This window comes from Filicampus tigris, chromosome 6, assembly GCF_054856515.1.
Source record: "Filicampus tigris isolate MCC_2025a chromosome 6, RoL_Ftig_1.0, whole genome shotgun sequence".
NCBI classification, from domain to species: Eukaryota; Metazoa; Chordata; class Actinopteri; order Syngnathiformes; family Syngnathidae; genus Filicampus; species Filicampus tigris.
In genome coordinates, this window is record NC_141222.1 from 25,353,690 (window position 1) to 25,597,482 (window position 243,793).

The 243,793-nt window shown below is 41.6% G+C and overlaps 19 protein-coding genes and 1 long non-coding RNA gene across 52 annotated transcripts; 12 read left to right on the top strand and 8 right to left on the bottom strand.

The window, feature by feature from the left end:
• Nucleotides 1-9,228: 9,228 nt before the first annotated feature.
• On the bottom strand, nt 9,229-14,268 carry LOC147146412 (uncharacterized). Its single transcript, XR_015087181.1, has 4 exons — nt 13,447-14,268; nt 13,053-13,116; nt 11,470-11,554; nt 9,229-11,365 (listed from the first exon to the last, which is right to left on the bottom strand). It is a non-coding gene; the product is annotated as an uncharacterized LOC147146412 (long non-coding RNA).
• Nucleotides 13,344-28,986, top strand: lcorl (ligand dependent nuclear receptor corepressor-like). Of its 6 annotated transcripts, none has more exons than XM_086033827.1 (8): nt 13,344-13,427; nt 14,386-14,451; nt 14,883-14,971; nt 15,066-15,192; nt 15,681-15,905; nt 16,009-16,093; nt 21,618-26,659; nt 26,751-28,986. In XM_086033827.1, the coding sequence occupies exons 2-8, from the start codon at nt 14,421-14,423 to the stop codon at nt 26,756-26,758; spliced, it is 5,607 nt and encodes a 1,868-aa protein (XP_085889953.1). In that variant the 5' UTR covers nt 13,344-13,427; nt 14,386-14,420; the 3' UTR covers nt 26,759-28,986. The 6 variants fall into 6 exon arrangements, with proteins under 6 accessions (XP_085889953.1, XP_085889951.1, XP_085889952.1 ...); XM_086033825.1 differs by lacking the exon at nt 13,344-13,427 and adding an exon at nt 13,441-13,645; XM_086033826.1 differs by lacking the exon at nt 13,344-13,427 and adding an exon at nt 13,441-13,645 and having other exon boundaries at nt 16,012-16,093.
• A 228-nt stretch (nt 28,987-29,214) lies between these two features.
• Nucleotides 29,215-40,500, bottom strand: ncapg (non-SMC condensin I complex, subunit G). Of its 4 annotated transcripts, none has more exons than XM_086033815.1 (22): nt 40,171-40,500; nt 39,762-39,876; nt 39,434-39,664; nt 38,688-38,916; nt 37,831-37,976; nt 37,603-37,687; nt 37,313-37,505; nt 37,090-37,239; nt 36,578-36,718; nt 36,359-36,482; nt 35,433-35,522; nt 34,310-34,498; nt 33,775-33,885; nt 33,563-33,682; nt 32,538-32,795; nt 31,618-31,799; nt 31,040-31,205; nt 30,156-30,323; nt 29,953-30,076; nt 29,729-29,776; nt 29,585-29,654; nt 29,215-29,511 (listed from the first exon to the last, which is right to left on the bottom strand). In XM_086033815.1, the coding sequence occupies exons 2-22, from the start codon at nt 39,867-39,869 to the stop codon at nt 29,382-29,384; spliced, it is 3,063 nt and encodes a 1,020-aa protein (XP_085889941.1). In that variant the 5' UTR covers nt 39,870-39,876; nt 40,171-40,500; the 3' UTR covers nt 29,215-29,381. The 4 variants fall into 4 exon arrangements, with proteins under 4 accessions (XP_085889941.1, XP_085889944.1, XP_085889943.1 ...); XM_086033818.1 differs by having other exon boundaries at nt 39,762-39,894; XM_086033817.1 differs by having other exon boundaries at nt 39,762-39,932.
• On the top strand, nt 39,567-44,132 carry clrn2 (clarin 2). 4 transcript variants are annotated; one of them, XM_086033823.1, is made up of 4 exons: nt 39,567-39,912; nt 41,349-41,709; nt 42,709-42,888; nt 43,529-44,132. In XM_086033823.1, the coding sequence occupies exons 2-4, from the start codon at nt 41,457-41,459 to the stop codon at nt 43,795-43,797; spliced, it is 702 nt and encodes a 233-aa protein (XP_085889949.1). In that variant the 5' UTR covers nt 39,567-39,912; nt 41,349-41,456; the 3' UTR covers nt 43,798-44,132. The 4 variants fall into 4 exon arrangements, with proteins under 4 accessions (XP_085889949.1, XP_085889950.1, XP_085889948.1 ...); XM_086033824.1 differs by lacking the exon at nt 39,567-39,912 and adding an exon at nt 40,552-40,569; XM_086033822.1 differs by lacking the exon at nt 39,567-39,912 and adding an exon at nt 40,582-40,733.
• Nucleotides 44,133-44,833: 701 nt separating this feature from the next.
• On the top strand, nt 44,834-50,183 carry lap3 (leucine aminopeptidase 3). The gene is made up of 12 exons (XM_086033819.1): nt 44,834-45,076; nt 45,211-45,326; nt 45,968-46,022; nt 46,102-46,367; nt 46,566-46,730; nt 47,178-47,336; nt 47,406-47,530; nt 48,379-48,467; nt 48,564-48,666; nt 49,592-49,671; nt 49,743-49,855; nt 49,925-50,183. The coding sequence occupies exons 1-12, from the start codon at nt 44,978-44,980 to the stop codon at nt 50,109-50,111; spliced, it is 1,557 nt and encodes a 518-aa protein (XP_085889945.1). The 5' UTR covers nt 44,834-44,977; the 3' UTR covers nt 50,112-50,183.
• A 1,135-nt stretch (nt 50,184-51,318) lies between these two features.
• On the top strand, nt 51,319-53,544 carry med28 (mediator complex subunit 28). The gene is made up of 4 exons (XM_086032287.1): nt 51,319-51,505; nt 51,641-51,707; nt 51,797-51,909; nt 52,288-53,544. Exons 1-4 carry the CDS (start codon nt 51,347-51,349, stop codon nt 52,489-52,491), a joined length of 543 nt encoding a protein of 180 aa, XP_085888413.1. The 5' UTR covers nt 51,319-51,346; the 3' UTR covers nt 52,492-53,544.
• klhl2 (kelch-like family member 2) lies at nt 52,457-66,480 on the top strand. 2 transcript variants are annotated; one of them, XM_086032280.1, is made up of 16 exons: nt 52,457-52,607; nt 53,653-53,767; nt 55,788-55,907; nt 56,105-56,211; nt 56,285-56,406; nt 57,258-57,420; nt 58,571-58,680; nt 58,760-58,876; nt 59,662-59,811; nt 59,887-60,004; nt 61,583-61,780; nt 62,040-62,141; nt 62,702-62,830; nt 62,896-63,036; nt 63,326-63,469; nt 64,483-66,480. In XM_086032280.1, exons 1-16 carry the CDS (start codon nt 52,541-52,543, stop codon nt 64,509-64,511), a joined length of 1,932 nt encoding a protein of 643 aa, XP_085888406.1. In that variant the 5' UTR covers nt 52,457-52,540; the 3' UTR covers nt 64,512-66,480. The 2 variants fall into 2 exon arrangements, with proteins under 2 accessions (XP_085888406.1, XP_085888407.1); XM_086032281.1 differs by lacking the exons at nt 52,457-52,607; nt 53,653-53,767 and adding an exon at nt 53,785-54,598.
• A 498-nt stretch (nt 66,481-66,978) lies between these two features.
• msmo1 (methylsterol monooxygenase 1) lies at nt 66,979-71,774 on the top strand. 2 transcript variants are annotated; one of them, XM_086032286.1, is made up of 6 exons: nt 66,979-67,060; nt 68,251-68,507; nt 69,434-69,582; nt 69,947-70,073; nt 70,159-70,313; nt 70,421-71,774. In XM_086032286.1, the coding sequence occupies exons 1-6, from the start codon at nt 66,994-66,996 to the stop codon at nt 70,611-70,613; spliced, it is 948 nt and encodes a 315-aa protein (XP_085888412.1). In that variant the 5' UTR covers nt 66,979-66,993; the 3' UTR covers nt 70,614-71,774. The 2 variants fall into 2 exon arrangements, with proteins under 2 accessions (XP_085888412.1, XP_085888411.1); XM_086032285.1 differs by having other exon boundaries at nt 66,980-67,060; nt 68,233-68,507.
• Nucleotides 71,775-72,419: 645 nt separating this feature from the next.
• On the top strand, nt 72,420-87,025 carry cpe (carboxypeptidase E). Its single transcript, XM_086032282.1, has 9 exons — nt 72,420-72,844; nt 80,281-80,477; nt 80,560-80,727; nt 82,363-82,480; nt 82,565-82,747; nt 83,769-83,908; nt 83,984-84,083; nt 85,024-85,142; nt 86,208-87,025. Exons 1-9 carry the CDS (start codon nt 72,616-72,618, stop codon nt 86,304-86,306), a joined length of 1,353 nt encoding a protein of 450 aa, XP_085888408.1. The 5' UTR covers nt 72,420-72,615; the 3' UTR covers nt 86,307-87,025.
• A 169-nt stretch (nt 87,026-87,194) lies between these two features.
• sfrp2 (secreted frizzled-related protein 2) lies at nt 87,195-91,311 on the bottom strand. Its single transcript, XM_086032283.1, has 3 exons — nt 90,616-91,311; nt 89,237-89,317; nt 87,195-88,369 (listed from the first exon to the last, which is right to left on the bottom strand). Exons 1-3 carry the CDS (start codon nt 91,193-91,195, stop codon nt 88,062-88,064), a joined length of 969 nt encoding a protein of 322 aa, XP_085888409.1. The 5' UTR covers nt 91,196-91,311; the 3' UTR covers nt 87,195-88,061.
• An 8,338-nt stretch (nt 91,312-99,649) lies between these two features.
• On the bottom strand, nt 99,650-122,553 carry dchs2 (dachsous cadherin-related 2). Its single transcript, XM_086034187.1, has 22 exons — nt 120,729-122,553; nt 119,783-120,601; nt 118,121-118,315; nt 117,532-117,763; nt 117,143-117,379; nt 115,518-115,947; nt 114,818-115,404; nt 114,300-114,487; nt 113,905-114,004; nt 113,644-113,813; nt 111,526-112,342; nt 111,109-111,348; nt 109,563-109,697; nt 108,758-108,967; nt 107,236-108,099; nt 106,326-106,442; nt 105,102-105,313; nt 104,743-104,894; nt 104,406-104,536; nt 104,050-104,336; nt 103,519-103,660; nt 99,650-102,258 (listed from the first exon to the last, which is right to left on the bottom strand). Exons 1-22 carry the CDS (start codon nt 121,629-121,631, stop codon nt 99,806-99,808), a joined length of 9,621 nt encoding a protein of 3,206 aa, XP_085890313.1. The 5' UTR covers nt 121,632-122,553; the 3' UTR covers nt 99,650-99,805.
• Nucleotides 122,554-123,405: 852 nt separating this feature from the next.
• On the bottom strand, nt 123,406-130,287 carry fgg (fibrinogen gamma chain). Its single transcript, XM_086033149.1, has 9 exons — nt 130,146-130,287; nt 129,257-129,325; nt 128,993-129,179; nt 127,850-127,934; nt 127,000-127,130; nt 125,895-126,028; nt 124,831-125,015; nt 123,871-124,148; nt 123,406-123,682 (listed from the first exon to the last, which is right to left on the bottom strand). The coding sequence occupies exons 1-9, from the start codon at nt 130,203-130,205 to the stop codon at nt 123,504-123,506; spliced, it is 1,308 nt and encodes a 435-aa protein (XP_085889275.1). The 5' UTR covers nt 130,206-130,287; the 3' UTR covers nt 123,406-123,503.
• Nucleotides 130,288-136,368: 6,081 nt separating this feature from the next.
• Nucleotides 136,369-138,166, top strand: LOC147146424 (lecithin retinol acyltransferase-like). Its single transcript, XM_086033617.1, has 2 exons — nt 136,369-137,135; nt 137,850-138,166. Exons 1-2 carry the CDS (start codon nt 136,563-136,565, stop codon nt 138,000-138,002), a joined length of 726 nt encoding a protein of 241 aa, XP_085889743.1. The 5' UTR covers nt 136,369-136,562; the 3' UTR covers nt 138,003-138,166.
• A 1,162-nt stretch (nt 138,167-139,328) lies between these two features.
• Nucleotides 139,329-142,494, top strand: LOC147146425 (lecithin retinol acyltransferase-like). The gene is made up of 2 exons (XM_086033150.1): nt 139,329-139,844; nt 141,228-142,494. Exons 1-2 carry the CDS (start codon nt 139,344-139,346, stop codon nt 141,381-141,383), a joined length of 657 nt encoding a protein of 218 aa, XP_085889276.1. The 5' UTR covers nt 139,329-139,343; the 3' UTR covers nt 141,384-142,494.
• A 3,302-nt stretch (nt 142,495-145,796) lies between these two features.
• Nucleotides 145,797-150,732, top strand: npy2r (neuropeptide Y receptor Y2). 4 transcript variants are annotated; one of them, XM_086034060.1, is made up of 3 exons: nt 145,797-145,904; nt 147,658-148,407; nt 149,433-150,732. In XM_086034060.1, the coding sequence occupies exons 2-3, from the start codon at nt 147,682-147,684 to the stop codon at nt 149,733-149,735; spliced, it is 1,029 nt and encodes a 342-aa protein (XP_085890186.1). In that variant the 5' UTR covers nt 145,797-145,904; nt 147,658-147,681; the 3' UTR covers nt 149,736-150,732. The 4 variants fall into 4 exon arrangements, with proteins under 4 accessions (XP_085890186.1, XP_085890183.1, XP_085890185.1 ...); XM_086034057.1 differs by having other exon boundaries at nt 149,437-150,725; XM_086034059.1 differs by lacking the exon at nt 145,797-145,904 and adding an exon at nt 147,276-147,311 and having other exon boundaries at nt 149,437-150,726.
• Nucleotides 150,733-150,763: 31 nt separating this feature from the next.
• On the bottom strand, nt 150,764-162,239 carry LOC147146427 (PDZ and LIM domain protein 3-like). Its single transcript, XM_086034056.1, has 7 exons — nt 162,072-162,239; nt 155,912-156,063; nt 154,761-154,845; nt 154,108-154,295; nt 152,276-152,403; nt 151,878-151,989; nt 150,764-151,094 (listed from the first exon to the last, which is right to left on the bottom strand). The coding sequence occupies exons 1-7, from the start codon at nt 162,162-162,164 to the stop codon at nt 150,923-150,925; spliced, it is 930 nt and encodes a 309-aa protein (XP_085890182.1). The 5' UTR covers nt 162,165-162,239; the 3' UTR covers nt 150,764-150,922.
• Nucleotides 162,240-164,014: 1,775 nt separating this feature from the next.
• On the bottom strand, nt 164,015-216,208 carry sorbs2a (sorbin and SH3 domain containing 2a). Of its 13 annotated transcripts, none has more exons than XM_086034462.1 (27): nt 215,855-216,207; nt 215,707-215,746; nt 195,008-195,063; nt 194,254-194,343; nt 192,326-192,352; nt 192,117-192,235; nt 191,406-191,981; nt 189,576-189,929; nt 188,281-188,407; nt 186,792-186,967; nt 185,044-185,110; nt 184,103-184,153; nt 183,801-184,026; nt 183,619-183,733; nt 181,341-181,412; nt 179,403-179,459; nt 178,633-178,682; nt 177,027-177,208; nt 175,199-176,848; nt 174,409-174,488; nt 174,177-174,274; nt 173,846-173,960; nt 173,637-173,765; nt 172,947-173,150; nt 167,323-167,360; nt 167,101-167,207; nt 164,015-165,879 (listed from the first exon to the last, which is right to left on the bottom strand). In XM_086034462.1, the coding sequence occupies exons 3-27, from the start codon at nt 195,015-195,017 to the stop codon at nt 165,815-165,817; spliced, it is 4,785 nt and encodes a 1,594-aa protein (XP_085890588.1). In that variant the 5' UTR covers nt 195,018-195,063; nt 215,707-215,746; nt 215,855-216,207; the 3' UTR covers nt 164,015-165,814. The 13 variants fall into 13 exon arrangements, with proteins under 13 accessions (XP_085890588.1, XP_085890589.1, XP_085890595.1 ...); XM_086034463.1 differs by having other exon boundaries at nt 215,821-216,207; XM_086034469.1 differs by lacking the exon at nt 194,254-194,343 and having other exon boundaries at nt 215,855-216,208.
• LOC147146429 (uncharacterized) lies at nt 169,667-172,934 on the bottom strand. Its single transcript, XM_086032703.1, has 2 exons — nt 171,288-172,934; nt 169,667-170,008 (listed from the first exon to the last, which is right to left on the bottom strand). The coding sequence occupies exons 1-2, from the start codon at nt 172,050-172,052 to the stop codon at nt 169,667-169,669; spliced, it is 1,107 nt and encodes a 368-aa protein (XP_085888829.1). The 5' UTR covers nt 172,053-172,934.
• Nucleotides 215,804-231,413, top strand: tlr3 (toll-like receptor 3). 5 transcript variants are annotated; one of them, XM_086034478.1, is made up of 7 exons: nt 215,804-216,160; nt 221,274-221,353; nt 223,311-223,453; nt 225,817-226,236; nt 226,632-226,826; nt 227,248-229,103; nt 230,100-231,071. In XM_086034478.1, the coding sequence occupies exons 4-7, from the start codon at nt 225,838-225,840 to the stop codon at nt 230,335-230,337; spliced, it is 2,688 nt and encodes an 895-aa protein (XP_085890604.1). In that variant the 5' UTR covers nt 215,804-216,160; nt 221,274-221,353; nt 223,311-223,453; nt 225,817-225,837; the 3' UTR covers nt 230,338-231,071. The 5 variants fall into 5 exon arrangements, with proteins under 5 accessions (XP_085890604.1, XP_085890605.1, XP_085890606.1 ...); XM_086034479.1 differs by lacking the exon at nt 215,804-216,160 and adding an exon at nt 218,057-218,104; XM_086034480.1 differs by lacking the exon at nt 215,804-216,160 and having other exon boundaries at nt 221,197-221,358.
• A 41-nt stretch (nt 231,414-231,454) lies between these two features.
• cyp4v2a (cytochrome P450, family 4, subfamily V, member 2a) lies at nt 231,455-239,288 on the top strand. The gene is made up of 11 exons (XM_086034481.1): nt 231,455-231,682; nt 232,427-232,539; nt 233,431-233,516; nt 234,187-234,377; nt 234,854-234,923; nt 235,006-235,132; nt 235,299-235,457; nt 235,900-236,002; nt 236,896-237,030; nt 237,761-237,940; nt 238,193-239,288. The coding sequence occupies exons 1-11, from the start codon at nt 231,493-231,495 to the stop codon at nt 238,375-238,377; spliced, it is 1,539 nt and encodes a 512-aa protein (XP_085890607.1). The 5' UTR covers nt 231,455-231,492; the 3' UTR covers nt 238,378-239,288.
• The last annotated feature ends 4,505 nt before the right edge of the window (nt 239,289-243,793 follow it).

The window sequence follows — 243,793 nt, forward strand, 5'->3', positions numbered from 1 at the left end:
AGGGAATGAAAGGAGCCGCTTCCATTGGCTGGGAACCAAGTTGGTTGTCTTCACGGCTGTTTTAACTGCGCTCATGTGTGAAAATACCAAAAGAAAAAAAAAAAATCCCCAACCATGAGCACAGTTAGACCGCCCTTTGATAGACTTACGCTGGGCATGAAAAAAGTGCCCCTTCCACATGTATGCAGCTACAACCAATGTCTGGTCCAAGAATTTTAATGCGCAATGTTTACCGACCGCTTAAACCATCCAAGCTAACCACCGCTTTGCGTACATTCATCACAACTCTTTCAAAGAAAGTTCTCAGCACCGACTGTACTAATTAGTCTTCCATGACTCAGTCAAGTCAGCTCAAAATAAATTTATACATGGTCACAACTTGCCGATGCGGCCCAATTAAGCTATGAACATGGATTTGCTATCGGTTCATAAGCCTACATTCTACATTTGCAGACTGATAATAAATAAATGCGAGTCGACGTATTAACTTTAATTACGTCTGCTGTCAGGCACACACTTTCTCTCCCAAACACACAAATAAGTACACGGCAATGCCAGGCCCCATAAAATCTTGTTCGTCTGACTCAGCCGGAGACACACTTTATAACCATGTCTAGTCCACCCTTTAACCATGGATGTTGTTCAGAATATGTCTCGATGTTTGTGTTTATGTGCGGTGTGAGTGACTTGAGAGAGAGAGAGAGACCTAATTTTCATTTTGATTGAATGTCCTTTATGATCATCTTCTCTAAACCTTATTTTGCTTACATTCAAATGTATTGCATTTTATATAGGGATGGAAACTTAAGACCCGAGGAGAAAATCAGTATAAGCGTATTGCGCTCGCTAATGTCATGGAAACATAACCGTTTGTGCATAAGAATGTGTGTTTTTGCGCATGGAAGTGTGCGAGCGTCAACACGATTGCCCCTCCGTTCTCGCTGACGTGTCCACTTAGATCAAAGAGAAGCTACGGGACAAACTCTGAAGTGGCCTCTGTTCTGGACACCGGCAGGGAAAATTCTACTCTCTGGAACGCAGCCACCATGGGAACCATCAACCATTGTGTGAGAGTGCGCGTGCGCGTGCGTGTACATGCGCAGACAGCAGGGGGCACTAGGCATGAAAGGCCAACTCTAAACTTCACATTATGTTTGAAATCTCTCATTAGTGCTGTATTCCATAATATAATGAATGTAATGTATGTGACACAATATTTATAAAAGCCCCAAAAGTTGCATAATTGGCACAAAAATAGAACTCTGTCTTTGCAGTGACAGTCAAATGAGGTTTTTCATTCCTGCGCGGGGGCGCTAATGAGAATGGTTGTCTTTATGAAGGCGTGATACATGCGGTACGCCAAATTAATACAAAATCACTCTATTCTTGTCTTATAATAGGCATTTAACGGGGAAGTCAAACCAAAGATTTTTGAATCAAGAATATGTTCTATGCAGGCCCACTAGTTGAAACAAGGCACTCTGATTAATATTGCATTTATGGAATATGAGACATTCACTAGTTTTTGGCCATCTCAGGGGGCGGCCATTTTGTCACTTCTGTTGACCAATCACAGCTCACCTGTTTTTTTGAAGCTGAGCCATGATTGGTCGTTATCTGAGCACTGAGAAACTGTGATGTCATTTTCAGTCCACAGAAGTGACAAAATGGCCGCCCCCAGAGATGGCAAAAAACGGGTGGAATAACTGTTATTCCTCAAACGCAATATTTATCCGAATGCCTTGTTTCAACTAGTGGGCCTGCTCCACTGGGTCCCCGTTCCCCACCGCATCCAATTTAAACTCCTCCTACTCACCTACAAAGCCCTTCACAACCAGGCCCCCCTTCTACCCCTCCGATCTTCTCCACTCATACACTCCTTCCCGCACCCTCCGCTCCTCAAATGCGAACCTCCTTGCCATCCCCCCGACCGAGTACGAAACCTGGGGGGACCGAGCCTTCTCTGTTGCCGCCCCCACCCTCTGGAACTCCCTTCCGCAACACATCCGTAACTGCGCAGACCTCACATCCTTCAAAACACTCCTCAAGACTCACCTATTCCGCCATGCTTTTTAACATCACTTAATCTTTGCTATTTTTTTTTTCTTCCGTTGGTTTTAACTGTTTCTGTTTTAACGGCAGGTTTTATTTTGTTCACTTGTTCTTGTTGTTAAGCGTCTTTGAGTGATACGAAAAGCGCTATACAAATAAAATGTATTATTATTATCATTCTTATTATTAAATCTCATCCGTTTTATCTTTGGTTCAGAGCATGCCGCCTCCATTTCTCGCAAAATCTTGCCCAACCGCTGTTTCCACTGTGTGACGCTCCGACCCTGAAGCCTTTGAGCTCCGAGACGACGTTTCTGGGCAAAGTTAAGCTACAACTTCCTTCTGGCACTGTAATGTTTTCACTGGCATTTGTGGACGTAATCAAGTATGGAGGCTCTTGAAAGAGGCTGTAGCGTAATCTTGAGTCTATTCAACTATAACAGTTACAGACGAGTGTTCTTAACTCAGTGCCATGTCCATCTTCATTTCGAACAGAATTAAATTGATGGTTTTGGAATCTGTTCCACATCTGAAGGAATGATTGCCCATACAAAACAGAAGAAGTTGTGTTTCTACTATTGGGCAGTCAAATCAAAATCATGGCTTTCCCTTTTGGTTTTCTTTTTAGAAGCCGTTACGAGGCTTAGTGTATACTCACTTTCATCCATCCATTTTTATGAGGAAAAGACAGACTACTGTGTGCCCCAGAATTAATGATTATGAACTCAATGAAATTTGTAATGTGGGATTCATGTGCTCCTTTTTTTAATCAGTGTGTATTCGTCACAATGAATTTGAAGGTTCATGTTGGGTTATTTCATAATTATACATTGTGGGCAAAATAGAAGAAACAGTCCAGGGATTTTGATTCAATACTAAAATTCTTCTCACAAGTGGACTCAGTTGTTTTTTTTTTGTTTTTTTTTGGTTCCATCTTGGATTGTGGAGTCACGTCCCAGTTTTAGACAAACAATAAGACACACTGATTCTGTCCCCTCCACCGTGACCTCATCCGGCCCTTTTTTTTTCGGGGTTAACACACAACAAATGTATCCAGCTGACTATGAGAAAGTGCACGACGTTCATCTGGCAAGCGGTTGTGTTGTCAAATGGGAATTCAGGGTATAATTTCGGGTCAAGTTGACATGAATAGCAAAACACTTGATATGGATAGTTGACGGTCAGGCAATTACACAATGGTAAGAATTTACAGCGATGTTGACAGCTGTGCGAGTCTTTACTGAGCTGTGCCTGGAGCCAAATGTTAATTTTGGTGGATGAAAAGTCCCTGGCTCATCACAGGTCATCCCTGTGGGAGATTAAGCATAGGACATGTATCGACCCAACTTTTTTCACAACTCAAGCTTTAGTGAGTGTTTGTGTAACATTTTAATCACCTAAAGTCAAATTGCTACAAGGAAATTAACATCTGGAACGTGAACAACAATAAATGTTCCACGGTCCAATAGTGGAGAAAAAAAAAAAAAAAAAAAAAGAAGGGGTCCCGCAAACTCGACATCTGTATGGCATTTAATACGCTGCATTGCGTAACTGATCCTCAAAGGTGAAATTGTAGACTTGCTTCAACAGCTACTTCAACCCGTGCCAGACAATGAATTGGAGACTACAGTGCATGGTGCGCATACAGACCAACAAGGATCCGTGTAGACAGAAGACAGAGATGGAAAGGCCACCTTGAGTTTCAACACACACCCTTGCGAATCAATAACCCAGGCTGCCAGCATCCACTTAAATACACAACGGGACAGATCAACAAGCGTGCCCGCACGGCAATGTTCACGCATGAATAGAGAAGGCTTTCTTCAGGGGAGTCTGCACTGTAAACGTTTCATATTACATTATTCTAAAATGAAAGAGGAAGTCAAGTAAAAAAATGCGCGCCCACTAGTCGAACACGACATCCTGATTAATAATGCGTTTGTGGAATATGAACTATGCGGCAAAATCCACCCGTTTTTATCCGTCTCGGCCACTTTGCTGTCAACCAAAAATGACATCACAGCGCCGAAATTCCCCATGGCCAGCACACCCCTTTCCATAATTAAAGATGTAATATTTATACTGCTCATATGAAAAGAAAGATACGGTATAGGTTATATACCGGTATATTTCACAACAATTTTAGTTTAGTATTTCATTTTCGTTTGGTTTTATTGGAGTTCATGTGGTGAGTGGCGAGTACCCTCTCGTGGCGCGGAGTCACTGGTCCAAGTGTCTGTGTGACTGACACGATGCCGACGTCCCCCCCTTCGCCCTCCATCATTCTCTCATTACTTATTCCCATCAGGACCGTGTGAACAAACAAGGAAGGAGACAAGAAGGTGACACTGATTTGTACAAATCCATACACATTTAAATACAGGCCAAGAAGCAAACATGCAAGATGTATGAGGAGCACTACAAAGAACAGCGCTATCATGTTAAACATACATACCTGTCAATTTATACGTTTTACCCGTGTTTCATACGTTTTTTGATCACTACAAATTGTGTACGCCGTATAACAATTTTTGTACGGGGGGAAAAAAAATGAAAAGCTCGTTTTTTGTTAGACCGATCTCGTCACTCTGGAAATCCACTCTCGTAAAAGTAAAAACAGTGAGTCGACGCTGAAATGAGAATTTATGGCACACGTTCTGTTGTGTTCACATATTTCACACTTATTAAAGAAAGGGTGAGGTAATTTGACTTCAAGTGCAAACATTTGGCTTTTAGTAATGAGTTACTGAGAAAAGCATTGGTTGTGGAGTATGTGTTTTTTTTTTTGGCGTGTCTGATATACAGCAAAACCAGATCTCGAGATAGGCCTCACTGCAGTCTCTGCTCAACTCTTCAAGAAATTGCTACAATTCAAGTTTAAGAAATAACGTTATGGCTCTATTGTTACGCTAACGTGGCCAAGGCACTTGAAAGAAAAGGCTGATAAATCATCTTTACATGACAACTCTTCACTGAATAAAGGTGAAGTACTTTTGGGTAAATCATTATGTCAACTACTGCTTCCAAGGTCCAAGGATTGGACCATATGTCCGAACTTCCCCAATTCCAATGACGTTGGGAAATTATGTAAAACGTAAATAAAAACAGTATTTGCAAATCCTTTTCAGGTTTAAATTTTTTTTTAAAAATTCAAAAAAGGAAAACAGTGTTGTATACGTTTCGGTCCTACAGACCGCAATGACATTGTCCCATATTCCTTTCGTGTCACCAATCACAATAGTGTGTGTTATTTTTTTTATTTTTTTTCTCGTGTGCGTTTGACAAAGTAAGTACATGCAAAGTGACGTTCTGACGTGCAAACCTCTGGGCCAACATTTTAAGAAGAAGATTTCTTAATGTACAATGGCAAAGAATTTAGGGATTTCATGGGCTGCGGTCCATAATATCATCAAAAGATTAGTATTTGGAGAAATCTCTGCACGGAAGCGGCAAGGCCGAAAACCGGGATCAAAAAAGGTTGTGACCTACTAGTGTAGTGTAAACTGGTCCCGTCTGATACCGAGACTTCCCATGGCATTATTGTGAGAATTTTGAAACTGAGATACCACAATATTTACAATAGGCCTACCTTGACAGTGTCTGCAGGATTTCTCACATTTCAGGATCATGTCTAGGCAATAAAGAAGAAATGAAAAAAAAATAATAATAATGCTGTATATTTCCTCTGCTACACAAATAAAATGCTGACATACGGTACCGAGGGCACAAATATTGTAATCTATTCATTTCTATTCATTCAATTCAAATGCAATGAATTGTTACCACAATCTTTTTGACGATTCATACGAAACACCTTTTTGGGTGACCTAGAACACCGATTTCCGAGAACGCCGATGTCCTCAATTCCAGAAGGACAAAAATAATCCCACAGCCACACTTCCAAATGTTGCAGAAATATTTTGAATCCTGAAAACCTTATAGAGGATAGTATGGCCCATCCTTACAGGATGTCACGCCGACTCTGGAACAAAAACATCACTTGTCACATATCACATACAGTCCATAGAACAATGCTGATATAGTGTGACAATATAATCTCCACACAGACCTTTTCCCTCTCACTTCCTCCGGTGAAAGCATCATGTCACTCTTTAACTGGCACACACAGAGACACCTCGTGCTTGGTTATTGCCGTCCTTCCTGGATCTCACTTCCTGGTATTCACAAATGTGTGAAATGACACTGCCTGTATTAAGCTCGCACACACTCGCGCCGGCATGTGCTTTGCTTTGCAACGCAGTGGCTCATTTCCAACTGGAATGTCTCACCAGAGAGTACTTTCACATTATTTTTAATATGACATACATACAAAAGTTATGAACCATAGGGCTCTTGTATTCAACCGGTGATTAACTTGTCAATGCATACAGGTCGGATAAAAGGAAAGTGCTAGGCTGTAGTCCATTAGCCAGGAATACGCTCAGAGCCAATCGCGAGCGATGAGTCTATCCACCATGCACTCACAAGCAATTAGGTGAAACATCTGTGCGTGCATGGATGAGCTTGACTGTGTGAGTGCGCAAACGTGGGTGTGTAAGTCATAATCGATTTACAGTGAGAAAGTTCTCCTTTCCCTCCCAGCGGTATCTCATTGTTGGCCCAGACTAAGGTAGAATTTCTTTTGGCAGGTCTGGCTCACACACACACACACACACGCACCCCCCCCCCCCCCCCACACACACGCACACACACACACGCACACGTACACAAAGGTTGTGAAGACTGTTTCATTAGAACAGATGAGAGAATGGGCACAGCACTGTTGGCATGTGGGTTAGATTAGCCAGGCCGGCCCAGCTTTATAACCATTGTTCTTAAATATAGAGCAAGAGGGACATTGAGGGAGTGCTGCGGATAGGGACTGGGAGGGAGGGAGGGTCTTTGGGTTGGGGGGGGGGGGGCGTTGGGGGTCTTTGGAGACTGGGAAAGAAGGAAGGGGAAGAGCATTATTCCATCAACAACAACAGACCCTTCACAAGCAACCCTTTCGTAAAAGTGTAAGCGGTTAAATCTTTGTGGAATCTCGTCATAGATATATTAGTGCTGTCAAGCGATTACATTTTTTGAACGAATTAATCGCAACATTTTCCATAATTGATCGCGATTAATCATATTTTTCAAGTACAATTTTTTTTACAAAGCTTGGAACCAATATTTACTCAAGTAAAATCTTGTAATTAATGTGGGGTAAAAAACTAAAAGTATATTTCAATTCAAAGACTAATTGCTTTCTTTGATCCTTGAACATGATTCTTTTCCTGTAGAACACAACAGTTGAGCGATACACCAAAGACGTACCGTACAACTAATATGGTATTTGAATTTGGCTTTGCAAAGTGTGCAAATTATTTTGGATTTCTCCATTGAGCCGTCGAGCAGGTTTTTAAAGTAAAAGCGACAGTGACTCCCCTCGAAGTTTGGCTGCACAGTTAGCGGAGGTCAGCTGCTAAATAAAAAAAAAAAATAGTGCGTTTTAAAATGTAAATTAATCTCCATAGTTAATGCATTAACTTTGACAGCCTTTATATCCTTATATATATATATATATATATATATATATATATATATATATATATATATATATATATATATATATATATATATATATATATATATATATATATAATCTAAGCGGTTGTATGTAACCATATGCGGTATGTGTATAGCCTTTATTGCTCAGCTGAAGAAGAGCTGGTTCTTAAGTGACATACACAATTTTCACTTACCTTGTAGAACAAAGATACAAGACCAGTTACAACACCCAAATGTCAAAGGTGTTTTACAACTCATGTCTTATAATGGATACTGTTCTCCCAGCACTCCAGTTAAGTGTGAGTTGCACATTGATGTCAGGAGCAACGTATGTTGCATTGTTAACAGATTTATCACCTTTCCCTCAGCAGATAGTGGCCCTGAATGCTTATGTGGGTATATTATCTGAATGCCATATTTCCTCAAGTGATGCCAAGACCTTTATTTTCCATGCTAAGGCTTGCCAAAGTCTTTATTGGGTGCAGATTTCTATTAGAGGTGGCACCGATTATTTTCTTTTTCTCTCCGTTTTATAAGAATTTGTTCTCATGTTGGAGCACAACGCCACCTTTTTGATCGTCTGCCATATTTTGGGTGCTAAGCAAAAGAGGAATGCTGGCACTGCAGGCACAAATTGAGAAAAGTGTTGAGTGTGAAGTCATGGTGGCATGCTGTATTTTTCCCTCTGCCACCTGCAATAAATCCCCTCTTTTATGGCAAAACGTCCCTTTTCGTTTCTCAATGAATCATTTTAGTGATTAAGTATGTACACACTCAGGAAGTGGATATCTAAGAATGTATAGTTGTACTCAAATTGTATATTAAATTTGATGACGACGCAATTTTAGTTGTTTTTTTTTTTTTAAATAAGTGAGTAATGCATGAATCATACTGATACTTCAGGCATACGCAAAAGGTAAATACCTTATATGAAGGTGTACAGTTTGGTGCTGATCCACAGGAGAACAGAACATAAACGTCTTTGAGTTTACTAGGCTGTGACTTCAAACTGTTTGCTACATCTGCTCCAAAATTTTACAAGTTCGACCTTGAGCCATGATTACGAACTGCATACATTGTCTGAGTTTCTGAGTGGAAAACTGAGAACATGATACGAATCAAGTCAATTCTCATAATGATTGGTAGTTCAATTTCTAGTGCAAAACTTGTTCAAACTTATTAATTATGTTTGATAAAAAGTACACCTAAAGTGGAAGTCAATCCAGACATATTTTTTGCAAGACTATGTTCTATGCAAGCCCACTAGTTGAAAGAAGGCATTGTGATAAATATTGCATTTGTGAAATAAGAGTTAATCGACCTGTTTTTAGCTATCTGTGGGGGCGGCCATTTTGTCTTCTGTCGACTGAAAATGACAACACAGCTGCTCAGGGCTCAGGTAACGGCCAATCACGGCTGACCTGTTTTCTGAAGCTGAGCTGTGATTGGTCGTTACCTGAGCCCCGAGCAGTTGTGATGTCATTTTCAGTCGACAGAAATGACAAAATGGCCGCCCCCTGAAATGGCTAATATGGGGTGGATTTTGCTGCTTAACTCACATTCCACAAACGCAATATTCATCAGAATGCCGTGTTTCAACTTGTGGGCCTGCTGGGACCATATTCTTGAAAAAAAATGTGTTTGGGTTGAATCCCCCCCCTTTAATAAAAGAAAACAGTAAGTTAAACAGACACCCGGCAACGTGGTTTTATTGGACTTGGCTACTGAGTGCACTTGACCTTTCATGTGTTTTCAGTTTGGCTATTTCTCCCCGTCCCTCCCTCCCCCCATGCCCCCAAGGGACAAAGTGGTCTTTCCCCATGCACCCTTACTTAAAATGACTCACCTCCATAGTGATACAACGTGCCTTCAACACCTTCCTGCGTGGTACGACTACGTGTGTGTGTGTGTGTGTGTAAGAGATCACAGTCAAGTGCATTATTGTGTGTAGAAATAATGATAATCCTCCATAGTCCCCCTGTGCCTCCTAAGCCCCCCGAGCTCCTTTTCACCATTAACGTCCAGAACACACGTCAGCCTGAGCCCCCCGGCTTACCTTCAGACTGTCCAGATTCACAAAAGACAGATAGCTTAAGAGAGCGAGAGGGAAGGGGGTCAGTAGAAAACAGCTTGACGCAGCTGAAGTTATGAGACCTTCAGACCAACAGCGCATTGCCGTGTCTCCGTACAGCAGTGTACTACTCAAGACGTCAGTACATGCATTGTCTTTGTTCAGGCGCTTAGGCAAAATTTACATTCATGTTTTCCTCACTTGACTGCCCCTTCTTATGCTAGTTTTGTATGGTTGGCAACAAGAGAAAAAAAAACAGTAGTTTTACATTAAAATCCAAACATAATATAAGCGGTTCGGATAATGGATGGATTGATAATAAAAGGGTATTTACGCTATGGCCAAAATTCAACAATTACAGTAATCCCCAAGATCTTATTGTACTGTATTCTACACTCATCAAAAAAAAAAACACTCATGTAATCATTTCATTATATTCATATATCCAATATTCCTTTTTTTTTTCCATGTTGCTCTCCCCTTCGTTTGCTTCTTAAAATGAGTGCCAAACTTTCCAACTGAGTGAAATAAGTCCTTTTTGTAAACCTCATTTAAAGGGCCCAGCTCAAAGGGTGAAGGGGGCGTCTGCATCATGTCAGAGACGCAACTCCGAAGGATTCACTTGCCAAAAGCACAATGAGACCTTGGACTCTCTCAGTGCGCCGCGACTGAGGTTACACTCCAGTAAAAAGCTCATTTTGATTCACTAGATTTACAAACGATTAAACACACTGGTTCTAAGTATTTGCATAAATAGCATAGATAATCCATCAAATGTCCTCGATCGACACCTTTTTATGAAAGAAAAAAAAAAAAATAAAGCCAAACCCTTGCGTTAATCCTGAGCTTTCACTTTACTGCCTCATTTTTCAAATTTCTCTTGCTGCATCTGATTAAAAATGATCCCTGCCGCTTCCTAAGCACCACGGAGAATTACATTGAGCTGGAACAATTATTTGGATGCATGGCAGAGGGGGTGAACACATCATATAAAAGTGTATATCAACAAGGTGCCTATAAACTTAAAAACAAAACAAAAGAAACACTAATTCAAAGCAGAATAAGACACATAGAAATGTGTCACAGTCATGGGCTTCATTTGGAGCCATTTTAAATGGTAAATTGGGCAATAAAAACAGTACTAATGCCACTAAATCCTGTTTAGATTAAATGTGAGAGGTGTTTCTTTTTATGGTATAGGGAGATCTGGTTCTAATCATCTGAAAATTCAATGGAATGCACCTGTAAATGGAATTAAATTAAACACCCATTCCTGACAGGCTTCAAGCAGCAAGCCTGTTAGAGCCCCAGAAATGATTGTTGAAAGGTGCTGACAAACAGCAATCTACTGAGCTAAATAAGATAGATGTTTGGATCATTAGGTTATTCATGTTGAGACGATTAACCCTGTAAAGAGAGCAGTCGTGATTATTTACTTCTTGTTGGATGACAGTGGAACCTAAAAACCAGTATGTCCTACAAAAGCTACCCAAAAAAACTTCAAGCATCAACATCTGTGATGACGTTTTTTGCATATCTTGTGAGAAATATATGACTTTTATGGGTAGCACAGTGACTAGTGGTTAGCGTGTCTGAGGTTCAGGGTTCAAGACTCGGCTCCGGCCTTTCTGTGTAGAGTTTTCATGTTCTTTCTGTGCTTGCATGGGTTTCTCTGGATATTCGAGCTTCCTCCCACATAAAAAAAAAAAAAAAAAACATTCGTGTTAGGTTCACTGAATGCTCTAAGTTGTACTTGGGGGGGTACGTGTGAGTGTGAGTGGTTACTTGCCTACTAAGTACTGATCCAGTCGGTGCCCTGCCACTGCCTTGCAACCAGCCCTGGCCTGGGTGTAGCCCAGGTCTCGCTTATCTGTTACCCTAATGAAATATGAACAAATTTGAATGAGGGTTGAGCGATCTGATTTGACCATGCTATGAAAATGAGGAAAATTTAAATGCATTGCTTCTGTTTTTCTACTTTTAAACTACATAACAAGATCCATGTGTGCGCGAGTACACGCACTCACATTGCCCTTGCACCCAACTTGCACCCGACTTTTAAGTAGAGTTTTGCAATGAGTTATGGTGGTGGTAAGGTGTTAAATATCCGTCTGGGCTGCAGCAGATGCAAGATGGACCACCACCATGGCACTATATAGCTGTCCCTTTACTGTTGTCTTGCCACAATAATGTATATGAAAATATGCACGTTTAGCCAATGATACCCCCTCCTCCCTCTTTGCACAGGGTACATCGCGAGCATGGTTCTCACTTCTCAGCACTGCCATTGTTCATCACCATCTCCACAGCAAGGCCTCTCTACGCCCTTGTGAGAAGTAGCCCACTCACAAGACAAACTTCCACAACTCGTGCTCTTTAATGCACCTTTCCCTGGCTGTTTCCTCCATGTAACTTTTTTTTAAATCTACCTGGCTGGTGTTGGGCGAACATGTTTCAAGCCTAATTGACCAAAGTGACAAACAATTTTCTTTCTCCTCTTGCTGTATTTGATAGCAATACAACCTATGTGCACCTCAAGTACTCTGCTGCCACCATGTGGTTGTTTGGGAGAGGACATACACAGTATCGCACTGCAATATTGTGGCTGGGCAAGATTGTATGACTTGACTGACAACTTGCTTAACCCAAGTGATAACTTGACTCGACTTACTTGAAATTAATGGGTACTCTAATTGAATTGCTTGATTTTTGCCACAGTAACTTGGGACTTGCTTGAAACATTGCTTTTGAAAGTTAAGACATGAGACTTGTGACTTGTATGGTGTGTGTGACTTACAGCCACATCTGGTCTTTTCTAAAAATAATGCTCTCTATACTTGGTGTTCCACAAATTTAACCGACAGCAGAGGCAGCAAGTCGACAAATCGGCCTAAACAAGGCAGTATAGGAGGAGGTCCACTGATCTCTGGGCCCCTTTTAGGATGACCCCTGACCCCCGCACTTTGAAGGTTAGGCTTACACAGCTGTTTGAGTCATGTCCAAACCAGAGCTGAACTCACACACATAACAGAAAATACTCATTTAATATAATGAAAAATACATGTCAATACCTCATACAGAGAGGTCTGATTGTTGGGCACATGGGCAAATATTTTAACACAAACATATATTTTTTCAGTAGGCTATCTGTGCTTTACTTGAGTATTAATTTTTCTGACCACTTTTTTTACTTTTCCCAAATTGGCACGTTATGGTGGCCCATAAGGGAGAGACAGTCGCGGGGAACATGTACATTAAGGGAGGGGAAGGAAATGACATGTTTCTGGGTTCAAATGGATTATATGAAAGTACGAAAGAGAGAAGCTTTCTGCGAAAACAGTCCGTTTTGTGTGGAGAGTTAAGAGACATGACTTGCCTTCGTCTCCTCGTCTTGACATTTACCGTATCTCCACATTCAACCTCAGTGGATGACAAGACACCTAAAAAAAATGACAGGATGAGAGAAAAAAGTCAACCGCAGTTGAGATTTCCATTAACTGAGATCCTGAAGTTTTACAAGGCAAGGGGGGGGACAAACGCGACATGGAGGAACAGCATCTTTTATCAGTGCAGTAAGATGAGGCCCCGTGATTGTGTTTGCCTTGGGGCTCCCACGTTATGTATTTATTCTTTCATTCATTAGCCCGCTGAGGGCAACCATAACTCGATGAAAACAAGTTCGGCACCCTGCCACCTGGACCAAACGCCTTGTGACTGTCTCCTCCACGTGGCAATGTGTAAGAATGCAGCTGTAAGCAGAAGCCACCTACCTCACTCCCGAGCTTGCCTTTTCGGTCCCGGAGGCTTCGTCCACTTCTTTTTTCTAACTCAATCGACGTAAAGACGGAGAGAGAGAGAGGGGGGAAGGACGCAGAATGGCGGCTGTGCCGTGCTCCAAGTGCACGGCAGAAAGAAAGGGCTTTCGGCGGGAACTTGACTCTTGGCGACACAAGCTGATCCACTGCGTCGGTATGATCCTTGTGTTGTTGAGTTTCTTCTAAAAAATCAATACGCCGCACGGAGCGCTGGTCCGACATTAAGAGGTTTGCTCCACCCGGCTATGTTATTCGGTAGCTAGGAACTAGCTGGCTAGCTAGGTGGCTAGCTAGCAAGCTAGCGCCAACTCCATAAGTGGTCAGCCTAAACTGACAGGCTAGGATGTACCAGCTGGCTAGTTGACACATTCTCTTTGTGTTGCCCTCAACACAACTTGTTTTCGATCTGCTAATTTATTTGAAGGAGCAATACACACGTAGCATAAAGGTGTGGCGTGAAATATGCCAATAGCTGTATGTAACTGATACTCGAGGCATTGTGCATATGAAAATTAGAATTGCGAACACCCTGCTAATATTAAGGCAGTTTGGGGGAGGGGATTATGGCTGAGATTAAAGCAGATAAAATATACTCTGTCCACGAGAATGCAATATATTTCAGTAGTTGTCCTGGGCTTGTGGCGTTTTTAAGAAGTTGTAGAAAAAAACGGAAGCTGGCAACGTTGCATCGCATGTCCATCATCTGTTAGCCGTTTTCGTAGTGTATGTTTAAGAATAAATATGTGACATTTCTAAGACGGTAATAATTGTATTGATGAAGACATTGCTACATTGTTTACCTCTAACTGAAAACTACCAGAGTTGCACCAGATTATCAAATAAGAAAAGAAAAAAAGAGTACACCCTGTTTTTTCTTTTTTTCTTATTTTGCAGGGTTTGAAAGCATCCTGGAGGGAATATACGGTCCAATGCTGACAAGAGACCTTAACTTATTCGATGGTGGGTTCTTTGCCAAACATGATTTTCTTCTATCTAACGCTATTTGTTGTATTTGTGTCAGGAAATTACCTAATTTTACGTAATTAGTCAGAAAATTATTTATTTACTAAAAGAGTAATAGAGTAAGAGTAATACATCTTTGTTCATCTATCAATGCCAGTGATGTATGGTGACAGGCAGAAGAATTACCGGCTCGTCCACGAGACGTCTGAAAGTAAATAATTACCTAACATTTGTCAGGAAATTCAGCAGAGCTCATCATTCGAGTATATATAGTTTTTGTGACATTTTCGTTTGGTGATGTGCACAGAGGATTTTCTAATGTACTGTAAATATGTGCGGTGGTTTGAAAAAGGTTGAGAACCGCTGCTAGATGGTTGGATACAGCACTTGACCATTTTTAATTACTTTTTTATTGTTGTTTTTTTCAGACTGTGAACCTGACGAGGTGGTTGACTGGTCTCTGGAGGCAAACTGCTCTCACTGCTCATTCTGCAACCTTCCTCTGGACAAACTCGGTGTAAGAACTAGATTGGAGAGTCTTGTTCATAACATATTAGCCAAGTCGTGCGCTGTCAACATTTTCCACTTTTTTTTTCTTTTTTTTCAAACAGGATCTAGCGCCTACAACCACATCACCCCTCTCCTCCCCTTCTGATTTCTCTCCATGTCAAGCTCCAACCATCTCTGAGAGCAGCCACACAGCTCACAAGTTCCTTCAAGCTGTGTTCCACAAAAAAGGTGAGTTTGACCAGTCACAAGTTTGAACACAGCTTCTCATTCAATAGCTTGAGAAATAAATTAGGCAAATTTTAGTTTATATACAGTAGGTGCCTTTGGACTTTTTTGTATCCTTTGGAACTACCGAGGTAAGACCAGATAATGGTGCTGACATGGCATTTAATATAAAAGAGAAAATATCAAAGAACTTGGAAGGATTTTTGTAACTCCAGTTTTGGGGGAGGTAAAAAACCATGAAGTAAATAATGCAATTTGATGTATTGTCGTCAGGCTGTCAAAATTGTATGAACTGTTTGGGCAACATTCTAAGCAATATTTTATCATCATTATTTGTCATACTTGTGTGTGAGATTACCAGTACATACATTTCATTTCCTTCACAAGTCTCGCATGACAGCAGTTGGACGTCTGAAATTTTGCATTTCAGACAACATTTAACACCGGACAACATTTAATTTAACAGTCCGCATTTTCATTCTCTTTTTCAGATGCGTCTCCGTGCTCTGATGCCAATATTCCTCGGATTGCAGAGGAGCTGATGAAGAAGATGATCCATCAGTTCGCCATGGAGTATGCATCCAAGTGCCTACTCCACACCACCACAATAGACGTTACAACAAGGACCTCTTCGCCTTTTTCTGAAACATCAGATGCCCCCTTGGACCTGACCGTAAGCCGAACTCCGGAAGAAACAGAAAGGGAATCTGATACAGGTTAGTGGCAATCTTTAAAAATCAAAATTTAAGATGTGATTCCGGGGATGTTTTTTTTTTTTTTTTTTTTTAATTTTGAATTATGTGCCTTTTGACATCATAGCAGATGGTGTGCTCGACCTCTCCAAAAAGAACAGTGCCAGCTCAACAACTTCGTCAACATTGTCATCGAACGTTAAAGCGTCAGGGTAAGAAGTTTATTACAGATCATACTCCTTATTTGTACTAAATTGTTGGTATTGTGTTGAAAAACCAGTGCAAGCTGTGCTATCACATTATAGTAAATACACTTGAGTTGACATAACGGTATTTTGTTGATTTCTAAAAATGTCCTCTCCAAAACCATTCGCGACAATGCCAATTTTTCTCCTGTTCGTTATGGCGGTGCGGCAAGAATGGCCGCGAGTCGGTTGTTGGGTGGTAACGCACCATCTTTGTTTGGCTGTACGGTGGCTCGTTGAATTTATGCTCGTCTCCTTGGATTTTGCTTCCGTGGGGTTGACTCTTCTATCTCTTGAGCGGTAACGTCACAACATTGGCACCGCATTTGAACAAATGCCAAAAGCCCAGGATTGTACACCGATGAGACTTGCGTTCCAATATCCTATCATGAATTCATTTCCTTTTCAACCAATCCTTCTATGAATCTGATTACTCCACTTAACGTGTACATAAGACTGTCACCGAAGGATAACAAAACTGCAGTGTGCGCGACGGTCCAGACAGAGGCATGCAATAGCAGGCAGTGATGTTACCAACAAGGCATAAAGGAGTGGACCCCCTTCTCCCCTATGCCCAAATCACACCCTCTCCATCACCTCCATCCTGACCCTGCTGTTTGGTCCTCCCATCCCTAGGAGGCAGCTCAGGCAGAAGGAGTACATTGAGAGGAGTTTGGAGCTGTCTGAGGGGCTGCTGTCCAAGGCCTTGAAGGACATACGCTCAGGAAGGCTGCAAGAGCAGCGTGCTGCATTGCTATACGGAATTCCCCTTCACACCCTGAGGCAAGGCCTGGAAGACTGGTCGGAAGGACGGCCGGGAGCGCTGCACCCGCCGTCGCAAAGCCACGGAGATTTCAGGGAGGAAATGGCACCCTACGGCACGGCGTCATCGACGCTCGGCGGCGAAGCCCGCCTGGTCCTGCAGAAGGTGGCGGCGTGGGCCGAGCGGGCTGAAATTGGAGATGCGCAGGAGAATGGAGAGCTCACTTTCCCGCCGTCCTCCCTCTCCTTTTATCAGCCCAGTGGTCTACAGAGGACCCTACCCCACTCTTTTCCCCAGCTCAGGGATGCTCTCCAGCCCTCTCCGAGCCCCACTCCCAGTCCGGAGGCCGCCGCCGCCGCCCCCCTTCGTATCCCTCAGGTCCGTCCCATGTCCAATCTCAGCAGGTTAGCCCCAGGAGAGGTTCACAGCACGAGCGAAAACCGCCGTACCTCACCAACGGAAGGCGCTGCCAATTCGTTGACAACCACTGCCAGACCTTTGTCTTTCTTCAAACTCAGATCGCCTTTCCTGGCACGCGGCTGCGCAGGAAGTGCCAACCGGTCACCTCTTCGCCTGGCGCAGCGCAGCTCCTCATTGGATGATTCCGAGGAGGGGGCGGACCGCCGGGACAAAGACAAGCAACCGAGGAAGAAGCGCGGAAGGTACCGCCAGTATGACCACGAACTGATGGAGGAAGCCATCACCATGGTGACGGCCGGCCGCATGAGCGTGTCCAAGGCCCAAGGAGTTTACGGGGTACCCCACAGCACACTGGAATACAAAGTCAAAGAGCGCACCGGAACACTGAAAAATCCTCCCAAGAAGAAATCTGCCAGCTTTTTCTCGCCCGGTTCCACCAACTCAGGGACACTTGCCTCGCCCGCTGCTGCAAAGATGTTCTAGACAAAGAAACACATCCAGAACTCCTCAACTCTTGAAGCCACCACCTCTTACAAGATTAATGTTTTCTTGGGATCTTGTTAAAACACAACACATGCCTTTACAAATATATCATGATATTATTCAGGTTAAACTGCGAGTCTGTTTTTGATAGTCGTACCGTCTGCTGTGTTTCTGCGATTTGGTCCTGGACTTTTGATTGTGATGGGGAATTTCTCCAGAGGGCCTGGTGTTTTCAATATAGTCCGAGGATTTTTATTCCGTGGGGATGAATTTCATCTTGGAAGACAATTTGCAAAAAGTCATTGATGATGGAGTAGAATGGATGATTGGTTTTTAGTTCTGACGTGTATTTTGATGATCTGGGACTTGCGGAAATCGTGTGCAGTCACTTGAAATGCTGATCTAGATCTTGATTTGCTTACGGCACGATGACCTGAGATTTCCCAGGATCAAATGACAGAAACGCAGTGGCAGTAAAAGGAAAAAAAGATGACTCCAGTGTCAGTTAGCTGTTAGGAAAATAGGTTCTTCAGGTTTTGACTTAATTCTTCAAGCTCCTCGTTAATGAAGCAATGATGATTGTCATTTGCAGCTTTCTATCTCTCTGGGTATCTGACCAAGGCCATTGAAGTGACTTAGAGCCATCATAACAATAAACCCTCATTGTAATTATTGTTATACACCTCTGCAAACAGGAAGATTGTATATTGTTAACTACTGTGATAACTATTTGAATGTGCGTTTTTTGTTGAAAAGAATAGCGTAAAAAAAAAAAAAAAGAAAAAAAAAAAGCCATGTGTTGTCCTTAAAAGTTTTTTTTCCTCTTTGTAGTGGGAATGCATTTGTGTAGCATGTTTTCAAATGTGCACTGATAAGCTTGAGTACTATGTTATTGTGTACGTGTATCGTTGAAAATGTTTGATGACCTCAGATATTTACTAATGTCGCTACCGTAGCTGCATTACTCGACAACCTCATTCGTGACTGCTGCTTGGAATGTCTTAATTTTACGGGACCGTTTGTCCCATGAAAGCGCGCCCGGTTTAGTCGGGGGACGGCATGCGAAGACAAAGTGACTTTGTGTGTGATGTTTGATTGTGGCGACGGCCGGCATCGTGACGGTGGCTTGACTCGATGTAAGGGGGGGGGGGGGGGGGGCTTCTTTCCGTCTCGCAAACGGTTTCACTCACCGAAACGGTTGCTGTTGTCTTTCCTCGTCTCGTCTGTCGTTGAGACGGACCGATGTCCGACGGCAACAGCGCAAATACCAAAGCAGCAGTTCAGTTCAGGGTTACCAACAACAAGCTGTTTCTAAATATCTTATTTGCTGTGACGTCAGCCTGCACGCCTCTCTATCGAACCTCATTGCCGCGTATACCTCTGAACTTCAGTTTCCTACAGCCCAGTGTCAGATTTGTATTCACCACCGTCAAGGCGTATGTGTCTCAAGGAACAAAAGGTGTGCATTTAATCCCATCTTTGACCCATTCTACATTTGGGATGGTTTTATTGGCCACTGTGGCATTTACAGATCTGCCTTGTTTTTGTAGGTTTACATTCGTCTTATCTTTTTATGTGCTTTAAATTAGAAGTTAAGCCTGACCAGATGATATACTCTGATACCGATTATCTCCACTTCCGAATGTTCTTGATCTTTCGTAAACATCAGTGGATGTGACTACGCCATACCACAACAAGATGTCTTTTTTTTTTTTTTTCGCAATGTTGCTTGCTACTACATCAACAACTTTGTTTGTAAAGAAAAAAAGAAGAAAAAAAAAAGCCTAAGCACCTCTTGAGAAACAGACAGCTGAGTGATTAATTGCAGTATGTATTCAGATTTAATTGCAGTATATTTAAGATCGCCATCTTAATTATTTCCCCCTTCCCTGCTGGTGAATATTAGAATCATAACAGAATTCTGCCATTTATGCATAAGTGTTATTGCACTTTGAGTTATTCAAATCATGTCTCTGGAAACCTATAATGTGTGATGCATATTAATTTATTTGTTTTTCAAAGCCGAGTTTGACTATTTTGCTCGTTGTCTTTGTTGATTTGTTATGAAGCACTTCAATTTAATGTTAAAATGTGTATTGCGAAAATTGCATGAATGCTTTTAAATGTGAACCCGCTGTGTTTAATTTAATCCCCAAAACGACACCCATGAATGTTGTGATTTAGTGATTATTGAGTGAGTAGTATAAAATCGAAAATGAACTCTAGAATGTAACCATTTTTGGAAGAAATGGACCTCTTGCAAGTCCAGTATGCTACATGTTTGTTACGGTAAAGAGCTTCATTTGTGAAGGACTGGAGCTGCTACCATGCCATTGACTACATAATTCTCTCACGGTTTCTGTTGATTTCACTATACACTTTACTATAGCGCCATTATTAATCTTAATTAAATCTCTGTATCCATGAAGGATAAAAATATATACCAGTGTGTGTGTGTGTATATATACCGGTAATGTAACAATGGCATCATACCTCAAGCAGGCATCTTAAAGTGCTGTATCGAATTTAGACTAGTCCAACACTGACACGGTCTGGATTTGAACTCAACCTAAGATTTTGGAAATGGCATCACATTTCAAACCTGTTATTGTTTGTGTTGTTTAATGTGAAATTATTATCATGACCTGATTTAACTGTTGACTTTAGTTTTTTTTTTTTAATTGTAAATATTGTTGGTGAAAGTGCTGTACAAAAGAAAAGAGGTTTGAGCGTTTCTACAATCATTCCTGCTGTGTTTAGCAGAATGTTCATTTGCCTTCTGCAACTCAATAAAACAGCTCTCAACAAAACGCCAGCTTGTCATCATTTTGACCTTTTCAATTTGGTAGCCAAACTGGTCATCTTGTGATGCATTTGCGGGCCGTTCATACCTGCGTGCAGCTAATTGTCCGGTGGCTTTGACAAAGGATCAGGACTTGTGTTTTTCATCTTTTTTTGTGTTTTCATCAAGAGCAGTTAAATGTGGGAACATGCATTTATATTTTTGCTAGAATGTATTGATGTTTGTTAAAAACTGGTTTGTGAAAACTAAATGAAAAGCTGATAAGGAGGAAAGAAAGTAGTTGCATGTTTGAGATTTATGATCTGATCCTAGAGGCTGAAAAGAATATACATGTGAAGTAAATGTTTAATTGTAATTAGTAATGAAGTAATTCATCAGCCGGACCATTTTATTGGCTGATGTTCGCTCCTTTGAAATCAGCAGCCAACCCCTACCCCAAAAGGCAGGTTTTTCCTCTTTTGTCAAGTTAAACATAAACTCAAGGACACATTATTATAAAGCAGTCAAATCATTTGCAACTAATTCATATCTTTGTTGTTGTAAGCATTAGGAGACCAAAAAAGAGGTTCATTTAGTCATTTTTTTAATTAATAGGCCGAAATGTTATTCTTCCAAATGGGAATCGGCATCAGCCTAAAAAAAAAAAAAATCCTTCTCGGTCCGGCGCTAATAAAAACATTCAATTATAGTCTGACTTTATAGTAGGTCTGCACGATATTGGAAAAACATGCAATATGCGTCTTGAATATTGCGTCATCGCTATTATTGCAATATTTAACATGTACCTAAAGAAATGACACCTTTATTATCTAATGAAAGAAATGTTCTCTTCTCTTATCGAATGAAGTTATTGGTCAAAGTCAGATGAATGCATCCAATTCCAGATGAATTTATTGCACGTTGACGATATTCAAATGTATTGTGCAGGCCTGCTTTATAGGTACTCTGTACAATTATGTTATTCCAAATTTGACTCAGCCAAAACATGAGTACTAACTCATTCCTTTGTATTTTACCCCTAGCTGCCCATCTACGTCAGATAAAGAAGAATTGGGAGATTTAGAACAGCGGACGTGCCGTCAGCAATCTGCACTGGATGTTGTCCTTAGCTCTCTCTGCCCAGCACATTGTTCCTTACTCTACCAGATGCTGAAGTTGGCACACAAGGAAAAATTGCTCTTTTCCCCCGCCCACGAACACGCTCCAACAGAAACTCATGGCTGTCATTCTGGATTACAGGCAGGTGATGATGTCCTGAATGAGTGCGTAGCCCTTAACGGCGGTTCACTATGCTCTTCGTCCGATTGTGCTCATCAAGGCTGTGGAAGCACAGCGTGCCGTCCTGGAGCCTTACCTTTAAAAAGCTGCAAAAGTCTAGCTCCTTTGGACCTAAACAGCAGCTGCATGCAGAGTTGTAAGATACATAGTTCCACTTTGGTTTGCCTTAAGCGGCTCCACTGTACTTCTAGCCAAGATTTGCCTGCAGAACACATCAACAACTCAAGGTGTTCATTTGGTCCTTGCCCTTCAGTCCACCGTAAGCAACATCCCCACTCTCATTTATGTGTCACAAAACACACCTGTGTGACCCAGCTGAAGAAAACAACAGATTGTGAGCCCCCTCCTCCTGTCCTGAATAGAGAGCAGAGCCCTTCTCCTCCACCCCTTTCTCCCATCCCCTCAGATATTGATAAGTTAACCAATGACATGCCACCTTCCCTGCTCCACCATAACCAAGAGGAGGAAGTTGCCCACATGGTTAAAGATCATCCAGGAAGGTGCCAGGAGGCAACTGTAGATGCAGCAAAAACAGTAGAGGTTGAGTCTTCGACTCCAAGAAATAGTCAAGCCGAGAAGAACCCAAATGGGACTTTACTGCAGGATGTTGTGAACCGCTTCAGTGAGAAACTTGATACCATCGGACCTCCAGAGAAGGACCCGGCTCTGCCCTCGTCGCCCATTGATGTCTCTGAACGGGAGCCGCTAGAGTCCTCCCCAAGCAGCCAGAACTTGAAACTTCCTGCTGATGCCCTTCTGACTGAAATTATCACCACTGTGCTTCATACACGCAGTGCCAGCGACTATAACCTCAGTGAGCTGTTCAATCGCCATGATAACAAAGATCCCAAGTCACCTAATACACGCTTGCGCCGTCGCCAGGAAGTGCTTGCTGCTTTGGCGACACCCGCTGACGGTGCTACGACTCGAAGGCAAAGCTTGCAAATCAAACGAGAGCTTGCGATGTTCAACGTGCCATACAGCAGGAGAAAGTCATCGCATGCAAAGAGAGCACAATCAAACGATGGTCACGGTGCTGTAAACACATGTAGCACTTTGGTGGACTCAAACGTGATGCCAGAAGAGGAAAGAGAAACGGAGTTAAATATGGACTATCAAAGAGTTACGGGGGTACTGCTGAATATTATCACTCCTGAAAGTCACATGAATGAAGTGAAAGAGGATGAAACAGAGGGAATGAAGGAAAGAGAAATATCGTTAGATGAAAAAGACCGAAATCAAACAATGTCCCATGACCCGCAAAACATTTTTTGCAACCAATGTTCTCAGGATGACAATGAGCAAGTGAGAACTCCGTGCGAGAGACCTTGCCAAACGGACAAGGTTAGTGCAATAAATGATGCCATGATCCTTGAAAATGTCCCATCAGGTAAAGGCTGCGGCACCGATGAGAATGATAATGGACCGGTTGAAGATCGAAACCACGCTAGCATTGCAGACGGTCATCCAGGTCAAAAATCCCCCTCCAATGAGTCAAGGAGGGCACGGAGAAACATTGTCCCTCCGCAACGATTCTCCTCGTATGTCACAGAAACCAGGAAGACGTTCTTTGCAGCTTGTTTCTCTGAAAGTATATTCAACCAGAGAACTAATAATAAAAATGTTTTCACAGCGACCACCGCAGATGCCTTATTAAAAAATGTAGATGGTAATGATGCTCATCTTGAATCAAAAACCAAAACATCTTATCTCCCAGACACATTTACGTCAATCAGTAGAGGACACAGTTCATCTCGTACAGAGTCAGAAGAGCAAAATCAGAAGGTGCGACAAACTCCATCAGGCAAAAAGACTACGTCCACTGCCGAACCTTTAGAAGAAACACAACCATATCCCAAAAGACTATCAGGCGAAAATACTGCATCAAGAAGGCTCCAGTACCAAAATGTCGGGGTTACTACCAGGTCTGCTACCTGTGCTCACAATTGTTGTACCTCTCCAGTCCAGTACACAAGCCCAATTAGGTTAATGTTTGTATCACCAGTAAAAGATAAAGAAGGTATTGTATATAGTCTTAAGTCGGTAAGGTCTGGCTCAAATGCACAAACAGAGGTACCCTTTGACCCATGCAAAGAGTCTTCCTGGGCAGGGACACCCGACAAGAAGCAAAGCCAGATGACTGAATGTGCCAGCCCACACATCAGGCCTAACCACAAATCCACTACCTCTTCTTTTAAATCTGCAGGGCCCTCAACAAAGTCTTCTCCTTCACAGCGACTCAAGTCCGGTTCTTCACCAGCCAAGCAACCTTTCTCAACACCTAGGTCTGCTACTCCTCCAAGATTGGGTTCGTCACCCGTCAAGTTGTTTTCCTCATCACCAGAGTCTGATTCTTCACCACTTAAGTCAGGTTCTTCGTCAGCTTCTGCTCCATTGAAGCCAGGTTCATCACCAGCAAAGTCCCTCTCCTCATCCCCCAAGTCAACACCTGGAAAACGCACTCCTTCACCTAAGTCTACCTCCCCCAAAATAGGGTCGAAAAGATCAGGTGAAGTTACTCCACCTAAGAATCCATTCGGAACGGTGAGCCGATCACCGGGCGACTTGCAATCATTCCATGAAATCACTCCCCTGAAAAGACGCCCTGGCCGGCCAAAGAAGCTAGGGCCACATCTGGAGCAAAAAGTGAAGAGACCAATTGGTCGACCACGCAAACAGAAGCCTGAACACGCAGCAACAGGGACAAGCACGGCAAATGTATCTGCAGACACAGAGGAGAAAGTCAACAAGAACCTAAAAATAACGGTTGTCTACGGCCGCTCAAGGAGAAACAAACGGATGGTTTCTGAGAGCTTTGACCAGCTTCAAACGGAATTCCAAGATGCATGTCGAGCAGTAGGTCTTAAAAACGACTTGAGTGGAAAACACAACTCAAAAACCAACACAGGTCATCCCAAAATTGGTGCAGCAGAATTCCCTGAGGTGTTACATTATGCCAACCCTGTCAAAGAGGCTGCACAGCACCCTACCAGTAAGATTAAATGCCAGAAAAGAGAGAAAGGATTACCCTCCAGGAAACCAGGGAGACCAGCAAAAGTGAAAATCTCCGGCATCTCGGTCACTGTAACCACAGTGTCACCAAAGCAACGTAAAATTTTGATTGAGAAGGATGCTCCCGATACACAAAAGAACAAGAAAGCACTCCTGCCAGAGTTTCAAAGTGCCAAAGAGTCCAAGACAGTTAGTTGTCAATCTGTTAGCGAAAACTTACAACCGGAGGAACAAAGACAATCCGAGACTAAAAATAGCAACAAAGTACTCAATCAGCCTTTCGCTGTGCGACATTCAAAAAGAGTGAGCAAGCCCTCAATCTATTTTTTGCACGCCGTTGCCACCTCCACAACTCGAACATACAGTCACAGTAATGCTCTGTTACGGCGCTCCAAACAACTTCTGCTGAACAAGGCCTGCAATAAAAGGAAACAAGAAAAAGAGAAGAGAGTCGAACATACGGCGGTGAAAAGGCACCGTTGCGAACAGGAGAGGAAGAACATCTCTCAGGATCTCGCTCGAGTCGCGGGTGTTTCTTTAGACTCTATCTTTGCTCCGAAGGAGACACTTCGCTGGTGGGCAGCATCGGCTGAACAAGAAAACTTGAACCAAGAGCTTTCCAGACGCATTCAGTTCATGTCAGATACCTGGGTCTCAGACGCTGTGGAGAACCAGAGGCTAGACCTCCAAGTCAAAGTAGACACTGAAGGAACTGGATCATCTGTCGCCAAGTCCAACCGTTCTTCGGTGGTTCAAACACTGTTCAACTGCCCTCCTATTGAACCCAGATCCCGTAGCATGCGGCAACTCGGCTCCTGGTTTATGGAGACTACAGAGACGCACTCACTGGCTATTGTCAAGAGGACAAGCTCTCGCAATCGTTATGAAGTTATGCACTTCCCTCGCTCTGTCAACAAACAAGGTGTCAAGTGCCAAAGTCCGCAGGCAGAACGACTTCGCAGACATCTCAAGAAGTTTGCCAAAACATTGCCAAAGAGCCCCGCCCAACATGAAAAGGCTCAAAAAAGGTTGAAGAAATTGAGGGAAGCTCAATCAATTCATAACATTAGGCAGCGACTCGTGATGGACAAGAATAAAAGGGGTAACCTCAGCCGAGGAAGTAGGTGGCGGCATCGCTTTGGCAAATACCAGGCCACACTTCTTCGGGCAAGGAGACGCTTCCTGACCCAAGAAGAAAGGAAGTGTTCAAAGAAGGAAAGAAACATACAAGTGACTGCCTGTGGGCCAGAAGTGGCAATAGGACTTAAACCAAAACTGGAAGCATTGAAATCAGTTAAAAACGAGTTTTCTGAAGGTTCAGAGAACAGTTCTAAAGCCCAATCCAAGGAGCCTGTGGGTACAGCAAAAGAGCAGAACATCTCTTCTAAAGCCTGGAGTCCTGAGACCCTGAAGGAATGCCGGGTATTTTTGAAAAAGATCAACTCTCCGGACAACATATCAGCAGAGGAGTGGGACTCTTGTACAGTGACACTGGATAAGTCAGCCTCTGCATTTGTGATAGCTAGAAAGAACAGACAACTGGTAGAAGTCGTTAAAGCTGTGAAAAGAAAAGGGCACGCAAACGGCATGGCTGCGTCGACAAAACTGACTGATTCCGCTTGTGAATCGCTCCAGAAGCTGGATGAAATGCCTTTGGGGAGGCAGACGGGGAAATGCCCCGGCTTTGTGTCCGCTGACCCGCCACCAGCAAAAAAGTTGCGACAATCGCGGATGAAGGGCTTAAGTGGGCCAAGGTGGTGCGACTTTGTGCTTGGTAACTATCTTTCTTCCTTCACTGAATCCCACTCCACGCAACTGTGATTCTAAGCCAAGCAAAATCATCTGGAATTGTGTTTCTTTGGCAGGAAGCTAGATGACGCACAAGGCCTCCGTCCTTCGTGGGAACCGGACTGTGACGTTTTGTGGTGCCTTTGGACACTGAGCTGACCGCGTGGACTGACCGTTGCACTACGGTTCAGTCTTTCCCTCAGCAATTATGTAGCAGTCTAACTTAAGAAAAGCTTGATGTTGCACTATTTTTATATGTAGAGGAGATTTGACGTTTTGAAAATAGCCTGTTCTTTGATAAAAAACATGCCTTGTCTGAAGAGCTGTCAGTAAGACAAAGGTGGACCGCATTAAGACGGCACTCTCCGCCCCTAGAAATACCTCTCCATCACTTCCCCGTGAAACTCAGCAAATACATTTTAAATAGTGAAATAAATCTCAGCCACAATAGCTAGAAAATGTCATGTGATTTTCAAAGTTATTATTGCTAGCTTTTTTTTTGGGGGGGGGGGCGGCATTTGAGATCCATTGATAGTATCGTATAGACTCTAAACCGGGAGGCTTCAATCCTGTTCCTCGAGGGCCGGTGTCCTGCCTGTTTTCCATCTCTCCCTGCTACAGATATTCACCAAAGGTCTGCAGAGGCTGGATAACGATCCTGATCATTTGAATCAGGTGTGTGTTGCAGCAGGGACAGATGGAAAACAGGTAGGACACCGGCTCTCGGGGAACAGGACTGAAGACCCCTGCTCTAAAGCTTTTATCTACATTTTGATGCCAGGTCACAACTTGGGACTGAGGAATTGTGGTCAATTCCCCTGTGATTTGTAGGTTTTGCCATCAAAACAAAATTAGCACAAACATACTTGATGAAGAAATTGGCATCATGCAGTCTTTTTTTTTCCTCCCTTGCATAGACTTTTTTTTTGGTTGTTATGATGAAGTGTTTATTTTGTCTTTTTCACCCAGAGCATTTACTGTCACAAATGGGACACTGCCAGCGTCAGATGCACTTCTTGCACTATCCCCTTTGCGATTTGGGATCCCGCTTTTCAGATTCCTCCCCCATATTTTGCACATCCCATGTTCCACTACCAACACCTACTGTACAAGTAGAGAATCCTATGCGGTGCAATACAAACCCAGATGTTTTTTTTCTATCAGTATATAGTCATTATTTTATTACTGACGGATGGATGTACATGATGGCCTGAGATGTCACTTGAGTTGTCGCCATATAGCCATGCAAGGTAACTAGGCTAGAGATGGGCATTGGAATTGGAACTAAATTTCCTAGGCTGACTAAAATTATTTTAAAGGAAAGGGAGATGCGCTGCCTGAATGTCGTGAGCTCCTTTTTCAATGCCAGTGTTCAGGAGAACGGCGTTTCTCAACCTTTGAGCCAAGGCACATCGGAAAAAAATTCACGACACACCACTTAGCAAAATGATTCACAGAAAGTATATAAAAATGTTGATTATGTAACTTTAAGAGCATTTCAAAGTTCTGCCTGTTAGCATACATGGTTGGCATGGATAAAGTTAACCTTCAAAATGTTTGGTTTTTTTTGGTCAAAATAATTGACATCAGGTAATTTTCCACGGCATACCTGAAGATTTCTCATGGCACACTGGTTGAGAATCACTGGAGTAGAATAATGCTGCCTGGAGCAGTTGCTCATGTTGATGTCGTTCAACTTGTAGCTAATGTTGACGTTTCAATGGCAACCTGTTGAGACAAAATCAACTAGTGCACTCCATTTTGAACACGAGTTTCACAATTTCTTAATGTTAGTTCACTATGCTCTTCCCTGAACATGAGTTTTCGATTCCAAACTAAATCAGAAAAATATATTTTTTAATTTGTAGTCATAGCATTAAGTGTTTAGTTTGAATGTTCAAGCATTATATCCTGTTTAAATGCAGTCGAGAGATGTTGGTTTTTTTACGTTCCTGTTCATTTTGTTTTCCATTTGCAGCATGAGACCTTCAGAGACTAGCGAGGCCCACTGTGCTTTTCCTCCAAGATATATGAATGATGACTTAACACTAATCTTGGATGAAAGTTTGTCCCTCCCCTTTATGCAGTGAGATTTAAAAAAAAATTTTTTACTGCATCTTTGTACAAAAATAGCGTGCCTGACTACCCATGTATTTATGTCACCGGTCACATTTTAGGGCGGTGACCCATTTTGGGGCGGGGAATAACCCACTCCAAAACTTTGGTGCTGAACTTCTGTTGTATATTTTTCTTGTGGTTTTATACTGTCCTTTACAGATGCAACTGTGACTGTATTTGGAAGAATAAAGGTGTTTTTCTCCCCCTAAATTCCCAGTGAGCATCATGATTAAAAAAAAAAAAAAAAAACAATACAGGACACATTCATCCTGGCACATGTTCCAGACCCACCTGACATAGATTGAAAGTCTGTCAAAGTGTACAAATGATGGAATAACCTAAATAAAAAGCCTAATCAGCCTTAAATAAATAAATCACTCTAAATCCACAGATTCTGGAAAAAAAAAAATAAAGGAGGCAATCTACACTGATCGGACCTTTATTGTTGAAATGGTTAAAACTTAAAATACCAGCAATATTTGACAGCTCAGAAGATGAGAATATAAAAGGTGGCCTCGCTTACTGTATTTTAAGAAGCGTTGGGGGGGGGGGGGGGATATTTGCACAGAAGCCAACTTTAGGGAACATAGTTAAGACAAATTGGCCTCCTGGTTGAGGAGGGGATTGAGATCCAGTTTTGTCTTCTCTATAGCTGCAATCTTGGCCCTACGAGAAGGCCGCGTTGCAGGAACTGGGTCGGGAACATTTTCTCCATCGCCGCTTTGAAACGGAAAAAGGGGAGAATACGTAAGAGATTGATATGATTATTTGAAGAAATAAAGTAACGTCTCACCTCTCCTCAGAGGACTCTGCCCTCCTGCTTGGCTTTCTGCCTCCTTTGACTGTGCAGGCCTTCCTCTGACCTGCACACAGGCTCATGTCACTTCCATGTTGAGTGGATGGAAGTTGTACAATGTGAAATTACAGCCCGCGTTACCTTTTCTGCCTCTCTTGGCGGACTTTAATGGCTCGTCTGCTACAGTTTCTATAGAAAAAACATTGATCAATGTGTCAGTCTCCTTTAGTTACTGCGTGGTAAGGCTTTTTTTTTTTTTTTTTTTTTTTTTTAAATCCGCTTATCAACATGTTCGTAATAAAAGCATAATCCTCTTACAAGACGAGTGAAAAAGTGCAGAAAATGTATGTGTTGGCATGTTGTACCCTCCGCGTTGACATCCAGCGGCTGAAGTGCGGATGCACTGAGGAGCTCCGCTTGCTCTTTTGAATCTACCAGTTGAGAAATCATTTTCTCCAAAGCGCGCAGACAGACGCGGTCTTTCACCACCTGACGGGCAGCATGGTTTGGAAGTGAAAACGCAGATGAAGTCGGCGCCCGACGACTTTGCTCACGGGATGTGGCGTACCTGAACGAGCTGCTGCAAAAGTGACAGCAGGTCCTTCCTGACCGTCTCATCCCTGTTCAGCTCCAGGTAGCTCAGCGTCTTGGCATAGAGGCGCACCTCGGGGGCAGTCGGGTCCCGCAGCATCTCACCGCATATGCGCACCGCCAAGTAGTCGTGGACGCTCACTCCCTGGAGCCACACAAACATCAATTCTGTCCATTGTCCTAATGTACTGCACATAATGCGGTGAGCACGCATAGACTCTTATTAAAAGGACAGCCCTTGGCGTTTTCTTGTGCTTTTTTGTGATGCAACCACAGAAGAGTATCGTGATGGTTTATTTATTATCCAAGGCTGAAAAATATTTTATTTTCAAAAATGACCAAGATTCTCTCCATTACATCCATCGATGACTGACTCTCAGTGCATGTCAAGTTGTCTCCGTTGTGTAATGCTAATATTCAATGCACAAGCTAGTAAAATGAGCAAAATAAAAACAGACATTTGGAAAGCTTCTTTGCAATGGGGAAAAGGCCCAGTGAGAACAAGTGACAAGTGATTCCCACGCACAAAATAAGCCGGCTCTGCACAATATGCACAGAGTCAATGCAGCCTTCAAAACGGATTCATCTATGAATGAAATTGCCTTGAGAGCGTCATACTTGGCGGCTAGCCGCATCGCTAAGGCTAAAAAGTCATTCAATATTGGTGGAAAAAATATTGTAGTGTTGCACTCGTATTGGTAGATTCCAAACAAAAAGCTCAGAATTGTTAGGCAGATGAGCTAATAATGAGGGCTGCCCTATAGAGATAAAACAGAGACAGGATCGCATCTGTACGGATTTTTTTCCACCTCTTCAAATGTGTAGGTGTCCGATTTTGAGTTAGCGTGAGTGGGCGCTAACCTCGGTGTTGGCAGAAGGCTTCACAAGGGCACTCGGACGGGTCAGTTCCACGAAGAGCTCCACTACGTTGTTAACGTCTATCTCTGCCAATGGAGAAGTGGCGGGGGCATTCATCAGCGTACGCATTGTTGGAAGGAAGCTCTCCTCCACAACTTCCTGGTGGGCCCTAATACACAAAGTGACATACTTGTTAGTGTCGGAGGTGACGTGGCATCCATCGCACACTGAGAGCTGCGCTACACGCGTTTCTGAAAAGTTTTTAAAGGTCAGATTCATGCAGTTTCATTACAAAACTGAGCAAATGTAAAAAACTTGGACAAAATGTAATCCAAAAAAGGTAATGGGAAAACAAAAAAAGAAATACAGCATTGTCCTGTGAAAAACACTCATCTCATCGTTTTCATTTTTCTTATTTTTACATGAATGGTGTTTCCCCTGTTACAGACATCGCATTAATGTGAAAATGACAAAAGTTTCCAAAATTGGAGATACAGTACGTGTTTTTCACAGGAAAGCGTCGACATGAAATAGGACAAGTAAAAGTAATTTGGTAAGGGGATGCATTTTTTTTCCCTGACCTGCTCTCGCGGGCATAGAGCTGGAAAAAGACGCCCAGGCAGTGTCGGAGACGGACGTCGTCCTCAGTGACCGGGTTGTACCACAGCAGAATCAGCCGTGACAGAATCTTGGCACTGGACATGCGTCCCATGTACATCAGTTTGGCCAGACCCTCAGCCGTTTCCGTACGCAGTTCGGACACCTGCATGTGACATTTAGAAGCGTGTGTTGTGTTAGAAAGCCCACCATTTTTTTTTCATGCTTGTTGTCATTGCATTTCGTGCATGGATTAGGGCTGCTTGATTATGAAAAAAAATAATCGCAATTATTTTTCATGATAATTGAAATCACAATGATTCAAACGATCATTTATTTTTGAGTACAAAACAAGAAAATGTTTTATTGCAAAAAATATAAATACAAATAAATTTCTTTATGTAAGTTCCTTTTGGACCAAACAAAATCTATAAAATTAGTTATAAAATAAAAAAAAGGTGTAAATATATCAATTCAAGTATAATTTCCTAGTGTAAAAAAAAAAAAAAAAAAATAGTGCACTGGATATGAATAATTAATAATCGTTTTTTACGATTATGCCAATTCTGTAATCGTGGAGTGTTAAGAATCGTAATTGAATTGTGATTAATTGCACAGCCGTAGCATGAATAATATCTTTTCCATCTTAATTTAAGATGGTGTTTTCTTTACTTTAATTCTTTGCATTATTATAGACCACAGCGAAATAAATTTGTCCAAATGGAAGACCGGCATCCTTATTCTTTAAACCTGAGCACACCCATCTGTATGGCACAACTCTAAAGCGTTCAATTCTTGGAGAATTGATCATCAATCATCATACGCTAGCCGTTTGATGATCCTCCCCATGTTATGCTGGGATTCACCAAAAGAATATTGAGAGTCATTACGTGCGCAAGCTGACCTCATTGTCCAGGAGGTCTGACAGCATCACTAAAATGCTCTGAGCTGTGTCCTCGCCCTTCACTTCAGCCTGTGCCGCCCTCTGTGCCGCCACTCCCTCCTCCTCCTCCTCCTCGTCCTCCCGGTCTGGTGATCCCGGCAGCTGAGTCTTCTGACCGCTGCCAGTTTCAGAGAGCAGCTGGAAGCCGTACAGCAGCAGCAGGTCGATGACTGCTCGCAAAGCGATGATTCGAATCTTGACCTCGTCGAGTTGAGCGATCTGAAAAGGGAAAGTGCGGTTGTATTACTTATAGCTCATCATGGTTTTTTGGAGTTTTTTTTGTTTGGTAGCCTCTTTTACAGAGATCCTGCAAGATTGCCGCACTGTAGCTGGAACAAAAGAGCTGCTATTTAACTGCCTGGAATGGAGTCCCAAATATTTCTTTGGGCAGAGACGCAAGGCGATGGGGGTGTGGCCGAGGAGTGAGGGTAGTAACATTCAAATTGCACAAGCAGTTCGGAAACTCAATCCCCTACCATTGGGTGAGTTTCTCTGCCCAAATGTGCTGCAATTCTTTGACGAATGTCACAGACCTTTTATTAAGACACATAAGTCTTCAATTGTGAAAGAAACGTCATTTTATGTTAAGTGACATTTCTATTCTTTGGCTTTTGACAGTTTTCTGCTCTTTTCCATTGTCGAGATCGTATTTTGTGTTTTCATTTATTGCTTTATCTTGCCGTATTATTGCCATTTTGTTATTGGAATGTAAAGTGCTTTGTTACAGCTGTAGCTGTTATGAAATGTGGTCTATAAATCAAGGTGTATTGTATTGTCACTTTTAAGTGGGAGGGTGCGGTGCATAGAAGAGGTTGAACGTGGGAACCCCCTGCTCGAAATAATAAAAGTCATACTCCAAGATATGCAATTCAAGACAGTTTAGTGCTGATACAAAATTAGGATTGTGCCGCCTTGGAGGAGGTCTGTTCTCGAGTGCTTAATGGTGTAATTCAGATAACTCAAGTGTGTGCATAACTTGACATTACCTGTAGCAGAAGGACCATGTGGGTGCTTGCAAGCTCCTTGCTATGTAGAGCACATGTGCCCAGACATACCACAGCCATACTGCGGACAGTGGGGTGAGCACTTGCGATGCTGGGCAGGATCTAACGGGAAAAACAAGACACTTCAACCGGCAACCTATAAATGTAAGCAAAACCACTCACTGCACCATGGATAAAAATACCAGTGTTCATACCAGTGAGGACATTAAGGCGCTTATTGTCGGGCTGATTCGATTCTTGATGTTCATCTGCTTGAGCAGCTCAGCACACATTGTCAGACACCTCAACAGAGTCTCGGGGTCATTCTGGACAACAAAACAAACAAAGTGGATCAGTTGAACGTTATCTGATTTATCTGAATTACTGGATTTTTGTGGACAGTGGCCTCTGCTTGAAAAAGACACCATGAACCCAATTTATCGCTGTGAACGTCGCCCACTTGAATAAATAAATGCCCGACCTCAGACCCCCCCCCCACCCAAAGAAACAAAATAAAAGGCACTGCTACTAATAACATTATATGTACTATGATACAAATTTGTACTTTGTAACAGAATACACAATGGTAATTATTGTTGCTTGGGGGACAGATTTCAGTGATGGACCAGGCGAGTACTACTTTCTACCCCCGGAAAAAAAGGCGAATGATGGAATGGTACCCACGCTCCACACGGATGACCCAGCTCTGCTGTAAACACTGCCTGAGGTGGTACCCCACACGTTAAGTACCTTCTCAGTACGGATCTCATTGTTGGCAGGCTGATTGCTGGCTGCGATCTCCTCGAGGACCTTGTTGCGCTGGTTCTCCTGCTCTGTGATGCAGTCCTTCAACTCGGCGGCGCGGCCAAAGTCCTGAGCAGCGATGCATTCCTCTAAGGCTTGTTTAGCCTCCATGATTCGCACCTTCACCTCTGCTAGCTAAATGGGAGATGGAGGACCAAGGAGAGGAGGAGGGTTATTCCTTAGCTACAAGCAGTCTGGAGGATTGTTGACAGGAGGCAACGAGATGCATCAATAATAACGACGACAACAACGCCAGCTGAGGCTTTGGGCCGGGGTGCCGCTGCCTGGAGACAGTACTCTCTAAAGCAGTGTTTCCCAGCCATTGGTAAATTTACCCATATAGCAGGGGATACATGGAAACATAATACTGTATTGACAAGATTAGTAAGTAAATATTGTCAATTCATTTCATAAGCCTGTCAATAAAATGGTACTGTCTGTGTGCGCTACAACTTGTTTCCCTTAGAGAAAAGTGTTTTGTTCTTGATATTTAAAGTTTAAATGCCTGTATAAAGAGGAATTATTCAAACGAGCACCGTTTTTTTGTGGTAAGCTTATTATTTATTTCATATTTTTTTCATTTTACATTAGGTATTTATTTTTTAAAGGCAAACGTTAGTTAATTTTTGTTTATGCTGAGTTTTAAAAAAAATGCCTGAGAATTATATGTTACAATTAAAAAAGATGAATAAAATAATTTTCATATAATAATCAATTGTGTTACATTCTACTTTTGGAGAATCATCAACTCTTTGTATGGCGAAAGGATTTGGGGTACAAAGACAAAAAAGGTTGGGAATCAGTGCTCAAAACAATGGATGAAGGAACGCAGGAGGGGACAGATGTAGCAGATGCAAGGAAGGAGTATAAATCCTGAGAGGTTTTCACTGATGGAAAAATAGGAAAAAACAAGACTTTGTATTTATTTAAGCAGACGGAGAGGAGCTCTGCATACACAGTATATCCAATTTTAAAAACAGCCAGACACAATTTGCTTGTTAAAACCAATAATAGCCATCTGCTAGATAGAGAGAGAACATTTGAAGGAGGATTTTCAGGATGTTCCCACCTGAACCTGCTGGCGACGGCTGGCGTTCACGTCCACCGGTTGACTCGTTTCCACGATTGGCGCCCGCACATCCGAGATTATTTCTGCCACCTGTAGACAAGCAATCAAATTAAAATTCACTCTTAGAGTGAAACGCCATGTTAATTTTCATGACAGCGTTAACAGTGTTGGGCAGTTACTGCATATGTACACTATTTTTATCAGTAAGATTAACTTCTAAACAATGAATGGATATAAGGTCAGCAACATACACTAAATTGCTACAACTGCATAATTCCAAAATAAGAGCTGAATCAAAAATTAGCATGACTCCCTACTTAACAGAGTTCCCTCAGGTTTTTGAGGATATATAGTTTCTACGCTATGTTGTAGGGCTGGGCAAAATGGCCTTACAATAAAATAAAATGACATCACAATCTGATTTCAATCAATTTTCCACAGAAAATTTAAAGCAATTCTTTTTACAGATAACATGAGAAGTGTTTCCTCTTGGAAAAAAAAAATACTTTTGATGAAACATGTAATCGTGAATCGTAATAAATCACCATTTGAAATGTACAATCACGTAATAAAATAAAATGAGGTTTCAAACTGCTCGACGGTATTGTTCTCATGTAGAGTTAATACAGGTTCTCGGGAATATGATTTTACTCATGTCTGTTTCTTAGCGGGAAATAAATTGCAGTCTTGTTTTTTTTGTTATACAATTGCTAAAAGGTACACAAAAATAAGTAATATCCTCAACACAAAAAGTACACGTACTAGAAATAACGTTAATACATAATAATGTTCGGAAAAAAATGCATGACAAATAAATAAATAAATAAACACAAAGCAAATGGCTCGTGTTTGCTTATGCTGTGGTTAGTGTTACGTATCCTGAAAAAAAAGACGAGGCCAAGGTGTGTGACAGAAATGTATCTCACAGTCTGAATGCGTCGCTGGTCGTCGAGCACGAGTGTGAGGAGCCTCTCAGTCAGCAAGAAGATGAGCGAGGAGGGCGTCTGTGGCAGGACCAACATCTCCTGCAGCACTGCCACAACACGCTTCCTGTAAAGAAGAACTGAACTTAGTCGAGAAACAACAAGCTACCCCAGCTTCACTCAAAGACAAAACACACCATTCCGCTCAAGCGTCTTTCTTACCTGCCGCCCTCCTCGTTGGTGTCCAGGCAGCCAATGAGATGGATGAGCTGCTGAGAGATAAAATCCTTGGTCATAACCAACTCCAGCTTGCTCAAGTCTGCTCTCTGCTCCTCTGACAGCACCGGAACTGCCTTCAAATATCTGCATCGTGTCAGAGTTGACAGTTACAAAACAGCAGTGGTTGCTAGCACCATTTCTGGTCATTACATACCAAGTAGCAATTAGCAAGAGAAGATTGTACCCAGAATTTGTAACCCAATGAAGTGCCCAGTGCTAAGTCACACTAATTCTATAATTCAAACTGATTAGTTAGGAGCAGCAGTTTTAAGGTTGCTAATGGCTACTAGCTAATTTACAGTAATCTTTGCAAATGCAAGAAAAACAATCTTTTTTTATTTATTTATTTTTTAAATCGTGATACATCACATGAACAAATGTGACACATTGTTCACTAAGTTCCCTTTCTTTTTTTTCCTGGACATGTACTCGCGTGCGTGCAATGTCTCTCATACTCATAGAGGTAGTCAGCGTAAGTGGCAGCATCCGGCAAAACCTGCTCCAACATTTCGTCACCATCGTCGCCTTTTTCCTTGAGAAACTTGCATAGAGCTCGCCAGTAGAGCACATTCTCGCATGTCAGTGACTCCAATGGGATCAGTTTCCTGTTCAAGCACATAGAGTGTCAATCATGGTTTACCAATTCAAAAGGCAAAAAAAATAACTTGATAAGTGTACCTGCTGTTTAAGTGCATTCTGTTCTGCAGCAGCGCATCTGTGTCAATGCCTTTGAAAATGGCATTCAGCATGTCCAAAGCTGTTTGGGCACAATTCTCCACATCAAGCCTGTGGAGAAGCTCCATCACATTTTCATCCAATCGAAGAAGCCAGGCAGGTAGTAGACAGGAACACACCACCTCTTTTACTGCTTCTGCAATACATGCAACAGTCGGGCATAATCATTGTAAAGATCGGTAATCATTTTAAAGCCCTGTGCAATTACTAAAGCGGGCCGAAACTACTGTTACCTGATGTTTCGTGGAGGCCTTGCTCCAGTAAGCTCACTCTCTGTGCAATGGTCAGAGCTCGAACATGAACCTTGTCAGCCAGAACCTTTAAAACAAGTCAAACGTTGTACACGGGGGGGGGGGGGGGTGTGAAATGGATTCAAATGTAGCAAGGGGGGGGGGGGGGGGGTGAAATGGATTCAAATGTAGCAAAACGCTAACACACACGACGACCGCATCGGTGATTACCTGGTAGGCTAGTTTGCGGACATTTTCTTTCACATCCCGGGTGCGTTTGAGAACTCTTGGGAGGGTGCGAGGAGACATGGCAATGCAGGAGAGGACAGCCCGCCGCACCTCAGCATTAGTGTCATTTTCCAGAATTAGCAAGAAAGCTGAACAGACCAGAGAGAGGAAAAAAAGAGCATTATGATAAACAGTACTGGGCAAAGGGGCTTAGATTTGTTGTCTCACCTATATAATAATGACATACCACTAAAAATAATTGTATTTCTCGCTGTTCATTTTCTGAGGCTATGGTCCTCAGTCGGAAACGAGTGGAGTTAGGGAAGAACGGAGCTGGCGATCGATTGGGCAGCGTCAGACTGTGTATCAGTCTGTCGTGGCGAAGAAGGAGATGAACCAAAAGGCGAAGCTCTCAATTCAACAGTTAATCGAGAGTATATTACCACCCTCACCTATGGTGACGAGCTGTGGGGCGTGACCGAAAGAACAAGATCACGGATCCAAGTGGCCAAAAGGTGTTTTTAATTTTTTTTTCCCCCGCAGGATGTCTGGGTTCTCGCTCAGAGTGAGGTTTAGAATTGATCATTCGAGACAGACTCAGAATAGGCACGTCTAATTGGGAAGGAGGCCCAGCGGAAAACCCAAGGCACACTGGAGAGACTATGCTGACCTAGCAACACCTTGGCATTCACCCTAACAAATTACAAGACTATTTATGGATTTCACACTATTCTATCCTTTAAACTGGTGTCTGTACACATGACTAATTTAAAAAAAAAAAAAGTAAGACCCTCTGTTCAATGTTTTCTCTCAAATATCATCAAAAAACGCAATGGTTAAACTCCTCTGGGAATACACACCATTGATGGTGGAACAATCAGGATCGCTTGGCTGCTGCAGTCGGGTCATGGCCAAGACGGCCTGGATACGCACATTCGGAAACTTGTCAGTGACACGGACCAGCATAGCTTGATGGATGCGATCGAAGAGGTCGTCGTCGATCTGGGCGTTCTCTGCCATGCTGCCGAGCAGCTTGTTGATGAGCTGGCACACACGGAAGCGCACTGCGTGGCTGATCGCCTTATGAGACTGAGAGGATGTAGAAGGAGATCACATTAGTTCAGACAAGACACAAACAGGCATGATCGGGAAAGAGTCTGTAGTACACAGATGAAGAAATTACAGTGACTCATGAATACATCCTTCCATTTTTTAAAGTGCTTATCCTCATTACAGTACAGTAGAGCCTATATTTTTCAGGGTAATTTTAATTGAACTCAAAAGTTCAGCATTTTTAGGGCAGTTGACCTTCAGAGATTACGGTAATTCATAATCAACTGAAAATGGACGTACAACAAGAGTTATTGTCAACAAATAAACCAATACATGCAAAAATCCCTCTCCATAGCGGGTGTTAACTTCCAGACCAAGTGAACGCTGCAATTAAATACACGCTATTTCCGAGCAATGGTTAACACAAAAATGTTGTACAAATCTATATCAAACTATACATTATATACATATCCAACTTAAAGAAGCAGATGCAACTTAAAGCAGTGTTTTAAGTATATAAGTGCACAAGAGTAAATGTGTATATACAGTATACCTCCAGCAGGAAGTTGAAAAGGAAACTCAAAAATGGATGATGATCATCATCATCCTCTTCTTCCTCCTTCTTCTTTTCTTCTTCATCAGTTTTAGGTGGCGACTGGAAACTTGTGGCGAATCTGGCTGCAAATTCAATGACATTTTCCACTGCGGGCTCACGCTTGTAGACAATCATGGCATGTTTCAGGTAGCTGACAAACTCTTCGTGGAACAAGGTCTTGTCCTCCAGCTAACAAAGAGAGAAACGAGGGACATTTATTGAACAGGACAGAGATTAGCAAATTGATTTTTACTCAGAAATCAAATATAATTTTGTTGGTGCTCACATTGTTGTAGCGGGTCTTCAGACTCGCCACCAGCTTTGCCTTGTTGCTGTGACTCTTTTGAGCGCACTGAAACGCCTCCTTGACGTCTATTTCGTTGTCCTCGGCCATATTTTTCCTTTACAGACAACACCAACTGTTCAATTCCAGACAAGTGAGTGCACAGTCTTCTTTCTGTTCAACCCCGGTGAGTTTGGTCGTCAGTGGTTTTGTCTCTAGAGTATCGTTAGCAAATAGCAAAGCCACTGCTCACTAACACCCACCAAATCCCCGCGAGAAAAACAACTGAACGTAGCCCTGTGTGTAAATAAGGTCATCTCACCAAGACGCTACAAAATACTTACGAACATATAGAGACAATAAACTTCGTATTTTTCATCGTACAGCGCTAGGCTAAAGTATGTTAAATTACCTTTCCGACTTGTTCGTGAAAACAACACTGCCGCCCGTTTTCAAATCCAACAACCGTTACAGTCTCGCGAGAACTTCTTCTTTCTGGAGCAGTTTACCATCTATTATTGGGGTATTACCGCCACCTACTGGGATGGATTTTGGACGAGAGATCTTTGCAGTTACAGACCAAATCTAAAAAAAAAAATAATGATAATAAATAAATAAATGCAGAAAAAAAAAGAAGGGCGAACCTAGATCCTCCCGATCAACCCTGTTCTATGCAAATACTCAAGTATACGCCTCCACCTGTTCTTGTTTGCCATTGTAGTGGACCTTTGGGGGTGGTCGCCACGGAGATGGCAGTAAATTAATGTAACGGGCTACACCTGTGTCCGGGTGTGGGCGCTCGCAGCTGCAGGTGATTGGCATGGTAGCTGGTAAGAGTGGGGCAGAAGCGTGAGGATGTCTGGGGAGTCGTGCAGAAAACGGCGGAGCGTCGGCAGCCGCTCGGTGATTTCAGCACTGGCCCGGCGATATTGAGACTTTTAATAAAGTACATCTCTACTACTTGGCGGTTTGAGGGTCAGTCTCTGACTCCGGACCTGACCGGTGAAAGGTGGTGGCAGGATTCCAATTACCTGTCGTGCGCGTTCACCCAAACCCAATAGTGGTTTGTTACACTATTTTAAGAATAAATTCTAAATTAAATTCCGTTTTTTTTCTCGCTGGAATTGGATACACTTTTTTTGCCTATGGCCCACGCCCCACAGTTGAGTCCCGCAACCCATAGATGTATGAATAGATGGATGGACAGAATAGATGCGGTATTATGCAATTAAAATTTTCATGTGTCCCCTACACTTTGCACACCACAGCTACAGAGCAATTAGTGTGCATAAATCTTTTCAATCGGGGGGGGCTGACAATACACTAACCTTTGGGATTCAAGTGAACCCAATTACCCACGGGCGTCTGGTTTTTATCACGGCGCCATGCCCTAAAGGTCACCAATCAGACGCCTCCCAAAGGCAATTTGCCCTTTATTGCCTCAGATGAAGAGCAGCGCATGGCAGGCAGGATTGAGTTTCCCCCCAGTAAGGGATCCCTTTGACCGCCATGGATTCGGTTTCTGCCTGCCTAGTTACGAGCGTGCCAAGACCTCTCACTTCATGACCACAATTCCTTTTTCTAATTCAGCCCGCCGGATAAACTGATGCAGGAGGTGGCCGGCGGCGGTCGGCTGCGCTCGCTGCCCGGCGCGGTGTTCCCTCTCCCGGGGAGACACGCAGGGCTGGGCGTCATAGGATGCCTTCGCTGTGGAAACGGATAAGCTTCTCTGCGGCCTCGGTGCTCTGCGTCGGATCCGTGGCCCTTCTGCTGGTGGCCCTGTCCACGGAGCGCTGGGTCGCCGGGCGCATCCTGTGCAAAACCGGCGTCGACATCGTCAACGCCTCCCACCCGGAGCTGGAGCTGTTCACCGGGGATGTCTATTACGGGCTGTTCCGCGGAGGCAAGACCAAGAAGTGCGGGCTTGGGACCAGGCGCTCCAAAATCCACAGTAGGCTAAAAAGCTTCCAAGGAGCGGTGCATGCGTAGCAAACTTTGGAGTCTAGTAATTTCAGTTATGTTTGATTGTTATTCAAATAACCATGGGTCAGGCAGCTAATCCCATTATATCACATTCATCGTCAACTATTTTAACAGTCGAGTCATCGTTTAGAGCCATTGTCTAACTTAAAATTGTCCAAATCCTCTCACTTCAGCCTCTCAACAGTAGGCCTATAATTAATTAGCTGATTTCTGTAGTCCTCTCTGAAAGTATAGAATGATTATCTTTTGCGGTTAATTCAAAACGAGAAATTTACAAACATCTGCTTTTACTTTGGAAAACTATGACCAAACCAAAATCAGTGTCTTAAAGGTTGCTGAGTACAATATCGATCCCCCTGTGTGCTATTGCTTAATTGTTTGTTGCTTTTTTTTAAATCACTAAACAATACCAAATAAACAAAAACAATTGGTTAATAAACAGCAATCAAAAATGGTTTTGTAATACAATTTAATGCAAAAGTAAATTTTGTTAATTCGAATAATTGATAGAATAATATATTCTTAATATATTCCATAGTGACAGCCCTACTATACTATACTAGAGCTGTTTCTAATAATTTGGTCAACTATTAGCTATTGTACAGTGGACATAAAAAGTCGACACACCCCTGTTCAAATGTCAGGTTTTGTGATACAAACAAAATGACACCAAGATAAATATTCCAAAGCTTTTTCCAACACTAATTTGACCCATCACGTGTGCACCTCAATTTTGGAATAAAATCAAGTCTTTTCGAGAGGGAATGTAAAAATAAACAACTAAGATAATGTGGTTGCACAAGCGTGCACACCCTCTTATAAATGGAGACATGGCTTTTTTTTTTGAATGCAACGTTCAAGCTCATAGGAGTCAGCACACACTTAACATGATTTAAAGTGCTGCTTATTAGCACCAAATGAATTTCAGATGTTCTAGTAGGCTTTTCAATTTGTGTGTGTACTGTAGTCTTCCCAAAGCTGGTACGCACATTGAACGGCGGCCTTCATGTGATGGTGATCCTCTTCCTGCTGGCGGCCGTGTCCTTCGCGGTGCTCAGTCTGGCCTTCAGTATTTACAACGCACGCAAGGTCCCCTACCAGAGCATCAAGGGTCACAAGGGACTCTACCTGTGGAATGTCATCGCCGGTACATCATGCTGCCGTTGTTTTCCCTAGTCATATGACAGCTGTTTTGCATGGTCACTTGTTGCCAGGTAGAATTCGGGGAGCGCATAATCTCTCCATTCACATATGCACATGTAATGTTAACATCTGTCCATCCATTCACATAAGCGCATAAATTAAGCATCTGTTGTCTGTTCGCATACTGTACATAAATCATGTTAACATCTGTCCGTATATCTGTTTGCTACTCTTAAATCCACCTACTTACAAATTTTTGGGGGAGAGAATGTATCTCTCCAACTCACTTATTCACTGTTTTAGTGCTCAGGCAAAAGCCTTGTCTTAAAATATTGCTTTGGTGCCATTTTGGGGAATATTGGTGGCTAGGAACTATGTTGAAGTGGGTTGAGGATCTTCATTTAGTAATGTTTTGTTGCCATCATGGGGAATCTCTCGGAAATTATAAACCATTTCAGGTGGCATCAATTATGCTTATTGCTTGTTAAAAAAAAAAAACATGGAAAGAGGACCTTGAAAAAATAATTGCGTATTAAATCACAATTGCAATATTGAGGAAAAAAAACACACTCAAATATCATTGTTTTGCAAAATCACCCAGCCCTAGTGTACCCCAAAACATTTCCCCCCTGTTATGCTTCCAGCTGTATTTGGCACCCTGGCCGCCGTCTGCTTCCTGGCAGCCGTGAGGCACCACAGCCTCACCGAGCGCGTGGTCAACTACCGGGAGAACCTCTTCGCTTTGGTTGTCCTGGATGACGAGCTTGACTGGTCCTTCTGGCTGAGCGTGGCCAGCGCGACCACTCACTTGGCTGTGTGCGGAGTGGTCGCCATGAGCCGTATCAAATTGCCCAAAGCGGAGGTCAAGATGCCTGAGCAGCCTACCATCTCCTCACTGGACCTGCTCTACTGACAGTTACAGTAAAGATGGTGCCAGTGATTGTTTGCCTTTGGGAAAGTTGCCAAGTAGACATGACTTTACACAAGAATTGGATCGAATTTCGTGCTGTAGTTTGTAGAGACTGACTGTGAAATCATATTCATGAAGACTACAACAACATGAACATAATGGCCGATATTAATGCTTATGATCACAAAATTACACAAGATAGCATAGAAAATAAAAAAAAGCAATTTTTTGCATGTTCATGCCTTGATGTATGTGCTTACGTATCTATTCTTTATTGAGGCTATTCCTCCCTAATGGCCTCTGTTTATCAGATAAAATAAACGTGTCCGTTGATTTTTTTTTTTTTATTGTTAGATTCTTCGTGATTTGCCAGTTTAAATGGCCAAGGAAGCATATTTTGTAGTCCAAACAGCTGTTCAAATAATTCAAAATAGGATTGTATTAGACCTACTTTATTTAAATTTAACTGGCAGTACAAGCGCTTACCACCTCTGCCTCGAATTTCTGGTTTAGAGTAAGAACCTTGGCCTTCCTTTTTTGCATGTTCTCCCAAGCTTGGCTCCAGCTCACCTGTGACCCCGACTGTGTATGCGTATGGAAAAGGAATGGATTTATTTATGTTTCGCGTTTGAATTAATAGATACTCACCTGAGTAAAAATGTTTTTATTTATTTATTTATTAAATGTCTCGACTTTCTGCTTTGCCGTTAGGTGTCGCCACAGCGAGTTACAGATATAGTTTATACATCTCTGGAGTTACTTGTATAATTTGGCAAAGTTTGCCCATGGAGACGTAATTCACCCATTTTTTTTAATTCTGGTTTTGGAGAAAATTCTTTAAAAATATAAATGAAAAACAAACAAAAGTCTTGCCATGTACAGTACGTTGAAAGTCAACATTGACATTTAAATTACATTATTTAAGTTAAGCTATAATTTCTATTTAAATGAATCGATAGACAACCTATTTACAACATATCCAAATAAAATATTAATTTATTATTACGTGGGCTTTAAAAAAAAATCAGTTTTGGAGGTTTGACAGAGTCGCTGTTTGATGACGCCACCAAACAAGCCACTTCCTCTGTGCTGCTGCTAGTATCTTTCCAGCGTGCGACCTTTAACTTCGCGTACTGTTATAATTGTGTACTTTGTTCCCACACATGATCCCGAGATATCGAATATGTTCCTTATGAGGAGAGCTGCCGTGCTGCCACTCTCGAGGACCAACTGCAGTCGGACATTTTGTGCCTCGAAAACAAGCCTCCAGATGGAAAGAAAAGTGAGTTAGTGACAGAAGGAGTCCGGACAGAATTCAGCATTTCTGAAACGGATTTTTTTCCCGACCGTGTCTCCTCTTTGGGAAAATGTCAGCTTTTAATGAATTAAAATGTTTGTGCTTTTTGCCCTCTGCAGGGTTTGGTGCTGGGAGTTTTCGAGAAGAAGGGAGAGGAAGGCAGCCTTCATTTGACGGAGGCAGCAGAAGGTTTTGACCGCAAAGTGTCTGGAAAGCTGTCCGAATTACTGGAAATGTCAGTTTCTCGACATTTTTTGTTTCCAAAATTAAGTCAATGAATGTCTTTCTTTAGTCCCAGCGTTAATCATTTATAACTCGACCGCGCGTCATACATTAGCTTTTGACATTGAAAGTGTGTGATACAAAAGTTATTTAAAAGGTTTCTATTTTCTACCCCCCCAAAAAAGTCCAAAAACGTATAAATGCTTCATCGAAGACGCTTTGCAATTCAACTCATTACAGAAGCAAATGAATCGACATAACTCTGTGGAAAATTAATACAAAATGAAAAGTAGCCGTTAAAGTATTTTTTTTTTTGCCTGATTTAATTCTAGGGATGCCCCCCGATTTCATTATTGGTTTCAGCTCTGATACTGTACTTTACGATACTCTGTATTAAAAAAATAATAATAATACCATACTGATACTAGCACTGATAAAGACACGGATGACCAAACATTTAGGTGACTGCAATTTATATTTTCTGCACAATTACAAGATGTAATGGCATCAAGATTTGGTCCTTGGTATCTGTGCATACTCGACTGTAATTACTCACTTTGGTTCTTGTGCTATCGAACCATCCTGTTTTACATTGCTATTTGGGCTTCTTGCTTCAGTGTGCGAATACTATAATCATTCATTATGTCTTTGCAGTTCTGGACCGTCTCTCAAGAAGGGCAAAAGCAGAGTATTCTATGGAGTCCACAAGGTGGGGAAATTCACACCTGTAAATGGAAAACAGAATTACAACAACGAGATAAGTCACTTGTTGGTTGCTTTTCACTCAGGACTACCCGTGTGTTGCCGTGGTCGGTCTGGATGACGTCACGGCGGGCGTGTGCGGGGCGGAGAACTGGGACTCCGCCAAGGAGAACATCCGCGCGGCTGTGTCAGCCGGCTGCAGGGTTCTCCAGGACCTGGAGGTGAACCACATGGAGGTGGACGGCTGCGGTGACCCTCAGGCAGCAGCAGAGGGTGCCTTACTGGGCCTGTTTCAGTATGACCACCTGAAATCCAAGAAAAAGCCCAAAGTGACTGTGCAGCCTCATTCCAGGTATGACCAGGGGTGTCATTTATTTCATATTACAGTACTTTCTTATGTAGCGCAGCTCAACTACAGAGGCTACTATGCCTCTCTTTGGTGTAAGCTAGTATGGCATTTGGTAACAATAGTGGCTGGGGTTGAATGTAACTGCAGAGATTACAGACATCTGTATGAGATGCATGTTTTTGCGTGTATGGTTGTGTTTAGTGCCGAAGTGGTAGCATGGGAGAAAGGAGTCGTGTACGCCGAAGGCCAAAACCTAGCCCGCCTCCTCATGGAAGCACCAGCCAATCACATCACTCCCACCGCTTTCGCCAAGACCATCGAAGAGAGGCTGGCGCAGTATGGCGACCGGGTCGTAGTCCATAAGCGGTAAATATTTTTTTTGCATTGTATTACTGATTATGATTATGATTACCTCATGGCTAAGGCTAGAAGGATCCACACAATTAATGGATTAAATCCATCCACAAACTCATTTCATTTTTACATTCTTTTTAATTTTCTTACTGTACATATTTTTTTTTTTTTTTAAAGTACAGCTTCTTTCTTCATCTTTTTTTTGCCAGTGTAGTTTTGGGCATTTGTAACTAATTGCTATATTTCTTCTTTTTTTTTTTTTTTTTTTTTTTTTTTCTATACCTATTTTTTTTTTTTTTTCTAATTTGAATTAAAATGACATTTTTGAATTTGCATTTCCTAAAATTGATTAAAGTGACTTTTTTTTTTTTTAAGTCTTACACTTCTTTTTTTTTCTGGTCAAGCCAACATTATGTTGGCCTGTTTCATTTTGTCAACTCGGCTATTCCCTACTGTTAGATCCCAGGCGTGGATCGAAGAGCAAGGGATGGGCGCCTATCTCAGCGTGTCCAAAGGCTCGGAGGAGCCCCCTGTCTTCCTGGAGTTGCACTACAACGGCTCACCCGACGGCGCCCAGGCCCCGCTACTTCTGGTCGGCAAGGGCATCACCTTCGACAGGTAGACCGCCACAGACACACCCTGATGACTCGTGCGTTTGCAAATTATTTATCTCCTCTGTCTTTGTAGCGGCGGAATTTCTCTGAAGCCTTCCGCTTCCATGGACATGATGCGAGCCGATATGGGCGGAGCCGCCACCGTGTGCGCCACGGTCGTCACGGCGGCGGCCCTCAAGCTGCCCCTCAACATCATCGGTGAGCCTCGCTCTCTCTGTCATGCATGTGAGATGAAAGGAGGACTACAAAAATCCGACAATATTTACTGTTGGGAAGCTGAAATTTCGAGGAGTTGGACCGTTTGAAATTCCACAAGGTCTATAAACAATTCCTCATTATCGAAATACTTACTAGTGAATTTGATAAGCGATAAGTTGCCGCTTAATCGTTGCACCTCTGCTAAAACACATGAAAACATTTTATTTTGTGGGATCAATTCAACCTTAGTGTGTTTGTTCACTCTTTTCTGTCCAGACTTCAAATGAATGTCGCTTGGGCAAATGTAACCGTACCCCGCTGATAAACCAAGCCCCCGTAGAGTTTTGATTGTACTGTATTTTCACTTGTGGAGACAGCGCTTCATCACCAAGGAGCTGAATATCATATCAGGCGCATACAGCAGACAAATCTAGCACTGCAGCTCTGCTTATCTTTTGATATATTATTTCCGTATACTTCACAGTGGTGGATTTCCATTCAGCCTTACTGTAGAGTCATTAGTCATTAGTTAATTAGCCAGATTGTGACATCATAATCTGGCAAAATTCAAAAGTGCGCGGTCACAAACACATTTTCAGAAATAGGCAAATTTGAAAAGATTTAACTGGTTGTTTAATTTTATGCTTGATGGTTGGTCAGGCACAATTTACATAGATTGTATTATAGAGTTACATTATAATTCCCCTTTGCTGTACCAAAAATGTAAGATTTGGGCTGGTAATGTATCTGCACAAATGTGTGTGCGTGGTGGGAAGTGGTTTAGGTATATTCCAGAGTATCCTTGAATAGACGTAGCTTTAGTATACTGCCTTTTTTCGCTCCAAAAGGCCTGGCTCCGCTGTGCGAAAACATGCCTAGCGGCAAGGCGACCAAACCGGGCGACGTCGTAACGGCAAAGAACGGGAAAACCATCCAGGTGGGTGCACACTTTGGAATGCTGTCATTGAAACGTACAGAAAATGGATGGTAATTGTTCACCGTGAAAGGCTCGCGCGCTTCTCTGTACGCACAGGTGGACAACACCGATGCAGAAGGCCGGCTTGTCCTCGCCGACGCGCTCTGTTATGCACATACCTTCAACCCCAGAGCTGTCGTCAACGTCGCTACGCTAACAGGTGAGATTTTAACAGCATCACTGCTCAGTGTTCACTCATCAACACAAAATTGGGAGGACATAACTCTCATAACAGGACGCACAGCACTCACAAGCCTCATACAGCAACACCTAACAAAAGACATGACATACCTAGGTCATTAGAATATCGTCGCTGTCCTGTGAAAAACACTTATCTCCATTTTTTTTCATTTTCTTATTTTTACATGAATGGTGTTTCCGCGTTAGAGACATCGCATTAATGTGAATATTAAAAAAAAAGTTTCCAAAATTGGAGATAAGTGTTATTCACAGGGCGGCGACGATATACTAATTTAGAGTGCTAAAAAATTATGTCTTTACATTTTCTTCCATTCCAGATGCATAGCACATTTTGAATGTGCAGATCAAATTATGCGCTTGCGCCCAGCGTCGTTGCGTATTGCGTTTGTGGATGACTGCAGCACCACGCTAGCGCACAGAGACAAGCATGGTGACGATTTTTAAATATTCAAATTGAATCGAATCGGGGCTTGAGTGAATCTTTACATCCCTACTTTTAATACATAAAATTTCCCCCCAAAACAATGACAGATCATTTTAAAGAAATACCCATGTATCCCAATATTTAATATTTTTAAATATTTTCTTTATAAATTTATGAAATTAATTGCAGCTTGATAAGCGATATAGATAATGGATGGATGGATAATTGCAGCTTTTTATTCTGATTTCTAGTTCCTGATAGTAAAACGGCCCACAAAACATATCGACCTCCGTCGCGACTACCGATACCTTGAAGTAAGGCTAATATCAGCACCGATATCGTTATCGGTACTCATCCATCCCTAATTATAAAAATGTAATCTGCAGCCCTGCGTCGTTTACGGTCCAGCTGGTTTCAAATGATGCACATACAGTACGACTGTGTTCATGTGTTTGCTAAGGCGCCATGGACGTCGCGCTTGGCTCGGCGGCGACTGGAGTCTTCACCAACTCTGATTGGCTGTGGGAGCAGCTACACAAGGTCTCGCACACGCACACACACGGATGCATATCTCTAAGCTCTGATAATGACAAAAAGTGTGCGCTATGTAGGCCAGTATCGTGACAGGCGACCGAGTGTGGCGGATGCCTTTGTTCCAGCATTACACCAGACAGGTGACGGACTGCCAGCTGGCCGACCTCAACAACATCGGCAAGTACAGCAGGTACGTATCAGAAAAAGAAAAGTGGGAAGCCTTACATTCTCAAACCGTCTCCGATTTGGATCCTGGTAGGTCGGGCGGCGCGTGCACGGCGGCGGCGTTCTTGAGGGAATTTGTCACTTCGCCACACTGGGCTCATCTGGACATGGCAGGAGTGATGAGCAATAAGGATGAAATCCCGTACTTGAAGAAGGGCATGTCGGGAAGGCCCACGCGCACCCTGGTGGAGTTTGCGGCCGCGTTGGCACACAATAAATGAGCAAATTTACAAAAGCGGGTGTCTTTAATAATTTCAGTACCTTAATAAAAAAGAAAAATAAATAAATAAAAAAAGGAAAAAAATGCTTGTGTAATTTTTTTCCTGACTCAGGTAATATTTATTTGGTGTACACGGCCGGTAAGACAGCCAGCTGCAGCTACAATTGTTCATGCTATGCATGACGGTAACACGCTGCCAATGTGGTGAGGCCATCTTCAAAATACACTTTGTTTGTGGTGGCGTGGCAACTGACTTTTTTTTAAGAATATGTTCCCACTCGTTGAAATACGGCATTCTGATGAATATTGCATTTGTGGAATATGAGTTAAGCAGCAAAATCTACCCGTTTTTAGCCATCTCAGGGGGTGGCCATTTTGTCATTTCTGTTGACTGAAAATGACATCACAACTGCTCAGGGCTCAGCAACAGAAAACAGGTGAGCTGTGATTGGTCGTTATCTGAGACCTCAGGATCTGTGATGTCATTTTCTTTTCATTTCATTTCCTCCCAGTCACACTCCTCCGGGTATCGCTGTCATTGGCCACATGAGCATCGAAGTCCTCCAACAGAATGATGGAGTCCCCAGGGTGAGCACTCTCAAGCACACCCTCTAAGTACTCGTACTAGTACTTAGTACTAAGTACTAGAGGGTGGGTACCCTGAACTGCTGTTTGGTGCATAGGCACACACAACAGGCAGGACCCGTCTCCCCACCCTTGAGGCTACTCTCTTGTCCACCGAGTGAACCCCAATGTACAGGCGCCACGTCGGTGGGGAATAAGTATGCCAACTCCATCGGGGAAGAGTGTCCAACCCCTCTCGAGAAGACTGGTACCACAGCCCAAGCTGTGAGTGGTGAGCCCAACCACAGTATATCTAGTTTAAATTCTCAGCCTCGCACACCAGCTCGGGCTCCTTCCCTGGCAGAGAGGTGACATTCCATGCCCCGAGAGCTTGTTTCTGTAGCTGGGAATGGGACTTCCAAGGTCCCTGCCTTTTGCCCATTTGTGAAAACAGAACACAATACATATAATTAAGGTTATTTATTAATATCCAATGTTTTGGTGTTGACAAAAAAAACAATACTCATGAAATCGAGAGAGAAATGAGCAAGATATGATTTATTTTCAATGTATGTACTGTACATGCTTTTCCTATGAGGGAATATTGCCCCCACCAAAGCCTATTCGCGCATGCGCATGTCGAATCCGGAAGTCGTTCACTCTGTTTTGGCAATGGCGTCGTCCATGAGCGGTATGTTTCCCGGACAGCAGCCGCCACCCACGCATCCAATCTCCGGCGCGGGTGGCCCGGGCCAGCCCGGTTTCCCCGTTCTGGGGAACCGGAACCAGGGAAGCAACACGCTGGTAGACGAACTGGAAGCCTCGTTCGAGGTGGGACACTTAAAAAAAAAAAAACAGCTAGCCGGGAGTGCTAACTGGTTTTAGCATTTTTGGCGATTTCCCTATGATTAAAAAAACTTTCGGTGACTGCAAAATGAAATAATACTAATTTCATTTATTCTTCAGGCATGTTTCGCATCTTTGGTAAGCCAAGACTACGTGAACGGAACTGACCAGGAGGAGATTCGAACCGGTCGGTTAACGCACGTCTAAATTTGTAACATTAATCTCACATCTCTGTGAATATTAGGACATTCAAAGTATTCGTTTTGATTGTTCCAGGTGTAGACCAGTGCATACAAAAGTTCCTGGACGTGGCCCGGCAGACTGAGTGCTTCTTCTTGCAGAAGAGGCTTCAGCTGTCTGTGCAGAAACCAGAGCAGGTGGTCAAAGAGGTATTAGATTTATAATTTATATTCATTTATCCAACCTAATATTTTCTGATAATAAGTTACATTTCAGGCTGTAGATTAGTTTAGGAAGAGATTTTTGTTTTATATTTTATATCAACAGCCAGCCGCTAACCTGAGCCAACAACAGCTGACTATACTACTTTCAATTCTTGACGCCCATGTCACTCACCAGACCGGGCCCCGCCTTTAAATGCCACACACACTCAGAGTAACAGATACTACATTGCAAAACATGAGGATGGTGATCTCATGTAGGCGAAAAAATAATACCAGTACTATTTACATCTATTTACATTAGCACCAATTAGTTGGTTATTGCGATCAGACATAAAACATCCCCACTCCCGCTGTGCCATGCAGGACGTGTCCGAGTTGCGCAACGAGCTCCAGAGGAAGGAGATGCTGGTGCAGAAGCACTTGTCCAAGCTGCACCACTGGCAGCAAGTGCTGGAGGACGTCAGCGTGCAGCACCGCAAGCCCAGCGACCTACCGCCGCCCGGCCCCCTGGCATTCCTGGAGCAGGCCTCGGCCAGCTTGCCTCCCGCCCCTTTAAAGCCGAACTAATGGGACCCTTGTGGACTATTTGCACAAGTCAAATCAAGCTGCAAGCTTGATGGATTACGCAGAACTGAAGATTCGCTGTACGGGTTATTACAACTGCCAAGGACAAATCAGAAAAGGTGATCATTGTTGCTTGGTTGTTTGAGGAAGAATATAGAAAATTCACAAAATATTGTAGATGTGCGCGGACCAGCCAAAAAATTCGGTTGACTTTTGGCTACTTATGATTTTGCTTGCTTTGAGGCCAAGTGGGGCGTGACCCGCTAGGTACAGAAGATGGGGCGACAGTCGTGAGGACTATTTAAAAAAAAAAAAAAAAAAGATAGTGAGATCCTGACTGCTAATACGAAACACCGCCACCTTCAGGATTGGAATAAAACAGTATTGACCTCTCAGCGGGATGGTGTTTTAAGTGCAGAGGAAAAATATGGACATTTTTGAGACTTAAGATGTAGGTTGTAATACTAAAAGAGAAATAAAGTTTTTTTTTCTCAAATTTCTCAACCAAAATAACGTTTTCCCTCATATTGTATTTGTCTCCTTACATTGCAACATTCTTGTAAAATTCATTTTTCCCCCCTCATAATATTGCAACTTTATTCTAAAAACAAAATTATAATTGTCACCGCCTTCATATATCTGAATGACTACTATTTTGGTTATTAGTTTGTGTACATATTTCTTTGCATTCACTGTCTCCTCAGACATGTTTATTTGACTTCATTTTTGCACACCAGTGAAGTGCATCTACGGTGGTATTTTGTGGAGTGTGCACTACGTGCGGCCCCAAAATAATGATACAAAATCGCTATGTGATTTTTTTACATTGCGTAATGGCATGAAATATCAATCATTGGCATTTGTTTGTGGAATTTGCGCCTGCTTGTGGGATCGCGTTCTGTAGAAGAGATGCAGGGTGGCCTATGGGAATGCAAAATTTCATTTGTTTTATTACTTCTGGTTACTTTATTCTAATTCTTCTTTGCTGTTAATGCGTTGTTTATAATTTAGTATGTGCATGTGTTAACGACTAAGATTTAAAGGCCAGTATCTGCAGTGTGTCTCACTCCTAATTTCTGCCGTCTCCCTCATGTTAGCGCTGACAGCGTCTGTGTTTTTTTTTTTTTTTGTGTGTTTTTTTTTTCTGACATCATGCTGCCTCAGATGCGTCGGGTGACTTCATTCACACCATGACAGACTTGTACTGGCCGCCTTCACAGCTATCGTCTGTCTCAGTTTGCACTCCTCACAGATGGACGAGAGGACAAAAAAGGGTCTGGTGAGCTAATCTCCACATGAAACTGCGCTTCAGTGCTTCCATCATAAACGGTCTGTGTGCTGCGGGCATTGTAATGTAAAAGCTTAGCTCAAGCATCTGTGTATACCTTGATAAGTCCAATTGACTCGATTTGTCCCAATTTTAGTCATTATAGGCTGCCATTTTGTATAAGGAACATGACTTATTTCAAAATTGTGTGCGTGTGATTTTTTTTTTATTGTGTCATAGTCCTATTTAGCACTCAGTTCAATTCATGTGGATGGACAAATTCTTTTTACGAACTTGTCAATGTGTGATTTTTTTTTTGTAAGATAATTTTCTTGCGACCCAACCGCATCGGTCCTCCATCCCTGGGTGGCGCTGTAGTTTCTTTGGGTGACTCCTTGTAGGCATCGAGGATCCTCTTTCACGTCTCCTTGTTTGTGCGTCTCAAGCAGCAAGGACTAGAATGGAGGAAAAAAAAATAACATGTAGCCTCGCCCGTCTTCTTTCACGCAACACCCAGTAACGAGGAGGGTCACACGGGGGGAACATTCCAAAAACTTCCCCTTTTGCCTCGCTGTCACTTCCCTTGTCCTAAGCGGTTAGCTTATTAAGTGTCTACCAGCTAGTTCCGTCCTCCTCCCAGGCACGCCGGCTTGCCTCGGCATCCACGTCCGCTCGGAGAGTCACCGCGGTCGGGCTCCGGTGTAGCTAACCCCCTCCCCCGCCAACACTCCCGCCGCGACCGAATAGGAGGACGAAAACACCGCGCGGATATGGAATGGTGCATGCCGCTGGGCCAAGTGTGCTGCCGTTGAATACAAGCGGAATCATGGACACGCATCCACTGTGAGTTGAGATGGAATTGAATAAAGAAATAATTGTGTGACGGATGTTGCGGCATTAAGACATTCGATGTGTGTGTGTGTGGGGGGGGGGGTGTTGGTGATGGCAGGCGGAGGAGGAGATGGTGGGGATGGTGGTTGAAAACCTGCGTTAAAATGGTGTTGCCGGGATATTTTCTATTTATTATGATTTCCCTCCTTTCTGTTTGTGGTTGCGTGGGTGTGCCATGTGATTTAATTGTCATTAACACAATGACACGAGTGCTTCCACAGCCTTGTAATTAGTGCAAGCTTCTTGGATGTTTTTTTTTTTTTTTTTTTAAACAATTCTATATCCCTAATTTTTTTTTTATTTCTACTTCCGTTATACCAATATCTCCACGTATTTCAAGTGAGCGAATCACTTCTTGTTCATAATGTGCAATAAATAGAATTGAATTTAGAGCAATGGTGTCCATTTTAAGTGGCCCGTGACCTATACTAAAAAATCACGCCTGCTTCTAGAGCACTTGTTTTATATACTGTAGAAGTTTTCTAAATATGCTGGGATGCAAATTAATTCTTTACAATTAAACATGTAACAACGTTTCTCTGTGATGAATAAAGATAATTAGTCCTGGTAAACATAAATGTCTTCCACTTTCCATTGTGTCAGGGTCCAATTTGTGAAAATATCACATGATTGATTCTCAAATAAATTCTTTAAAAATGATCAATTTATCACAGATTGATGCCATTTTGGCTGCCACTATTAAATTAAGATGATGGTCACATTAAGATGATGGTCACATTTAAAATGTGGGCTCTGTGGCATAATCTGAGCAAGCACTTTATCAACCAGTAGTCAGACAACCACCAGTGGGCGAGTGCATGGTTAAGCCTTCATTAGGCTGCCGAAATAACAAGTACGATAGTAGTGTATTTATTCAGTTAGTCCTTGGCGCATTTTAATCAATCCAAAAGTGTTATTCCTTAACTTTAATTCATTCGAAAACCATATTTACAATGCTCTAAACCAATGTTTCCACGTGGAATTTGTTGCCGACTGATGCACTCTTCCGCCAACAAAAAAGTCCATCCATGGGTGTGTGCTGCTCACTTTAAACTAAAAAGGACAAAAATAAAGTGGTATGCCATTATTACGGCCCACCACCTCTGTTGTGTATTGAAATGTATGTGTGCGTGTGTCACAGTTGTACAAGACTTTGTCCACACGCTCTGGACAAAGAGGACGGCGTGGAGAGACAAGGTGCGGTCACGCTCAACCCTCGACACATGAGGAAGGCTTTCAAAGTCATGAATGAACTGCGCAGGTAATATAAAAATAAGTCATTTGTCTTTTTCTCCTTTCGCTTGTCTGGTACCTTGCTCAAAGCTGTGCTGACATGGAAAAAGAAGCAAACGCGCTTGTGATATATATTTTTTTCAATATTCATCACAAAAACCTGGCATTTGTTTAGGGGTGTGTAAACTTTTTATATATCTACTCTATGTGTCCTTCGATTGACAGTCAAAGCTTGTTGTGTGACGTCACCATCGTAGCGGAGGACGTGGAGATCGCCGCTCACCGCGTGGTGCTTGCCGCCGGCAGCCCGTACTTCCACGCCATGTTCACAGGTGCCCTCCCATTCCTTTGATACCTCTCCTCGTAAACTTCCGACAGGGATAGAAAATGGTTTGTGTGCAACAGGGGAGATGGCCGAGAGCCGAGCCAAGCGCGTGAGGATCAAGGAGATGGACGGGTGGACTCTGGGACTCCTGGTGGACTACATCTACACTGCCGAGATACAAGTCACAGAGGAGAATGTGCAGGTAGCACGCACAATACAACACGGTGAACGAGAAACCATTAAACAAAAAAAAAAAAAACGTTTACCCCATACACGCCCAGTTATTAAAACCCTATTTTAAATTCTTCGTTAGTGAGGCCTGATTGATATAGATGTCTTGTGGTTGATTTTGAATCCAATTTTTGGCGGAATAAAATCCCGATAACACGGGTCAACCAATTTCTACATGTTTTAATTATATATATACAAGTAAACTTTTCTGGATTATTTTTTTCCGCTAATTCCGATTATTTTTGTCTCCAGCACATCAGGTTTTAATCATAATAATAATAATATTTATGAATTCAGGGTTAGTTTCATCAGTAGGTGGATTTTTTTTTTCTGAAAAGTCATAGCTGTAAATTGCAACGCATGTTGTGTTAAGAATAAAATATGAAAATATTTCCAAAAATCTGATGTGCTAGAAAATAAGTAAAAACATTTTGAAATCAGCGTACAAAATACATTGAGGCTATATAATTTTTTTATTTTTATTTTTTTAAATCACCTGTTCTCACTCTCTCACTGTCAAAAAAAACAGCAGACCTTCTGAGATCACTTTGAAGGAACAAAAAGAAGGCTCGCTGGCACATTCCCCCCCAAAAAGATGCAAAGAAAGCGTGCTTTTTTTTTTTTCTCCCGCCCCAGGCTGGTTGTCACTCCTAATTGAGTTTTACTGTAAAACTGACACACAAAACAGGCATGTTATGGTCAACGTGGTACTACATCGCACTCAAGACTCTAGCAAAAAAATTAAAAAAAGAATATTGGGAGTTGACAAGTGTATATTGTGTCTGTAAGACATGAATGCAATTGCGCGCGTGTGTGTGTTAGGCTCTGCTGCCGGCCGCGGGTCTGCTGCAGCTGAACGAGGTGAAGAAGGCGTGCTGCGACTTTCTGAGCTCTCAGCTGCACCCGTCCAACTGCTTGGGCATACGAGCCTTCGCTGACCTGCACGCCTGCTCGCAGCTACTCACGCAGGCCAACTGCTATGCAGGTCACTGGGCTTAGATTTTATTTGGGTATCTTGTGTGTGTGTGTGTGTCTGTTATTGTCTCAGTTTTGGCCTGGGGGGGGGGGGCGTATGTGTTTTTATGTTTTCAAAAGCCACAAATCCAATTCCAAAACAAACACAAAACACATACACAGATAAACAAACCCCAAAACTGCATGTGTTTTTTTTGTGATTTTGTAGTATGGGTTTGTGTGCGTTCTTGTTTAGTTTTTTTGTGCTTCTTTTTAACGTGTGCTTTTGTTTTTGTCGAATGTATTTTTTTTGTGTGTTGTTTTGTCTTCACATTATTGTGTGTTGTGTTTTTTTTTTTGTCTGTGCTCTTGTTTATTGTTTTGTGCTTTTTTTTATTGTTTTCTTTGTGTGCATTTTTTGTTTTTTGTGTGTTGTTTTTGCATTCTCTGTTTTTCTAGTTTTGCTTTTGTGTGCATTTTTTTGTGTGTGCGTTTTAGTATTTTTTTTAATCCCTTCATGGTAACGGTATACTGTATACAACAATATAAACTGTGTAAATGTTAAAATTGTAAAAAAGTAGGATTAGAGTTGTGTATGTTCTTGTTTATTTAGTTTTTTTGTGTTTTTTTTGGTTTTGTTTGTTGTTTTTCAGCTTTTTTTTGGCTGTGATTTTCTATTTTTGTTTTGTGTTCGATTGTATGTGTTGTTTGCTTTTGCATTTTTGTGTGTGCATTTTGCTATTTTGTGCATGTGTTTGAGTGTAGGGCTTTGCAGTATGGCCTAAAATGCATTTCACATTATTGATTGACTCCCTTGACGGTGACACTATACAGTATATCGCAATATAAACTGTGTAAGAACTATAGAGGAGGTATTTATGAATGAGTTGTACAAATTATTTAAAAAAAAAAAAAAAAGCACAGACACTGTCTAATATACTTTTGAGAACATTTAATGTTGGGAGGGGCACCCACTCCAAGGATACCAAAAGGGTCAACAGTGATGATGTAAATAATGTTAATAAGTGCAAAAAGTGATCGGTCATATAGTGAGGGACAACTGAAACTAAACTTACCTATTTTTATTTTTTTTTCCTGCTGGGCAAAAAGGAACTCGTATATTTGAGGAAGACGTTTATTTGTCATTGGTGGTGTGTAAGGAAAGGTTGTTGTTGTTTCAGAGCAACACTTCACCGAGGTGGTCGGCAGCGAGGAGTTCCTCAATCTGGGCATGGAGCAGGTTTCCAGCCTCATCGCCAGTGACAAACTCACCATTCCCACCGAGGAGAAGGTACAAAAACGCAACACCTACCCACGCGCTCTGGCACGGCAACACGGCTGATGTTGTTGTTGTTGTTGTGAACGTGTAGGTCTTTGAATCGGTCATCGCGTGGGTCAACCACGACAAAGATGTGCGCCAGGAGCACTTGGCCCACCTGATGGAGCACGTGCGCTTGCCCCTTCTCACCAGAGAATACCTGGTGCAGGTACCACCCCAGTGGTTAACTTCTTTTTACACTTGCGTGACAACTTGTTACATTTTACCTATGTGGTTAAAGTTAAGTTTTGGTTTGTTTTGAAGATTTTGAATTGTAACGTTAAAAATGCTACGTGATGTTTGTGTTGTTTGCTTGTGGGATTTGAATGCCATCCATCTCCTCCAGAAAATCCACAATAGTTTTTTTTTTTTCGTGTGTGTTTTTAGTCAATACAAATATCACTGTATTGCTTAAAAATGTGATGATTTAAAGAAAAAAACAGGCTTTATAAATTTGAATTACTGTACGTAATGTAGGAATTGTGGGGCGAGGCATAGTGAGAAATGTCAGGCACTGGAGTCAGCACTGCTCCTTGTGATTGTTCTCATTTTGTATTTCGTTAGCCTAATAGCATATTTGCCCAGGTTATTATGAACATTAAAAACACAAAATATTTAAAACAAGAAAAAAAACACAACAAATTGAACAAACAAGAACACTCAGTCCACCTAATTCATGATCTGGATGAAGCTCACAATTTTTAGCAAGCGCGTTGCTAGTTTTTATTAATATTGTGACCTTAAGTTAAAAAAATGACTCGGACAGTTGTGCTTTTAGGCTAACAATTGGTGTCTTTAACTGTCAGTCCCTGTCAATAACCAACTAAAAGTGAATCGGGGATTGGCTCTCCTTGCCCACATGCGTTGGCATTCCAGTTTGGGTTCCACAGTCGGTGCTGGGTTGCTGAAATTAATTACTGCCAGCTGATTGGACACTCTTGTTTATGGTGTCAGCGCGTGGAGGAGGAGTCCCTCATCAAGAACAGCAGCGCGTGTAAGGACTACTTGATCGAGGCCATGAAGTATCACCTGCTGCCCGCTGAGCAGCGAGCGCTCATGAAGACGGCGCGCACGCGCATGCGGACCCCCGCCTGCTGCCCTAAGGTATCAGATCGACCAGGTTACTGGTCGCATTTGGGGAAAGGAAACGGCTTGCCGCCACCTGCTGCTTGTGTTCAGGTGATGGTGGTGGTTGGCGGCCAAGCGCCCAAGGCCATCCGCAGTGTTGAATGTTACGACTTTGAGGAGCAGCGTTGGTACCAGGTGGCCGAGTTGCCCACCCGCAGGTGCAGAGCAGGTAGGAAGCTAAACAGGCTAATGCTAATAATAATATTAATAATTAATAATGGCTTACATTCGCATAACAAGGATACAAGAATACTTGTCAGGTTTATTCTTGGTTTTGACACATCCCGAATTGATTATCTTATCTGGTTGGTTAGTATTTTTTTTACTGGTTTTCACACACATTTGTATGAACCCATGTTGCTCGGCATAAGTAATGGAGCAGAATTAAGAGAGCAACTGTACCATAGGCCGCTATTTACAAAATGTCAGCCAAGAAATTACTAAAGAAATAACTAAAACTGAAATTGGAAAAGCATTTTCGTTAACAAATTCAAATAAAAAACTAAATCAAAAACAACAAAAAAAACAAAAAAAAGAGAGAGAAAACTAACGGAAACTCCATATTACAGCTTACGTTTGTAAAACAAACTAAATATAATTAAATAAATCAATGTCATATTCGAGTTTTCAAGGTTAGTTTTCAATATATTTATTTTGGTATTGTATTGAATATCCGTATCATCAGTTGTTTGAGAATTGTAGTTAACTTTATTGCACAACACTTAGTGACCTTTTTTTTTTTCGTCTTGCCCTCGATAAATACTCCATCTATTAAAAAAAAAACCTCAAACGAATCCTAAAACTAATAGAAACTAAAATGAATCGTTTTTGAAAACTAAAAAAAAAATCAATAAAGATGAACAATCTTGCTCTAAAAACTAGTTAAACCTAGCTGTAAAAAAAGTCAAAACGAAATAAGAGATAACTGTAAAGTAAAAATGAAAAAATATAACCTTGGAAATTATTTTTTAAAAATCAGCACATTTTATATGCTAACATGAATGTGTCTATGCAATCACTGCTCTGTATCATATTAAACTTGGACCGTCAGATAGATTTTCTTCAAGTTGATTCAAATAAAATATCCTATGTTAGATCACGGCTCTTAATTAAATCTAAAATTTATTAAACATGTTTTTATGTTACATGACTGATCTGTATTGAATATCAAATGCTGCTACAAGTTTGCTTCAACATTTCTGTTGAATCACTGCTCTGCATTAAATATCAAGACGAATATCGGTATCTGCCTTTTTTAAAACTCTGCTGGCCGATCAATAAATCAATTTAAAACAGTGGAAATCAAAACAAAGATATCTGAAGGTTTAACATTTCTGTCAATGTGAAATTTTCATTTACTGTAGAAAACTACATTGAGCTATTGTCTGTTTTTCCTTTATCCTTTTTAAGACCTGCTGACAATCCTGGGTGCTCCCTGAACATTTTGTTAGAATTTGATCACAGAGATGTATACTGTCAAAAATTTCTTGTAATGATTTTTAAAAAAAATCCCCATTTATCTAAAACTGAAACATCGTTCAATAAACATGCTCAAAGATGTTACAACAAAGTTAAGAGTAAATTTTCTTTAGATTTTTGATGCCAACATTTTCCTTTTCACTGAAAATGAATATCGGCTCCAAATATCGGTTATCGGCCTCCTTGACTACTGATAACCGGTATCGGCCCTGACAAAAGCATATCGGCCTGTCTCTAATATTTTCCATTGTCGTCGTGTTGCCTTCAGGCGTGGTGTACGTGGGCACATGCGTGTACGCCGTGGGGGGCTTCAACGGTTCCCTGCGTGTCCGTACGGTGGATTGTTACGACCCCGTGATGGACCGCTGGACCAGCGTCAGCAGCATGCAAGACCGCCGATCCACGCTAGGGGCCGCCGTGCTCAACGGGCTTTTGTACGCCGTGGGGGGCTTCGATGGAAGCACGGGTACCACTGTTTCTTTGCGTGTGTCATTTTTACTTTTTGTGGGATGTTTTTCTTGTCCTTTTTTCTATATGATTTACAGCTAATTACTTTTACTACATTCAGAGCATTTCTTTCATGCTTTTTTAAACAGCATCATTTGAATTAAGCATAATTGGAATTTAACAGGCTCAATATATCTTGGTGTACCTCTATCTTGCTTTTTTGTCCTACCTTGCTAGAGGCTTTTTTTGCTCACACGTGTTGCTGTGCATCTCGGCAGGTCTGTCCACCGTTGAAGCGTACAACGCCAAGACGGATGAATGGTTCCACGTGTTGCCCATGAGCACGCGACGTAGCAGCGTGGGAGTGGGTGTTGTTAATGGTAAGTATTCACTTATGAGAGCCTCAGCTTTATCGAGTTATAAGTTTAAGTTTCGATTTTTTTGTTTTATTTTTTTGCTTTGTGTTGCGGGGCTAAAAGTTTACAACATGTGGCAATTTGGCAAAAAAAAAAGAAGCCAGAAGCTTTTAATTGCCCCGCCTCGGTGAAGTTAACTGTCAAACTGAGACGAACACGTAAACGCCGCTAGCTTAATGCTAACACATGATGCAAAACAACTTTGACGGGCCCTTGAAACGAGAATCAATGTCGCGGTACCGTAGTTATAACCATTTAAGCAGCGGGGATTTGAACACAACACAAATAGACAATGTAACAATGTACAAATGCATGTATTCTTTATCCTCTTCAAAATGATTTAATATTACTGCAACTTACTCAGCTTAGAGGAGACGTTCTTCGTGTGTTTATCGTGTAAACATTATACTTCCCCCTGGTGGGCGACCTACGCAAACCAAAAATGAATCACAGCATGAAATCATGTTACATTAACTGTTTTAATTCTTTACATATAAATGCGTGTATATTTGTTTTTTTGTCAGGCATCCTGTATGCCGTCGGTGGTTACGACGGCGCCACCAGGCAGTGTTTGAGCACGGTGGAAGCCTACAACGCCAAAAGCAACACGTGGAGTTACATCGCCGAAATGGGCACGCGACGTAGCGGCGCAGGTGGGTTTTTCCTTCTTTATCTACCGTATTCGCCCTTTAAACGCTTCATTCCCTTCCTGTGCCAGGCGTGGGCGTGCTGAAGGGTTTGCTGTACGCCGTGGGCGGCCATGACGGCCCCTTGGTGAGGAAGAGCTGCGAAGTGTTCGACCCGGCCTCCAACAGCTGGCGGCAGGTGGCCGACATGAACATGTGTCGCCGTAACGCAGGTGAGGTCGACGGGGGGAGGGTGGGGGGTTGGGGCGCCTTGCCACGGCAAGTCGTTGGAACAGTATGGAGTAAACGCTCAAATGCATTCTTGATAAAACAGCCTAAGGTCCCAATGTACTTGTACATTGTGAGACAAAACAGTGCACTATTTGTCAAAAGCGCACTACTTGCACAAAGAGCATATTAGTACATGGACGCAATGAATGATAATAGAGAATCGATTCTCAAACGTCTTTCCAAAACATGCTGACAAAAACGCCGCAAAATGATGTGACACGTCTCTTTCAGGCGTGTGCGCCGTCAACAACCTGCTGTACGTGGTGGGCGGCGACGACGGCAGCTGCAATTTGGCGTCGGTGGAGTTCTACAACCCCAACTCGGACAAGTGGACATTGCTGCCCAGCTGCATGAGCACGGGACGCAGTTATGCAGGTGGGTTGGGACAAAAAAAAAATTCTCAAAAATACAATTTGGAAATTTTTTTTTCACTTTCTTTGTCTCAAACAGTGCTTCTCAAACTTCTCCCACAGTGTAGCAGGCCTAAGAGTAACGGTCTATCCAAGTACCACTTTAATAACCAACAGTAAAATACAGGGGCTCAGCAGGCCTAAATATTTCTCAAAAAGCAAGACAGAGACTATATATCTAAAATTAGAATATTACAAGAAAAAAGACAATTTTCAAAGAATATAATCAAAACATTTTTTGAGAAAAACATTCAATGACATGTAAATAAAGTCCTAAAATGACTAGAAAAGAGAAAACAATTATACGACACAGTTGAGATTTCATGGAAAAATCGATATCCCAAAGTTCGAAGGAATAAGTCGAAATGTTACAAAAAATTACAAATTTGAGACTAAAGACGCCATACTACAAGAAATATCACAAAATGTACGAGAGATAACAAAAATCCTAATTAAACACCAGTAGACATTACTACATGAAAAACATTTGTCAATATTGAGAATAATGTTAAAATACAAGAAAACAAATGTGAACAGTCAAAATGTAAAAAGCAAGACAACAGTTTTTGAAGATAAAATGCTAATGTGTTGAATTCATAAGGTACTAAATACAGGGTGACCCATAAAAAACAATCTCCAACTTTCAATAGACAGTTTCAGATTTTTTTTACAGAATAAAATGCAACTTGAGGTAGGTAACTAGGTTGTGTTTAGAACATTACATTAAAACAGTGTACTCATTGGGGTTTTCTTCTTCGGATATCCATTTAAAATTTCCAAATCCAAATCTTCTTTCGGGCCTGTATCTTTTTGGGTCAAATTGTACAACTGAACTGTACTTGGACTGTAATTCATTCTCGCACCACTAGAGGGAGCCCAACTACCAACAGCGGTACTCATACCACAATGAGAATCACTGCTCTAAAAAAAAAAAATCTGACTTTTTTTTGGGCGGGGGGGTCTGGTTTGACTCCACAGGTGTGACTGTGATCGACAAGCCGTTATGACTGCTGGCGCCGCCTGCCGCTGATTAGAAGCAGAAATTGCATCCTGCTGAATTCTCACGTGGGATCCGTCGTTGTCTCACGCAACGTTTGCACGTTGGTCCCTGGCGTCGCCAAGTTGCGAGACGGAAGCCACGACGATGAAGGTGATGATGTCGACGACGGAGGGGATTTTTTTTGCACTCAACATGAGCGTACGGAGGGTTTGAGCCTGTGTTTTAATCCCGTCGAGGGCGGGTGGACGGGTAACCCGACTCGGCCTGGCCAACGGGGGGCAACCAGACACAGCTGCCAAATCACAACTGACATGAAGCTACTAAAAGTGCTAACATTTACTAGAGGGGAGGCTGCTGCTCTAGATGTGGAACTATGAAAATCTTCTCATCGCTGGAGTGTCTGTGCGTATTTGTGCGCTTGCCTTCAAAGGTTGCTCGTGAGCCTGTTTGTGTGCGTGTATGTGTTTGTTTGTGTGCATTTGAGTCGACGGCTGCATGAATGCACTATGTGTGGCCGCTGATCTTTTTTGAGACTGTTGAAGAGCACCTGAATGTTAAACGGTTGGCTGCTTCCTCCTCCCTTTTTGCTCTGCCTTTCGCACCCTTTGTGGACAGTGACGAAACAGAATAGTTAGTGGTTGTTTCTACAGAGGAGCACCTTGAGGCATAACCCACAAAAAATTCAACAGATTCCCCTACCCCAAAATCGGACTTTTTCTGTCAAGAATGTTTTTTTTTTGTTTGTTTGTTTTTTAAGAAAACTTTATTGGGGGGGGGGGGAGTTTTCTGTCAACTTTTTTTTAATCTCAAAAAACATAACTTTTTCAAAAATATTACAATTTTTCTAAAAAAAAAAAAAAAAAAAAAAACTTTTTCTGAAGACAATTTTTTTTCCTTCAAAAAATTATATTTTTCCCTTGCAAAATGACTTCCTTAAAGGATCTTTTTCTTGAAAATTTGCCTTTACCAAAAGAATGACTTTCTTGAAAAAGTAACTGCTTCATTTTTGGGGGGTCAAAACTACTTTTTTGTTTAAAATATGTCATTTTTTTCTTGATTTCGTTTTTTTCATGAAAAATGACAATTTCTGTAAAGAATAAAATAATGCCCCCCCCCAATCACCCCAAAATTGAAAAATTACTTTCTCAAAAATATCAAAAGCTTTGGTTTTTACAAGGGACATTTTTTTCTTTTTTTCTTGGAAGGATCCTATTTTATTTTTAAAGAAATTAGATTTTTTTCTCATATTGATATTTGAAGTTATTGGAAGTTTTTCCGAAAGTCTTTCTGCCTCTCATTTTCAGTACAGTTTTCCCCACCAAACAACTCTAATATTCTGAGTTTTTTTCTTTAAAAAATAGGTACATAATAATTTTCTGCAAAAAATAATAATACAGTTTTCCCCCTCAACCATTTGCTTAAAAATACGACTTTTTTGTTTTATAACAAGACTTTTTTTTCAGTAAAAAACATATGGAGAATAGAAGCCTTAGCAAGGAAGGTTGCCAAACGCATGCCGGCCTGAAAAGGGGCGCTAGCTAGCTAGCCAGCTCCTCTGGTGAGGGAGGCATACAGTATTGTACTGCTTTACTGTTGCCCGGCAGCCATGTTTGCTCACTGCATGCGCTCCCCCTGACCTCAACTCCCCATACGGACTAACCCTGTAAACGGACATATTATGAATGTGCCAATTTTACAGCATCTTCTCTAATTCCAGAAAGTGACCAAATTCTTTGTGTCCCTCCCCGCGCTTCCCTTTTTTATTGACTGCTTTCGCTGCATTTCTTTTCGTCAACTGTATCTCGAGGACTGTCGTTGTAGGCTTAATACCTTTGGATATGTTTCTCATTACATGTTTTGTAGAGCATTATTAATAAATCATATGCTTCTTGTATTTAAAATGAAAAAGCTGTGAAATGACATACAGTGATCTGTTTTTAAAAATCTTTGCCAAATCAGTAAACTATTTAAATGGATTGTCCTGTGTTTTTTTTTTCCCCGCCCCAGTTTTTACAAAAAGGGTTCAAGTGACAATTTGTTTTTGTGATATACAAAACCTAAATTTTTCCTAACATTACTAGGACCTATAACTTGTATAACTCAAATGACTGCTGTAAGATGTGACTCCAAACATATCTGGACAGGCATACTAGAGCTGCTGAACTTGATTTGGGGTTCATTAGGGGCACTTTACATATTGGCAGGTGTTTGCTAACTCCTATTTAACATGAGTTTGAGTTTTTACTTTTTCATCTGACGTTTCTTAATTTTGTTGATCTGTCCCATACGTATTTAGTAAGACTCAACCTCCCCACGTATGAAAACCTTATGAAAGCCGCGCTCGGCGTCTGATTGGCTGTCGCTGTGGCGATCATCAGTCTCACTATTATCGCTTCATGTGGCCGACCAATCAGAGACGCCGCTCGGTCCCGTGACGTAAGCCTGCTCTCCCTGCTAGCCAATGGGAAGGCTGCTCACTCGACTACTTGATGCGCGACGGCATCAGGTACACTACACACAGACACACACTACCCGCACACTCAAGCCCTTGCAAAGGTGAGTGCTAATAATGCTAACAAGCAAAGAGTTAGCTCAACTTTTAAACGTTTATTCATTATTTAAAGACTAAAGCCGAGGATAAAGTCACGAACTGGCGTCATTCATGGTGGAAAATAATAGTAACACGAGCACCGCTAGTTGAAGTGTAAGGCACCCACTTTAGCCTGAATTTGTCAATAAAACTTAAATATTTTTGTAAAATTGGTCAAATGGATTTGCAATTGCTAAAGAGTTTCAAAGAGAAGACGCTAAGTTAATATCAGTCATTGTAATGAAAAGGTTAATTTTACGTCTGTAACTGAAATGTACATTTTATTCAAATCATTAGTCTATGAATACCAGATGGCAACCTTTCACTTAAAGGTAAAATGATGTCATACATTTGACGTCACTTATCTCTTAAAATGTATTGTGTAATTGTTTTTACCGTCAACTTAAGAAAACAAATTGGAAAACAATTGTATGTCACAGGCTCTTTTCATTAAAACAAATCATTAAATTAATTCTGTTTATTTGCTTTTGTAATATTTGTTTTTGATTGTAAAAAAAAAAAGACTGTGGACACCCTACTCATATTAAGATGTGTTTTGGACAATATCATGTTTTTTTTTTTATTATGCTTGTAATCATTTATGATGCATTAAATTAATATTATGAAAATAACATTGATTCGCTGTTTTAAGTGATTAGACATTAAACATGATGTTAAGTTGAGCTGCTAGCTATGTAATTTATTAACAAAATGTATTTTAGGCAATCATACGGCGCAATGTTAAGTGAATAGACATCTTATCATAGCAGTGTGATAACAAGCGTAAGCACAGTACTCATGTTTCTTATGTGTATTTAAGGTCATTTTGCCATGTTATTGCATTCGGAAATAGTTTTCCAGTGTATTTCGCATTATGATTACTGAGTAGTAATATTACAGCTGTTATGGAAGCCAGACAAAATGTTGGCTAATGTGTCAGCTAAATCAGGAGCTGTCAAACATTTTTGGCCCGTTGGACCGGAGATTACTATCATAATCCTAATGCCAATTAAATATACTCTAACTACCATATGTACCATTTTAAGAAAAAAAGATATAAAGTTCCGATGACAAATTCATATTTAAAAAAGAAAAAAAAAAGGATTTATTAAAGAAAAAAATTAAATTCTTAATGCAGCCTGTCTCTGCGTCGCAGCCATGGAGGTGAACGGCACAGCGAACATCTTGAGCTCGGCCTACCTGGCGGCTGAGTACGTGGACGCGTTCTTGCCCAGGAACCCCTTGCAACCTCCATTCAAGCACGTGTGGGACTACATGCTGGACAACTACACCAAGTTCCAAATCGCCACTTGGGGCTCGCTCATCGTGCACGAGTTGATCTACTTCCTCTTTTGCCTCCCTGGCTTTCTCTTCCAGTTCCTACCCTTCATGCAGAAGTACAAGATTCAGTCGGTCAGTGTTAGCTTCTTTGTTCTCCTGTCCTCCCGAAAAGGGGTTTGAAATCGCATTAAGATTCCACAAGATGCCGACAAAACACCTAAAACGGAGAGGATCGTAATAGCATCAAGACAATGCATGTATCTTGTACACAACCATGAAACCACGGTGCATAGACGACTATATGTATTTGTTAAATTATTCAACACAAACAAATCATCTTCACATGGGACTCATCAATACTCTTAGCATAATAGTGTAAATAACAAACTGACACTAGCATAAACAGGACTTTGTAGGTCAAGCCACAGTATTTCAATTGGATTCAAGTCCCAACTTTGACAAAGCCACTCCAAAACCTTCATTTGTGCTTGGTTGGTTTTTTTCGATACTTAGAAGTTAGCTTGCTGGTGTATTTGAAATGTTTGGTTCGATGCTGCTGCAGAACCCAAGTGTGCTTCAGTTTGAAGTCACGAATATTCTCCGTCAGGGTTTTCTGATAAAAAAACACAATTCATCGATCCATCAATCACGCAAGTTGTCCAGGTCCTGGAGAAACATAGCAGCCCCAGAGCGCCATTGGACTGATTGTTTGATGTTCTTTTTTGTGTCATAAATTATTGGTGCATGAGGTGCATTCATGGACCACCAGCAAAACTGGACACCTGAAACGCATATGAAAAATCACTGAATCAATGAATTAATTAAATCAAACAACAACACTACAATTCCAGTCAGTGCCAAAGCAATATTGTTTTTGCTTTGGGCTGAGCAGAAAAGAAACAAATAGATTTTCAGTGAAAAATTGAGGAAAGGTTCTACAGAAAAAAAACCACAAGTAGGTAAATTAGCAAATTTTGAACTGCGATTGATTACTGTGTGTCCTTGTGCGCGTGTGTGTGTGTGCGTGGGTGTGTGTGTGTGTGTGTGTGCGCGCGCAGGACAAGCCAGAGACATGGGAGAAGCAGTGGCGGTGCTTCAAGATGCTGCTCTTCAACCACTTCTTCATCCAGCTGCCACTCATCTGCGGCACGTACTACTTCACCGAGTTCTTCAACATCCCTTACGACTGGGACTCCATGCCGCGATGGTCAGTGTCATGTGAACGGACACACGGACAGACAGACGCTTACATTTTGTGAACACAGGGCTGGGGACTGCCACTAAATGGTTGCATTTGCATCTAGAAAATGAAACTGTACGAATAAGTCTTTCATCCACTAAAAATGAGTGGATTTTGCTGCTTAATTCATACTCCCCAAGCACAATAATTAATCAGAATGCCGTATATAGACTAGGGGGCCTGCGTAGAACATTTTTGTTATGAAAGTTATTCAATTGACCTAGCCTTTAAAACTAACGGAATTTTAAAAACAAAAGCCAAGTAAAAATAAAAACGAACTAATGAAAAATCTGAAATAATTATAACACCGGTGCGCATGTGCTGTGTCCAGGCCGTACATCGTGGCTCAGTGCTTCGGCTGCGCCGTGGTGGAAGACGCGTGGCACTACTTCCTCCACCGACTTCTCCACCACCGCAGGATCTACAAACACATCCACAAAGTCCACCACGAGTTCACCGTGAGTCCTGTGAACACACGCACATAAAAAATCAACATGCGGCGACCCCCCGCTGATCCGGCGCCCGCATTCATTTGTCGGCCAGGCGCCGTTTGGCATGCAGGCCGAGTACGCCCACCCCGCCGAGACCATCATCCTAGGGGCGGGCTTCTTCATCGGCATCATGATCTTCTGCAACCACGTCTTCTTCCTGTGGGCCTGGGTGGCCGTGCGCCTGCTGGAGACCATCGACGTGCACAGGTACTCGTCTGACCACGACCTCACGTTTTCCCAGGCTGAGGCACGGACTGATGTCATCAAAAGAAAAAAAAAAAAAGCAAACATTAAAACTGTTTTGCCGTCCCTAGCGGGTACGACATCCCGGTCAACCCGCTGCACCTGCTGCCGTTCTACGCCGGCGCCCGATTCCACGACTTCCACCACATGAACTTTGTGGGCAACTACGCCTCCACCTTCACATGGTGGGACAAGATGTTCAACACCGACAACCAGTACAGCAAGTACATGCAGAAAGAAGGAGGGGACAAGAAGATGCAGTAAAAACAGCACAATGTCTGGAATCTGATCTGGTTTCAAGCTGGATTGACGCATCTGTGCCTTTTTTTTGCAGCGCGAGTATTGTGGTCTTCCGTTTGGCCAGAAATACAAACATGAATCTTCCCTTTTTTGGCTGCTGTTTGGTCTTTAAATATTATTTAGTAGGGCCTGACTGATCTGAATTTTTTTGTGGCTGATGACTATTCTGATATTTGACAGAATTCAATTTTCATTTCATTAAAATTCACTAAAAAAACATTTGACTGTATTAAAACATTTTGTTCAATGTAAACAAAGAAAAAAAACGGACGATTTTTAATTAATTTTTTTAATGATTTTTTTGTGGCTTTCTGGTTGAATGTCATTATCTTTGTCTTATGTTGTAATGTGTTAATAAAAAAGTGGCAATTGCAACAACAAAAAAATTGGCAGATCTTCAAAGAGCTCGTGTCAGCAAATGAAATCAGCCAGTCGCTTAATCTGTCAGGTCCTATTATTTGATATTTCTGCAAGTAGTGGTGTTTATCTACTTAACTGCAGCTAGGACAGTCATTTTTGCAAAATATGAATGCCATGTTACCGCGAACAGACCCCTGCCGCGAATAGCGAAAATCTGCAAATGACGGTCACCCAAAAAGGTTTGGAATTATTCCCAAGGCTATGGACTTCCCTTTACTTCAGCATAGTTGCTTGGCACCAAGATGTCATCAGATGGCGCCAAAGCAACATTTTTTTTCTTCACCGCAAGATCGGTGAATTTGTAAATGCCGAAACACAAATATGCGAGTGAAATTTGAGTAATAATAAAGGCCTCTTACCGAGATCCCCCCCCCCCACACACACACAAAATGGAACCTATAGGTGCATTAAACAATGTCATAGGTCATAGGTGCTGCTGTTTAGGTTAGCAACAGAGTTCAAATGGTGAAAATCAGATAATCTGGCTGCGCAGGGATCCAGGTTCATTAGTATTGGGTGCAGGGACGTCAACTATTTGAGGAAATGCGGTATGTGAGCTGAGATGCTTCTGTATAGACTTTGCACTTTTAATTGTAAACTTCTGCTCAGAAGATACAGTAATCTACATTTTTTTGTACTTCACACACAGTCACCCTGAGATATTTTTGTGTGTTCATATAGGAATAAAAATATGGATTTGTCTGACTATGTTCTCATTCCCATATGTACTTAATGACTATTGTCGTTTTTTTTTTTTTTCATATGTCCTCTGCTGCACCGAGGATACACCCCTGCAGCCATGTCCTGCACTCGCACAAACATGCGCAGATTTCTGCGTCAGGTCAGCATGCTGTAGCAGCTACCAAACAGGAAGTGAGGAAAAATCTGACGCTCTTATGGATTGACAATGTAATAATTACATTCTACTTATTTTTGCTGTGACCGTATTCTTATTTGTACGAAAGAGTGCTATCTGCCACACCAGAAAAAAAAAATCAATATCACGTTATAACGTGATAAATGTAATGTTTTCAACGGCATACGCCAGATATCACTGCTTACTAGAAAAAAGAAAGTCACGTTTTATTGTCATGTGTTCACTCATCAAAAACAAAACAAAAAATGCGATTGAATAGGGTAGTTTATTTGCGGCTTTTTACTATCGCTGTCCCTATCAATGGAAGCGTGGAACTGCCAATGTTTTACCTCTCCCCCTGTAAATATTTAAAGAAAATCAAAGGTCCACTGCAGTACTTGACATCCGTGTGTGCGAATTAGGTGTTGTGATGAGGGCGGGGCGTCTCCCACAAAGTGCCATTCCAAACCACTCGTGAAGTACGTCTCGTCTTTTATTTTGAACGCACACAGCGGACGTGGTCTTCTCTTGCTTTTTAACTTGACGCTACTTCACTCAGGTACGCATCCTCGCCGTGACCGAGAGAGGAGAAGGAGGACGAAGAACCACCCACCATTCATCCAACCCAGCGAGCCCCAGCATCCTCTCCTTTTTTTTTTTGACGCGGACGCCAACCATCACACGACGGCCATGAAGGCGCTCCTGTTGCTGGTGCTGGCGGGCGCGACGTCGCGCGCGCTGTCCGCGGACGGCGAGATCTCGTTCGAGTACCACCGCTACGACGAGCTGCGCAAGGCGTTGGTGTCCGTGTGGCTGCAATGTCCCACCATCGCGCGCATCTACACCATCGGCGAGAGCTTCGAAGGCCGCGAGCTGCTCGTCCTCGAGATGTCCGACAACCCCGGAGCGCACGAACCGGGTCAGTCCGTTTTGTCAATTTGGACTCGTGAGAAGCAAAGCTGGTTCGAGCTGCATTTATTCTTCTAGCTGCATTTATTCTTCTAGCTGCATTTATTTTCGACGCATAGCATTTGGGTGACATTGGAGCGACTCGTTCTGCAGGTGTGAATGCGTTAGCGAGCCGTGCGTTCAAGTGCATTACCCCATCATCATACCCCCCCCCCCCCAAAAAAAAAAAAAGAAAGAGAGAGAGAGATAGGGGATCGATGTTCAGACGCCATTTTGCAGCTCGATGCCGATCTGCGGTCGTGATTGTGAGTTCAAACAAGCCGCAGGCGGCCAAGCTGCTGCGCCATTGTGAAGCCAAGCAGGTGCAGCGTTTCAAACCATTGCATGATGCAAAACAACTGTTATCACTGGCACGTCTATAGACGTAATAATGGTGACTAATAATAACAATAATTGGAATAATAATCACTCTGATTCATGATTCAATCCAGCCATGAATCTTGTAAAAAAGATTTTGTTTTCATTATTGTTTCTAGATTTGAAAATAATATTGTTTAACTAACGAGAAATATATCTTCTTACCTTTTATAGGATTTATATCTTACATTTTCTACTTAATGAAATAATATTATTCAATTTTTTTGTAAGCTTTTATGAATCTATATATATATATACATATATATATATATATATATATATATATATATATATATATATATATATATATATATATATATATATATATATAAAAAAACATTTTTATTTTAACATTTAAGTGTGAAATATTTTTTCTTATAAATGAAACAGTTGGACTACTCATAAAATGTGATTTTACAAAAATGTTTCTTTCTACACATTTTTTAAACTTATTTTTAAAGGGACACTGTGTAGAATGTAGTGCCATATAGTGGTGAACTAATAGAATGCAACGGGCTAAGTTTGAAACGCTGCATTTTGAAGCGCATGCACTACAGTGCCTCAGAGAGACCACACGTCGCAAGCCTACCACCAATTGCTTCAGTAGAGGTGCAAGCAAAATGTCATCACAAAGGACTTGTAGTATTCCCTCAAGTGATGAAGTATGTTTTGCATTTGTCACGCATGCCGCTATCATGATGGTGAAGAACTACGTTCGCTAAGTTTGTCTCCTTCGGGTATCCGTAGCAAAAAGATGGCGGCGAGACCTTGCAGCCTCCTGGAGGGGAGGTGCGCCCTATGTAATATTAATACATTTGAATAATAATATATAAGACTGTATATACTATTGTTATTATATTTTAACATTAAAATATTATTATGAGTATTATATTGGAATAATATTATATTTCAAGTATTTTCATCCTTTGGCCTTTTGAAATATTTTCGAATGTAAACAAACAACTGCGGTCTTCTAAAAGCCGGAAAGTCATCCGTTGACGAGTAAGGACTGCTTCAATTCTCTCCCTTCACGTTAGTTAATGATCCATATCAGCCAATCTCCATATCATATTCCTCATATTAACACACTACAGTGTGTATTGTTCATGTGTTTCATCACATGTGCTTTAATTGATGCTTCATTTGCATGTTTAGCATTTCTGGCGAAGATGGTGGACAGCATAAGCAGAAACGGGGCATTTTATATTTTCAAAGTATATGACACAAACCAGGCCTTCAAAGCAAGACAATCAAGCAAAAAGTAGAGCAGTCCCATTAAAGAGCAATAAACCAAAATAAACACAACTTTGTGAACTAACATGTAAACAAGTACATTTATAGATTTTCTGTCTTGTGTGTATGCATAGGCTCGTGTATAAATAAGCTCATAAAAGTGTGGTAGCATTGTGGAGCTTTTTTTTTTTTTTTTTTTTTTTTTTCTTCTATCGCTACCAGATGATTTTCCCCTACCGTGGCTGCAACAAAAACAGTGCAGCCGTGTTTATAAACCTCCCCTCAAGGTGCCTGCCGAAGGCGGGGTGGAAATAGCGGTTGCCGTGGCAACAGAGCTGCTTAGCGCGCTGAGCCGACTGCCGGCTTGTGGTTGGCTCCGGGGCCGCCCCATCCCAATCCTACACCGCCGCCCCCGCCCCATCCCATCCGCCACCGACAACCCCCCCGCCCCCCATCCCATCCTCCACCGCCGCCCACCCGAAACCGCATCTGTTAGGAAGCTGCCATCTGTCAGCGGGTTCTTCTGCGTGCCATTACGTGACCAACCTATGCAGTGTAGTACAAGCTGTTATGTTTGGATTTAACTGTAGCGTGTTTACGCCCTGTTTATGAATCGGAAGAGAAGGCAACTAGCTGGCTAAATGCTTACGAATGTGCTGCCAGTTAGCGTCACCTATATGTGGTTCAAATTTGGTAGCAATCGGATAAAATCTCAAAGAGTCTGGATTTGAAAGTACTCAGGAAATAGCCCAGGTCACCCTAAAATGGTTGCGTCAAACCCAGATGTCTACTCATTATAGATATGCCTACCAAATTTTATGATGCTCAGTGAAACTACTCTCGGGACGGAATTATTGTTTTGTTTTGTTTTTTATTCTGGAGGGCACTGAAGCCAAAATGGCCACTTCAAACCAAAATGTCAGACTTCCGATTTGTTTTTGGGCATGTGTTTGCGAGACTTTTTATGGGTCTACTTATTATAGACATGCTTACCAAATTTCATGTTGATAAGTGAAACTGCCTGTGGTGATGAATTATTGTTTAAATTCTGACAGGCGCTATCAAGATAAAATGGCCACTTTGAGCCAAAATGTCAGACTTCGTTTATGTTTTTGCGCATAGGTTCTTGAGTCATTTTTTGTGGTTCTGCTCATGATCGACATGGCAGCCAAATGTCATGTTGCTAAATGAAACTGGCTGCAGGGGGTGAATTGTTTTTTAAAATTCCGGAGAGCGCTTCTGAGCTTAAATTGTCACTTCAAAACAAAATAGCCGATTTCCTTTGTGTTTTTTTGGGCAGTCTTTTTTTGTGGTTCCACTCATGAAAGACACGCCAGCCAAATTTCATGTGGTTAAGTTAAAAAAAATGTTTTGCAGGCTTAATTTCCAACTGAAGGATCCCTGTAAATATCCAAACAGACTCTAAAATGGCCTCTTTGAACCAAAAAGGCGGGCTTCCTGTGTGTTTTATGACATGTCTTCTTGAACGAATGGGCATGATTTTTTTTTTTCTAGGACAATGTAGGACAAGTTCATTTTTGAAGCAGATGAGCCCAAAACCATAACTTTGAACCAAAATGGACAACTTGCTGTGTTTTTTCAGGCCTCTTGAGACTTTTTGGTGGGTCTACCAATGATAGATATGCCTACAAAATTTCATGTTGCTAAGTGAATCTTTGGGGGCTGAACAATAGAGCGGGACTTTGATGCTTACTAGACATTTAATGTAATTTTATTGAATGATTCATTGGGGCTAAATTAATGATACAGTAATCATTTAGCACTATAATTTCCTGAACAACCAGAATAAGTCAAGTGGGATTCATTATGGCCTTTGAGGGAGATTCCTTGTTACAGGACCGAGCATTTGAAATGGTGGCTGACGTAAGAAAATAATCCCCGCGTGAGCAAAAATGCAGATGTGTAAAGTGAGCGTATCAAATGACATATGGAAAACTAGAGGAATCAAATACGAAAACGCCTTCTAATAATATAGCGGAGGAAAAGGATGGGGGGATGAAAGAGGATGAGAGGGGAGGCGGGACTTATTTATTATTAATAAACAGCCGCCTGCATCTGTCTTCACTCCGTGCCTGTAGCTTCTTTCACCCAGAGATCTCGTAAAATCCCGATATCACAGCTGAGACTTTTGCCTTTCACGCCGACACCAGCCAAGTCAGGATATTTTCATGTGCAATCACACACAGTAATATGGTGTCCCATAATCAGATAATTAGATGATGCCAGTGCCTGATATGGTATCAAATTCACGCAGGAGAATTGCTGGCGATTGCTTTCAAAACAGCAGAGTGTTCTCTGTTCGATTTTGTAGCGTCATCTTGTTTCAATTGCCTTGATACAGACAGCGGCGTGGAAAATAGGTGGAAAAATACTATTTTACAGCCAGTGCGAAAACGACTTCTGCTACCACTCTAAACCTACCTCTGGACGGAAAATTTCTGGGTCGATTTTGTCGCCCCATTTTGCGTCAAAGTCATTTTTAGAGAATAATGAAATGGAAAAAGGCCGGAAATATACTGTCTTGGGCTATAACAGCGGCTTGACGCTATCTTCCAAAAAACTGCCGAGTCAATTTCTAAGTCATTGGCATTCATACAAAAAGAAAACCTGTTTTACAAAGGGACTTCTCTTATAGTTTTGATACTCCCTTCAAATGAAGAATATTGCGGCTTCCATTTTCCAGTCGGTGCCGTTTATACTGAACCGCAATATGAAAGCAGCTTCTCCCAAGGTGGAAAACTGACGTCGGTGCCATTTATACAGAACAGTAGAAAAATGTCAGTTTTTACAGGCGGCGTGAAAGGGGCAAGTAGGCAAAATACTATCTTCAGGCAGCAGTGTGAAAGGGCATTCTGTCATAGCTCCTAAACGACCTCAGAAGTCCATCTGGTGGCCCCACGTGTGCGCGCGCATGCTAACAGTCACTTAGCGTTAACAAGCTGTGTTGTTTTCGCCAGTCACCTAAGAACAGGCTCTACCCTGGTTGCTATGGCAACTCCTGGCAGCCGCCCTTCCCCTCATCCTCTTCACTCCCCTCCCCGATGACGTCATGATATCGCCGCGGAAACCATAATGACAAGCTGCCGTGTACAAAATGACACGTCAGTAAAGAGCTGACTCACCTGATGTCACATATTAGACACTTACTAGACAGTACATGTATACATATACGTGGTCTGTATATGTAAATGTCACAAAAACACATAGCAGTATTTATAGTATTTATAATATGGTGTCTTACATCCTTTTTTCTGTGCTGCTGTTCTGTATAAATAGCAATGGAGGTGGACATTTTTTTTACAGCTTCCAGGCCACGCCCCGCCTTTTCAAGCCATACACATCCAAAGTCACAGATAACATATAGTCTAGTTTGCGAGGATGGCGACCTGCATTCTCGTACACATTTTTCGATCATACTAAGTTGGTTTGTAAATGATGAATCGATTATTAGTTGATGCTTCAATCGGCAGAAAATGAAATGTGCATAGTTGCAGCCCTACCGTATGCGTCGTTCCAAGCTTTGTTTTGATTGTTTTTACCTTTTGCAAAGGTTCACTTTGTTTTAGATTGGAGGTCACATTAATGGTGCAATCGTTTTGAAATGGCTTCTCTATGTTTACATCACAAAAAAATGGCATTTGAATAGGGCTGTGTGTAGTCTTTTTATACCGACGGTGTTTGAGCCCCCCACTGAAGCCATTCAACCCACACGAGGACGTCAAGCGTTAATAGCGGCCTTGAAATCATTAGTAACGAGTCATAATGAGAACCAGATTGAAGGCTTTAAAAATAACCTGAGCGCCAGATGTGCTCCGTGTGTGCGTGTGGCGTGCGTGCGCGTGTGCGTGTTACACAACCGAGAAGTCGCCGGGACTTACTTATTAGTTGTGAAGACTTCCAAAACCGACACATAACAGAAGAGCCGGCATTCATCCGTCTTTGCCTTTCACACAGCAACACTGCATCCCACCATCACAATCCTCAGCATCTGGTGTGATCTCTCATGGCGACATGGTTTGAAAAATCTTACCCGCAAATGTTTGTCATACCTCCGAAGGTGGAAATAATATTTTTCCCTTTCATTTTTTTTTTCTGCGTCGCTGCTATGTATGAATGGCGCAGACACGGAAAAAAAAGATGGAAAAATACCAGCTAACATTGTGTCGGTTGAAGCTCTGTTACTACCACTGAAAGCAGAAATTGGATTTTATCCCCCCCACTTTTTTTTTCTCATGTCAGTGTTTTGTATGAAAAGCTGCAGTTGCTCCTCCTGATCTCAATCAATAAATCCACTGTGAGTGTGGGTGTGTGCGCGCGTGTGTGTCCAAATGGATTTCCGGGCTGTGACGGTCAATCCCATTTAACCTTTTCCGCTGATGAGTCAGTGTGTCACTACTGGATACAATGTAGAGTGCGCGTGTGGTGACGTCTGGTGTTATTCGTGACGTTCTGCCGTCCCGTGAAGGATGACCGAGAATTTCCATCAAACGGTCATTGACGTCTTTTAGGAGTGGGATTTATTCGGGTGTATTCATTTATTTAGCGTTCATGGTCCGTGTAGTATTTGTGTAATCTTGCCAACTGATTGACACACTAACCAAGCAACCAACAGGGCAACTAAATGATTCAGTCTTGTACGGCTCAGCGCGAGATGGTATGATGCAATTAATTTTTTGTTGTCATTTCACATATATTTGAATGAACTTGTCAGTACTGTGCCATTTTCTTCGAAGATATACCTCTGCAATAAAAGACGATTCGATATGTATTTCGAAGTGCAATTTCTAATGATTTGGTCCGATTCATTGCACTCGCATCGTTTAAATTTGTTTTTTTTTTTTCATCATTTCGCAACTAACTAACCGACAAATTGACTGATGGCCTGACTGACTGACGAGTGTGCTAACTGACAATAACCCACTGATTAACTTTGAGTAACAGACTGATCTACTAACCAATTAACTGACTAACCAACCTACTAATTAACCAAACTGACTGACAGACTGGCCAATAATAACCCGACTGACCAATAGCTGACCGATTGACTAATTGACGAGCTAACCGACCCATTGGCTCCGACTTTGTAACTGATTAACTAAGTGACTAATCCTACTGACTAACTGACCAAGTAGTAACCAACCGACTGATGTTGTGACTTACCCAATGAATAAATCAACCACTCACTCACCAATCTCTGACTAACCTACTATCTAAACAACTGACTGTTAAATTGACCTAGTAATTAACTGACTGACCAATAGCTGACCGATTGACTAATTGACGAGCTAACCGACCCATTAACCGCCTGACTGACCGACTTTGTAACTGATTAACTAATTGACTAATCCCACTGACTAACTGACCAAGTAGTAACCAACCGACTGATGTTGTGACTTACCCAATCAACCACTCACTCACCAATCTCTGACTAACCTACTATCTAAACAACTGACTGTTAAATTGACCTACTAATAACTGACTGATTGACTAACTGACCTAATAATCAACTTGCTGACTGACCTACTAACCGATTGCCTGACTAACTAACCCACCAACCAACTAACCGACTGACTGAGAGATTGACCTTCTAATGAATTGACTGACTATCTGACTAAATGATGAACTGACCGATTGGCTTGCTAGCCAACTAACTAACAACTTGACAAACGAAAACCTCGATTTTTTTTTTTTTTACATTTCAACTTGTTTGTTGGCAAAAGTCGTCGGATAGAGTTAAAGCAGGCTGACAGAGCGCGCGTTTGCGTGTGTGCGCAGGCGAGCCAGAGTTCAAGTACATTGCCAACATGCACGGCAACGAGGCGGTGGGCCGGGAGCTTTTGGTCTACCTGGCGCAGTACCTGTGCAACCAGTACCAGCAGGGCAACGAGACCATCATAGACCTGATCCACAACACGCGCATACACCTCATGCCCTCCATGAACCCGGACGGATTTGAGAAAGCCGCCTCGCAGGTGATCCGGGCCGGCCCGCCGATAACGTTAGCCTTTGAATGACGGCGAGCGCCTTAAGTCACCGTGCCGGTCTTGTGTTCAGTCCGGAGAGATCAAGGACTGGTTCGTGGGCCGTACCAACGCTCAGGGGGTGGACCTGAACCGCAACTTCCCTGACCTGGACAGAATCGTCTATATCAACGAGCGAGAGGGAGGAGCCAACAACCATCTACTGCAAAACATGAAGAAGTCTGTGGATGAAAACACCAAGGTGGGTCAAGGGCAGGGGCGGAGCCATGGGTGGGCCGGGGTGTGCACAGGGGCCCACCCAGATTGAAAGACTGCCCACCCAGTGGGATTCATGACAAATAAAAACAAAAAAACCATTTAAATGTTAGTAAATTATTATTGAATTCTTTTTCAATTCGTGCGTCGTGTTTCTTATTTGATTGAATATTAAAAAGGGCATGATTTTGCTTGTCTAAGGAATATCCGAACTTCATATTGTCGAACTTCAGTTTGTCGTTTTATTTGAATATGCGATGTGTAGGGACAGGAGGATTGTGCTCAGCGAGAGAAATATTCAGGCCCACCCTGATTTTTCCAGGCCCACCCATTAGCCACGTTTTGGCTCCGCCCCTGGTCAAGGGTGGCCGTAACTATTAAACTACTGTACAATATATACGTATACAGCACATATATCATGTTCGTACATACCACATCCCACCTAATAAACGTTTCACTTCCTTCAATCTAACATGTAATTGGTAATCAACGATTTCATGTTTGTAAGTGAGATGAAGTTGGAATTAGCATGAAACCTGCTCAAATTCACATTTGATTAATCGATTCATTCAAATAGAAATAACAGTCACATTTCTATGCTGAGACATCATCACAAGGGTTCACGAGTAACAGTGGTCTACGTGCCGACTATACAGTGGATATCAAAAGTCTACACCCCCCTGTTCAAAGGCCAGGTTTTTGAAAATGGCACCAAGATAGATCATTTTAAACTTCAAAACCACCATCAATGTGACCTATAACCTGTACAACTCAAACGGGAAAAAATGGGAGGTGGTTGCTGACTTTTTGGTATTTTATTGTACAGGCTAGAGGTCACATCAATGGTGGGTAAACTTTTGAAAGGTGGTATTTGAACACAGGTGTGTAGACTTTTCATATCCACTGAACCAACCTACCTAGCTAAACTCTCTTATTTGTATTCCATTTAGAAAACCAATGTAAATTAGGGCTGAAAGATTTTTCAAAATAATCTAATTGCAATTTTTTCCACTAAATATTCCAATTGCGATCTCAGATGTGATTTATTTTTCAAGGACCTCTTCCCGTGTATTTTTGAACAAACACAGACATTACATTAATCTATAACATCAAATTTTACAAAAATGTTTTGGTTTTATAGATTAGTCTTATGCTAAAATAAAGACAAATGATATAATGGAGAGTTTTTTTTTATCACGGTCAGATTCGGAAAACAGGTCTGCCGTGATTGGTCGTTGTGAGCAGTTGTGATGTCATTTTCAGTCGACAGAAGACAAAATGGCCGCCCCCGGAGATGGCTAAAAAACGCAAACGCAAAATGCCGTGTTTCAACTCGCGGGCCTGCTGGCAACATATTCTTGAAAAAAATACGTTTGGGTTGACTTTCGCTTTAAGCACTCAACTTATCTCGGCACAATAGACGTAAATACATAAAATACTGACTGATTGAAATAAAAGTTTTTTTTCCCCCCAAAAACTGCAGCCTTTGCGATTTGAAAATTGGATTCTACTACGGTGCGACGTCGATTTCAATTTGATTCATTGTTCAGCCCTAATGTAAATACGAACCAATGTTGATGTACAGTACTGTCAGTCAGGGTTGCATTGTCTTTCTTTGTAGCTGGCTCCGGAGACCAAGGCAGTGATCCACTGGATCATGGACATCCCCTTCGTCCTCTCCGCTAACCTGCACGGCGGGGATGTGGTTGCCAACTATCCCTATGACGAAACCCGCAGTGGTAAATCCCTATTCAATATCCGACTATTCATATGAATTTGTTTTTCAGAATGAATGGAAACTAACCATCTGTTTTGCCTCAAAGGCTCAGCCCACGAGTACAGCGCCAGCCCCGACGATGCCATCTTCAAGTCGCTGGCCAAGGCCTACTCCATCTACAACCCCGTCATGTCCGACCCGCAGCGGGCGCCCTGCCGCAAGAACGACGACGACTCCAGCTTCAAGGACGGCATCACCAACGGGGGAGCCTGGTACAGCGTGCCGGGGGGTAAGAATCAGGATCGTGACTCAGAATTCTAAGTATGATGTGATGAGGCACCCAGCCCTGCCACGAGAGGCGAAAATACTGTAGGTGAGTTTTTCAGTGAATAAGGAATAAGGATAGATACCCAAAATAAGATACAAATATTTAATATTTAAGATCCACATTAGTTGTTTCAGTGTAAGAATTATGTATGTTGAATTAATTTGATAAAATATTATTTTGCAATTCAATTTAATGGGATGTGATATGACTTCATGAATACTATTTTGGGTGTTATTGTATTTTTTTTCCCTTTTTATATTAAATTCCATTTCATTAAAAAAGTATTTTGTGTGTTGCATAAAGGAAAAAGCAATCTGGACATACTTTTCATTTGATTTTGATTTATATTAGAATTTGCTTCATTGCAAAAATGAATTTCAATCTAATTGTTTTTCATTTATTAAAATTCAGTTTAGTAAGAAAAATGTTTCAATTGATTTAAAAAAAAATACATTTTTTTAAAATGCAACCTTTTTTCATTTAATCAAAGAAAAGTATATTTAGCGTTTTAATGTCAATGATTTAACCAACTGAAAATGATTGTTACAATATAATTATTTTGTTTAAAATTGTATTTACAAGTAAAATGTATGCACTTTAATTGTATCGAAATATGTTTTACGTAATGAATTTAATAAAAATTCCAGTTCCAATTTATTTATTTAAATTCGCAAAAAGAAAATACATGCTTTTCATTTCATTGTGATAATATTGCCACCGCACAAAAAAAAAAAAAAAAATGTAAAGCCTCACTTTAAAGCTACAGTAAGTAACAATTTGACCATAAAAGCATGCGTTTGTTGTTTCACATCACTTGAAAAAGAAAGAAGGCCACTTCGCATCACCTTGCCTTCGTTGCCTATAGTACTTGGTGGACCAACCTGGACACCTTCTTGATGTGACGTAAGGTGAATAACTGGTGTTAGCGTTTAGCAAAAGCAAAATACGCTAACTAGCTAACATTGTCGTTGCGGTGTTATAGGAATGCAGGACTTCAACTATCTGAGCAGCAACTGCTTCGAGATCACGCTGGAGTTGAGCTGCGACAAATTTCCAGCCGAGGACTTGCTCAAGAGCTACTGGGAGCAGAACCGCAACTCGCTGGTCAGCTACATCGAGCAGGTGGGGCGGACGTAACCTCCGACGTGAACAAAACGGCGCGACGTGTTGATATCCTTCCGCGCGTGTGTTGATCAGGTTCATCGCGGTGTCAAGGGCTTCGTGCGGGACCTGCAGGGCAACGCCATTAGCAACGCCACCATCTCTGTGGAGGGCATCGAGCACGACATCACCACAGGTAGGAGCCATGTAAATCTGACGTACATACGTGTGCAATTACAAAACGTGTTCGAAACTGATTATAAGTGAACATTATGTACGAAATATGAAGTTAGCCTAACAGCATGATTGGATTCATTTTAACTCCCCTGAACAGGTTTTCAAACATGTTTGAGTTTGTTATCATAATGTAAGATCTTCACAAAGTATCATTATCTCTGTGTAGTGTTTTCTAAATGTAGCATTATCGCAATATATCGTGATCAATTGTTATCATTATTGCAATACATTGCAATAACTACTTCACCATAACGCAGTGGGGGGAAGTGAGTTTTGGACCTAGGCCATTAATGGGTCTTCAAGTGTCCTAATCCATCTCTTCATCACATCACCAAATAATGTACTAAAAAAAAAAAAAAAAAAAAAAATGACATTAACCAACTCCAAATAATTCCAAACCTATTCACTTGAATATAGCATTTCACAATCAGTATTTATCACTATAAAAACTTGATATAAATCACGTTTTTTTTTTAATCATATCATCAATTGTTGTTATTGCTGTTATCACAATGTACCGTTATACCGCTATGTACCAAAAGAGATTTTCCGAAACTGTGAGGAATGTACACCAAACTCCTTAGAGAAATATGCATTTTGAAAAATAAATGTGGTTTTGTGGACATGTCGCACAAGTAAATGCAAAGCTTTTGACATCTCTCTATTCCACCTCATCCTCTTGCTTGTTCGGCTATGCTCGACCGGTTCAGAATGCGGCCTGTGACCGCAAGGTATCAGGTTTGATTCCCTCGAAATGCCTCATGCTGAACAGACAGCTCGAAAGCCCAGACTCTGTTAGTTGGCTACATGGTGCTATCTAGTGGACACATTTGGTATTGCTTCCATCTGCTGCTGCTCACTTCTTGTTGGATGACACAGGTGTATGTTTTTTTTCCCAGCCAAAGATGGCGACTACTGGCGCCTGCTGACTCCCGGCAACTACAAGGTAGCGGCATCGGCTCCGGGATACCTGAGCGTCATCAAGAAGGTGGCCATTCCGCACAGCCCTGCCACCAGGGTACGAACAACTCAGCCCGGCGTCATCCCCATCCGAAAGCTCATTCGAATGGATTGCACATCAAATGAATAAATCTAAATACATTTTTGACAATGAAGAGTTTTAAAAGCTTACATGCTAATGGCTGTACTTTAAATACAACCGAACTGGACTTAACAAATGCGCTGTAGTGGATTAAACATAAATTGAAGCCACTGTTCCTACTAAGCACTGTTTGAATAGTTGAATCAGTCATTTGTTTTGTACCGCTAGAGGGAGTACCACACTTTAAGAATGACTTTAAAATGTCAGAACATTCTCTTTTTTTTAAACAAAATTTGTTCTAGTTGTGAAATAATTTATTCATAATTTTTAGATATGATATAAAAATGCCGTTATATTTAAAAAAACATTGTTAATTTATATATGTGTATGCAAAATTTAATTAATTAATTCTTAAATGTTTTTTTTACATTTTTGTTTCATTAGTTAACCGGAAATTAATTTGATCTTAATTCTTCAATTTAAACAAAAAGAATGCCATTCACAATATACCTATTTTATTATTTTTTTAAATAATTTTGCTGTCGATTTATTTGGTCAAAATGCAAATAAAAAATAATGTTAGCAATTGAGGATTTAAATTAAACATTTTAGCCCCCCCAAAAAAAACCTAACATGGATGCTATGAACTATGAAAAATGAAGAAATACTTAATTTTTTTTCTAAAATCATGTAATAAAACAAAATAAAAACATATACCATATTTGTATTTCCCTCCTTTTTGCTTGGATAATTTTGATAATAATTAAATAAATAATAAACGATGAAACATGAAATTAATATGGATATAGATATAAAGATATATGCTTAGTTGAATTAATTTTAAAAATGAACATAGTTGAAAAAATTATAAAAATAAATATAAATCAAATACATTAAAAACAAAACAATGCAATAAATATGAATTTAAAAAATATAGTTAAAAATGCAAAGAAGAGAAAGTTAGGTTGTTTGTTTGAAGTTAAACCATCCACGCCCCCCCCCCATCCCCCACCTTTGAATACCATTTGTATTTTTGTGCAGGTGGACTTTGAGCTGGAGTCACTGATGGAGCGCAAGGAGGAAGAGAGGGAGGAGCTGATGGACTGGTGGAAAATGATGTCCGAGACGCTCAACTTCTAAACGGACGCCCGACCGACGCTCGACACATCTGCTCCCATCAGTCCTTTCATTCCTTTTCTCTTCTTCCTTCTTGTTTGAATAGCTTGCGTGCGCACACACACACACACACACACGCATACGCGCACACGCAAAGAAGGAGGAACTTGTTTGCTGTTGTGTCATTTTGTTGTTTATCGTGAGTGGTAACCACGGCAACCATCCCTATAACTAACGAGAGCTGCAGACACACACACATGCACAAATATTGTTCAGTAATAAGGACCGATGATGGATGATGAAACGCTTGTTTGGAAAAAGAAGCACTTTCATCATCAATGATTGCAGCACAGCTTGGCTTTGAGCACAGAATGACTTCTGATTCTTACGAATAAATACCGTTACATAAATGTATAAATATAAATATATATTCGACTGTATTTATCGACTAAATTATAGCGAGGAATGTTTGCGTGTTTTTTTTTTTTGTAACGTTTAAAAAGCAAAGCCAAAGCCATTCCTTTGTAGGTGCAAATCACAACAAGGAACTGTGAAAGCGTTTCTTCATTTCATTTGAATGTGCTTGACACGAAATTGAATGGAGGCAAAATGTCGTACGTATATACACGTGTGGAAGATTTGATGAATGTAGAGCTGTTGAAAATTGACCTATATACAGGACTATATATATATAAAAATGAAAATGATTCAACAAACAATAAAACTCCCTGTTTATGTTGTCACACAGTGTGCGCTTGTGTTTTACAAACAGATGAAGCCATCTTCTACATGTCATTTTTATTTCTTTTTCGACATCAAACGAATGTAATCATATTTTATTCAGGAATTGTATTTCTTAATATGTAAAGATTAAATCATAATACGAATTGGATTAAAAACAGTCCTCTTGAACACGTTGTTTATTACCATTTATTTTTCCCAAAAAGTGGATACAAGATCAAATGCTCAAATTTTGATATTTACAAAACCAAACATCAAAAACAAATATTGCACATACACACAACAATGCGATTATTAGCAAAAATCAACATTTATAATGTAACACACAATACACTTAAAAGCTGGGAGAGCAAATATAAAAAAATGGAGTCGGAAAATGAAAATGTTCGTTTTTGTCCTTATAGTGCTCAAGTAGAAAAATAGTAGAAAAAAAAGGCGAGAACATAGCCAGCTATCTCTCATGTTTGGCTTGAGAAAACACCGGGATAACAAGAATAACACACATCATTTGCATTTTTTCAACAAAAATTTCATCTGATTTATTTTACGGAAACTTTGCTACGTGTTTTACGAATGACTTTGATTCCTTTAGTGAACTGAGGCTATCCAGAAACTCAGAAGTTGTACAAAATTAAGATGGCAGTGGAACGATTCAGAAGACCAACAATTTGGAATTCTGCCTCGACATTTTAGCTGGAAAATTAAAATTCCTAGGAAAATGTGGTACCAAAATTCAGCAACAATTTAGCACACAAATCAAAATCTTAACCTAAAAGGAAATCATGGTTAGAAAATGTAACAAAAAATCTAGCTCAAAAATCAAGAATTTGATCAAATTTGACTCAAAATTTCAAGGAAATTATAGCCCGAAGAATCAGAAGAAGTAGGTTTTTTTTTTTCTTTTTAACTGGAAAAATCTCCGATCTTGACCAACGTCACTTATTTTGAAATCAGGCTAATAGCAACGCGCAACACGGCCAAAAAGTCTCCCGCGAAATTTTTTCCTCGTCGTTTTTTTTTTTTTTTTTTTTTTTTTTTTTAGCACTGCAGTTTACGTATGCTGCGCGAAATCCTCTTGAAGTCGCGTCGGCCCTTCTGCCAGCGCTTGAGCGAGGTGACCACCAGGCGTCCGTCGTCCATCCTCTGTCCCACCACCAGGTAGGCGGCGTTGATGTCGTTGATCTCGTCGCAGACGCAGCGCAGCCCGTCTTTGAGCCACAGCGCCGTTTTGCGCAGGTCACGCTCGCTGACGCCGTGCAGCTTGTAGATGGTCTTGCTCTTGTTCTCCGGAACGATCCGCGTGTCGCCGTCCATGTACGAAATCTCCTTCACTTTGATTTTCAGAGCTCGAGGACAGGAAAGAAAAAAAAACATCGTTACAATACGAACAACCTCGACGCTTAACTCATTCACTGCCAGCCCAGTAAGATTTTATTTTTGACATCTATAGCCGTCAATGGCAGCGAATGAGAAAGAAAACAATAATTCAGTGGAGGCGCCACAAGCCGACACAATGTGATACTGCTGTTTTTTTATTTATTCTTGCAGTTATATTTTATATTTATATGTATTTGAATAGAAATATCTCAAATATTTTTTTCTTAAAAACTATTTTAAAAAAATTGTTAGATTATGACTTGTTTAAAAAATATATATTTAATGCATTTTTTTTTATCCTTTTCAGATGCCACATTTTTCACAGTAAAATAAAACACTTTCCGCCAAAAATATAATTTTACTCTAAATTCTATTTTTACTATAAAATATACCTGTTCGCAGAAGATAAGGAATATATGCCTGCGAGTATTGTCTGTCTACAAGTGTTGCAACCACTTCCGTTCAAATATAATTTTTGTAAGGTTTATACAGTAACTATCGCAACATTGATGCTAGTAGTGCTAGCCCGTCTATGGTGTTTTGCATTGTGTATTAGCATTACGCTAGAGGACTTTCGTAGGTTATGTGGTTTGGTTAAACACACAATGTGTAACTGTCTTTATGTTTAGCTTTGGGTAAAACTCAGCTAGGAGTGGAAATAAACTTGAATTCTATTTTGAAGAGTTCGTCACCACCGGCCAAGCTAAGACAACAAAAATTTTTTAAATCGGCTTAGCAGCGACTCATGTTCTGAAAACTCTGGAAGTTGATGAAAACAACAATAATACTGAAGCAGTATCAATCATAAATAAACGAATGCCGAAGCGGTTGCTTACCAAAATCGTTTTTGCACAAGTTGTCCACTATTTCGTTGTCATTTTCATCGGTTTCCTTGCAGGCGTCACACACTCTGGGCACTGAAACACAAAACACGTCACAACATGGAGAAAATGTCATGTATTGCTCCACTGCAACCAGTACAGGCTCTTGTCTCACTCTTAACTGGTTGGCTGTCTAAAAAAGGGAAAACATGATAAATACACATGCCAAAACAGTCCCCCCCCCCCCAAATAAAAACATAAATAAATAAACTTTATTTTTTTCAACACAATGTTCCAATATCACTTTGCATATGAATTATTCATGGATTCTTTTGCCCCCCCTTAAATTTCCTAAATTCTCATCATATCATGAATTCTTTTCTTGATAAATTTGAAATCTTCCAGCCCAAAAAGTGTTATTTTATGAGAAAAAAAAAAGAATGTAACATTTTGATCAGATTATGACTTTTAAGAAAAGAAATCTGACAAAAAATGTTTTCCCACTGAAAAGTGTGATGAATTCCATTCAGAGATTAATTTTCTTTCCTGGAAAAAAAAGAAAAAAAAAAAGTAATTTTCTTCTCTGAAAATCCAATATGTAGTAGTATTTTAGTTTTTCCTTTCCAGGGTGGCCTTCATATCCTGTTGCAAAATAATCATACATGCATTTTTTCACTTGAGAAACTACAACCTTATTCCTGCCAAATCGTGAATTATTTTCTCGGAAAATGCCATTTTTCAGAGAAAAGCGTTTCTGGAAAAAAAAATGTTGTTTTTTCTTTTTTAAGACACATTGTTGTTTTAATTAAACCAGATTACGACTTTTTGCTGTTCTTCATTCTGAACGACATGTTTTTTTTCCCTGTCAGAGATCTTTTTTTCAAGGGAAAAAAAAAATCCTCCCTCAAAACATATGTAGTCATAGTGTATAAGTTAGCACAACAAAACAAGCAAGTGGTTTGCTCCAAAATAGTTTCAGTTGTTGTTATTTATCCCTTGTATTGTCCCTTGATTTTTCCCTCAAATCTTAAAAATAGGGGTTGCAATACGAGGGCTCTGTAAACTCTCATTTCTTTGTTGTCAAATGTGGGAAAGCCAATTTTCACAGCAGCAAAACTTCAAATCTTTAGTTGAATGTTAACTTTGTTCTCTAGAAATTTCTCCCAACTTGTTTTTTTACAGTGTACTGTTGTTTCGAAAAATGCAAAACCCCCTCCAAAGTGTTTTAATTTTCCAAGAAAAAAAAAAGCTCGTTTCTTTACACGTTTCTTCTTTACGTTTACTGATTACAAAAAAAAAAGTTATATCAGAGATGAACAGGTTTCCCCCTCCAAACGCAACGTGTGTTTGGAGGACGAGAGACGTCAAATACGAACGTCTTCCCCCACTCGCACCTTCCCCGGCGTCGGGTACGGCGTTGCGGATGTCGGCTGGCGGGATGCAGAGGTGGTCGCCGTCGTCGGCGGGGAAGGCCCGGCAGTCGAGCATGGGGGGCCACGGGAAGCCGAAGGCGGCCATGACGGGCGCGCAACTGCGCTCGACGCCCTCGCACAGCGAGCGGCACGGCCGGACGGCCTCGTCCAGGTCAGCCAGGCACACTGGCGCGAAGAGCGAGCAGAGGAACTTGCGGGTGTCCGGGTGGCAGCGCTTGTGCACCAGCGGGATCCACGAGGACGCCTGCTGCACCGCCTCGCTCATGCTCTCGTGGCCCAGCAGGTTGGGCAGGCGCATGTCGCTGTATTCCATGTCCCGGCACAGCTGCAGCGAGGCCGGGATGGCTTTGCACTGGCTGCGCTTGTACGGGCGCACCTCCGACTCCTCGCCGGACGCCCACGCCGACGACGTCAGCAGGAGCAGGGCCCACGTCGCGGCCAAAGCCACAGCCGGCGTCATCGTGTCTTTGCGAGACTGCCAGCCTGGGCCACACCGAGAGACTTTTCCTTCGTCAAAAGTCTGGGAGGAGTCCAGACACATGTTGGAGGGTTTGCAGGGGGGCAGCGGCGTAGCCGAGGAGGACGTTTTTTTTTTTTTTTCTTTTTTAATGTTGGACTTAAAAATATGACTCTTCTTGTAAGTTTGTGGCTTTAATTATTTCTTCAACCAAATAAACCTTTAATCAACTTCTTTTTTTTACATACAGTAAACCCCCCCCATCGCAGGTTCCGCGTTACCGTTCCCGCTATTTCACTACCTACCTACCTACCTTTCTTTCTTTCTTTCTTTCTTTCTTTCTTTCTTTCTTTCTTTCTTTCTTTCTTTCTTTCTTTCTTTCTTTCTTTCTTTCTTTCTTTCTTTCTTTCTTTCTTTCTTTCTTTCTTTCTTTCTTTCTTTCTTTCTTTCTTTCAAACTAAAATCTCGTCTATTCTGGGTGTAATTCTATTCTTGGCCGCTAGATGGTGACACACAACTTACTCTGAGAGGGTGTAGTTTGAAAGAAGAAGAAGAACAAACGCAACAGACAGAGTGGTGTAGGTTCAAGTTAAGTGAAGTTTATCATTTTAAAAAAATAGGATTGTTTTCAGTATGGTAAACAGGGTTCGGTACACGGTTACACTGTAATCTACTGCAATGTTTTTTCGTCCTTGCTCTCTCTCTCTCAATAAAGTATACATGGTTAAATGTGTTTGTTTTAGTTCTGCACAATATATAAAAATAATAAAAATTATCTTCGCGATAATGATCGGTGCAATATGTGTATCACAAAGCTGTGCGGCACAGTTCATATGAAATTGTATACTTATCTGACTTTGAACAATCAAGGCGCAACCTTAAATACACATCGCCATCCAATAGGTGAATAAGACACAAAAAACACAAAAAAGTATTACAATTAGCTAAGAATATTTCTTTCATAAGACAATAAAAATGTACTAGTGTATTTCTATATCACAGATTTCAATTGTTGCGGGGGTGGTCTGTAACATAACTGCTGTGACGTAGCGGGGACTTACTGTGAAAATATCCCCCATGAAAACTGGGGTTCAACTGTTCTGCTTATTCCTCCCAAAACTTTCTTCTTGCCAGACTATGAATTGTGTCTTTGAAAATTAGTTAGAACTTTTTCTTCGTAGCTTTTCTCGTAAAATTGCAACTTTTTCGATGCAAGATTCATTCAATCATTTGACCTGTGTGTCTAATGTTAGGTAAACATAATGAGTGACAGCTAATTTTAGCACACGTCTTATTTTTGTCCCAATCTCCTTTCCCAGCCTTCATTGTGGAAATCATAACAAAACGGGCTTGACGTGTTCGCTTCATTGCAGCCAAATTAGCCAAGTCGGCAGGTCATCCGTCTGTCCCGGGCGCTTTTCCGAGACGCGCTGCAAATAGGAAACGTCAACCGGGGCGTTTAAGTCTGCTCAATGGACCGTTCATTTTCCATCATTAGGAGGATTGTGGTGCACCTCAGCGCACCCGGCGGGTGGGGAGGGGGTGTAGGTAACCCAATCCGGGCTCCACACTTCTGCTTCTTCTCAGGCACCAACTCTTTGGATCTTTACTAAAAAAAAAACCAACAAAAAAAACCAACAAGCGCTCAGCGTCAAATCACGACAAATGTCGCGATTTGACGCTAAGCGCTTGGGTGGACCCCAACAAGCAAACTGTGCTGATATATTTGTGGTGTTGGGTTTTTGCTTGTTGGCAAGATGCGGGCTTGGCTTTGAAATGCATCTTTGTTTAATTATGGGAAGCAAAATGTATTCAGCGATTAAATAATACGACTTCATTCTTCTGTTTGTTTTTTTGTTGAATAGCAGCGTCATCGCTCATTAGACTCAAAGTCATTGGACACATTACAAATATTTGTTTGCAAACTTTACTGGAAATTACCAGCTCCCTTGAAAAAAGAAAAAAATTGGACTCTTGAAAAATATTTTTTTCACCCCAAAATGCAACTTTATTCTCGGCAAGACATTTTCTGAAAAGATATGACTTCTTCATTCTTCTCAGATTGGCACTTTAATCAATTCTTTCTTTCTTGTCAGAATCCAACTTTTTTCTCCCCAAAAATGCATTTGGGGATATTTTTATTTATTTATTTTCCTGGAAAAATACTTTTTTTTTCTTTCAAAAGTGTTGATTAATTACATTTAAAAAAAATCAAAACAAATGAAACATTCTCATCAGACTGACTTCTTGAAAACAGAACCTTTGACAAAAAAAAAGATGTTTTCAACTTCTTTTCATGCTACAGTTAAGTTAAAAATGTGCAAAGCGCATCTGCCTCATCAGTCACCTTGTATTCGGTTGTAGAAGTTAAGACAGAGTTTTTGGTCATTTTTGCATTAATTCCTTTCGATGCTTAATTTCGTCTTACACTTGGAAGAGTCCAAGCGGAGGCTTACAGTACCTTGCGACGCTGTGTGACCAATACACGGGCCATCAACGGTTTGACGTAAGATGATCCCCCAGTCTTGCGTTTACAGGCTCTCCAGAGGGTTCTCTTTACCACGCCGTGTGTGTGGTGTGCTGTGTGTGTGCACATGGTGAAGCCCCTTCTTCCTGCACCTCCTCTCCAAAGTCAAGAATTGACACAAAAATTGAGATAACATATGATCCAGATTTTGCCAAGCCAAACAAGTCCCCACTTTCCCCAGAGATCACAGAAATAACTACCAAATTAAAAAAAAAATGGAATGAAAATTAACCAATGGAAATCAGAGATTGCTTTTGACCTTTGGTTCAACAGAAATTTGTAAACATTGAATACAATTTAATCTCCAAATAAATTTTTTGAAAATAGAACCTATATATAAGGTCTTTTAAAAAACATCAAAGACTAATGAACTATCTTCAATAAGTGCCACGTTTTTCGTAAACATCAAAGATGATTCCGTCTTTGACGCGCATAAAGTACGCGTTTTTGTAAAGATTAAAGCCAATATACGGTCATCGACGACCTTCATACATGCATTTTTACGGACATCATTGACAATCATGTCTGACCTGTTTTCTGAAGCCGAGCCGTGATTGGTCGTTACCAGAGCCCTGAGCAGTTGTGATGTCATTTTCAGGCGACAGAAGTAACAAAATGGCCGCCCCCTGAGATGGCTAAAAAGGGGTGGATTAACTCTTATTCCACAAACACAATTTACATCAGAATGCCCTATTTCTGCTGGGAACATATTCTTGAAAAAAATATGTTTGGGTTGATTTCCCCATTAAGAAATAAAAACAATCGATTATGTATTGTTCATTCCTTATATTGTCATATTTTTGTTTAACAAATCTCATTCTTCAGGTCCTTGGATTAACCTGAAAAAAAATTGCTCCTCAAAATTACAGAGTGGATCCTCAAATGACGTCATTGATTAACAAAACTGCTCCACAAAGAAAGACTATTTTGAGCCTTGTAACCTATGCGTTTTGTGCGTCACATCAAATGAGCTCAACATGGGGTCCTAATTGGGTCCTGTTTAATACCTCCTAATTTGCCTGTCCAAAAACAGAACAGCAGGGGTCCACTGTTATTCTCGCTACTTGGCCAAGCCATTTTTAGACCGGGGTGGTTTAGAGTCAGGGACACACAGGAGGGGTCCAGAGGGTTTTCGGGGGGGCGTTGGAACAACTTGACCCTGAAGTTGTTTGGCCCACCAGCTGCTTTGCTCCTGACATGTCGTCAAAGGCTAAAATGAACGTCAAACCCGAGTTTGTGAGGGGCATCCATCTTCTATGCTGGTTTAAAGTTGGTGGTGGTGGCGGAGGGGGTGTGGAGGGGTCCTATAGACCCCATCCATCACTGAAGGATTTTTGGAGTGGGTGGGCACGGTGGAGTGGAGGTCACCAGCCCTCCTGTTTCCAGGCCCGAAACAACCCCCCCGCTTCATCCCACAAGGGTTCAGAGGTCACCTAACTTGGTCGTCACAGACACTCTTTTAAAGACGCGACATTCACACTTGAGGCCTTGCATTACAGGCGGGTCACATGTTGGGGTGTGGAGACAGTAGCTATACATCTGTAGCTTTAGTTCAAAACCAATACAAAACATTTTACATATACATTTGTTTGGTTAAATTTAAGTTGACATCATCATCACATGATCATCCGCTCTCTTTTTTTTTTCAAAACAAAGTAATTAAAAATGTGTGACACATTTACAATAAGTATACTGGCAATATATTTAAACAGCCTGATTTTTTTTGCTATATTAAAATGTGTCGTTATTATGAATATGAAATATATTTAGAGTAAAATACATAAAATATATTTATAATAATGCAATAAAAAATGATAAGGAAAACTTGTTTTTAAGATTTGTTGAAAATTATATGACGCATATCTTGATTTTTATACAATAAAAATACATATTTGACTTGTTCATATTTAGTCATATTTAAAGTTTTGTCTATAAAATGCTCATGTTGATTCCTTTTTCATTTCATATTATGAATAAATCAAATATATTCATAAGAATACAGTAAGAATGAAAATTAATATATGAAATGACCCTACTTTATACTTAGTGTACTCGTCATATATTATAAATTTGTAAATATGTGCATACAAATATTATACATATAGGCCCATTATAAATTCATGAATGCCTTTTCTATCTTTTCTAAATCTATGAAATATACTAATATATTTTAACAAGTTTAGAGAAGTTAAATGAAATACATTTATATTATGTTACATGATTCTATTTCAATAACATTGATAGGTATAAATCTAACAATACATTTAGCTATTTTTGAAACTAAAAAAGACATGAAAAGACTAAGGCGGCAAAATCAGATCTGCACTTCTGCCAGATTGAGACCGTCTGTTTTGTATCATGTGGCAGCTAAAGCAGTGAAAAAAAAAGGAAAAAAAATACAACATGAGTGATTTGATTGAATCCAAATGTGATGCTTGAGGCTGCTTCATGTATCCAAAGTTGACCTTCTCTCTCTCTTGCTCTTGCATGCCAACTTAACTCCAGCATATATATATATATATATATATATATATATATATATATATATATATATATATATATATATATATAAAAATAATCAGTCGGCACTAAATAAACCTACTGCCCCCTTGTCCAAAATCTGGCTCAAATTTACAAAACTTTAGCTAGATGGTGTGTAATATATTTATTTTATTACACTGAAGATGATTTAGAATTTTAGAATCTAACAAATGCGTATTAGTATTTGTAAACATTGTTTACATACTTGAAGTTCTCAATAAACCTAATTTTCCCAAATGTCGAAAACAATTTTGTCTACCATGAACTAAACATAGTATATGTTTCGCAAAAATACAGACGATTTAGTCTTCGAAACTCGCTGTCCTCAACAAACCTAACACACATTTTCGTAAACTGCAGATGGTTTGGTGTCTATAACAAACCTGAGTTAAAGAAACGACCCCAAAACATTTGAAGTCTTGGGTGAACCTAACAACGGAAACCTCTTATGTCCAAATTTGGTCAGTTTCACATTTTTCACAATTCAATACGATTGATTAGTCCTCACATGGGTGTTATTTTCACAAATTATCAAGCAATCTAAAATGTTGAAAATGCCATGTCAATGGCTCAACAAACATACCATTTCTTTGCTTTCCTCAAAGTGACAATTTTGGAGAAGCAGCACAAGGGTTTTGTCAAAAGGCAGCAATACGTTTTTGTAAACTGAAGATGATTAGTTTTAGCTCCTAATGAAGCCTATGTACATTACTGTACAAAGGGACATTTGAAGTGGACTGGACACTATTTTGTGTCCGAAATCTGTTAAATCCAGGTCAGGTAAATTGAGATTCCACCGTACATGTTTTTGTAAAATGCGTGACGTAAAGTTTTTCGAAATCTCCCGATGACCAGCCTTCAGAGAACCTTCTGGTTGCATGAACGTAAACATTGAAGACGCTTTAGAGTCTAGTCTCGTGTAGAGCCTGTTTGTGCAGACTGAACACGATTTGGAGGCTTCATACCTAACGGAGGCAATTCCGATCAACGACCCTAGCGTAGGTGTTTTCATAAAAGATGCTTCGTTCTTCAAACCTGACAAGTGTGTTTTCATAAAACCGAAAGACCTTCTGTCGGTCTTCACTGCACCTAATATGTCCATTTAATGTCTTCAAATGTAAAGTAAACATGTCAGTTTATATGCACTGAATACAATGTCAAATCATGAACGAGCCTAATTTAGGTGATATTGTGAACAATATCCCCCCCAAAAAATCTCAAACTCTTGACCCGCATCATGTGTTTTTGGTCCAGGACCACAATAGCTGTTATGAGGTTGGAACATGAGCTGCTGTAAAAGCACTTGATGTGATTTTATACTGACAGTGAGCGATAACAAGCCGTCGGAAGCATGCGGAAAGCATTGAGGCCGATGTTCCACATGGATTTCATGAGAGGCGAGGTAAGGACTTCTGTGATTAATTACCTCCACCAAGGAGGTCAGGCGCGCTTTCCGCACTGCTTGTTTGTTTGCGTGTACCGTCAGCGGGATTGCGCAAACGCTCACCGGTGGAGGAAGAGGAGGGGCTCCTACATGTTCAAACTGCATTTCGTTGTTACTCTCTTTTTGGTCTTTTGTCATCGGCATTAATACACGTACACTCCGTATTTGGCCATCGACACCGTAGCACTTATATTGTGAGTTTGGTCGTTCACCATCACTATGTATCGTCAACGTTAAAGCACGTACACTCTATCATCGGCATTCAAGCATTTACGCCGTTGTCAGCATTCTTCAACATTAACTTACTTACTAAAATGAAAGTGCTCTCACTCTGTTTTCCATCGTACGTTAGCGACATTAAAGCACCTACACTGTATCGTCAACAAAACCCGTACTACATTTCGTTGGTCACTGTTCATCGACATTAAAGCACTTAGACTATGCGCTGCATCATTAACATTAAAGCTCTGTCAATGTTTGTCCACCAATCGTCAGCATCATAAAAAGCACTTTGGCTGCATTTGTCGTCATTCCTCATCAACATTAAAGCCCAGACAATTGCTATAATCAACATTAAAGCACTTTCGCTTTATATTTGATCATTTATTGGCAATACTTGAAGCACTTACATTCACATTAAAGCACATACACTATGTTTTTCCACCATTTTTTCCCCTCGAACTGTGCATCCAAGCACTTTTCCTAAACGCTGCCTATTGACTTGAGAGCGTGATAGCGATCCACTTTAGGCCGGCCGTGAGTGAGTGCTTTGGGAAGCCCGCCGCCCCCTACACTCCACCCCCAAAAGCTTTTTTTTTTCTGTTTGGCCAGATCACCCGATACGGTGAGAGATCTCTCCCATCGGCCTGGAATCACAAATAGACGAAAAAGAGAGAAGTGGCACACGGCCGCGAGTCAATAAATAACGGCGCACCTCCAGGTGATTACATGGAGGGTCAGGGCCGCAGTGTTTATTGTCTCTGCCGAGACGTCTGGTAGAGATTTCAGCAGCTACACGCCTCAACATTTGCTTAGCCTGCACAGCAACAAGGGGGTAGGCACGCTGGATGAACTTCCATCCAATTTTGTAACATTCTAGAATCAGGTACATATTGCAGAGTTGACATCAAGGAAAATGTAGACTCAACTCATTTAATCAATGGAATCCTGCGGTAAGAGGTGAGTTTCGGAAGTTAACGCTAACGCTAAAATACTGTGTAACCATGCGTGGCGTTAAAGAAGAGGTTTTTGACCACGAATAGCATTATTGCAAAAGCAAGAAATGCAACTTCTAATACATTAGCTCCAAACAACTCCAAACCTCTAAACTCCAGTTCACAATCGCTATTTATCAAGATAGAAACTTTCAATAAAATGTATGGACGTACTCACCAGAGATGCTAATGGAGATCTCCTCTCTTTGCTCCCGTCTTTCTGTGTAAGGTAGCGCCCATACATGCGGTTCTGAAAGTGGCCCAAAAACATCAATTTCCGGGTTGGAATAAGCCAGCCAGCAACTTTGTTGGTTAACCTCGCTTCGTAAAGGGCCGTTATTCCGGAAAAGTGTATGTCCGACATCATCGACATGTTCAGCTCCGGTCCTCCAGGGCCGCTGTCCTTCCTGTTTTCCAGCTCTTCCTGCTGCAACACACCTGATTCAAATGATCAGCTCATCAGCAAGCCCTCAAGAATCTTCATAACGATCCTGATCATTTGAATCGAGTTGGGATACTCCTGCTGTAAACCAATCTTTGGTAAGGTTAACCAAACAGAGGGGCGAACATTGCTGACTTTTTAGCTGAGCCAATCAGATAGGAAAAATCCTGACGTGACGTGAATCTAAAATCTGATTGGTTAAAACAACAAGCAACCAATACAATACAACGGTGGGTGGGTGTTCGACACCAGCACTCAGGTTTCTGAAGGTCTTGGGCAGATTACATTTACATGGCAAAACGTAGAAGTTAAACCTGGTTGGACAAAAGACAAATTAAGCCATAAATGACTGGAAACTGTGCAGACAAGACACACTCTCAATTTTTATTAATAACAGTTCAGAACGTGAACAAGACGGCCGTGACCTGGTTCTCTCTCCAGACACACAAAATGGTGATGGACTTTTACATATTTCTGGAATGGCTTCTTCCTTGGTTGCAAAACTGCACTTAAGCTAAACACTTGTTCATACTTGAATTTCTGCCTCCAGCAGGCTTGCGGTGGGGGGCCCCGAGTCCAGTCTGATACCCCGCACCCCGGCGTCAGATACAATCGGAGAGGCCCTGGGGGTCCTGATGGTGAGCGACGACAGTGAAGGGGAGAATGTTGGTGTCATGGCCGTTGGCGTGAGCCCCGTGTTCCTGGCCAAGGGGGAGTAGGCGTACCTGGGGTAGGAGGGCCGCCGCCCCAGGACGGGTGCCCGCGAGGGTTTCCGGGGCGGCACTGTCCGCACCCCCGGCTGGGCCACAGATGTTATGAGAGGAGGCGGGTGGGCCAGTTCCTCGCGGCCCCCTTCAAGCTCCTGGTCCGGGAGCATCCCGATGTCCGTGAAGACCGACGCCAGGGTCTGGAAGCAAGGCTCCCAATCCAGCAAGTAGTCCCATGTGTAGCTACCATCCAGGTACTCTAGAGAGGACAGAGAATCAGCAGATGTCCCCTCTAAATTCCTCTCTCTAATCCTTACAAGTAGTCCCTCGCCTCCTCCTTCTTCTTTGAAGTGGTGCAGACTTTCCGTGCTGGCCATCATTGAGACCAAACTTATTCCAGACGATAAAAAGGGTCCTGGCCCGACATTAACAGAGTGGCAGGGCGCGGCATCCCCGTCTGGGTTTTCCAAGGTCCGTTTCTCATCTCGTTCATAGCAGGGGTACTCGTTGATCCACTTGATCTCCTGGTCCTCGGCCGTCTCGCCTTCCGCCGAGCCGCGACCGCTCCAGTTGGACGGCGTGTGGCGGTTGGACACGTCACAGTTTTTCATTAAGATACCAGGTTTCATGTCCTGCAGAGAGAAGGCACGGTCTGGTTGATTCAGGTTGGTGGTCATCTTTTTGAGGCCAGCCTCTTTGAGTTTGGATCTGAGCACCAGGCCGACGAAGAAAACGAGGATCAGCAGGAATACGGCAAGTGAGATGCTCAGACTCAGCATGTGGCCGTCGAGTGGCAGCCCAACAACTGCCTCGGCTGAGCTGGAAGCATTGACAAAAACCCGACAAGAAGTTGTCCTGGACCCAGGTCGGGGACTCCTGGCAGACACGGCCAGCTCCAGCACATCCTTACCGCCCCTTCTGCGGTACACCGGTCCCGACGCATAGATGGCTCCAAAGGTTTTGTTGATGGAGAAGAATGGTGGTGGGTCCAGAAGGGAGTACACCACCACCCCATCTGCACCTCCATCCTGGTCCAACGCCATCACAAACCCGATGGCGTCACCTGGCTTGGCGTTTCGGGGCAGGAGAAAGTGGTACTGCTTCTGGGTGAAGAGGGGACTAAACTCGTCCACTCCCTTGACAGAAACATGCACTCGGACCGTCGCCGCCTTGTCGCCTTTGTCCCGGGCTTCCACCACCAAGCAGTACTCGTTCTCACGTTCGTAGTCCAACGTCTGCCGGGTGTGAACATCCCCGGTGCGGGAGTCCACGGCCAAGGCGGACTCCTTCCGCTCCACCCCAGCAAAATCTACCAAACACGAGGACAGGACGGAGTAGGTAAGTTGTCCATAGGCGCCCTCGTCTTTGTCGATACCCCGGACGGCACAGACGTGGGTGAAAGCCGGGAGGTTCTCCGGCACGGAGCAGTTAAATGTGGGGAACAGGAAGTAGGGACTGTTGTCGTTCTCGTCCAACACCGTGATAAAAACCGTGGTGAACGCCACTTTCCGACCTTCCTTAGAGTCGTCGCCATCAGACACCCGGATAGTGAGGGTGTATTCGGAGACCTCCTCGTAGTCCAGCGAGGTGTTGATTACCAAAAGTCCAGACTCAGGGTCCATCTTGAGGTGTCCTCCGCTGTTCCCCGAGATGATGTCATAGCGTAGCTGACCATTGACTCCTACATCGGGATCGGTTGCATTGACCTGCGCCAGGCTGGTGCCCGCGTGGCTGTTTTCGCTGATTTGAACATGATACTCTGTACTCGCAAAAAACGGCGCATTGTCATTGCAGTCCGAGACAGTCACCATGACAACGGCAGAGCTGTTGAGACGTGGCGTCCCTCGATCAGATACTCTCACAGTGAGCGCGTAGTTCTTGGCGGTCTCGCGGTCCAACGGGCCACACAGTACCAGCTGGCCGACGTTGCTCATCCGATTCTCCACCTGTGTTGTTTTGACTTCCAAGCAGAAACGCCTCTCTTCGTTTCCTGCGGCGAGGGCGTAGTCCAGATGCATGTTTTCGGGGCTCCAGTCTTGGTCGGACGCGAAGATGGTCAGTAGTGTGGTGGCAATGGGCGCGTCCTCTGAAATGGCGACGGTGTAGACGTCCTGGCTAAAGAGCGGCGTGTGGTCGTTGGTGTCCAGGATCAGCACATCGACGGGGGTAACGGTAGTGAGGACGGGATCTCCTCCGTCTCGGGCCTCGATGAGAAGACGAACGGGGTTGCTGTTGCCGGTGCCCTTGATGGGCTTATTGGTGAGAAGTGATCCTGAAGGACAAAATAAAGGGTTAGCACCGCAAGCTGGATTGCCTCCTCCTCCTCCTCCTTAAGATGAGCAAAGCCAAAGCTTTGCCAAAGCAAATAATGAAAGATACATCTTGTCAAAGCAAGGTCTACTTTTCTCTAAACCAGCGGCAAAAATCGCCGTCATTTACTTCCTGTTAGGCTGCTACGTCATCACTTCCAAACATGGGCATGCTTGGCAACCGGGTGCCGTCGTCATTTCATGCTGCTGCGGGACCCTTCCACAATGAGCAAGTGCAGTGTAAAAAGGACTGAACACGGCAGTGTCCAGTCAGAGCAACATGCTAAGCTAATGTTAGCGGCATAGCCGCAGAGGCTACAATGATACAACAACTACAAAAGTGGTCAACCAGCAGCGGTTTACATCCAGTACCCGGTAGTACCCTCAAGTGGAAAAGGGGAATGCCGCAATGTGGAAAATGATCACTTGCTACTAAAATGTCTTTATTTATATGACGTATTAGCACTGCTAATATGGTGCCATAACACGTGAACTTTTAACACATCCTTTCTCTTGTTAGCATTACCCGTGTACCTCCTTTATTTTAACCAAAACCATGTGTAAACCATTACAACACACTCGAGTGGCAGTAACGTATTACCCCACCGACCGATTTATTATCCGGCTTCAGTCCCCTGCTCTGCTGAATTTTCTACACGTTGGCTTGATTAATTTTCACTAGGCTATTTATCGTTTCGAACACATAAGGAGGCCATTTTACCAAGGGAAGTCGCGTATCGGATGGCGGTATTGGTTTCACTTTTTTGCACTCCTCAACTCGAAGCTGGGCAATTATTCTCATATTTAATGTTCATGTTCCTGAGCCCATGAATTACCTTTAGGAAAGAAGAAAAATAATTGCATATAGGGAAACTGCATGGACAAAAGTACTTGGGAATTTATAAAATAAAAATAATAATAAGTGTTAACACCAAAAGCTAGTTTGGTGGTGATTCTTTCATGCGACATCATCCCCTAGTGGTGAGGCACACATATTGCAAAATTTTCTGATGCTTTTGCAGGTCTGTGAGTGTTTTGACAACGTTCCAAAAACACAACTAAGAAACTCGGATGCGGACTTGGTAACTGGCATAGGGACTCATTGTCGCAACGAGCATAGGGGTTCATTGTTAGAACTGGGATTGGATTCTTTTTCACAACTGGCATAGTGGTTCTGGCAAAGGGCAGAGATTTTCTTGAGCAAGGCTCATTAATGTTCTTACCAGTACGCGCTTGGACGTAAAAGCCTTGTAAAAGAGACGAGAGCAGCCTGTAGGTGACCTTGCCGTTCAGTCCCGAGTCCTTGTCGGTGGCGGATACGTTCAAGACAAACGTGTCCGCCAGAGTCAGCTCGGACAACTCCACCTTGAACAAAAAAGGAGTAAGCAGACACATGACTTGAGACCGCAGCCCAAATAATTGTGCCTCATCCCCATAAATAAATGAATGCCACAGCTAAAATCATGCCATGTTTCTTTAAGTTTATTAAATTAAATATCCATTCTTAAAAACACAGAACCTCAAATAAAAACCTCAAAAATATTACACTAAACAGTGGATTCTAAGTCCCAAACAACTGCAGAGTTGTGCGTAGTCCACTTGGATAAATAAAGGCTGTGCCTCAAATCATGCCACACTTCCTTAAATATAGTGGCCTCCACTTTTAGAGACGCTGTAGCCAAAATAATCACTTACAGTATCTCCAACAGCATTTTGAATGAATAAAGGTCACACCTTGACTTTTTCGCACAAACCTGATATGAGACCTGATTGAAGACAGGACTGTTGTCATTGACGTCCAGCACTTGGACTTTCAACTCCCCGGAGGTCTGGTGGACGGAGTCCGATGCCCAGATGGTCAGCGTGAGCTCGGCCTCTTCCTCAAAATCCAAAGCTCGCGTCAGCGTGACCACGCCGGTGTAGCGGTCCACAGCGAAAGCACCTTCCGCAGCGGCGTCTCCCGCAAAGCTGAAGGCGACGGCGGGGCCGAGGTCCACGTCGTTTGCCGTCACCTGCGTCACCACATACCCCGCCGGTAGATCTGTGGAATACAGTCGACAGCATGTGGCTCTTCAGTTTTTAAGGTCTCGTCAGTGGGAGGTGGTCTTACTCTCGGGTATGAGCACAGGTTCCATGGGGGGGATGGCGGGACTGTTGTCATTGACGTCCACCACTTGGAGCAATATGATGGCGGTACTGCTGAGTGGAGGGTTTCCTTTGTCCGATGCCTGCACCGACAGCCTGAAACGGGACCAAAAATCATCCATCCATCCATCCATCCTATCTGACTTTTGGCGATTTAAGCGTGCTACACACAGAATGGGTCGCTAGCCAACAGTGAGGTGTATTATAGACAAACACACCTGAGGACTATTTGAAGTCCCTACATATAATTCACAACCTGGTCTTGGACCAATCATTTGGTCTTCTGAGTCGGGTTAACGTACTTGTAGGAAGACTTGATCTCACGGTCCAGCATCGCATTGGTGACAAGGATACCACGAACTGAGTCCAGGATGAACGCGTCGTTATGGTTCCCAGAGATGATGGAAAACTCAATTTGCCCGTTTGCCCCACTGTCAGCGTCATAGGCATAAACCTGCGGGGAAGATGAAAAGATTGGACATGCGCTTGTTAGATTGTACGCTAAACGCTGTCGCAATGTTGAAGGGGGTCTAAAAAAGTTGGGAAGAATTGATCCAAGACCATGTTCCATCCATTTTGTTTACCACTTATCCTCTTCAGTGGTCCGTGTGTGTGTATAATACTATCTGCTGTATATATGAGTGTGTGTAAAGATGGCTACCTGCATGACATGGGTGTTGCGCATTTGACCCTCCCACACGGCGGCCCGGTAGGCGTCACGGTCAAAGAAGGGGGCGTTGTCGTTGACATCCCGCAGGGTGACGTCCACCTTGCAATGGGCCGTCCGCCGCCCCTTCTCTGCCAGGACCACCAGCTCCACTCGGGGGCTCGTCTCAAAGTCCAATGCGTTGTCCTTCCGTACTCGAATCTCACCTGACATATTGACAACCAAGTTCAGTGAACATACTGTTTCAGGGAAATAGTAAAAGTGGGTATGTCATAAGCAGAACTGTACATGACTTTATTATCATTATTTCTTTTTTAATTCTGGAGGGTGCCACAGAGCCAAAATGACCGCTTGACACCAAAATGTCAGACTTCCAGCGCAATTGCAAGCATGGCTTCTATAACTTTTTTTGTGGGTCTACTCATGATAGACATCTTTACTAAATTCCACATTGCAAAATTAAAGTGGCTGTATGGGGGCACTAAATTCTTTTACAAGTTCTGGAGGGCACTGCTAAGCTAAAATGACCGGTTGAAATGAAAATGGCAGACTTCCAGTGCATTTTAAAGCATGTGTTCTTATGACTTTTTTGTGGGTCTATTCATGGTAATCATGTCTTCCAAATTGTGTTAGACCAGCTTTTGGTGAGCTAAACTGAAAAGTCAATGCATCTTTCTTGTGTTTGCGGGTTTCGAATAGCAAAGCATGCTTGCTGCCATTTTTATTTTTCCTCAGTTTTGGTTTCCACACCATTTCAGAAACAAAACAGATGGCAAACAATCTTGAAAATGTGAGTGTCATAAATACCACTAAGTATTAAGTGGAGTCTTTCAAACGTTTCAGCCAAGCCAGTCTTAAAATTGACAACTTACTATGTCTCACTTTGGTCAACGCTTGTGACATGAGACGCCCACCTCTGGGAGGTTGTACAATCAACGAAAACAACATGAGTCATTATTCTCTCATATCAAGGAGATGTTATGGGAGGCTGGAACATGATCCCCAATTTTGGGGGCTGGAAACAATTCATAGATGAAGCAGATAATTTGCACTTGGCAAAGAGCGATGGTATGGATATTTCTCTGGCAAGCATGTTTTTGTGGAAAACGTCGTGGAAAATAAAATGGCTGATTAGAAGAGAATGTGAAAATGAACATATCGGTGGTGATATAAGGAAGGCCACAGTTGCCGCTATACAGTACTGCTGTTTGTCGTTACCGGTGTGGGGATCAATTGAAAACATGCCATCGTCGTCCTCGGGGAATATGGCATATGAGATCCGTTCCACTTGGCCATCGGGTTGTTCACCGGCATCAACAGTGGCGATCCACGTGCCTGGAAATAAGAATTTATGTGGTAATCACATGAAAAAGGGGCCCCTAAAGTTGGTACGTGTGGACAAAAGATCAAAACAAAATGGCAGACATCCTGCCATGCATACCAAATTTTATGTTGTTAAGTGAATCTGACTTCAGCGACTATTTTTTTTCTCTTCATCTCTTTTCAGGCATTGGTTCTTGAGACTTTTTTCTAGGTTTTGATGATAGACATCGCCTACTGAATTTCATGTAGTTACGTGAAACTGGCTTTGGGGGCTGAAACTTTTTTTAAAATGTGGAGGGCAATACTGCACCAAAATAGACAAACTTCCTGTGTCTTATCAAGCATGGCTTCTTGAGATTTTTTTATGGGTCTATTCCTGATAGATATGCCTACCAAATGTTATGTTATTAAATGAAACTGGCTTTGAAGGAGGGCTGACTTCTTATATAAATTCTGGAAGTCGCTAACAAGGCCAAATTGCTGCTTCAACCCCAAATTAGGCATGGCTTGATATATTTTTTGTGGGTCAATTCATGACAGACATCTCAACCAAATTTCATGTTGCTAAGTCGAGCAGGCTTCGAGGATTTTGAATTATTTTAAAAATTCTGGCGAGCATGATTGAGGTAGAATGATAGGCTTCCAGTGCCTTTTCAGGCATGGCTCCTTTTTTTTGTGGCTCTTTTCATGAGAGATATGCCTACAAAATTAAATAAAAAGACCTTTCTCTGATTCTGGATCTCAACTAAAATAAGTTCATCCAAATGCAAAAACTGATAACCCAGAAAATAACAGTGCCACTTACCCGCCTTGCTGTTTTCCGCGATTGTGGCGTTGTAGACCCTGTGCGTGAAGTGCAAGTCTTCGATTTCTCCTTTGAGGTGGACAAACACCAGGCAGCTGGACGTCAGCGCTGGATTTCCACGATCCGATACCGCCACCCGTAACTTCCTGCTGGAGAACCCTGGCCTCACCCGCCGTCTCATCGAGATTTCTCCTGTTTCTCCATTGATGTCGAATAGGTTCTCCTCGTCATCGGGCAGGAAAAAACGAACGGTCCCATTGGGGCCCAGGTCGGCATCTGTCGCTGTCACCGTGGCGACCACTCGGTTCGGAAGAGTCTCGGCAGAGACTGTTGCATCGATGGGATTTCTCTCACAGACGGGAGCGTTGTCATTGATGTCGTCCACCAGGACAGTTACGGACACTACCGAGCTCAACGGGCCTTGGTTTCCATTGTCTTTCGCCAGGACTTTGAGGGAGAACTGGGACCTGGTCTCCCGGTCCAGGGTCTTGGTCGTCCGGATGGCACCGGTGGAGGCGTCGACAGAGAACGCGCCCTCCTGGCTGCCTTCGTCCGTCAGTGAGTACGTCACGTCGCCATTGGACCCGTGATCAGGGTCCAGAGCAGCGACGCTCAGGACCGCCGCCCCGGCCGGAAGGCCCTCGCTGACGGAGGTGCGGTAGCTGTGCAGGGTGAAGGCTGGAGCGTTGTCGTTCTGGTCCAGGAGGAGCAGTTGTAACTGTGTGGTGGAGCTGATCGGGGCGGGGCCGCCGTCGCGAGCTTGGATGGTCAGCGTGTAGTTCTGATGGTCTTCACGGTCCAGAATCTGAAGGGTCTTGATGGTCCCTGAATGGCTGTCGATAGCAAAGGCACCGTAGTCTTCGCCTGAAGACGATCACACAAATTACACGGTGTGAAATAAGACCTTCTTGCAGGAAAAAAACCCCACTATATCAAAAAGTTACTCTTTTTCCCCAATAGCTATGACTTTTGTTAGATTGAAAAAAATAATTCATCAAAATATTCTAGAAAAATACAACTTTTTTTCAGTTTATCAAAATAGAAACTTTGAGTGGAGAAAATATTGAAGAAATGACTTTTTATTTAAAATTGATTGATATGATCCATTTAAAAATCACAAAAAAATAACACAACATTTATAATATTTTCTAGTTGAAAAACACTCATTAGAAAAATTGTCAATAGAAAAATACTACTTATTAAAAACGACTTTTATACAACTTTTTAATTGAAAAAAAACTACTTTTGATAGAGAAAATACTATTTATCTTGAGATGAAATTATTGAAAACCTTTTTTTAAATATAATTAATGGAAAAACAACTTTATAACAAAAACAACATGACTTTTAATAAAAAAAAAAAATCTACTTTTTATCGAGAAACAGTATTTGTCTAGAGATGAAGTTTTTATTTAAAAAAAATATATAATTCTTCAATGGAAAGATACAATAATCTCAGAAACTTTCAACCGCTGACACAGAATCTGTCTGGTGCGATTTCGATAAAGCACACCGCCCTCACCTAGGATGGAGTAGCGAATGGTGCCGTTCTCGCCGACATCGGGGTCGGAGGCCCGGGCGGTGTGCACGACGCTGGGCGGCAGGTTCTCCGAAAGGCTGATCTGGAAAGACGACTGCGAGAAGCTCGGTGGGTTGTCATTGTCGTCCAGCACAGAACACAACACTGTTGCGGTGCCAGAAAGGGGCCTTGGGCCGCTGTCGCGCGCCTGAACTGAGGACCGGAAAGGACAGAGGGATCACACAAATTGAACCTCCTTTACTTTCTGATACATTTTTTCATTGCCTTCACTTTTGATACACATATGTGATTATTTTGCTTTATTAAAACATCCAGCATGATTGTGGTGCACTTTGATGTCACTCGGCCTTTTCTTGTGGTGATTTTTTATAATTAGTATTGCCTATTGGGAGTATAAGCATTGGGACATACACTCAATTCGTCGTTTTGTCTTTTTTGTTTCAATAACGGCTTAACCTCGGATTTCATCCTTGTCTTCACGTTTTCTCCACATATTTGTTTCTTTCGTTGTGGCAAAAATCCCATCATGATTCTGGTACCACTTCACATCATATTTCATCTTTGCCTCCGCTTTTCATCCACATTTTTGAGCATTTCGCTGCGGTAAAGAACCCGCCGTGATTCTGGCATCGCGTCACGTCATTTGGCCGTTCCTGTTGTTACGTTTCATGATCAGGTCTAATGGTTCACCATGCTGACTGATAGCACATCTGAAAACAGTTTGCTGCTGAATGGGTGAAATGAATGGGGGGGGGGGGGGGGGGGGGACTGAGATGGGTGGTCCTACCTCGCAGGGTGAAGTGTGGCTGCTGCTCTCTGTCCAGGAAGGCCGAAGTGGTGATCAGGCCGGTGTACGGGTTGATGCTGAAGACCTCGTAGCCAGGTCCCGGTAACAGACTGTACCACACCACCGCATTCTCCTCTGGGGAATGCATTCACCAAGTGTCAATCATCCATCACGTAAAACAAATGTCACCTGCTAGCTGACACACAGACAAGGCAAATTTTCATTTTCAAGAAATGGCTATGACCAATGTATAACTACTCTCTTCTTCCTGTTTTTTTTTTTCTATTAAAAAAAGTGATATTTTCTCATCAATTTATTTTTTGATAAGTCACGTGCCTATGATAAAAACAAATCCATTTTTTTGCGGGGGGTGGGACAAAAAGTGTTTCAATGATTAATAATTAATAAATAATCTAAATAATCCCCAAAAAACGACAACACAGAACTACTATGCTGTGCAGCCTGGCTAATTTATTATTCCTAATTATACATTTTTGATTTTCTTTGATTTTACATATTCGCTTTTATACCTAGAGATAGAGAAATAGCATTTCAAGCCTTGTATATTATGGATATATAGTATTAACAATAAAAAACAAAAATCAATGAATATTTTTTGATATGTTTGATGAATACAATTCATTTCAATAAAAAAAAAAAAAATCAAGTCTTTTTTATTATTAAAAACGTCTTATTTTTGCAATAGAAATGTCACGAAAAAGTTTCTGGGGATACAAATGACTTGTTTTTTTATATAAAAAATGCTTTTTATGGACAAAAAAGTCTGATAAGTTGCACTTTTCCCAAGCATTTTTAGTTAGTTGCTTTCGAATTCAGTCTTCCTATATCAACATAAAGACATGTAATCCCAACATTTTAAGTCATTAATAGCAAACAACGACCACAGACTTTATTGGCACAGATGGCTCAGATTATCGACATCATCACCCGAGAAGACCTTACAGACCCTTACACCCCAACAACCCCCCCCAAGCCCCCTGCTTGCTGTTTTTGGACTCTACTCACCCCCTAGAATGTTTGCTAGAACCCCCTGGTGACAACCCCACCCCCTCCACCTGAACCACAAAAAAAAAAAAAAAAAGAACAAACCCGCCGTCTAAGCAGCAACAGCATTTGAACAGAGCTGCACTGTCACAGCAGCAAGCCAAATAAATGGGATTGGGAAGGCCCCTCGTGTTAAAATAAACGCCGGTGATTAAGGTTTAGACATGTGGGATTATTTCTAGTCCTGTTTATTTCTATTACGCAATCTGACGGTTTTCATGAAGTGCTGGCAAGAAACTATGGCATTGAGTAATTGTATGACACGATGAATCTGAGTGTGTGACTGGACTATTTTTTACTTTATAAATGATTTATACCGTTTATTTCCTATGTGACTGTGTATGACATGGACCTTTTGGACTCTGGATGATTTCAAGTCGTTTTGTTTATTTTCATCAGACGAGGTGCAAGTCATCATGAATCACCGGCAATGAATGATCACGTCACAGTGATGGGAAGCGGGAATGCGTCTTCGAAATACCTGAATCTTCATCGGTGGCGGACACTTGGACCACCGTCTCGCCGGGCCCCCTGTTCTCTGCCACGCCGGCGACGTAGACGTCGCGACCGAAGACGGGCGGATGGTCGTTGACGTCGACCACTTCGACTGTCAGCGTTTGGGTCGATGAGAGCGGAGGGAGGCCGGCGTCTGACGCGCCCACGTTCAGCCGGTGGAAACGCGCCGTCTCGAAGTCCAACGGTGCTGAGAGTCGCAAGAGGCCTGCACGAATAAAAAAAAACAAAGTCAGATTTAAATCGAGCGCTTTCAAGCAAGCTGTAAGATAGGATGATTGGTTTCTAATTCAATTCGGTTCAACTCAATTCAATTCAATTCAACTCAACTTAAGTTCAATTTCACTCAATTGTATTCATAGAGCGGTAGTTGATTAAAAGGTACCTGTTTTCTCCTCCAGAGTGAACAACCCCCTCTGGTTTCCTGCCAGTATGACGTAAGAAACTGTCCCATTTTCCCTCTCGTCCGCATCCACCGCCACAAAATGGTGGAGCAGACTCCCTTCCGCTGCGTCTTCTGCCACCTGGACCATATCCAGCGACTTAAACCTGGGCTGATTATCATTGACGTCCAGCAGAAAGACCCTCGCCGTGACCGATGCGTGCCTACGCTTTACCCGTCTCTCGGCTTGGTCAGTGGCGGTTACGGTGAAAGCGTAAGCTGGGCTCATCTCCCGGTCTAGGGGCGCCGCCACCGTCATTCTACCGGTCCGAGAGTCCATGTGGAAGGGGAATCCCGGGGGCGAGGAGAGGGAGTACCGCAAGGCGCTGTTCGGGTACGTCCCGTCCTCATCTCTGGCGCAAAAGGCAAACGCCAGGGATCCGAGGGGGGTGTCTTCCCTCAGGGCGAACACTGTCATTTTATCGGGGAACCGTGGTGGGTGATCGTTTACGTCCTCTACCGTCACAAATACCCGCACCGTTACATTCCCGCCGGCGTCGTCCTCGGCGACCGCGGTGAGCAAGTACTGGGCAGCCGCCTCGTAGTCCAGAGGCTGGTAGACGTAGATGTCGCCCGACTGGGAATTGACGCCAAAGCGTGAGTCCCCGTCACCATCGGCGACGGAGTAGACCACTTTCTTTCCGAGAGACGCAACGCTAACAGAACCAATCACAGTGCCCGGCGGGTCGTCTTCCCGGGCCCACAGATGTCTCACGACTGTTGTGGAGCCTTGTCCGGACTGGTCCTCTGACCCATACACCTGGAAAGGATATACAGTATTACATTTTGATTTATTGGTTGATTGGTTGGTAGGTAGGAGAAAGGTAGTCGGTAGATGAATCAAATAGAATAATTAATCAACGTAAGAGGGTGCCATGTTGAGCGCAATCGTGATCAGCCGAAGCTGGAGCTGATCGAAGCAACAGTAGTACTAGTAATACCTGGTAGATTTAATTAAATAGCAGATGATAAAGAAGATATGCAAATTTAAAATATAATAAAAGATTTGGATTGCTTTCACTGGTAACTAATTACATTTATGAAAGAGTAATCCATTTACTACTTTGTAATTGAATTACCGGTACTTTTTGGGGAAAACAATTGGTAACTATAAGAAATTGTTTTTTAAAATTAATTAGCCAACAATCGTTTTTGATAGTTTGTAAGTAGTAGGTGGGTAGGCATTAAGTATGTAGGCTGGTCAGGTAGTCGGTATGTAAGAGTAGGTAGTGTGTAGGGAGGTATTGGAAGTAAGTAAGTAGAGAGAGACTGTTTTTGGCAGGTACCTAAGTAGGTTGTAAGTAGGAGTAGTAGTAGGAATGTTGTAGGTAAGCAGGTAGGGAGTAGATAGCAGGGTTATAATAATACTTTTTGATTTTTCTATCTGGTTGGTTCAAGTTTTGCCCATTCCGGGTTTGTTAATTTTTATTATTATTATTTTTTTTATAATTCTTTGTTTTACTTTAGAATTTGTGGAGGGCAAGATAAAAAAAAAAAGGTCACAAAGTATTGTGTAATAAACTGCAATTCCCAAATGACAGTTTGATCTTCAGTAAAACCGAAATAAATACATTTAAAATCAACCCCAAACGTGAAACATATAATAGTATCATTAAAGTTTATTTTGAGCAAATTTGTTATTTCAGAAGCATGTATCAAACTGGTGGCGCTCCACATTAATCAGTGCCCGAGACGTTTTTTTCCCAATGTATTTATTTTATTTATATTATTTCTTTTATTACTCTTATTACAGTGCCCAAAAAGTAGGTCTCACGTTTAAAAAGGCTGGTGAGCCATAGTCGACATATTTTACCATCCATCTTTTTTTTTCTATACAACTTATCCTGTTTGGATGTCAGTCAGTGGCAGAGCACATAAAGTGGCAGACAAAACATTCGCTCTCACATTCCCACCGTAAACTGAACCCACACTGCCTGCACCCAAGTCAGGCTAAAATACTGCTACAAGGGGTAAACATGTCAAACGCTGCCCTCTGGTGGCAAATTTGTGCAACGCACGCAGAAAATTGCTGTAATTCGTCTCGTCAAACCACAAGCGTACCTGCACGTGAATGAGTGCAGTGTCCTCTAGTGGCGGTGATCCGCCGTCCCTGGCAGTCACTTGGAGGATGTAAATTGCTCCTGCGCTGTGCTTGAACAGCGATGTCGTCCTGATATCTCCGCTCTTAGCGTCAATCTCGAAACGTCTCAAATGGTGATCTTCTGCACCCACTGATAGACGCACAGAAGAGGGTTTAAAAAAAAATGGCATACGTCTACTTTTAATAGACGTCTTACTCGGTTTGAATAAAAAAGGACTTACCAGTCAGCAATGACAAAGTGACCGTTGCGTTTTCACCCGCATCCGAGTCTTTGGCAAATACATTTGTCACGAAGGATCCTGTTGGTATTCTGGACGGTATCTGACATAAATAAAATACACAGACTTCAAAGAGGAAGTCAAGTCCAAAAGTGACCCACTAGTCTAAAAACTTTATTCTGATTATAATTGCGTTTGTGGAACATGAATTATGCAGAAAACCACCACCTGATTTGAGCAATCTCAGTGGCCGGCCATTTTGCCTTGTACTGACACATGCTGGCGCCTGATTATGACATCACAGTGCCAAAGGGCTCAGCTTGTGAACATCATGTGACCAAACCCAGAATATTGGATAGACTTGACGGTCATTGTCTGTCTGTCCGTCCATCACTCACCTGGACATTGCGCTCTTTGCTAGCCGGCAGGCGCCTGAACTGCGGCGCGTTGTCGTTGATGTCAGTGACCAGGATGTGGACACTGGTGGTGGCGTTGCGTCGTGGGCTGCCCTGGTCGGCAACCATTACCTCCAGCGTGTGCTGGCTCTGCTGCTCCCTATCCAACTCCACCCAGTTGACAATCTCGCCTGCGCACGGCATGAAGTTGAGGTCGAGTGACAGGAAGTTGAAGGCGCGCCATAAAAAAAAAAACGCAAAATGGCATTTGCTTGTAGGTAGATGACTAAGTAAGTTTTAAGTAGGGAGTACTAATTTGGAAGGTTACTAAGTATTTAGTTAGAATGTATGTTGAGTGCAGTATGAATTAGGGGTTCAATCGACTATTTGGCTAGCTGACCAGCCAATTTTATCTTTCTGCAATGACAGCTATAGCTTGAGGATAATTAATGGCCAGTTAGGTTGTAGTTGTAGGTAGGTAAGCAATCAGTATTTAGGAGGTTGGTAGGTAGGAGCTTTACCCGTTTCAGCATTGATGCGGAAGAACTTCCCATCCGAGAGCAGGATGTATGACAGCCGGGCGTTTTTCCCAGAGTCCTGGTCAGTGGCGGTGACTTGTCCTACCAGACCGCGAGGCGATGGCCCCTCCGGCAGGACCAAGTAGTACGTGGCCCTACCGAAAACCGGCGAGTTGTCATTGACGTCCAGCACCAGAACCACCACCGCCGCTGTAGCTTTGGCCTCGCCTAATGTAGCAACCGCTCTGAAGCGATAGGCCGATTCCCGCTCGTAGTCCAGATCGTCAGAGAGGTACAACCAACCGCTTGCGGGTTGAATCCGAAAGGGGAAGGGAGGGAAGCCCGCTTCCTCCTCCAGGGAGTAAACCAGGGTTGAGGTTTTGGAGGAGGCCCCGTGGATGCGGTGGGCCCTCACCTGGATCACCCTGGAGTCCCTTTGGAAGCCCTCGCCGATCTCCACCTGATAGATCAGTGTCTCAAAGGCCAGGCCGTCTCCGGGAGAGGCACGCTCCACATTGACAGTAAGCGTCAAGGTGGCGCTGCACGGGGGATCCCCGCCATCTTGGGCCGAGATTTCCAATAGAATTGGGCTGAAACAAAATAAGAGAATTTTTTTTAAATTACGCTCAAGGAGTGCTTCCAACCAAGACGGTAACCAGAGCAACAGTTTGTAACCTAAACGATTCTTTAGGTAAAGTCATACCTTTCCAGAGGGTCCGTCCTCAAGCTTTGGTTGAGGGTCACCGTTCCGAGGTTTGGGTCCACCGCGAAGACCCCGGTGTAGCGACCTCTCAAGTGATAGGTCACTTGCCCATTGACGCCACTGTCATCGTCGTGGGCGTGGGCGATGTACACCGTGGTGCCCGGTGCGGTGTTTTCGGACACAAAGACAACGTCCCGGACTTTGGGGAATACAGGCGCTGCGTCGTTAACGTCGGCCACGGTGATGTTGACACGGGCCCCGCCGTAGACCGGGGAGGATTGGGCGTAGGCCTGGAGGAAGAGCGGCGCGTACGGTAGAGTCTCGTGGTCCAGAGGTTTCGCTGTGCTGATCAGGCCTGACTTGGCATCCACGGCGAAGAGACCCTGCGGGTCGCCGGAGGAGATGCGGTAGGATACAGATTCGGCTGAGTCTGTGAAGCACAAGATGACTTATTACAGTGAGACGCCTCATGACCAGTGGGCGGGGTAGTGTGCTCTGGGTCCTCCGGTTTGGAGGATTTTGGACCCTTTGGGGCCACTGTAAATTCCTGTACGTTTTTGGCAATGTGGAAAAGATATCAAGATAAAAAAAGAGGCGGAAAAAAAATCAATATCTCTGTGTCCGTTCACAACAGATATTAAACTAGGGCCCGACTGATTCGGATTTCTTGAGGCAGATATATATATATATATATATATATATAACGAATCAAATAACTTTGATTAACTTTTTCAAGAGAGAAATATCTGTTTTTTTGGGGCGCGGGGGTGTTTGAATGTCATGATCTTTTTCTTATGTTGTATTGTGTTCATGTGTAGGCAAAGAGTAATTGCAACAGGGGAATTAACCCCTTAAAGTAAGCATTTGTCGCATCACACACTTATAAGATTACAGACGAGCTTAATGACGCCTAGGACTAACCTTGTTGTTTCGGATTTAAGCTTGAAGGCATTATTCCATTAATTAATGAAATGGCCTGATGTGCCTGCTCTGCTGTCATTAAGCTTCAGCTTTACTTTACACACTTCCAGGTTTGTCCTTTTATCTCACACACACACAAGCCCACCTGAATTTGTTGGCCCTCTGCATGGTCGCCTATCGTTTGTCATCTGTTGATCTACTTAAAGGGGATTTGAGATTAAAGGGCAGCCTTCCTGTTTGCCTCTTTGCATCCGCAAGACACACTGGCACTTTTTAAAACAATACTCGCTAAATAATGCATACATAATGTTCAGATAAACGTGTACAGAGTTCATGTAAGGCCAGATTGTCTTTTACGTTTGCAAAAATGCACAGGTGAGGTACATCAGAGACATCATTGATGTTCCGAAAAAAGGTTCGATAAAGGCCACACTGTCTTTGATGTGAACCAAAATTATACGTTGTCATAAACATTTCGAAAAACGTCTGTCAGGTATGTGATCTAAACACGTTAATTTTTGATGGTTTCGAGGATGCACTCCTTAGGGATCGTTAAAGACGTGGTTGTCTTTGATGTTTACAAAAATAGATATATACGTCAAAGTCTTTGATTTGTCCTTAATGTTGACAAAATGAGTACACGTGAAGACCACGTTATCTTTGATGCTTCCGGGACGGATTCATTCAGTCGGGCGACAACCTACCCGGCGGGTTTGTGGCCCGCACGGTGCCTACGCTGGTGCCGGCTGGGGCGTCCTCTGGCACGGTGAAGGCGTAGCGAGATGTCTGGAACACCGCCGGCGCGTGGACACTCGTCAAGACGTCGACAATCACCTCGGCCGGTCGGACCGATGACACGCCCCCGCCGTCCTGCGCCGCGATCGACAACTTGATGCTGGCAGCGCCCAGGCGGGTCAAGGAGGACTTGAGGTACAACATTCCTGTAGGGAACATCGCAACCAAGGATCGATCTTAATTTTGGACTGATGCTCCATCTGGTCAATAAAAATCAGAGTAAATCTGGCCCTACTTCCTGCTGTCAGGAGGACTTAGGCACACTAAGCCATCGGGTTTATCCTGCAGTTTTGATTACCTGTTTGTTCATCGAGGGCAAACAGAGCAGTCGGGTCGCCGGGCAGGATGTGGTAGGTGATGCGGCCAAAGCGACCGGCGTCGGCGTCGGTGGCCGCCACTCCCAGGATCTCGGTGCCGGGCGGCGCGTGACTGCTGATGCTGGTGGCGTAGCGCTCGGGGTTGAACACCGGCGCATTATCGTTGAGGTCTTGGATGTCCACGTGCACGTACGTGTGCGCGCGGAGGCCTCCCTGACAAGCCCAAAATAGAAAACAACAACAATAACACAAAAGCTTTAATAAGACGTTACCTGTTATCCCCAAAATCGGAGACAACCGAAGAGTCTTTGATGTGCCTTGTTTATGCATGCCAAAGAAAATTAGTCTTTGATTTACCTAAAATATGCACTGTTTTAAACATCAAAGACAAATTTGTCTTCAATAAACATTCAAGCGGGTGCTTGTAAACATTAAAAACAGGAGTCTTTAAGTAGCTACTGTGGGCATTTTTTTTTGTAAATGCCTTCAATTTAAGAATCAGCAGTGAGCCTAACATCAAAGGCAACCTCTTTATGAAGTCTTTCTGAATGTATAGATGAGTATACTGACCGGGTCCTCTGCTCTGACTAGGATGTCGTGGACAGTCTGTCCGGCGTCTCTATCGATATCCCAGGAGACGCACAGCTCTCCAGTCTGCGAATTAATGCGGAACAGCTTCGAGTTCCTATCCGACTCTTCAAAGTCATCAGGCAGGGAATAGACCAGAGCACTAAACTCTGGACTGTCTGCGTCGTTGGCCACAACCTACGAAAAATACAGGAAATGTTACTAGTTAGGTGTCTGTTTTCATAAAAATCGGAGATGATTTAGTCCTAAATGAACTGTTTTTGTGAGTCTTCAATGAATCCCTCAGGCATTTAAATGTCAATAAACCTAACGGACCTTTTGTTAATAAACAATAACATCATTTCCGAAACAGTGGCATCAATGTAGCCGTCGATGAACCTAATGTAAGATCATTTAGTCTTCAATGAAGCTAGCCGACATATTTTTCATACACATCGACAATTAAGTCCTCATAAACCTCACATATGTTTAACATAAGCGCTAGAGGTAATGTTAGCTTCATTGAACATCGTTCGTGTTTCAGTAAACGTCAAAGACAAGACAGACATCAACATAGTAGTGCAATAAAATAAACACCGTGGATCTGAATGAGTTACTTTCACGTCCCATTGCGTTTGTGACTAAAGATGCTTTTCTATAGTCCACAATGGGCCATATAAGTGATATCACATGGTCAAATTCGACCTAGCTACCCCGCTAACGTATGAATTCTGAATGCACACAAAACAAGATAAACCCTCTCCTCGACGTTCTATATTTTTTCTATATTTAAAAAAAAAAGATGATGTCTTTTTGAAAGCTTTCATTCCGTCAGCTAGCGTTGGGCCTGCGTGTCTTGGTACCAGGCGACACGTCTGCGTTTGTTATGTTGTGAAGCAACACTGGAGCCTTTGTGGGGGGAAAAACAAAAACAAAACACTGACGACCTCTGTTGCATTATGTGACCGAATGACATCTCAAGCAAGGAAATGAAAGCCTCTTTCGTAAACATCAGAGACCACAGATTTAGTCCTCAATTGAGCTAACTTTCACGTTTTCGCACAGGAGAAGAATTGTATTCAGTCAAATTCTTCAACAAACCTAATGTACACATTTTCATAAACATTGACACCAATTTAGTACTCAATGAACTCAGTGTATGGGTGTTGGTAAACACAGACAATTTTGCCCGCATAGAACATAAAGTAACATACAAATGTTCATATTTTTTCCAAAAACATCAATGTAGTCATCGCTGAACTTGATGGATGCTCTTTCATAATTTTAAAGGCACTTCAGTCTTTGTGAAACTCAAGTACGTTTTTTCCTAAACATCAAAGGCACTTCAGACTTTATTCCACTTAACGTATGCATTTTCTCAAACAATGACCCCAAATCAAAAATGCAGATTGAATTTGAGTCCCACCTATAAAAATATGGACAATTTAGTCCTCAGTGAACTTCACTGCCTTTTCTTTAAACATTGAAAACAATTCATCACTAAACCCAATGTCAGTTGAAGAATTTTTCGTGCGCTGCAAATACATTTGAGAATTTTCAACAAATCCGGCGTTCCATTTTTGTAACCGGCGACGACAACCTGATTGCATTTTGCCAACATTGACCCTGATATCCGAAAGTGCCTAGAAGGTGTCTAGTACGTACTTGCAAAAAACAGGTCCCGGGGGTGCTGTGTTCCATCAAGCTGGCATTGTAGATTCTCTGCTGGAAGACGGGCTCGTTGTCATTGACGTCTTCCAGCACCAGGCTGACGGTGGCGGTGGTGGACCTGGCCGGTTCCCCGTGGTCTTCAGCCACCACCAGGAACCAGCACACTTCCGGCTGCGTCTCCCGGTCCAGGTTTCCTGTTGTGAAGACGAGGCCGGAGTCCGCATCCACACTGACCGGGCAGTCCCGGTCGGACTTGAGGACAGAGTAGGTCACGTTAGCGTTGACTCCCTGGTCCGAGTCATGGGCCTCCATCTGGATGACAGAAGTCCCTTTTGGGGCATCCTCAAAAACCTGGACCACAAACATATCCTTCTCAAAAAGCGGGTCGCAATCATTGGCGTCGGCCACCTTCACAAGAAGATCAGTCTCGCTGCTCAAACGGGGGCTCCCGAAATCCGAGGCTTGGATCTTCAACTGGTAAAGATCTTTTTCTTCCCTGTCAAGCTGGGCGCAGACGCACAACGCGTAAAGGAAGTCGTCCATCTGCTTGAGGGTGAACTTCCCGTCGCCGCCCTCAAGCTGGACCGACACCATCTCGTTTTGGTCGTCCGGGTCCGACACCGAAATCCGGGCCACATAGTCTCCGGTTCTGGCGGCCTCAGAGACCAGCGCATCTCCAGTATCGCTGAGGAATAGCACGCTGATCACGGGGCTGTTGTCGTTGACATTCTGTACCTTCACAACAACCAAGGTGCTGCTGGACTCTGGCTGGGACCCGTTGTCTTTGGCTGTGACGATCAGCTCGTGGAAATCCTGCGTTAACCCACAGTGACATACGTTATGAATATAGTGATCACCACTTGTTCACAATTCAGCATTCATAAATGAAGAAAAAAAAGCAGAAAGAGTTGATAAAGGCTAGGTAATACGTATGCTCTACCTGTGCTTCAAAATCCAGTGGCTTGTTGAGAAAAACCATCCCGGTGGTCTCGTCAACGGAGAAGAAATTGTCAGGGTCGCTCTGTCGCCGGTTGATCTCGTAGCTGACCCTGGCATTGTCGCCCTGGTCCAGGTCCGTGGCGTGAACTTGGCACACGGACGACCCGACCGGAGCATTTTCCGGTACGGATGTGTCATACTTGCTCTGGTTGAAAACAGGTGGGTTGTCGTTCTCATCCAGTACCCGGATGTTGACCCGCAGCCTCCCGATCCGGGAGGGGACGCCACCGTCGAAGGCCTCCACGGTCAGAGTGTAAAAGTCTCGAACTTCTCTGTCCACTCTGCTGTCCAGAACCAGATCCAGGTTAAGGTGGTTTCCGGAAGCGCTGCGTCGCTCCAGCCGGAAGAGCTCCCCCATTTGGGCCTCTCGGATCCGGTATCCCTGGGTGCCAAATTCCCCCGCATCCTGGTCCGAGGCTCCTTCGAGGTAGAAGCGGCTACCAGGCGGACTCGACTCAGACACCTTCAGGTCCACTTCCTCCAAGGGGAACAGCGGCGAATGGTCGTTGACGTCCTCCACGTTTATGCGCACTTTGACCACCTCCCCCGCTAGGGTGGCCACCACAAATTCGTAGCTCCCACGGGTCTCTCGGTCAAGAACTGTCGTGGTGGAGATGATGCCCGTGTCCGGGTCAATCTCCAGATCACGGAACACGTGCGAGTCGCGGCTCTCTGAGATGAAGAAGCCGACAGTGGGCCCGCTCAGACCGGTTGCCAGGTCGCCGACCACAGTGTGAGCGGGGAGCCCCTCTGGGATGGACAGTGTCAGGTTGGAGATGTCTGCCCATGCCGCGGTGCATAAGAGCGCCAGAATGAGCAGCGTGCACGCATTTTGATGATACATCTCTCCCTTTTTTTAATTACATTCAAATCAGGGGTGTCCAAATGTGTTTTGTTCCAAGGACCGCATACAGAAAAGTCCGGGGATGCAAATGCCACTTTGACATTCTTCAGCTCTAATTCGTTTAACGGGCGAAAACTGATCCATAGCGTTAAAAGTTAAATACAGCTGAACTGTACTTGGGCAGTGACTCTTCACGTACCTGTAGAGGGAGCCGGCATAGCACTACCCCACTTCAATTATTTTTTATAGATGATGTATTTTTTAAACGAAAACAGCTATAAGATAAATCAGAAAAGGCAAGGAACTATCAGGATTTTGGGATGATCAATGGCCTTGTATCCCCCAAGAATATATCTGCTCCAGTATTGAGCAGGAGCACAATCACACTACATTCTAGAGGCAAAACAAGAGCAATCTAAGATCGACACAAGCAGAAGGTGAAGCAAATTGAGATCCTGAGGCACGTCTTACCGACTCTTGAATGATTGGTGGAAAAAGAGGAAGTGACAGACGAAATATCATTTCTTCTTCTCTTTTCCCGCCTTGCCACCCTATGCAGAAAGTAAGTGCTGCAACGCAGGCAAATGACATGGTCATTTGGTAATTGTAGTATACGTCGCCAGCCACTAAAAAAAAAAACGGAATTTGGACAACCCTGGATTAAAAAAAAAAACAAACAAACAAAAAGTCCAATTGCAGGTTTCCAGTTGAAATGTCCGCGCACATCTCCGGGGCAAGCTCCTCAATGGAAGCACCCCGACCCCGACTGACTGCGTGTCCCCATCTGTGCTGCCTGCTGCCATTACCACACTGCTAATCAGGCCGGCAGATTACGCCGTCACCAGACGTCACGGTGCACTGAGGGCGTCCATGAACAAGACACAAAGGGACACGCTGTAACCAACGCCACTAGAGGAATATGCGTATCGTCGCTGTCCTGTGAAAAACACTTACGTCCATTTTATTTCAATTTTCTTATTTTTGCGTGAATGGCGTTACAGACATCGCATTAATGTGAAAATTTTAAAAAATTCCAAAATTGGACATGTGTTTTTCACAGGACAGCAACAATATACACACATATATATATATATATATATATATATATATACACATATATACATACATATATATATATATACATATACATATAAGGAAAAAAGCAAAAATAGTGGAGCTGTTTTATCGGGCTGCTGACTCGCAGGCCCATCTCTGAAGAAGAGAGATTTAATGGCCTATAAAGTGAATTTTAAAAATCGCAAAAATATTGATTACTTTTGTTATTACTTTTTAAATGATTTTTAACAACCAATTAATTGGGCAAATGTTTATCACAGAACCCCAGTTAATTATTCCTGATATTTTGGGGGGGTTCATTTGTCAGTCGTGAGTTCAAAGTTTGCTGTCCTCTTTGTACTAACTCATGTTTGCCAATTAATGGTTAACCAAATCAAGAGATGCCCACAAAGCTATTTGCCACTATATTTAGTAGGCTGGTACAGACATTTTTTTTTTTACACAAACAAAAAACATCAATCGTGTGATATGTGAATCGGGAAAAAAAAAGATGGACATCAACAAACTCAGTTCCTTCTGAATGAAACTCAACAGAAACTGAACATCACACAATATTGATCGGAGAGCTATGGAAGAGAGTGAACATGATCAATAGCAGCAAGAAAATCTCAGTGCAAACTGTTTACGCAGAGAAGGCTAAACATCTTTGGTCGCGAGCATCCACCTGAGGATGGGCAAATGATTTCGGAGGGTCAAGTATGGGGGCAAAAACAAAACTTTATTTGGCGCTCCAAACAATGATGATCAACAACAAGAGCATTCCTTTATAGTGATTTTTTTTTTTTTTTTTTTTTTTCAAACCACTCCAAACTGCTTCACACCTGCTTGCTGTCCGCCATTTGCCGCGATGCGCGTTACGGGTATGATCTTCATGGTGGTCTCCTTCATGGAGTACCAGCGGTTGTGCCACGTCACCCAGATGACGCCGTTGTCATAGCCAAACTCGCCGGTGTCCTTCTCGGTGTACCGCCCGCCTGTGTGAAGAGCGCCGTTTAGGACGAGGGATGTCCAAAATTGCAAGGAAAAGGCCACATCGCCTTGTATTTAGAGAAATACGCTAAAACCGATCCAATTCAAAGGATCCGGATTAGAACTATCACTAAAGTCGTGCGAAGTACAGAGCGCGACTACTTTTTCGAACTGCGGTGTAAAGGTCACCCACCCTCGTAGTATTTGCCGTTTAAGTGGGCAGCATGGCACCGGTTCATCCACCAGCCGGAGCCGTCCTGCAGGGCGCAGTTGCCGTCGTACTTGTCGTTGTCCTTGTCGAAGGTGCTGAACTGCATGCCGTTGTGCGACGTGAAGAACTTGTCACTGGGGTTGTCGCCAAAGTCGAAGCCGTTGAAGGCGTCGCCGGCGTCGCCGCCGAAGTAGTAGCCGTAGGTCAGGCGGTACATGTCCGCCTCCGGCGCCACCCGGAACATGGCGTAGTCGGCGTGCCTGGGAGGGACGCCCGGAGGAGACGTGTGTTTGCACTCGCGTTACTTGTCATCGTGTTCGTGTGTGGGGCGGTTGGTTCGTGCGGGGTGACTCACAGGGGCCATAAAAAAAAAAAAAAGAGTATTGACACTCCAAGTTGTTTTTTTTCCCCCTGCAATTTTTGTAGCCTAAAACTACCAGTACAAAATGATTGTAAATAATCTTAAAAAAAAAAAAAAAAAAAAAGATTGAAACTGTTTAAAAAGTTTTGAAGTTTATCCAGACAACATTGTTGGTGCTTGGGGTGGAGGATAATGTCGTGCATTTAGTTGTTTTTTTTTCACATTTTTCACTTCTGTTCGATGCCACCGATAATGGCTTTACCCCCCAAAAATGTCTGTGCATTGTACCACAAATAGCACGGTAGAGAGATGTTTACAATGCCTTACAAGTGTTATTATTTTTTTCAATGCTCTCTCTATGTCACTGTTTTTCCACTTATGGCTCTGGAATGTTGTCTTTAAATTTTGAAATGAACAACATAGTGACATGAGAAAAATGGCATAATAACTTACAAACTATTCAAGTGCGGGCAGCTTTCCGGAAGGAAAAGTGTTTGTTTATAAGTTGGGAAGCATCTGTATTTTTCAATTTGTGGCATTATGTGGTTTGTCAGGGTCGGTGGGGGTGGGGGGGGGCGTACCTTTTGTTGCCCTCCCAATCGACCAGCTCTATCCGTAGCACCATTGGGATGCTACCGCTCACGGACAGCAGGTGGATCTTCTCGTTGCCGAGCCAGAACTCGGTGCTGTCATCGGGGGAGAGGTAGCCGAAGCCCTCCTTGTACTGGATCCAGTCCTTATGGAAGTCCACGCTACCATCACGCCTCTGCGGATGCGATAAAAGATGCTCATTTGGGCATTCGCAAATTCGAATGGCGCAGCCGAATCACCGGTGCGACGGGATCGAACCAATCGGTGCGGTCCGACCATACCCGGCACCCTTTAGGTTCTGTCGGTTCCATTTCCGTTGTCATTTCTGTCGTCGAAAGTGATTGTGATACAAATTTTTCTTCCTCAAGGGTTCCAAAACAGCCCACTTGTATCGTTTGGCTTTTTCGGCACCTTTACATTGGTCTATTGACAGTATGACATATGACATTTCCACCAAGCCGTACACTTCGGGTCAGCTTGGCATCGTACGTACTTCAGCTGCATTTGTTTTGTGAAAAGTCATGACGGGACCAAAATAAGAGAACTTGCGTCTGTTTGGCACTTTTATGAAGGTGATACATACTGTGTTTTGGTTTGAAAAGATTCCAAAATATCCTACTCCTATCAAACCTACAGTTTGGCTGGGGTATTTTTTATTTTTCAAAAGCTGTAAAGGGACAAAATTAAAGTTCTTTTGTATCTTCTCTCTTTTTGGTGTTCCTTCATTGAGGCGATACATACTTTGGTTTCATCAAGGCTCCAATATATCCTAACCCGTACTGTCGTGCTTTTTAACACTGGGGTTTTGTCGCCGTAATACGGTTTTCACCAAACAGTACATTTTGTTTTGGTACACTATCTACTTCTTTGGAAACAATATTATTAAAAATCAATATTTTGGCACTTCAACATTGAGCTGGTACGTATTTCGGTTTGAAAGAGTTCCAAATTATCCAGCTTTTGCCGTTGTGTTTTTCAGCACCTATATGTTGGGGTATTGCCATAGTTGCGGGGTACATTTCCACCAAGCAGGACAGTTTGGGAAGATACGAACCCTCTGGATGACTGTGAAGCCGCGCCCAAAGTTGTCAATCTCGCAGTAGACCAGGAACTGTTGCGTAGCTTGGGCCGGTTTGACGTAGTAAATACCGCTGACGATGGCACCTTTGTTGGCGATATCCTGGCAATCTAGTGCAAAAAAAAACAACAAAAAACCAAAAAAAAAACAAAAAAAACGTTATGTAGTCATTGTGCCTTAAAATATGAAACATTAGACCAGCCAGGACACTTCCTGTTTGGTTAGGAAAGGTCATTTTTAGTGCTGTATGTAGTATCTTGTACTAACACGTTCAAATGATGTTAGACATAGAAAGACAGTATATCGTCTCGATCATGTGAAAAACACATTTTTTTGTCATTTTCTTATTTTTACATGAATCATGTTTCCGCGTCACAGACATCGCATTAAAGTAAAACATACAAAAAAGTTTCCAAAATTGGAGATAAGTGTTTTTCACAGGACAGCGACAATATATTGGCTATTCCATTTAAAAAAAAAAAATGCTGTTTGCAAATTGGTAATTCATGTAGCACTAATGCACAGCATTAAAAAAAATAATAAAACAAGAATTTATTCAAATTTTCTCTTGAGTTGATAATGGGTTGTGGCCTCTTTTGACATATCACAAACACAAGTGCTGTCTTTTTTCTTGAGCTTGAGCATTAATACGCAGTACACAAATACAAAAATAAAACATAAATAATTATTATAAGTAAGTAAATAAGCAAGCAAGTAAGTAAATAAGTGACTGAGTGACTCATTTGTCAAATAAATGTTCCTTGGGGGTAAAAATATAATCTACAATTGAATTCTTGCCTTTGAATTGGCTCTTTTAACATGCTGCAAACACATACCGTATTTAATAACATACTGAATACTAGTAACACACTTAATTAGATCGGTTTTAAAACAGTTATAAAGTACAGCGTGTTTGTCACGGCCACTTCAAAGCCGAGCGCTTGCGACGAATCCCATCTGTTTACCTTCCACCGATGTAGCGTGTTGACTTTTGCTGGCTCTGACTAAACACTGAAGGGGACATATGTTGGGAAACAATCTAAAGGTCATTTTGTGTGTGTGTGTGTGGGTGTGTGTTTACCTGTTCCAGTGATGGGCTGAATCTCAACGCTGTCCTTGCAGGGCTCGCTGCACGTCTTCTGCAGCTGAATGGAGAGCGTCTTCAAGTCTGCCATCCTCCTCTCGTTGGCGGCGACCATATCATCCAGTTCGCTGTGACGGTGATGTGAAATCACCAGAGGGCCATGACCTCAGCTTCAAATGTTCGAGAATAACCCATGCCGGAGCGAAGTGGTGCTAAATTGCACTTTGGCCCCAGTAAAAATGTAGGTACACATTTTAAAATGCCCCCCCCCCCCCCCCCCCCAAAAAAAAAATTTTTAAATCCCACAAATAATAAAAATCCCACCTAAAAAAAATATTGAATATTGTTTTTGATTTGGTTCTATAGTCTTGTTGATATTAGCAGCATGCTACAGGTGGAACATGGTTCAAATGTTATATAATATCTCAGAGTTATAATGGAGGGAAGATAAAGTAGTGCTATGTTGAATGGTGATGAAAAATCGAGAGAAAAATATTTGGGGGAAACTTTTGTTTTATTTTGTATTTTTTTATTCTGTTTCTTTCCACTGTCTAGTTAAACATTTGTGGCATGGGGCCAGGTTCAAATGTTCTATATATATATATATATATATATATATAACAGAGTTATTTTGGAGAAGGAATGATGTAGTTCTAGCCTATGTTGCACTTTTACCCAAATTGAAAAATCTAGGTGAATATTTTTTAAATAAAAAAACAAAACAAAAAAAAAAAACAACACCGTACGTCATCCTCACACTACACCCCTTATTTTGCCTTATTTGCCAAAGTGAAAATGTTTGGTGTACCAACGAAACAAACACAAAAGTAGTGTTTAGTCAACTTACAATATTTGCTTCTCTTGTTCTATGATGGTCCTCTCAAAGCGGATGATGTCTTCCAGCATATTGGACGACTTTTGGAAGTAGACATCTACAAAGATAAGTATGCCATGTTTAATCGTGACATTTCTGCACTGGTCATTGTTCAATCCAGAAAATGATCGGTCCAGTGTACCACATGAGAGCAATATCATATTGTAGCATAATATATATATATATATATATATATATATATATATATATATATATATATATATATATATATATATGTATCATCTAAAAAAAATAAATAAATACTGCAATTCCCAGCGTGAATCAATACTGTACCCTGAGAGATAACAATACAGTATGATACACCATTATATTGGCATACAGGGATCCGTTTTAGGTCCACTACTGTTTTCAACGGACATAGATGACCTCCTTCGTTGTTATCAGGGCGTTAATTGCCTACTGTAAGCAGATGATAGTGTCGTCCATGTCTCTGACAAACCATCTAGCGTGGGTGATCAGCAAACAAACACAAGCCTTATTTAACATCAACAACCGACTAGAAGAATCTGACTTAACATTAAAATAAACAAAACCGTCTCTATGAGCACATGTTGTGCTATTTGATGATGCAAAGTTAATGGTTGATTAAACATGACTTTTTGGGGGTCTCCTGAAAAGTGATGGTTTTGGAAGTACAAGGACTCCGCCCGACGCCAGTGACATTAACAACCTGGCAATGGTTCCCTTACCTGATGGCAGATTTTTTTTTTTTTCTCAATGTAGCCATTCTTACCTTATCACTCTATCATGATATTTGATAATGGATAAGTTGCAAGAAAATTGGTATTATCGTTTTTGTCGTTCTTTGCAGAGGATAAAGAACAAATGCCTGTGTCTATTGTTATGTGCTATTGCACCGCTAGTATTTAGATTTCTGTTGCTTAAAGTGTAACAACTACACCCCTTATTTTGCCTGGTTTTCAGAAGTGAAAATGTTTAAAATCTTTGAATGCTAATTGTTAGCCTGTATGCCTAAGGAGTTTCCCATTGTATGTTAGCATTCAGGTAGTGCTGGGTATGTGGTTGCTTTAAATACACCATATGTAATTCCCTTTTTGTTTTATGTTTACTTTGACAGGAAGATGAGCAACCTACCGGGCTGGATGTTCTTCTGGACCGTTTGGATGCTGTCTTTCATGTAGATGACCCGTTCTTGCGCTCCCTGCGTTCGGTTGTTGATGCTCTCCAACTGGGTTAGCATATTGTCCAGATGCTCGTGGGCCCTGGACGTGTATTGGTGCATGTAGTCAGCCACGCCGCACGTAGTGGGACAATACTTGCCCTGCAACGTCGACCCAGCACATTGGTGACGGTGACGACAGTTTGAGAGCCGCCGGACGGATTTGGACGCGTACTCACAAAGGCGTCGTTGGGGTGGCACGTCATGCTGTTGTCGTTTTTGACGGCGATGTTGTCTCCTCGGATTTGCTAAAAAAAAAAAAACAACAACAAAAGATAAAGGGATCTCCGGGGAGTTTGAGGAAGAGTAGTACTTCCCTGTTCCATTTGCTGTTCTCTGCGGTTATTGTCACTCTTTTCCTCAGAGTCAAGCTTCAAAAGTCATATTTTTTCATGAAAAATTAAAAAATATATGGTGGGAAAAGTCAATGTTTTTGTAAAACGGAAATTTTATGAGAAAAAGTCATCCCTTTAAAAGTAAAAAAACCTATGCATATTTATGTATAGGGAAAATATTTTATGATAAAATGTATTCATGGAAAGTCAAAATTCATATTCTGACAAGTTTCTAACTTTTTTTTTTCTTATATTTCTCCATTTTTTTTTCTTCGAGGAAGTCTTTTTTTTAATTTTTCTGAAATGCTATACAACTTCCTAGATGAGAGCATTTTTCTTAAGAAAAAAAAAATCTTGATTATCATGAAAAAAGGGCTTATTTAAAAAAAAAAAGTTTAAAAAATTGGTTTGAAAAAACAAATTTTCCTCAAAGAAAAGCTACAATAACTGTTACAATCAAGAATAAAAACTTTTTTTAAATAATACTTTTCCGTGAAAGTTTTATCTTATTTCAAGAAAATGTTTTTCGAGAAAAACAAAAAGTTATCTTTTTCTAGGGGGGAAAATTGCAATTTACAAAATTGAAGTCATTTATTTTCAGAAAAGATATTTCTCTGAGCACAAAAAAATACCCTCAATTTCTTCGAAATCTTTTAAAAATACAGTCAGGTTTTGTTTTGACAAGAGGCGAATTTTTGCGAGAACGATTGAAAGTTTTTGCTTTTCAACTTACTGCAGACGCCATGGAGAAAAGCAGTACGAGCCCGGCGTGGACCACCAGTGAGGAAGCCATTTTGCGACCTGGTCTTGGTCCTTTTCGCTGAGTGTGAAGCTCTTCCACTCGTGGCCACCGTATATTTATCGGGGACAAGGTCCTGTGTGGGGTGTTTGATGAGAGGTACAAACGTAAACACACACACAAACACACGCGCACTGACCATGACTCAAACGTCCACTCGGATCATTTCCCAGATTTGACTGTGTTGGATGTTCCTTGTACAATTGCTAAATAATTGAGAGATGCTCAACCTTCTGTTTCATCGTCACTTTTAAAACTCATAAATTAATGAATAGATTAAGAAAAAAGAAAAAAAAAAGGTTTTTAACCCTGCTGAAGCCCCCCCAAAAAACACATGGAGCTGTCGATAGATCAAAGAAGCTATGGTGCCTTGAGACAACAAAACACTTTTAAAATGTGTTCTCTTAATGAGAAAAATAGCACTCTACAATATTGTACTTTATAGAAACATAGGGTAATGACAAATAGAGTGAAAGGAAGTATTAAAAATGAAAAAAATATGTAAATTACTTTTTCAAAATAAAATAGTTATAAATTCTGGAAAAATAAACATTTTCTTTTGAATAAATTACTTTTTTTTTTTTCCAATACTTTGGTATGAGTGTGACACTGTCCCTCCAAAAATTGTGAGATTAAGATTTTTTTCGTTTGAGAGAATGCAATGTTTTCAAATAAAAATGATTTTTCAGTTTGAAAAAAACAACATTTTTTCCCCTTGTTTTTTGTTTGTTTTTTTGTATTGAAACATTTTTCTTGAATAAAATGCAACTTTTATTAGAATATTAAGTATTATCGTAATATTGTGACATTTTTCCGGAAAAGTCATACTTCAACTTTTGTCATTTTTTAGATTTTTTTTCGCGCCCAAAATATGACTTGAAACATTTTTTGTGACTTCATGTAAAATAAAAATGTTTTGGGGAAAATATTTTTTTAATCAGTGTAGTATGACTACTTGAGAAACTGCCCATCCGGTTGCTAAAGGTTTTGAATGCAAGTACACTGTCCAGTGCGTATTTTGATTGCAGTGTAAGGTGAAACCACAAGTGGGAGTTCCACTCCAAGAAAGTGAAGACGATGGATTCCCCTGACTGAGACGAATATGTTCCAACTTCCCATGCCCCCTGCACCCCAAAAATGACTGAAGATTGAGTTCTTTCTCTTTTTAAAAATACAATTATCCCCTCCTCCCCCCAAAATTAAGAACAATTATTCCTAAAAACAAAGTGATATCTACACTAAAAACAAAAAAATACTCTTTATTCTTGTCTGCACATCATGCTTTGTTTTTACTTATTTCTTTTTACATTTTAATAACACATTTAAAAAAACAACAACTTTCTTTTGCTTAAAAAAATACGGAGGTGTTTCTCCGAAAGAAAAGTCTGCCTTTTTCAGAAAAACACCCCCACATTTTTTCCCCCTCCGCTGCCTTTTTGAGACGAGCACATCCGGTACAAAAGTGCTGTTGAACGCACCCCAAAACAAGCAGTGTGGCACATTGGCCTCATGTTGACTTTGTGCGCTGAATCCTACCTTGGCCTTCCCTCTGCGTGACCTGCTTTTATGACACCCAGGCCGGAGGAGAAGACGGATGCAAAGCCTGAAGAGCGACCCGAGCATGAACCGGCGGGCGGACCTAAACACTGTTGAACTTTCAGTGAACTGGCCTCTTTGTGAGCCCGCAGCAGATGGAAAGCGTCTCCGTCCGTGCCAGGGTGCCTTTCCTAACTTTTGGCTGAACCTGGAAGCTCCCAGCCGCACGCCTCCACTGTTGACTCAAGCGTCAGCGAGGCCAAAACACGCCGCCGACTCATCAACTTCAGGTTAGCGACGTACCGTGCAGGAATTCTAAAGTGGGGGTTCGCTAACCTTTTGGCTTGAGCAGAGATTTTTTTTTGTTTTTTAGCTACATCTGGTGGCATCTTGGTGCTGAAGTGAGTTGAGGAGGTTCAGTAAGACAAAAGCACGTTTTTGTCGGCATCTTGTGGCAACCACAGGCAATAACAATACAGCATAACCCTTTTTTTTTGGGGGGGGGGGTGTTATTTGATGATAAGTCACAATCAAATCAGAGCTTTTAAATGGCCTGAAAACTAAGGTAGAAAGGACTCATTGGTTTTGAATATTGTATTGACACACTTTTATGAATTTTTTTTAAAAATATGCAAATTGGAAACTACCTCTCGCGCACTCTGACTGTGAACCACTTTTCTAAAGTGTGCAACCTCTCGGTGCAAGTCTCCTGCTTGGGACAAGCGGGGCAAAGGTTGGCCCGCATGGCCGCCTCCAGGTTCAATTGTCGGTCGCAGACACTAAGCTAAGCTAAGATAAGCTAAGCTAAGCTAAGCTAAGTCTGCTCAGCTGAAGGTGGCGTGATGGCCAGAGAAAAAGCCTCTTGTTCACGCTTTGTTGTCCCACCCCTGTGGCGAGCTAAAAACAACAACAACACGTTTAAAGAGCTCACATTAAGGCTAGCCCCATACTTTAACCTCTGACACAGTATGCTTGCATGTGGTGGTGGTGGGGGGGGGTCGCTGCCCCACTTGGCCACGAAGCAAATGCACGAAAACTGCCAATAACTCAAAATATAGTTCTTGATCTGATCTGAAAAATCGAAAGACAACAAAAAATGTAACTTGATCTGCCCTAACTATAAAGGACAGTGTGTAAACTGTGTAAAAAAAACAAAAACAAAAAAAAAGATACTTTTTAATGACTTTTTTGTTCATTTTTTTCCTGACAAAAAAAAAACAAAAAACCCATCCTTCTCTTCAAATAAATACTGCATTGTTTCTACTGAAGAAGAAGAAGAAATGAGCTTTCGACTATGCTTAGTTCGGCTATTTTTTAAAGTTTCCCGTCAATCGTTTATCAGTGTACAAAATGAGCAAAACCCTCATAGGCGAACCGGTGCTTCACCCAGGCGGTATGCCCAGCTCCGATACCACATAGCACATTTTGCGGACCCCCAAACTACGGACCACTGATCCCTGAGGGACTCTACAGTATGTGGGTCAACAAGCACTGAGCAGAGCTTGTGGTTGCTTTTGTGGGGACAAATGATGAGCGTGTCGTACATAGCAAAAAGGATTGGGCTAATCTGGACAAAAGGAATGTTTTCACGGCTTTGAGAGAAGTGCATCTTGGAGCCATCCTCCTCCTCCTCCTCCCACCTTCCCTCCTCATCCTCATTCCCATTCCAGTCTGTTCCTGTCGGCTCAGTGGATGCAACAGAGAGGATGACTGCTGGGTGCAGTTTTCTGGTTTCAGTCTGGGTTTTCTGAGCATTCATTTTTCAAGCAGTTTTTATGGAGATTAGTTTTCTGGTTTCAGTCTGGGTTTTCTGAGCATTCATTTTTCAAGCAGTTTTTATAGAGATTAGATTTAAGGTTATGATCCGTCAGGCTGTAACTGATGGACGTCCCTTTTTCTGACGGACTAACTGACTTACATGACAGACTGACTGGCGGATTGACGGACTGACACTTGCAATTCAGTTCACCACAAAAAAACGACGGACTTACGAATGACGGCCGGGTACCCTGGCAACTGGCGGATGACGAATGACGGACCGGCAAACTTGAGTAAAATGCCCACCTTTGGGTTTGGGGATAAGGTTGTGGTTATAATTAGAGTTAATCAGAATTAAACCGTTTTTGCCACACTTCCTCATTCAATGCACATTGTACTACTCATTATGGTGTGTACACCTTGGCCACTGGGGGCAGTAGAAGACAGATATACTGCACTGGAGAATCAGCTCCTTTTTCGGCTTGTCAGTACAGCAGTAGTATTAGTTGTTTTTTTGCAGAAGATAAAGAATATATGACTGTTGCTATTATATTGTCTACACGTGTTGTTACGTGTTCAAATATGTGTTGCTTAAAGTGGAAGTCAAAAATGTTCTTTACAATATTGTATTCAATGAGGCACTACTAGTCTAAACACAATATTCCCTCGGCTCAGCTTGCGAACATCACATGACCAAACCCAGAAAACAGGTGATCTGAGCAACTGTGATGTAATTTTCAGTCGACAGCAAGTGGCAAAATGGCCGCCACAGAGATTGATAAAAACAGGTGGATTTTGCTGCTAAACTCATAGTGCACAAATATAATATTAATCAGTATACCGTGTTTGGATTAGTGGGAATGCGAAGAACATTTTATTGTAAACACAAATTTGGACTTGACTTGAAAGGCTAACGACACTGCCACTTAGATGCTAATTGTTAACCTGTGCGCCTGTGGCATCTTACGCTAGCATTATTAGCAGAGGCTATGTGATTTTAAATATATGTCAATCAATCAATTTTTAGTCCAGACCAGAAGGTCCACTTCAAATAAAATGTGTCATTCTCTTTGTTTTATGTTGTGTTTATGATTTGATGGCGTTGTAACAGTGGCATAAAGAAACAACAATGATAATATCGTTTATCGGGATAGTTCCTTAATAAATCGTCCTAAAAAAAAGTATCGTACCAGGCTTGGTTATAGTTTGGTATGGTATGATTGTGTTTATGGATTGGGGGCTGGCATTTTCTATTCAAGGCATCTTTGAGTAACAAAGATGTGTCAGTGACCCTTACGTTCATAAAATTGATCCATTTAGCACAATTCTGACAGAAGACAAACAATCCAAAATGTTTTTTCCCACATTTTTCTCTTAGGAAAAGCTATCAGATGAAAAGAAACAAGTGATGTTTTATGAGCGGGGAACGCAATATGACACCGCGTAAACATGAAAGCGCTTTGAGTGAGTGCAGATGTGCAAGACTGTTTGTGAATTCTTCCGTCACGTCTGTGGAAATATAATTGCATATTTCATTTAGTTTACTTGCAAATACTTCACTTGAGGTCTGGGGAGCTGACGCACATATTGAGTGAGTTGGGTTTTAGCTACCTAAAAGGTCACAGTTATTACAAAGTAAATTACAATGAAAATGTCCAGTATACATTGTATTGGAAATAAAAATATGTATGGGTATGCATGCATGCGTCCTTGGATTAATTCTGAAGGTGCAGTTGAAGCTAGTGTTATTTGGTAGGGTTACAGTGGACCACGGTTATTATAGTTAACAAAAACTATTGAACTTAAAATAAAATTAAAAAAAAATTGTTAACGAAATAAAATAAGAAAAAAAATGTTTTTTTTTTTTTTTAAAACTAACAAACTATAGATTACATATATAAATCTACAAACCTAACTATATTGCAAAAATGTCCTTTGTTTTCATTTTTGTCAATTACATTTTATTCATTTGAAATGTTTTGCTGTATTGTATCACAAATTGTGAAAGTCAATACACCGTGGCATTATGGGGAAAACATGCCAAACGGAAATCATGCCCTGCAGACATAATTAGTCATAAAAATTATGAACAAGGAATGTTTACTTACTTAAATTTCAAACGTATTGGATAAGCGCTTTGGAAAATGGATGGATGGTATAATGTAGGTCAAATGCTAAAAATTGCACAAGTCTATATATATACATATAGCTATATATACACACACACACACTTATATGCACAAACATATATACACATTTATTTATCAACCTATGTTGATAATATAGATATATCTATCTATATATATCTATATATATATATACATATAGATATGTATATATATACATATATTTACGTTTTTAGCATTTAGCCTATGATATGTTCTAGCGTATTTGCAAATACTTTCAAACGTACTTGCAAATATGTTCAAACTTTGCCCGTCAAATATATTCACTGCACATTGGCAGTTCCACGCTTCTGTAATACGTCGAGGTGGTGCTGTACCAAAATTCAGTCATATCTTCCCCTAAATATTAATAGGGTTGCAATTTTGTTTGTTTTATAAAGTCAATACGGTACTCCGGTAAAATTCTTAACTATCGAAACGCAAAAAAGGTTAACTTCTTTGTACAATTGAATGACAGTTATTAAAAAAAAAAAAAAGACCTCCAGCACAGCCTGCACAGTTAATGTTTTTACGACAAAGTTAGACCGTGAAATTACATGTAATATCATTCTTTTGCCTGGTTACAACCATCCTTGTTATTCTGGCACAGATGGGGCAATGGAATATTCCGCAATGGTCGTGCACACATGTTTTATTTATGGGCAGTGGGGCGGGGTGGGGGTTACATTTTTGCAAGAATCAAGCCAAACGTGACTTTTATGCTTTAATCTTATTTGTGTGCATGTGCTGCAAATTCCCAACAAACAAAAAAAAAAACACACGCACACACACGTGATGAAAAGGTCTCGGTGGGCTGGATGTGAAAGGAGGGCTACTCCTCCTCGTTACTAATAAAAGGCGCTCATCAGAAGCAATGTGAACGACAGTCACCATGATCAACTTATTCGCCTTCCTTGTGGAGAAACTTGCTCTCCTCTGCAAGCTCAAAGTGCTGGTTTTCGGCTCCACGCATGCGCACGAGCGTCCCACCCAACTCCGGGGAGCCTCATCACCACCGCCGCCGCCTCCTCCGCTTCTCCAGCGGGGCGACCTCCTCGAGGTACCCCGCACGCTCTTTACCCACTTCGGCGTCTACCTGGGCGGCGACCGGGTGGCGCACCTCATCCCGGACATCCTACCGGCGCTCACCGACGACCAGCGGCGCTTGGCCACGGTGGTGACCAACTGGCGGCTGATCGCCGGATGTTTGTTCCGGCGCGCTACGGTGCGTGTGGACAGCCTGGAGCACTTCGCCTACGGCTCCCGAATCCTGGTCAACCGCACGGATGGAGCTGGCCTGGTGGTCGGGGCGGCGAAGGGGACCAAGGCGCTGCCTGCGGAGGAGGTGGCCGACCGGGCGGAGGCGCTGCTCGGCAGCTTCCCGTACAGTCTGCTGTGGAACAACTGCGAGCACTTCGTCACCCACTGCAGATACGGACGCGCCGCGAGCCGGCAGACTGAACAGGTAACTACAGGCGACCCCCGTATATTCGCAGATTCATATATTTGCGGATCCCCCCCCCAATTTTATATTTTGTTTTTACCCCTAATGCATTTCAGTGAATGTCAATTATACGCAGAGTTCCGCTATTCAAGGGCCAATTATCCGCGAATAGCGGGGGTCGATAGACCCGCGGATACTCGTAGAGTGGCCTACCGGTAATTGCAGATTTTTAAAAACATTTTTCAATATTTTATATATTTTATTCATTGTTTTGTGGGGGTTGACCCTCATTTTTCATGGAAAATGCTTATTGCCGATATATACTGGACTTCACACAAATCTGATCGGATCTGCAGGTATTTTGCATTTTATGTGATTGGTTGTAATGCCATAATTTGCTGATCGATCAATGACATTATTGATTGGATCCGCAAAATAAGACATTACAGCAAACACAATATTTTTTTCAAACATTTTTTTTTGGGGGGGGGGGGAATTACGAACATTATACACCCCGGCATACTTGAGGTTCAGCACACATGGATTCATTTTTTTGTCCAATATTTATTTGTTTTTGTTTGTTGTTTGTTTTTTTTTTAGTTGAGAAGCTTCAGTTATACAAAATCAGTGCTTTGCCACTCTCTTGTGGCAACCTGGTGGCAAGGAACTATACTGAAATGAGTAGTATTCCAATTTTAAACAATAATCAATGTTTTTTTTTTGTTCCCGCTCCAGTTTTGCGAGTGCATAAAATGGGTGATCAGAGATCGACGCAGCATCCTGGTGACGGGAATTCTGGGAATCATCTCCATGCTCTTTGGCGGCATGGCCACCTCAACTACATTACCCACAATTCTTATCCCCTTTACTCTGTGGATGGCCGGTTAATTCCTGTAGACTCTTGGCCTATGTTTAGAATTGACCAAGTGCCTTAGAAGTGTCTAATTTCCTTCCCTTTCCCTCTAATGACAATAACCAGCTTATTTCACTAAAGTGCCTTTTTTTGTTGTTGTGTAAAAATGTGTAAATAATAAAAAGATTATTTTTTATGATTGTTGATTTGGGTGTGATTTTCTAAAGAAAGAAAATGTCTTCAACCAATTATTTTAGGACTTGACATAACCAATTTTTTCTTTAGCATCAAAGCCATCAAAGTTATGTTTCCATTTTTTCGCACGTTTCCACAAAGTTCAAAGCCAGTGTCACCGTCAACAAACTTTAACATCCCCATTTTTGACTTCAATCTTAAGATCCATATTTGAGTGAACATCAAAACAACGTAGTCTCCATTAAACTTAAAGTACGTGTTTTGAAGTCTCTCTGGATGACTCAAAGGTGCCAAGTCATGATGGCAGGAGTTCAACTACCAAAGCGGTTTATCAATTGGCTAACTAATGTTGACCTTTTCCCAATGAGGATTTGTTCATAATGACTTATAATACCTTGAAAAATATTCTCCCCCAAAAAAGTTGATGTGAAATGAAGTTCACAAAAACTCAAAGACGTTTTTGTAAAGTGAATTTTGAGTTGAACTAACGTAACTTTAAACTTTATTGACATCTACAAGTCTTTGATAAACCTAGTGTACATTATTTTAATAAACAACAACAATTCAGAGTTCATCTACATATATGAGTCAAACCTAATGGACGTTTTTGTATGCAAAGAATATGTAATCTTTCAAAAAACAACACACGGCTTTTCCCAAACATCAAAGACACGGTTGTCTTCAAGAAATTTAATGTACGCTTTCCAGAAGACTGATGACTACCGTAATGTTTTTGTAAAGATCAAAGACAATTTTGCCTTCAACAAACGCTTTGGTTTTTGTTTTCACAAACAAAGACAAATTACTGTTGAAATAAGTATACCGATTTGTTCTCACAAAGTCCTCACAAACCTGAAAACATTGCGTGACCCAAACATACTTGCCTTTACATTGACTTTAGTATTTTTAAGCATTGTGCTGAATAACGCTGAGGAGCGTTTACCAACAAAAGCGGTTTACTTGCGTCGCCTTTTTTTCAGAATGATGGATTTGCGCCTGACGCGGACCCTCGACCTTAATTCCCTACAAATGAATCCCCAATTTCACATTCCAGACCGGCCACAGAGTTCTTAGAGAAAGCTCCTTTCTTTCCAGTCCCGCTGGGATGCGGCCAATCACTAATCCCGACCCAACCCACCTAGCGACCCAATAAAAGCGTCCAGGTGGGGGCTCGCTCTCACATGCCCATCATGTTCCTCTACCAGCTCCTCAGCTTCTTCTTCGCCACCTCCAAGAAGGAGGAGGAGCCCGCCTCCGGGTACGACCTGTCCCAGTACAAGAGGGGCGACCTCCTGGAGGTGCCCCGGACACTCTTCACGCACTTTGGCATCTACCTGGGCGACGGCCGGGTGGCCCACCTGATCCCGGACATTCTTCCGGTGGTCACCCGCAACAAGGCGGCCGTGGCCAAGATGGTGACCAACAACCGCTTGCTTCTGGGCGTGGTGGCCAAGGCGGCCAGCGTGCGAGTGGACTCGCTGCGGGACTTTGCGTACGGGTCCCGGGTGCTGGTGAACCGAATGGACGGCGTGTGCAAGCAGCCGCCACTGGACGCCGACGAGGTGGCCAGGAGGGCTGAGAAGCTGCTGGGGGCGGTGGCCTACAGCCTGCTGTGGTATAACTGCGAGCACTATGTCATGTACTGCAGATACGGCATGGCCATCAGCTACCAGACGTACCAGGTACGGCACGCGCAAGCGTCCCTTGTCTTTTGCGGATACAACAAATATACATTTGTCGACAGTGGTTTTAGTAGTTTTGAATTTGTCATTGTAGCTCATTTCCATTTCATTTCAACATTTTTTTTAATTCAATTTGTTTTTATTGTTCATTTTTAAATGCTTTGGTTGACTTTAGCGTTTATTAGTTTTAGTTTTACATTTTTATTACTTTTTGTATTAAGGATTAGTTTTTAATAGTATTTTTTAAATTTTATTTTTAGGTTTTTTTTTTTTTAATTCAATTCAGGCAATTGACAGTTTTCAATAAATCCGTAGGCTATTTTTCAAACAATTAAGAGTCGCTGACTATCCTAACAGACAATTGGGGTTCATGTACATGTATGGTGGAAATCTAAGCAAATTTGCATTTTTGACCAACCTAATGAATGTTTTGCTAAACATCAAAGACAATCTAGAGTAGAGATAAGCAACCAGCTGGCTCGCGGGCTGCATGTGGCCCACACCCACACTCTGAGTGGACCCTAAATGATCGATCCATCCATCCATTATCTGAACCTCTTAACCTCACAAGGGTTGTAATTAAATAACATTTTCAAACATATTTTAAAAAGAGGGTGTTTTAATTTTTTTTTTTTTTTTGCGGGTGATATTAGAAACATTTTTCTCTACTACAGTGGATACCCGCAGTTCAGCACCACAGATTCATCTGTTTGAAGATTTATAATAATTATATAAGAAAAGAAAAAAAAAAAAAAATCAAAGAATTTTTTTTCTTCATATTTTGCAAATTGGAAATGCATATTGGAAGTATATCATATATATGATATATATCAAAAATAGTTTTGAATAGTCAATAAAACAACCTTTTTGTAAATGCTGAAGACAATTTAGTCTTTTATAACTCAGTGCTCGTGTTTTTATAAATAAAGAGAATTTTGCTTTTCTGAACTTGGACATGCATTTTCATGAACCTAAAATACGTTTTCATACGCAATGAAAACAATTTAGTTTCAAACTAGTTTAACCTACATGTTTTTGGCAATATCAAACACAATTTATCATTGTACATAGCATACGTTTTCAAACCCACTGTCAGCAATTTAGAGTCCTCATTGAAAAGACTCACGTTTCTGAGCTCACTTAACTACTAATGCGTATTTACGTTTGTGCTTATGAGGATTTCTTGTTCCGCAATGTTTGCCAATTCTGTTGTTGCTTGAGGGCGGTCACATGGAAAAGGTGAAGGATAAAGTTGAGTCTCACTTTAAAATTCCGCTGGTGACTCGCGCACAGGGTGCGAAAAAGTGATTATTGGGAGTCTAGCTGCACCTAAATCCAGCTGGCATGCATGTGACTGTTGCTTGTGTTTTTCTTTCTTCGCAGTTCTGCACGACGGTGCGGAAAATTGTCTGCAGTCGCACCAGCTCGTACGTTACGGCCTTGTGCGGCGCAGTCGTGCTGCTTTACCTGGGCTGTGCCACCCCCATCACCCTTTTGGCTATACTGCTGCTGTCCTTCACCATCTGGATGGCAGCCTAGACAGGCCGGAGCAAGAACTCTCATTCAAAAGCGCTGGAGGGATTACACAACCCGGTCCCTTAGAAAGAATTTTGTAGCCGTGTGGAAAGCTCATTGACATGAAATTGGGTGGACATGTCAATCATAACAGGACTCATGAAGAAGTCTGACGGAAATTGAACAGTAATTGCTTTTGGCAGCCATTTTGGCGACAAATTCTCTTAAAAAAAAAAAAAAAAAAAAGGGTGGGGCGAGTCCTGTAATATTGACAAAATTAACTTCTGACTAAAGTGTCACTATTTTATTTTAATATGATACATAATTATAATATATTAATATATAATAATATATATATATATCAATGTACAATATACATTAAATATATACTATCATTTGTTTAATAACGTTTATAAAAATACTCTAACAAAAGTAACATTAAAATAAAAAACACACATCGAAATGTAAATATATAGATACATATACACATAGATAATTATACGCACATACATAGAAGTGAATAGGTTACAATATTTTTTAAATAAACTTAAATACTGCACCAAATATATTTTTATTTGAAGCTCCAGTATATGTATTACAATATTTTTGAAAAATATAAATGTATTTTTTTTACATTTTCATAAATCAATTTATAAAAATAAATGACATCTATTTTGTATGTATATATATATATATATATATATATATATATATATATATATATATATATATATATATATAAGTATACATTCAATTTTATAAATGAGATACATAAAGCCTAATGTTGGTGTTTTACCGCCACCTGTTGCTTCATTTGTAAATTGTTGTATATTCGCTGTAAATGCTCACTGTCCTTTTTAAAAATGTCAATTACTTAATATTATTATTTCAATGTTACATATTGTCAAAATAAAAAGACAGGGGTCAGAGTACCACTTGCTGGTTTAGCGTGTTCCTGTCAGCCTGAAGTTCCATTTTTTATGTCGAAAAAGTTGTATTTTTACGAGTGGAGGTCACTGTTGAGATTGATCCATGTTGTGGTGAGAGAATTCTTGCCGTCCTTGTGTTACCGTTTGGATGTATAACCTCATGCAAGTTGTTTTGGGGCCATTAAAATTGCATTTCTACATGTTTATCTTGATTTGTTTTGATTCGTGCCACAAGGAGCAGCGCAAGTGAATCTCTACTCTCTGTTAAATACAAAGTATTACATAAGGAAAAAAGTATACACATATATAGTATCTATTATCACAATGAATGCAAAAAATATCAAGAAAAATATGAATGCAATTATTTTCTTGTTTACTCGATTTAAAAAAATATTTTGCTCAAGTAAAGGAGAAAGCAAAAGGAAACCAATGTCAATAAAAATGATGGCCGTTTAGCTTTATTAATTTAGGCACTTCAAAGGGTAACACCCCAAATTTATTTGGGCTTAATCGGGCTCACTTGGCATTTTAAAGCAGTTTGTACTTGTAGAGTGAGTAATATAAAAGTTTACACACCCCTATTGAAATGCCCTTTTTTTTTTTTTTTTTATGAGAAAAGAAAAGCCCACTCAAACAGCTGGATTTATTTGGGATTAATCAGCAGAACTTGAAATGATGGCGGGTGTGTGCTGACGCTCATGAAGTACCATAAGTTTTGACCGAAAGTAAGTGACATGACATGCCTTCAGTGAGCTTTGAACCTGGCTCACCCGGGTGGAGCGGCATAAAAGCGAGGTACTAAAACCCGCAGTGATGTATTGATTGAGGCGAGGCGAGGCTTCAAGATTATCGACCAGCAGGTGGCCTCGCTGACCCCTTTCAAACATTTATAGCGTTTTCTATCTTGTAGTTCTTTCTCAGCGGTCACAGAATCTAGCATGCACTTGTTTCATGATTTTTTTTTTTACCCCCCCCCCCCTTCTTAGTAAGCATATAACAGAGTTCAGCTCATTTTCCCACATGTACGTTATTCATTTGTATTTTTGTTTGTTTGTGGTTTTGTTCCCTAAGCGCCAAGCCTCCCAGGGTGCCAGGCTGGAAGCTTTCCCACAGTGGAGGCGGTGTGAAAGGATGCTGTCCAAAATGAAATGATGGATGCTCTTGTTTACTGGCAAAATGTGACATGGCAGGGTGGCACGACGCCAGAACGACAAGTAGTGAATTATAACACGTCACAAGTTGTAAGACCACAAAGTGGCGCCTCAAAAAGCGTTCAAATGACGGGCGCTTTTCTCCTAAAGATTCAGTGGAATCATGCATTTTATTTTTATCATTTGTTTATCTATTGTAATAATGATTAGAACTTGTCCTTTTTTTGTATTAGCATACATCCATACATTATTACAATAAATGTATGGATAATGTATATCATTCATAGCAACAACAATAACAAAGCAATTATAAATATCATGTACTACTATTATGATTATTCTATTAGTACAGTTGATGAACCTATTATTTTCGTTGGTGGCGATTTATTCTTCACGTGACTTGACGGAAGCAGTAAATACAGTCAAAGGAGGACATGCTAAGCTAATCAGGTGGCCTCAATGTTGTAACGCCTCCCAATTGCCTCCCCCGCACTCTGACACCCCTGTGGACTTTGGCGAAGATTTTTGATTACCTCATTAGCATTCATGAAAAAGTCTCTTGATTAACAGGGACGTAAACATGCGCTTGAAAGCATTTTCCTTTTTTTAATTACATCACATTTTAATTGCTGGACTGTATAAATAACCGTGCTCATTAAGAAAATGAAGATGACTACAAGCCTACTCATTAATGTCGCAATCTTGGGAAACGACATCATTACATAATATTCATCCATCAGGGCTGCGACGAATCCCGGATACTACACAGATCCCGATATTTAGGTTGCGATCCAGTATGTTTTGCGATACTTAAATAGGATAAAAATACATACAATACTTAAAAGTCATCTTTGCGACAGTGAGCAGAGGTCAGCTGCTACAGGAAGGAAATAAAACTTTTAACTGACTTAACTGAGTTCATTTTTTTGAGTGCGTTATGAAATTTAGATTAATCTCAATAGTTAATGCTTTAATTTTGACAGCCCTAATATATATACACACACACACACACACACACACGAAGCACCAAATCTCCTGACAAAGGTGCTGTAAAATAACCCATTTCAAGCATGTTTGGGGTACAATGGCCTACTAAATTGTCATGAGTCACCAGACACTTGATCGATAATGTGCTTGAATAAGGTGTAATCAAGTGAAAGCTTACAAGCGACCTGCGGTGCTGTGGTGGGAGTGTTTTAGAGTGGAAGGATGGCACAGATCAATAATCAATCGTCTGTCTGCCTCATCATGGTCTCTTTGACAGGTTGAAATCCATTACAGGATCAGCATGGACTGCTGCAATTACTTCTACTTTTATGTGAATATTATGATAGCTCATCATAAATTCAAATTAGTCATCAATCAGACTTTTGTTTGTCTCTCCTGCTGATATTTTTTTTTTTCCCCCCCTCAAACAGGACTTGCAACATATCATTCACCATACACGGACGGTATGAATAATACGAGGGAGTACAAAACCTCAAGCTTAAAAGTTCTCCTCTTATTAAGTCGTCTTGGAAAGGGGCGAGGAGTCATGTGCGCTACCTTAAATGTCCTTAAATCACTCGTAATGAACAAATGAATTCATAAAGGGATTATGAATACATGAAGGGAAGGCTGGATGGGTGAATGGGTGAGTGAAAGGATGATTGAAGTCATGAATAATGGATGAATGTGAATGAATGCCTTTATTGACGGATGTGTTAATGCATGAACGGGTCAATGTATGCACAAAGCGGATGATTGAGGAGGTGAATGCATGAATTACTTTGGGAACGAATGGATAGATAACCAGATGAATTGGATGAATGAAAGGATTGAGGTGTGAATGAATGAATGGTTTCATTAAAAAAAAAATGGACATAAAAATGCTCATTTAAGCATGTAATCATTCATTTAAAATGGTAGATTTTGGATGATGGTTGACAAATTAATGAATAGATTGTATGAGTAGCCTAATAGATCAAAATATTAAATGTTTAAATTAAACATGTAAAAATGATTATTAATTTGTGTTTTTAAATCTTTCACTCATTATCTCCAATGCTGTTCATTCTGAGATGTCTGATTCTCATTATTCCAGTAACAGTGACTGTATAAGTTCTATATTTGAAAATGAAACGCTAAGCTGAGAAATAATAACACTACCCCCCCCAAAAGTACATTTATTGTCTCTTATTATCACGGTAAAAAATAATTAATTTTGGATACAGAAAAATGTTAAAGACATAAATGTTGGTAATAGTCATGTAACGATCTAACCTGCATCTTGCGTCCTGTGCAGTGGGCGCTGGTGGGTGGGTGGGGGTGGGGGGGCAGAGACGAGCAGTCGTAGCTCATCACATTTTCACGCGGCTCTTCAGGAGAGATGAAGCTTTGACTCTGCTTTGCCTCTCCTTTCATCCTCATCATCTTCATGGCAACCTGCACGTGGACTTAACGTCAACTTATTCTTGCACATTGAGGTAAGACTTTCAAAACAAAAATCGCCACCTTTTCTATTTAAAATTGTCCATTTTTTTTTTCTTTTAATCGGAGTCTTATTGACATACTGTATCTATGGAAAATGATGCCATTCAACCCTACGTTCTTAATTGGTACGTTTCAAAAATGTCATTGGAAACATTTAATGGTCAGTGTGAAAGGTGTTATTGGTACCTTTCACACAACATCCAGGACAAAAAAAAAAAGCAGAGAGTGTGAAAGGGGGCTACGTTGGTGAAATAAATGTCAGGATGTCACTATGTGATTCATTCTCACTTCGGGTTCGAGAGGACCCATGTGGAAATCACTCGCTCATCCCCGCCTTCTTGTTTATCGGCTCCTCAGCCCGTTTCACAGAAATGGGTTCATTAGAGACATAAAAGTCCAGTAGAGCTGGCGGTTCCCCCCCCCCCCCCCCACCTCTGTCAGATGATTTGCGCTGCCATTTGAAAGCGTTTATGGCAGCGTGAAAGCCGTTGCACTGGTGAAAAATTGGGATGGAGGAATTCCCGGTATTGGTGGGAGAGAGACAATTTGGACATTCCCTAAAAAAAAAGACTTGAAACACACAACCTGAGGAAAGTCACAGTCCCTAGCTGGGGGAGTTGAAACTTGCCGAAAAACAGCTGTAACCTCTAAAGAGCTGTAAAGGGGCTTCGCAGATTGGAATTGTCTTGATCTGTAATCAAATGCTCGACCGCTGAGCTATACTCCAATGACTTGGGATGTAGTTTGTGTTCCAGCTATGTGGTGGCCATTGGGAAGTTTGGGAAAACTCCAGTACGGCCGGGTCCATTCCAGGTCGAAATGGCCGCGCATCGGCCACACGTACAAGTTGCGCACAAGTCAAGAGCAGCAGCGGAAGAGCGCACAGTTGTCCGGCTGCGCTTGGCCAGGATCGAGTCTGATGGTTTAGTTGATCATTTCCACAAACAACTTGGGACTACAAATGTGATTCTTGATTTAGTTAAAAGAGGCTTGTGGTTCAAATCTCAGATGAGCCCAAAAGATTAAAAGGAAATTCACTCGAAGCAGTTATCAGAGGAAATGCAGGGATATGATTCATGCTAAGGGTTTCAGATCATGGACGATCCCGACCTATGTTCCTAATTTAAAGTGGAAGTCAACCCAAAGATATATTTTTTTTCAAGAATATGTTCCCAGCAGGCCCACTAGTTGAAACACGGCATTCGGATTAATATTGCTTTTCTGGAATATGAATTAAGAAGCAAAATACAGCCCTTTTTAGCCATCTCGGGCTTCTGTCGACTGAAAATGACATCACAACTGCTCAGGGCTCAGGTAACGACCAATCACGGCTCCGCGTAAGAAAACAGGTCGCCGACAGAAGTGACAAAATGGCCGCTCGCACAGATGGCTAAAAACAGGTGGATTAACTCTTATTCCACAAACGCAATATTTATCAGAATGCTTCGTTTCAACTAGTGGGCTTGCATAGAAGATATTCTTGAAAAAAAATATGTTTAGGTTGACTTGCCCACCGTTTCTTCAAAATTGGCTCATCGGAGATGTGGCAGATGTACCAGAATATTTCCATGTTGACTTCAACAACCCATTCCATTTTGGTACCTTTCAACAAAACAACCAGGCTGGGCGTCACGTCGTTAGCGACACGTTTCTAGCGTCTCGAACAGCGACGACTTATTAACACTTGTTCAAACTTGTTACAGACTGACGTTAAATGTGAAAATGTCAAATGTGGTCGTTACATAGGCTGGCCGATGGGGTCGCCGCACCATGGACGCTGCCAACGCAAGCGAAGTGCAACGGTCATCGGCAACCCATCCCTCCGCTAACTGCTGCTGGGCCGGGACGGCGCCCGCCGGGGACGAAGCGGCCTACCCGGGCCTGAAGGACAGCACCAATCTGCCAGCCGTGCGCGTGGCGCTCATCCTGGCGTACGGCACCATCATTGGCCTGGGTGTGCTGGGCAACGCCCTGGTGATCCACGTGGTGTTCCGCTTCCGCCGCCTGCGCACCGTCACCAACTTCTTCATCGCCAATCTGGCTCTCGCCGACCTCCTGGTGGCGTCCCTGTGCTTGCCTTTCACGCTGGCGTACACCCTGCACGGCGAGTGGGCGTTCGGCCGGACGATGTGCTTCGTCTTGCCCTGCGCTCAGGGCGCCGCCGTTCACGTGTCCACGATCACGCTCAACGTCATTGCGGTGGACCGCCTCCGCAGCGTGGCGCGCCGCCCGGATGGCGCGCCGCGCATGTCCCGGCGGGCGTGCGCCGCGGTGGTGGCGATCACATGGGCGGTCAGCGCGCTACTCGCCAGCCCGCTGGCTATCTTCCGCGAGTATGCCACATTGCACCTGGCGCCCAGCGAGTCAATCTGGGTGTGCGCTGAGAAATGGCCCGAGGCGGGCGGCGGCACCCACTACAGCCTGGCCATGATGCTGCTGCAGTACGGCCTGCCGTTGACTGTCAACACAGGCGCCTACGCGTGCATCTGGAGCAAGGTGAGATACGTTTTATACGGTGAACTACCCGCATATTTATGATTCAGCATTCACCTATTCATTCATTTTGGGGTGAACTGATTGTTAGATTAGGCCTCTTTGGTGCATATAATTAGATAGGTGACTCGGGCAAGGCCGTTATATTGTGGTGACTTTTCTCTAGCTTTTACTTGGCTTCCGTTCTCTAAGACACCCTTGGCACACATATAAATTTGTTGAGACCGTGGAGTCGCACATTGTCGTCCCAACACAGAGAGTATAATATCAGGAATATATTGTGGGGGGGTTTGACCTTCTTCCGCATCTGGCATAATAAGGCTCCATGGCCGTGTCTCAATCTTTCTGCCATCCATTAAATAGTTCAACTGAGAATGTTGCCGACTCAAAAAATATTTAGCTCTCCAAGTATTACCATAAAGACCAACATCAAAATATAATACAAAAAATACAGAAGTCAAGGTTTAAGTCCTGAAAAGTACATTTACTCAATTTATGTTGTAGATGTTAATTGCATTTAATTCAGTGATGCTTTCGCATAGTAGCTAGAGCCCGTGTACCACTCGTAGTACTCAGACCACACTTTTGAGAATTACCGAGTTAGGCCATAGCTTTGTCTAATAGACAACAATATTACTTTGTTGACAGCTTGTGGCATCAGGAAACTACATACCTAGATTAGTAGAAAGCTGAATATCAGAGGTAGGAGTAAACTACTCACTGTGTACTACTGACGAAAAGTGTGGGATTTTGGTCTTTCGTGTAATTTCAGTATGAACCTAAAATGGAGTGCAGTGTTGGGACGGAGCCCTGCTACAAATAGTGAAAATCTCAGCGTGATTGACGCCAATAGTTGCCTCAAGGTAGCAGCAAAGCACTACTATTGTCTAAATTAATCTCCGCATTTCACTTCAACATAGTTTTTCGGCACCATGATGCCCAAAGTTTACATGAAAAAAAATATGGTCTTTTTTTTAAATCCTAGTTTTCTGCTAATGACAATACCTTTTATTTTTTTGTGACCTGAGCCAGATGAACGCCAGCCGCCTGTCGCGCGCCCACCGCCGCCGCCGCAAGACCACCAAGATGCTGGTGACGGTGGTGGCCGTCTTTGCCGTCAGCTGGCTGCCGCTGCACGCCTTCCAGCTGGCCGTGGACATCGACAGTCGCGTGGTCTACATGGACGACTTCAAGCTGCTCTTCAGCGCCTTCCACGTGGTGGCCATGTGCTCCACCTTCGTCAACCCCATCCTCTACGGCTGGATGAACAGCAACTACAGGAGCGCCTTCCTGGACGTCTGCAGCTGCTACCGGGCCTTCAACGTCCATAAAAAGATGAAAAAAATGGTCTCTGCCCCAGCTTACAAGTCTAGCAAGTTTTAAATCACACTTTCCATTATAAACTGGTGCCTGGATAAAAGAGTATGACTGTGAGTCCTGTTTTATGGTCTGTCTGCATGAAGTTGCTGAAGCATTTGTGTTCAATCTGCTTACAGGTTTAAAGCACCGCAACACAGATGCTAATTAGCATTCGGCTAGCCGGGGCCTTCCTTTAGGCGGTTTGGCTGGTTTAAATACACAAACTGTATTTCTCTTTGTTTTGTTTGACAGTTAACTCCAACTAAGAGTGGCGTTAAAGAGCCAGAATCCTCTTTTTTGAAGAACTGTTCAGTTGTATTTGCCAAATTGCCACTTATTGTAAAGTGTGTTGGAGCACCTTCCTGCCCCTCTGCGGGTGCTACTAGCCCTTTTAGAGTAACCAAAATGCATAGGAAATGCCATCTAATTGAGTTTACATGTCTGTCAAAGTCCAAGTTGCACTTACGATGGTCCCTGGTACTCTTGAATGATCTTCTTCACTCTTTCAGCCATTGAGAAAATTCCTGTTGGTTTTGAATGATAGGAGGGACTTCCTGTTTGTCCCCAGGTGCTACTGGCCTTTTAAGAGCAAAAGGGAACAAAAGAGAACAAAAAAAAAAACACAAATAGAAAAAGTCCCTACCCATTAGACAAGTTAACCAAAACTTACATTGGACTATTTGACGATCCCGTCCTCTACAAGTATCTTCTATTCGCTAAGCAACCCTTTTAGATAACAACAGGTGCACCTTTCCATTCGTTATAAGTGCCATCGGCCCTTTAAGAGTGACACAGGTGGCCCAAAAGAAAACTAAACAGTAATGCCTTCAAATTTCATCCAGTGTCCCAACCACACTATCGACAAGAACGCTTTTGACTTTGAATGACATCCAAATGTCGGTGATTTTCTAATTCCATTGGTGTCAATTATGTTGTGAATAAAATGCAAGTCAAGAGTGATCAGGCTGTAGTGCTTGTTATTGATCTGCAACATCAAAAGCAAGAGGATGAGGCGTCTTTATTGGCTTGATGATGAGTCACAAACAGGAAATAGGGACAATGGTAAACAGGAAGCGATGTGATTTCGGTGGGTGGGAAAGCGGTGACCAGGCGGTGTCCCTCGTGGGCCCTTAAGTCCTGTCCTGGGTGCGATCATGAACTAAAGGTCGTGACTTTCCGGCGGGGGTCTGCTCCTGGTCCGGGCGTGGGCCTCGCAGTACAGCTGGCCCTCCACGAAGAAATAACCTTTCTGCTTCAGGTTGATGTCGCAGTCGGCGCACACAAAGCAAGTCGGGTGGCGGAACATGTCGCGAGCCTTCACCACTGTACCACTGGACCATTACAAAAAAGAAACACATCAAAGGACATTTTATTTGGGACACCTGCACAATAAAAAAAGCCATGCATTTTAGGAAGTATTTCATGTCATTTCTTTCTTTCATATTTCTTTATGCTCCTCGGCTAATGGACCCAAGGCGTGAGGAGGTGCTGTATGCCCTTTCCGTTTTGCCGTTCTAGGGTTGTCATCGCTGGCGTCACTGTTACTTGTAATATGGTCACAAGATGAAATCCCATGACCACATTTTAAATGAATGAGAATAGGTAAAAGTGAATACGGAATACAAATGAAAAGAAAAAAAATAGTTTTTAGCAAATGAATTTAACTTAAATGTGAAAATCTAACAAAATAAATGGGAATACATATGCAGTCTAAATATTAAATCATATTTAATACATACATATTTTTGTTTGAGCAGAACAGTTTATTTAAAATAAATATGTTATAATAAATATTAATAAAAAAAATAATTCATGATAACTACATATAAATATTTGATGAAACTATAAAATGTAACTACTAAATAAATGTATGTACCATTATTTCATGATTGTGTACAAGCTAGATGCATGGTGTTGATGTTTGATGATCCTGTTTAAGTGCTTTGCTGCCATCTCGTGGCATCAGACGCAATTACAAGTCTTTTAAGGGAGTGTCATTTTTTCTGTGATTTTTTTTTCTACTTGTGACAGGGCTTGGTCCATATCACTGTAATACAATATTCACTTTTAATGTGAAATAATAATAGAGTATAGCATGTAAATGTAACACTCACACAATGCCGTTTCCACACTTGTCGCAGATGGGAAGTTTCTGCAGGTTTCCGGCAGGTGCGCTGGGTTTGGTGGTGGGCGCCTTCACAGTCCTGGTCACCATCGGCTTGGTGCCTGCAACGATACACGCCACGCCACATTTCAGCATAATTCAGAACGTCATTCAATTATTTCATTCAGTCACATTTAATCATGCAGTATTTGCCTAGTGGTGAAATACATAAAATACTTCAAGCAAGCTACGGTGATGAATACAAGGGCACCTAAGAATATAATGTTGTATAGTATAATCCAATTAATGGAATATGACAATTTCAAATACTGTATTTGATTGCAGCCATAAAATATGAACAAAATGACAAAAATGGACTTTGCCCGTTGGGAGTTTTTCTGAACTAACCGTCGCTCTCGACATATTCCTGCAGCGCCTTGAAGGATCCCGACTGTCGAGGCTGTCCCGGTTCTTGGTGGTCCTGCTGCAACATGCGATAGACATCCGAGTCCTCGATGTTAGCCAACGTCCTTGGGCTGTGTGCACAAGCGTCAAAAGGATGTTAGCATGTCACGTATTTTACATATGTTTTAGCCCGTGCTCTATACGTGCCCTGTGTTGCGTCATAAATAAATCAACAAATAAATATTTTATTTGTGTTCATTGATTTATGTGTAGTTTATTTTTATTTTTCAGTGCTCTTTTTTTCAGCTAAAATATACGTTTTACATTTTTCAAGTAATATAAAAAACATTGAAAATGAAAATAATTTGAAAAATCTGAACTAGAAATATGTTTTATATATATATATTTTCTTAAATAATTTTCTTGTGTCTTGTATTTAATTTTTTTCTTTGGTTGTTGTTTTTGCTGTTGTTTTGTTCATTTCTGAAAAGAATATATATATATATATATATATATATATATATATATATACATATATATATGCACACATATAAACACATACATATGTTAGGGGGGTGCATTTTTCCAATGAAAGTCGATTCGTTGTGTATGATACGATTGAAGAACGGTACATTTTCAAGAGGAACGATTTGCTCCCCAAACTAGAGAAGTTTATAAACCAAAAGAAAAAAAAAGAAAGAAAAAATCAGCAACATCAAAGCGATTTACATCCATTTAAACCTGATGTATTGTGCATCTCTCATAAAAGACAAGATGTGCGGATATCAACACATTTACAGTTTTCTGAATAGTGTTCCTTAAATTTCGGATTCGCAAAGTGTGATTTTTACAAATGCTAATATTATGTTGAAAATTGTTCGTTAAAATATTAAAATATGATGAGCCTCCCTGCCCGTACAAAAACACACTTCCTTATAGACATGACGGTGTCGTGAGATGGACAAGTGGAACCACTCGATCATGGACCACTTGAATCTATTATTGCAAATATTTTGTTGGGGTTGACCTTACATAACAAGTCAACCAAAATGAAGGCTGTCTTACCCAGTCCTTCCTCACTTGCAAGTAACCTACATCGGATGCTTGTCTATCATGTAAAGTGCGCAAAGGACAAATAATGCGTCATCCATTCTGCCCTAAAATGTCCGCCCGTCACATCTCTCGACGTGCTAAGTGCGACTCCGCATTCCCGACGTGGCCCATGTAAGCAGGAAATGGCCTGGAACAACGGATTTATTGCTTCTTCATCAGATTACCTAACACCAAAGCTTGGACTGATGTATATTTATATCGTCATAGCGACGCGCCGTACATCAGACAGAGGACCGAAAGACTTGTGAATGCATTGAAAGGATGACGTGCTCTCCACTAACGGTTCTCAAACGTTTGAAAACAGGCACCACTGACAAAAACTCACCATCATGATGGTGTTAAAAAGCAGCAGTGTAAGAATTGAGCATTTGAACATTAACACTTTGGATTTATTATTATTATTATTTTTTTTTTTTACAATTTTTGATTTGGAAAAAACTCCAAATATTAAACCATCTTTCAGAAAACAAGTATTTTTAAATTGCTCACCAAATGTAAACATTTGGAATTATTTATTTTTTTTGGGGTGGGTGATACATTGAATAATTATTGAATATAAAATTGGTATGTAACGTAAAAATGTCAAGCACATGAGAACTTTTTAAACATGACCATTAACTACTATATGTTTATGATTATAATTATGATTTTTTTTTTTTTTTTTTTTTTTGTATGTGTTTTTTTTGTTGTTGTTGTGTCGTAGAAAGGTGAAGCGTGTTGACCTTTCGTGCTTGGGCTGCACGAATCCTTTCATCTGCCCCTCCATGGCGTCCTGGATGTTTCCGGAGGAGTAGAGCCCGATGGGCGTGTTGTAGGTGGTGCTGACCACCTGACGCGTGTCGTCGAGGTTGGCCGCCGCCACGAACGGCTGAGCTCGCCGGTTGTGCGCCGCACCGATGGCCTTGTACTCCTGCGCCAAAGGTCAAAAGGTCACAGTCGTCAAATGAATGAACGGACAGAACCAATTCATCTGGCAAGTGTGGGTACCATATATATACACCCCCCTCCAAAAGTATTGGAACTTTGTTTTTGGCGTATCCTGGAGACATTTGTCTTCCAGGGCAAAGGCTGAATATGAGACTAAAGTGGTCAATTGCAGCTTTTATGTCATGATATATGATATTTACATACATTTTTGAAGTGTGAAAGAACTCAGGACAGAGCACTTTTTGTATGAAGCCGCCCACTTTTCAAGTGAGCAAAAGTATTGGAACTTGTGACTGATGGGAGTTTCTATTGGCTCAGGTGTTGCCTTTTAGATTGATTGCTTAAATATTAGATAGTGCTTGTTTTTTGGCTTTGGGATTTACCCGTTAAAACTGCCCAGACTTTTGGAGGAGACTGTAAAAATGATTTCACGGCTTTTCCTACTCACCTGTGGCTCGGCTTCCAGGTTGAGCTTAAAGGGACTGACTTTGCCGTCCTCCGTCACCCGCGGCGACCACAGTTTAGCTTCGCTTCTAACAACACCATAAATATGGTTAAACCATTATAAAAGAAATAAAGAAACAAACAAACACACAAAAAAAGAGAGCAGCTTTTTTGTTGGTATTTACAATGTTTATATTTACAAAAAAAACAATTCATGGTAAACAAAAAACAAAACAAACAACAAAACAACTAACAACCAATGTATCCCTCCACCCCACATGTTGAATTTTCTTTGGAAACCGTTTTGTCCACCACCCCATGAATGAATTTGATTGCCCAATAATTTAGTTAATGAGAATTATCTTGGGAAATTGTGCTTTTTTTTTTCTTGTAAAAAATGGAATCAGTTTTAACGTCTTTTTGTTCTCAAAATTTCATTTTTGGGGGAAGTAAAATAAATGTTTCTCTCTTTTTTTTTTTTTTAAAGAGTTTTCAAAATGTGTAATCATTTTGGCAAACACTATCTTTTCTATACAGTGTATTTAAATCTGTATTAAATGATTTTTTCCCTTGTATTTTGTAGGGTTAAAAACAGTTTGAGTTAACTCCAATAAATACAGAATTTACCAATTTTTGAGAATATCTTGGAAAACATATTCTAAAATATTTAAAAAATGAAAGTTTTACTGTAAAACAAAAAAAATTATAAATACATTTTCTTAATGTTGCATCTTCAACTCTAAAAAACTTAAAACAAATATTCACTCCATTCCGAACAGGCTTTAAAACGTTAAACCACTTCCTAGATTTATTTTTTTTTTTAAATTTTGGAATGAGTTTTGCTCATTATAGAAATTAGGATTGTTTCATTGTTTGTTTTAAAATCTAAAACGAGGGACGATCGCTCACTGTTTTGGGATACACATTTTTAAAAAAGAAATTATATAGAATATAGTTTTAAAAATATCGATCACTCAATGGGTTGTATATTACTAGGATTAAATCTTCGAGAGAAACCTACAAAATGTGGGTTGAAGGATCAAAAATTGCAGCCAACAAATATGTGCTCAGTCTGACAAGTAGTACGACATGTTTATAGTTTTGCGCCTCCATGTTTTTCCTTTCAAGGCGATGCTAAGACGAGAGACCGCTCACCTTTCCACGGTGAGCGAGAGCTGATGGGTCGCCTCTTTGATTTTGTTCTGCGCATCGCAGTGCAGCATGTCGGCGGCAGAGGCACCGTCGATGGCCACGATCAGGTCGCCAGCGCAAAGATCGGCCACGGATGCCTTGCTGCCGGGTGTGATCTACCAGGAAGAACAGACCGGTCACATTGCACACCCTCGTAGCCCATTCTCCATTTTGACTCATTTTTGAAGACTCGCAGAATATTGCGATCTGTAATAATATAAGCCGTGAACCTACAAAAAGAAAGAGTAAAAAAAAAAAAAAAAAGTTTGTCTCTAGCTATTTCCGTTCTGTAGTAATCAGCAGCAGAACATGGGTTAGCCACCAAAACCACAGATTTCTGAATACAAAGCAGACAAAACAAGCTTTTTGTTCAATAAAAACATGTCAAACTTTGCTGCTCGTGTTTTTTTCTTCTGTGGGACTATAACACACCAAAAACAAGACCAAGCATGAGCGTTTTATGGCAATTTATTTTGAATTTTTTACAACAAAAAAAATTTGCTTGTGGAATAAGAGTTTTGGGGCGGCCATTTTGTCACTTCTGTCGACTGAAAATGACATCACAACTGCTCAGCGCTCAGGTAACGACCAATCACGGCTTAGCTTTAAAAAACATGTCGGCCGCCAAAAATGTGTTTGGGTTGAATTCCGCTTTAAATTACGTCCATCATCATATTCATCCAATCCATATTATTCTAATTTCAACATATTGGTATTCAAGAAATTCAAGCCATTGCAGGCTATTATTTTTGTAATTTCAAAAATTCACAGCGTTGCCAAAATTCCACATTTTCAACCAAGAATTTGAAATTCAAAACATTCAACTCATTCAATTCACCTTAGGAACAATTTAAAAAAAATCCCCATTCATTCCCATACCAATAATCAAATATCATTCTGTATCATTCCATATGTCATCCATATTATTTTGTTCATTATTTCAGCATTCACACAAATTGCAGTAAAAACGTCCCTCTGAGGGGAATCTGTTACTAAAATTGGGCCCGGGCCAAAAATGAGTTTGACACACCTGTCTTAGAAAATCCATTCCTAAACTTTTTAACCAGTGCAGCCCCAACTGAGTTGGTGCACGACCTTATTTCTCCCCCGGACTGTATCAGACAGTATCTGCTATCAGATCAGAGAAGGCTAATGAGAGGTCGCAGAAGATCAACCCAAAGGATGCCAAAGAACATTCTGGCTCCCGATGCACGAGGGCGTGACCTTATTACATTACTGAACGCACACACACACACACACACACACACACACACACACATACGCAGGCAAACACACACATACCCGCACACACAATGAGGTCATGTGACTATAAATAAGCCCTTGAAAGTAGATTCCAAAGAGGCAGTGCTGATTTACGGCACACATCGGATGTTTTCTCGCTCGGAATGTCAGAAACGTTTTTGGGTTTTTTTTTCCCCTTTTGTTTTGTTTCTGTTTGGATTCTCTCCATGCAACACATTTGACAACTTAGCAACATCGTCTCCAGTTTTACTTTTATGTGTTATTTTTAAACCTCCACCAAGGAGCTTTATTCACTTGCTTGCACATTAGCATAAAAATGAATATATATATATGATGCGATTTCCACAGAAAACACGACGTGATTAAGATTTCCACAGGTATTTATTTGTTAGCAAAAGCAATGTGCAATATATGATTCCCACATTAACGTGTTGCTCGTTGCATCAACCCGTTCGTTCGACAAAAGAACATGTTGTACAATTTCTGTGGAAATTGGTTGGCCAAGGAAAGGTGTGAATACAGATATGGGATACAAAAAAAATATATTTTCATAAATTCCATAAAATTCTGTCTCCAAAGAGAAAATGGATGTATGAAGAACCTGTAAGAAATTTTGCATAAATCCAATAGAATCCCCCCCCCCCGAATTTGTCAATATTGAACTTAATTATTCAGTTTACAGTATAAAATGGAATCTTAAAGACAAAATGCAGACATAGAGGATACACGAGGCTTTGTTCTAGCTGTCATGCTGCCAAAATTAGCATGCAGCTGTTGAACATGAGCTAGCATCTGGCAAACAAATAAGGAGATGTTTCCTCTAGGGATCACTTGAGTCTCCAAAATAAACACCACTGCATACTGAGGAGTATGTTAACAGCTAAATACTGTCGATATTTATGTTATGTTTTTATATGTTTATGTGCTGGTAATGTGTCTGTATTGCATTGAAAGTAAAATAAAGCAGAGATGAAACGCCAAAGAAATAAGTTCCTAGCCACGACTTTCCAATGCCGGAACAACACTGTTTATTTATTCATTTTTGTCCAAATTCTTCCTTTCATCTTGAAAAAAAAATCTCCAGACTATAGCAGTAATAATAACTGTTAGTTTTTCTTCCAGTTAAATAGAAAGTAATAATAATAACAAAATGGCACAAAAATAATGGACTTTTTGAAAATATTTTTCCCATATAAGTGTTTTTTTAATTTTTTTTATGAATGCCAAAAATGAAACATAATTTTAAAAAACTTGACATTTTGAATTTTAAAAGGTTTTTTGAAACACTATGTATTATTGTTATTATCATTATTATTTTGAGTGTTATAAGTATTATTATTGTGGGTGGGTATATTGGGGGCTTGGGGGTTGATTTTTAACAACGTGAAGCACTTTGAGTTGCATGATAATGTATGAAAAGCGCTGTACAAATGAAGTTTGATTGATTGATTGATTACTGTGATTATGATTATGGTACTATTATTTGTATCATTTGATAGTTTATGAAAAGTTTTGACCAAATGTTTAATTTTTTTTTTTTTTATTCATTCACACACCTTTAGTTGTGTTAAAATTTGCAAATTATTTTCATCAGTCCATTTTGGTGAAAAAAAACCTCCCAAAAAACAAAAAATTAAATAAAATAAAAAAAATTAATTAAAAAAATGATGTCTGCGTACAACTGACAATTAAGCCCCCTTCATCAAATGCAAGTTCATAGCCCGCCAAAATAACATTGTCTACAAATCGTAGGTCTTGTAGAAAAATGGGAGTAGAATGGCAAAAACTGGCAGAATATAAATAATGGTGACGTTTAGCATTCACACAATTAAAGCGTGTGTGTATCTCTTTAAGGAAAAAAGACACACATAGCCATCACTTGTGTTTACATTCTCCTGGCGGCCCATAAAGACCAGGAGGTGCTGTTCCTGTCCTAAAAAGGCAGTGGACACACGCACACGCACACACACACGCATGCACACAGGCACGCGCACAGACACACTCGCACGCACACACGTACACACTAACAGAGTGGCCTTGAAATGATGGCTTCAGTTGTTCCTGATGTCTTTTCCTAAAAATAGCGGGTGGGCGCTGGTGATGGATTAGAAGATCGAATCGCATCTAAATTGTTGTAATGTTCCTGCTCTTGTGTCACTCTTCACATGTCGTACATGCTGCGAATGTGCTTTCCAACTTGCATTATTCGTGTCGTGTATTTGTTTTACCGATGTTAGATTTTGCTCTCGTCACTTACAAAAAGGATCTTGTCATTTTGTCTTTTGGAGCCTTCCGGGTCTTTTTTGGTGTACCTATATTATGCAAGGATGTTCGATAACACTGTATTTCACACCGATTCCAGTCTGAGTATTTACTCTTGAGTACTCACTGATACCAAGTACCGATGCTACTAGTACTTATGATAAATAACATTTTAATCAAAAGTGACAGATCATTCGGAACGAAGACCTTTCTGTCTTTGTGGCGCACATGATGAATCGCCAACTACTGTCAATTCAACATCAGATTTTTTTTTTTCTTTCTGCCTTAAAGGGGAAGGCAACGCAGACATTTCTTTTTCAATAATATGTTCTATGCAAGCCCACTAGTTGAAACAGGGCATTCTGATAAATATTGTGAATAAGTGTTAATCCACTTATTTTTAGCCATCTCTAGATGAGGGCGGCCATTTTGTCTTGTCGACTGAAAATGACATCACAACTCTTCACAACGACCAATCACGGCTCAGATTCAGAAAACAGGTCAGCTGTGATTGGTCGTTGTGAAGAGTTGTGATGTCATTTTCAGTCGACACGACAAAATGGCCGCCCCCAGAGATGGCTAAAAATGAGTGCATTTTGCTGCTTAATTTATATTCCACAAACACAAAATTAATCAGAATGCCCTGTTTCAACTAGTGGGCCTGCTGGGAACATATTCTTGAAAAAAATATGTTTGTGTTGACTTCCGCTTTAAAGGGGAAAGGCTTTTTTAGCCATCTCAGGGGGCGGCCATTTTGTCACTTAGGTTGACTGAAAATGACATCACAAATGATCAGATAACAACCAATCATGGCTCAGCTTCATAAAATAGTACAGCTGTGATTGGTCATTACCTGAGCCCTGGGCAACTGTGATATCATGTCAGTAGACAGAAGTGACAAAATAGCCGCCCCCAGAGATGGCTAAAAACGGGTGGATTAACTCTTATTCCATAAACGTAATATTTATTAGAATGCCTTGTTTCAACTAGTGGGCTTGCATAGAACATAACATGTTTGGGTTGACTACCACTTTCACAAGTACCCGATACATGAATCCGACACCGGGTATCGATACTCGCCCATCCACAAAAAAAATATATTGTGAACATCTGTATGTCCATTTACATAGACACAAAGCAAACATACGCATGTCCATTCACACACACACTAAGAAAACGTGTGCTTGTCCATTCACTTACATGAAAAAAATGTTAACCTTGTCTGACCACTCATGCAAACATTTAAATATCATTCTGTCCATTCACACACATAATAACCATCAGTCTGTCCATTGACATACACACAATGTTAAAATATCCGTCAGTCCCTTCACATAAAGACATTATAAACAGTCTTAAACATACATTTGTCCATTCACACACAACATCTCTCTTGTCCATTGACATACACACTTCCTGTCATTTCAAAATGGCTACCATTCACGTACAAGTTAAATCAGTCAGTCCCTTCACACATGACATTATTTTCCATCTGTCCATTCACATACTCATCATGCAAACTACCGTTTGTCCGTTCACATACATAACAGAAACATCCGTCTGTCTAGTCACATACATTTTAACTGTGAGTCTGTCCAATCACATACATGCATGATGTAAACATATCTTGCTGTGTTGTAACCATAGACCTGTCTATTCACATACAAACCGAATAAATGCATCCATTCACAAACACCCATAACGCAGACAACTGTCTGTCCACTAACACACAATATTAGCATCTGTTTGTCCATTCATGTACACTTTTGGGTCCATTGGATGATTTGACATTGGATTGCCAAGTCGATATTTTTACAGCATGTGTTTGAAAATTCTTCTTTTATGTGTAATTCAGTGGATAGAAAAAGTCTACACACCCCTGGCCTGTTCTAACGCCGGGTTTTTCTAGTATACAAAAAATGGGAGCAAGATAAAACATCCCCAAACTTTTCCCACTGTTAACGTGACCTAGAACATATACGACTCATTTGACGAAAAACCAAAACCAAAACAAAACAAGACAAAACAAAAAACAGGTGGTTGCACAAGTGTGCCCACCCTCTTACAACTGGGTTACAACACGCTGTGCTCAGAATGAACCAATCCCATTCAAACTTATGTTAAATGACAATCAGCAATGTAAAGTGCCTGTTTAACCCCAAATAAAGTTCAGATCTTCTATTTGGCCTTGTTTGATAGCCCACTTAAAATATTACTTTTCTTTTCAATTGAGTTGCTTGCTTACATTGATGGAAGAATTTTGGGAGGAAGCGACTGAACTTGGTTTCTTGTTCTTCAATCACAAAAATGTGGCACTCGACCAAGGGTGTGTAAACTTTTTATATCCACTGCATATATATATATATATATGTATATATATATATATATGTGTGTGTGTGTGTGTGTGTGTGTGTGTGTGTGTGTGTGTGTGTGTGTGTGCGTGCATGTGAGAGTGTAACGTAAGCTGCTATTTGTATCTAAGCCTACAGCAAACACACTGGCACAGGTGCAAAGCCACACCCATTTTTGTAAGAACCCCACCCCCCACAACTTTTTAGAAGATTCTAGAAAAGAGCAAAGAATCAAATCACAAACTCACCCTGGAGATGGTCAGTGGCTGGTTGAAGTCCTTGCCGCCCACCAGACGGAAGCCCCAGGGGGCCGGCCCGTTCAGGACCACCTTGAACGACATGGCCCCTTTCAACGGCGACGTCCTGACAAACTGAGGGGAGTCGGAGGGTGCAGTGATATCAAAGAGCAAGGGAGGGGCCGACTGCAGGGGGGCGGGGGGGGGGGGGGTCAGACGTGCTCCCACCCCCAAACAGGAACTCCATTGGTCCATTGGGTTTTGGCTGCGCTGTACACTCCGTTCTTGTTCCGAATGCTTAACTGATGTGAGGGTACCCCCCCACCCCCACCCCCTCACCTTCCTCACCCCATCAAAAATCATCTCCAAACAGTTTACAGTCTGATGGCCCCCCCTCCAGCTCCCCTCTTCACTCCTCTCCTTTTTTGGTCTGCCCGCTCTTGCTCAGAGGTCCCGCAGGAACACTGTGGACCAGCCAGGACGCCCCCTCCGCACCGGCTTGGAGGGCCGCCCAGCATCCTTGAATCCAACCCTTCTAAAAAAAATGGATTAAGGGATATTTTCTTAATGCCGTTGGATTTGTAGTTGGTTTTTGGTTCCTGTGGTATCCAAAAGAGCTGAACTTGACCACAAAGCTCAGTGTTGCAGTGGTGCATTGAGATACAAGTGATGGTTCGATAGCTTAATGCTAACGCTAAATAGCATCTATGTTGCAGTGCTAACCCTTTAAAATGGAAGGCGACGAAAACACATTTTTTCATGAATATGTTCTATGTAGGACCACTAGTTGAAACACGTCATTCTGATTAGTATTGCGTTTGTGGAATATGAGCTAAGCAGCAAAATCCACCTGTTTTTAGCCATCTCAGGGGGTGGCCATTTTGTCACTTCCGTCGACTGAAAATGACATCACAGATGCTCAGGGCTCAGATAAGGACCAATCACGGCTCAGCTTCAGAACACAGGTGAGCTGTGATTGGTCGCTACCTGAGCAACTGTGATGTCATTTTCAGTCGACTGAAGTGACAAAATGGCCGCCCCCCCGGAGAAGGCTAAAAACAGGAGGATTAACTCTTATTCCACAAACGCAATATTCATCAGAATAACTTGTTTTTAGGGGTCACTGATGCTGTAGTGGTACACACGCCCGAGTTGAGTGCGGACAGCGTGGGATCGGTTCCCGCTCAGTGATGGTGTCTGTGTGTGCCCTGCCACTGGCTGGAGGCCAGTTCGGGGTGTAGTCTGCCTTTCGCCCATCGTCAGCTGGGATAGGATCCAGCACCTCCCTGCGACCCTGTACAGGATAAGCGGATTGGAAGATGACATGACCTTGTTTTAACTAGTGGGCCTGCATAGCAGACTCTTGAAAAAAAATTTGGGATGGTTTCCCGCTTGAAAGCTTAGGTAACGCTAAGACACATGACACTGTCGCATTATTTAAATTCATAATTTTCCAAACACTTATGCTATGTTGTTATGCTGGTACATCATGGATCTTAGTGATTATTTTTGTTTCTAAAACTCCGAATTCTAATGTTAGCGCTAGTGCCAACACACATGCGATACTGTTTGATTACACTGGTCAACAGCGAATTTTAATCAGCGATGGCTTTTTGTGTACCTTACAATATTTTTGACGCTGATTTAAAAAAAACGTCTTTACTTTTTACCATGCGTTGTAATTTATAGTAATGACAGTTCAGAAAAAGAATACACCACTCTTGCAGTGGTGACCCTGTGTCAAACTTAAATAATGTGTTATTACTGCCAACCACTGGGAGTTGTACAAAATAATATAATCCAACAATGTTAAAGACCCCAAATAAATGCTGTTTTTTGTTAAACTTGTCACATTTCCAGGAGGCTTTTATGACATCAGTGTTAAAATGACAAAATCAACATTTGCAAATGCAAATTTGACACATCCGACGTTTCATAAATCACAATGAAAGGAATAAGATCATAAATCTAAGCGTTTATTAATAACACAGCCACGTAAAATGCAAAGTAGAAATACTTGACACTTGTGTGTGCGCATGTGTGATTTGTTTTTAAATAAGCTGTTTTCACTACATTATTATTCATGTTTGTTTTTTTTGCATTTGTCACATGTTACATGGCTATCGAGCTAGTTTTTTTTAAGGCGGTGTTCAGTCATGAAAAAATGGTGTAAAAAAACACAACCACAGGATGGCGCTGTTGATAGGAAAGAACAAAGGCAAAAGAAGAAATAAGAATAAAGCCAAGAGTGAGTGAGTTTTTATAAAGCAGGTGGATGTTGACAACATACAAAAGGCATAGAAAAACACACACACACACCCACACACACTGAAATGTGAGCAACACAATGTGAATTTATGATAAAAAATAATATATCTTAAGGTGCTTCAACGATAGTCAGTGTCCAAAAATAAAAATCCTTTGTGTGGCGTCACAGGTAAGATGTGGTTTTAAATATATTTCGAACACCCCTTGGTGGGAAACCTGCAAATGTATGTAATCTGTAGAACTAACTGACAGCCTACAATCCATGGCAGCTTGTCTTAATTAGCACACTGCTCTATAGCAGACAAAAACACGCAACTCCAAATTTTGACTTAAAACATATAGATCCGAAACACAAATTATTCTGTTTTGTATTGATAATAATAAAAAAAATAAAAAATAAAAACTGGTAACGGTTTAGACATACATTGACAAAACATGCCTTTTGTTGGACAGAGTTACACAATACAATAATCATAAAAGAAAACATGATTACCGCACCATTGTATATCGCCACTGTGCAATTTCAAACTTGTACTACACATCACCAAATTTTTATCACAGAGTTTTTTAGAAGATAAAAGAAACAAAAAGAAAATAAACAAACTTGTTTGTTTTTGAAAAAAAAAAAAAGATCAAGGAAATCCAACAAAAACAACAACAAAAAGCCTAAAACTTTTGCGATTTTAAGTTGTTAAAAACGTGTGTGATTTTAAATAATGATCGTCACTCTAGGATGAAGATAATAACATTGATTTAAAAATTTAATTAATGTTTGTTGAATATTCTCTTGAAGAATTATGTGTGTGTGTGTATATATATATATATATATATATATATATATATATATATATATATATATATATATATATAAACAACAATGTTTCTGTTGGCTTTTAAATAAGAATATAACAATAATGAGTGTCAAGCTTGTTAAGATGCTTTTTTCCTGGGATGCCGCCTAATTTATGTTAATATAAACAATCCTTCCAAAGTGGATTCGGTTGCATAATTGAATAATTACAAATAAAGAAAAAAGCGATGCTATCCCCTAGTGTGGGAGCGCTAATAAATACAAAAACAGAAAAAGTGACAAGCCCTCCGATACTGACAGACGTTCTTCTTCTGAGGTGAAATCGGACGTCAATCAAACAAACACAAATTGGTTAAAGTGCATAAACACTAGCGGTGAGGGTGAACCGGTGACATTTGCGCATGTAGCATAGCACATAGTTCATCGTTGAATGTCTTTGGGGTGCGAAACAAACAAAACCCAAAATGCGTGATGCAGCACAAAAACAAGGAATAAAGTGTTTTTCCCCCCCGGCTTGTCCGTGACCATAAAAACGAGCATACAAAGAGTTAAAAACAACAAAATACTTGTACTAACGAGGTCTTCTGTTGAAGATGGCTAGTGAGAGCTGTGTCGCCATACACACACGCACACACGCACACACTTCTGTGCTGAGGATAGCGGGGCGAGGAATTATTCACGGTAGCTGCTTCACGTAGTTTCCTGGGAAGGTTCCGAACAACTTGCTTCGACGAGACGTCCCTTCGTAAACAATTAAGGACAATAAAACGTGATAAGCATACGTGACCTAAATTAAACATTTTTAGATGGCAAATGTTGTGATGAGGGTTCCATTTTACTTGTATTCTGTGGGTTTAGTGCCATCTTGTGTCAATTTATTTACTTACACTGAGCATCACTTAAAAACACCCAAAAAGATTTAAATGTGCTAATTGTACTTCACTGTTGCCGATTCCTTAATAAACAAAATGAGTATTTGTGACATTGATTTTTTTTCCCCTTCAATCATACTTTTTTTAATCATAGATTAGACTTTGCCTGTGCGTGATGTCATCAATTTTGTGTTGAGGTGTCAAAATGATGAATTGATTAATCCACAACTAATCAATTATCAAACTAATCGACAACTATTTTAAGAATTGTGTAATGGTTTAGAACCGTTGTTTAACTAAAAACTGTCCAAATTCTGATTCCAGCTTCTCAATTGTAATTATTTTCTGATTTCTGGAGTGCTTCGTGAAAGCAAATTGATTATTGTTTGCGCTAAATCAAAATGATACATTTCCAAACATCTGCCTTTACTTTGCAAAACAATGGCACAATCAGTAACTGAATCAGTTTCAATGGAGTAATCACAAAAATAACCGATCCTAAAAATCTTTGAAAGTGACAGCCATAAATTTGTGCTAGTGTGTTATTTAGGCTATTACGCAAGCTAATACTATCGTGGTTTGTTGGTGTTGAATAATTCAACTACTGAATGCAGTTGTTTACGTAACATGGGTTCACTCTATTCTAAAGATTCACTACTCACAGAAATAAAAATAAAAATAAATATTTTACGGTTTCATTGTTATTTTTAAAACAATGTTGTTGATTTTAAGTTACAGCTATTGAAAAGCCATATTCCCCATCTCAGGAAATTGGAAAATTGGAAGTATAATATAATATTATATAAAGACAATGAAACTTTTTTCCATTTAGCTGCAGGGTAGGCAAATTCATCTATTTTAATATTTAATTCAAAAAGTGAAATGTATATCTTCTACAGATTAATTGGACACATATAACACACAGGAACATATCAGAAGGCCAATTCCTCCCGAATTTCTACATTAGACCCCCCCTGGACTTTGTACCCAAAGCAGAGTTTTCAATTTATTGATCCTCCCAAAATGACTAATTTGAAAGATGTATTTTTAATAATAATAATGATAAATCACTTTGTGTGTCTTTGCTTACCAACAAACCATCCATCGTCACACTTCTCCATCACGTCGACAACGTCGCCCTCCCTCAGCTCCAGCTCATCTTCGTTGCGCGGCGCGTAGTTGTACACCGCCTGGAAGCTATGTTGCAAACAAACATTAATCATTCACTACCCTCTTTAGTCAATACTTAATTGGATAACTATTATTAAAATTCCATAGTGAAAATTTGCAGTGTACAGTAAACATTACTTACGGATCTCCTCCGCCGTGGAGAGCTTCCTGGACTAGTCGCTGAAAACGAAAGAAAATGTTTTAGAAAAAACGGTTAAAGTAGCATTTTGTTCACGGATCACAAGTGTCATTCAGGAATATTTTTAGTGTGTGTGTGGGGGGGGGGGGGGGCGAGATTCATAACAACATAACATAAGATAACCTAACATAATATCACATAACCTGAAATAACATAGCATGGCATCTGTAAAGCTGATGTATATAGTGTATGTAACACTATTAAGCAAAAACATTTTACAACACTGACTCCAACAACAGAAACAACAAAATCAAAATTATATTTTTGAAATCTTTTTTAAATTTATGTTAAAACTGATTTAAAAAATCATAAACAGTATGATAGCATTGCCCAAAAAATGTAGGATATCTTTTAAATAAGTAAAAATCTAAATGACATATAGACATATACAAACATAGACACACATAGACAAATAATTTTTTAATTAAAAATGTATATTTTGAAGATAAAGGAGTAAAAAATTCATCAAAATGTATTATGTGTGTTTGTGTGAAATTACTTCATATAATAAAGTCGCGGTAAAGTAGTATTACATACAATGTATTAACAATATAAGCAATGTTATTAGGATACCATAAAGAAACACTAAATTTTGTTTTTATATATTAACAACAAACAGCATCATAACCTTTTATTAGAATGCAGGCCTATTCTTGGGCCTGTATGAAGAAAGCCTCACATATCAGGTATAATAATTTCTCAGCAACAAGCATCGGCTTGAGATTCCTTCCTGAAACGTGGTGTCACTTTAAAGCAACCTTACGCGACAGTTCCAGTGAGCAGAGTTCACCAAGAGACAAAGACGTGTCCCCCTACCCTTCGACCTCTAGCGGGCCTCCGAGACAAGATGGGGCTACGAGGCGGCTTTCCACCCACGACTGGATCCTGCTCGGTGGGCATACAAAGAAGGCAAAATGTATGTTTTGGCTTCCGTAGCAACCGACACCAAGCCACACGCGGCCATGTCGAGCACACACGAGGCCAAACGCTAACATGCTAAAGGCCGACGATCACCGAAAACATCCCGCAGCCACTACCCGCACAAGCTTATGATCTTTAACCACACAGTCTTTTCTGTTAGTGGACAAAGCGCGTTAGTGTGCACGTCACACTCTATGAATTCATACTGTAAATATTATGACATGACACCGCCACACTTTGCGGTGGACTTCATGACCACAATACATGCTACCTGCAGAGTCAACGTGGCATTTGTATAGCTGAGGTTTACAGTGGGGAGTTTGAAGAAAAAAGTGTGATCCAAATAATTTGAACTATTGTTTTATGTTACTGAATACTACATTGCTATTCATTTAGCGGGATTGATTAAAAAAAAAAAATGATATTGGGGAAAATGCTTTTGATCCAAGAAATTTATTTTCCTCATACTCTTGGCTATGTGTGTTTTGAAATTAAAACATATTATGCATGATGAATATTATGCAATATAATCAGAAAATGCAGTTGTTGGAATTGGGAATTGTTCAAATATTTTAAACTAATGATTTGACTTTAAATTATTATATATTTAATGGCGAAGTAACAACAAAAATATGTATATAATTAAATATTAGAAAAATGCATTTGTACAAATAAAGTCCTAACTCTAAATAAACACTATTATGCATTTGTGCATGGAAAAACCATATTAGATCCCATCCACCCACACCCAAATATTTGTTATTTTTAAAAATGTTTTACAAATAAATGCTATGTTATGGGGGCTATTTGTGGAAAATATGATCTTAGATTAGTAGAAATTTCAGACTTATTTTTTGGAACACTTAATGTAAAAAAAACAAACAAATTATATTATTTAATTTTATCACTAAAATGCATTTACCGGTATAAGAAAACGCAAGAAATACACAATTATTACTATATTTAAATTATTTGTAGAACACGATTAAAAATTGTAAAATATATTAAATATTAGAAAAGTGCAAGGCCATTCCCCTCATAAACTCTACTGTTATTTGCTGGAAAACATATGAAATAAGTAAACCTTAATTAACTAAGTAATTAATTACTTACTTAATTAAACTTTTGTGATCATAATGCATAAAGATCTTCTCCATTGTGAACACTATCATTGCAAATTAATATCACTATGTATATATTTTCTAAAATAAAAACAAACTACATCTTTTAATATTAGAAAATATATATTTGCAGAAATGCAAGGTGCTCCGCATTTAATTACACATCCTGTCAATAGCCACTCTATGAGCTCCATCCTATGAACTGATGAATCCATTCCTCATTCCCAAACGAGCAGCAACAACTGTTAGAATTCATTCTCAGCAACACCCTGGCTCCAGTTTACCTTCAACTTGGGGGACCTACGGCCCGGGTGGGGAACCGCGGGCGGAGAGCGGCGAGAGGTGAGGAGCGGGGGGGAGGTGGACGAGGGAGACGTGGCGGAGTGGGGGGGTGTCAGTGGCTCTGGCGAGTGGAGGGGGGACACGGAGGGAGAGGGAGAGATGGGAGGCGACGTGGAGAAGATGGGCAGGGGCGGAGGTCGGGGGGAGGTCAGGGGAGACGGGGGAGAGTTCAAGGGTCGCGGCGAGGAGGGTGACGGGGGGCCGGTCGGGGGAGAGGGTGAGCGAGTGGGGGGATAGATGTCAGCCTAGTGGGGGGCAATGACACAACACTGAGTACACAACTTCAATTGAATTGAAATATTAATGGCTGAGGTCAAGAGACAGTCAGGAGACATGGAGGAAAATATTGAAACATTTCCTTCTCATTTATTATTTGTTACAATTAATTACAATTAATACAATACAATTAATCAGTATGAATTTCAGATTTTGTTTAATTCTTCCTATTTTTTATGTATTCAGTGTTCATTTCATCCGTCTGAATATGATCATTAGAGTAGATAGAATTGGCAAAAAAAATATCCAATAACAGTAATTATTATTATTTCAAATTTAGTAAAATATTTATTTAGATTTTTTCATCATCTATTGTAATTTGTTCATATATTTGGTCTTTTGAAATCATTAATTTATTTAGAATTTAAAAAATGTAATATGTCAATATATTCAGGATTCAAATAAAGAGTATTATATTTTTTATTATTATTTACATATTTTAGAAAATAGTCTTGATGGTTAACACCATGCTCTAATAAACACCTCAGTCAAATACACGCCTGGTACTCTGCATTATTTGAGGAAATGGGGAATAAAACCTATTTCTCACCTATACTTCTAAATATCAGAATTATTTTTTGACGGAGTTCAGCATAAAAAAAAGGTAAATATATAAAGAATTTAATGTTACCACTGAGAACTAATTTAGTATGTATAAATATAATATAAGGTACATACTGGAAGTCTAGTGTGAAGCCATTATTTTTATATACTTAGGTAATAAAATGTGTAAAATTGAAATGTGAAATTACATGCGTGACTGCAACCTTAAACATGACAAATATTTTCCTCCATGTCTTATCCAAGCTGCCCGCAGCTTTTTAAGACTTAAACCGTGTTTCCACCTCGCAGTACAGTTCAGTACGGTTTGAAAGTCATGTGTCAAGCCTTTGTAGAGTAAAGTTGCAAAAACAAAAAAACTCACGCAGAACAAAGCAATGATTCACGTGAATGAAAGTGAACAGGCTAGCGGCTGTCTGTTAACTAACCAGCCGTTAACCAGTCAGTGTGTTAAATGGCTGGGTGTCAGTTGTGGCTGTGCATGAACACAAATTCCTATGATACGACCAAATATGATTCAAGCAGAGAAGCAGAACACTGCTGAATTGATATAAGAAACTTGAATTAGTGTAAGCAGTATAACAGTCTTCATAACTGGGATCATTTTAAAAGTATACCCTAAAAGAGGAAACTGTACTACTAGGTGGAAACGGGGGGCGTTTAAAAGAAAGGTCACAAATGCTCTACCTGTGTACTGAGCCTCCCTGTAAAAACCTCCTCCTCATCCTCTCTAGCCTCCTCATCTTCTTCTTCCTGAATGAATAACTCAATAAACACCTTCTCTCTTGTTGATGGAAGCCTCTGAGACTCAAGTGGGGCTTCGTTCAGGACATGGGCTGTTACACATTCGTGTTCTGCTGATTCAATTGCTCGGGTTTTTGCTTCTGGCTGAGATTCGGGAAATCGGGGTTTAGGGGTGGAAGACACCGGTGACCGAGCCTGGTCATTCACAATTACGGACAGCAGCTCATCGTAAGGGTCTGTGACAAGGAGCTGACCGTCAAAGTGGCTGGGTGACGTCAGGGGCTCGGACACCACCCTCTGTAACTCGCTCGGCTTCGCCACGCGCAACGGGTCGCCCGCGCTACGCCCGCGAGAAGGAGCCAGCGGACCTAAAACGCCAGAGGGACACTCAGGCGAGGCCGGGAGAGGCTGGTCGAGGGATGACGCGAGGTGATCGGGGAGAGGGGGCGGCGTGGGGGGCGCGGGCGTGGCTGAGACGGAGCGAGACGCAGGGGCGTCCACGGTGAGGGAGAGCCACTCGTGGGTGACCGCCCGCAGGTCGGGCCTTGTCAACAACGAAGATGGGTGGTCGCGGGCCGGGGTGGGGGACGGAGGCAGTAGATGGGAGAAAGGCTTCATGAGGGGGAAGTGGAAGAGAGGGAATAAAGTAAACAGAAAGGTACACAGTGCATATGTGTGTGTGTGAAGATTTGATTTATCTACGCTCATTGGTAGAAAGAATGTAGCCTACCGTATTTTTCGGACTATAAGTCGTTCTCGAGTATAAGTGAAAAAAACGTATGGATTTTTTATCATGAATAAGAAAAAAAAAGGATATAAGCCGCTCTGGAGTATGTCGCATTTTGAGGGGAAATTTACCTTACCAAAACTGAGACCAAGACTCAGATTTGCACCCAAAATCCCCGTTCCCTAATCGTGGATACGTTCGGAAATACACTACGAGTGTACAGTGCTTCACTGCGACCGTTCGGAAACTCAAGAGCGTTGTTCAAATGTGTAGTTCGGTTGTTCAGAACCTTTCAAGCACCAGCTTTTGATTGGTTTATGAAATAGGCTGTGTTCGTAAATTGATGAGAGGGGAGCGCGCTCTGCCTCTCCGAAAACACAGACTCTCAGAGTGGTGCTAGGGCATGAGAGGGAATTTCCGAACGCATCCCGTGATGACGGCAGCAAACGATTTCTGTTTGGACAAAACTTCCACGTCTAACTACAGAATGGTTTTTCTTTTTAGTCTATAGTGGATTACCTTTACCAGAATTTTATGTTGCATTTTGTCCAAAGGTAGAATCCTAGTTGGTTATTGCATCTTTTGGTGCTGTAAATGCTCGTTGCATAATTGTAACAAATTTTCGGAAAAAAGCAACGCACACAAGATTTACTTGCTTGTGTAATTTCACACTTGATGCGTGGCCAGAAAATGACAACAAGAGTAAAAAAAAGTAAAAACCAAAATGTTAATTAATTAAAACGTTCTAATAGTCAGAAGAGTGATTTTCCCAAATATTCTTTTCCATGTTTCGAACTGGGGGCTTGGATGGTTCCACTGTAGATGTGCCTACGCCACTTCTCTTCTATCCTGGTGTTGTGTTGCCAGTCCCTTACCTTGATGGGCGTGGAGCTGAGTGTCCGGTTGCCATGGTATCCGTGGGGGTCCACGTGTTGGAGGTGGTGGGCAGAGGTTTTGGAGGGCGAACGCTTGAGCAGGTCCACATAGGCTACGGGAAAGATGCCCTGTTTGGTCGTGTCTGGGATCTTGCCCTCGTACCAGTTCTGGTCCACCTGCCGTATCACGATCACCCTTTCGCCCTATACCAGACACACACACACACACACATATATTTGGAGTAACTGTGCGATGGAACTGGCAACCAGACCAAGGTGTGTGGAGTCCTCGCGGCAGAAGTAAACTGGGATACAGACAGAGTGCAATTACCATCAACCCTAATGAGGACAAGAGGGATAGGAAATGGATGAATGGATGGTATCGTATCGTATCAAAGTAGCTCAGGGGTGTAGCCCACTTCTCACTAAAACTCAGATGCGATAAACTCCAGCATAGATAATTGATGGGTGGATGGATAGTATCATATCACACTGGAGTAGCTTTCAGTGCTATTGACTGGCAACCAGACCATTGTGTACCCCGCTTTGGTTGGTAGTCAGCTAGGACAGACTCTAACTCACCCATGACCCAAATGAGAACAAGCAGTATAGAAAATAGAAAGTATCGATGCAGTGATTTGGCTTTATATGTGATGGACTGCCGTGTAGTCCAGGGTGTACAACAGCTACCTTTCTGAGAGACAGCTCCACGTTTGTGTCAGCGTTGAAGTTGTAGCGAGCCACGGCCTCTCCGATCTCCCTGACGTGGGCGGGCGGAGGCGGGCGGCTGGGCTGCGGCTTCTCCGAAGACGGCATCTTCTAAAGACACAGAAATACGAGTGTGAACGCCGTATAACGGTCTGTGAGTTTTGCTAGCCGGACGCTATTCGTACACCCACCTCCACATAAGCTATAGGGAATATCCCCACCCGGCCTCGGTGCTCGCCTTCGTACCAGTTGCTGTCGATCTGTCGGATGATGTTCACCGCATCGCCTTTTTTGAACGTCAGCTCCCTGTAATGTAGTCGGGTTATTTCAAGCGTGGACGACCGGGATTTACTCATTGGAGGCCAAGTGGCGTATGAATAGCAAAGGCACAGTCAAAGCCATTCAGGTGAGATGGTGGGATGTGAAAATCCTGGCATAAAAACTACATATAAAGTTTAATGGTGTGAGCGGCCATTTGCTGACGTGTCGGGTCTCGGCGTTCATGCTTCAAACTGTACTCACTTAGCCGTCTGCGCCTTAAAGTCGTAAATAGCTCGGGCAGGCTGCTTCTGATGGAGGAGAGAGAACAGAATAAGTTGTGTCATCTGTTTATGGGATACCTAGGGGGAATAAAGGTGGGAGACAGAAGAAAAGCAGCGAGTATTACCACAAGTAAACACCAAAACAATGCAACCAACAATGACAATGTTAACCGAGCTGGTTGTCATTTGGGGGCACAATCAACAGGTCCTACCTCTCTGTCAGGTGTGGCTCTTCGACTCTGCGGTGTGTGGCGACCGTCCATGGTGGAATAACTCCTGGCCACATCCTGGTCTGTGATTGGCGAGAGACAAAACAGCACACAAAGTTAGCACGGTTAGCATAGCAATGATAACTGGGACAACAATGAGCATGCTCACAATACGGCTGATGATGTCAGTCCAACAAGTACATAAAGGCATGAAACCGCGACGTTCCCAAAATATGACAAAGACACACTTTTGAGCTAATGAAATTACAAAAAAATGAAACATGGGGGGAAGCATTTAAAATAATTGGTGACTCTGCAAAAACACATACATTACAGACAAATGGGCATGAATTGTACTACTCCACTAAGATTAATACAGTAAACCCCCGACCGAGTACTACCGTGAATACCGAAAAACCCAGAGTCAGTGACACATCCTATTTTTTTTTAGATTTGCCAATGTCAGTAGTTTAAACATGCAGCGAAGGCTCTCTGAACCTCCACAAACAACCCAGACTAAACTTCGCCCCTCCCTAAGTCTTCCAGCCGAGATGTATCACGTCAACATACTTTTTGGTGAATTTGTGAATAGCGAACTGCAAACAGGCAGGGATTCACTGTATCCTGCAAATTCCCACGTTTTGAAAAGCCCTCGGTTGGGATGAGTTGCTGTCAATGGCTTTATCTTGAGAATTTACAATGGAAATACTTCAAGTATGTCGAAAAAGCACAACAATGTGAGCAGGTTGGTGAATAGGACATTGAGCAAATGATTTAACAGCGTCATCTCCACCTGAATAAAAAACACCATTTCCATTGCCATGCTCCTCCCCGTAATCATTACAGTTGGCTGTGTCCAAATGGCGTCCGTAACAGGCACTGACTGGCGACTGGAGCCGGGGAGACTGCAACTGCGGCGTGAGTGGATCGCCCCCGTACCCGTCCGGGCCGGCCTCGTGCCAACACCTCCTCTTTCCTGGCAACGAAGAGCTTCTTTCAGGCACGCTGGGCAGCAGCTCGGAGAGGATTCTCCTCAGGATGCTGTCGTCGGGGGGGGTTCTGGCGCCCCGGTGGCCCCTCTCGGCTTGGATGTGCTCGTAGATGTCCCTCAAGGCGGCGTCCAGCGCTTCGTAGATGGCCTGCTTGGATTTCGGTCTGCTTCCGCGACTGTGACCGCCGCCGCTGCCCCTTTTCTTGTGGAAAGGCACTGGGCTGACCAAGTAGGCCAGCTTGGACATGGACTGCTGGGACTCGGAACTCTGGACCATGGAGCGGCTGCTGCGACTCGGCGGCGGGGGTCTCTGGGGGTCCTGGCGGGCCCGCTGTCGCTCATGGCGCAGCATGGTGGTGAAGCGGGTGTAAGAGGCCGGGCAGCGACCCTTGCAAGAGCTGATGAGGTGTCTATGTTGGTAGCCCTGGTTCTGGCCAACACTCTGATGACCAGGGTGGTGGTGATGATGGCGGAGGTGGTGGTGCAGCGTGGCGGAGCCGTACAAGCTCTCTGAGGACGTCAGCGAACAGTGGTCAAAGTCACTCTCGCTGCAAAACGAAGAGCCCTCCACTTGGATGAAGTCGCTGAGGTCTGAGGCGATGGCATCCTGCTCGCTGTCGGAGTAGTCAGCTTGCGGCACCCGCGGGATGGGAGGAGCCAGGTAGGAGGCCCCACGGTTGGGCTCCGGCCCCACACGAGGCTGACCCTCAGGCGGGCTACGGGGTTTACGCGAATGGTCCGTGGCGGGAGGTGGCGGCCTATTGCCAGTGTCATCCTCTTCCAGTAGAGACTCAATGGAGAAACGGCGTTTTGGAAAGTTCGGGGTGCCGCCGCCACTGCTCGCTCGGGATGAAGAGCCGCCCGGCGTGGTGGCGCCTGACACCACCTCGCTGTCTCCCAAGTTGGGCATGGATTTGGACTTCTCGATGAGACTCTCAAAGGTGGAGATGCGGTTGGGTACGTTGTTGCGCGGCACTTCCAAGCCGCCAGAAGGTGCCCAAGGGGAGAGGCGGTGCAGGTGCAGATGAGGCTGCTGCTCCAGCTCCAGGATGCGGGCGCGGACCGAACGGATCACCTCGGATGGGATCAGGTGGGCCCTGTCGATGTGGTGCATCTTGCGGTAGAGCTTGAGGAAGCCCGGGGAATCATGTGGAAGTCGGCGGCGGAGGCGGGGCGCCGAGCCCACGGACCCGTTGGAGTCCGAGTGGCCGCACAGCAACGAGCCGGCGCTTTCCGAGCGGCAGGCGCGGCGTCGGCTTGGACTGTCGCCCAGCAAGTCGTCGCAGCTACGGGACCTGAGCTTGCTGCTGGGCGGAGGCGGCGCTGGAGCCTCCTCAGAGGAGGACGCCGGCGCATCCTCTGGGCAACGGAGAGGAACGGGCGGCAGGGAGGAGTGCCGGCAAGGACCCGGAGAGGTCAAAGTGTTTGAATACATAACGCATGCGGCCCCACCTTTTTTTTTTTTTTTTTTTTAAGACGTCCCACAAGAGAGCAGCGTGGTGGGAGAGAAGAAGAAAAAGCAGGAAAGCATGTTAAGCAGTCATAGCGAGCAAGAGAGGAGGGGAGTAAGAAGGGAAAGCTTCCAGTCAAAACACATGAGAGAAAACTGGGAGTCATTCCAAGTTCATACCTTTGGTGCGTGAGGGCGAGGACGGCGATGAGCGAACGACGGGCTTTTTGAGGGTGCCGGCGGCGGACCTGCTGGCGTCGGGCGCTTTGGGCGACGTTGCCGCTCGGCTAGAGTTGGACACGGTGTTCGCTTGGGAGCCAATAGGTTCTGACTTCCTTCTCTTTCTGTAGTCGCTGGCAGCGCTGAAACACAGTGGGCAGTAATGACAACAACGTCCTCAATGCATAAATGCAATCTGTATGCACAAGTATTGGGACACACTCCACATGCAAGATGGGAAGATGGAAGAAGCGTTGACTTGCACAAGGCAATGAATGGGCTCTCAAAGCCCCCATTTTCATGGCTAATCTTCGCAATTTAGCCTCAACCATCTGTCTTAGATACTTTCTTCTCACTTGGGCAAATTCTCTAGAAGAAGCATTTGGGCATTTTTTTCTGTCTACTCATTATAGAAAAACGTACCAGTGTCTGTGTTCCGATAATTGGATATAAGGGCAGAATTTTTATACAACTGTTTTGTGCAAATCGTTGGCTTTGGGCCAAAAACCTCCTATGTCCAAATTTGGGGAATTTCATATTGCCACTATCCTAAAATAATGGCAAGTAATTGTCTCTGTATTTTTTCAGAAAACATGAAAAACTAAATCAAATACTGATTATATTTATTAATAATTTAATTTTCGGTGTAGAACACAATGATGTGTTTAACTAAGGAAGTAGCCGATTGTAGCAGATGTGGACAGCACCCAGAGATGGTTAAGGCAAAAAAAAACAACAAAAAAAACATTTTTGTCAAAAGTTTACTAAGGCCATGGTTTTAAGAGGATGACGATATTTTCCCACAAATCAATACTATTGGTAAGTCCCCATGTGTGTGCTATTTTTACAAATTATTGACCAACTTAAAGTGTTGAAAATGGCTTCTGTCTTAAATTGAAATGTTCAACAGCATTTTTTGGTTCCCTATAAAATGATGTTGATACAAGGATTTTGCCAGATGCCAACATATATTAATTTCTTCATACTTTCCCACTAAACTGCTTCTATGCTTTTGCAAAACAAACAAAAAAGGCAGACTTCCTGTGTCTTTTTAGGTATGAGTGTAGCGTAAGAGGCTCAGTGGTCAGAATTTTTATGAAAGTTTGTACATATTAATGTTTTCTTTTCACAGTACTGCACTGACTTCTTGGCATTGGCTTTTTGTGCGCATTTTAAAAAAATGTGAGCTTTCTATTGAGAACGACTCAACCTATTCATCACATCCTATTTTTGCACAATGGGGAGTGTGTCAGTTAATAATTAGGGCGAAGGAAAAGGGAGAAGGACAAGGGAAAAGTGGAGCGAGGAGGACGGGTAAGAATAAGAGGTGATGGGCAGACTCCATTATGTTTATTGGTTCAAATAGCAAGGAAGATGAAAAACTCGTTGGCTTGAGTTACGCGAGCACATTAAGGATGATATTAACACCGAAATGTCAGCCAATGGGAGCAATACCAAGCACAAGAGCACAGCGCTCAGACCATGGAGCAGTGATGTTGACAAGACTGGGGGAGGGGCAAGATAGAGGGGGGCGGGGAGACTAAAATAAAAGAAACAAGGGGGTTACCTCGCGGGTCTTTCGGGGGGCTTGTCAGCAGGAGTGACCAGCAGGGTTGCCTGGAAGACAGAAGAAGAAAATAGAGAAAGGCGAAAAATGAGCCGGGCTGAAGAGGGGGGAACAAAAGGTGGAGCGACTCCCGATTGCACCGTAGCCTGCACGCGCCTCTGGATGTGTCACACTAAAAAGGTCCCCCCCCCCAGACCCCCCTTGGCGTAACGGAGACGATGGTTCCCACGTGGTGCACTTTAGCAAAAACAAATGCACTGCTTGCGCTCTGTAGGGCTGCTCTGTAGAATGATGGTGAATGAGCAAAGGAGCTAAACTCAGGGTGGTGGGGGGGAGCGGGGGTCAGATGTTGCCTCATAAACATGGACTGGCCAACTGGAATGGACCTAAATCAGGAAGTATCATTAAACACTGGAACAAACTATAAACAAAGGCAATTTGTGAGGTTTCCCCAGTGTTTTTTTTTTTTTTACACTAATACGGTATATGTATAGTATAAACGTAACACACATAACTATAATGTTAAATTGCTGCATACAACATTTGTGACCATTACTGCTCTTCACATCGATCTGTGTATCCAGAGTTTCGATTTATTCATGCACGCACTAATTTATTCACATAGATGCAATCAATCCCCTCTTTGGGTTAATTAGTACATTGATGACTAATGTTGCTGCTCTTCACATTCACTTCTGTAGTTTTCCGTTCAGACGAGCCCGTTCACATTACATTAGTGCAACACTACATTAGTCACACACACCATTTACCTCGATGCGCTGGCGAGCCGAGATGTCTGGATTATAATCCAGACGTTTTTTAGGAGGCTTGAGCGGCAGGGATGAGCGAGGGAGGCAGGAGGAGAAGGAGGAGGAGGAGGAGGAAGGTGAAGATGAGGTGAAGGAGGAGAAGCAGTGGTGGCATCATGGGGAGCGGAAGAAAAGAAGGAAAAAAAAACGTGGATAAGAGTGGACACCAATTAGAGAGTATTTATGCATTAATTAATCTCAGAACCACAAATGCACATCCACACCTACTAGTCAATTCCTTAGTACAAGCAAGCAACCCAATGACAGCCAATATCGAAGATGTATGAAAAATGATGCTTTTCCAAAATTCTCATTTTTGATTGGAAATTAAAAGTTATCTCATGTCGCCAAATTGCTAGAATATGGCTTTCAGTCTTGTAGCAAAACACGATAGAAAGATATTTGATGTAGTACTGTTCACGAACATTTTTTGGTACAACTTTTCATTTGAATTACTACTTTTGAATTTGTTTTTGTTTTAATTTTTTCAATGTTGAATGCTTTGGTGAACGATTTGTGCACAAACAATGTCTATTACATTATAACCAAGGAAAATGATTGTGGTATAATACCATTTCAATTCATTGTTATTAAATTAGACATCTAAATGTATGTAAAAATGTTCATTATTTCAATTTAAAGCATTTTTAAAAATATACTGTATATATTAGTGTAATGCACTTTCCATTCAATGAACTTTTTGTTGCATTGAATGACACCTTTTCATTCTTCTCTGATTGGCTGGAAGGAATCACATGGTTCACCTGCCTTATGACGATTGTACATGGGGTACATTTAAAGTGATCAAGGGATCCTTGTCTTACAAATTGGAATTATTACCTCTGTACAAGGAGCTCTTGTATTGGATGTAACTAATGAAGTGACCAGCCAGTGCAAATAAACGCACACGCACACACACAAACGTGTTCATGCAGTGTGAGTGATGTCAGCAAAAGAAAAAAGGCTTGCGTTAAAAACAATGCAATGTAATAAGACTGTGTCTAAATGGTACTGCAGCTTTCCTCCAGCAGAGGGCACTAAAACCACGAAGCTTGTACAGAGAGTGGCCTTCCAATAGAAACTAACATGAGGCAAACGAATAGAAGTACATGCACACAATTGCTTATCATTGATTCTCTGCGCTTCTGTGAGCTCCATTTTGTATTGTACCTTTCACACGGAACAGCGATACAAGGGGAAAAGTGCCAGCGTTTAGGTAATGAGAAAGGGGGTACTGAATCTGGAATGGATTCTTTGTATTTCCGTTATTTGTTACATTCATATTTGTTATTCCACAAATCTGTTCTGGCTTTCCGCTATTCCCTTTCACACTGTCACCCGCCTCTGATACCTATTACAGATTCTGTGGTGGTACATTTCACAAAGAATGACAGCTGGAGGATAGCCATCTTTGAGGAAATGCGAAAGGGACTACTGCCTCTGGTACAACTAATGCTCATTGTCTCAAGTTCTACTGTATATTTTTTCTACCTAACAGTCCTGTAATTTGTGTCATAGAGTAACTGCTTTTGTGGTGGGTGGTAATAATTACACAGAATCATGTACTAAATAAAAATTACAGGTTTGAGTCTCAATACCTGCTAGTCAACAGACTTAAAAAAAATAAATAAATAAAGGGAAAAAAAACCAGAAAATTAAATCCAGAATAGACTGCTAGAAAGTTGGTGGGGTATAAGACGATTCACAGCATTCAAAAACTACTACATCATGCCAACACAGCTAGCCCCACCCGGTTTACTAGTGCACACACACAGACACAAACATACTGTATATAGATAGTAACAAAACCACAAGGGTTGTGTGGAGAAAAAGTGAGTGCAGAGGCCTAGAAGGCGAGAGAGGTCTCACGAAGAGCTAGGCGGCCTATAGCTAACTTACCGGGCGGCCAAACTCCAACTCGGAAAAGAACTTATACCAAGGCTCGTTCTCTAAATCTATGTCATCATAGGTCTGGAAAAAAATGTGACAGTGGGAAGAGAGACAAGAAAGAAGAAGGAAGTATAGAGTGAAGTCAAAAAAACATTGGAGTGTATGGTTACGGTGGAACATGTGAGGGAGGTGGACGTGGACCATGGGTCAAGATTTGGAGGGCAAAAGAAATAAAAACCTATTTGAAGCGTGTTTGAGTACAGTAAATACGGTGGAACTTGGAACTCAAACAGTTTGGTGGTGATGATCAAAGGACACTAAATTGAAATTCTGTGGACATCTGAATATGAACGGTTCAATGATCAGAAGACTTCAACCTAAAATTGCGTAAACGTGGGAACGCAAAAAGTTTGAAAGTATTTGGCATTAGACCTAAAAGTCCAAGGACATCAGAACTTGAACAATACGGTAGTCAAAATACCAAAAACTCAAGTCGACAAGAATCCTAAAAACGTGTTTCTAAGGGAGTGTTAATACAGTCGACTCTTGGAAGTAGAACAGAAGATCGAAAATGAATTACTGGACCTAGGGATATCTGGTGGTACGGTAGTCAAAAGACTTGTAATTGGACTTTGAAAAGACTCTGTATTCGACCAAAACTTCCGTGGACATAGGAGAATCGGGTGGTGTGTTCTAGATGGTCAAAAGACTTGGAATTCGACCTGAAATTTCATGGGCCTAGGAACTCTGAACAGTTCTGGGTCTTGGAAAAGTTTATCACAATATCAGTAATTCAAATCGTTTGATATTGAAATATATATACATATATATATATATGTTTTTTAACCTAGTCAAAATAAGAAAAAGTATTACAAAGTTAAATATAAACTACAATAAAACACAACCATCTAACGGAAAAATACCACTCAAAATACCTGGTAGTAAAACTAAATTTCAAGGAATAGACAGATCTTTTTTTTTTTTTTTTTTATGTACATTGTAATGCAGTGTCATGTGCAATGTGGTTTACGTCCATGCTCCTGGCTGAAGAAGCAGTGTAAAAGTTTATTTGCGGTATGTGCGCGCATTTCTTCTTCGTTGGTTCAGCTGCTTCTTCTTTGTGTCCGGAAACTCAGCAGATAAGCACTCAGCAACTCGGCTGCGGCAAATACACGCTTTTGTGTTTTAAATTTCCTCTTACCTGCGTGTAATTGTGGCTCAAATCTAACGGCAAACTGTAGCCTATACCTACATCACGCAGAATGCCAGGGTCAGGGTTTTCTTCCGATTTTTTTCCTGTATTGAACAGTTCATTGAAGGCATTTTATATTGATAATGTTCACGTGTTTATCGCGATATATATTGATACCGCCCTAATTCGACCTACAACTCCTATGACCTTGGAATTCGAATAGTTAGTAATCAAAATCTTTGGGACAAGTTTATTATAAAAGGACTCCTGGAAATGGTTAAAAAGACTACTCATTATTGACACGCCTAACAAATTTCATGTTCAAATAAAAGTGGCTGCAAGGGGTTGAGTTTTCAAATCTCATCATACTGTAGCTTTTTATCAGTTTAGTATGGACCTTTGAGGCCTTATTAATGGGAAAGTTGTTCCCCACAATTGGACATCTATTGTTCCTTTTTTTAATTGTTCTAATCCTATTCCTGCACGGATGCCAGGGCGTGTTTTTCATTGCCTCCATCTCGCTTAACTGCGGTTTTGGGGGAACGATGAGTCAGCTTGAAAAGCACAGAGGCTTGGTGGTGGCTGCTGACAGCACTGTGCAATCAACACACACAAAGGCAACACAATGATGAGTGTGATCGGAAAAAAAAAAAACGATGTTTACTCAGCATTATAATTAAGAGGCCCAGCATGGCCATTCATTAAGAGTAGTACACACGGCGCTCGCAAAAGGGCAGTGTTTATTTCTGTCTATCAGGGTGACTCGCAAGTTATGCACTCGCAACTTTAAGAACCAGCATCAACCAACAGGGGGCGCAAGTAATTCAAGACTAACTTCTTTGTTGCCCCCCCCAAAATTTCTTTAATTGTTGACTGATTGATCCAACTCTTCAATGTATTGTTTAAACGACAAACAGTGGCAGTCTTTCCTGCTATCTAAAATGACTGAGAATGAAAAATACAAAAATATAGTCACAAACAACTACAATCAATTGTGAACAGAGTCGTCCCACTTAGGAAATTGTCTGCACAGAATTTTATGGAGTTTTTTTTAATCAAAAATATATTTATTAAACAGAAATGAAGAATACTTACAGGTCTTTCATGCTCTAAAATGGAGGACTTCCCTGGCTCATACTCGAAAATACTCCTTGGCTCGGCGCGGTACTTTCGTGTGTCTACTTTCCTGTCGGGAGGACCCCATTCATTCCTACAGAGAAGAACCATTAGGCCCCCCCGAAACTCTGAATTCATGTAAGATGTGAATTTTCTCTCACATATCTGGCGTGTCTCTATCACGGTCACTGTCTCGAGCTCTCAACTGCAGCAGGGAGGGCGCGGGTGGCGGCGGCGGAGGAGGCACGGGTGACGGCGAAGGCGAGGGATCCCGGGCAACGAGGCGCTGCCCGCCGTTGTCCGACAGGCTCTTGGCGAGTGGCTTGTACGTGTGCGTGCGTGGGGCTGGGTGGGACAAGGTGGCGCTGGGTGCCACACTGTAGTCATCTGTTTAAGATGCAGAACATTATTTTGGACTAAATGGCTTATTGAGACGATTACTTGATCATAATGCCTTGCTCACCACTGTTGATGATAGCATATGTAGCACTGTAGGTGTCCGAATAGTCGTCATCTGAAACATAAAGTGCATGTTAGACCACGTCTTAATCGATACAAATAGAAACGATCATTAGTGCCAGTTTTTGGCAGGAGTATTATGTGCGGCCACACAGGGCAACACTGCTGGAGGGTAGTAATGCGTCCCAAAATAATGTTGTTATTTGTTCCCCAAAAAGAACAAATTATTGAAGCTGTAAAAAAAAATCTTGATTTTTACAATCTCAAAATTTGGCAGATGCCCCTCGTAGACTTTACTTCACTTTTTCCACTGCAAGTAAGAATATCCTCCCATAACCCTGCCCCCCACCTCCAAAAACAAAAAAAAACCTGAAAAGAATCTTCACTTTATTTGTCCAATGCTTTGGTCTGGCCGTGACATTCCCCCTATTGGCTTTTGCTATATTTAGTATTGTATGCCATCCAACATCTACGCCTCCCCCTAACCACACACACTTCTGTTGCCTTGATCAGCCAGCTGTGGAGCTTTAAACTTCTCCCACGTTTCCACTTTTCCAGATAAAACGTATAAAAACGAGACTTTGACTTGTTGCTTTTGAGGTCAACGGCACCCCACCGAGGCATTTTGCTTGTCACCGTTCATCAGGATGAACACATTCACACGCACAATTACGCAATAGTTGTATTGGTATTTCTAGCCCGAGCAGTCAAGAACAAACAAGCCCTATGCTGGACATTCGCGGTCAGACCCTCTAAATTGGAGCGCTTTTCCCAGGATGGATTGTGTCTTATTGGCAAGTCTTCACCACCAGCCTAATGAGTTCTGGCTCTGGGCGCGAGGGTGGAGGAGTTCTTTGGTAGTGGGGGGAGGCGTCATTAACGAGAGAATTCATCACACAATGAATGGGAGCTTCTTAGGGTCATGGTACAGTCAAGTTAACCTGCCTGCTTTGTGGACCTTGTGGATCTGTTTGAACATGGTTTTGTACCAGTCCTTGGGCCGATCCACTGTCTATGTGGAGAGAGAAAAAAATATGTTAGCATAGCAACTGGTAACAGTATCTGACTACATGGCTAGATTTAAAAAATCAGTAATCGGTAGAGTATTTCATTAGAGGGCAAGATGTCAAACACTTTCAGTGTGTCCTGTATTGAAGTTGCTGTCTGCTGTCATATCAAAGTGTTTCCGTATCTGATTAAGGATATGATGTAAATTCTAGATTGTAAGTATCAATCTGTCTATGGTAGCGTTGCACAGTTCTATATAAACGTTATGGGATGAATGCCAACATACATGTTAATACACAATGTTAACTATAAGATTTTTATAAATTCTTGTGCAATAAAATCTGTCTAAAGGGCATGGTGTAAAATACTTATCAATCAAGTTACTTATGCGCATTTCTCTATTACAGTTGCAATCTGGATCAATCTACTTTGCACAGCAACCGTTAGCAATTTACAAATGATAAATAACGCAGAGCACTTCAGTGCAATTCTGTATTAAAAGGTGCTTTTTGGATAAATGATAGCACAGCAGTTGTTAGCATCTGATCTGTGTAATTAAAACCAAAATACAGAGCAAGATGTAAAATCCTGACTGATCTGCCTGAGCACTTCCTGGTTAAGACGTTTCAGACCCGTTTATCCAATGTACTCTCATTTAGATTTAATCTGGTTTATATTGACTGGTTGTACTGTACATCAATGGCAAGAAACACATGTACATTGAGCTGCCTTGTGTATGAAAAGTGCTATATAAATAAAACTGCCTTGCCGTGCCATGTAAAGTTCTTTGTTTGCACCACAAATGACCATCTGCTGCTCTGCCATATACATTAGCAAGGCGGACATTTTACAGAAAGTGTGGTATGAGCGTCTTTCTCCGCACGCTAGACATCTACGAAGCCACTCACACTTAATGTTGCCTTTATTCACTGGCACTAAAAACTGTGTTTGGCCTGGCTTCAGTATAAAACAAAAAAGGAGGCTCCACAGAGAGGGAGAGTGTTGGCCTGAGCATGTAAGCGCCGAGACTGGGGGCCAATTACCACTTCACTCTCCACGGTTACCAAATAGAGAGGCCACAAAAATGCTTGTCTGCTCACAATAGGACGCGTCGGCTTTTAAGCAGGACTCCTCGCGTTTCTTTTCATCATTTTCTCAGATTGTTATTCCTCCAACTCTTGCCCATTAACAAGGCGCCTCAAGAAGCCATAACTGGACGGAGTGCTAATACGCGCTAATCCTCTACAGAAGTTGTCACAATTGGCTACCTACTGTCAAAATAACGTCATTTCCCATTATGACCATACAGTTGTGCCTTGAAGTTAAGAGTGACTCGACTTTTAGAGTTTTTCGAGATACAAGACATTGCTCTGACGATTTTTGGTTTTGAGCAAATGAAAAATTAAGACACGAGCTCTGTATGGCGACAGTGAAATCAACTCCACCGACTTCACAACATGCAGCAGGTTGGCAAGACAGTGAACAATTCTTCAAAAAAGAGCTGTTTAATGCCACTCCCAGCTAGAGTTTAGTGTCAAACCAAACATAAAACAAAGATAATTAAAGTGATGATTTGGTTTTTAACTTTTGGTTGGCCTATTTTCCAGAAATGGTATCAATTTTGAGGTGTTGGACCGAGTCAATCATTTTGATTGATACAGATCTAAATTGTGTCATATGCTCACCGTGCGGATGGCAATGGGAATGCCCGACTCGTCCACGGGTCCGATGCCTTCGTAGTGGGGGGCTTTAATGACGGACACCTTGGTTTCCTCCTCGGAGAAGCGGGCAATGGGCACGGTGCTGCTGAAGATGGCGTTGCCCGACACCGCAGACTCTCTGGTGAACGCCTCGCTGCCTTCTAAAACAGAGAATATAGAGAGCACGTTGCTCAGTGGATTTTTTTGCTTTGTGTTGTGAGCAAAAATTTGACAAGACGATTGAGCTTCAGAGTCTCCGCCACTAGATGGCGGCAGCAAACTTCACAACATCTGGCCACCATCAGTTCACCTGGTTTCTTCGCAGGCAATGTAAGTGTAGGTATGTGTTATCAACTCACATTTTTTTTTTTTTTTTTGCACAAAATATTTTTCCAAATTTCATTTTTCTAACCACAGGTCCTAAGTAAGTTAGTGCCAATAAAAAATGGGTGTTGTCCATTCAAGCTTGGAATTATTCAAAAACATTGCACAGTGAGATGTGCATATAGTCGACTAAGCGAAGCAGAACGAGTGTAATCCTTAAGTATATTCTCAAGAACGAGGCGGAAATAGTCGATAATAATTTATAATCTGTGGCTCTCCATCTGTGAAAACGATTAAGGAAACTGCTTAATTTCTATATTTTATTTATTTTTATGTTGTTACTGTATGCTTTTATACCGTATGATAATGTAAAGTAGAAGTTGAATGACTAAACATTTTTTGTAGTCAACTACAATGTGTTCAAAATTGAGTCGATGTCTATTAGTCAAAGACGTCATTAATATTTTCAATAGAATACAGTGGTTCACAACCTTTTTTTTCCCACCATGGACCGGTTTCACATTAAGACATGTTTTGACGAGATGGCAGATTGTAGTGAATGTTTGCATTATCACAATTCTGTTGGCCATGTATTATTGGTCATAAAATTTTGCCAATGTGGATGGCTTTTCGCTTCGCGCCGATGCCCTCATTCCTCGGCCACCAGAATAGCCAAAGCTAGCGAGGCTAATGGCTTTTTTCATCTACCGTCTGCTTATTTTCATACTTGGGGACACACGTGAAGACTGTCGCCTTGTGAGCGTGACATTTCGCTGCTCCGCAGAGCGTTGCAGTCTGGTGAGAAAAGCAGGCGGGCGACTCAAAAGTCATCTGTAAATTGGCAGATTAGAAGATGCCACCTTATATTCTAATAAAAATAATGATAATGAAAAAACAGTAACACGTAATTAGCAAGTTCAAGCAGTAAACGACGTGAAATAGAAAAGTAAATTTGTCTACTAATCAGTTCAAATCCTACTGTGAACAGTGCTATTTTTCTTCTTACAAAAAAATTGTGGGAATGGGGAAAATTTCATTTGAGATACGACATTCATGGTCACAGAACAAATTAAACCCGTAAGTCAAGGTACCATTTGTATAAGAAAATACTGAAAATGATTATTTATCCTTCCAATTCGAAGCATCTCACCTGAGCTCTGGCTCTGCCTCACGAGTCCGGTGCGGAGCGAGGTGGGCGGCGGCGGGTAAGATGGCGGCGAAAGTGGCCTCGCGGTGTGCCCCGACCCCCCGTTCATGGCATGAGAGAGCACCTGGCCCTGTGAGGAGATGTACCACCACAAAGAAAAGATAATCATCAAAAGTGTTCATTTTGTGACTTCTGTGTGTTCTAAAACGGAGGGATGGCTGATTCTGGGAGGACGGTCAGAAAATTAAACAGTAATAGTCAACAGACAGACAATTCTCCCATTAGTTTGGTTATAATGTCAAGCACGCGCACAGTGAACATGATGGAAGGCTACCCTGAAGGAAGCCCTTCCATCCAATGTGAGACAGCGACAAATAATTTCACATTAAAATGCTATTTATAGTTATTCCATTAGTCACTGATGACAATGTTGCTACATGAGAAGAAAAACTACAGTACATTTCTTGGTGATGAGCAAGAATAGGCACTAAAAGCTTACATTTCTGTGTAAAGCATGTCAGATGTACTATATTTCCTCAAAATAGTGGCCAGGGAGTGTCTTTAATCAAAGTCTATAATTCTGTACGCCATTCAGTTGGATTGATAATATTGCTGAGCAATTAATCAAATTCAAATCGCAGGTACTACAATGCCATTTTCAAATCGCAAAAGCAGCAATTTACAAAATAATTAAATACTCTGCTTGATATCAGTCGGTAGGCTTAAAATAATTGCATATGAAATCCTGATGGCAGTACTGAGGGGAAAAACACTGCAATAACAATAGTAGATATGATACGTAACACCATGGTGATGCATATTTAGCTTACGTATAAACTTGAATGATCCTGAATAAAATTGTGGATGTTGATAGCCAGGTGTGGTAGCAACTTGAGTAGGTGGACATCGCACTTTATTGGGGAATGGCGTCTATTACAGCAGAGGCCACTATTTAGGAATATACGGTACGTGCCTATTAGATAGTAAAAGAAGAGGTCTGCACATGCGACTTAGACATCATTTACCTTTCTTGGTTTATGGATTTGTGTAGAAACTCACAATAGAAAGGCATGCGTTAGAATTGGAGCGTTACAGAGAAAAGAACACAGAGCAGAGCTTTGAGTGCAGAGGAGTTGCAATGACAGGGTGGTGGGCTGAAGTCTGGAATCAAGCAGGTAGTTTAGAACAGACAATTAGCGGCAGATAAAAGCAACACATGGCGGCGCGGCTATCCGAGTGAGTTGGCGGAGCGTTGTTTTGGGGTAAATGCGGCGGTGACTTGCTGGGATAATAATTACGTTAGTGACAGTGGCTGTTGCGGCGGCTGTTAGCGCGTCGTCGGGGCCAGCAGCAGCAGCAGCAGTGGCAGTGAACACCGAGACGTGGCTGAGGGTGGGCGACGGCGTGGGCGAGGCGCCGGGCGAGTCCAGGCTACAGATCTGCAGCTCGTCCAGCAGACCGGCCGTGGAGGAGGAGTAGTGGCTGAGAGCCGAGACCGTCACGGGGGAGGCGGGGGGCGACGCGGTGACGGTAGCGACATACGGGCTGGGTGACAGCCCCTTGGACATTAGGCCCGACAGGTAGTCGAGAGATTCGGAGCTGTGGCTGAGAAAGGGGGAGTGACGTGCTGTGGAGTCAAGGGAGAGGGGGCCCTGGTGATGGGGGGGAGGAAGGAAGAGAGCTTAGTTGCCTTGCTCATTAGAAGCCCTGTCACAAAGCATGAGCGGAAGTAACAGTGAGGCCTCCTGAGGCCGTAGCGGGTCTTCATTGATTAATGCTGTGGATGGAAAAGGCTTTGTTAGTCCAAGTGCAAATAGATTACATGGACCCAAGGATTGGGACATATCTAATAATGTGACTCATGGCCAGTCTTGCTATGTCAGACTCGCTCTGGTACTCAACTGGAAAGGGTACTGGACTGGTGCGTAGCTTTACAATACACAGTATTTTAATAGAGCTGGTCGCTGTGGCTCTACTGAAACCAGAGATGTATTTAATCTCAGAGCGCACAGCCAACATTGACGGCACACCCACTACAGCTCTGTCACTCAACAGAGAAGACGGAAAAACCTCACTATCGATATACAGCGCTAGAGCAGCACCTGAAAGTCTGTAGTTCTGGTGCAATCCTTACTTGGGTCTGAAAAGTCAGTAAATTGAGCAACAAAGTCATGGAAACACTGGCAGCAGAACTAATAGAATATGCAATTTGGTTGGTAGCGTCACGTGGTGCGCCGTGCCATCTAGAAGCAGAGATGAAGCGGGCAGCTGAAAACAGACACGTATGTCTGTTTAACCTGGTTTCCATGTGATTTGCATGACTGGAAAATTGGTTAATAATTTTCCTGGTTGGCAGGACGCGTGGGAACCCTGTTAATGTGTGTCAGTTAGTCACAGAAATATGTTACTTCCATGTTGGGGAATTGAAAATTGAAAGCAAGTGGCTCAGAGTGATCGCAAGGTCACATTTTCTGCATGGCTGTAAGGATTTAGGTGAGTAGTTTCATTCGGTCGATGCTACTTTTGCATTGCATAATGAACCAAACTATACCACATTGGTGGGAGTGTGGCTTTCGTAGACTCCAGTGTAATTTGTGATTGCAGTCTACATGTAGTGTTTTGTGGCGTGACTTCTGTTTAAATTTAGGCTTCCTGCCTTAGCTAGCCATGAGTGGCTAGCTTTTTAAGCCCTGTTAATACAGTCGCCAGGCAGTCTTGCAGTTCAATCGATATAGCAAGTGATTATTCTCTCGCTATGTTAACCATTTGCATTCCAACCCAATGTGCAATGTCCATATAATGTACTTTACACCGATTTTCACACATGTATGCAATACAGAACAGTGGGTCAAACGAGCTGCTCACACACGAAAAGAACCAGAGTTAGTTGACTCGCTTGTATGGCAACACCAAGTTGAAAAACCAAAGAGCAATACACAAGCGTTAACACAGACATCACACAAAGTTATCCCCGTATGGCCTTTGGCCTTTTCACACAGAACCCAGCAAAGGCAGGATATTGTCTACTAAGCAAGTTGGTGTGTGTGTGTTGCTCTTTTTTCCACCTTGATGCCACCAAGGTGATGTCGTTGTAGTCAAATTTAAATTGTGCTGTCTGTTTCTTGTACCAGCAGCTCAGCAGGAGAAGGTCTGGGCGGAACCTCCGGAGGAGACTTCAAGTCTTGAGGTGGAGCTAAACCTGCTGGTGGTTGAGTCAGGATCGTCGTCGGTTTGTTGGAAGGCTCCGGATGTTTCTGGCTTTCCAGGAACAATTTGACGGAGAGCGAGGAGGTCCTTGTGGAGGGCTGAGGAGGTGTGCTCGGGTGGTGTGCGGGAGGAGGGGGCGAGTGGCTATCTGCGGTCTCAACGTTAAGGTGTTCAGGCGGGTCTGGGATGGTGACGGGGGTCAGTGTCAGACAGGATACCTTACGATCCTGGACTTGATTGTTAGCTGAAGCGTCATTTGGGACATTGGACACAAGTTGGAGTGAGTTTGCGCTGCTTTTCATGTGCGAGGACGTGCTGCTAAAAGTGTAGGACTCTTTTAAAGACGCTTCCTCTTTGTGGGAGAGCATTAGTTTAGTTCCAGGACTCAGGTTGTCAGCTAAAACAGTAAGTGAGCTGTAGGCTGATGGGTTAGCGCTAGCCGGCGTGAAATGGAAACTATCTCTTCGTGAAGGGGGTGAGGGTACGTGATTGTCATCCTTACGGACCAAATCGAAGTACAAAAAATAAATCAGTATGATTATAGTCACATCGCATGAACACATTCTTTGACAGAAAAAAAAAACACAAGCCTTGAAGCCAAAATGTGTCAATATCTAGTCAAGACGTTTTACCTGTGATTTTCTGTCCTGCAGGTTGGGCCTGACGCTGCGAAAGCCTTTGGCAGCCAGGGACGAGCTGATTGTGTCGCCGTTCTTAAGGCCATCAGTTGCACTGCAAGACCGCCATGAGCCTGAAGGTTGGGTTGGTGTCATTAGCGGAAGTAGGCAAAACACAAGATAAGAGTGACCAAGGAACATACACTGAAAAAATAAACACTTACTGAAGTCTGATGAGTGAGGCTCACTCCCTGGGGAACAGAGAGACAAGAGGTCAAGAAAATCAAAGTTTCTATCTGGAAGAATCGCAGAACTCATCCTCCAATGGTAACAGCATTAGCCTAATGTCCACCAAGTACATTATCAGACATCGGCCTTTGTAATCAGCAACTGATCTACCAATTAAACAAAAAAAACTCCTTCATGATTGACATTACATCAAACATTTAATGATTTCTTAAGTTATGTCTCAAAGAACCAACCATCGATCAGTTTTCAATCGCGCTTGTCCTTATTAGAGTCGCAGGTAAGTACAGTACAGCTAGGTCCCTTTTCAAACACATTTTACCCAAAGGAAACAATGGAAGGTAATGCAATAATTCATTCCAGGCCATCTTGAAACCTTGAGATATGAGTGTCTCGACTTATGAGTTCATCCATCTCCCAAAAAAAATGACATATGAGTGCTGTATGATGACTCAAATCACTTCCCAACAAGTGGCAGTTTGGCAGATAGAGAGGAAGAGACAATTATTGCCACTCTCATCTGAAGATTACTGTCAAACTAAACATAAAACAAAGAGAAATATACAGTACATTGCTCATTTAAAGCAACCACATAGCCTCAGCTATATTAATGCTAATACAATACAATGAGGTATGAGCGTGGCCAAGGAACAAATCAACATGTATTCCAAGGGACCACTGTATTAACTTCAAATACAATGTTTAAAGTAACATTTTTTTGTGGAATTCCAGGGGGGGGGGGGGGGGTTCAATTTAAGGGGGTGTTACACTTTAGATGTCCCACAGTATTGAGAACAATGAGTCCAGATTCCAACATTGCACCACAACAAATCCAACACAGCTTAAGTGACCCTGAACAAAGTGTGCTGAAACAGCTTTTGTTGCAACATGGGCCTTTTTTCATGACTAAATCCCTATTGTTGATTGCGGCTTGTTGTATTACTGCAGGTGCATGGACCCTAATAACCTTTTCATGAATCATTCATCAATATGCATGTCCTGTATACTGTACCTACTATAAATATAATTATGTCCCTCAAGTAGTGGCCTCTTTGGCAAATTAAAGCATGGAGTGTTAAAGATGATACATTTTGGGGAACCATCGTCTTTAACAAAGATGAGCATTTCAGTCATGAGATGTGGTCCCTCCACAATGTTGTATGCATCCATGTTTCTATCCCCGGTATCTAGACTACTTGAGTTCCGGTATTCTTTTCAGAACAATCCTTATGAAGATCCTGTTTCACTCTAATATACCGCAAGATATATTAACATTATTATTATTGTTAATAATCATAATAAACATATCCAGTCACTATTTTCAGAATGCACAATAATACATCTCTGTTGTTGCTCATTTTAGTTTGAACTTGCGTGTTCTCCCCGTGTTTGCCGAGTACTCCAGCCACCTCCCAAATCCTAAAAACATCCACATCACGTTCACTGAAGACCTAAACAGTAAATTTTTTTGCCCACCAAAAGTCAGCTGGGAAATGCTCCAGCTTACATGTGGCTCTATTAAAAAAAACAGATGGATGTTTTAGGAGAAAAGATGAGAGGGACATTCCTACTAATAAACAGCACCTCTGAATCAAGACATGCAATATAAACACTGAGATTGGAGGAAAAACAGTAAGAAGGATTGTCTGAATAGGAGGAAACCACAAGGGACTCAAAGACAACATGACATATGCAAGCTGTCGTGACTTTAACGACCAGTATGACATGTTTTAAAGCTAAAAACAACACCCAAAGGTTGACAAGATGAAGCAAGAGGGAACAAAATAACATTGCAAAAATAGAAGAAATCATAACATTCCACGTGCAGCAAAATTAGGACATGAAAACTGGCTTGTCTCATGGTAGGAGCCTTGTACTTTAATTTAGATTGTGCAAGTATTAGTACCTGAGGCCAGATTGGGTGAGCTCTGGACCCTCTTCATGGGCGAGAGCGTGAGCGACACGGCCACACTTTTGCGAGCACATCCGCCGCTATCTGAGAACATCACATGCGGGGCAAACGCACAACACATGCATGCACAACACATACAACAGACAAAGCACATGCAATTGCCAATTGAGCTCAAAATAAAAGCAACACAAAAAAAGGAATATTTAAGCTTATTTTCAAACATTCGTTAGGTATGCAAAATAAGGTCGTGCCACATCTGTCAGGGTGTTTGCAGGGGGTGCATGGCCTAAAAAGTTTAGGAAAGGCTGTTGGTTGAACAATCAATGCAGGTATGCGCTAAACAGTTGTTTGGATGTTTTTTTAAGTGGTGATGGGGGTGGTCTTGGAGGGGACTGTGGTGCCGTGGATATGGTGCGCCAACTCTGTTGGGCTGTTGTCGGTGTAAACCATCTGAACCTTGGCAAACTGTGCACGCGTAGATTTTAAAGATGTAGCGCTCATCTCCAGCTGGCACAGTAGTATAGAAGTCAGCTCGGGACGACTGCCAAGTGCAGCTTCGGAAAAGTATTCATGGAGGAATACGTCACACTCAGGCAGGGAGCAACAGGTTCTCAGTGAAATATCATTGATTGAACTCAACATGGAACGATGCCAGAGCAGCAAATTACAATTGCAAACTAACGACTTTAAAAGAAGGTTCAAATAACACAAGTGTAAGACATTATTCTGGTTCAAATGAATGGCATACCTGTATTCATATTGAAGAGCACTTCTTCGAGATTCCGAGCAGACTGACACACCTTCCTGCAAAAACAACAAGAAAATGCACCCTTTTAATTACTTCAAAACAGATCTCAAGTAGTGTTTGAGTGGGAAATAAAGCAGAAGGGACAATGGTCAAGTTTAAGTATTGTGAAAGGAAGCAGATAAAAAATGACCCCCAAAAACAACAACAACAAACACAATTATTATTATTATTATTATATTTTTCAACTGGACAGCAATAACAACAAAACTTTAATTCTTGGTAGGGGCTTAAGGGTGTCCAAAAATCCAATATTGATATCGGTCCGATATCGGCAAAAAAACAGTAGCGGATTATATCAGTCTACATCCAAAATCTCAGATATTAACACTCATATAAAAGCAGTCCATTCCAGACTTAATGTAAAAAAAGGATTCTGAATGTACTGAAGTCAATTTGAATTGTTATTTTGCATTTCAAAGAGTATAATTTGTTGTATTTACTTTATCAGGGTTACTTCTCAGGGTGATTTAACTTATTTTGAATTTATTTCATTCAAACATTCTCATGTTTGAAGTTGAAGTTCTGTAACCCAAAAGTTTGGAAAAAATGGGTCACATTTTCTTATACCTACTGCTGATGACTATTGTTCTTTGTTTGAACAGTAGCACTTGATCAAGTCTCTTCTAACATTTCATACTAGAAAAATAAAATCATGAATCATTAATGATGATATCTTGTCGTATTGATATCGGTATGACACAATACTCTAGGCTGCAATATTGGTATTGTATCGAAAGTGAAAAAGTTGTATATCGGGAGATTCGGGACACCCGTAATTCTAAGCAATTTAGTGTCATCTATCCATCCCATTTATGATTCCCAAATCACTGTGCTGACTATCCAATTTCATTTTATTTACTACAAATAATGTATATTCATTCATCCGTCTATGTCAGCCACTTATAGTGACAGGCAGAGCAATTAAATGCTCTTCCACTAGATGGCAAAAGTTACCTGTTTATCCACCTGTTCGTATTCATACAACAGAATCGTGCAGTACTTTTCGTGACATGTTTTACGAGTGGTGTGCCATGAGAATTCTTGAATGTAAAATATGTGCCACGGCTCAATCAAGGTTAGGAAATGCTAGTTCAGTATCGAGGGTTCAAATCCAGCAGCAATTGGACAAAATCTGGAGGACCTCTGGCTGCCCAAATGCATTACACTTGATTTTAGAGATTCCATTTTTTCATATTTTGTGTTTTTTTTTTTTGTTTGACTTTTGCTGAAGCATATGGGGCAAACAGGAAGACGATACAGAACGCTATATTCACTGCCCCCATAACTCTCTACTGTTGCTATAAGAAGTGTAGCTAAAGAAGGCGCGGTCGGTATGGTGGAAATTGAAAACCCAAAAGACTCAACGGCCGGCCGCCGCATGTGTGAGTGGGATATTATGGCGGGACTTAACTTATATCACCCGTACTGTAACGTGGCAGGTCAGAGTGATGGCAGCAGGGATCACACGTGGTCTGCTATGTCGGCCTTCTTAAATGACCCTGACATATAGCACATGGCTAACATGCCGTGTCACTCAGCTTCATTGTTCACTTTTGTGGCGACAGACTAATTCCGTTGCACTAAAAGCAGGGGTGGCGAACACATTAATTATGGCAAGACATCAAACATCGCTGAAATTCATTGCAATTGTCCAACTGTCTCGTAGGTTTAAAATTTGGTCGCCATAGGACAAAATTGATTTGGACAAAGTTTACCTATCACGACTCCTAGAACGGGACAAAATGAACCTAAAATGGTCACTCCACACCAAAATGCCGGATGGGAAGCGTCTTTTCGGGCGTGGGTTGCCGAGACATTTTTGTGGGTCTGCTCATAATCATGAAGCCTGCCAAATTTTATGCTCTGAGGTGGCGGGGTGTGCTGGGGAGGGGGGCTGCTAGTAAAAGTGTAGTCGGAATCGCCGACGGACGCCCGTTTAAAATTAGAGGCGGACCAGCCTATAGTATATAATATTGTTTTACCCCCGGGAAAAGAGGCGAATGACAGACAACGGAAGGGTACCTATGCTGCAGACGGATGACGAATAACGGACGCTCAATCTCTAGTAAATTCCCAGCTCTGATAAAAAGGGTTTTTAAACGAAAATGACAGTCTTTTCAGGAATGGCTTTTTGAGACCTTTTTGTGGGTCTACTCTAATCAAACCTGACTCCTATCAAACATACATTTTAACCAGGAAAAGTTGCAAAATTTGGGCAGATTTAGAGTCTAATGACGACAACAAGGTAATCAGGTGGAACTGTGCTGTTTGCGGAACTCAATTCTGAAATTCGTCCCGTCAATGTGGTCCAAATTTGGTCACGAATCAGACAAAATATCTGACTGATGTTCATTTTGTTTTGGAAGAACCCTGCAAAGGACCAAAGTGATCTTAAAATGGATACTACAAATCAAAATTTAAATGCTCCAAAAAGGTACAGAACATCAAGTGTCGGCCACATTACAGATTGACACGTTGAGAGGTAGACTTACGTCGGGATTCATTTTGGGAAAAGGCATGTGGCCATATTTCCACATGAATGTTAAGTGCCTTCAGCTAGCAACCGAAGGGATAACATGTGCGTGCCGCACAGCTTGCTGACACATTTACAGCCTCGATTGAGACAAAAATTGAGGCTAACGTCATACAGGAGTATAAACAGCTGAGATGACCACCGTATTAGAACATCATGGTGGCTATAAGCTGCAACAAAGCATCTCATCAGCAACCACAGAATGCACAAATGACTTCCTCTTTGTCGTGGACCCGCATTCCACACGCTTACACAAATAGCAGCAATTTACACCATGTGAAGCATCACCATCAGGTGTCCCATAACACCGCCTCGCAAACAAGGGAATTTTATCACGCACGTTACTACTTTCTCACCATACAATGAAATCTTGCATATTTGTGGTTCGACATTCACAAATTCGCAGATGTTTTGGAACCAGAGGGCGGGAGCACATTACGCCAATTTTGAAATTGCTGCATTGGCTCCCTGTGTGTTTCAGGATCGATTTTAAATTACTTTTATTAGTTTATAAATGTGTTAATGGTCTTGGGCCATCTTATTTATCTGATTTGCTTTTATCATACCAGCCCTCGCGGATCCTGAGGTCCTCTGGCGCCGGCCTTTTATTTATTCCAAGGGTGAGGACCAAAATGCATGGCGAGGCTGCATTCAGCCGTTTTGGTCCTCACCTTTGGAATAGCCTGCCAGAGGACGTCAGGTCTGCAGAGACTGTTGATATTTTTAAGAGGAAGCTCAAGACACACCTTTTTAGTTTGGCTTTCAACAACTTTTAAATAATTTATCTTTTCTTTTGATTGAAGATAATTCTATGTTTTGCTTTGAATGTTTTAAAGCACTTTGAGTTGCATTTTTATGTATGAAAAGTGCTATATAAATAAAATGTGATTGATTGATTGATTGAATCCTGTTATTCACTGTAAAACTCACTTAGTCGCTTCTTTTTTTTTCTTTTTTTTGTTTAGCTCAAGCCAAAACAAATGCATTACTTTCATGCCACCTTGTGGAATTTTGTTGTTGTTGTTGTTGTTGTTAGGTTTAATCCACTGATGGTTTTGTTTTTTTGGTCTTTTTGGTCTGGACATTTAAGATGTACTTGAATCCACACTCAAAATGAAAATGAAAGTGAAAGTATGTTTCTGCTTTTAAAGTGAATAACAGCCTGTGTAGTCAACATCGTCATTACAATTTGCCTGTGCTCCCTAACATGTATCAAATTGTGTGTAAATTCCAAAAGATACGTTTGAAATTGATGTCATCGTACCCACGGGCTCAGCTTGTGGGCACAGTGATGTCAATTTCAGTTATATATAGTATTACGTTGTTGTTTCTACATTGGCAAAAATGTGTTATATTGTTTTTAACATCATCATAAAAAGTTTGGGTAACTTACAGCGATTTGACACATTTGATTTCCATTATTTACAATGAAAAATGTGTTTCCATAAACAAACATCTTTAAGATATTGTAGTTACATAATCGACTTGCAAAGCTGCAAGGAGGAACCCCTGAAATTGTTGTGGGGATCCAACAACAAGGTGCACATCCAGAAGTATTTTTTCCCTCAAGAATGTAATTTTTGTATTTAGGTTTTTTCTTTGATTTGTCAATCCAAAAGTATGACTCTTAGTGACGCAATTACCTTTAGGATTGACGCCAATCAGGACTGTTAAGCCTTTGGCGGCTGTCGTAGTTATTTCTGTAGGTGTCAGTTTTATGAAATAGACGAGACATAAAATGCTAGGAGAGGGGTAAATAATATCAATATTTAATGTAGGGAAAGTGTTTTATAAGACGCTGGGGTCTATATCAAGCCGTATGTTGTGGGATACTTTCAGCCTCTCGAGACCCAATCTTCACCTTCACGCGGTGTCCCTCATAAATCTATCTCCAAGCACCACACACACACGGACTGGGTAAATCATGAGTGTGGCGTCACGAGCTGTCGGCATCCAAACGATGGTCAGCTTATAAACAGGATTGTGTTTCTTGGGGACAGATCTGCGGCGTCACAGCAGCTGTGTCTGTGGTGTAAATGTTATGGCTGGACTGACTGGGAGGAAACCCACTGAACAGTCCAAACACACCTTGTGAAGCTCACCAAATTTTGCAGGCGAGGCAATCCTGGTGAAAATGTGGTTATGGTTTGCATGTTTGACTCCCAAAAATTTGCTAGGCTATACACAATGGAGTTTTGGGAAAATTCAGCCCCCAAACTTAGATACATAAAATTTATCAGGCATGATTATCGCAAGTAGACCTACAAAAATGTCTCGAAAAGCCATGCTTGGAAAGAACACGAAAAGTCTGCCATTTTTGTTTGAAGCAGCTTGTTTTGCCCTTTTCCCGGGCTCCTTTCAAAGTAGAGATAGGCCGATATGGTTGATTCAGGACTGATACCGAACTGAAAATGTAATCTTCCTTCCCAAATCTTCCTTATATGGAAAGTTTTTCTTCATGTCGGCTCGTTCGCAGATCGGCCGTGTCTCTGAGGAGGCCTATGTCACATCTCTGGAGTACAGAAGATTTTAACCAGGACCTCGGTCATATCGAGCTGACATATTTAAGTTCAGTTAGTACACAGGAACGACTGCGTACATGGGAGTTCCTCGTTGGCAGAGTCTTTAAATACATTTGCTGATGAGCTTAATCTGTTGACATCCTTTGAGTACGTCTCTGTACGAGGGACCAACGCGGGGTCAGGACCCTTGAGGCTATATACATAGCTTATCTCCCTTGTTCACACTCGCCTGCTCTTCGCATAAAGAAATCCACCCATCTGTTGAGTGTACACCGGTTTAATTTAGTATAGCAATAGCCATCTGTTAAACCCTTTCTACGCAATTTACGAAATGCTTCGGATGAATGTGCATCGTTTCTGGAAAATTAATCGCCGAGTTATGTATGTTTTCATACGAAAAGCGATTGGATGTATATATTGATATAATGTGAAACAATTTAGACCAAAAAATAAATAAATCGGCTGAAAACATATGAAAACTATAGGGCATCTGAAAAACGTGGTTCCACTGTATTTTAGGGCTCAATAGCGCACTCTGGAAAGTCAGATAAAATAAACCATGGGATTAGTTACAGCATAGAAATGATTTAGAATGTCTATTGTGCACACAAAAATGCCTTAAGGGCCTGTGGCCAAAGTTTACTCGGAAGTTGGACAATTTGGTTTGATGCAGCCATTTTCGGCAAATTTCAACGCTCAAACGTTGACGTAATCCAACTCGGAAATTGACCCAAATGAAAGCAGCTGAGAAGCAGGTAACCTTGTTGGACGGGCGATACTAAATTGCCAATCTTTTTGGCCTCCACCATTTATGAAAGGTGAGCAAGTTAAGGCATCAGATTTGAATCATTTCCCAGATTCGTTGTGAAAAATAAGCTGTGAGGCCTGGTCATCATTGAAATCAGCATCTGTCATAGGGTATGGTTAACAACAATGCCAACATTAATAAATAGAAATATTTCTCCATGGTGTAATAGCGGGAGAATGACTTTTTGACAAAAGTGAAGAAACCAAAAAAACAACTAAATAAATACAAAATCCTAATCAAGTGTGCTACTGCATATGGCTCGTTTTCATCAAACTACCATTTTGAGCACGTGCAGCTGTGACTTTTTGGTTTTACAGTCTCACGGTTATTACACTCGCATATGATTATGCGTGCGGGTCTTCTTTGTGGTCTACCAGAGCCCAAATTACAGTCACTGGATAAACCGAGGCAAATTCAGGCCTTTGAATAACTCAAAAGTAACTCACTTACTCAGCGAACTAGAAACAGAGTTAAAAGCATTCGAAAAATTATTCCCACTATTTACATTTTTATGACAAAAAATGTGCTTAGTCATACAATGGTATACAACTTTTCTTCATAGTTGTATGATAATCGAGATTGTTGATTTAAAAGAAATCCTTGCATAAACAGGTAGTTACCAATTACCTCTGTTCCCAGATAGCATTGTTGAAGCATACTGACATTGAACAGTTTGAAATCTGTTGCTAACCAAAACAGCATCAACTAGGAAGCATGTACAGCCTGGCAACGTAAACTTACCGCCCATTGTAATTGACTACCTTGTGTGGTATTAAAAATGATCATACACTACATGCAGGCAGTGTCTTTATTTATTAAAGTGATTGTGTGGTTGCTCCACGAAGTCATGTGCATCCATGTTTATGTATTTGTTTTCGTACTTGTCCTTTTTATTTCGTTTTAATCTTTAACTTGACATCAATGGTAGTAGCAGTAAATTATTCGGAAAATGCTTAAGAAATAAAAGACTCTTAATCCTTTGAAGTCCACTTGGTTATAAGCAAGATTTTAGCAGTGTCCATGTCTGCGGCCTCCGACACATTCCCTTGTGAGGCCGCGAGATTTGCAAGATCAAGCACAATCATTTCAAGGGCAGGGAGAATCCTGACCTCATTTGCTACTTCACACTCTTAGCAGCACAGCCTGTGTCAAACATTTCCCTGAAGTTTTGCTTTTTCTGCCCCCTTTCAGGATTCCACATAGTAAATGTTCAACCACAACGCAATGCCAAGTATGCGAGACCTGAGCTGGCATTTAGAGCCTACACCGACAAAACAATGTGCTGAATATAAATTAGTCTAACTGTCACGTTAACGACAAAGACATAAGGTGCGCTGCCGATGCCTACGTTTAGCACAGTTAAAACAAAACGTTAAGAAATTAAAGCTTTGATGCGAGCTGGACTGAAGTCCTGTGAAATTTGTTGAGGTTTTGCGAGAGATAATGTGTCAAAATAAAACAAGAGAATTCAAACACTCGATGAAGTAACAATTAAAAAGTGTGGATTTGACATTTTTAGGCAAAACATTTATAATGCCAAACCACCTATGAATACATAAAAGCAAGCAAGGCTAACAGCGGCTTGATAAATGACTTCCATTTGGTTCTTGTGCTTAGCTTGGGTAGGTGTTCTAAAGTTATGCTAAACAGAATTTTAATGCAAAACAAGGTTGGTGGTTGATCGAGTTTTTAAACAGCATACTGTAAATTCAACGGTGGTATGCCTAAAACGATCCAATCAGCTTCTTCACTTGCTTTTGTTTTTATTCAGTTCTAAAGCCACTAGTTGAACAACCGCCACATTGAACAAAGTCTCTGTTATCTGTTTGTTCAACCTCACCACTCATTAGTGGACCCCCCGTGGGGAGGCCCATACGCTGACCCCCCCCCACCCGCCGGCCCGTTCGTCCACTGCGCAAACGACACAGGGCCCGTGTGTTCGCCGGATTGCGTCACGGGCGCCGCTAACAGCAACGGGAGCGCTAATGCAATTATGCAATGACAACCCCAGCGTCTCTCTCTCTCTTTCTGTCTGCTCTCTCTCTCTCTGGAGTTGAGGGTGCGGAAGGAGACGAATTACATGTGACAAGTTGAGGTGTCTTGTCGTTTCTATACACGGCTCTGGACAGCAGCAGAGAGGGTGGGGGGGAGCAAAAAAGGAAACGGGCACATGGGCTGAATGTAAATTGCAAGAGGGCTGAACAATTAATTGATTTAAAATCAACATCACAGTGTAGTAGAATGTAATTTTCAAAGAGTAAAGCCAGCAATTGGGGGGGGGAATGCTTTATCTTGGTTGGTTACAGATTCATTTGTTGCTTGTGGTTGGTAAAAAAAAAAAAAAAAAAAATCATGGGAAGAGGGCATGGAAAAAAAAAAAAAGGTCTTAAATTGCGGTTGCAATATTGAAATTAGATTATTTTTCAAAATTCTTCAGCAAAAGAAGAAATACTGTACATGGACACTGCAGAAACTGATAACAACATCCAGGATCATTTAAGATGTCTGACATCCACTTTTTAGTTGCTGCTCGTTTTCCCTTTTCTCCATTTGTCCCCTACAGAACCACACATTAGCATGTTGTGGATGTATCGCTCCAAACTACATACTAGGAGAATTTATTGCTTGTGTTATCTTTTTTTATTGCTTTTTGACTCTCGTCTCCATCGGTGCCTTTTTAAGTAACACACTCGCCGGTGTTATTTTTTGTTGTCTCTCCTGTCTCAAATGGCATACTAGAAAGTGATGTTGTTATTGTCGTCTTTTGAGACTGCTTTCTGTTCTCTCTCTTTTCACTATATTTGTCCCTTCTCAAACGACAAACTAGCAGGTGTTGTTGCTGCTGTACCTCTTTTCTCCGCCTCTCTGTTCCCTTGTAACATACTAAAAGCTGTAATTAGTCTTAGGCCAGACCATTATGGATTTTTTTTTTTAAGGTAGATGCCAATTCCCATATTTGGTATAATAAAATTCAGAAATCAGCCGATTATTTAAAAAAAAAAGATATAATAAATAAAATAACAAACTTAACACTTAAAACAATTAAGATATGAATTACAGACAGAACATTTAATTGGTTTACATTACATTGTCCTTTAGTGTTTGTTAAAATTCGCAGCAGAGAGAAAAAATTTGGGAATTTGAGGGGGGGGGCGTGTTTTAATATCATAATCATGGTCTTGTGTTGCAAAAGAGATTGCCAAAAAAAATGCTGTTGTTGCTCCTTTTATTGCTCTTTTATGTGTCTTGCAGTCTCTCCGTCTGTCCTCCCCAACCATGTATCGTACTACCCGGTGGACTTCCAAATATATTCTAACACAAACTCCCTTGGCACAGAGCAAAAAGACAGAATGAACACCCGCTGCAGAAAGGGCAAGGTTTAAAATAAAAAAGGGGAAAAAAAAGATGTCTGTAGGAACGATACAATAGAAACACAAGACTAATGTTTTCAGCATCAGACAGCCCCGGGCTGCAAACAACACGGCATCAAAGATCAGACACAGTGAGCGAAAAAACAATGTAGCTGGGAGCTCCTCATATAAAAAAGACAAGATATTCTGTCTTAAAATGGCTGCAAAAGACAACAGTTAATAGTTTGCCTTGGGATAGACAGAGGAAAGTGAGCTACATCCACGCTTTGTGCTGAAAAATTGGCACAGAAACCGGAAAAAAGAGATGTTGCCACGCCAAAATAACTTTTTCAAATTCTATTTATCACACTGTTGCACTCGATGCGAAAAGCTCACAATTTGCTGAAGCGTATTTTTCCTGATCATTTGGGTCAGTGTTCAAGTTCAGGAAGTTATTGCGTGCCGTTTGAAAAAATTGCTTTTGTCGGACTACGGGGAAAATTAATAATCCATTTTAAATACGTTAACTTATTTATTTATATTTTCATTAATGTATTTATTTATTTTATTTTTATTTATTTATTTATGTATTTTTTGTAACAACAACCATGCAACGGAGAATGGATGCGGCGTTAGCGTAGCGACAAAAGCAGTGCTCTGTACAAATAAGTTAACAATAATTTGCCAATACTGTATATAAGATACAGGTCTATTAGTGCATTCAGTAGCAATACTGAATTATTGTTCAATTATTGTTATATTGTGCTGAAAAGCCAGGACAAAGATGTGTGTATCAAACAATCAACCGTACAACTAATATTATCCTGTATATTATTCATTTTTTTATTTTTCATTGACTTGTGACTTTTTGTTCTACTGCTACGTCCATTTTCAGTTCCTTGGTGGTCATCGCACTTTTCCGAACACATTTCTGGAGTTTAGACACTGAAGTCGTGTGTGATTCATTTGTGTACTGTATTTTGACCGGTAGTTTTTGGGTCGGTTTCCAAACATTTTACCGTATAAAGTTCGCCTGCTATTCACAGGCAACAAGGACCGAACCCTGACACGAAAAGTGAAAATTTACAATCATGGCACCCCCAAAACAGTTCATGACAGCCTATAGATGCCCAGGATGGCAACGTACTACATGAAGCTCCTCAACTCACTTCAACATTAGTTCCTTGGCACAAAGATGCCACAGGATGGTGCCAAAGCAATACTGTTGCTATTAGACAAAGAAAATGTGACTTTTTCTGCAAACAACTGAAGATAGGATTACTCAACAAATATGCAGGGAAACACTCTTGATTTTTATAATGTTTTTGCTTCTAGTGCAAACCGCATGAGAGCAGAAACAAACAAACGAAGAGTCAGAACTGAGGTAATAAATGAAAAATCAGGTCTCTCAGCATTTCCAGCTCAAATCTGAAATGAATATTTTACTATGTATGCAATATAAGAAAAAAAAAAGCTTTTTGGGTATGAGCAAACAGCTCCCCTCACACTGGCTCTATTTAGGTGAGCAAACTATTCCAATAACAGTTTGTCATTTGAAGCCTACTCAAAGTGAAGGCCTATCAGCAGCATTCCGTATGCATAGTCCAGATTCCCCAGGTACCGGCGTTAAGTGTCCAGTACGGAGATAAGAGCGACTTGATTAGCAGGGGGTGCTGCTATATTTACTGCCGTTAGATAAGACCCTCTGCCCTCTAAGGTTGACTAGGGCAGTGCAAAAATATAGGGGGTTCGGAAGGCACTTTTAGACGGACTGTGAAAGACGGTATTTTTCCGGCCGTTTCTGCAGGTTTAAGGGAGTGAAGAATTTTGGGGGAAATTTTTCAAGGACACGTCAAATTAAATTTAAGACATCTCCATCCCTGAGTATGACCATTAGGCAAAAGAACTTCAAATTTTCAAGTGTTGTTTGCAATAACGTGTTCTAATAAAGGTAATATTTTCAAGCCCTTTTCCAATTTCGGATCTCTCCTTCACTACAAATGAGCATCAAGAATGGATTTTTTTCCATGTTTTTACAAAGTTTTATATGCAGGTTTAAGGGAGTGAAGAATTTTGGGGGAAATTTTTCAAGGACACGTCAAATTAAATTTAAGACATCTCCATCCCTGAGTATGACCATTAGGCAAAAGAACTTCAAATTTTCAAGTGTTGTTTGCAATAACGTGTTCTAATAAAGGTAATATTTTCAAGCCCTTTTCCAATTTCGGATCTCTCCTTCACTACAAATGAGCATCAAGAATGGATTTTTTTCCATGTTTTTACAAAGTTTTATATTTTAGACTAAGTTAAGAGTTCTTAATATCATTATCGGGGCACTTCCATTAAATAGTCATGCCCGTCAATAATGCGATCATCAAGGCTAAGGCATTAACAGGCTAAAAATTATATCTCCAAATTTCAAAGGTTTTATAAAATTTGGGGATAATGTTTGTGACCAAATTTGGTCCTTTTTAAGTTAATAAACATAACCTGATACAGCAATTTTGCAGAATCTCTGCATAAATAGAGGCAAAATGTCACAAACACGTTTTTCAAGGAAGACCGGTGAGTGATTTCTCAGTGATGTTTGCAGGGAAAGCATAAAAGCATATTCCTTGTGCAAATTGAACGGAAAAGCCTTGGTGCACACCTACTTGAGGTGTGGGAGATTGCGGTGACATTCCTCAACACCCCCGAGAGCGCACTCCTAATGGAGGCATCACTGCTTTGGCTTTTGTCGAGCGTGAAAAAGTGTGTAACAAGAGACGCAAGCTGGGAGCAAGAGCACAGAAAACAAAATTGCTGGGGTAAAAAACTAAGAGGGCATTGTTTTTAGTGGACAACTTTGAATCCCTCATTAAACTTGTAGAACAGGAAAAAATTATATTGCATGTATATTTTATTTGTTATGGTTTCCTGTACTTTAAACGGTCAATTTGACCTCCAAAACAACAGGAGATGAAAAAAAGCAATCACAACTTGAAGCTATCAAAACTGAAGAAAGCGATATCATTGTTGAGCCAAGTTGATATCGCAAACAATGTTTGAAAATGCTACAAAGATATTCATTGACATCAAAAGATTTCATTGGAGTGTTCCCTTTTCTGTATTTTTTGCTTCTCAAACCTCAGCAAATGAGCGAGGTTCTGAGATAAAACCTTTTAATCTTGACACTGTTTCCCTTTGACACATTAATATTTTAAATCCTAAACTGCGAGTTAGGCCAAACCAGATGAATCGAATTCCACATTATTTTTTGGGGGGCTATTCCAGTCATCAAAGCGGTCTAGTCTTCCACCGTATGCTTTCTTACGTTCCTAAGTGAATACCTATGAAATCCCGTGGCAGAAGCCAGGGCATTGTTTGCGTCATGTAACCCCAGGGATGACCACCCAGCCGGCAAGATGCAACATTCCGAAGAAAGTTCAACTCTTACCCTCATGAAACCAAAAAGACGGGAGGCTTTCAATGAGGCGAAGACGTCCTCCAGCTCTCCTTGTATTTTTGTTGGAAGCTCAACTTTTGCTGCCTTCTTTCAAGACGGTTGGAATGAGTCCCCCGTCCTGTCGGGGCTGTATTATTCCCACATGTGTTGAAAACTCAGGATGGACAACAGAGTGAGGTGGGCGAGGGAGAGAGGGGGGGAGAGAGAGAGAGAGAGTGACTGGCAAAGAGAGTTCCCTGTTTGGGTGAAGCGGTGATCAGATCCTGCTATTTACAGACGCGGGCATGCTGGTCTGTGACACTGGAACGTTAACCCCCCACACCACCCACCACCACACACTCTGTGTCAGGGTCTGACTAACTCTTATTTTATCACATACCATACAGTCACGCTATGCACAGACCTGTGCCTATGTACTGTACGTATAGTCAACTGCTAATGCAAACAACAATAGGAAAAGGGCAGTGGCCTGGGAAGTAGCTAAGTATGGACTGTACTGTACTGTACTGTACTGTACTGTACTTGAGTAAAAGTGACAGGTATCTGAATTATTATTATTATTGAAGTATTTATTTACTTTTACAGCAGGGCTGCCATTAACGGTTATCGGGTTAAAATAATTATATTTTAATTGCAACCCCTTTGTTGTTTGTTCCAAAAGTATGTTATAGAACGTGCAAAACATAAGATACGGTATCGAAAGTATCGATACTTCATCAACGGATCGATACTTGGTATCGGCAGAAAAAGTTTCACGATAGATCGCGGTATGATATTTTTTCCCTGGCCTCACTCAATTTACATGTGAAATGTCAAATCAATTGTAATGAATTTAAATTCCATTAATCGGTTTCGATCCACTAAAACCATGGGTGGCAGGGTTTTAAAAAAAATATCACCGTAATTTACAAAAACATAATTAAACATAATAAAAGATAATCATAAGGTTTTAAGTCCTCATAACTGTAATGTGTGTCTTTAATTGGTGTCACCTAGTGAGTGATGTCAGTAACTTGGTAAGTTAGTCTGCTTGCGAGCTATTGGACTGAGTTTTGGCCTACTGCGGCTTCTTGAGAACTTCTTGACAGACAGTGGCTCTCAATTATTTTCTTTTCAAAACACCACCAAAACTAAGATTTACCCCATCCACGGCTTTATTCGGAAGAATTGGTTGTGGTGAAAGTGTCAGTAAAAGTTGACAGTAAAAAATCCCTTTTTACTTCTGTACTTTTTCATCAAAGTCTATACTTTTTTATTACTCAAGTAAATTATTTGAATCAGTACTTCTAGTTTTTCCAGTCTTTTTTTTTACACAGGTATCTGTACTTTAAGTACAAAGTGTAAGTACTTTTGACAGTTCTGGGGAAAGGGCAGATAAATGATTGAAGGGTACAGCGGGGGTTAAAGTCGCACGCTAGCAGTAGCATGTTGTCAGCGCACGGCTATGCGAGAGCGTTTGACTTCCACATAACCCTGTCGAATTCCACCCGCCGAGATTTTCTTTCACTTTCCTGTGCTGACACTTTGATCGCCTGCAAGGGTCACGTCGCCCTCCGAGACGCGTCGACGCTGGCCGACACGCACGCTAACATTCCTCGCCGCCAATGCCACAACAGCGGGTATAAATACTTTTATCTTCTGTGGAGCCTCTGAAGTTTAGGTGGTCAAATTTCGGATTTGACCAAAATTCATGGGAAAAATTAACTCGTAACTCATATTAAAAAAAAAAAAAAAAAAAAAATCCAACCCTGTTATTCAAAAACAGGATATTATTTAAAATTGTCAGTGCATACAGAAATTGATTACGATTCAGTTACTGTACTTCTTGGGTCAGTAAAATGTTTTTCAAAGTAAAAGCAGATGTTTGCACATGTGTTACTTTGATTAAACGTAAAATTCTGTTTTCATGGAGCACTACAGAAATCTGAGAATATTTACTACACAGAGGCTAAAATTCCATGATTTGGACAATTTGAAGGTAAAGAAGGTCTCTAAACGATGAAAGGAATATCGAAATAGTTAAGTTAGTTGTCCATTATTGGAATGTGAATTGTTGCCCCTTTGTTGTATTTTAATAAACAAAATAGCACTGCATTATATAAAACAATACGGTATAGTCCCTCTTTTATCATGGGTTGGTTACGTTCCAGACAAACCCACAATAGAGAAAAAAATCCTGATCCGCTGTTAAATTACACCACTGCTGAGAACAGTCCAGACCTTTCTTTGCATCATTTTGAGAAGTTTACCACCCATCTTTCGGCGGGCATCAACCCCGCTCACCTGACTCAAGGAAGTCTACTGGAATCTTTATGATGCTTTTTTTGGCTTTCAAGCTGTCTGGTTCTCAGCCGGTGGCCAGCACTACTTCTCCGCTAACCAGGTACCTTTGAAGGAGCAGGGCGTCTTTTTAGAACATTACAGAAAGTAAAATGAGTCCAATTTTTTGCGGCAATATTTCATCACGCGAGACGCCCGCATACCATGCGAGATCTCAGTAGACCTTACAAGACTTCAGTTCAGCAAGCTTCAAATGTCAAAACATGAATAAGTTGGATTAAGCAAGGAGTTAGCGTCCCCACTTTATCTACGCAGTTTGCGTCTCACTATGAATACATTTCATGTGCTCATACGACAACCCGCCTCACGTCATTGATTATTTTACTGCTGTGTAATTCATCCGGGAGTGTATATATTTGGACGTGACCACAGGCAGGTCGACTATACACACAGTCCGACTCCGAGACTGGCTTCTATTCGCAGAAGGCTGATGTAACGACTGATATTAGCATCTCATATTTAGACCCCCGACACCTAAACCCAATGCAAGTGGCTACTGTGCAGCGCGCCGTCTGGGACTGCAGCCACTGCCTCGTCCCTTCACAACACTGGACCCAAGAAAATGAAGTAATGGGATGACTGAGAGAAAAGCGTTAGCATAGTCATGAAGTATGAGCTTAGCAAAAAACAAAACCATACGCATAGGACAAAAATATGAATACTGTACAACGGGCGGAAATTAGGGGTGTGCATCTCTCCAATAAAGGACGATTCTATACGTATCTCGATACATGGGGTGCGATATGATTCAAGGACAGTTTGATTTTTTTTAAGTGGAACAATTCGGTTCGATTCAGTTCGACATGGTATGGCTCTGTTTGAGAGGGTGTGATGCAATGAGTTTCTTGTTGTTTTACATACGTATGAATGAACTTGCCTTTATTATAAATTTGGCTTTTCCTTCAAATACATCTCTCCAATAAAATGCATTCCGATACATATATATTTTAATCATAGCTCTGCTTCAGAAAACAGGTGAGCCGTGATTGGTCGTTCCCTTCAACCCTTTCCAGGACAACTGTCAGTCACTACAGTGGACAACTACTCTTATCACTACTTATATCAAAAACTGTTAAAAGAAAAAAATCCCTAAAAATCCTGATGTAGCTTATCATACTTCGTGCATGACAGGGTTAAGGAAAAAAAGTGCCTACGTGTCTTTCAGTGTTACGTGACTAAATGACTTTGTGTGCTTGTAAATTTTTATAGCATGTAAGCGTCTTTGACTGTTGTGTTTTGGTGTGTAGAAGCATCCCTGAGTTATTCCAATCGGAAATCGGGGCCCATCACGTCATTTTCAGTTGATCTGTAGCTGCTGAATAAAGGTTGGCTTTTGTAATAGTCTTCATTTTTAAAGGTCACATAGCGACATAACAAATCTGAGGTACAAAGCTATTGCCAAATTGAACAGAAATACCTTGGTTTTAAGACAGAAGTCTGTCAGTACTAGACCTGGAATTTTCCGAGGTTTCATTAGTTGATGTTTTACACAAATACACGGAATGCCCTAGGCAGCCGGTTATTCTACTCAGTCGTAGCATTAGCGCTAACCTGCAATGCAAATGTGACTACAGTTTTATCAGATGGGACAAAGCAATGACATCACCTTAACCCTAAATATGCAAATCAGCCATGTCGCCGCAGGCATACACAGCTCCAAAAAGGGCCATCGACACAGTGCCAAAATGTAAAAACTAAACAACTGCTGGCTTCGACAAGTGTGTTGGTGACAAAGCGGTAACGCGAGTGAATCAAATCGACACGAGCACAGTTGGCCGAGCTATCGCAGGGGGTCCTCGGGGCAGTGACGGCCGGGAAATGACGGCCGGAACAGCTGCAGTTTCCCAGATCTCCCACTCACGTGCCAAGGATCACAGAGGAATGGCGAAAAGCTGACAAGCGATGGGCGCTAATGATGTAACCTCCAGAGCTATCAGGGGACCAATAAAACACAAAATGAGCGCCAAAGTACCCCATTAACGACTTAGCATTGACGGCTAGCTGAGCAAAAGGATTTGACGCTACACTCATTTTCAGGCCAAAGCCACCAGTAAAGTCTGTGGGCCAGTGAATCAAATGAATACATTTGATTCCAGTGTACCGTATTTCCTTAAATAGTAGCCGCTAAAAGACGCTGCGCCCCAATTTGTCACCAGGTGCGTCACCCACTTGAACAAATAAACACCACCCTAAAAGGAGCGCCACTTAAAAAAGAAAAAAAAAACGTCAGTATTTGTAATTATCAAGGCCTGAAAGATTAATCGGACGTTATTAGCTCTTTTAAAAACGGCCGTTTTCTTGAGACGTGTGAAGTTTTTAAGGCGACTATGATATTTCTCTGATAAGTCTTTGAATTAAAGATGGGTCTTTAATTGGACTTCCAGTATATTCAGACATCCGGTCGCTCCACAGTTGGGCTGTGCAATTAATCAAAATTTAATCATAATTATGATTATTGCAGTCCACGATTACAAATTGGCATAATCGTAAAACACGATTATTAATATGCATTATTATCCAACGCACTATGTTTGTTTACACAAAGAAATCATACTCGAATGTATACATTTGCACCTTTTTAAAAATGTTATAAGAATTTTTATACATTTTGTTTGGCCCAAAAGGAATTTACTTACATGTCTTTTTATTTTTTTACATTTAAACATTTTCTTGTTTTGCACCAAAAAATAAATGATCGTTTGAATAATCGCAATTTCAATTATTACCAAAACAATCATGATTAATATGTTTTTCATAATCGAGCAGCCCTACTCCACAGTGTTGTGATTGAGCCATTAGCAACCTCGTTTGTTAGCTACGTTTGTTTCACCACTCCAGTTTCACTTATACAAACTCCTGATAGATGCCTCTCCCCCTTTGCAGTTGAGTAAATAAACAGTATTTGCGTAAATATGGTGTTTAAAGTGTGGTCTTTCTGTGTCATCAACCCTACACTTGTGTCAGTTTGTGTGTTTATCTTATTCAATCTGTTAATTCTACCCACCGAAGCAAATGGCTGTAATCTGTACAACAGAGCCCGTGTGCTGTTAAGGCAGCAAAAGAAGAGAAAAAAAAACTTGCGCTGTCAACACTTAGCAGTCTAATCTCCAAAGGATTATGTCATTAAAGCTAAAGCTAAGGCGGTATCGCTTGTATCAATGAGTCTGAAAGCTTTTCGAGTTACTTTACTGTTCAAAGACAGGGATGGAAACATAAAAAAAAAAAATTCAAGGTGTAAAATTATGATTTCTGCCAACATTTTCCAGAAAAAAAAATTACCTTTAAAGTCTCACAAAATGTTCAAATTAAATGGCATCATTCAGCATACGGATGATCTCTGTTCAGTGAGCATCAAAGGATTAAGGATTTGCATCATGGCTTTTGCTTATTCTTTGGTTTTTTTGCGACACCGTACGTGTCATCATTTGATATCAAAATTCACAGTTTTTTTGCTTTTACCTTCTTTGAATAAACTTCTTTTGATTATTAACTTATCTATGGCTTGGATTCTATAGTTTCTGCACTAAAGACAACCAAAAAGTACTTTCATGTAAAGCTTTTATGATGGCCACAATTTGACAGAATACCATACTGTTCACAGTATTTCTCACGGTAAAAAGATTGAGTTACAAGTTCACTATCCCCCCCCCCCCCCCCCCCCCCCCCCCCCTCCCCCCACACACACACACACACACACACTTCAAACAAGCTGGCAGGTGCACCTGTGTTTACAAGCGGAGACATTTGATGACTACTACACATGAAATCTGCATTTAAGTCATTTTACTAACCTAGCCGAGCGCCCGGCAATATAAAAAGATTGCCCTACATTCAATCCCGCATTCTTGCTATTTTGCAGCATAGCACATGGGCCACGTAGGCCACAATGGGAGTGGTGTGACGTTCCCGGAGTGATAGTGTTACACTTTTCCCACTCTCCCGGATGGTCTCCCCCCCCACCACCACCATTCAAAGGACTCTGACAGATAAGCCTTATTGTTTTACCAACATCCCTTCATACCAGTTATACCAGTATGTTTCAATATGATGACAGGAGGGTCAAAATACTTAAGAGAATGCAGCATTTCACATAGCCAAGAAGGAATTCCTTTGACAATTCAAAACAAGAAGGTTAATGAGAGGGCGAATAGTTGGCTTTTGGGGGTCCACAAAATAATTTGCAGTAAGTTTCCCAACACACTCCTTAATCTAGTACAAAGCTCTCCAAGATGTCTTATTAAAACTTTTGGATTAGGAATGTGATGTCACTTAAATTCAGATGTGAGTCAAGGAAGGTGAGCAAATATGTTTGGCAATATAGTATCTAGTCAAAAGATCTGTCACCCCTGCATGAAGGACAGATTTATTTTATTTTCTCTCAGGTACACTTGTACGGATGAGGTGAAACACTGGAAGCTTGGAAGCACATACCTCAAAAGTTTCCAACGTGTCGATAAAACAATAAAATTCCTTTCTATCAGTACTAGTCAAGTTTTAAAACACATTCTAATTCAGTGGGTTTTTTTTTTCATTATTTCAATGTTTCCTGAATTATAGATTAATTCTTAAATCATTGTCGACATTATGAAGGAATATTGATCGAATTCTTTGGTCAACAAAAAAATTTTCATCATAATGTTTCATAATTTTGATATTTCAAAGGAGGCACCATTTGTCCTCTTGGTATTTTCTCAGTCAGCTTTATGGTGTGGATGATGCTTTATGACCTGAAATGACTTTCATTTCACAGCTGTGCATTATCAAGGGGTTAGTGTCTTGAATTAATTGACCTCTTAATGTGTTTGTGACATTTGAATGTGTTTCCAGACTTTTTGACTGGTACTGTACTAAAATTGAAATACTTAAAAAAATATATGGCATTCAGTTGAACTTGTGACAGTTGATTAATTGGCAATAGAATTGTCCTTGGAAAATTGTTTCCCCTGACCCAAAATGTTTGAGAGCACCTTCTCTTTATGAATAATAACAGTGAAATTTGGTCCTATGGTCAAGCAAAACTGAAAACAGCTTTTATTTATATCCAGAGTAGCAGGTCCTTAACTTCTTTTTACACTTGATCAATGACAATAAAGACACCTATTCTTTTGTAATCTCTCAACAAAGCACCGGTCCCCTAATTTGTGTACCTAAAAAGACTAAATCATTTGTAACTCAAAACGTATTCTGTAGAATGCATGGATGCATTTTACAGCACTCAGGCAATGACAATAGCCATTATGCGGCATTGAGGGATTAAACCAGTCAGTCTGATCATTAGAAGTCTTTTGTTTACGGTATAACTCCACGTCTTTAATCCTTCCGGTGCTTAAAGAAGAGAACAGACGTATCCTTTTTTTTTTTTTTTTATATATATCTCGCTTATCTCTTCCATAAATGTGCTGGAAAAAGAGCGGCTCAATTGAACGCACCAAGGCAACGACACGGGCGACCTCGGCCGGCTTGTCTGTGCTCATCTGCCCCGGTCGGTATCTGTCGCGGACATCCACGGGGCACTAAAGCTAATGGTATCCACGTGGAAATACATTCAAATAAAATAAAATGACATTCATTTTCTTGAATGGTGGGTTGGGGTGGGGTGGGTGTCTGACGAGAGGTGATGTTTTTTCGGTAAGGTGCCTACCTTAGCAAAGCAGCCTCGACCTGGCTAGCTTGTCAGCGTCCTCCATGTCAAATAAAAAGAAAAAAAAAGTCCTCACTTAGACACTCAATCACACGCGTATACAACACTACACACCGGTTAGGAGCGAGCGAGGCAAACGGCCGTCCACCTGCTAACAGTCCACCTGCTCCCTAGTAGCCTGCCTGCCTGGTGGATTCACCACGGCTGGCAACTCCCACCGCTCACAGGGGGGTCACCGAGTGGAGGGGATCGAATAGCAATGCGGCGAAAATGTCCGATGCCCCCGCCCGCCTGCTGCTCTCTGGCTCGCCCTCCAGCTTCCCCTCCGCTCTTCCCCGCTCTCTATCTCTCCCTGGCGACAAGGACAAGCACCGTCACGGGAGGCGGAGAAGGCGAGAGCTCATGTCGTGTTACGAGCCGGCGGTTCGGAACTTCACTAACGTCAACCGTCCCAGTGAGTTAGTATTGACTGGTACTGCGCAAAATGGCTTCTCTAAATTGCCCTCCGACATCCTGTAAGCAATTTGCGCGCGGTAACCCTGGAAACTGGCTACTGTTAACCCGTTAGCAACTTTGTCTATACGCAAACAGCAACAGATGTTAAAACATACATTTCTGTACATATTTGGATGAGTATTGACTACTACTTCAGTATGCAAACTTCCAAGCCTGTGATCAGTTTTCCCCTATAATCATGAGAGTGGGCTACAGTTAGCCTGTTAGTATTGAAGCGTGATAACTGCCTATAAACATTTTTGACTGGGCTATGTGGCTTCTCTAAATTGCCCACCGACATCCTGTGAGCAATTTGCGCTGGGTAACCCTGGAAACTGGCTACTGTTAACCCGTGAGCAACTTTGTCTATACGCACACAGCAACAGATGTTAAAACACATACATTTCTGTACATATTTGGATGAGTATTGACTACTACTTCAGTATGCAAACTTGCAAGCCTGTGATGAGTTTTCCTTATAATCATGTGAGTGGGCTACAGTTAGCCTGTTAGTATGGAAGCGTGATAACTGCCTATAAACATGTTTGACTGGGCTATGTCATTCATATGTACTGCAAAGTTGTTTGAACATATTGATAAAGCCCTTTGAACGTATTGACACATACCATTCATTTCAATGATAAACATTACCTTGGGTTGTAAATGTTTCATTTCGTGAATACTGAATGCATTAAATTCACACACTGAGGTTCCATTGTGTTTGATTAGGGATAACATCAGAGGTGGGCATTCCGTCAGTCCGTCAGTGACGAACACCTGTTTTGCTGACGAATGACGGGAAGCATTTTAAAAATGACGGGATTATCGTCCGTCAGTGTAATTGTCACGAACCATGTCACTGACGGATTCCCGTTTTGCTGACATATTTTTGACTGACGGACCTACGGACTTCTGAACGAACTAACTGACAGACTAACTGACAGACTTAACTGACAGACGGACTGACCAACTGATGATTACAACTCGGTTTGTCACGAAAAATCACGATCTGACGAATGATGGACGGGTACCCAGGCCGCTGATGGATGATGAGTGACGAACCAGCAAAATTTTGTAAAATGCCCACATCTGGATAACAAGTTTTCAATCTGCACATTTTTCATGAAAGTAAGTTCATCAAGAAATGAGTAAAAGTACTGGAGAAAGTCCATATAGAAATGTGTAAAAATAGCATAGAAGTACCAGTAAAAATATCAAACAGAGGTTTCTTCATTTATGGGATTCAAATTTAGAGCTTGAGTGATAGTTGACCTTTGTGTCAACAAAACCTCTTTTGTGTGTCCGTGCATCCGTATTTGTGTGTGTGCACGCGTTTGGTCTTTTATCACATATGCTCTTCTGTGCATTATGGCTCAGCCCTTGAGTCAATTTCACCGTTATCACCTGGAGGCCTATTTAGAGGCTATACATTGTGACTGGGCTGAGAGGGAAATGATGGCAATACATTACCGACGTGATAATCCAATGTTGTTGCAGGTTCCGATGTACTCTTGGCACGGCAATTAGACGGCGATTGAGGATACGTTAAATGTATTGTAATTTGTAGCCACTGTGGTCTCTGCCCTAATTGAAGCTGTGCCCCCAATTAATCACTGGCTGCCTTGTCCAGATTAAATATGAACAAATAAGGTTGTAACTACCTTTACTTTTAGTCATAAAACCAATTTCTGAAATTGATATCTTTACTTCAATACAATGATGTTAAAGCAGATGTGGCATCTATGGCATCTTCACAAGCACAGATGCTATCTATAAAGTGAAACCAGCAGCCTGGCACACTGATTTTTTTATTTTTTTATTTTTATCAGAGTGCCTTCACATCTTTCCACTCTCAAGAGGATCCACATTTGGAACAGCTGATATGGTGAAGTTCAGCAGTCTGGTCAGTGTTAAGGCTGCATGACGGTGCTGAATGGGGTTGTTGGAGTAAATGAAGTCATGGTCTGACAATGACATCGAATAAGCGCTTTGTAGGCAAGCTTCATTGTCTTGAGAGACGGTTAAAAGCCTCAAACCTTCAGCCCCCGTAACATGTCTTCATCTTTTATTCAGTATAATATGCAGTGGTGTTTTTAGGTTTTAGATCCGGGGTCACTTTTGAAACTGAGAACTGAGAGATTTCTCACATTAGGAAAGAGACAAATATCATTAAGGAATGATTCATTTTTAAAAATCACTGCCATTGTTCACAACTGATCACTTCTACAAAGTTCCAAGAAAATCACAACGTTCCTCAAATAACTCCCACAACATTGGTGAGTTATTTTCTCACGTCCTTGGGGGGGCTGCCGGGTGCCCGCGGGCAACAAGTTGGGGACCTCCGTTTTAGATTCATAGGGCTCACTTATAACTAACCAAACACTTGTTGCTAGTTGGACTTCTTGGGATCAATTATAACTTGTTGCTAGGCAGAATTCGTAGGCCTCAATTATAATTACCGGCGACCTTTTGCTCATCCGATTTCATAGGTTCTATCTGTCCGGCGGTGTCACTTGCCCCTTTTTTTTTGTCAGTTGCTACTCACTGTATATCAATCGTTCAAATAAAATGAATTGAAAATTAGGACTTGTTGCAAGGCAGAATTATCATGGCTCACTTATGACTGCCCCGACACGTGTTAGGCAGAAGTCGGAAGACTCCATTTTAACTGCCCCGCTACTTGTTGTTTGGCAGAATTTGTCGGAATATATTGTAGCTTGTTGTTAGGGCAAATGCATAGGACTGAATTATAACTTGTTGCTAGGCAGAAATTGTAGGGCTTGATTGTAACTGCCCAACCACTTGAAGCTTGGCTGAATTCGGAGGGATCATTTATAACTACTTAGGATGGATTCAAGAATTCATAAGGCTCGCTTACTCTTTTTGTCATCTGTGGATGCTTCAAGCTACCTGCATCATCTCTGAAGTGACCCTTAAACATACAGTATTTCCTATGATAACACCAGCCTTGATGACTGTCTGTAGTGTGCCAGAAACCTGTTCTACAGCCTAGTTGACCTTTGGTTTTAGCATTCAGCAAATTTTTTAGCAATACAGCCCTGATTTATCATGTATGCCACTTGTTAGGACAGATGGGTTAAAAACAAATTGAGCACAAAATTGTGAACAAATCAGTCAAATTAGTAATATTCTTGAAGGCTCAATTAACGGCCACTTGTCTCACTAAATCATAGGGCTCTATTGTTGCTTGTTGATAGGCAGAATTCTCAGGGCTTGATTATAACCGCCAGGCCGCTTTTTGTTTAGCCAAATTCATAGAGCTTGACTATAGCCGCCGGTCTGCTTGTCGCCAGGAAGAATTCGTATAACTGTCTGCAAGCTTGTCAACAGCCAATAGTTCTGATTGTGAGCTAGAAATTCTGCCTAGTGACAAGTGGATCGGCACTTATTATGCCCTACAAATTGTTCCTAGTGAGAAGTGGATGAAAAGTTGTAATGGATACCTATGAAATCTACAAAGCAGCAAGCAAATGGGCAGTTATGTTTGTGCCCTACGAGCATTTACTATTATGCCTTATGAATTTTGCCAAGTGGCAAGTGGATAGGCATTTGTAATTGACCACTATAAAATCATTCTAAGGACAGGCGAATAGGCAATTATAATCGAGCCCTACAAATTACGCCTCGCGACAAGTACTTAGGCAGTTAGGATGCAGCCCTACGATTTCTTCCTAGTGATTGATAGGTGAATTTGATAGGCAATTTTAATCCTATTACGTCTACCTAGCGACAAGCTAATGGGCAGTTATTATTGAGCCCTATAAATTTTGTCTAGCAATAATTAGCCCTATAAATTTTGTCTAGCGACAAGCAAACAGGCAGTTAATTGTGCGCTGCAAATTCTGCCCAGCAACAAGTGGCAGGGCAGTTATAAGTTATGACTTCTTAGGGGATAATTGTTTCGAAATTGTTATTCTTTGTCATCCGCATCCACATTCATGTCTTTCCCGACGTGCTTCTTATTTGGCACTTCATCTCCCTTGTGCAGCCAACTTTGTCATGCACCTCTCTTGCTTCTCCTTATGAGGGCATGGAGCAAGGAAGCTGGCGCGTGTTATGCAACGCACCTCTTAACGTCTATCAGAGCACAGCTAGCGATAGACAGTGCCCTATTACATTTTTATTATGATTACACTTTTGAGGCCAAGACTGGCATCTGATACAGCACAGCAGGTGTTGTTTGAGCCTCGGATGGGGGAATTGGACTTAGATTTTTGCAGGGCATTTTTAGAAATGTTTCATGTATTGATGACAATGGTGTCACAAGGATTTCGGATGGCAGAGACTACAAAAATGTTATAATGTGCATGCCAGGCTAGTAGTTGGTGATCTAATTGATTATTTAAAATGGCATAATTAGTGTTTTTACAATTTTTATTCGATTGTTTATTTGGATTTTTTTGTTCATTATTAAGTTGTATTTTACAATGTAGTACAATACATTTGCATTCTCTCTTTAAGAACTGTAAACGTATTTGGGTGCAATAATAACTTTTATGTGTACGGTAATACATTTGAATTAAATCCGTATTTTAGTACAATTTCTTCAGTTTTCATATATTTAAACATTGTTAATGTTCATAGTGTTACAGTTGCTTGCAATATGAAATGTACGTTTTAGGAATAAAAATCAGATGTTAACTGAGCTTAGTCTCGCAGCCAGTGCATTGAATTGTGCGTAGTTACTATCAATCACTAGCATTTCATTGCTAAGTAGCCTCTTAGAAGAAAGTATGTTTAAAAACAAATCTTTGGAATTCCTTCCGTTCTTGTCCTCGGGTAAAGCTGCAAATCCTATTGGTAGATTTTCGGCTTCTATAATTAAGAAATGGGCCCATTAATCCAATGATGAAGGGGGGGGGGGGGGGCAACAGAAGGTCATTAAGGACCCTGTAGCGGTGCAGTGGTACAATCCTAATACATGTAGACATTTTGGGGGAATGAGTTAGCAGACTGCGGTTAGGACCCCACGGTCTTACATCATTCTTAAGGCTTTGCAGGATTTTTTAGGATGAGGAATTTGACCCTGAATCTCTCCTGTTCCTTTTTAGGAAACAAGGCTTAGAATATGACCCACGAGAACATCTGTGTGTTCAGCCAGGAGGACCTCAACACTGAAGGAAGTTAGGAAGTAAGGTCTTTTTACTTTTATTTGATTTTTGGATATCAAGACAGAACACTGCCATTGTGTTAACTACTGGCAAGGAAACTTCAATACAGACATAAACACAAAAAACGATTGTTTTATATGGAAATTTTTAATATTATGATTTTTTTTTTAAAGTGGCCTTGTGTGTTTTTGTGTCGCTTGTCAATTTAAAAAAAAATCCCAAGTATTTCGAAACCAGAATTGGGCTGTGTTCACATTTCGTGGAGGAATTACTTTGTAAACCTATAAAAGCATTTACTAAAAATCATTTCTGTGTTTTAAGCAAGCAAGACACAGCCACCCGCCAAGCCATACAATGAGTATAATATATTGTGTTTTACAAGAATGCTTAATTATATTTCTGATTTCTAATGGATGAATGACATAACAAAGCTTACAGTCATTGTCGCCAAAATGTACACGAGTGTTGCATAGTTTGCTGGTTGCATTCAAGCGATTGGGAGCTGAGTGAGCCCCAATAAAATGAAAAAGTCGCCCCTCTTTTTATTTTTGTCTATGTCATCTTTCTGTAGACACCCACTTCTTCCTTGATTGTAACTCTCTCCCTTTATGGTTTGTTCATTGTGAGAAAATGCAATGTAATCTGTGTGCGGACTCAAAAGCTTACCCAGGCTCACCATTTAGGGCTTTCAGCTGTTTCCCATATTCATATTTTGGGAAACCAGCTATCCAATCCGAACAGAGCTTATTTACATATTGAATATTAATGAGAAAGCCCCCCGTTCAAGATGGCAGGCGTTTTTGACCAACTAGAAAGAATAGCTTGAAAAAAAGGCATCCTGGGCATTTCCAAACAAATTCTCTTGCAAACCGAATAAAAGAACATCATAGATCATGAATGAAGAAACTGTGGCATGGGACATTTAACTTCTTTTTACATTAATATGATAGTTAAAAGTGTTCAAATACTTTGGGTTTAAGGTCATTTGACACTTGTATGGTCAGTTAATAATGTTAAACTGTGATTTAAACTATTGCCTCTCAAGGCTTATTGATGACCGCAGTTTGACCCGCTACAAATAATGTTTATTTTACTTCCTGTGGGATTAATTATTTCTAATATTTTTTTTCAAAATCTCCTATGTTAGTCAGTACAAATCCCACAATTTTGACATGCAGTACAAATATGCTGATAGACAGACTGTACGTTGTATTCATAATCACTACAGTATATGTACATACTCTGGTGTTTCGGTGTACTGTACTGCCCTGCAAAGAGTCAACTGTACAGTGCATACGATATTGATTGTATTGATCTCTCTGTCACTTTGCAACGAGAAGAGAGCCAGACAGTCAGCACTTAACAACAGTCCCACCATCATTTAAAAAAATGCTCTGCAAACACCTTTCTGGTCACTTTTCTTTACTACGGCTGAGTAATTTTTCTTTACTTTAGTTTAATTGCAGTCTGCAGTGTTACTCATTTTTAAACCTTAGAATGTGGGTTGAGTGAAACATTACCCGAACGGGTAATAAAGGTTATATAATACACTGGCACAATTGATGATATCTCTAACAGAATCCTAACTGCAACATTGCTACCCTATTTTTTCAATTTCATCGAAGAAAAGAAATGAAAACAGAACTCCCAAATTTGCCGGTTCACATGCCTGATTAGACGCAGAAGTTACTCCGGCAGTTATTGTCGATTTGCATATGTACAAGAAGAGACCAGTAGACTCGCCTCACACACATACACACACGCGCTTACATGCACACACCCTCCCATTGATGACGAATGCAGCAATGGCCGCCCGTGTTAATCCCTTACTCATCTGATTCCAAGTGTCTTCCAGATTCCTGATTCCTGAAAGAATTCAGAACAACCAAAAACAGATGCTCTGCAACATCTAATAGTGCTTGGATCTAGGGTAGTGTTAATTATTTACCACATTGTCGTGTTTTTTGGTTTTGACAGGTCTACAGCCATCGAGTCACTGGAGCAAAGCCCCTGGTCGCGTAAGCCGCCGCAGCTTAGCAGCAGACTAAACCATTCAGGTGCCGCCTATCCCAGGACAGGACATTTGTGCTCTATTAATCTGAGGGAGGGAGGATAAAAAGGTAAAAGCAAGGTGACCTGATACGATCGGTTCGTGTTGTTAGTTGTCAGGGATTACCAAAGGATGGTGAACCCCTGGTGAGCCCGAGTGCTCTCCAGGGGGTTTGTGCATGTTTCAAAATTGGTATCGTAATTATCCGTTTGTAGTGTTTGTATTTTTTGCAAGAATGCTTCTGTCACAAAATAAAAATATTAGATATTAACATTTCCTCTGTAAGATTGAATTTGTTCAAAATGGTCAATTCAATTAAAAATATATATTTTTCTCCAGTGACATAAAATCTAGCTCTGCTATGCCTAGCTGTTGCATCTACTTAATGTTATGTACATTTTTTATTTTTCATTTTGAAAGTATTTTTCTCATTCATTTCTGATTTTGTGTTTTTATTTTGATATTTCTGTTCCTTTTTATTTATATAGATTTTTATCATGTATTGTCATTTTTAATTTTCGTTTGTTTTGTTTATTATTTTGTAATGTAATGCATTATTTTTTTATTGCATTTGTGTTTGTATTTTTCATTTTTTATTTTTCTAACATTTATTTTCAATGATTATATTCAAATTTGATTGTTTTATTTTATTTCATTATTTTACTTTATTTAGTTTAACTATATTTGCTTTTATTATTGACATTATTATTTATGTAAAGTTCCTTATACTTGAAGTCATTTTTTTGACTTTTAAAAAAAAAAAGTAAATTAAAAAATATACCGGTATATACATTTTAACAATTGTATTTATTAATTTTTTTAAATTGATTTTCCAATTTTATCATAATAATAAAGGTCACCAAAAAAATCTCCAACATTATCAATTGTCATGCAAGTCTAAAAATAAGTTAACCACTGTTAAAATGGAAGAAATTGCTACACAAAGCCACAACAGGTAAATGAGAGTAAAAAAACCCAAAACAAACAAAGCAATGGCAGTCAGCAGGAAGACAGCAGCTGAAACAGAGCTGTGCTGTCCTCTAGTGGTCTTTTTAAGCAACCGCAGCCTATCCCAGTTGACTTCAGGCAAGAGGCGGTACTGCCGGGACTGGTTGCCAGCCAATGGCAGGGTACCATTCTACTCTCATTTACACCAATGATCGATTTGGAGTCTTCAATGAACCTAACATGCATGTTTTTGAAATTTGAGAGGAATAACCTTATGTTTATGCCCATAATCGAGCATTAAAAGAAAAAAAACAGACTGATTCAGATTTCACTCAACATGTTGCTGACTGCATATGAAAAGAGACTCAGTAGAAAAGTTGCTCCACCCAGGTCTGTTGTGTGGGTATTCCCCAGTTCTTTCATGCATGCAGCTTGAGTGTATCAAAACAAGTTTACTTTACTGTTCTCACATGTGTGAGGGTGTGTGTATATGTGGGTGTGTGTATGTGTGTCAAGGCCAAAGTATGTAGACGCACCGCCCACTCGAGAAACTGGCAAGAAGCTATTTTTTTTCCATTTGACCTGGATTATGTTTTATGCCTGACGGTCAAATCATTCTTACTGGAGGAGTCAAAATGGAGACCCAGCAGACAAGTTTCCTCCTGCCATCTTGGCATTGAAAAGAACAGGTTTCAAGTGGTTGTGTGTGCGTGCGTGCATGTGGGGGCGTGTGCGTGTGTGTGTGTGTGTGTGTGAGAGAGAGTTTTAGTTTGTGCACACTGCACAAAGAGAAGCTCCTGTAAGAAGAAGTGAAAGCGGAGTTAGAAATTTCATGTCCCGATCTATTTGCTCTGACAATACTCATTTGTTGAAGTCTCGAATGTCTGCACTGTTGAGGAAATACGACTTCTTCATTTGGAAACTATGAGCTCCAGACAGGGGAAAAACCTGGTAAGAAGTCGGAGAAAATGACAAAAAATATATAATGTAAACAAAGGTTTTGGCTCATTTTGGATTGTGTGAAATAACTAACAGCAAACTAGGGGATTGGCTCACTGATTTTATTGCATAGCTGGCAAACAAAATGCACCTCCAAATGTTTTAATAACCCCACAAAAGAAAATCCATAGCAGCAGTCTGTTTGAAAATAAATACAAATTCTGTAATTATTGATGTTGAAATTATTCTATGAAATTCGCTACATAAATAAAGTTGTATTGTATAACAATAGGCTCATTTAAACAATTCCACTGTAACGGTTGGTCCATTCATTAGCTAGGTGCTTGTGTTTTTTATCTACAGCCCCAAAAAACTACCTTTGATATCACTGAGCCACTTCCCTATTTATTTTGTCATGTCTTAGCACGTTTGGAGGTAGCATCAAGCCCATAACAGAGACAGGATGACACTGATGAATGATTTTTAATGGTTTTTGAGTACCTTCTCAAAAGACACTCCAAAACGGATTCCCTTTCATCCCACCAGGTGATCCTTCTGTGCCATTTCATGTTGGTTTTCCTGGCCGAGGCCTCCCAGAAGAAGACCTCTTGCCGCATCCAAGGCACCCAAGCCGACTGCAGCCGCCTGAGCCTGGCCGCCGTGCCGCCCGACCTCCCCGCTTATATCACCAGCTTGGATTTGTCCCACAACCGCCTGAGCCAAGTCCCGCCGCTGTCCCTGGCCCGCTACGCAGGTCTCCTGCACCTGGATGTCAGTTTCAACAGCCTCACCAATCTGGATGGTGGGCTGTGCCGGGCGCTGCCTCTGCTGCAGACTCTCGACGTGGACCACAACGAGGTGCACGTCATCCAGGAGGAGGATCTGAGCGCGTGCGGGAGCCTGACCAAGTTTCGCTTGTCAAGCAACAGGCTTAAGTTGAAAGGGGAAGTCTTCGCCGGGCTGCAGGTACTCGGATCCGCTATCCGTGACTTACCTTTACATTCTCTTTTCGAGCAGAGGTCAGAGTGAAGCACATGTGAGCAATGTCATCGTAAGCCTCGTGTTTTAACATTCGCAATTCAAGTCCCGAGTTTCTGTTTGAAAAAGAAATCAAGAAAGCCAAGTAAAGATAGATAAGTCAAGTGCATGCTAACTCAATTCATGACTTTTGTTAAGGAGGTCATAAGTCAAGTCATATCACCGTATCTTGCTCATAACATACATTAGTTAGGGATATTCGGCTTTTGGATTAAATTTCAGCTTTATCCTGAAATTTTAAGATTTGACCAAGCAAGTTCCAAGTCCTAAAATTACCTACTTAAGTAATCAAGTCATGTGACTCTCCTAATTCTGCCTTTCAGAATCTGCAATTCTTGGATGTGTCCAAGAACAACCTCAACTCGGCCAAACTGGGCTCCAGGCCTCAGATGCCCGACCTGGTGGAACTCAGGCTGGGATTCAATACATTCTCAACTTTGGCCAAGGATGATTTCACTCTCTTTAGGCACTCGGCATCTCTGCAGGTCCTCAACCTGGAATCCGCCATTGTCAAAACAGTAAGGAGAAACTGCGGAAAGTATTTTCCCCCCCCCAAAAATCTGACATTGAATAAGTCCTCCTCAGCAGTATTTGGTGCTATACTGTGGCAGTTTGACATTGGCGAATCATCATCTGCGTCAGAAAGAAAGTTCACAATTTTCTGTCCTTGTGTTGAATGAAACATCTACGAATGGGGATGCCTGCTTTGGTATGGCGCTTGACATTTGCTTTATAATGCGTAGTAATGCCGCCTACAGGACTACAGTGGAACTGTAGCGCCTGGCACGTCATGACTTTTTCAATCGAATGAGTCTGAGACCAGTGATTAGTCCTGGGTGTAGTCTTCCCTTCGGGCCCAAGTCGGACTGTGTGTTGCAGCACTCGATAGGATATTCAGTTTAGTGGTTCAAATAACCTTGTCTATGTATTTTTCTGCAGGTGGATCCTGGCTCCTTCCAGCCCATTTCCCACATGCACAACTTAATCATGGATGGGAGCAACATGGGAACGACAGCTATCTCCAAACTCTGCGCTGCGCTGTCGGGAACGTCTGTCCGGAAATTGTCCCTGCAGAGAATGAAGCTGGTCACACTCACCAATACCACCTTCAGAGATTTGCAGCAAACCAACGTCACCTTGCTGGACCTCTCCGGCAACGGCTTGGGTAAAATCGAAGAGGGCTCGTTCCGGTGGCTCGGCAAACTGGACACCCTCGTTTTGTCGGACAACAACATCAAGCACTTAACCAAGCGGACGTTTCAGGGTCTTGACAGTTTAAAGCAGCTGGACTTGAGGAAAGCTCTGGTGAAAAGTCATACCTCCTCCACGCCCATCATCGACGACTTCTCCTTCCAGCCATTGGGTGCCCTGGAGACTTTGTGTTTGCAGAGGACTTCGGTCCGGGAGGTTACCGAGCACACCTTCACAGGCTTGAAAAGTCTGAAATATCTGGACCTGAGCTGGGGCAGCTACGTGTCGCTGAAAAACATCTCCAACAAGACACTGGCGTCGCTGGGCGGGTCACGGTTGCTCAAGCTCAACCTGACAGCGACGGCCATTTTGCAGATTCAACACGGCGCCTTCTCCCATTTGGGGAATCTCACCCACCTTTTTCTGGATTTCAATTACATCAAGCAGACTCTGAGCGGGGCAGAGTTCCGAGGCTTGGGTGGACTCCAGGAGCTTCACATGTCCTTCAACCGCCAGACCATCACGCTCAGCTCCGCGTCGTTTGTCGGCGTTCCCCTTCTCAGGGTGCTGACGCTGAGTAAAAGCCTCACGGCCATGTCCTTGAACTTGGATCGTTCTCCGTTCGAGCCCTTGACCAACCTCGCCTACTTGGACCTGAGCAACAATAACATCGCCAACTTGAGAGCCAACCTGCTGAACCAACTCGTAAACCTGAAGGTCCTCAAGCTGCAACACAACAACCTGGCGCGGTTGTGGAAGGACGCCAATCTCGGAGGGTCCGTGCTCTACCTGCACGCTTTGGAGAATTTGGCCAGCCTGCAGATGGACAGCAACGGACTCGACGAGATTCCTGCGCAGGCGCTGAGCGGGCTGAGGAACCTGCGTGAGCTCAGCCTTAGCAACAATCTACTCAACGACCTGAAGGACTCTGTGTTCGATAGCCTGACCTCCCTGAAAGTCTTACGTCTCCAGAGGAGCTTGATCACGGCCGTGAGGCCCGAGGTGTTCCGGATCCCTTTGGCCAACCTTAGCTATCTCTTCATGGATAGGAATCCCTTCGACTGCACGTGCGAGAGCGTCCTGTGGTTTGTGACGTGGTTGAACACCACCAACGCTACCGGCATTCCCGGACTGAAGGGGGAGTACAGGTGCAACACACCGCTGGCTTACTTCAACCGCTCCATCACAGATTTCGAGCCTTTCTCCTGCAGGGACATGGCGCCGTTCCGGGCGCTCTACATACTGAGCAGTACTCTGGTGCTGCTGCTGACCGTAACGGCGCTTCTAGTGCGTTTCCACGGCTGGAGGATCCAGTTCCACTGGAACGTCCTGGTCAACCGGGCTTTAGGCTTCGGCGACGCCACGGTGGAGGAGGGCCGGCAGTTCGAATACGACGCTTACATCATCCACGCCGAGGTGGACGGCAGCTGGGTGGAAAGAGCCATGATGCCCCTTGAGGACAAAGCGTGCAAGTTTTGCCTGGAGGATCGGGATTCGGTGCCAGGAAAGTCCCAGCTGGAGTCCATCGTGGAGAACATGAGGAACTCCCGTAAAATTCTTTTTGTGGTCACCGAAAGCCTCCTCAGTGATCCGTGGTGCAGCCGGTAGATCGCTTTTTTTTTTTTTGTTCTTCTAAAACCACTTTTGTAAAGGTGGCCTAGGTTAACAAAGGACTAGCATAAACCGCCAATAAATTATGAAGCTTGAGAAATGGCTACTGTAAATCGCCCAAAAGTCGCACAGGTTAAAAAAGAACTGACATAAGCCTTCGAAAATAAGACTACTGCAAATCCCACAACATTTTTGCAGGTTAAAATAAGACTCTTCTAAATCCCTTACTTCCAAACCTTTCTCAGGCTAAAGTTGGAATATCAGAAATCCCCACCCAAATTACACAATTTCAAAAAATCCTACATCAAATCTCCCAAAAGTTGCTCAGGCTACAATAAGACTGCTGTAGTTCCTCTTGTTAAGATAAGTCTACAGTTAATCCCCTAAAAATTATACAGGTTAAAATAAGACCACCATAAATCCTATAAAAGTTTCATGCATTAGAGTTAAGACTTTGGATAATCACCCCTAAATTGCGCAAGTCTGTTGCAAATTGCAAAAAAAATTGCACTGGTTCAAGTAAGACAACCATAAATCCTCCAAAGGTTAAAATATGACAACCCTTATTCCCCCCAAAATTGCCCATCTTAAAACAAAACTACCTTAAATCCCTTGAAAATTGTGGCGGTTGAAGTTAGACTACTGTTAAAGTTATGCAGGTTAAAATAAGACTACCATAAACCCCCCACAATTGCACAATTATACCAACATTGTAAATCCCAGTGGTAAGAAATAAAACATAAATTCTCCAAAAGTTGCAGGGGTGAAATACTGAAAAAAAAAACCCATAAATGGCGCAGATTAAAATAGAGGAACACTCCCACTAATTCCGGAGGTTAAATCTTAAATCTCCCCAGAATTGACTCTTAACATATGACTGCCATAAATCCCACAAAAGTTGCCAAGGCTAAAATAAGACTGCCGTGATTGCCACAAAAGTTGCACAGGTGATTTTTTTTTTCATTCGACGTTTGTTTCCCTTCATGCAGCTTCAAGGCCCATCATGCATTACACCAGGTGATGGAGGCCAGCAGGGACTCCGTGATCCTGGTCTTCCTGCAGGACGTACACGACTACAAGCTATCGCGCTCGCTCTACCTGCGCCGCGGCATGCTGCGACAACGCTGCGTCCTCCACTGGCCGGTCCACAAGGAGCGAGTGGTCGCCTTCCGTCAGAAGCTGCTCATCGCCCTCGGGATGACCAATCGATTTCCACCCCTGCTTTGAACGGCCTTGCGGGTTTTGGCGCAGGTTAGGGAATTTGTTTTCACTTTGGTGTGGATGGTACAGCAAACCTAGAGTCCAAAAAATGGTATGACCAAATAAACAAATGTGACACGATGTGATGGAACATTTTATTAGTTACAATTGCTGCACAAGAACTCAAGTCTACTTTTTGGTTGTCATATTTGGTCAGACATAGGATCCCCATATCATATCCACATTGTATCGCTAATATTTGGTTAGTTAAGAGAGTATACATCAAATTGTAAATTATTTCCGGGAAAATGTCACTCTGTATCTAGCCATCCATTCTATGTATTGCATTTGTTCTCAAAATGAACTGACAATTTGCATCTTTGTGCCATGAAAAAATTGATATATTTTAACTTTAGTACTATTTTATGCAGTGATCTAACAGAAAATGACAATGTTTTTTTTTTTATCCACTGTTAAGAATACTACTGCACTTTTATTGGCACATTGTAGCCTCCTCATTTAAAATTGCCACAGTGACATTTAGTGGCTATTCCCACTAACTACGTGACGTGAATAACACATGAACTCTTGCTTGTCTGCATTAGGGCAACGGCTAACTGCTCCTATCCCAAATGACTCTCTCTCGGTAGATCCTGAATTGGTCGAGAGCCAATTGTGTGTAATTCTACTTCTTTTAACACCAAACACACCCTGTCATCATTAGCAGGTGCATTTCTAAACTGCCCGGGAAAGAAAGATCATGATGCCTCCCTCCCTCAAAAAAAAAACAAACAAAAAACAGAACGATCGATCATCATACATTTATATTATTTAATAATTCATATATAAGATAACACATAAGTACCACTTTGTGTTGTTGGACTGTAAGCATATTCCAACGAGCCTGCTTGTATCATTTCATTGTCTGTTTCCAGTTGTGTCATTGATACGGACCACAACAGCTAGTGAGGGGCCTCAGCCCTTGGCAATTGCTTGGTTCGCCTACCCTGTTGCGGCGACTCTGATCATTACATAAAAAGTCCGACTTCAAGCACAGTGACCTGTTTGTAGTCAAAGATAAACAGCACAAGGGCGGTAAAGGTCAGCCCCTCCCACCCCGCCTGCTGCTTGCTTTATAAGACTGCGCCTGCCTGTACTACGAGTCAACCACAGCCAAGCAACATGGCTATCTTACATGCCAGCGTGTCAGTGCCGTTGCTGGGTGTCGGCCTGCTTCTGGTCCTGGTGGCGGTCACCTACAAACATCTGAGCGGATATCTGAAAAATTGGGTGGTCATGAAGCCCATCCCGGCTGTAAGCTGCACGTACCCATTCATCGGCAACGCGCTGGATTTGAAGACAGACGCGGTAGGTGAGTGGACGCCGTGGTCCGATTGTCACACTTTGCAGGGAATCTCAAACATTTGGAGTTCATGGAAGAAATGTTTCCAAGGACTGCTTCATAAAACTAAACTTAACTACCACGTGTACACCTAAATGCTACAAAAGCCGCCTATTTTCAAGTACAAAAAAGAAAAAAAAAAATTCAGTAACCAATTCATAATTGTATTTTTTTTATGTTATGAGAATAAAGTCATATTTTTTTTAAGAAAAAAAGTATCCCAAAGCCAAATTTTGTTGGGATAAAAGTCATAATCTTATGCAGAGATGGGCACTTTACCCAGCCCCTTTAGCCGGTCCGTCCTCCGTGGCTGGCTAATGCTAATTTCTTATGCACATCCACTTACCGGCTGGGAGTATCACGAGTGGATTGAATTGTTTACAACTGTTTAACCAAGATAGCATTTAGCTGCCAACACAGCCACGTCGGTCACTAGACCGGAGCCTGCCAGGGGTGCATGAAGATGAGGATCTTTAAGATGACTTTATAACACAATACTGTTGTGTTTTATTGAAAACCCTTTGCGTTATAATGCAATGCGTTTTCAGTTTTGCAATATGTTTTCATTCCCTGGGACGGAATGCCCATCTCTGATCTTATGAAAATAGTCATTTTTAGATGAAATGTTCACGTAACAATAAAGGAAAAAGGTTTGTTACCTCCAAGATTTGGTAACCCCAGATGTACACAAACAATGTTTATCTTGTGTTGCAGAGTTCTTCCAGCAAATTCAGGGTTATGTGGAAGAGTTTCGCAATGCACCCTTGATTAAACTCTGGCTTGGCATAGTGCCATTTGTGATTCTTTACCATGCAGAGACTGTCGAGGTATGTTATACCCTTTATTGATCAGCAGTGCATCAGGAAAGTACTCATAGGACTTCACATTTTCCACATTTTGTTAGGTTACTACCAGGGGCTTTTCCAGACCCCCCCCCCCTCGGGGTCCCGGGCAAGACAATGTAATGCTTGTCACGTTTTGGGGAATTTGTGGTGGTGTGTAGGTAAAAAGGAAGGTTAACATAAGCACAGAGGAGCAGGCAAGGAAGGCACGAGTAAATACAGATCTCAAATTATTCAATAATCAAAAGGGCAAGTGGTGCCTTGAGATGTAGCCCGACTTAACAGTTTTTCAAGATATTATTATTATTTATTTTTTTTTACTACAGGAACAGAACACATTTAGACATTCCACATAACAGTACTCAGTCAGCATTCTTTATTTATCGTTAGCCGTCTATATTGACGTCTATCTTATACTGCCCACAGGTGGCCAAGGTGGACAGCGGCACAATGGCCCTGAAGTTGATGAAGTGTGACATAAAAAAAATCTTTTAATTCTTTGTAATTCCATTATTCAGATTTTCAATACCCTTTCCTACATCTGTGCCTCGAGACAATGCCGTCTCAGAGGTTTACAGATCTTTAACCTCATGTTTGGCATGTGCTTAGTTGACCTTCTATAGAAAGGTGAGGACTACAACCAAGCGTGAGAAACATATCAAGGATGATCAGTGGAAACAGATTAAATCTGAGCCCAATTTACTGTAGGTGGTTAAGGAGGATTTGTGTGTATGATTTGGAGCAATAAAAAGAGTATATTCCATTTCTGGCAAAGGCAACATAACAAAATGGTGAAAAGATTAAGCATTTTCCAGATGCACTGTATATATTTTATGCCAGTATATTTGTGTGTTTTAAATTCTTTTTTCCCTCCAGCCAATTGTGAGCAACCCAGTTCACATGGACAAATCCATCGCTTACAGCTTCCTCCATCCCTGGCTTGGAACCGGTCTGCTCACCAGGTATGGAAATTCCGAACTTTGAAGCCATTCTACACCCACGTTAAATGGTAAAGGTAACAAAGTCGTAATTCAGCATCACACTGATGTTGAGGATACCTGCTTCTGATTGGGGCTCATTTGGGCGTATTCCCTAAGAAGTTCGTCAAAGTCCTGGAATTCGTCCAAAAAGGCTATTTCAATACGATCAAGATACAGTATATCGCCCAGCCCTACTTCAAAACAAAGTCACTCAATTCCTATTCATTGTCGGCCATTGGTCCTTGAGAACTTTTCTTGCGTCCTCTTATGACAGAAAACGTTCAGCCTATTTTGCCATCAATTGTTGAGGCAAATTTTTGCAATTTACCAGCCTCATTTTTTCCCCATGGAATGCAAGCCCAAAATAACAGTTTCAAAAACCAAAATGCTCAATTTCCTACTTAATTTCTGGGATGGCTCATTGAGACTTTTTCCTGCATCCTGTCCACCCAATGTCCTGTTCATCAGTTAAACTGGTGTCGGAGGCCCTTTTTTCATGGAATTCGCCCAAAGTCTCAGTGTCAAAACAAAGTGGCTGACTTCCTGTGTCTATTCACACATTGTATCATACTTACTCATAGCTACTAAATGTCATCCTTAGTCAAACCGATCAGAGGGCTGAATTAACTAACTTTGGTTGAACTTTTGACAGCACAGGACCAAAGTGGCGGCAACGTCGCAAGATGCTGACACCCACGTTCCACTTCACCATCCTGCAGGACTTCCTGGAAGTGATGAACGAGCAGGCCGAGGTCCTGGTGAACAAGCTGGCCTCCCAGGCGGGCAGAGGCCCCTTCAACTGCTTCAACTATGTCACGCTGTGCGCCCTGGACATCATCTGCGGTCAGTGCACTACTGGATAGCTAACCAGCAACTTGAGGCATTTGTATGTGTCTTTGTGACTTAAAGAGGAAGTCAACCAAAAAATAGGTGTTTGGCAGGCCCACTATAGTTGACACGGCATTATGATTAATATTGCGTTTATGCGATATGAGTTAAGCGGCAAAATCCAGCCGTTTTTACTCACAGCTCACCTGTTTTCTGAAGCCGAGCCTTGATTGGTCGCTACCTGAGCCCTGGGCATCTGTGATGTCATTTTCAGTCGACAGAAGTGACAAAATGGCCGCCCCCTGAGATGGCTAAAAACGGGTGGATTAACCCTTAGTCCACAAACGCAATATTTATCAGAATATTTTGTATCAACTAGTGGGCCTGCGTAGAACATATTCTTGAAAAAAATATTTGGGGGCTGACTAAGTCGCGTGGGGCAGGAGACCGCTGTGCCCCCATGATTTTGCAATTTTGCATATCTTCTATAGAAACTGCCATGGGAAGGAAAATCTATGCCCAAAGCAATTCTGAGTCAGAGTATGTCCAGAGTGTCTACAAGTAAGTTTAAGTGCACATTTCATGTTTTTTATGCATTGCCCAGTTCAAGGAAATAATTCAATGCCTTTGTGTTTGCGTCAAGAATGAGTGACATCATCAGTCGCAGACAGAGGGCGCCATGGTTTTGGCCCGACTTTACATATAAATACTTTGGCGAGGGTAACGAGCATGATAGGACGCTCAGATTGCTACATTCATTCACGTACGAGGTAAGACTGTGTGTGTGTGTGTGTGTGTGTTTTCCGGTTCAAAACGGTTTTTGTTACACCCCTAATCTATGTATGTACCGGGTATATATACAGATAGATAAAGAGGAGCATTTGCGATCTCAGTTGAGGGGGCCTCAAAAGATTGAAAAGAGTGAACTCCTGTCAGGTGATTCGGGAGCGAGCCGAGACTCTGAAGCTGGAGGACAAGTCGGAGACCAGGAAGAGGCGAGCGTTCCTGGACCTGCTGCTCAAGACTAAAGACGAAGACGGAAACTCCATGAGCCACCAGGACATCCAGGAGGAAGTGGACACCTTCATGTTCAGGGTTGCTACTTCCCATTTATTAATTAAATATATTTGAGTCAGGACCATTTTTAACTACGCTTATATCCCATACAGGATATACATCAACTATTGGTTGTTTCTCTTAGATTTTTATTTAATTATGATTTTTATTTGAATAAAATAAATGCACAGTCAGGGATCAATTTTAAAGTGGAATGATTTGATTCATTCAGATTCAGTGGAGTTAAGATTCGATTCGATATGGTATTGCACACATATATACACGCCACATATAGACAATCGCATGACGCATCAAAGTCATGCTAATAGTTTTTAAACAAACACTAAAATGTATGGAGGAATAATACAGACAAATTCATAATAATTATAATATTCATAATACGGTAGATAGTTTCATTGAAATTTTTCTATTTTGTCAGAATTACATTAACGTGTTGTTGTATTTGTATTTGTTTTTGCAGGGCCATGACACAACGGCAGCCGCCATGAACTGGGCCCTTCATCTGCTGGGCTCTCACCCCGACGTGCACCACAAAGTTCAACACGAGCTTCAGGAAGTGTTTGGTAACACGCACACACACACACACAGACACACACACACACACCCTGACTCATTGCCTCTAATGTGTTTGTTTGGAGTTCTGAGTTGTGCTTCGGGCAAATGATAGCTGTGAAAATCCAAAAAGCCAAAACACAGACACAAAATGATTCAGTTATGCTCTCAACTGCTTTGATGATGTGCCTTGCAAGGCTTCAGATGAATGCAACCTCTATCGGGGTAACGGGTGTGTAGAAGTCAACGTCAGTATATAGCAAACTGCCCCTTATGTTCCTGACCACCCCCGCAATAAGTGAAATCTGCAATCTTGAAATACCATATTTAAATGCTTCCTAGTTATGTTTTTAAACCGTTTATGGTAGGGCTGTCCCGATCACGTGATCGGAAATCGGGGTTGATCATGTGATTTTTCAGCTGGTCCGGTATTGGGTGAGAAAGATCATTTTTATTATTTTCTGCACATTTAAAAGCTACAAAATAATCCAAATGTGAAAATACATTGCCAGATATATCAGTAGTATATTACTTTTATAGAACACAGTAGTGTAACAAACAAACGCCCCCCCCCCCATCTCTGGGGGCGGCCATTTTGTCTTCTGTCGACTGAAAAAGACATCACAACTGCTCACAATGACTGCACACAACTCAGATTCATAAAAAAAAAGGTCAGCCGCGATTGGTGGTTGTGAGAAGTTGTGATGTCATTTTCAGTGGACAGAAGACAAAATGGCCGCCCCCGGAGATGGCTAAAAACGAGTGCATTTTTCTGCTTAACTTGTATTCCGCAAAATTAATCAGAATGCCGTGTTTCAACTAGTGGGCCTGCTGGGAACATATTCTTGAAAAAAATATGTTTGGGTTGACTTTCGCTATAAGAATTTTTTCCTTATGTCCAAAGGTACGTCGGAACGCGTGGCCAGCATGGAAGACCTAAAGCAGCTCAAGTACTTGGAGTGTGTCATTAAGGAAGCCCTACGCCTCTATCCCTCCGTACCATTCTTCGCACGCAGCCTCTGTCAAGATACGAAAATCAGTACGTATGATCTAAGTAGTTATTCGAATCACTTCCTGTGTAGGGTGGCCATTAAGGGTCAAAAAGTTTAGAGTGTGAATACTGTAAGTTGAACTTGGAGTACAGTTGTAGAAATTATTCATTTCAGGCATGTTAAAAACTAGCCTCATCTTATGCTAACGTTAGCGCTGGTGTCCTTGCTCGCTGCAACGTGTTTGAATTAAAGCAGTAGTATTAATTGATACTGGCATCTTGTAGAATTCATTTGAATTCCAGAAATAATTGTGACAAGTTCTGAAAAAACTGCTTTGACGTTAGCATCGATGCTAATAGCTTCAATCAGAACATGTGCAACATTTCTGTACCCATTCACAGATGCCCTTGGTAAAAAGTCGAAATGTGATTACAAGCTGCTTTCCATTATTTATTAACCAGCCTTGCTCATTCTGATGCAATTGACATTGACTTTGGTAATAGCGGAAGGCTAGCATGTGTGATGAAGTGATTAGTCTGATATCTTAAATCAGAATCAACATGAATCCTATTTATCCAGGAATAACTATGTGCGTATGTCCATGTTTGATATGACAAAACTGTTTTGATGTTGTTATCCATGCTAACTGCTATGCAGACAAAAAGTAGAGCCATTGGTGCCAATTGTAGTGTTTTTTTAAGGGGTTGACTGGAAAAAAATACAGATATTTTATTATTATTATCATTATTATTATTATTATTATTTTTATTTTGCCAGACGGTTTTAAAGTGCCCAGTGGCACCAATGCCGTCATCATCACCTATGCTCTCCACCGAGATCCTCGCTACTTCCCTGAGCCTGAGGAATTCCGGCCCGAACGTTTCCTGCCGGAAAACTTGGTGGGGAGGCCGCCCTATGCGTACATCCCCTTCTCTGCCGGACTCCGTAACTGCATCGGTAAGAATGGAACTTGTGGATCAGTTTCCCCAAGCTATTGCTACAGCTAACGCTGATGCTAGTAATTCTCTTCATGCTAATGCCCATGTAAATGCTATCATTAATGCTAATGTTAATCCTTCTCATGCTGATGCAAATGTTCATACTAACATTAATGGTCATTCTTCTCATTCTAATGCCTCACCATATGCTAATGTTAGCACAATTTCAAATGCTAATACTTTAATGTCTCATCGTTTTCCACTCTGGCAGGTCAGCGCTTTGCCATCATGGAGGAAAAGGTGGTGTTATCATCAATTTTGCGTAAATTTAGCGTGAAAACTAGCCAGTCACGTGAAGAGTTGAGTCCGACGGCCGGGCTCATCCTGCGGCCCGAGCATGGCATATGGATCCAGTTGGAAAACCGGGACAAAGCCCTGACAACGCTGCTCCTTTGAGAATAATTGTTAGGGTTAGGGTTAGGGTTAGGGTTAGGGTTACGGTTTGCAAGAATGAAATGCGAGCCATGAAGGTTTTTTTGTTTTTTTTTAACCAAGGACCAAGTGCTGGATATACGTCCATCCATCCATTATCTATACCGCTTCTCCTCACAAGGGTCGCGGGGCGTGCTGGAGCCTATCCCAGCTGTCTTCGGGCAATAGGCGGGGGACACCCTGAATTGGTTGCCAGCCAATCGCAGGGCACACAGAGACAAACAACCACACTCACAATCACACCTATGGGCAATTTAGAGAGTCCAATCAACTTAGCATGCATGTTTTTGGAATGTGGGAGGAAACCGGAGTACCCGGAGAAAGCTGGATGTACATTTCTGTCTGAATTAACTTTGATTTGTAAATAATGAATATACTGGTGATTTGTGTCAAAATTGTATTGTATGTTGTTGTCCAATTGTAAAGCATGAGTTCATAGTTCAAGTTCATAACTCTTTTTCCAATTCCAATTTAAAATATGTATTTGTGCCACTATTTAGTTATTCTATTGTACTTTAATACCGCATATTTTACAATCACAATGATATATTTTATTGCATTTCTCAATGGCAGCGGCATGTATCAAAACTCTGGGAAACCTTTTCCCAATTCATACTAAAATTTAGAAAAAAAAATATTTCCTGAGACATATTTGGTTATTTCATTGTATAACTGTATATGTTTACAGTCAAAATGTTTTAAATGTTTTTTCCCTGCGGCCATTTTTTTTTAACATTTTAATTTAAACTTTTTCTAATTGCCCCATTTTTAAGTGATTTTTTTCAAGACAGAATTAATTATGTCATTGTATTTTATTGTGATTCAGGTATATGTTGCATATCCTTTTAATTAAAAAAATTAAGTTATTTTTTGTACTTTTATGTATGGCACATTTTATTTGATCTTAATACTGCGTACAGTATTTGACAATTACATTCGTTTATTTAATTTCCAAGGCCAATGTTTTTTTTGTTATTTATTTGTTAATTGTTTGTTCTGCCAAGCGATACTCAGCCTCAAGAAAAGTGTTTGTTTTTTTAGAAATTAAGGTCAAAACGGTATCGTAAAATAATCGGTATTTCCAAAATGACCAATGTTTTCTTTTTACCTTTGAAGTTGAAACACCCCAAATGATTTAGAATTTGAAGTTTGCCCAAATTTAGGGTGGAAAAATATGTCCCCAAACGTGCAAGCCTAGCAAGCCCCCAGATAGCAATCTGTTACATGGATTTTTTTTTTCTCTTTTTTCTATACCATCCAGCCTACTGATAACGTATGTAAAGATAATCCTTATAACACTTGTTTCGTACCAACGGCGACATAAAAGAGCAGATAAGTTGCTATCTTGAGTACATTTCCACACACTTGCCAAGTGGTCTGCATGTTGTCTCTTGTTTATACTTTAGCGGCACAAAGGTCACAAAATCCAAAGACTGGCCGAGAGTCATTGGATGACTTTTAAAGTTGCGTTGAAGCGTAACAACCTTTATATACACTGGTAAAAAAACGCAACTTTGACCTGGCTTGGCTAGCTTTGTTTTCACAGCAGTTTCTGTTTCACGGTTGACTGATAAAGCTGAAAAGTATTACTTTAGGTTATGTTGATGTTACAGATGGATAGACACATTTTTTTCCCCAAATTTTACAGTTCTGGACAGGACTTGAAAATTCTTTCTTTTATTGATCGTTGTGGAAATACGCCTTTGTTTGTACACTTAACAGCGAGAGCACTGTCATGAAGACGTTTTATCGTCAAAACAACTTCTTGATCATCATCATCATCATCATCATCATCTTGATTTTCTGACTCCGGTGGCCCATTGAGGTCAATGAGGATGAATGGTCAGTAGTCATAATGGCAGGACAGCATAACAAATGATCTCCATCAATAACGTCACAAGAGAGGTCAGCGGATGATGAATGGACGAGGATTATTTCAATAATTCAACACGCCGCATAATCAATGCTGGCCGAGATGTTCAGAAAGCTGGAACAGTTTCTTTGTGTGGGAATCCAAACTGCGGTACACACGCGGGCAATTTTGTTGGTTTTTGATGCGGTGTGAACCTAGCCTTATTTCACCACAACACTTTAGGGAGGGGGATGAAGATGGTGAGGAGGAGGAGGAGGAGGAGGAAGATGATGAGGGCGATGATGATGATGATGATGATGATGAAAAGGGGGATACGGATGAAGTGGTCGTGGATGAAAAAGAGGATGATAAAGAGGAAGATGATGTGTTGGATGAAGGTCAGGATGAATATGAGGAAGAAGTTGGGAATGAGGAAGATGAAGAGGAATAGAAAGGAGGATGAGGATGATACAGATAAAGAGGATGAGGGAGAGGAACCTGATGAGGATGATGATTAAGAAGTGGAAAATTAGGATGATCTCAAAGATGATGAAAAAAGAACAAGGATGGCTATGAGGATGACAAGGTTGAAGAGGAAGCTGAGGAAGAAGAGAATGAGGAAGATGTTGAAAAAGACGATGATGATGATGAGAAAGGTGACGTGAGTTAGGATGATGTGGAAGATGAGGAAGAGGAAAGCAGATGATGATGAGGGTTGATGAAGAGGAGGAAGATGCTAACAAGGATAATGAAGAGAATGAGGATGCATATGAGGAAGAGTATGATAAAGATGAAGGTGGAGGTGAGAAAGACAAGGAGGATGAGGAGGATGAAGTGGAGGGTGAAGAGGATGAGGAAGAAGACCAAAAGGACAAGGAGGAAGAGGAAGATGAGGAGGATGATTAACAAGATGAGGATATGGAAGATGATGAAGGAGATGAGCAAGAGGATGAATGATGATGATGATGATGATGATGATGATGATGATGATGATGATGACATGCGCATGACTGCACTGGCCTACTTTTCCAAGTGTAGTTCACCCTAAGGTCCACAGGGAGGCAGCAATGCATCTTAGAACGGAGGATAGCTTATTGCTTTTTGGCTCCAGAGAGAGCAAGAGAGATTTTTTTTTTTTTTTGTCTCGCGAGATTTTCCAACGTCACCTGTGACGCTGTACTATTGTTATGATCAAACTTTTTCCTCTTTGCCATCAGAAAACCAAGGAAAAACACTTAATGCCTATTTTTTTTTTTTTTGTTGCTAGCGATGCCTCGGGACACGCAAAGAAAGTGTAGTTTCGTTTGGATGTCATCGTGTGTACAAGTGCAATTGCGCGCGCACACACGAAGCGTTGATGAGGACAGGAAGTGACAGCGCGCCTCGACCTGACTGAGCAGCACCGGAGCGCTTCATGACACCCTGCAATCTCCCTGGGTTGCTTTTAGTCACTTACACACTCTCCCTCCCTGGCACACACAGCCCCGCGTACACGCACACATTATCGCCCACGCGTCTTCCTCTCGTCGTGTTCCTTTTTGCTGTCTTGTTAAACAGAAATCAGGTCATTTTCCTCCTCCATTAAAAAGACATTAAAGCAACAAGACAATGGTTCAATTGGAAAGTGTCACGCTCAGTCAACATGTGGAAGAAACAAAGGGTGCACCAAATAGGTCGGTTGAGGGGGGTGTTGGGAAAGGCAGTGAAACAGACCGAAAATCTGTGAGATGTACAGAAAGCAGCCTTTTATTTGTGTGAATTGGGGCTGTTGGAGGATGCCAACTGTTCCCCATTTCAACTGCTGACAATTGGCACACAACCCAAAACATAAATCGAAACAAATTCTGTTCAGCCTAGGTGAGTGACTCCAGTCATGAAATTTGGACGCAAGTCACCGATTTTATGAATTGCGACGTGTTTGTGAAAAACTTTCTGAAGGAACCCGCCTTGACAAGTCATTCTGTGTACCTTTGAAAATGTATTTTATTTAAATATGATGTGTTTGTTTTGTGTGTGTGGGGTTGGGAGGGTATTTTTCCGTCGTGTGCACCACACACCTAGCACCAGTAGGATACTCCCTGAGATGTGGGCTGAGGTGCTGCAATGTTGAGTGAGTGTCACAGGGAAGCTCCACAAATGAACACATTTGGACTGAAGATGTGTTTTTGATCAAATGAGGAAAAAGACAACATGCCTGGTTTGAAACTCGAAAGTAAGCGATCTATGATGTCATTTTTCAGATGGAGGTCGAGGTCAGCTAGCTGCGTTAACTGTCAAGCTAAGATAGTTAAGTTATCTTTTGTTGATTTTATTACAAACACATACCGAGAGGTAAAGTGAGCTAAACTAAAAATGTGTACTTGTATCGCTAACATTAGGAGGTAGAGTGCCTATGACAAGTATTTTTGAAGTTATTTGACAAATTCGGTTTGATACAAATTTGCTACAGTAGGCCGCAATCATGGCTTTTTTTTTTTTACGGCTGCAAACATGATGCTGTTTCTCGACGGCTTTCAGCACTCGCATGAACTGTATTCATAAACTCCCACTCTAGTTAGTATTTGTAAGCATAACGAAAACAACATTTCGAGTCACAGGCGTAATTCATGTTCATTATTTTTCTGTAGAATGGTGACTGCTCGTACTGGTGTCGTTCATCGCTACTGCATATAAATAAAGGTGAGTTGAAAATAAGTGATATCAAACATCTGGTTGTTCATTGGTTGTAAGTTTAAATGGACAGGAAGTGATTCTAATTCCATATATGGAAACACTGACTAAGAATCCCAACGTGCCCTGACCTTGCTTAAACTTTGACTTTGGCCCTCGCTAATGGTCTTCACTTTACCTCTTTAAATGCCTCCCTTCTGCCCCTTTGCCCTGAAAATGCTAATCGCGCGCTACCTACCATTCCGTATGCAGCGCTACGCCTGCCGCATCGCTTTCTTCAACCTGATTCTTTGCGCTCGGCAGGGACTCCGGGGCGGCCGGGGAAGGACGGGCGGTCATGGGATTGGAGTTGGGTGGGGTGTGCGGGGTCGAGATGATAGGGGGTGTTCTATCGCACAGACCGCCAGGTCACTTATCATTTGCACACCACTCTATGAGTCTAAAAGTCAACTTTGACTGACTCAACATTGAACAGGCTGTCCTACATTATGTAAGCCTGCGCGTTGGCAAAGCCACCCATGGAAAAAAAGTCACAAACAGAAAGAAACCCTGCTTAGCAGTTTCGAACAAACTTTTCGAAACCATGCAATTCTTTCAACATCCTGACCCTTGATGCAACCCCCTACTATGAAAAAATCTTTCAAAAAAACAGTTTAGTGAATAGTTAGGTCGATATTTTTTTCAGCCTATCCCAAACATTTTAAGGCACACACCCCCTTCCACACAATGACAGTTGGCACGACATTCCATCCGTCATCCAACACCAGAATGGCCACCTAACCAACCCCATTTAACGTGTGGCTACTTTGATTTTTAAGCAAAGCCAGTTTAGGTAGCGTATCGGAAATGTGGACACCC

Bases quoted from the DNA above. Each gene is read 5' to 3' on its own strand.
- LOC147146425 (XM_086033150.1), top strand. From the start codon at position 139,344: ATGCCCATCATGTTCCTCTACCAGCTCCTCAGCTTCTTCTTCGCCACC. The intron at 139,845-141,227 runs GTACGGCACGCG...CTTTCTTCGCAG, and splicing joins TCAGCTACCAGACGTACCAG to TTCTGCACGACGGTGCGGAA.
- msmo1 (XM_086032285.1), top strand. From the start codon at position 66,994: ATGCGCGACGGCATCAGGTACACTACACACAGACACACACTACCCGCA. The intron at 68,508-69,433 runs GTCAGTGTTAGC...GTGCGCGCGCAG, and splicing joins AGAAGTACAAGATTCAGTCG to GACAAGCCAGAGACATGGGA. The intron at 70,074-70,158 runs GTGAGTCCTGTG...TTTGTCGGCCAG, and splicing joins AAGTCCACCACGAGTTCACC to GCGCCGTTTGGCATGCAGGC.
- dchs2 (XM_086034187.1), bottom strand. From the start codon at position 121,631: ATGTATCATCAAAATGCGTGCACGCTGCTCATTCTGGCGCTCTTATGC. The intron at 117,380-117,531 runs GTAATCAAAACT...TGTTCCCTACAG, and splicing joins TGCCCTCGATGAACAAACAG to GAATGTTGTACCTCAAGTCC. The intron at 114,488-114,817 runs GTAAAGCTCCTA...TGCCGTGCGCAG, and splicing joins CCGCATCAATGCTGAAACGG to GCGAGATTGTCAACTGGGTG.
- klhl2 (XM_086032280.1), top strand. From the start codon at position 52,541: ATGGATTACGCAGAACTGAAGATTCGCTGTACGGGTTATTACAACTGC. The intron at 56,212-56,284 runs GTGCCCTCCCAT...TGTGTGCAACAG, and splicing joins CTTCCACGCCATGTTCACAG to GGGAGATGGCCGAGAGCCGA. The intron at 58,681-58,759 runs GTACAAAAACGC...GTGAACGTGTAG, and splicing joins CCATTCCCACCGAGGAGAAG to GTCTTTGAATCGGTCATCGC.
- ncapg (XM_086033815.1), bottom strand. From the start codon at position 39,869: ATGGCCGAGGACAACGAAATAGACGTCAAGGAGGCGTTTCAGTGCGCT. The intron at 39,665-39,761 runs GTGAGCACCAAC...TCTCTTTGTTAG, and splicing joins TGAAGACCCGCTACAACAAT to CTGGAGGACAAGACCTTGTT. The intron at 37,240-37,312 runs GTACACTTATCA...GTGCTTGAACAG, and splicing joins AGAATGCACTTAAACAGCAG to GAAACTGATCCCATTGGAGT.
- LOC147146429 (XM_086032703.1), bottom strand. From the start codon at position 172,052: ATGAGCGTAGATAAATCAAATCTTCACACACACACATATGCACTGTGT. The intron at 170,009-171,287 runs GTAGAGCATTTG...GCCCCCCACTAG, and splicing joins CAGGGAGGCTCAGTACACAG to GCTGACATCTATCCCCCCAC.
- tlr3 (XM_086034477.1), top strand. From the start codon at position 225,256: ATGAGCTCCAGACAGGGGAAAAACCTG. The intron at 225,283-225,816 runs GTAAGAAGTCGG...TCATCCCACCAG, and splicing joins CCAGACAGGGGAAAAACCTG to GTGATCCTTCTGTGCCATTT. The intron at 226,827-227,247 runs GTAAGGAGAAAC...ATTTTTCTGCAG, and splicing joins AATCCGCCATTGTCAAAACA to GTGGATCCTGGCTCCTTCCA.
- cpe (XM_086032282.1), top strand. From the start codon at position 72,616: ATGAAGGCGCTCCTGTTGCTGGTGCTGGCGGGCGCGACGTCGCGCGCG. The intron at 72,845-80,280 runs GTCAGTCCGTTT...GTGTGTGCGCAG, and splicing joins CCCCGGAGCGCACGAACCGG to GCGAGCCAGAGTTCAAGTAC. The intron at 82,748-83,768 runs GTAAGAATCAGG...GCGGTGTTATAG, and splicing joins CTGGTACAGCGTGCCGGGGG to GAATGCAGGACTTCAACTAT.
- LOC147146427 (XM_086034056.1), bottom strand. From the start codon at position 162,164: ATGTCGTTCAAGGTGGTCCTGAACGGGCCGGCCCCCTGGGGCTTCCGT. The intron at 152,404-154,107 runs GTCAACACGCTT...TTGTGCACACAG, and splicing joins GTGCAGCCCAAGCACGAAAG to CCCAAGGACGTTGGCTAACA. The intron at 151,095-151,877 runs GTGAGTGTTACA...GTAATGGTCCAG, and splicing joins AAGTGTGGAAACGGCATTGT to TGGTACAGTGGTGAAGGCTC.
- sfrp2 (XM_086032283.1), bottom strand. From the start codon at position 91,195: ATGTGTCTGGACTCCTCCCAGACTTTTGACGAAGGAAAAGTCTCTCGG. The intron at 89,318-90,615 runs GTGCGAGTGGGG...TTTGTGTTTCAG, and splicing joins CGTACCCGACGCCGGGGAAG to TGCCCAGAGTGTGTGACGCC. The intron at 88,370-89,236 runs GTAAGCAACCGC...CCTGTCCTCGAG, and splicing joins CTTGTGCAAAAACGATTTTG to CTCTGAAAATCAAAGTGAAG.
- med28 (XM_086032287.1), top strand. From the start codon at position 51,347: ATGGCGTCGTCCATGAGCGGTATGTTTCCCGGACAGCAGCCGCCACCC. The intron at 51,506-51,640 runs GTGGGACACTTA...TTTATTCTTCAG, and splicing joins AACTGGAAGCCTCGTTCGAG to GCATGTTTCGCATCTTTGGT. The intron at 51,910-52,287 runs GTATTAGATTTA...TGTGCCATGCAG, and splicing joins CAGAGCAGGTGGTCAAAGAG to GACGTGTCCGAGTTGCGCAA.
- cyp4v2a (XM_086034481.1), top strand. From the start codon at position 231,493: ATGGCTATCTTACATGCCAGCGTGTCAGTGCCGTTGCTGGGTGTCGGC. The intron at 234,924-235,005 runs GTAAGTTTAAGT...GTTTGCGTCAAG, and splicing joins TATGTCCAGAGTGTCTACAA to AATGAGTGACATCATCAGTC. The intron at 237,031-237,760 runs GTACGTATGATC...TTATTTTGCCAG, and splicing joins CTGTCAAGATACGAAAATCA to ACGGTTTTAAAGTGCCCAGT.
- sorbs2a (XM_086034462.1), bottom strand. The intron at 177,209-178,632 runs GTAACCCCCTTG...ACTGTGTTTCAG, and splicing joins CCCCCCGAAAGACCCGCGAG to CGCTGCCAGCGACTACAGAA. The intron at 165,880-167,100 runs GTAAGCAAAGAC...TTGTTTACGAAG, and splicing joins TGACGATGGATGGTTTGTTG to GGACGTCTCGTCGAAGCAAG.
- fgg (XM_086033149.1), bottom strand. From the start codon at position 130,205: ATGGCTTCCTCACTGGTGGTCCACGCCGGGCTCGTACTGCTTTTCTCC. The intron at 129,326-130,145 runs GTAAGTTGAAAA...TTTTTTTTTTAG, and splicing joins TTTTCTCCATGGCGTCTGCA to CAAATCCGAGGAGACAACAT. The intron at 127,935-128,992 runs GTAGGTTGCTCA...TTATCTTTGTAG, and splicing joins CCAGAAGAACATCCAGCCCG to ATGTCTACTTCCAAAAGTCG.
- lcorl (XM_086033825.1), top strand. From the start codon at position 13,552: ATGGCGGCTGTGCCGTGCTCCAAGTGCACGGCAGAAAGAAAGGGCTTT. The intron at 13,646-14,385 runs GTATGATCCTTG...CTTATTTTGCAG, and splicing joins CAAGCTGATCCACTGCGTCG to GGTTTGAAAGCATCCTGGAG. The intron at 14,972-15,065 runs GTAAGAACTAGA...TTTTTCAAACAG, and splicing joins TTCCTCTGGACAAACTCGGT to GATCTAGCGCCTACAACCAC.
- lap3 (XM_086033819.1), top strand. From the start codon at position 44,978: ATGTTCCTTATGAGGAGAGCTGCCGTGCTGCCACTCTCGAGGACCAAC. The intron at 45,077-45,210 runs GTGAGTTAGTGA...TGCCCTCTGCAG, and splicing joins GCCTCCAGATGGAAAGAAAA to GGTTTGGTGCTGGGAGTTTT. The intron at 46,368-46,565 runs GTATGACCAGGG...GGTTGTGTTTAG, and splicing joins ACTGTGCAGCCTCATTCCAG to TGCCGAAGTGGTAGCATGGG.
- LOC147146424 (XM_086033617.1), top strand. From the start codon at position 136,563: ATGATCAACTTATTCGCCTTCCTTGTGGAGAAACTTGCTCTCCTCTGC. The intron at 137,136-137,849 runs GTAACTACAGGC...TTCCCGCTCCAG, and splicing joins CGAGCCGGCAGACTGAACAG to TTTTGCGAGTGCATAAAATG.
- clrn2 (XM_086033823.1), top strand. From the start codon at position 41,457: ATGCCTTCGCTGTGGAAACGGATAAGCTTCTCTGCGGCCTCGGTGCTC. The intron at 41,710-42,708 runs GTAGGCTAAAAA...TGTGTACTGTAG, and splicing joins CAGGCGCTCCAAAATCCACA to TCTTCCCAAAGCTGGTACGC. The intron at 42,889-43,528 runs GTACATCATGCT...TTATGCTTCCAG, and splicing joins CCTGTGGAATGTCATCGCCG to CTGTATTTGGCACCCTGGCC.
- npy2r (XM_086034057.1), top strand. From the start codon at position 147,682: ATGGACGCTGCCAACGCAAGCGAAGTGCAACGGTCATCGGCAACCCAT. The intron at 148,408-149,436 runs GTGAGATACGTT...GACCTGAGCCAG, and splicing joins ACGCGTGCATCTGGAGCAAG to ATGAACGCCAGCCGCCTGTC.